The 288358-nt window shown below is 39.3% G+C and overlaps 1 protein-coding gene across 1 annotated transcript; it reads right to left on the bottom strand.

Annotated features, from left to right (window-relative positions):
* Positions 1-45033: 45033 nt before the first annotated feature.
* LOC119780114 (plexin-A1-like) lies at positions 45034-286096 on the bottom strand. Its single transcript, XM_038280016.1, has 32 exons — positions 285968-286096; positions 244970-246412; positions 227973-228155; positions 184837-184977; positions 167779-167879; positions 162952-163075; positions 161270-161423; positions 159680-159779; positions 151079-151193; positions 129352-129552; positions 113503-113599; positions 110762-110952; positions 102971-103122; positions 96151-96274; positions 95871-96007; positions 88859-89026; positions 84709-84802; positions 80680-80916; positions 78818-78961; positions 77400-77634; positions 72950-73092; positions 70183-70439; positions 64016-64082; positions 58240-58386; positions 57951-58110; positions 57579-57682; positions 56485-56581; positions 54865-55055; positions 50183-50352; positions 49857-50069; positions 49618-49768; positions 45034-48537 (listed from the first exon to the last, which is right to left on the bottom strand). The coding sequence occupies exons 2-32, from the start codon at positions 246149-246151 to the stop codon at positions 48442-48444; spliced, it is 5676 nt and encodes a 1891-aa protein (XP_038135944.1). The 5' UTR covers positions 246152-246412; positions 285968-286096; the 3' UTR covers positions 45034-48441.
* Between the last annotated feature and the right edge of the window lie 2262 nt (positions 286097-288358).

Below are 288358 nucleotides of genomic sequence, written 5' to 3'. Positions count from 1 at the left end.
TTTATATTTTCGCTCATTTCTTTAAGGCATGTTACCAGGCAACCTTTTGGCTGGACTTCCAAGACAAAATGAACTATCAGGCACGGTCAAGTGGAAGTATCAGCGGGTTTATTCGGCTTCATAGCATCACACCTCTCAAACACACAATCTCTACCTTAAATAGGCACAGCTGATTGACCAAACAATTTACATTAAATTGACAAATCCCTCACTTCCATTTTGAATGAAATATATACACACATTTACATTTTACTTTTTTAATGAACTTTTTTTTCTTTTAAACTTACATCCAAACACAAAATAATTGCTTCAAACTATGTGCACAGAGCCCCCCATATTTTCCATAGTCTCCCCAAGAACCTGCAAATGGTGTCTAGACCCACAGAGAAGCATTTGTCCAAAAACCCTGGAGAAAACACAGAAAAGACAGGTAAGTCACTTTCTTAGCACCACAACACTTCTCCTGCATTCACTTTAAACAGATTTTACGCCAAGATTTGCAAATATTTCCGAACAGTAAACCTTGCTTGCTCTAAATAACAACTTTAACAGTAATATCAATGTCATCACTATTTTTTCAAAGGTTTTTTTTTTTATTTTACAATTTTTTCCAGCAATGTCAGTGGAAGCAAGACTAAAATCTATCCTCACTGACATGTCTGCTCTGTTCCTTGTCCTTCCCAATGCTGTGGGTTTAGGGTTATAGAAACCCTAAATAGATGTGCACTCCACACTTATCTGTTGCTGAGAAACAAAAGTGAAAATCACCACACATATTTCCACCTAAATTTACCAACAGGCATATTACATTTGGTGCACACATTTAGAATATCGGTAGTCATGATCTTTTAGCTCATTATTGGTATTCAGGTATTCAAAGAAGGTTTGCATAAGGAGAAAATCAAGAGCAGGAAAGTAACACATCAGGCTGTCAAAGCAAATTCCAACGTAAAGCAGATAGACTTAGACTTTTTTTTATTTTTTATTTTTATTTGTCCCCAAGGGGAGATTCTTTTTCACATACACAGAGCTTGTTTACACAAAGACATATAAAAAAAAACATGATACACTCAATGGGGCCTGTGGTTTAAAAAGGTGATGGCTGAAGGGATCAGGCTCCTGCCAAAACGGGCCCTTCTACACCTGAGTGTCCTGTACCTCCGTCCAGAGGGGAGGGGTATGAGGTAGTGCTGTAGTGGGTGAGTGGGGTCCCGTTCTATGGAGAGGGAAAAACGTCCAATGGCCTGTTGGTTTGCGTCTGTGAGGTTGGGTGTGGGGAGTCCAATGATTTTAGAAGCTGTGTGTGTGACCTTTGTGAGTTTGGTTTTGTTTTTAACGGTGAGAAGATTAAAGAAACAAGTAGAGCAGTATAACAGGAAGGGCTGAAAAATTGATTTGTACAGAAGCAATAACAGATGTGGTGATACATAGAGTCCTTTGAGTTTCCGGATTATGGAAAGTTGTTGTTGGCTTCTTTTATGAATGTCTGTGATATGATGTTCAAAGAAAGGTGATAAGGAGCTCTTAAATCTTATCATTAGAGGAACATTACAGGAAAGTTATACATTTTTGTTTTGTTTGTTTCTTTTATACAACGGAGCAGTTTTCATGTATATTATTCCCTATGAAAAAAACATAGACCAGAAAATCCTTAGCCAAAACAAACAACAAACAAGACCAACATCTCTAGAATATTCAAACTTTAACAGATGAATCTTGGATGCCCATATAAGGGCAATGTTTGACTAAAACTTATCACAGCATCCAAGATAATAACTTCATTCCAACTGTAAAGCATGGAGGAGGGGGGTCTCATAGTTTAGGGCAGCTGTGTTGCACCAGGACCATGTAGCTCACAAACCTAGAATCCACCATGTTTATTCAAATCTCAAATTAGGTTTGAAGAAAATATGATAAGATATGTAAGATTGAGAATAAGATTTTTTTATTTATTTATGTTTACATTAATTTGAGCTGAAACTGAAACATTCTTTGTAAGATAAAAAAAGGAATGGCTGAGATTTAGGGACTGGTACTGCAGATGCTGGGAAGAGTCAAAGCCTAGATGTTGATCTTCATAAAATTGATGGGATGACCAGAATCAAGCTCTATATCTATAGAAATTACATAAACTTCCCTCAAACCGATAGGAGATTTTGGAAGCTGTTTCCAGAATAATCTTACTCAAGTTATTTCAACCAAAGGGGGTTTGTTAACTTAACACCCACTGCCTGATATCCACATGGTTTGACAACACATTTTTTTCCTCATCAAATATCATGGTCATATCAAAGTGAAATCCAGCATATTCTACTTCTTTAGAATCAGGGAATCCTAAGGAAAATGACCATCAACTCAAATGTAAAGCAACCATACACTACAAAAACAATAATAATAATAGACTTAGACTCAACTTGAATGAAAATTGTTGTACAACAACAACATATGTATTTTTTATGGTCAAAATAGTCCTAAAATTCAAATAATCCAGTCTGCAACATTTGGTCCAGATTTGGCACAACTGTGCCGAATGAACCCTTTACATGTAAAAATAGGGTTTCACAATGCTTAAGACTAAAGATCTGAAATTCTAGACAGTTGTTGTCCACAACATGAAGAGCAAGGGAAAGAAGTGGGAGGGGTCAACTATGAATTATAAAAAACATAATAAACATTGCATTTCTTTTTTATTTTAGGGGAAAAAAGGTGTTTTTTGGACATGTTTGTAGTCACACTGCTTTGGCTGTCTGTACACATATCTCCAGAAACTAGAAGGTCCTAGTGTTCAAATGTGATATATCACAACTATGTAGGATTTATATTATTCTACAGGCCAATGGCATACTGTATCTGGTATACAACACGTTTGTGCACAAGCTATGAAAAGGTGGGTGTCCCAGCTTTTTCCCTCAGAATAAACACATTATTTCTATATTTTATCAAATGATAAAAAAAAGATGTCATCTCTTGTGTAACTGTAAAAAATTCAGTTTATTTACCTAAGATTTAAAAAAGATTATACTATTAAAAGTGGTATATCTAATTTTGAGGTCATATCAGTTGTCTAATTGAAAATAATGTTGTATAATGCCAAACATGTTAATCTTCTAGAGGAGAAGGTTGCTATACAATATTAGCAAACCTTTGGAATTTGTGAAACTCTTGCCAGAATAGTGAAAAACTGCATTTATTTCTTTTGAGATGTTGGCTTGCTTGTAAGTGTTGATTTTAAATCCCCGTCTCAAACTGTGGGGCTGGCCAGCAGGACAGCCAAATTCTCCCATCCTGGTGCCAGCTGTACGGGATTACACACAGTCTGTCCTTCTGACAGTCATCCTCAGTACAGGCCTCTAATGTAAGTGTCGATGCGCTGTGAAATACTATGTGCTGTCATAAAATACTATGAAAAGCTGGTTTTGGTTTGCTTAGTTCTGTGCTCCTCCAGTGTGTGCACACATATTAAACAATTGCTGGTGCTGAATTGAGCCCAATAACCAAAAAAAAAAAAAGATCATTCCCCAATCGAGCTAATCTTCTGAACTGTTATACAACACACCTACAGCTCTTAGTGAGACTGGTACCAGTATCTCCCGTTCTGATTACACTGTCATAAAATTGACCAACGGTAACATTACTTTTTTTGTTCGCTTTAAGAACTGAATCCGTATTTTCAAATGAATGCCTCTATTTCTACTACGTAAGTCTAATCCAAAGGTTATTTGAAATTTTTAGGACACCTCTTTAATGAAAGCAAATTTAACATGTTGATAGCTTTTAAACAGCTGTGTATAATTATAAAGTTTACGGAAAAGCATATATTGCTTATGTCGATTTTATTCATATAAATCCGAAAGTTTTTGTTTCATATTTTCCTCCCGTCTAGTCAGATACCCTCACCTTTCAGCAGAGCAATGAGCTACAACATAACTGTTACAAATACAGATTTATTCTATTAAATCAACAACATATCCAAATATGCTTCTGCTTTTAGAGTGTTGAGCTGCTTGTGAGTTGTAATCAAGCATCTATTGTTTCAATGAAATCACAGGTGAAGCTGAATATTTTGTGTTTACATAGAAATTAATATGGAATTTAGATTTTTGAAGCAAAATCATCGGGAATTATCGGGCAATACAAGATGGTGAACTAAATACTTTGTTATACATACCAAATTTTAAAAAAGAAGGGTGTACATTTTCCTTTTTTCAGCAAAATTGCAATACTTTTTAGATTTCTTCTTCCATACTAACCAGGGTTCAGTTTCAGCAGTATTTGCATTCACAATATTTTTGATGATGTATATAATATTTCACGATAAAAATGCCTCCCCTGATGGCTGTAACATGTCTATTGGTGTGCATAAAGAATTAGCATTGTTATGTAGATATTGACATCACATAAAAACAATCAATCAAGCTTTTTCTGCCATCTTTTCTGGGTCAGTGCTGTTTATACCTGCTATAAATCCAACCAGAGACCTGCTGTGAGTTTCTTTTTAACCCGTTTCAGCACAACTTCTTCAAACTCACAGCAAGTAGTTTATAATTGAAAGAAAAATGTTGGTGGAAATATTCAAAAGACATTTCCAGTAGCTTTGCTCAGATTCTGACACGGAGCAGCAATGTTTCTGATAAGAAGTTTTATTCATAGCTTGTGTTTTGATTCCATATCCAGCCTCATCACAGAAAGAAACCACCTTGCACAGAAAACAGCAGAGCTCCCCTCAGGTAATGTAGAGTGAAAACATAATTTACAGTTAGCTTATCAGGGAGCACATTTAACAACACTTTTGAAGCAGTCAACACAAAGCACTGTGTTATATCTTACTACGCTGTTTGAGCCTTTGATATGAAAAATATTATACAGTATAAGGGAAAAAAATGAGTCAAAGACAATGAGAAAAAAAAACAGGGAGGTGGAGATTAGGACAAAACTGAATAGCTTTGTGCAAAAAAAAAACCACAATCACGAAAAAAAAAAAAGAAGGATAGAATGATGCAACAAGAACAAATGTATGAAGCTGTGTTTTTTTTGACTGCTATCTTAGATTTAGTCTTAGTTTTCGTCTTCACAATGAAAACTACTATTAGTTTTAGTCACACTTTAGTCAATACTATGTCTGATAGTTTTAGTTAGTTTTAGTCGACTAAAACTTAGAAAGGTTTTAGTCTATTTTTAGTCCGTTTTATGCTTATTTACATTTACAATTTAGAATAAAAACCAGAATCTTTACCAGACTGACAGCTCTTGCTAAAGCAGATACTACAATACAGTTCATCTGTTGGGAAGAAAAATGATTTCTAGAATTAAAATAAATGAATGAATGCTCTATTTTATAAAAAAGTTTCTCACAAAATTGAAAATAGATCTAGCTCAACACTTCATATTTGTTAATATAGCAGACAGTATAGCTGACAAAATTTACAATAAAGGAATGGTTTCCATCCAAAACCAAAAACTTCCTGATCTATTATGAATTATGCATAACACACAGATCAATAAAGTCTTCATTACTCCAAAAAGGCAAAGAACAAAAAATTCTTCTTTCTACTTTAGCAATTTTGGCTTTATTTCTAAGAATTTGCCCCTTGGTTACCACTGTTCAGGGGTGAAAGTAGATTTCAATTATTAGGGGTCTGATATACAAAAATACACAGAGTACCTACACATTGGTTCATAATGCCATGGAAATCTGGAACTAAATTTCAAGAATATGTGAACTAAAATGTTGAAATATTCAAATAGATAGAAGCAATAAATATGAGAGAAACTTTCAAAGATCTATGTACCTTTTCATCAGGGTCTTTATCCAAAAATAAACAGCATGCAATTAAATATTTGCTTTGGATATATTTTAGGGATTCCTTTTGGTAGAAATTAAAGAAGGTTTAGCATCATCTCTTGTGAGCTGGAAGAAATAAAATCTTGATAGTTATACAACATGATTTTTCACGTTTGGTAGAGGATGATCAGCCACATATAGTTTATTAAGAAAAGAGGGCAGGAAGAGCCATACTGCTGAGAACGAACCATCAGTGTGGAGAGTAAAGCGCACACTGATGAATCAAGTTGAGCACCGAGTACCAGGCCATTCCAGCCCACTTTTACACCTGCTGCTGCTGCCATGGTCCAGCTGAGGTCATGCAGAATATGCACCCGCTGCATGCCAGATGGTGGGCGTGGCCAAACAGGATTCAGCAGGATGGCTGATACTGCTTAGTAGATTACAGCCCAATGATGCAGTTTAAATATCTGACAGAGCAGCTGTTTTTTTTTTTCTCGTCCTGTCAACTAGAACCCATACCCATGAGTCATCATGTTTTCATCACGAAAGATTCATGTTTAGCTCGTCAGTTCATGTTATTGTCATTGAAAAAGGAGCATCAACAAAATTACTTTGTCATCTTCATCATTGATGAAAACAACAATGGTATGAAGCTTGAAATAAAATTGTGCTTTTGAAATAAATTCCAAACATCATTAAAATATTTGATTTTAGTAATGATTTAATTCAACATAGCCTATGTAACATGGAGATTATTGGTGCACAGAATGTAATCAAAATGTGTAAGACATGTTTATTTCTATGAAACCCGTCCCTTATGTTGGACACTTTCCCCCAGGCCTTAAAAACAACAATTATCAAACTACTACTGAAAAAGAGAAGCACGGGCAAATTAATCTGCAGAACTACATGCCCATCTCAAAAAATTTCCTACATGAGATTTTTTTGAAAAAGTTGTGTTTTAATATTTAAATGCCTTCTTAACGATGACCAGCTGCTTTGACAGTTTCTAATTAGGTTTCAACCACAGTACAGAGACTGTTCTGATTACGGTGTTCAATGACATACGTTGAAATTCACACTGTGGAAGAACCACTCTGCTGCCATTATTGGACCTCAGTGATTGACAGTGTTAGTCATATTATTTGAACAGAGTCTAAAAAATGGGTCAGCCTTTCTGGTACGGCCCTTGACTGGTTTAAATCCTACTAGAGGAACAGGGATTTCTATGTCTCCATAGGGAATTTTAAATCAGAGATCAGAAAAATCACATGTGGGGTTCCTCACAGCTCCATTCTGGGGCCCTTCCTATTCAATATCTTAATGCTCTCCTTAGCTCAAATTATAGCAAACAACAAGATCAGTTACCCTAACTATGCAGACAACACACAGCTTTGCATGTCAATTCAGAAGCATGACTATGATTCCATCCGAGCGTCGGCCGACTGCTTAGAACAGATCAATATGTGGATTAATCATAATTTTTTCTATTGAATAAAAACAAAGCTGAGGTAATAATTTTCAGACCAAAGGGGGAGTGATCCAGAGAGACCTACAAAATAAGCTACTACAGCTAGAAACCACATGTTTTTATTTTTACCTTCATATTCCTTCTATCTTATTGTTTTAAATATTGAAAAACACTCTGAATTGTCTCTGTACTGAATTGTGCTGTGCAATAGACTTGCCTTGCCTTACCTTGAATGTATGCAATTAAAGTTTACAGCTAATTAAAACCCATGATTCCGTCTCTTAGAAAATGCAAGTATTACATAAGACCATCCATCCATTTTCTGTCACGCTTTATCCCTGCTGCGATTGCAAGGGGTGCTGGTGCTGATCTCCAGCTGTCTATGAGCGAGAGGCGGGGTACACCCTGGACAGGTCGCCAGTCTATCTATACAACAAAAGCTATATAAGAAAAGTAAAAATAAAATATGGGAATGCTAAGATGAGACCTAAATGATCATTTGGGTTCCAATACTTTTATTGTTGCTAGTACAGCCACCAACACTCTGCACAAGAAAGTTTAGCCACTAAAGGTCATTGCCGAAGAAGCTGCCTGTTTGTGCTTATTAATGGAAGGGTGAGCAAAAGGAAAAATTATTCAAGGAAAAACAGATTGCAGCCAACAGGGATAACCAAGACCTGGAGATTGTGATGAAAAACCCATTTAAGAGTTTGGGCAAGATTTCCAATGAGTGGAAGTGCTGAACTTAGTTCTTTACACATATTAATGTATCCTCGTAGCTGTCCACACAGCTAAAGATATATCCATTTTAATGACAATAGCATCAATTTGCAAGCAAAGCAAGCAAACCTCTCACAAACTTCTGATGTCTCATATTTGTTTTGACAATGTCAGATTAATCAAATCAGACTTAACAATTATATGAAGTAGTCATTCATGCATAAGCCTCAATCAAGTATTAAGAGATACAGTATGCTACTTGGAGAGAGTTCACTTTAGGCCTATATTTTTGTATTAAATACATTTTATTTTATTACTAAAAAATAATTTTTCAAAGTCATAGCTAAGCTGGTGTAAGACTCAGTCATTAAAAACAAACAGAAATCAACTTTTGAAATATGTCACTCTGCATGATATGAATAACAACAAGTGTCTATACAACATTCTGAATTTACATGCTGAGATAAATCATATTTTAATGATTGTCTGATTTTTTTAAATGCTGCTTTATGCCGATAATCTAAGCTCAAACATTTCTATGACTAACGAATGCTGCTAAATTAGACGCAGGCTCTGAAAGATGTATTTTTTCTGAGATTTGGTTTTGAGAGAAAACAAAATTAAAACACACATAAAAGTGTTAAATCATCAAATAATCCAAGATTAAACTAATGCCAGCCTGGAAAGAAAATGTAAGACATTCTATTTTCAGAATACTCTGATGAATTTAACATTCAATTTAGCAAAAGTCTTCAAAGTGAGACAAAAGATCAGTAAAATGACAAGATTTCCCCAATTAAAAAAAACTCTCTCAACATGCAGGACAAGCATTGCACCCCTCCTAAAGACCCTCAAACCCCAGTGGAAGCACCCCAAGATCAGCATCACGACCTCAGGGTGGCATGTGGCCCGAGCCGGTGTGACGACCCCGCTCTGACAGAGTGTCAATACAAAGCAATTTACAAGCGCATGAAAAATCGACCCTCGATAACAGGCAATTTCTCTGCTTCACTGCCTCAAGAGAGGCATGACCCGCCTTGCAAAAAAAAAAGGAAGACATAGAGGAGGAAGAAGAGGTAGAGGAGGAGGGGGGTGATCATGGTTCGCTGGGTGTGATTACAGGCCACTGTGCTCTAAAGCAGGAAAGGAGGGAGGAAAAGTTGGCCTGTAATGGGGTAGGAAGCTGTAATAGCAATAAGGGGTGCAAATAAATCACTGTTTGGAGTTGAGAGACAAAGATGACTCAGGAAGGGGGAAGTTTTGAGAAATCCTCATAGAAGCAGTCAGAAAATGAGGAAGAGTTCAGCCAGAGCAGACTTTGACAAAGAAAAGTGGTTTGTGGAGAAGAAGCAGGGAGGGGCAGAGCTACTGCTGTTGTTGATGAAAAGGGGATTGTGATTGCCTTTGTGTGTGTGGACTTGAGGCCACAGGTGAGGACAGAGATAATGACCTCATTCCTCTTCTCTTTTGCCACGACACTTTTCTCAGTGCCCTTCTATTCATCAAACCCCATATCCATCCCTCCGTTCGTTCTTCCTTCTGATTCTCCATGCTTTCTGCTGAAGAGCCAGAGGTCACAGCTACTCCCAGACCGACAGGAACATATAGAGAGAAACAATTCAAGGCACTTGTATGAGAGAAGTGCCTCATCACATCAAGAATTTTCATTTTTAGTCAAACGTGAACTTATCTAAAGTTATGTAAAATCAAAATATACACTCTACCCTTGCAAAATGTCACACTAATAAAGAAAACAACTGATAGACAAGAACAGAAAACAATCACCTGGAACTAGTGAACATTATGGCACACCCACTAATTGTCATCTCTTTTTATGTTCTGAAGAATTCAACGTACAAACAGTTAATGTGCCTTAACTGTCTGAGGCACATTTGATCTCAAATAGCCTCTAATGCAGATTATGTTGATGAAAGATGATCTAGAACAAAGGTGTCCAAGTCCAATCCGGAGGAGATGCCATCTTGCGACTTTTAGATGGTACTTCTTCTTGTTCTTCTGCTTCAAGTTTTATGGCAGTTGGCTACCAACTTAATGGGGCATTACTGCTACCAGATGGTTCTCTTCTCCACCTCACCTGAATATTACAGCTGAATTCCCTGAGCATTTCATTCAGCTCAGCAGAGGCCTCCTAACGGCCCACTCATTTGATTCAGGTGTAGTGGTTGAGGGATCCATCAGAAATATGCCAGATAGTAACTCTCAAAAATTGAACCTGGGCACTACTGACTTAAAACTTTTAACTATATAAATATGCTATTATTATATGTACATATACACTATATTGCCAAAAGTATTTGCTCACCCATCCAAATTATTGGAATCAGGTGTTCCAATCACTTCCATGGCCACAGGTGTATAACTTCAAGCACCTAGGCATGCAGACTGTTTTTACAAACATTTGTGAAAGAATGGGTCGCTCTCAGGAGCTCAGTGAATTCCAGCGTGGAACTGTGATAGGATGCCACCTGTGCAACAAATCCAGTCGTGAAATTTCCTCGCTCCTAAATATTCCACAGTCAACTGTCAGCTGTATTATAAGAAAATGGAAGTGTTTGGGAACGACAGCAACTCAGCCACGAAGTGGTAGGCCACGTAAACTGACGGAGCGGGGTCAGCGGATGCTGAAGCGCATAGTGCGAAGAGGTCGCCAACTTTCTGCAGAGTCAATCACTACAGACCTCCAAACTTCATGTGGCCTTCAGATTAGCTCAAGAACAGTGCGCAGAGAGCTTCATGGAATGGGTTTCCATGGTCGAGCAGCTGCATCCAAGCCATACATCACCAAGTGCAATGCAAAGCGTCGGATGCGGTGGTGTAAAGCACGCCGCCACTGGACTCTAGAGCAGTGGAGACGCGTTCTCTGGAGTGACGAATCGCGCTTCTCCATCTGGCAATCTGATGGACGGGTCTGGGTTTGGCGGTTGCCAGGAGAACGGTACTTGTCTGACTGCATTGTGCCAAGTGTAAAGTTTGGTGGAGGGGGGATTATGGTGTGGGGTTGTTTTTCAGGAGCTGGGCTTGGCCCCTTAGTTCCAGTGAAAGGAACTCTGAATGCTTCAGCATACCAAGACATTTTGGACAATTCCATGCTCCCAACTTTGTGGGAACAGTTTGGAGCTGGCCCCTTCCTCTTCCAACATGACTGTGCACCAGTGCACAAAGCAAGGTCCATAAAGACATGGATGACAGAGTCTGGTGTGGATGAACTTGACTGGCCTGCACAGAGTCCTGACCTCAACCCGATAGAACACCTTTGGGATGAATTAGAGCGGAGACTGAGAGCCAGGCCTTCTCGTCCAACATCAGTGTGCGACCTCACAAATGCGCTTCTGGAAGAATGGTCAAAAATTCCCATAAACACACTCCTAAACCTTGTGGACAGCCTTCCCAGAAGAGTTGAAGCTGTTCTAGCTGCAAAGGGTGGACCGACGTCATATTGAACCCTATGGATTAGGAACGGGATGTCACTTAAGCTCATATGTGAGTCAAGGCAGGTGAGCAAATACTTTTGGCAATATAGTGTATATAGCCTACATACATGTATATACATATTTATCACTCAAAAAATGTATAACTGGCATATTTTGTTAGTATAATCTTAAAGATTCCTTTCACTTTGACAATATCACCTATAACGTAAGCAGAATAGACCAATATATGTGTATTTAAAGCTGGTGTCTCACAGAAAATTGTCATTATCGTGACATAATGACAATATAAACTCTTGATTCAGCTATGGGAGCATAAGGATCAGATTAGGTTGTTAACCTTCTGCCTAATTAACTAACCATAGATTTCTTTCATAAACTAACCATAGGTTTGTGCCCTAAAACGGGACAGATGGACCCAGAATTCAGGCGAGTCAGACAGTGGGAAGTTTTCAAACATTTAATGACAAAATAATAAGACAAAAGAGAAACTGAATGCAGAGATGTGGATCTGTGGACATGCAGCAGATGCCAGGGGGCCGGGGCACAACCCATTAATGGCACCCTCGTTCAACAGTTCAGTCCGTCCTCTCGGGAGAGACAGGATCAGCAGATGCAATGCCAACGAGATGCGGCGCTGAGCCTTCCAGAGCATCCCCAATGCAGCAACCCCAGTGAGCAGGCAGGAGACCGATCCAGGTCAGGGAAACAGTTAAGAACAGGACCATTCTGAGATCAAGGAGTACGTAGCCCGACCAGCGGTTCCAATCGAAACAGAAACAGACAGATCCAGGGTTCCAGGAATCCACAGGGCGCTCAGGCAGGTTCAGAGTTCTAACAGTCCAGCAGCAAGATCAGACAGACACACGGATGGAGACAGGCGGGCTCAGTGGTACTGTAGAGAGGAACAGAGACAAGACATGGTACCAGGATAACTGCAGAACTATAAAATGTACTCCTCCTAAGAGCCAGGATTACTGGAATTAAAAATGGCCTCCCTAGCACTCCGAGTCAAAACCCTGAGGGCTCCACAGAGAAGGACTAGAACCTGAGCTCCCCCAGCACTCTGAGCCAAAATCCTGAGGGCTCAGAGGAGAAGAGCCAGGACATGATCAGGAGACAAACACCAAACCCTCTAAATCCAATGGCCTCCAGGGACGGAAACGTGAACCAAGGACTAAACAAAATTTGAACGACACGAAAAACTGTATAATCTAATTATAACTCCCTAACTGCAGGACAAGCATTGACCTCCTAAAGACCCTAAACCCGTGTGATACACCCAAGATCATAGCATCACGACCTACGGTGGCATTGCCGAGTTCGGTTACGACCGCTCTGACAGATGCTTAATAATATCAGCAATTTTACAAGGCGCATGAAAAATCGTACCCTCGATAACAGCAATTTCTCTGCTTTCACTGCCTCAAGAGAGATGACCCGCTGCAAAAAAAGATCAATGAGGAGGAAGAGAGGTAGAGGAGAGGGGGGTGATCATGGTTCACTGGGTGTGATTACGGCCACTGTGCCCTAAATGCAGATAAGGGCACAATTGGCCTGTAATGGGTTAGGAAGTGTAATAGCATAAGGGTGCAAATAAATCACTGTTTGGAGTTGAGCGACAAAGATTGACTCAGGAAGGGAAGTTTGAGATTCCTATAGGTAAGATCAGAAAATTGAGGAAGAGTGTCACTAGCAATTTGACAAAGTAAATGTGTTCCTGTGGAGAGTTATGAAGGAGGGCCAGAGCTATGCTGTTGTTGATGAAAAGGGTATTGTGATCGCCTTTGTATGTGTGGACTTGAGGCCACAGTGAGTGACAGAGATATGACCATTCCTTCTCTTTTGCAGAATTTTTCAGGCCCTTCTATTCATCAACCCATAATCATCCTCGTTCGTTATTTTTGATTCTCCATGCTTTTTGCTGAAGAGCCAGAGGTCACAGTATTTCTCAGAATTGAAACAGGAAAAGTATAGAAGAAAATTCAGGACATTGTATGAGAGAGTGCATCAATACATCAAGATTTCATTTTTAGTCTAGTGAACTATCTAAAGTTATGTAATAAAATATCACTGCCAACTGCAAATGTCACATAATAACATAACATACGTAGACAAGACAGTAAAACAATCACCGGAACTAGTGAAATTTGAGTACACCATATTGTCATCTGCTTTTTAATGTTTCTTCCAAAATTCAAACGTACTGAACGTTGCGCCTTACTGTGTGAGGCAATTTGATCCTCTAATAGCTTATTCAGTTATGTTGATTGAAAGTGTCTAACATAGGTGTCCATCCAATCGTAGAGATGCCATCTTGCGACATTAGTGTATTCACTATCTCTTTTCTTTTTCCTAACTCCTGATCAAGTTTATGGCAGTTGGCATACCAACTTAAAAAAAGGGGCATTACGCTACCAGATGGTTCTCTTCTCCACCTCACCTGAATATAACAGCTGAATTCCCTGAGCATTTCATTCAGCTCAGCAGAGGCCTCCTAACGACCCACTCATTTGATTCAGGTGTAGTGGTTGAGGGATCCATCAGAAATATGCCAGATAGTAATTCTCAAAATTTGAACCTGGGCACTACTGACTTAAAACTATATAAATATGCTATTATTATATGTACATATATCTAGCCTACATACATATATATACATATTTATCACTCAAAAAATTTATAACTGGCATATTTTGTTAGTATAATCTTAAAGATTCCTTTCACTTTGACAATATCACCTATAACGTAAGCAGAATAGACCAGTTATATGTGTATTTAAAGCTGGTGTCTCACAGAAAATTGTCATTATGGTGACATAATGACAATATAAACTCTTGATTCAGCTATGGGAGCATAAGGATCAGATGAGGTTGTTAACCTTCTGCCTAATTAACTAACAGAGGCTGATATACAAAATAAATATTTATGCATTAATCCACACAATAAATTAAGTAAGTTGACAGGGTAGAGCTGTTACAGGGTGAAAAGGTCTACAGTAGGTGCTATGTTTAAGGGAAGTCTTGAGACAGGAATGCAGAGAGGACTTGAGTGCAAACTGTGGGACATCAAGCAAATTATGGTTGTCCAGTAGCTCCTTAAGCTGGACATACACTGTATGATTTTTTGTCCTTTTTTGGACGATTCTCCAGTCATGCGAGAATTTTTTCGATAGGGCAGAGTTTTAGCCTCATTGTGCATAGTGCGTTGTGTAGTATACATTGGGTAACGAGGGGCGATAAGCCCCTCACAACCACCTCCCAATTAGAAATCGTAAGGTTGGGAGAAAATCAAACATGTTTGAAATTTAGGCGGACGCAGTAAGATTGCATCAGAGTGTTGGGGCCGCACAGTGTGAGAACATACATCTTTAGCTGTGAACTTTTTAAACCTGTGGTTTCGTCGTACATTTTGAGCTGTAGCTGTGTGCAATTATTGAAAATATTGCACATTGTATGCCCGGCTTTACATAGCAGAGATAGGATGAAGGAATTGCATTCAGGTGCTTTATCAGCGCTGCAGAAACTCCAGAACAGCACCTCCATATAGCACTTCCAGAAGGAGGAAAAACCACACAAAAACATCCAGCCGCACACATCTGGATCTTAACAGATACTGTATATTCCAGCAAGATTCCATTTAAAGCTGCATTCTTGGCATGCTGATAATCATACTATGACAGAGCACAACATCAGACTCACAGACAACACCTCCATTAAATTGGCTTCCAGAAAGGAACTTAAGGGAGCTACAGCCAAATAAGAAGCACTGATAGCCTTATCATACCAAGACCTGCTACCTTATCATTCAAGTTTCAATTACTCACACTTAGCTTAGTCACACAAATGAGTGCATATGAGAAAAGGTGGAACCTGCGTTATTGGTTTTCGAAGGTGTTCCTTAACTGCAGAAGGAAGAGACTCTAATACAAAGAGACAGATTCAGGTCATTCACTCACTGTTGGGTTGAATTTAAAAAGAGAAGAAGAAATGCACATGTGGAACTGAAAGAGGAGAGTATGCAATGGGTGGAAGATGACAAAAAGAGCAAAATACCAAGAAAGAAGGAATGTGGCAAGTGCAACTGGAAGATAAAATGGCTCAAAACAAGGAAGCCGTGCATGCAGAATAAAAAGAAAAATACAAAGCAATTGAGAAAGGATGGTAGGATACAAATGAGAAGGTGCAGGAGAGGGCCAGTGGTGGCAGGGGAAGAGAGTAGAAAGTGCAGGGAAACAGTAATTGACATAAAAGGAAAGTGACAAGCGAAAAGATGAGTACATAGGGAGGGGAAGAGTCAGAGAGAAAAGGAGAATTACTATTGAATGAGGAATGTGAGGGAATAAAAAAGCTTTGGAAGGCCATGCAGAAGGGAGGGGATAGAACATGCTGTCATACAGCGCCATACTTGATATACAGGACTTGTAAGCATCTTAAATCATTGAACAAAATAGCCTTGTGTAATGACAAGAGATTGTACTCTGCTGGCACATAATTCATGAAGCAGTGATCACACCCATTTCTGAAGTCAGGATAAATGGTGGCTTCAAATCTCTTCTGCAAGAGGCATAGCGTGTACTTTACTCTTATCAGCTAAAACATTAAAACCAGGGAGAGATCAAATCTTGTTACAATAATGCGTACTGCTGGGAAACATTCAGATTTCCTTTTGATAAATAAACCACTCAACCGTTGTTGTGGATCAGGCATTCCAAGAGCACACCCAAAGAGGCAACCTCTCCTTAAAACTCCAGACCCTAGTCTCATCTGATTCATGCATGCTGTCAACTTTAGCTCTTGAAGCCCAACGGAAGTTTAACTATTCAGCTCCATCTGGTTGCAATGCACATTCCACAGGACCAGATCCCAACAGGACCAGAATTAGTTTTGGCTACCATGCAGATTTCTTCTGATTTTGCCTTTTGTCAAACTTAAATGTGTGAGATTTCTTTAAAACAAATTTGATATCAGGTATACCCTCATAAATGTAAATGAGCATTATTCATTTTTATGGATCAAATCTGGCCCACTTTGTTACAGATTTAATTCAGACAAACTGGAAGATCTTAGAGTGTGAATGTTCCATGTGTTGTCAAAGGCACGTTGTCGCAAATGACATTTGTTCTGATCTTAGACAATGCCACTAAAGAAATTTCTCTTTATTTAGAGCAAGGTAGCCTTGGAACAATCCTTTAGAGATTCTATCTTTCACCTTATAAACGCATACCTTCCTGAAAACACGTGAGTCAAATGATTGACTTTTAAAAGGTCTCTGCAGAATTGTAAGACAGAATGCTAATGAGGGATTATAACCATTTGTTTCATGGTTCTTGGAAAGGGATAAATCTAAAAGATTCATTAGAGTAACTCTCAAGGACCGGACCCCGTTTTAAATAAAAGGAAGGTTATGCTCTGGTCAGATAGCCCAGTTGTGTTAAGGTCAGGTATTGATGGCCACAGTTTCCTTGTACTGTTATTTGTTTTTATCAGATGTAATGGTATACATGTGGTAAAAAATTATTCAATTTTGTGTCAGTCGGCAAAATGATTTTTTAAAAGTCTTAGTGGAGAGTCATTAGAATGTTATGATCTTTGGAGTTGATTGTTTCAGCTTTAGTTTAGCTCCCTTGTTCCCTGTGTTTTCATTTGTCTAATTTCCCACTTACACCTCAGTTTCTTGCCTTCCCTCGCAGCAGCATTCTGTTTCTAACGAACCACCTGGTCCTTGTTCAGTTATCAGCTATCCCGTTTAAATATGTCATAGTTGAGCGGCACTCAAATAGAAAAGACCACTTTACTATTTCCATCAATGTCCTTGCGTTCCTCTGTGATGTATTTCTTTCCTCTTTAAAACAACTATTTTGAATGTTCATATTCCTCATTTTTAGTCTTGCTCTTTACCGTTCTTTAAAAAATGGTGGTTTTAAAAAATATGATGACTTGTGAACTATTTGGTTTGAACTCTGCCAAGCAGACATTATACTTTTTTTAGTTTTTAATGCCTTTAAAAATATACAATATAAAGTATTGAGTTAAATACTCAATATTTTACATTGAGTATTTGAAGGTATAGTGGGGGGTTTTCTTTTTCTGGGTGGATCATCAAAATAAGTGGTCCTCCTAATTGTCTATCATTCTGGTGATATGTTTATGTAAGGCGTGCTCGGCCCCATTTCCACTTACCGGTGGTGAGTCTGACATAGTGGAAAAATTTTAAGTCTTCTTTTGGAAAGTAAGTTTGTATAAGCGATGCAAACAGCCACTTTTAAACAACGTGCACGAGGAGAAATGGGCTACTGCATGCTCTCGCAGGTGTTTAATATTGCCTCTCAGGAGGTACAGGGCTGTGCATTTGCATCATAGTCTTTTACCAAAATCTAATCAAATGTATACTAAGTTATCACACAGTATAAGCATACTTATATGAATGACAAAAACAAAACACATTAAAAAAAACACTTTATACAAACAAACCATAATTTCATGTACTGGTTTACTTTTTCTACATACATTTTGCCCTTCTTAGGCTTTGTGAAGGTAAATCTGTGTTTTGCAGGGTCCAATATTGTTTCACAAATCTAAAAAAAAAATACCTGTGTAATAATGGAGAAGCTATCAATCAGCTTTGTACTTTTTTAATATGTGAAAACTTCTTATTTTCTGAAAATGTGTTTATGTAAGAGTTCATTTTTGGTTGCAAATTAACAAAAATCTAGAAAAAGTACACTACATTATAGTACTTTCCAAGTGAATCCCAGATTGTTCATTCTTCTTTTGCCTTTTCTAAAAAGTGCTTTAAATCAGTCCTACCTGTGGGAGAGGTGTTTTAAGTCTAAGTGTTTTAAGTCCAGACTGTGTTCACGTCAAATCACTCCAGTCACTTTTGAAAAGAATGCAGGGAAAACAAAAGACAGCATTAGCTGTCCCACAGGCTGTCAGCCACGACTTACACTGGAACCAACTCCTGCTAAAAGTCTGGTTGTAGGATTTAGCTTTAGCTTCAGTTCGTTTCGGGCTTGTCAGGTCCCAGCGCCTTTACATGGATTTTTTCCACCATTGTCCTTCTTGTAAAAGGGTAACTCAGTAAGATCTCACTGAAATGTGTGAAAGCTGCTCTCCTAGTTCAATTGTTGTCGTCGCCATAATCTCTACCTCACTGCCTGACTGACTACTAGCTACATCACCTATATCATTGAAACTTCCTATCCACAGGAGCAGCAGAAGCATCAGACGTACCTGTACACACGTTACTGTACGTGCTTCAGGACTGTCAAAGATGCACTTGAGGCGCGTTTGACCTTAATATGTACAAGCATCAAAAATTAAGCTGTAGGCGCTTTTTTGCTGTTTTCATCATTTGCGGTCTGAATGTACCATAAGACTTATATGTTGGTGTAGCTGGCTTGAGCAGTTGCAATACTGTAGTGGCATGAAGAGCTGGAGATGTCACTTTTGCACGATTTTCTTTTTTTTCACTTGACTGTAATTTGGTGATTAAATGAAAACAAGCTCAGTGATGGGATAATATCCACATTTATGCAGCCCTTTTCCCCCCAAACAATGTCTGCTTTTTTCGGTTTATGTGATAATAAAAGGGGGTAAAAATTAAAATGAATAATCTCTGTTGTATTTTATCCACAAAAATATGACAAAAATATTGACTTTTTATAAAAAGCAGGTGTGAGAGATCCAATGAGCATAATGTATGGTATCTTATGTTTAATTGCGTCTACGATACCATTCATTACATTTCTTTGGTTGAAACCTAGACCATGTCCTTTGCTGAAAGCAAAATAAACTTTTTTTTTTTTAAATTGAGTCTAGCAAAATTCTTTTTGTTTTGTTTTTTCCTCATTGAATGAAAACATATATAACAAACTTTGTTGAAGAAGATTGTGAAGGGGGCTCAATGGGGAGGAAAAAACATCATATCTGCCAAGCACCAAAACAATAAAGGCAGACAGCACTGAGTTGTCAATGAGTGTGACACCACCAGGTCCCACCCTGGGAAAATAAAAGAACATCACTAGGACACAAAGCAAAGACTTCTCTATAAACAGAGTTTTTCACCTTTCTTCTTACACACTGATTCTGCTTTCATTTTTGCAGCTTACATAAACTTTCTCCAGAATTTTCTTGCCATATGGTGGGTCATGATAGATGCAGGGATTTACTTTGCATCAGTGCAACTTCCAGTGTTTTATCAGCTTTAGAGGGTTCAAGACTCCTTCAGCAGAAAGCAAAGGCAATAATTTAAAACCAAATCATCAAGTGTTGGATAAATAAAATATTGATACACCCTGGATGACTATTAATCAATTGATTTAGGAATCAATTTATTATTCAATAAGATATATGACTTGAAAAAGCTACTTTTTCAACTCTGTTGCCTTTCTCACCTTATTTATCTCTGTGTGAGTCAGAGTCTGCCCCTTATTAAGTCCCTTAGCTGTCATACGTACATTATTGTCTAACTTCTTACTGGAAATAATAGGTTGGGTCATTGCTAAGCAGGGAGTTACCCACAAACCAGATGTTGGGTGTTTGCTACAAAATACCATCATGATAAAGTTAACAAAATCCCAGCCTATCTACATGGATAAAATAGATAATCTTTTTCAAAAAGTCATAGGTTTGGGGTAAAATTATCATTTTACTCCGTGCATCTGTTGATCATGGCCAACCAATGATGAATGTTGCATTTAAACTCTTTGTGGTTACCATGTTTTCCACCAGCTCAGAAATTTAAATTTGAACTTAAAATCTTTAAATAGAAGTCTCTGTGATGTTGCTCCAGTGGCTGCAAGTTGCTTTTATCTTCTGCATGTGATCTGCACCCAAATACAAGTGCTCTAGTATTGTATAAGGCCTCAAGAAAAACTTTCAACCAAAAGCTAACCTGATTGTTGATAAGGAAGATTTTTTTCACAAAGATTGTTGTGGTAGCCTGTATAGGGTTGTAATGAGAACCTGTCATGATCTGGCCCGTTTGCTCTCCCCTAATTAGTGATTCCCCTCACCTGCCCTCTTCCTTCCCAGCCTTAATTATTATTTATTCCCCTCACCTGGATCCTCTGGTTTATATTGAGTTCAGCCTGAGCATTCAGGGCCAGATCATTGCTTGTCCTTTTGTTAGTCTGTCTGTTAATTTTGCTTGGATGGTTCATGTCCTGGATCCTAGCTGCCAGTGGAAAGAGGGTTTTAGTGTTTGTCTCGTCTCCTGATCGTCCACTGTTCCTCCCCTGCGGAGTCCTCTGGGTTTTTGGCTCATTATGGGGGGAGGTTCAGTTTTTATCTAAGTAAGCCTGGCTCCTGGGTGGAGACCAGTTTAAAGTCTGCTTCAAGTTCCGGTTCCACGTCCTGTCTCGGCTACCCTCTTCCACTGAGCTTGCCTGTCTGCACCTGATCCTGTCTGCTCCTGTGCGTGACCAACTGGTCATGCTTCTGGTCCCAGTAAGACTCTGAACCCTCCTGGAAACCTGTGGATGCATGGAAGTCTGGATCATGCCACCTGTCTCTGTTCCTGTCTGATCTGGATCCCGCCTGTTCCTGTCTGTTCTTGATCCCTCACCAGGATCAGCTTCCACCATCACCTCTGGGACTGCAGCTCTGGGGACACTCATGGTCTGGACTGTTAAACCAGGTAAGTGACCAACTCAGTTAATCTTCTGTCAGATGATCGTGGTCACTTACCTGTGTTTCTCCCCCAGAGTGTCTGAGATTGGGCGGTGCCCCGCCCCCCTGCCTGCAGTGTCCGCGAGCCACAGCTCCGCTTCAGTTTTTGTTTTATTTAATAAATATTTGAACTTTCCTACTGACTGTCTCTCCTGAATACTGGGTCCATCTGTCCTCGTTTCATGACAGAATGATCTGGCCCCAACAGGACCCATCGGGGGACAGTCAGTAGGATAAGGTTGGTTTTTCTTTTTGGATTAGTTTTTCGTCCCGGTTCTGACATGCGGGAGCTTCTGTTTCTAGTCTGCGTTTTGGGTCTGTGTCTCCCGATGTCAGAAGCCTGCGTTTTTCTTTTTTTGATCTGTGTCCGGTCTTGACCCCCCCCCACCCACCCTGCTTGGTTTACTTTTTTCATGTTGTTTTGGTTCTGGTTTGGGCGTCTGGAATCCGCCCTTGGGGGGGGGGCTCTGTCATGATCTGGCCCGTTTGCTCTCCCCTAATTAGTGATTCCCCTCACCTGCCCTCTTCCTTCCCAGCCTTAATTATTATTTATTCCCCTCACCTGGATCCTCTGGTTTATATTGAGTTCAGCCTGAGCATTCAGGGCCAGATCATTGCTTGTCCTTTTGTTAGTCTGTCTGTTAATTTTGCTTGGATGGTTCATGTCCTGGATCCTAGCTGCCAGTGGAAAGAGGGTTTTAGTGTTTGTCTCGTCTCCTGATCGTCCACTGTTCCTCCCCTGCGGAGTCCTCTGGGTTTTTGGCTCATTATGGGGGGAGGTTCAGTTTTTATCTAAGTAAGCCTGGCTCCTGGGTGGAGACCAGTTTAAAGTCTGCTTCAAGTTCCGGTTCCACGTCCTGTCTCGGCTACCCTCTTCCACTGAGCTTGCCTGTCTGCACCTGATCCTGTCTGCTCCTGTGCGTGACCAACTGGTCATGCTTCTGGTCCCAGTAAGACTCTGAACCCTCCTGGAAACCTGTGGATGCATGGAAGTCTGGATCATGCCACCTGTCTCTGTTCCTGTCTGATCTGGATCCCGCCTGTTCCTGTCTGTTCTTGATCCCTCACCAGGATCAGCTTCCACCATCACCTCTGGGACTGCAGCTCTGGGGACACTCATGGTCTGGACTGTTAAACCAGGTAAGTGACCAACTCAGTTAATCTTCTGTCAGATGATCGTGGTCACTTACCTGTGTTTCTCCCCCAGAGTGTCTGAGATTGGGCGGTGCCCCGCCCCCCTGCCTGCAGTGTCCGCGAGCCACAGCTCCGCTTCAGTTTTTGTTTTATTTAATAAATATTTGAACTTTCCTACTGACTGTCTCTCCTGAATACTGGGTCCATCTGTCCTCGTTTCATGACAGACAGTCAGTAGGAAAGTTCAAATATTTATTAAATAAAACAAAAACTGAAGCGGAGCTGTGGCTCGCGGACACTGCAGGCAGGGGGGCGGGGCACCGCCCAATCTCAGACACTCTGGGGGAGAAACACAGGTAAGTGACCACGATCATCTGACAGAAGATTAACTGAGTTGGTCACTTACCTGGTTTAACAGTCCAGACCATGAGTGTCCCCAGAGCTGCAGTCCCAGAGGTGATGGTGGAAGCTGATCCTGGTGAGGGATCAAGAACAGACAGGAACAGGCGGGATCCAGATCAGACAGGAACAGAGACAGGTGGCATGATCCAGACTTCCATGCATCCACAGGTTTCCAGGAGGGTTCAGAGTCTTACTGGGACCAGAAGCATGACCAGTTGGTCACGCACAGGAGCAGACAGGATCAGGTGCAGACAGGCAAGCTCAGTGGAAGAGGGTAGCCGAGACAGGACGTGGAACCGGAACTTGAAGCAGACTTTAAACTGGTCTCCACCCAGGAGCCAGGCTTACTTAGATAAAAACTGAACCTCCCCCCATAATGAGCCAAAAACCCAGAGGACTCCGCAGGGGAGGAACAGTGGACGATCAGGAGACGAGACAAACACTAAAACCCTCTTTCCACTGGCAGCTAGGATCCAGGACATGAACCATCCAAGCAAAATTAACAGACAGACTAACAAAAGGACAAGCAATGATCTGGCCCTGAATGCTCAGGCTGAACTCAATATAAACCAGAGGATCCAGGTGAGGGGAATAAATAATAATTAAGGCTGGGAAGGAAGAGGGCAGGTGAGGGGAATAACTAATTAGGGGAGAGCAAACGGGCCAGATCATGACAGAACCCATAGCTTCATTTCTATTTTGTACACGTGGCTTTTTAACTGGCAATAATGATTCTTTACTTCTTTAACCCTTTGATGCCTTTTTTATTACACAAACAGCCAGATAGTGTGTGCAATACCACCTATTGCACATTCAGTTTGACCTAAAGGAACCTTTGGCAAGCACTTGTCTTTGGTTACATTAGCCTGACAGTGTGTTTTATTATTGACCGGTATAACTGAATTGTAGTTTCAGTTTGCAGCACGGCTAAATTTCAATACACATTAGGACTTCTTTAAGACAAAAACGTTTGTCTTTTTTCCATAAACATTTATATAAATTCAGGTGTCATAGAGTTGAAGAAAAATAAAAATATAAATTGTTTAATATAATAAAAGGAATAAGTTGAAAGGGAGCATTTAAGACCATTTGGTTGCAATGTACTTAATGCAATGCATTAAAGATGTATCTCTGTATGTAGCCTCATTTGTTGGCTATAAACCAGGAGAAACACTGTATGTCTTCATACGAGTTCATCAAATGGAAGCTGCTAACTCCTGTTCCTAGTAACGATTCCATCGCCTTTCATGGGGTAAAAGCACATCAGAGGTTAGGGGAGGAATTCTGGACAGCCTGCAGCCTTATGGAAGCCACTACATCATCAAATCAGTACTACAGCCTTCCAAAAAGAACAACAACAAAAAAGTTACACAAACTTTATACATTCTACATATGTATGCATGATAAATTGGTGATGCAGTCCAGTATATATTCAGGCTGAACTCTTGCTAACCTTTCCAGATCTTCCCTGCTGTTCCTTCAGCTCCATAGATGCACCCTTGTACTCAAACTAAGTATTTTTTATTTATATGTTTTTTGTTTATTATCACACAAAGTTCATGACTCCAACAAGGTAAGTCAGAGTTATCCTGGCTTTTCTCTACTGACTAAAATCTGTCATATTTCATAAGGGTCAACTCGCCCATGCAAATAACAGAATCACATTCAATGGAAACATAGAAAAAAAATTAAAAAAATGTATTCATAGGAAGATACAATCACATAACTGATGAACAATGGTTAAAAAAGTGTATAAAGTGGTTTATTTATGGGTACCGGTACATGAAAGGAGAAGAAGGAGATAAAATGTTAATTGGAAACAGAATTGGCAAATAGGCCAAATTCAATTCCTTCAAGTTTTTTTCAAAAACTTTCATTAGAGTCTTTATAACCATTAATTCTTTTAGAGCAAACATAAATGAAATAATATTGCCTCTTTAGTCAATTAAAACAGCAAGAAACTTTGCAGTTTTTTATATCACTTGAATATGCAACTCAATCATATTTAGGAAACATCAGTATGCAGATAAAGTGAGGAGGAGCCTCACAGGTGTGTCTGACAGAAGGGACGACTGTGGCTCCTTCTGTAGAGAGAAATAAAAAACACACTTGAATAATGACAATTTCACGTAAATATAAAAGAGATAAGCCGGTTTCATATGATTTACAAAATTCAAGCCCCAATGCTTCCCATAATCTTGACGTTAAGGTGCATTACATTAATTATTCAAAAAATATGGAACATAAATAGTTAACGGTTTAGAGGCCAGATTGGATTTAAACATCAAGTCTTTCACATAAACTACTATCACAGATATAATGCTAAATATAAACACTTATTTCTTTTTTTTTCTTTTAATGAAGTGATTAAAAGAATGTCACTGTTTCAGACTGCACTTTTTAAAAAAGGTATAAAAAGATATAAGAAAATCTTATAGTAACAGCTAGACTTCCGAGCCTGCAGTCCATCTTTCTGGGTGTATAGGTGTCTCAACTGTATTTTTGGTTTCCTACACTGCACTTTTATTGACCAGCAAATTGTGCAAATTGTAATCAAGAAATTAATTTCCTAAATAGAAACACAGCAATTTTGAAAAAAAAAACAAAACAAAACTCATGTCTTTCCATGAGAAGTTTTTACACTTTGATAGGGTGTTGGTTGTTTCGAAATTCTTATATTTTACAAAACTGCAGTGCTAACACTTTTTTCACATCACGCAAGTCACATGAACCTAACCTTACTTATATGGTAAAGACGATTAGTAAGTAATTGGGAGGATGACGGGGCAGCATGTTTAGGTGTCAAAGTGAGGTGGAGGTTTGACAGAAGGACAATGATGTTACTTGAATATTTATTATCCATAAAAGTAAAAACAAACAAAAGCAAAAAAAAAAAAAAAAAAAAAAAATAAATCCATAAAATAAATAAACATAAATAGGAATTAAACCAATATAACTAGAAAAACAAAGAAAAACATGGATCAAAGTGAAACTGAAAACTCAAAATGCCGTTCTACTGCAGGATATATCGGCATTGTAACAACAGTGTTTTAGATTGATTAGTTATCATACTTTACTAAAGGTGAAAACTACATAAAAACTGGTTCTGCCCAGATGATGTTTATAAGAATAAGCTGAAAGACCTCTTCAAACTGGGTGAGCAAATTATTTCCTGTTCTTGCACAGAACACAAAGACCTGAAAAAGTGACACTCTTTATTAATAATATGACGAAATAAACCTAACTGGAATTAATGTTAAGTCTCTAAATTATTTGTGTTCACAGTCTCTAAGCAGCTTCCTCTTTTGTCTAAAAATTATAATATCCTAACTAATAACTAACTGACAGAGTAAGCTTCAGCAGACAATGTCCTCAGCAATTCAGGTTCCAGTATATGGCTGGTGTGTCAGAAAATTGCACCTGCCAATAATGCCTTAGTGAGACTGAACATGGCAGCAGGTCATTTTTAGAGCATTTCTTTAAACGATTCTTTCTTTAGAAATCATAAACTTACTTTGATAGAAGTAAAGGAGGATTTAATATTTAATTCAAACTTGTTTTGAGGTAAGAAACATAAAATAATAGGTAAATGAAAAATGGTGGTTAGTGAATCGGTTAGATTTTTCTTTTGACTGATTATTCTGCAGTAATTTTCCAACAACCTCATACATTACTGCATGTGTTTACTATGACTGAATGAACAATGGAGCCAATAGAGGCTGTTCTTGCAGAGCACCAACCTCTGAGTCTCACCACAAAATGCAACAGTTAGAGCATAACTGGTGCAGCCAATCTAAGGTGCAGCTAATCTAAGTAAAAATTGAAGTATCTAAATAGCATTGAATTAAGTGATCAGTGTCAATATGCATCTCTGCAGAACGTCTTCCGATATTAGAAAGCTTTCCTCCATTTACTGTTTGCAATATGAAAACAGAACAGTGTTAAATTGATGTTGAAGACACACACAGATCCACTAAGAACTAATTTCACATTTCGACGCACATCAGAACAGACATCATCATTAGCAGGATTTCACAAACTGAAACCACATGTTATCCATGATAGCCAAGCCTAGCTTTTAAAGTCTTCCATCATCACATCAGCTCCTACAAACACGGCGTTTAGATGTAATGAACATGTGATTTTGAGTTGATGAAGCCCTAAATAAAGTCTAATTTTAAAAGATCTAATATGCTGTTTAACAGTGTATTTTGAACATAGTTCTTTAAATAGAGAAATAATGTTTCAAGGCATGTCATTGTGTCTTTGCTAAGATTTGATATAAATCCTTGTCTTTAGAAAACCACATACGTACAGAACTTTATAGAAACTTGATGGTTTGTGTAACAGAAAATGCTAACGTTGACCTAGAATAAGCAGAGAGAAGCCATTTTTATCTAACAGGTTGAGAGACATTAGTTACTTTTACATTCTCAAAATGTCCCCTAAACCTTGTTGGTCGGAAATTAAAAATCTATGTCTACATGGACTCCAAATAAAAGAATCTAATTATGACATGTGTATACATTTACCAAGCATTTAATGAAATCAAATAATTTATGCATGTGCAGAACAGTGTAATTTTGCTGAAAAATTTCAAGCTGACATTGCACACATGCACAGTGGAGATTATCTATGCAAAAGATCCGAATGGGTGGATACATGGACGCCATTTGGAATGGAGATTGTAATTGTCGGACTGAATCTGATTAGAACCATCATTCTGACATCTTTATGATTATTTGTGTCCATGTAAACCTAGCTACCGGGACTTGAATGTAGTAAGGTTGTGCCTCTGGATTGTAATGATACTCTTGCAGTCTTTGGGAAATACTTTCTTACCCATTGAACTTGAATTTTTCTGAGTTATTCTGTGAAAGACTATCTGTTAGGAGTATATAGCAAGGAGGGACTTTTTTTTCTTTTCTTCGGGTTCATTGTTGTGTTCTCTAGGCTCCCCCGTCCTCATGCTTTCTTTCAGGTATAATAGGTATTCAGCATAATCCACCTTCCCATTAACATGTTTTAACATATAGGCCCACAGCATAATGCTGCCATCTTTCGTGGTGGGGATAGAATGTACAGGTTTGTGCTTTGCATGTACACTAGAATGTCTCACCTGACTCAACCTACTCCTTCCACATATTTGTTGCGGTGAACTTTATTAGAGAATGTTTTGTCTTGATCAATTCTCTGCTTAATATTCATGTTTCCCAGCTTGTATAGGTAGACACTGTTAACAGAGCTTCGTAAGATTTTTTTTTTAATCCAACCCATTTTGTTCTCCAAAAACTTCTTCCTTATTTCTCTGCTGTTAATTGGTCTTATTGATTCTGTTTGTTGGTGCCCTCTAAAAGGTTCTGGGCAAAAGTACCTGCTTTTATTTAGCCGAATGCCTCTGAGCTCATTGGAAGCTGCTTCACAATGCATATGGACTCTGACCTAAAGCATACTGTGCAAAACACCAAATAGCTTTTTTATTGTAAAGAAGTGGAATGTTATTGAATTGCCAAATAAATCACCTGACCTGAATGTTACTGAACATGCATTACACAAGCTGAAGACTAAACTGAAAGGTAAATGCCCCAAGTATAAACACGTTTGCAGTAGACTTGGAAGAGTATCACCAACCTAGTATCGGATGATGTCTTTGCCTTTTAGACTCCAGAATTTGCTGTGTAAAGGGAAAGATTGATTTATATTTCTTACTTTGTCAAAATTACATTTGTTCCCTTGAAAAGTGTGAGGCACATATTTAAATGGTGGTAATTCCTACACTGTTCACATGACTTTAGTGCAAACACCTTCAAATTGAAGATAAAGGCCTGAATATTACACGACATTTGGATTGTTTCATTTCAAATCTATTGTGGTGATATATGTCCAAAAGAAAGGTGGAGGAAAAGTTGGAAGAAGTAGAAGAGACAGACATTGTGTGCCATCTCAGTAACACTTTCCTGACTCTTGGATCCTCTCATCTTCCTTCTTTCTTTCTTGTACTATTGCCTTTCTCACCCTCGAGGACTCACTAGAGTGATTGAAGGAAACAGAGCCCTATCCACCTGGTCATTATCAGACACACACCTGCTGCAGTTTCAAAGAACCCAGAGTCATTTTCTCCTGTCTCTCACCTGGATAAGCATATTTCCCTCCAATAGGAAGGATATCTCATTTTTTTACATGTTAAACCACTTTTTGGGGTTTGAAAAGTTCCATGTATATTTAACCATCAGGTAAAATCTAGAGTACAACTGGTTAATGCCAGTGGGTTTTGTTGCTGAGAACTCTCCCGTAACAGTGACGACGATTGTCTAATAGGTTACCATGACTACCTGACACCGAACGGACCTCTTCATCCGTCTGTGCAGCAGCAATTGCTTCCACCATGCCAAGCACTAACCTTGCCTACCTACCTTCCATCATTTTTTTCCCCCCTGCAATACAAGTGCCATTAATTCAGAGAGGGGGAGATAAGGTCGAGGCTGCTGGCTTTTTGAAAGCTCTGCCACCAGAAAAACTGGAATCGGTCCACAAAGGCAGGAAGAGAGGCAGCAACAAGCAACTGGGCCTATAAATTATTTATAGTCAGTACAAACTCCCTGTGAAGCTTCAACACGTGAACTGTGCACTGAAAACTTTATGTCAGGCCCATTTTCATTTCTTAGAATTTTACTGGATATGATACGACTGGAAGTAACATGCAGTTTGTCTGTCTCTCACTAGTTTCTGAAGTGTCGTCATGCCAACAAAACTGCTTTTAGCTGCTAAGCTGACATGCTCAGTCCCTATTACTAATTGCAAAGAAGAAAAATGGCCCCGAAAGGTGTCTTTCATTGGTGGTCATTTTTATGTGTTCTCTCTCTCTGCACTCCACAGAATTTGATCTATGCACTGTAATATCCTTGGTACAGCACATAAAAGCATGTCTGACCGTTTGGCAGCTGGATCGGTTGGTAGAAGAGCAGAAGCAGCAGAATTTTCCTATCATGCAGTAACTCAAGCAGTGGTTTGCAGCATGAAGTTAGTAGCGGCAAGAGTAAAGGCAGAGGTGCAAGAGTGTCTATTTATTTTATTAAGGTTTTTGTGTGCACAAGTTTAAATATAGACACAGGTAATGTAAATGTTAACTGATCTCCATAAATATATATATGTATGCGGGACATATGCACATTATAAAGTAGGCCTGTTGCAGTAGAGCTTGATGGAGATAGAAAAATTCAAATCACCTAATAGTTTTTATGGTCACTTGAGGTTTTTTTTTTAGTTTATTTAATGGACATATGCATAAGAGGAGATCAAAACCCATTTTGTAGCGAATATTTGGCTCACATGACTGATCAGATGTTACCACTGTCAACGCCGCATTAGAAATTAATTTCCCCCTTGATGACTCAGGATGGGATGTAACATCACTAATACTAGTTGACATGATAAAGTCAGAACAACTTTCCTGGTTGCAACACATTCATTAGAGCCATAGTCTATTACTGATCTGAGGTCCTTGCTTACTTAGGTACTATTTACCTCACATTTACTATTTTCTTTTCTATTTTATTTTTAAGGCTTGTTCAAAATTGGCATGAAAACATAGCTTCAATCTGCTCTTTCTGAGTTGTTTTCAACCATTTTGGTAGAGTTGTGTTTACATTAGAATTGAGTCCTTCCTTTCCACTGTCACCACATGCTCTCTCAGGAGAAGAGATTCCCCGTAGGAACAGATCCAATGCAATCAGCTAAGCACCTTCAATAGGCAACCTTGGACCAACTGGCATAATATACAGAATTTTATAATAACTCTAGTTCACTTTGGATTTAACAAAATAAACAAAATTAGGATTAAAAACATTGTCGCCTATAGAATAAAAAGCTAAATAAAGATATGACAAACAATATTACTGACTTTGGTAAATGTAATGAAAGGTGCAGAAATCCAGGGCCCAAAGGGCCAGCTCTCTGTAACTTAGATGTATTTCTGCTTCACAATAATAGAATAATAAAAATAATAACAACTAATAATTATAACTGCAAATAAATCAAAAGAGAGCTATCTTTCCTGTTTTGGACTCCATCTTAGACTAAGCTAACTGTCTCTATGACTGTCATGACTGCCCTTTCTGGCTCTGTGTAAGTTTTCTTTAGTTGTCTTTTAGTTTTTCTATTTTTGGTTGTATTTTAATTCTCAGGTATTGTTTGCCCTCTGCTGCCCTATTACTGTATATCAGTCTCTTTTTCCCTAGCTCCCTTCTAGACTCCTTTGTCCACACTTGCTCCCAATCTGCTTATTAGCCTGGTCTTTATTCAGTCTCCCATTTGTACACCTCATGTTCAGTCACTGTTTGCTGGTTCCTTGTCGTTATTGCTTTGTTGCTCCATCATCTCCTTGCTCCCCATTTGTGTTCACACTGATGTTACTGAATTAGTTTGGTTCTCAGTATTTTGGATTTTTGCCTATGTTGCCTTGGACGTAGCTAAATCTACAAAACTCACCTCTGCATTTGGGTCCTCAGAATCTTATACAGGCAATCAGCATAAGTAAGTAAATTCAATTTATAATAAATAAAAATGTGGTCCACCTTTGTAAATATTTAAACATTGCCTTGGAAAATTACAGTGTTTTTCTCACATTTTGTTGGCCCCATAACGCATTTCATTTGGACTTATTGTGATAAACCGGCAATAAAAAAAATGTTTAACCTTATTTTTACAAATTAAAACTAAAAAGTATAGCATTCATGTTTATTCAGTTCACAGTCATGAATTCATAAAATTTATTTTTGCTTTATTTTCAGCTGCAGTTTTTCAGTGATGCAGCTTTGAGGCTTTTGTCACCTGTTAATCCTTTAAGTCAAAGAGCATCTATGAAAACATTGTTCAAGCTTTAATTAGGTGTAGGCAAATCTATCTATCTATCTATCTATCTATCTATCTATCTATCTATCTATCTATCTATCTATCTATCTATCTATCTATCTATCTATCTATCTATCTATCTATCTATCTATCTATCTATCTATCTATCTATCTATCTATCTATCTATCTATCTATCTATCTATCATCTATCATCATAGAGACACACAGAGACATGCAGCCTTGCACACACAAACTCAAGTCACACAGATGCACAGTTTAGGGATGCCAATTTACCAAACAGTCAAGTCTTTGGACTGTGAGGGAAAACCAGAGTACCTGGAGAGAACCCACGGGAAAACATGCAGCAAGACTACAGGACAGGAATTAAATCCAGGACCTTCTTTCTGCAAGGTAACAGTGCTACAAACTGTGCATCTGTCAAATTCAAACACATTAATTGACTTTGATCCAAACAATTTTTTGCAACTCTGCTTTTATTTTAAGGTGCTTGTGCTTTTGCAGGGTAAACCCCTTCTTCAGACTTTTATGTTTGTTTTGTTTCCTGAACAGCTCAACAATTTTATCATTAATCTGGCCTCAATCAAACCTTGTAGAGAACTTGACTAAAAGTCATCAACAGATTCACCCAACAGAGCTGTGAGTCTCTGTGGCTGCTCCTGTCTTATTATAGTCCTCTTCGCCCATTGGCCAATAAATGCAAACCGTACCCAGCTACTTAAATTAATGTGAACAGAAAGATCCAAGTTCACAGTTTTGTTACACATTTTGAAATAATCTATTGAACATTGGACAGCTATACTCTCTTAAACTAACTCTGCAGTCTTTGTGCCCTGCCTTCCACGTTCCTTTTCCTTCATGGTCCATTTGATCCATTTATGTTCTCCTACAATCCTCTGTGATATTTACAGAGCAGCTGTAATTATACTGAGATTAAATCAACACAACTAATTAACAATTAAAGAGACAGATGCCAGATACAGTTATTACAACTAGAATTCAATATAGTTTAGTGATGCTTCTGAAATACTGGTCTTCAGGTAGAAGCATGAAAACATAGGACTGTGTGTAAATGAAGTCCTTGACTCCATTTACACACAGTCCTTGGCACTTAGTCCTTGGCAAATATTGCTTTGGATTTTGTGATTTTAAATTCTCCTCAACAATCTTCAGCATGGTATGCATGAAAGGGCCCTGACACTTTGACACTAAAATGGCCCATATTGCTTCTGCTGGCTGTCTCATCTCCTCTGATACTTCACATCACCTGTGGTATCATCTTGGTATCATCTTTTAATTCAGGTTTATTTGGAAGCTAATATGGTCATTTGTAAGCTAAGGTTGGAAGATTGGACTGGAGACATGTTCTTGTCAGGTGTCTGAGGGTGTAACAAAATTGGTGATCAAACTTTGTAATACCAGATCAAAATCTGGTATTACAAATTAAAGGTACACTTTGAAAACATCACATCTCAATAGGGGGGAAAAAATCATGCTGTTTATTTATATATTGATATGGATTGGGTAATCTGTTAGGAACAAAAGGATGCCACATCATTTGATGGATATGAAAATGATCAACCTACAGAAGGCTGACTTCAAAGGCACCCCAAAAATTACAGTGAAAAAATGATGCGGCAGGCTAGTCCATTTTGCTGAAATTTAATTGCAGTGACTAAAAATGGTGTTAAGAAATTTGTATGGCCCCCACGTGCATGTATACATGCCTGACAATGTTGGGGCATGCTCTTAATGAGACGACGGATGGCGTCCTGGGGTATCTCCTCCCAGATCTGGACCAGGGCATCACTGAGCTCCTGGACAGTGTGAGGTGCAACCTGGTAGCGTAGGATGGATAGAAACATAGTGTCCCAGAGGTGTTCTATTGGATTTAGGTCAGGCAAGCGTGGGGGCCAATCAATGGTATCAATTCCTTCATCCTCCAGGAACTGCCTGCATACTTCGCCACATGAGGCCGGGCATTGGCGTGCACCAGGAGGAACCCAGAACCCACTGCACCAGCATAGGGTCTGACAAAGGGTGCGAGGATTTCATCCTGATACCTAATTGCAGTGAGGGTGCTGTTGTCTAGCCTGCATAGGTCTGTGTGTCTCTTCATGGACATGTCTACTGTACCCAGACCATCACTGACCCACCACCAAACCAGTCACGCTGAACGATGTTACAGGCAGCATAACGTTCTCCACTGATTCTCCAGACCCTTTCACACCTGTCACATGTGCTCAGGGTGAACCTGCTCTCATCTCTGAAAAGCACAGGGCACCACCGGCGGACTTGCCAATTCTGGTGTTCTGTGGAAATGCCAATCGAGCTCCACGGTGCCGGGCCATGAGCACAGGGCCCACTAGAGGACGTCGGGCCTTCAGGCCACCCTCGTGAAGTCTGTTTCTGATTTTTTGGTCAGAGATATTCACACCAGTGGCCTGCTGGAGGTCATTTTGAAGGGCTCTGGCAGTGCTTCTTCTGCTCCTCCTTGCACAAAGGAGCAGATACCGGTCCTGCTGATGGGTTGTAGACCTTCTAAGGCCCTGTCCAGCTCTCCTGGAGTAACTGCCTATCTCCTAGAATCTTCTTCTCTTGAGATTGTGCTGGGAGACACAGCAAACCTTGTGATTTCTGGGCACTTATTACGAGGTATGTTATTGGGTTTTTTTTTTCTTTTTCTAATCCTGACTAAGATAATTCACTTTGTAAAGTCGAATTTTTTTAAAAGACCTGCCCTCTCCGTTTTATAGTGAACTCAGTTAACTTACCATTCGGAGGGATGATCATTAGCATCAAGACAATTATTCTTACTGCCACATTGCCACACAGAAAGAAAGAAGGCTTTTTTGCTAAATTAAACCAGGTGAAAAGGAAAGTTTTCCACTTGAGGAGTTCTGGATGGAGCATATTCGCAGATGAAAATAATTTATATCTTAAATACAAAATGGTTATTATTATTTTTTTTTTACAATTTTGGTATAATCGCTCCTCAAATCAGATTTCTCTGACAGCTGAATGTGTGTTTTAGAGTCTTTAAAACCTCAGTTAACATTCAATTGATTCAATTGATTATTAAATAATTTTGACTATTTCAATTATCGATTAAGCAGATTAATTGTTTCAGCCCTAACACACACACACACACACACACATACACTCACCGGCCACTTTATTAGGTACCCCATGCTAGTAACGGGTTGGACCCCCTTTTGCCTTCAGAACTGCCTCAATTCTTCGTGGCATAGATTCAACAAGTTGCTGGAAGCATTCCTCAGGGAGTTTGGTCCATATTGACATGATGGCATCACACAGTTGCAGCAGATTTTTCGACTGCATATCCGTGATGCGAACCTCCCGTTCCACCACATCCCAAAGATGCTCTATTGGATTGAGATCTGGTGACTGTGGAGGCCATTTGAGTACAGTGAACTCATTGTCATGTTCAAGAAACCAGTCTGAGATGATTCCATCTTTATGACATGGCGCATTATCCTGCTGAAAGTAGCCATCAGAAGTTGGGTACATTGTGGTCATAAAGGGATGGACATGGTCAGCAACAATACTCAGGTAGGCTGTGGCGTTGCAACGATGCTCAATTGGTACCAAGGGGCCCAAAGAGTGCCAAGAAAATATTCCCCACACCATGACACCACCACCACCAGCCTGAACCGTTGATACAAGGCAGGATGGATCCATGCTTTCATGTTGTAGACGCCAAATTCTGACCCTACCATCCGAATGTCGCAGCAGAAATCGAGACTCATCAGACCAGGCAAAGTTTTTCCAATCTTCTATTGTCCAATTTCGATGAGCTTGTGCAAATTGTAGCCTCAGTTTCCTGTTCTTAGCCGAAAGGAGTGGCACCTGGTGGGGGCCTCTGCTGCTGTAGCCCATCTGCCTCAAAGTTGGACGTACTGTGCGTTCAGAGATGCTCTTCTGCCCACCTTGGTTGTAACTGGTGGTTATTTGAATCACTGTTGCCCCTCTATCAGCTCGAACCAGTCTGGCCATTCTCCTCTGACATCTGGCATCAACAAGGCATTTCCGCCCACAGAACTGCCGCTCAGTGGAGTTTTTTCTTTTTCGGACTATTCTCTGTAAACCCTAGAGATTGTTGTGCGTGAAAATCCCAGTAGATCAGCAGTTTCTGAAATACTCAGACCAGCCCTTCTGGCACCAACAATCATGCCACGTTCAAAGTCACTCAAATCACCTTTCTTCCCCATACTGATGCTCGGTTTGAACTGCAGGAGATTGTCTTGACCATGTCTACATGCCTAAATGCACTGAGTTGCCGCCATGTGATTGGCTGCTTAGAAATTAAGTGTTAACGAGCAGTTGGACAGGTGTACCTAATAATGAGGCCGGTGAGTGTATATATATATATATATATATATATATATATATATATATATATATATATATATATATATATATATATATATATATATATATATATATATATATATTTGTTTTTTTTTAAAAAAAACAAAAAAAGCCATTCATTTTCTTTTTTCTATTTTTTTTTCTTTATCTTAAAAACCAAATTATATCCATATATGTTATGTTTTTCTTTTTGCAGCTGTAAATGAGTTTTATTACGTAGCTGAACTGGAGTCAAAAATGGCTCTTTAGGTTGTAAAGGATGCATACCCCTGCTTCAGTGCAGCACATTGTTGCTAATTACTAAGGAAAGCAAGATATTATTGCTTTAAGGAATTGCTATTTAAAGAAATATTCAAACATACAACTGAAAAAATTTACACATACCCATTAAAAATGTATACATAACCATTTGGCCATTGTTGTGCCCACTTAAAGCTTCATGCCAAAATGCAAAGAAAGAAAACCACTAAAAGAGAATCTCTCTTTGGTAAAACAATGCCTTTCAAGTTTCTGTGATGTTGCAGGAGCCAGAAGGTAGGTAAAAAAAAGGAAAACCTGCAGCCAGAGACACACACATTTGAAGATCAACCGTTTGGCTGCATTGTTTGTATATTTGCATGTGAGCACATTTGAGTGAGAGAGACAATGCAGCCAGTATGGACTGCAGCCATTAAAAACCATTTTTATCAATTTCCTGCACACGCTCAGCTTGTTGAGTCGTGATTGAGTTGACTGATGGCATCCTGTGTGGGATGTGTGCAGTTGACCTCACCCATCCCTTGATTGCACGCGAGCCATTCACTTAGGCAGAAAAATAAAACATGTGCATGTAAAGGCATTTTGGGAACATGCAAGCAGCCTCGGCTCTGAGTGGGGGCATAAGGCTTGGTTGCGCTAATCAGACATACTTCTCTGAATCCCTGAGGTGCATGACCTAAACCCAGTGGGGTAGAAAAATCAGTCAGACCTCTTACTATTCACAGCAGGGTTTGTGGGGGTTTCTCTGGAGTATTTCTGAGTGAGTGCACATCTAGAAAAAGGAAAAGGGCTCAATGAAAAGAGAAGAAGTTGAGAGTTAAAAGTTTTAAAGAAAATTGAGCAAATAGAAGTTCAAACAATTTAAGAAAACCATTCAATTATAAAGCGCTGTCAATACAGAGCCTCTGTTCAGGAGATTAGGACTAGAGGACAGTATAGATGTGGTCTTTAAGAGGTGTGGAATGCTTTATATAGATTGTTATCCCATGTGTGTTAATCGGACATCAGGACGCTTTAGGTCAGTGGAGCAGGGAATGGATTTTCACTGGCTCTGACAGAGAGCTGCAGAGCATAATGGTTTCTACCTGTGGAGAAATTAACAAGCCAGTCAGAGCAGAGAAACATCCAATCTGAAATAGTGAAGCAAACGATGCCTGATTCCCTAAGAAACTGATAAGAATTGAAAGCAATCACTGAAATTATTACTACAGAGTTTATATTATAAGTGTGAGCAGTGAGTAGAGCGTTGGCTTCTCACAGCAAAGCTCTGTCAAATATTGCCATATGTTAGAAGAAAAAATAACTCACTTTCTTTTGATTCCAAGCCTTACATTGCTCAACTTGATAACAAAGAACCTGTTTTTTTTTATTTTTATTTTTTTTTATCATGCTCTGAAATTAAAACAAATACTTATATGAAGAGTAAGAGAAGCAGTCAGGAGCTGCATCTGTTTAACTGATCATTAACATGTGTGCTCACCTATATAAAAACAAAAGTTTGTTGCTCTGTAAAACACAAAACCAACATGGAAAGGCTTCAGCAATAATCTCAGAGAACCCATTGTTGCTGTGCATCAATCTAATAAGTCATGCAGCCATTTCCACTGGTCTGCAGTGAGATGATTATTTACGCATGAGGAACATGCAAGGCAGCTGTCGATCTTTCCAGGCATCCCAGCAAATATACCCCAAGGTCAAACTGTGCAGAAGAGCATTCCCTAACAGCTCCATCTCAGATACTATAGCCTCCCTGAGGCCTAAATCAGGACCTGAATTTACCATACATTTTCTCTTTAGATAGATAAAGCTAAAGAAGAAACTTCTAGACAAAAAAAAGACACCAGCATTAATGATGAGAAGCAGAGCTTGTCAGCACAGACACCTTGTCCCACTTGTCTTGTGTGGTGAGAAAGGTATTTTATGTGAGGTTGTTATGCAGCTGCAGAAGAGGTAAACACTGCTGGATTCTCAGCTTTGCAATAGATGGAATTATACATTGGCGCGAGTAATTATTAATAGCCCACTAAAACTTGAGATGTCGGTATTCTGCATACATGCTACTTCGAGAAGGATAAAACAGACAAATAACAGCTTTATCATATTCTTCATTCAATGTACTTAATGCTATCGTTGCTTCCATGGTGGGCTGAGGGTTGGCAACACCTGTATTTAACACCCACTCTTCGTTTTTCAAACAGCCTTTGCTCAACAGTTGAAGAGGTGACAGTAATCCAACTTGTAGCTTCTCTCAACGAGTCACGCCTGTCACCTTTTCCTTGCCAGGAGCAACTGAACCACTCACTGCATTTAGTGGACGTACAGATACTGTTGCCAATCATGGTGTCCTGGTTTACCCACGCATTTGATGAGGAAGACTGTGTCAAACTCTAGAAACACTAAAAAATATTTTCTATTTCACTGCATAAGATAAAACAGTGAACAATCAGCTTGTGACTGAATGAGATATAAATTAGGGAGAGAAAAGGAGGCCAATATAGATTACAGCTTCCTTAAGTACAATAACAGAATTTGATATGTAAGGAAAAAATAGAAGGTAGGAGAGCAGAGGAACAAGAATCATGCACTTTGCAAGAATTCATCATAATGTTTGAGCCGTGACATCATTTGCCTCCTGACAGGATCATTACGAGAATCAGCGCTCCCACAGCCATTACGCAATTTCAGCGTTCTTCCTTGGATGGAATTTTAATTGAATTAGCCTGGGTGGTTGCACATGGTGTGAACGATAACGTTTTCTGTCTATCTGGCTGCATTGAATCCATTGGGATGAGAGGATAGTGCTGACGTTTTAATGCAGAATATGGTGGGGGACAAGGTAGTGTACTCAAGTCATTTCTCTTTGGTCTCTTTCTTCCCTTCTTCTTGTTCAGCAACAATAGGAGCTATTAAAATCAGCAGCCAAACTCATCTGAGTCAACTGACAGTCTGCTGTGTTCCACACACAGAGCTGCTCTTCCATGCAAGTGCTCATGTAAGCTGAGGGTAGTGTGAGCATGATGTATGGCTACAAGCTAAATGTGTTAGTATTACCTCTACTGGAGAACAAACCCCCAGCAGCCAGCTGAGTACATTTCTGTAGAAATGATTAATGATCTTGTATTACCAGACTATGAGAATGCTGCCTGACAAGAGGGTTCCTTTTGATTGAATATTTTAAGCATTAAACAGATGAAAGAGAATGACACAGTCCATTAAGAGGCTAGATATTGAGCATACAACAGCATACAAGATAAGAAGAAATTTCTATAAAGTAGAGCTAAACACTATCAGTTATGGTATCTACCTGAACAGTTGCTTAACTATTGCTAGAGTAATCCCGCTACTAGCACTAAGATTTCGAATAACCAGACATCTTCACCAATGGACCTGTAGACAATACATCAATGAACCTTAAAAACCAGAAGATGGGAGACGTTTACACAATGATCAACTAAGCCAGACTGCAAAAAGTTGCTAAAAATGCAGGAAGTTATAACATTTGTAACAGAAACAAGAGCTTTCCAAAGGTTCCTAGGTTCAGACTGGGTGTGTTTGATTTCAAAGGTTGAATCTTCCAAAATGTGAAAATAAGAAGGCCGGAAGTGTTTTGGCTATGGAACGTTCAGCCTTCCCCGGATTTCATCTCCTCTTGCCTAGCAACCATGACTGTTGACAGAAAGAGCAGGGAAAGAATGAATGCCAAACTTCTCACTACTATTCTGGGTGCTAATAACATTTTCAAGGAGCTTGAGCAGCAGTCATGAATATCCTATTTACAGTCCACATTGCAGAGATATTAGTTTCTGTGCTTAAACCATAACATCTTTTAATAAACCAAACATTACCCGCTACATATCTGACTGAAGAACTATTTAAAACAACTATTTTCATTCATTTCAGACGGAACTATTCACATACTTGTAATATATTAAACTGCACTTCCAATATTCACCACTGTTCAGCGCCATTTATCTTTTTCCTCTGAACACGGAGCAGCCGGTTTGCTTCGACACGCAACGAATCACGGGAAACCCAAGGATAAGAAGGATACACCGGACCCGTCCTTAAAAATTCAGTCGTTGGCCGCATAACAAGGAGTCTTCCAATCAAGACAGGCCTCGGAGCGGCACTATGACGTAATCGTCTGATTAATCTAGTCTTCGGAGGACGCAGCCACTGAATTCGAATTCAGCAACTAAATGTGAAGTACAGGGGTTGGCAATTCAAGTTCCTCAGGGCCGGTTTCCTGCCACTTTTATATGTGCCTTTGGTTCAACACACATGAAACAAATAATTAGATGACTGAGAGGACTGGATGAACTGACTGCATACTGAGGAGGTAACTAACCTCCCAGGAACTGGAAGTGGCACTGGGGGAATGCACATGGGCTCTCAGCTGTGTTCTTCACACAAAGAGTTTGCTGCGTATTTGCAACAATAGGCATGCAGGGTTTGAATTTGGTTTAATGTTCTTTCATTTGAAAAGCAAATACCAATACTGTCCCAGTTGTACTTGAAGCAATGAGGCCTTTAAACCCGGTAGAGCTAAAGGTCTGTGAAAAAGTTGTGAAAAGGACCTTTAATCATTTTTGATGATTTGAAACAAAAAAATTACATGATGGCCATGCATATTTAAAATATCAAAAACAAAAGCTTTTAAAACATATTCCACCACCCTCACCTCATTGGAGAAAAGCAGCATATCCTGCATTTTCAGAAATATTAGAGAACAAAAGAGTTGCTTGGCTTTCAAGGGGACAATGGCTACTTTTCTTATGGGAATGATCAGAAATCCAGAGTAGTTGAAAGGAAATGTATTAAAGGTATCAAACTGAATTAATGTCCTCAGTTACAGGATGCAGCTTAGAAATCTTACCCATTGAAAGTCATTTAGAAAAGGTAGGTCTGTGTTTTCAAATGCCTTACCTCTACAGAGACTCACCTCTCGGAGTAAATACCCCAGCCTTCAAAAAAGATATGTGGAGGAGATGAGTGTTGATGAACAAAAAAGGACTTCACACATTTTATTTATTTAATCCGCTACATATTATGCTGTCTTTTGTCAAATCAAAACAGCTCCAGTTACATAATCTTTGTGTCTTATGTTTCTGAGTATTTTGTTTAAAAAATGCACAGTACCTAAATACCCAGAAAAAAAATACCAAAAAACTCCAGATATTAAGGAATATTAATCCTAAATAAATTTTGTGGCAAGACATGAGGATGTAATTTAACAGACTCTTTATTATCCAGCCTGATTGAGAATGAACTGCTCATAGAAAAATGGGCAGAGAGTTTAAGGTCTAGATGTGCCAAAGTAAAGACATGTTTCAGAAGACAAGGCAATATTGGATGAAGATAACTGGAGTTAATGCAAAAGTAGTTTCAAGATAATAAATAAATGAGGGAGAAAAAAGAGCTGATAACATCATTACAGAGGATTGTGTGTATTTAAATTTGAAATCCCATATTAAATTTGGATTGATTACAATCAGACATTGTATAGATATTTAAAAAACATTTGAGAATAGAAACAGAGAAAAAGACCAACTAACTAGTGCAGTTTAGAAGTACTTTTATAACTTATAACTAACTAACTAACTAACTATATATATATATATATATATATATATATATATATATATATATATATATATATATATATATATATATACTACTGAATTGTATTTTTTGTACTTTTTTTTATTTTTACTTAAGTAAAAACCTGACTTACTTATGAAAACTCAATAAAGAACAACCTTTCTTTAAACAAAAACACTCCAAAGGGTTTTAGTGAGACTTTTTTTTTGTTCCCAGGCTTCACTGGTTCAATCTTATTTTCTAGCTGCAGATCCTGCTGTGTCATTTGGAGGTCAAGTGAAAATACAGCAGAAAGTTCACTGTAGCTGGTTATTGGAAGTAAACTACTCTATTCTAACCTATTTACACTACATACAACATTTATTTTATAAATTATACTTAAAAAGTAAAAAATAGATGTTGAAAGGGTTTCTTGTATCTCAGTTGGTCATTTTGTAATTTACTGTGTTTTTTTCCATTCATTGAAACACTAGAACTGGTGTTAATATGTTTTCTAACCTTACATCATCTTGAAATATTAAATCAGATGCTATGATGTGTAGCACATAGATCAGTTAATCCATACTTGAGTTTTTTTTTTTAGCAATTACAATAAAGTAGTGCTGCTCCTACATGAGTTTAATTTTTGGTTGCTCCATGCACATCTGCTTGCAGACGAGAAACTCTTTTTAACACCATTCTTCTGCCTCACATGATGGAATAGTTTCCACATAATCATATTTATCATTAAAACCTGGTAGCTTCATCCGACCAAAGCAAAAGGTCCCGGTAAAAAAGACCAACTAGAATTGAACAAACTCCAGCAGATGCGTATTATTGTGCTGAAAAGATAAGTAAAGGAGATCCTATCAAATCAATTCAATGACATTTTCAATCAGTAACATTCATCATCTAGTCTTACAAAAGGAAAGTAAAACAATTGTGCAGTTTTTTTCACGTTAAAACCAGCATGTGGTTATACTTCTTGGCTCCTACTGCAACAGCAATGTGCAAAAGTAGCGTGTAATGTGAGAAAAAAAAAAAAAAAAATTTTTTTTTTATTCAATTCAAAATACTTTATTAATCCCAAAGGGAAATGTTGCAATAACTCATAAATCTTTTTTTTTGACAGGTGTTGATAGCTGTAGGCAGGAAGGATCTTCTGTAGCAGCCCATCTACAGGCAACACAGTAAAAAAATAGGTATTAAAGATTCAGAGTAAACCTATTTAACTCTAAATGGAGCATTTAAAACTATACTAAGTGTAAAGCTGCTCAAGTATTGGAGATAATAATCAAAATTTACAGCCAGGAAGAGTAACCTTTACTGTATATGGTGTCAATTACCCGCCAGTCTTCTTGATTTTGACACTTATATTAGTAAAATTAAATCTGAGACCAGCTATAGAATACATTTTACACTAATTTGTAGTGGGACCAAATGGTATCTGAAACAGAGTTATATTAACCTCTGTAGTTGTTAAAGTAACACTTTTTTTTTACTGTGTACTTTTCTTTCATTGCCCAAGACAATGAAATTAATTGTGCAAAAAACACAAAATAGATTAAATAACCTATAGAATAATAAGAACCAGGTAGTAGATTAATCAACTCTTAAAAATATGTCAAAGTAACTGCAATAGGTGTATTTGAAAAAAAAACTTTAACCACATATTTAACTTTTTTTCTGTGACACTGTCAATCCGCTTCCTCCTTAAACTGGACTGGTAGCTTTTTTTGATTAGTAATGTCGATTCTGATGACAGAAATGAAAAACATATGATTAAATAAAACAATACTGTGCTTTAGGATGATTAAAAGGATTTCAACATCTGAAGCCAGTTCACTTTCATAACCACAGTTCCCCAAAGAGAAGTTTGTCCTGAAGAAATGGTCCTTCCACATCTAGGTGTCAATCCGGATGTGTTTTTTATTCATGTTTTCATAGCACTATACACGACTTAAGACATACTGATGTTAAAAATAGCACAATTATATATTTTAGTTGTGTGTTTTGTAACTATACATTTATATATCAATAACACTATATATGCAAAAAATAAAAGAGTTGTTCTTGGGAGCCCCGTTAGCCCACTAGTTGCCATCGGGCCCTGAGCAGCGGCTCAGTATGCTCACGCCTTCCATTGGCTCTGACTCTGCAGACGAATATTTCAGTGTTATAGTTATGAAGTATGATTGCGTATGTGTGTCTCAAAATAAAGACTCCAAGTCACAACTTATATAGCAAAAAATGTTTAATCTCTCCTTGATGCGTGTTTATTTACAAGTAGTAAATCTGCAAAATAGGAAATAACATAATATTTACACAATGAGTGTTAACCTGCAAACTCTCGACAGTAGCTTTAAGTCTGAAACTCTAAAAAAGTATCAGTATTTGAAGTATTAAAAGTCTCTTGCCAATATCTGAAATTCATTTGATTTGTGTCTTCAAGAAATAATCACTCTGGGAAAAAAAAAAAAAAAGTATTCAGACTGAGGAAAGTGGGAAAACAAACTGGAAACCAGGCCTGACTGTAATTTAAATCAGCAATGATTCAAAAAGGCTGAAAACAGCCAAAAAGTGAGGAATTAAACATCCCTGTGTGCAGAGTAAATAGACTTGAAGACAGTTGATGTTTTTGAAGTGTGACTGAAAACAGCATCGAATCCAGCAACAAAGAAAAGCAGGGAACTTTGCTCCTGATGGTAGCTCCTTCATAGAACCATACAAAACACTCGAGCTGCGGAGTTGTAGTTACTGCTTATCAGCGGCCACTTTGAGCAATAAAAGACGAGAAATGAAGAAGGAAGTGCAGGAAGAATGTTTTAAACTTGCAAAGCAGGTCAATTTAAGAAAAGCAAGTGACCATGAAAGTGATAAATGAATCCGACCTCTGCAATCAGCCAGGATGACACAGACTGAATCAAAAAGAGAGAAACAGCTGGCAAGGTTGAACTTTTTTCAAAGTGACTCAAATATTACTGGCTGGATCCTAAGCAGCATGCTCCAGTAGCTTATTCTGTCCTGTGCTTAGACAGTCATACGACCCTAAACGGCACCACTCAGCTTCAACAATATTAGATCTTTATACCATGTGATTTATACAGGAGTACAAAAAAGTAAGAAATAATCACCCCCTCCATGTGATTTTAGGTTTTGGGCCAGATTACGATCTAATGCACTTCAGAATCCGTAAAAGACTAGAAATGTATTATAGAAATCTGTTAATCAGATATACAATTTAGTCCTGTTTGACGACCACGCTTTGCCATATCTTCATACTGTGCTTACACGGGGGGGGGGCGCACTAACATTTTTGACTGCCTTGGATAGCCTCTGCTGCCCTCTAAGAGAACCACGTCCTGGGCAGAGAGCCATGTCCTTATCCAAAACGCCCGCTGCCGACGCCGCAAAGGAACGCATATTGCACAAACCAGATTCCTTTAAATGTTTTTCATTCTTTACATATTCCATTTAACAGGAAATCTTAAGAGCCAATATTTAAATCAAAAAGAGGTGATTTTTTTACTATTGCATGGAAAGGCCTGCTTGTTTTCAGTCAACAGGGTAAACAATCAAGTTCAAACAAGTTTCCAGTTAAGAAAATAAAAAATAAACAAAGGTTGATATGCATGTCGATTCACAGACATTTTGGGGTTGAACAGTGACAGCATTTATGATGAAAGCCCTGAAGTTGGGTAGAAAAAAAAAAAAAAAAAAAGGAACAAGAGTTAAAGCAGCAACTCACATTTCCATCATGACGACACCGAGGTTCATCTGACCCGATGAACCGTTTCAATCCGATCCTTCAGATCAGGAAAAACAAAACCCGAGAGTTCGGTCAAGTACTTCAACTTCCTGCAAGCTGAAGGAAGTTTTTCTCTTCCATGTACCGTAAAAATATACAATTTACATGATTGAAACAAAAAAACAAAAGGGGATATGAATGGAGAAGCACATTTGTTCATTATGAAAAAAGTATACAATTTACAAATTAAACATTAACAAAAACATTTTACAGACCACAGTTTGGTTTATCGGCGAGCAAGAAAAAAAATTCTTAGCACAAAGTCAAAAACTAACGCCAAGACTTAAAAAAAAAAAAAAAATCTTCTTAAGGAGGAAAAGAAATATAAAAAAGCTTAAGCCACATGTGGCAACAGACTAGTTTTAAAACAAGAGCTGCAGGCTGAGAGGAGGATTACTCCGTCTGATGTGGCTAATCAACAGAGCTGCTTCCACCATCTCAGCATGGAGGCAAAACTGAAACCCATCTTTTAAATGTAGAAGTTGGAGGTGAGCAGAATGCTCCCTATATATGTATTTCTCGTGCCTTCTTTATGTGGATATTAACACTGAGGAATGCTGGAGAATATTAGCTGGAGGCTAAAAACAGCTTTTTTGACTTCGTTTTGCTTCTAAGGGGCTCAGCTAAATGCTACCTGAACTCCTAACAGTAGTCTGCAAACAGAGAGAGTTTGGCTGTGCTCATTAGTTGGACAAATCTTTAAGAACTTTGCAAAAATAAACTGATGACTTGTGGAATCATGATTGTTGCATCACAGTAAATCAGACCACCAAGAAAAAAAAAAGATTACAAAAGATTCCCTGTATGCAGAGTGATAGATTTCAATAGTTTATTCCTGTGCATTTTGACCATAAGGATTAATGCAAATAAAACATGTCGCTTCTCACAGAAAAATAATACTAATAACCAAATAAATTTTTTTTTTTTAATACAGAATGATATCATATGGGCTTCTGGGTCATAAGGGAGACTGACAGCATTATTCCACCCCTCGAAAAAAAAAAAAAAGCAAGTTTGTTGCAGAAATTAGGTAATTGATAAGAGCTGTCTACAAGGATGCTGGGGGGAAACTGAGTGGAAAGGAGAAAAAAAAACAGTCTGGTAGGAAAAGGTGGACACGCAACAAAAGAAACCTTGATGATAAGGGAAGGTGCATTTTAGGGTTTGGACAGCGACTAGAGTCGGTGCTTCAGACAGATGTTTTCAGGACACCTGAGTCATATGACTCATCGACATTAGAGGCATCTAAAGAAAAAAGGAAGCCCCTTGTCTTCTCAAAGGAAAGAAAATCTTTTATTTTATTTAGAAATCAAGGTCCAGGAGTTTTGAGATGGAGGGGAGAGTAAGAGACCTCCCCAGGTCAAAGGTCAGCGCAGAATCTACGGGGAATTGCCGAGACAAAGATGTCAGACTCCAGCGCTACCAATCTAGAATAACTTAAATCGCCTTTAAAGCAAGCTAATAACGCAACAGAAATATTGGGACCGACAGCCCCTGTGTCACATTGAAAAAGAAGCCGCAAGTGTTTTTCCTGTAACCATTTTGTTTTCATAAGCAGGGATAAACATATTTAACAGAAATAAATACTTGAAAACTATTACTCTGATGAATCCTAATTATGTATACACTTTTTTTTTTTCTCCCATTACTGAAAACAGTTAACCACTTACTCATTAGTGACCAGTTCAACCACATGGTGGAAACATTGGGGAAACTACAGCTAAATGTTTTAGGTAGTGCAATGTTGCTACTTCATTGTTGAGTCGCTAAAAGAAAAAGATCAGGTATCTTTTCTCGATCCTGGAGGAGCAGCTGAGGAGCTAGAAGCTAACAGCAAAGTAACAATGGCCTCATATTTGGCTTTATAAAACCGTCTGAATCAAAACAGCATTTTAATGAAGTTTTTGTCCGCCGCTATATTTACTTCCACGTTCAACAATGATCCCAATCAGCTCTTTTCAGTCACTAAGCAATGTTCATATAAAAAGAAAAACAGACTGTATCACATTCCATCTAACAAAATGTCTTTGCACTTAACAACATTCAAAGAAAACATGGCACAGTACAATTTTTTTATTTAGATTTTCATTCATTTTCTGCCTACTTGGAGTCATTTCTTTTGTACTTGAAATATCAAATCATGTCTCACTGTTTTGTTTTTAAATTGTACCGGATTCAACAAAAAAAAAGAAACAACAAAAATGTTTTCCTCTCTAATCTTTCTTTAAAAACTGTATCTATATATAATATCTATATAGTCTTGCTTTGTAACGTTTCTGTAAATTGTGCAAATTCAGCAGTAATACAAGTGGCGAGAGATCAGAGAGTGGGCAGTTGATTACATTTATACAAAAAAGAAAAGAAAAAGAAAAGCGTGACGAATCACATGACCTTCAGAGCCGGTCTCCATTGGCTCTAACAGATTGGTCCACTCTGTTGGTGACGCCATGTTTGGAGTGTCTGAGCTTTTTCCTGATCATCATCAGTGTCATAAGGACATCTTCTTCTAAAATACCCCCAGAAAAAGAAAAACAAAACTCAGGCAAATCACAAACACCAACATCCACGATAATCACACGCTATCGGGGGACTTGTTCTCCATTTGACGCAGGTGTGAAAAATGTCCGGAGTCCGAGTCTCTCACACAGACAAAAGCCCAGATGCTGCGCCGGGGCTGCAGACGAACACAAACATACACATGTAAGCGTACACAGGCCCGCCCATCTCCGCCGAACCCCACCCCAAGTCTGGAGTATACTGCCGCGGTACTTTAGCAGTCCGTGTTTCTGGGGGTTGGACCTTTTTCTGTCTGTTTGTTTGTTTGTTGTCTGAGAGGAGCGAGGGAGACAGAGCAACAGATGGAGGAGAGCAGTGAGGAGAGGGAGCAGGTGGATTGTCCTCAGCTGGCCAGGGCCATTGTGTCGATGACCTGCTCCAGCTTGCTCCTCAGTCTCTGTCTCCTCGCCTGCTCGTCCCGCTCCAAAGCTGACAAGATCTGAAAATAGAAAGGGGAGAAGTCAGCTCATGTTACACAGCATGTGCACATTCTTTCAAAGGATGAATCTGAATTAGATTCTTTAAAGCTAGAGGAAGGAGGAGGAAAACAGCTCATCACCAATCCTTTCCCTATTTAATGATGAGCCATATGTTAAAGAAGGCCTTTAAAACACTAATCTACGCTGTTAAAAACACAAAAGATACAACATTAACTTTCACGGTACAGACAAGATTTGTAGAGGATTACAACCAGGTTACACAAGGATCTGTCACTGGTGATCTCTACTCTACTCCTTTCTACTATGACGCTAAAAATATAACGGTGGCACCTAAAAGCACCAACATACCAAATTAATGCATGATTCGCTAATATTTATAACATCAAGTAGGTTGGAGACTCATTAACTTGTTTTTATTCCACAGTGAACAGTTCAGGTCAACATAAACAGCAGCACAGGAGAGGATCAGTCAAGTATGGCAAGCCAATTAGACATATAATAGCCATTAATGGGAGATTATCATTCAGTCTAGATTTATAAAAAACTATTAAACAAAACAAAAACAAAAACTAAGGTAATCTAATCATTCCCCCCACGTTTGGCATCATGCATACCACTTCTGTATACTAAATAGAAACTTGCACATAGATTTTGTGATGCCTGATATAATCTGATGTTTAAATTAAAAATCAGGCAGTAGTATGCGCTACAGGTTTTCAGCCAGTATTCAAACCGTGCTGAAAGGTGAGATAGTGTTTAACATTTGGGATTTATCCATTTACTGATAGCATTTATTTACAACAATACTATTATTTAATATGCAAATTCTTGGTATATGTAGGATATGCAGCAATGAATCACTTTAGCTGCATTAAGAACCAAGGTGGGTTCAGATACCATTTTTTGCAATAATTAACATGGGATTGATGCAATTTGTATTTCTGTATGTTTTATTAATGAGATCAAATTATGTATTTTACTATAAAGAGAGATGTGATGTTAAAAGAGGAAAAAGAAATGTGATTGCAACCAATGTCATCATCTTAGAAAAGGTTTCTAGAGAAACCATGAGCTCTGACCTCATCTTTGTACTTGACTATATAGGAGTAGATCTCGTGTAGAGCTGACATGCTGTTAAACTGGTTGGCATGCAGCCGGGACTGCTCCGCCAGGTAGGCACTCATGTCCTGGTCACTGATGGCAGGCATCCTGGAGATGTCCGAATAGTACCTGAGCAAACAGTGGCAAGAGTTTACATTCAGAGACGCTGGATATAATCATCAGACGTAGAACCATGAATTCCTACTAACTGACCCACCTTTCAACCCAGTTCTTATAGTTGGGGATGTCTTTAGCGTACAGCAGCTTGTTAGAAGGAGAATCCTTTCCCAGTTTGTGCTCCGATGTTGAACACGAGTCCATGAAAGTCTGAGCCACCACAGACAGGCAGGCATCTGTGATGCTGTTCTTGTGGATGTCAAAGACAAACTGTGGGTTCTTTATTACATTCACCCAGAACCTCAGCGGAAGGCTACAAGGATGGAGAGAAAGAAACAGGATGTAGAGCAAAAAGAAATGAGGCGTTAGAGCTGCATGACGGAGAGGAAGTTAAAGTCACGTCAACATTGTAGCGTTTTGCCTCACCAGTTGCTCTTCCAGGTGTGCCGTACGTCAGGGTCTGTTATTGAGTGTTTGTCCGCCTGCTCATCCAGGAAGTCAAACATGTATTTAATGGCGAGGGGCAAGGCGCTGCCGCGGTGAGCTGTGCTGAAGATGGTTTCAAACAAATCATCCACAAACTTCTGGAGGGTACCCTGAAACCAGAGAACCGACAGCAGGTTACAACATAGTGTATTTGGATAAGTTTGGAATTTAAAACATTTAAAATTCTTGCTAAACACTGGATGGCTGATTGGTACAACTTTTAACAATGCAAACGGGAATAAAGAGTAAAAATATATTTTTCCATGATCTACTTTTTTTCCTAACTTCCTCTTAACATTGAAAACCCTTATTTAAATGTGCACACAATACAGCAAATTTTTATATAAAATCCCCAGACGGGAGAGTTCGTCTAAGTGGGTCTATGTGGTTATATTTAATTAAATGACTTAAAGAATTAATAAGTCATTATATTCCAAAACAAGCATCCCAGTTTAACCAGTTGTGTTGCAGCTAGATGTGCTTGCACCATCTAGCTGCAGGCGAAACCCGTCAGCAGAAGGGTTTTCAGAATGACAGTGCTTTGCTTTCAGTGCTCCAGTTTCCTGGGAGTTAGTGATGATGCAGAGTGCTCAGTAGTCTTTACTGTATCTAGGAAGAGGCTCAATGGGAGTTCAGCCTAAGGCTCCTCTACCATGTTTTTTTTCTAACCTCATAACATAACCTCAGGAGGGTTAAGAATCCTTACAAAGTTCTCTGAAGTTAAAATGATTTTAGATTTCCCATAAGCCCTCCCTTCAAGCAGCCAGACCACCTTCTGCAAAACTTTATTTAAACCAGCCGAAAAATTCAAGTTGCAGTTTTGTCCTCTCTAACATGAACAAATCTGCTTCCTAAACACACAATGCTGTAGGGGATGCAATGTGTAGAGGCTCACTGCAGCGCTGTATGTTCCTTTCCTATTGTCTTCCTCTGGCCTGCATGTTAATCTTTTCCTCATTGAGGGTTTATTGCTGCAGCTAACCATGCAGTTTTTACCTGGAGCTGAAACAAGGGATATCTGAGGCTAATGAGCAGATCTTGTCACTGCTTTCATTGCTTGAATTCTGTTTGTGCATTTTATATTTTTATGCAGTTTTTTTATCATCTGTTAAAGAAGCAGAGACCAACAGAAATCTGTCAGGATTTGGGAAAAATGATCGTACAAGACCTGAACATTGGAGTTATTTTATTTTTACTTCTCTCACGGCTCCAAGAGTTAAGTTTAAGCAGAATTTTATTTAAGTACAAAAGCTAATTGGGTTTTCCTGAATTAGAAAAAAAAACAAAGAATGATGTTATTTCTCTTTAAGCATAACTAAATGGGTTAGTTAAGAGTAATCAGTATCTTACTCAAAGCAGACAGCATTCACTTATCTTTATTAGACAATCAGAAACAAATCCTTAGAGTTGAGTTTAGATCAACCTGATTGGAGAACAAGTTTGTTCAATCTTAAACTGCTCAAGCAAGAAAAGTTCTTCCTACTTTAAATTAATTTATCAATGCCAGTTTTCTATTTACTGTGACTAATATTTGTGATGCTATATGAATATTTAGGAAGTCGTTAAACGATTCTGCCACTAAGAATAATTTTTCACACCCACATGTTGGACTAAAGGTACCCAAAAAAAAAAAAGTTCCAACGAATTTGTTGGCTCAGATTTTTAGATTTTTCTAAAATCTTAAACAATCTAAGCTCAAATCACTGAGCAGGGAGATACGGTTTGTCCCAATAGCTGTTGTTTTGTTTATAAAAAGTACAATAAAACTGTACTTTTTATGTTTTGTCTAGCATCTGATTTCCATATAAATTAAAGCCGTAATCTCTAAGGGACAACAGAACACAAAAAGCAGCAAAATGATTATTATTTTATTATTTTAATAGTCTGCACTTATCTGTGGTTTCTGTCCGAAGCTCAAACTCCTTACTCAATAGCTTTGCTTTTGCCAGACTGTATCTACTGTAGGAAACAACTTCTTTGATCACATCAATTTGTTTTTCAAAACACTAATTCCTTTAGAGCAGGGGTCTTCAACGTTTTCAGGGCCAAGGACCCCCAAACTTATGGCGAGATGGAGCGGGGACCCCCTAATTATATATATTGTATGAAATTGAGTTACATCCTACCCTACAGTCACTCTATTACAGATAGAGTAATGTAACGAAAGTCATTTCTTCTTGGGATTATTAAAGTATTTCTGATTCTGGTTCCTTGTTGATGGGACAGGTGTTGTGAATGAAACAGTGCCCAGCTTTAAAGAGCTCCTGTGTGTCATTGAATGTGTGCATTGATGACTGAAAGACATCTCCTGCCTCCATTTATCTGTTTACTAAAGTGTGTTGAATTCATGTTAATGTGGATTTAAAGACATTTCAATTAGTGAAAAAAATTGCAGGGGGAATATTAAAAAAAGTCTAATCAACCAAAACTTTCACAACCCCCATGCAGTACCTCTGTGGACACCCTGTTGAAGACTCTGCTGTAGAGAGTGAGAATTGTAATAAAGTCTGAAAAGGAAAAGATTTGTTCCTTTTTCCATTTCATTATTTCCACATAAACTCACTTCCGCAGTTCTCAGATGGCATAGAAGCTCTGATCAAGAATTGTCACTTTTAAGCAGGTTTATTTGTTTCAGCGAAGACATTCAGAGTTGATAACGCACTTCAGAGGTCGTGTCACATGCAGTCAGTGGAGCAGGAAGGCTGTTATTCAGTTCAGAGTACAGCAGAGAATAAAATACGTTCTCCAACTCCTACAACAGCTCTGCTCTCGGGAGCTGAAACTTAAAAAGGGAGTTCATGCTTACTGCTATCTGCTGCAGGTAAGATACTGTTTGTTCATACATTTTTCATGTTGGCGTATTCCCCACATTCCTAAGCGTGGCTTCAAGAATGCAGCTCTAGTGTAAAAACCTTTTGAGTGGAAAGAAAAAGGCAGGATAAGCCAATTTCCACAAAAAATAGATTTAATTATTCTGTTATAGCCCTAATAGAGAAATCAGGAAGAGATAAATATTTGTAGCAAGTTTTAAGAGCTTGATTAAATACATGCTGCATTCCATTTGTTCTTAGAGGTTGGAATTTATGAACTCAAGAGGAACATTTCAACTGACTAGAAAGTGAGCATTACGAGACGGAGCGATTCATTTAATCAACAGTAGAAAAACTTCTCACTTTGTGTTTAGCAGTTCATGATGATTCAGTCTGTCTTACACAAACTTCTCTTCAGGGTTTAGGGTGTATTCACACCAGAAAAGCGCTCTAGTCTGCTTGTTTGGTCCGTAAAAGAAGCAGACCTTATTCGTTTTATTTTGTCAGATTTGTTTTTCAAATTTTTACTTTTTCCAAGTGAACCTTAACTCACAGTAAAGCTGCAATTGATCAGAAATGACCAGGCTAGAGCGCTGACCAGGAAATGGTGGGAAACTACATGAGTCCTGCATGCAGCGTCTCTGGTTTGCATATTCAAGCTATTATTTTAGCTACAGAATCATTGAGCTCCTCTAAAGTTGCAGATTGTGTAACTTTTTTATTTTTTCAATTGTCGGAGAATGTTCCTACAAACAAAGGAAGTAAGCTAAGTAACAGAACGAGTATGATTAAGATACTACGGTGGCTTGCTAAGTCCAAAAACCCATACCCTTTTTTGCATTTGGGTTGGAATGAGGTTGGTGTGTATTCAAACCTGAAGCCAGAGTCCATTTGCAGTGAACTAAGACCTCCTCAAAGAGCGGTTCTTGGTCCGAACCAAGCAAGGAAACAAACTGGTTTGTCCAAAGTAAGCCAAATGTGGCAGGTATAAATAAATACACCCTAGGTTTGGGTTTTAATGTCGTTTATATGCATAGATTACCAAATAGAAATTTTTTTTGTGATGGTCATGATTGTAACAGCAGCAAAATACAAAATAACTGAGAATGTAAGCAACCATAAGATGGAAACTGGAAAGCTATCGCCTCCGAGATCATGTTAGTCTGATTTTTTGTAATGGAACGCAGACTCAGTCGTAAAATTATGGCGTGTCTCTCTACCTCAGCCTTCCCCTTAATGCAAAGTTTTGCTTTTTGTTGTTTTTCCACAACTGTTTAATTTGTTGCCTATAAACCCAGTTGGAAAGCAGATCCTCAGGTTTTCTTTAAGAACCGCTGCTCATTAAACACCGTTGATAAAAGTCTGTACTCATTAATCTATCTGATCTTGTGATTATGATGTTTTTACAGCTAACAGCTGTCAAATATCCTAGAATATAAAACAGATCCTGGGATTCGTCTTTTACAAATAAGGTCACACTAAACCAGAGAATCACAGGCAGAGTAAAAACTAAAGGTTCTCATTCTGTGTGGGTGTGTATGTGGTGCGGTGTGGCGAAAAGTGATGGTGCAGACCTGAATCTAAAAGCCCAGGGGCCGCCAACAGAGGGCCCAGAACAGCAAAGCTAACAACTCAATAGTCAAAGGTCAACCTCCTAATTAAGACCGTACATATGTGTCTTTGTGGAAAAGGTTATGAAAAATGTTAATGAGCTTTGAGACCACTGGCAAACAAAGGTCAACAGAGACTGCAGGTTTTAAGCGGACTACATGACATGGTTCGTGTTGAAGGGGGGGATGTGTTTCTTGTTACCTTAGTGGCGAGCAGTCTGGTCAGGTAGATCTCTGAGACCATCTTGCTCCCCCGGTCCCCCTCCCTTTGGTCTGAGTGGTCGTGGTTCTTTACTAGATGCCACAGCTTGGTGCCGCTCTCCAGATCAGGGGTGATCATGGGTGTTCGGGAGCGCAAGCTGTCTGGGCTGCTGGCTGTCCTCAGCATGCTCTCTGGAGACGGTTGATAAAGGCCGGGTTAAGGCGCAGCAAGATACAGGAGGGAAGAGGAGAGAAAGGATTTGTTAAGAATTAAACTCATAAAGGAAAGCTTGTGTATCTCATAAGATAATGTGTAGAAAACAGCGCCCTCTGCAGGAGAGGGTAAGAATCCTAATTACTGACCTAAATGACCTTTTTCACATGTTGTCACTTTACAATAAACTGCAATGCAATACATTGGGATCACACGTTACCATCCAACACAAATATGTGCATAATTAAGAAGTGGATTAAAATGTTCGCTTTTGGTGTTAATTTATATTCAGCCCCCCCTCTGCCTATGCTTTGACGAGCTGCCTTTCCCTGACAATGACAGCTTCAAGTGTTTGGGGAAATGGCTCCATCAGCTTTGCACACATAGCAGCTAAACTTAGCAAAACAGCTCAAGTTTATTCAGTTTTCAAGTCTTGTAAGTTTTGTATTAAGGGCACAAAACTCCATTTTCATCTCATAAGATGATATATTATCTAATTGATTTGTTTTCTACATGGCGTCGTCCTGTCAAACTTTGCATACTGTTTTTATGGAGTGCACAAATAATCTTTTTATCCTTCTCCTTCCATGTCAAAAACACTACTTAATATCACTGCAGAAAAGCTACAACTGTGGCTGTAAAGTGACATTATGTGAAGGTACATGACCTTATATTGTTTAATTCTATGAGCGTACACGTCTCTGCTTTGTAATCAGGTACGGTCCTGATTTAAGCACAGATTTCAACAGGAGGAGAATAAAATAAATAAAAGGCCTGAGGAAGCTGCAAACAGAAACCCTTCCTGGGAAGTTAAAAGCTTTTTGAAAGGTGACAGCTGTGTCACTCTTTCAGTCCTGAATAAAAATGTCTGTCATTCTCCACCCCTCTTCTATTTATGGCACAGAGATCCCATATTTGTGACAGAGCATTATGCCTTCACTTTGAATGCCTGTCACTTGTGTGACAAAGCAGGAAAGGATTGAGAGGTTGGAAATGTCAGCATGTGGACCGTGGATGTGCAGAGGAAAGGTGACGGGGTTTGTGTGAGTAGATATTTACAGCAACCTTTCAGAAAGGTTATATTAGAACAAACTAGTTAAACAGGTGAAATAAAATGCACTTCTGCAAAATCGTGAAAAAAGCTTCTTCTATTTGCACAATTTCATCTAAAACAATATATGCAAAACATTTTCTGTTGAGTTTTTTGTGACAACCAATATTTGTCTAGAAGGCTCCACCAAAGGAAACAAACATCATCTCGTAAGTAGAGGTGCGGTTTAAACGTACAACACAGTTTACACAAACGACAGTGACAAGTTGACAATGTTGACAAGTTGCCCCGCCCATCCCCTATACACACACACACACACATACACACAGAACACACACACACACCTTCTCTCGTACCATATCTGCTGAGGGACTTGGTGAACGTGGAGGAGTTGGAGATGTTGTAGGCCGAGTTCTGTTTGGGCACCAGGGCGATCACTGAGCCATCCGTCACCTGCAACAGGATTTCTAAGATTAGTTTTACAGCAGAAAGTCCACCAATCATTTCACCACGCTGCTTTTAGCCACCCAAAATGTTTGCTGGTATTTGTTTTGCCAGATTTAAGGGACTTTAATCGATCACCATCCTGACCTGATTTTGGTTCTGCTACTTTTTCCTGATTTTTCTCTCATTTTTTTGGCCATAATAGAAAACTGAACAAACGGAGGAAATAAAAATAAGCAACTAGTAAATATTTGGTGTTCACTTTGACTACGAAAGATAAGACCTAATGAGAAACCAGACAAAAAGTAAACAGCAGCACTGTCCATTTTCCACATTTTGTCCTGCACTGCCGGTCAGCTGATTGAACAAAGGTGAATACTATACTTCTTCCTCTCTGGTGGAAAACAAACTAACAGGAAGAAGTTATTAATTAAACATGCATATACAGAATCCCAGTACAGTGTCCCGTTTTAGAAAAGGGTCACATTTTACACAACTAAATGTAAGCTATCAGTAAACTTATTAGTTCCTATTCTGTTTTTTTCTATCTGAAGTTTGTCTAAACAGTCCAAAGATAAATTATTGTTGCAGGAGGTCTGTTCTAAATGAAATAATTTTGATCATAATACTGATTTATCATTAAACCCTTCTGTAAATGATAAAACTAGTATTTAAGCTTAAATAAATATGTCCAAATATGTTTTTGTCGCTGTTTATTTGCAAACTTAAAACATTTTTTTTCTTTAGGTTCAAAGGAAAATGCAATTAAAAAGACCATAAATAAAGTGTGATTTAGGGTAGAAATCTATAAATAAATTAGGAATGTTCCAAGTCTTTTGAACTCTACTGCGTCTGAAATACACTAATTATTTCTTTTAGATTAAACACATCATTCAGTTATTAGTTATTAGTTACTTTGACTATGAAAGGTAAGACCTAATGAGAAACCAGACAATATATATAGAGGAAGCAGCTCTAACTGTGGTGAATATATCCAGCTGGGTACCTGGTAGTGAGCTAGAGTGTTGAGTCTCTTCCAGTCGTTATCGATCTTTGTGGTGACGTCCTCGTCCTGAAGGATGATCCGTGCCATCCTGCCCTGCCGCCACTCTGTCAGACACCAGAAAATGCATCCAAGGAATCAAACACATGGGCGAGGCCATGTTTGCAACAAGTTACCACTAACAAAAAGCAGCAACCCTGCACAGGATGGTTAATAAATATCCTTTCAGATGAATTCTCCTTTTCTAAAGGGAACCCTCTGGCTTCAGAGAGCCCTTCAAATAATGATTCCCTCTCTACCCCCCCTGCTGCACATCTTTGTCAAGCGTGTTAACTTGAAGTGTTTTGCCACATTTTACTCCACCGAAGTCCTCACCAAGATCCATATCTGAGGCTTTTGGTCTCTGGGAGTAGGGGGTCCCCTTGTACACAGCGTCCAGCAGTTTTTCCTTCACCTGAGTCACTGTGTCACAGTTAAGGGTCTTAACTGTCACTTCGGGGGCATTTTCGTTCTCTGGATTCACACAGTGCAGCGTCTAAAAGGAAAAAGAGAGGAGGGATTATATGTAAACCAGGAAGTGAAAACAGCAGGAATGGATTCAAAAAACAGTTGTTAAGACTAGTGCAAATGTATCTGCATCAGGCTAAAAAGTGCATCCACTGACCAAAGTTTTGTAGTCAATTTGTTGTCTGATGAGTTTATCCTCGCTGAGAGAATAGCGGGCTTCTCCTGTGATTGCATCTATGGGACCTTTTTCCATTTGCTGCTTCATGGCGCAGTACAGCATGAAGAGAGGCTCACCAGCACATTCCTGAGGAAAGGAAACAAAGAACCAAATGTAACCTCTACATGATTGGGGCCTATCGCAATGATTAAACTTCAAAAAACTATTATCAGTGTCAACATTTTCTAAAAGTGCAGAATTTATTCTTGTTGTAAGCAAAAAAAATCATGATTATGACAATACTTTAATTTGCACAATCAGGGGAAAACCTAAATATGGAAAATTCAGCCCTTATTTTAGTAACATATCTGATTTTAATAGCATAAATGATTACCTCCCTGTTCATTAATGCAAAACCACACTTAGTATAAATATATGTTAAACCTTGTTAAAGTATAAACCTTTGATTTACTTGCACAATCATTTAGTTCTACTTGTATTATTGAAATAGAAAGAAAAACCTGACATGCAATTTCAGCTACTCTAATGAAAACAAATCAAACCAGTAATTACAGGGATTAAAAAACGACAACAACACACAACTAACATATAAACAGCCCAATTCAGCCTTGTCAGGGAGTGTTGGTTTGGTTTGGATGTTTTTTGGTGATTGTATTCCTCAACTTGCAGACAACATTTAAGTGAAAATCTAAGTTTCTCAGCTGAGGGTTATAAAGACGTTTCTTTACGCGTTTCAATCCAAGTTTCCAATATAAGTAAAAGTCAACAGCGATATGACTTTTTTTGTATTTAATTTGAGCTGCTTGTCTTTAGTGTCCTGTATGCTTCCATTTGGCTGCCAAACTACTGTTTACCCAATTAATTGTGTGTATTGAGGGCAGAGATGGGAAGTAACGAATTACAAATACTTCATTACTGTACTCAAGTAGATTTTTCTGATATTTTTACTTTACTTTACTACTTATTTTTATGGCGACTTTTTACTTCTACTCCTTACATTTTTACACAAATATCTGTACTTTCTACTCCTTACATTTTAAAAAATTGGCTCGTTACTTTAGTTTTGAATCATTTCAATGGAGTTACCGTTATTATTTTTTACGTCATCAATACCAAATTCAATCTAATTGGATGGGAATCTACGTTGCATTTGACGCACCACTACAAGATGAATCGACAGATTCGGAGGTATTCATATGCGGCAAATCATTGCAGCTTGGTGGCGGTGGCGTTAGCATAGTAGCATGGACGACGAGATGATTGAAAATGAAAACAACAGAGATCTAGTCCTATTGGCAGACATCCATTTAAAATGTAGGCAACGGCATGAAAAAAGTGGTTTCTACTTTTACTTTTATACTTTAAGTACATTTACAACCCTGTACTTTGTTACTTTTACTTGAGTAAAGAAGTTAATCAGTACTTCCACTTTTACCAGAGTATTTTTTAACACAAGTATCTGTACTTTTACTCAAGTACGGAAAGTGAGTACTTTTGCCATCTCTGATTGAGGGACAGAAATAAATCAGCCTTTTAAACAAACATGGATCTGCATAGATATATTCCATGCAGATTTAACCTATTTAGCAACAGCCTTGTCAAATGTCTGTATTTCTATTAATATTCCATGATATTCTAGTTGGCAATCAACAACACCACCAGGTTGCTGCAGGTTCCTAACCTTTTTTCTGCTGTAGTTTAGAACTCTGTTCTGCTCAAACATTTTTTATTTTTAGCACTGTTGTTAGCCACATTAGCCTCTGATGTTTTTAGATATAAATTCAATGTTATTGATCTCACATTAGGGAAATTCACCTCTGCATTTAACCCATCCCCTTGGGGAGCAGTGGGCTGCCATTGTGCGGTGCCCGGGAAGCAATCGGGAGTTAAGGGTCTTTGCTCAGGAACCCAGAGTTCAAGCTGTGGGGGTCGAACTGGGTTTTTGCAACCTTCTCAGAGCACAAGCGCACTGCTCTAACCAATAGGCCAACAGTCCCCCATACAGGAGCACATCTACACCATGAACATTAACTAAAACTGCTGTGTTTACTTCCTACAATTTTTAGCAGGCGACTGACCCTAATTGATGACTTACTGCGTTAATTGTTCTTACTAGAGTCAAATAAGACAGAAGTGGCTGCATCACTCAGTAAAGCTATATTTAAAAAGTTAATATTATCTCATGTCACTGATTTATAACTCCACCTTTGTAGATACAAGAGCTTTTTAAGTTGGTCTCAAATATCAGTGTTGTAGCGTCAACCTGCAGCATTAACGCAACTAGCATGTGGCATGGTTTGTCATTAAATTCCTTTTCTAATTTTGCCTTTTAAGGAATGTACCTTCTAACAATGTTATACTATTTGCCTGATCGCCTAAAGAGGGTCTCAAAATATTATATATGTATATATATTAAATTTTTTGGTTGTACTCTACATGATAGCAGAGTTTAAACCAACAGCTGCTTATTGTTTTGGTCTGATGAGCGGCTGTAGTGAGAGGAGGGGCTTAAGTTGCAGAGCCACTGCAGCTGAAGGAAGTGCAACATTTTGCATAGTCTGAGTAGATTAGTGTGCAACAATATATTATGCAATGAATAGTACTCCTACAGCATCCTATTGATATAAAAATGATGAATGCCACTTTTTAAAAACCTGGCAGAAACACTGACAAATCATTTTGCTGAGTGATCAACTAATTATATTTTTAATCTTCTCTGAGTGACGCTGAGGCAGTGAGGAGAGGACAAGGCCATGGCCTGTGTTGGCAAAGTGCACAGAACAGACAGAACAACTCTCCCCCGAGTCTCCTCTCTCAGGGAAAAAAACATGCAGTGAAAATCTCTATTTGTGTGTGAGGGAGGGAATGAATGAGTAGGGAGGAGGAAAAGAATCAAAGAAAGTGCGAGTGAGACTGAGTGGCAATTGATGGAGGAGTTAATAGAAGGTTAATGACTGAGGGCTGGAAAGCGCTTGGAGAAGCACTTTGCTGTGTGAGACGTGTCAGCCAGGCAACAAGCGCTGGGATGTTGGGGACCCCTGTCTGTCTCTCCTTCTCCCTCTGCTCAGTTTCCCTCCTTTTCATCCAGCTGTTTAGCTGACCCTGCCGGGTAAGAACTGCCTGCTACACAACTTCTTAAAGTCAGTAACTATTTCTTGCAACGTTAGCTATCTTTATATCATATATAATAATAGTACACAGTGAGTGAGGCAGGATTATAACCACTTCAGGCATCCATTTTAATCTAACATACAGCTTCATTTAAAATCTACAGACACCCTGAAAAAAAACCCCACACCAATCAGTTCAGCTTCTTTCGTCTAAAATAACAGACATTGGGATGTTTAGAGGTTAGATCATATTAAACACATCATTTTTGGCAGAAATGATCACTAAAATCAATTAAAGTCAAATGAAGCTACCTACATAGAGACATATTAACCTATTTACAGATCTTCTTTGTATGATTATCAGTCGAAATCAATTTTCAAACCAGAAGTCATTACAACAAATGGAGTTATATGCCTCGAGGCAATTGTCCCTAGAGAGCCTTTGCAAAGGCAGTCATTTTCATAAATGTCAGTCTGTCATGCTACAACTATAAACCCCAAAGTATTTTATTGGTCTTTTGTGAAAAATCAACAAAGGAAAAGAGAATTATTGTGAAGAGGTTTCAGAAATGTTTAACATGCATATGATCTTCAGTGTGGAGTGTTATGTAGGAGTTCTCTCCAGGTACTCAGGCTTCCCTCCACTATTAGATTAGTTGGCCAATTGTATATTGAGGTTCTTTGTGTGTTTATGTGATAGAGAACAAACCATCTTTGCCTTAGTGGATCGGAGAGATACGCATAAGTGTTTGAGTTATCAGTTACCTCTGCTAGTTGGGAAACAAATGAAGCTGCTACTGCTGCCGTGATTGGCTAACAACTCGACATGGGAGGCAGGTACCTAATCAGCTCGAAGAAATTTACTAAATGTCCTTCCCTTTTGCGAATAGGTGCAGTTCAATTTGAATTCTACACAGTATCAATCCTGTTATGTCAGGTTAAAATGAATCACCTAAAATAGCAAAACAGCAAATAAGTAATGCACAGAATGTTGAAGGGACTGGTATGACAAACATGTACGAAATATCATTATACACAATAATACTGCAGATTCTATTGTAGTAATTGGCTTATTAGATAAAAGCCATACATTGAGATGCTTTATGCCAGTAATATCTTTGGTGATATTTAATGTGGCAGATAATTTGAGAAGTCTATTAATATGTCAATGTAGAGACATCAAGTAAAACAATCCAAAAAACAAATCTGCAGAAAAGACGATTGAAAACGACTGCAGGCCCAGTTTCTCCATTCTATGCTCTGCATTGTCCAACTAGGCAGGCTCCTCCATTAACAGGAGTCGGCCATGTTGGCGAGCTGGAAGCTGAACTCTGTGGGATCATCCAGCTCTGCTTGCCTCCTACGGTGGAAACACAGCACACCGGCAGACGTCCTCTCTTCCTAACAGCAAACAAATCTCAGCCCTTCTGTCTCCTTCAAATGGTGCCAGAGAACATGGACAGCTCTGACTCTGCTCTGGCTTTACCGCTTCCTCTGCATTGTTGGGATGTTTTCTCTTTATAAGAAAACAAAACCAATTTTATGCAATCATCTGTTATTTTACCAAAAGCAACAAGCAGAAATATCAGGTTGAGAAATAGAGGAAGGACATGAGGTTGCCGACCCTCCCATACAGGCCAGGGAAAAGAGGATAGGTGAACTTTAAGAACCGGGTAATGGAAGGAAGATTTCTTTTTTTCTTCTTCTCCAGCTTCCCTTTTGTAGATAAAAGCTCCATCTCGTCTGCCCCTCTGAAACACTACTTGACCTTTACCCATCTCTGTTCACACCTGACTGAATCTTGAAATTGTTCTGGGCCTTTCTCTTCTTTGACCCTTGAAAACTCAGGAGAAAGCCAAGTTGCAAAGGTTGGATAAAAGCTGTCGTGTTTTCTCCATTCCAATTTCCGTCCTCCACCTCCCGTGTGTTTCTATTATTTCTTAACAGCTTCTAAAACCTTTCCCCAATAATTTCCAGCCTTCCTTTACTTTCTCAAAACAATTTTCCCACCTTTTTTCTCTCCGTCATTTTGGGACGGTCTAAAGTTCATAAACACAGCTGTTGAATAAATCCCGAACAGCTTCTCTCATAACCCACTCTCCTTCCACTGAACTCCGCTCCGGCTGTCCATTCTCGCATTTGAAGCCAAATCACACACGCATGCACGCGAGATCCAAAGCTGACACACTCTCATACACAGATGCTAACTGGGACCCCCTCGGGGCCTGGCCGGCTTGCTGTCCAGCAGGCTGGCTGTCCTGACAGGGTGTTTAAGCCCCACTGCTAACTGATTAGCTCCAGAAGCAGCTGAATGGAGGCAGTGCATGAAAAGCGACATGAATTTAGCAGAATTAAGTGACTCCATCTCAAAAGAAATCAGATTTACAGAAAAGACAAAAAAATAGATGATTTTAAGTCCTGAGAGAGAACATAGTTACAGTGATCCCATCATCACAGCCTGTATCTGAATAAGGGCTTCAGTACCTGCTGATTCCATGAGTAAAGAGACAAGCTTTTCAATAAAAACGGCAAAGCTGTATTTTTGCTGTCTTATTCAGTACTGCACTGTGCATGTGTGTTAGTGCGTACAGGAGCTGCTACTGCTCCACCAGCTCTGAGTGTGTGCATCCTCATGATAGTTTTACCTTGAGGAACTTGTACAGCAGGAAGGTGAACCAGTTGGTGAGCATCTTCTCAGCTACAGACTCCGTCCTGGAAGAGAAGGAAACAAGGTTATGATCGGTCGGAGTGCGAGCAGAATAATGCAAAGGAAATAAGACAAACAACACTTTTAGACTTTTGCACACGTCTTCAGCTCATACTGGTGGTTTTCAGTAAATTAGAAAGTCTTTCAGGAGGTGATATTTTACAATTCATTTCAAAAGGTAAAACATTCATCATAGACCTGTTATGCATAAAATGATGTGTTTGTAGCGTTTATTTCTGTTATCCCCGTAGCTTACAGCTGGTTAAAGCCCAAACTTCTATTTTCCTAGAAACTAAAGAACAATAAATGCAGAAATTTTAGGCCATTGTAAAACAAATCCATACACTGAAAATACCCGTTCAGGCCTCCTTTTGCATGAGTTACTTCAATGCAGAGCTGCACAGAGGGGTCAGCATGCAGCTCTGCTGAGGTGTTCAGGCAGCTCTGGTTGCTCTAACAGTGACCTTCTGCTCATCATCGTGGCTCTGGAGCCTCAGCCTCTTAATAAGGCGTCATAGATTCTGCATTCATTTCAAATCCAGACAGTTTTTTTTAGCCAATCAAGACAATAAAACCATGATGATTATAGCAGACAATGGAGTGTTAAATAAAGGCAAAATACCTTTCATTTTGTGCCAGGTTAGAAACTGATTTCACACAAGGATTGTAGGAGTGGCAGCTTTTCAATCCTCTTAAAACTGCAGCTATCCCTACTGTTGCTCCACCTTTTCCTCCAGTTCTTCCATTCAGTTTTCCAATAATAGGCCTAAATCAGCAGACTTCTTTAGCACAGATCTTCTGTGGTTCACCATTATTGTGGAGGGTATCAGTAAATGTCAGGACAGAGGTTTCCCCTACGGCTGTACAGGCTAAAAGATGCTCATAACCCAACAGTCCTGAACCACATGGTTCTATTTCTCTTAAATAGTGTCTTAATTCTTACAGTAAGCCAATGAAAAAACAACTTGCATGTTTTTTAACATGTGCATGTAGCCCAAATCTGTTACTGCAGAATAACACTTTGATCCGATAAAACAGGACATCATCAGTCCTATTGCTGTTAACCTCTGTTCTCCTTTAAAACCCAGACCGCATTGTTAAACAAATTCCAGCACTTGATTCATTGTTTAAGATCCATCTTGCTTTTCTTTAGCTTCAAGCAAACCCACTTATAAAAACAACAATTAGTATAATTCAATCAGCTCTGTTGTTAATGGTGAATTTGCAACACTATGAGGGGAACATCTGCTGGTTTCCTTCTAAACAGAAGCCTCCGCTAAAGGAAAAAAGCAATTAAAGGGATTGTATTTAGCGACTCTGTTGTTTTTAAGTTTGTAAGCACGAAATCCGCTTAAACATATCCAGGTTTTCTTCTTTTAGAAAATAGGGTAAACAACCCTCTGATGTAGGTCAGCGAGTCAACCCAGGGTTACCGACTCAGGACTTGTAAAGTCCTGAGTCATGTAAAGCGAGCAGAGTTGACCAATTTCAAAGACGGTTCAAAAAGGAGATGCAAAAGACGTAAAACTACGGGTTATTATTAATCTAGAAGTCATAATATTAACGCATGTAAATGTTAGTGTATTTAATACAGTGCATGACAAAATGTTACCTCTTCTCACATTTATTAATTAGGCAGTTCTTCAAAACTCAGAAAACCTTAAAGCATTGCATTTAGAAACAGGTTTTACATTTGAAACAAAAAATGTGTATACTGTTGATTTGATGGAAAAGCATCAATTAATGTCCAGATTATTTGGCAGTTTGGAAGATGATCAGCGAAGATACACTTTAGGATCAGGATTTTTGTCAGAGATCAGAGATTATGAACTTTCATTTCTGACAGGAACAGACTTGCGGGTAATTAGACTATTTATTGGATATACAAATTATCAATTCTGCTAAGATCTCAGGTTAAAAAAAGTTGAATCCAGATGGAGAGCAGAAAGACCTGTTTATACACTAATCTTTAAGGCCAATGATTGGTTGAGAAGTGCTGCTTTCTGCATCAGAATGACACTAATGCTTCTTCGAAGAACAGAAATAGTACAAATTTATAAACGTAAATCCTAAAGGAGAGCTTTTTTTATAAAGTACCTTCTTTGTCTCTTAGCAGTTTGGATGTGGATGAAATGATGGAGAGTTGTCCAACCTGTCAATCAATTTAGTGGTGACTGACAGGTTCCACTGCTATGTTTTAACACATTTCTATCCTTTTTTTCATTATATTTTTATCCAATATCTAATCATCCCACCAGAGATGGGGGCTCTGGAGTCGACAAGTCATCTCTATGTCATGTATTTGTTCTGGCCAGCGCTGAACCAGGTGAGTCCAATCATGTTTAACCTGTGCAGATTAGGCCCACCTGGTTCATTGGCTGGGCAGAGCAAATCCATGACATAGACGTTAAAGGAAAGCTCTGTGTTTACACATTGAAGCTTTCTCTCTCTGGTTTGTTTTCCTCAAAAGATATCACTCGGGACAAACTCTTTAAATAATACTTCATAACGTATATGTATTAAATAACCAGGAGACATGACAACAGATTTTGATAGAAATTATAATCTTACTCAGATCAGAGAAGTTGCTTAGGGTTACAAGGGTTACCAACCGGCTCACTTCTCAGGAAGTGGCTTTGACCAACAAGTAGAGAAGCATTTTATACTTCAGTCTGCCACATCATCGCATCATTACATCATAAACGTTTGCAGATGAGGGGACATCCATGGCTCCAGCCTTATCAAAATATTACACTTTGTTATTAGATCAAAGACACTGCTTTCATTCCCAATCTTTGCCACGTACAGAATGAAGATTTTAACCGTATATACTGAGGAACTGCGCTAATTAGATAAACTTAGGGGGAAAACATCAGTTCTTACACGCAACAGGCAGGTAATATTAGGGTGTAATGAACTCACACATCAATGATAATTATCCTAACATGGGGGTGACTTGTTGACTCCAGATCTCCCATCTCTGCATCCAACAATTGTACATTTAATCCTTGATAATATTTAGCCTTAAAAAAGATTACATTTCCTGGCCAAGCTTCCACTAAAATTCAAAGAATTTCATGATAACTGGACACGAAAATAAAAAGAAAAAAAACACAGTGGTGAAAAGTAGGCCAGTATTGGAGGGAAAACAGTGTAAGCCTATTGTGAAAGCAGGAGATGAACTTCTGCACTTTTGTAAGCCTCCTGCTTGGACTGCTAAGTGTTGTTTGATGTATATCATTCCTTTTTTTTTTCTCTATCAAAAACGCTCTGAGAGAAAGTAGGTGCAACAGGAAATAAAGAACTTGGCATGAAAGGACAGTGAACAGAGAAACTTTGCTACTATACTTTCATAATAGGAAGCTCGTTCATTAAAAAATTTGGTTGATGGATTTTAAAGAAGGAAGTGGGTGATGCTCTCCTGGTTATAAGCATGGAGGTCTAAACTTTGATGACATCAAATTAAATGTATCGAAAGCAAACACATTATTTCATAAAACCTGCATGTATATAAATTAAAACTTGCATATCTGATGTAAGATGTAAAGATCTAAACAGGCTTAATGAGCCCTGTTGCTAATGCCTCCTTGGTTAGCAGAGACGGCGTGTTGTGACTATACTCCCCGGGAGCAGCCCGGAAAAAGGCTTCATACAGACTCAGTGTCATTTCTTAATCAGATGTTTAATTAAATATCTTCCGAGGAGTGAATTAAGTGAGGAGAAAAGTAGCTTTCTATCATGAAATGTGTAATTTCAATTTATTTGGGGACAGACCATCTCTTTAATTGTGTCTTTCCTTAAGTATGTGCATCTTTTTAATGACTGATCTGTTGCAGCTTCCCTTTTCTTCCCCACTTTTCTCGCCACCCTCCCCATATTAGACGGCTCCTCTGTGCAGCTTCTTCCCCATCTCACCCTATATGTTTCTCCCCCATCAATTTCCCTCAAGCTTCAACCTCCCTGTAGACACTTTTCCTTCTGCTTCTGTCAATCACCACCTCCATGCATCCCTGGAGCTGCATCCACCTTTCTACCTCTTTCACCCTCTTCTCTCAGTTCTTCACACCTGCTCCGTTCCTCATACTTCCTTCCCTTGCTATGTGTCTCACTGTGAGTGCAAGAGAGGGGATACGGCGTTGCGTCTTGCCGCAGCTCCGGTGGGAGTGCATGTCTGTTCGGGGGTGTAATCCTCTCTGACAGGGACAGGTCCGACGGATAGAGACAAGGGTTAGTCACAAACGCCTCAGAAGCCACAGCCACTGTCCCTTGCATTCACCTCTTTTAGCACAGGCCACCAGGACTGGGAGAGGACTGGTTTGACAGTCTCACTGCCAACTATCATCTATTTCTGACAGAAATCATCTGATTTTATCCACCTAAAAATGCTCTAACATTGTACTCAATATGTTTATGGTTATTTTGCGGAAGTAAATCACCAATCAATATTTCAATGAAGAAAGACAAACCATCCTTTATACTCTACAATGGTGTGGTGTGTCTTTCTATTTAACCACCAGTTGCAGGTCTTTGTATAGGTGAGGTGTATCTCTACCCTCTTTGCATATCAAGACTAGCATTTCTTTGCAAAACAACAAGGGTGCACTGATGAATCTGCCTTCCAACAATACTTAAGATTCGAAACGGTTCTTTTCTCCCGATGTTATCTGTCTTTGCAAAGGACGAAAAATCATCCACCATCAAAGATCTACACCTTGATTTATATTTGAGAGCAGTTATTTCAGAGGTTTCTATTGTTTCATTGGTACTGATTAATGTCTTTCTGTAGGATAAGATTGAAATATATCTTATGACTACAGACAGCATCAGTTAAAAAAAATATATATAAAGATTTGGTGATCAGCTAGAAATCTGCAATCACTGCACTCCTAGCAATAATGCACTAAATTGGATGGAAAGACTCTGTTAAAGAGCAATTAATGAGTCTTGCCACAGATTCTCAGAAGCATTTGGGTCTAAATCTAGATGTTGACTGTTTTTGTTTTTTTTTTCTTTTTTCTGGCTTTTCTATTGTCCTTACACTGTCACAAGTACAGAGCAACGAAATTAACTCTCTTCATTTAACCCATCTCCTTAGGGAGCAGTTGGCTGCCATTGTGCGGCGTACTAGGAGCAGTGTGGGGTTAAGGGTTAAGGAGTGGGCCTCCCACATATTGGGCTTCCCACAATGCCCTAACCACTAGGCCATAAATACTTCATTACTGTACTTAAGATCTTTGAATATTGAGTTTCTTTTTCTGACAAAAACACACAAAAAAGTCCTTTCTGGCTTCTTTTTTTCTCAAAGATGACAAAGTTTTCCATGCCTATTATTGATGGCATGATAAAACAGAACAGAGAAAAACCCAGAGTGGACACAATCTGTCCAGTTGGAGCAAAGTTTGTTTACAGAAAAATACTAATCGAGATTTCAGATCCATTCCCCCTTTATTAGACCTTAAGTGTACATGTTGATTGTGTTCTATTTTAATTTTTATGCTATTTGCAGCTTTAATGCTGTGAATACCAGAGCTCTAAAATGATTCAGCTGCTTATGCAGGACTTCAGTTAAGTTCAATCTATATCATTTTAATTAGAAAAAAACTAGATCAAATCATTATTTTCTCTCCATTAACAGCAACAGAGGAAAATAAACATATGTTTTGGGTCAAACGTTCTTTTTACATTTACTGAAGTAAAGGAGTTAAATCAATTATTTTACCAGCATCTTTTTTATACAGGTATTTGTACTTTAACTTGAGAAAACAATGTAAGTTGTTTTGACATCTCTGCTTACATATCCTTCTGCCTCACCTTCAAATCATGCAACAGTTCGAGGGCTATGAAAACGATGGCAGGGTTTAACAGACTAAGTAAAGTAAATTTGGAAGTCAGAAAATGTTTTATATTTGGTCAATCAGGGCAAACTCACACTAAAAATCCCTTCCCCAAAGACTCTAAAAGTGCAAAGAGTTTGGTAAACAAAGGCTTCGACCCCCAGGCACACTCCACAGGGCAAAAAACTTAAAGCTCCCCTAGAAGAACCAGTGGTGCATTTGACATGTTTTTGTGAAGCTTTAGCCGCTCTCCCAAACTGCTTTCGCTTACCGCCTGAGAAGCAGCTTGGGGTGGTTCTTGCTCTCCAGGTTTTTGTCGATAAGGTCAGACAGGAGCTGTTTGAGGACACCCGTGGCGTACTCCATCTCCCCCTGCAGGGCTGTCATGATGAGAGAAGCAACGTTGCCTCTATCTCGCATGGAGAAGGACCTCTGAGCTTCCAGCGTGCGGATGAATGTCAGCAAGAAGTGCTTTTTGGTCAGTAGCTGGCCGAACAACGTCAGGGCCTTCTCCACATTGGCTTGGACCTGATAAACAGAGTAGACAGAAAGATGGAAAAAATAAGAGTGAGGAGAATAAGGGACAAAAAAGGTACTGATAGAGGAAAAAGATGAAGGTGGTGTAAATGAAGCAGATTTTTGGTGAGAAGAAAAAGAGGAGGTGGTAGGTTTGATGTGGAAATACAAAGAGAGGCAGTGAAAGGTGTGAAGTAAACTGAAAATGATGGAAAACGAATGATGAGAACAGAACCGATAGTGAAGCATAATAGTGAATGAGGTAATGTGTGTGAATATCAAGGTAGCCTCTCCTGAATCAACCTACAATTTGTTCCTTAACACGCATTTATGGAAATGTATCTCCAAGACAAAGCGCAGAATTTGTCACAAATTTTCACCCCTGTGCACTTTTTCTATACTTTCACATCCCTGCCTCCCTTTACCCCTTTCCTCCTAATATCTAGAAACTGACTCCCCATGTGAGAGACACAAACACAGGTCTGAAGACAGAATGTGAGCTTCGTGCTGTAATAAGAAATTGATCTGCCTGCTAGCGCACCACTGTGGCCTGTAATTGCCTAGGCCATACAAATGAAAATCCAATGCTGTGTTACACTATCGCTTCAGTATACAGTTGATAGCAAGAAGAGATAAAGGTCTCAAAGGCCTGTTCCTGAAGCGGCAACCCTACAGCTGAAACAGACGGGCACAACTTTGGAGTTTTATTGCGGCTTCACTGTGGTGCATTTATCAGCACTAGTGCCTTGCAGCGAGATGGGGTGCACACATGGGATTCTCTGGTTACTCCGGCTTCCTTCCTTTGCCTGAACTTTAGGCTAAAGGCTCTGCTATCCAGCATTTAATGTGAGAAACTAGCAGCTTTGCAGAGCTCATCACAAACCTTACAGCAGACTGTGAGTTATTCTAATACATAAAGAGCTCAATAATAGAGTAACAGGCCCACAAGATATTAAATATGTTTCCTGTCAGCGAAGTATCTAGTTGCTACCAGAATCTAATCAAGAAATAAGTCATTATTAGGAGAAACTCCTATTTTGCAGGCAAAAAAGGAAGCAGCTTCTAGTCTGTTGCATTTTGAGTATTACATAGATATTCCTAAGAGTCTGACTCTAAATGATATCTAATTTAGCTCATCAATGACAATAGGGAAGATTTTCTTTGGTTTTTGACATTAAGACGACCTTTGACTACAGCTGAATGGTTTTGCCAAAAATGATAATTGCCATTATTCTAAACCAATATTATGATTTTATTTCAATGTTCCTTTGCACAAACAATAATCAGGTAAATGTTTTTAATAAAAAGGGATTAGGATTTTTCACGCCCTTAAAAGCTTTGCTTGTTCAGAGTCCCTTTGTTGCTAGACTTAACTGAAATATTTGTGTGTAAAAAACGCTAACTTTTACCTGAAGGCATAAAGCTGCAAGCTAGCTTCATCTCTCTTGTCCTATCAGTAAAGCTGCCAACCAGCTACTTATTCTAATAAAATGCAAATAGGCCCCAAAAAATAGTTCCTCTGCTATTTGAAAATTGCATTTTGTTAAACTGGATTATACTGCAAATACCGTTAATAAAATTACCCAGACCTAATCTTGACTGATACAAATGAAAAAGCAGCAATATTTGGACTAGTCCAATAAAAAACAAACAAAAAAAAACAACACAGAAAAACAGAAATGATCAGAATATTTCTCCCACATCTTGTTTTTTTCTACTAGTCTTTTTTGGCATTTATTAATTTCATGTTTTGTTTTTTTTTTTGGCATTTTTTTCTGTAGAAGCGGTACATTTGGAAAAGTAGCTGTTTTGAAGTATTATGTTCAATGAAAGTTCCATAAAATTACCAAGAAATTTCAAAATGATGTACAGTTAGATAACCTAAAAACTCCGCTGTAGTGAAGTTTTGAGTTTATTCACTCTGAAGCTTTGACTCTTGGCAGCTTACAATGAGAAAAGCAACATATGATCATACGTTTATAATTGTCAGGTCAATTTTTGCAGAGGACTCAAACAAATTGTTAAAGTTTTATGTTTATATCATGAATCAATAATATTTCTAATAGTAAGAAAGTGTAGGGTATTTGATCACTGTATGTGTGAACGCTATTGTGTATGTAGGATTTATTGCCAAAAAGGTATAGCTTGGTGTTTTGAACTACAAAAGCCTGTCAATCATTTATTTATTGTAAATAATATATATTTAAATTGAACTGAAATCCCTGCTCTAGTGGTTTCCACGTGAGTCATATTAGAGAAAAGAGTCTATCCTGCAGAGTTGAAGTAAATTAAAAACCTTTTATGGTTCAACATCTATTTAAAATCAAAACAACTATGTCTATTTTGCTTTATGTTATTAAAAGCTTTAGCTGCAGCAATGCTAAAAATCCATCTCTAATCTAATCTAAAGCTCTCTAATCATGTACAGGTGTGGGCTGCTGTATAAACTTTCATTGATTTATTCTGTGCTTGTTGTGTATGTTGGTGTGCATGAGTGCAGAGCGCTCGTTACTGACCCGTACCTCCATCTCCTTGAGTACAGGATGGTCCTCAATCCCAGGAAAGAGGACCCTCATGGCGTATGTGCGGTAGTCCAGGAAGGGGATTCCTGCTCCGTCCAGCTCCTGCGTCAGTTCATGGATGTCTGTCTGCAACTCTGCAAAGGCTGGAAAAAAAACGGCAAGGGACGTTGATTAAAAAATAAAAGCAGTTTGAAAACCTTACATCGGGAGGGAAGTCATTCAAATTTGATAAATTTATGTTTTTCTAAGAAGTTACATAAATGATTCTTATAGAAAAAGAGAAGCTACATAGGAAAGGTGGCAGGAAGAGGCGGGACAGAGGAAAGTGGTCTGGACCTAGAAGCTGGAGGGGAGCAGGGACATCAGAGTGTTAGAACACACACATTACAGCCTGCCACCTCCCATCATGTTATACACACACACTGGTTCTGTTTTGCCCCACAGCTAAACACACACCCTCGTGCCTGGATGATTTATGTGAAACCGTGTCAATGTTTGTACACATTTTCAGCTCCCGGACAGCGTCTCTTTTGACCTCATTCACTTGAACCTAACTCTCTTTAATAGAAAACAAAAAAATCACTCAAACAGATTCCACTAAAACTACATAAAAAGGGAAACTTTTTAAGTGGTCTCAAGTGCATTATTGCTATAGGAAACTCTTTAAGGAGTAAATACACAACTTTGGCATAAAGACAACCGTTTGCTCTGTAGCCTTATTTAAAACACAGCGCACACCAAGATATGTGATCCAAACAAATAAAGCAAAGCCAGACTAACAGATGGCTCGTGTCACCCTGTCTTCAGTTTCCATCTCTCTTTCTCCCTCCCTCTTATCAAGATGACATCACCTTTCTACCTCTTATATCTCTTCATCTCTCTTTCATTTGTCCCTTTAGATTCCTAATGCCCTCTATTTTCCCAGCTGCTTCCCACCTATCACACCTTGCAGCAAACATGCATGGTCTTCCATGAATGCCTCATGAATTTCTTCACATTTTGTTCCTTTCCTGACATATCTAATATGGATTTTGTGTAATATAGAAGATAATGAAAGAGAAGAATGAAGGGTTAAATGGATGAAATCCTTTTCAGGCATAGCTTTGCATTTTTGTTCCCTTTCTGAAAAGTAACCATAACGTCCAGCATAAGAAAACTATTAGTTGTGCACATAATAAATCTGGCCTCTATGAAGAAGTGAAAAGAGAACCCTGTTTAGAGTTTGAAAAAAATCACAAGGGTCACAGCAAAGGTATGCTAAATAGAGGGCAGTAAGGTTAGCTGAACACGTTTACTCGTCAAAAAGACCCAAAACATAAATACTCTCCATCTGATCAGAATCAACAACTTAATCCTAAAGGTTGACCTGTTAGAGGATGAAAAATACCTGAGAATGGAGTAGATCTGTATGCAATAGCTTATAAAAATATTCACATATTCAAATGGTCTAGTCAAAGTTCAAACACCATCTATAGAAACATTTGCACATCACTTTTCCCACATGGTGCACTGCATCCAATCTAAATACATCTGACTAATCCACTTATAAGATAAAAAAAAATGATTTTAAAACCATTTTTCTTACATTTTCGGACATATTTAGAAAAGCTCTATAAAAGAACAATAGATTTGTAGTAGTAGTTGAAAACCTATATATCACTGTCTATGCCTTTCCTCATAATTCTGTTTCTAATTTAACCTTTTTTCTTTATGAACCACCTTTTTTATAAGCTCCACTCTAATTATTTCACACATCCTTCTTTCATTTGTAATTGATTATTTTGTTTCAGACTATATAAATATATATATTGCAGGTAGTTTTTAAAGGGCATGGAATGAATTGAAGTCAGGGGGAGAGCTGTGAAGGGCCCACAAAAAGAAAACTGTTGATATCCTTATCTGAGGCTCTCTGCCTTTAACGGCATTGAAAATCTACCAGTATGAAACCCTAAAGCATCATAACTTCAAATGACAATTTCAATACGGCATCCTAGATTTATCCTGATGTAATCATGATATGTGGAAATCAGTCTGGTTGATTAAAGTCAAAAAACCAAACACAATCTGCCATTTTAATCCCACAGAGGCCGCCTGTCTTAAGGCATTTTTTAGGGGTTTAGGTGTGTTACGCATCAGCTCATGTAGCCTCAGGCTTCCTCAGTCCAAGCAGATACTTTTAATGCAGTTTGAGAATCTCAATCTGATGTTTCAACTTCCTCCAGGCAGATTTTCTAAATATGTAGCAGTACTTTCATGGGCCTATAAATAGATTTTGTGGTCATATCATGGCTGTGCCTGCCTCGGTTATCACAGTTTCTCTTCAGTTGCATCAGATGCATGCAGGGGAATATTTGATGTCTGTGATTCCATCGAAGCTTCTATCTGGAGTCTTCAGTGAAATAATGTGTTGATTTCTGCTGCTAAGGTCGCTTTCAGATCTGATATCAGGATTAAGTTGCTGATCGATACAGACCCGAACATTTGATACCGGTAGTTTTATTTGACCGATTGCATGGAAGTAAGAATTCCTCTTTTTAATAGTGACATTTATTCTCAATTCCAGTGTTTGGATCATCAAGAGAAAAACATTTAGCTGAAAAAATTTATTATTTTATCAGAACTGCTGGTAAAATTAATGCTACCACCTTTTAAATTGACTGTAACTAAAGTTTAGTCAAAGTAAATACTTTATAACGATTTGTTTTCCAGGGATATATATCTGACAAACACTTCTTTTCAGTATTTTTAATGAACAAAATGAATGACAGTGAAACAAAATCTTTTTAGACCTCTATGTTGAAGAACTTTAGCAAAAATTTGAATATTGTGGTCTGCAAACTGCAGCTCCGGACCTGCATGTGGCTCTTTAAACCCTCTACAGTGGCTCTTAATAATGACTAAAAATGATATAAAGAACTACCTAATATAATACAGTAAGAAAAATAACAGTCTAAGAAGCCTTAGGGGGTTTTATAAAGAATGTTTGAAGTGAACTTTCACAACAGGATGACATTACATTATTCTTTTTGTTACCTTGGAAATTATTTGTTTAAATATAATTTTTCTACATCAAACAATATAAAATAGAAGAATCTGCGCTACATCATTATGAACCCTTTGATGATTTTCCTTAGTTTAAAAGCTAAAAATACAAATACATTTATTTTTAAGATGGCCACAGATTTCCTATGGCAAATATTTACCCAAAAATAATAGGCTGTGTTTTATTAGACAGTCATTCAATATTTTGCGCTTCTAAATGACTTAATAAGCCAGACTCAGGGCAAAATGGCTGTTATGAAGGTTTGTAGACTCCTACATTAGACTGGACACACATCATACTATCACAAACAACCGAAAAATACAACAGAAGTTAAATCTTAGAGGCTCTATCAGTAAACTTAAAGTATGTCATAAAAAGATATTTTAATAAGGACAATGATCCAAAACATGACCATATAGGGTCATCTCAACTCCCCTGAGCTAAGGCTGCTTTTACTTCAAATAATTGCTTCTTCCCCGTTTTTTACCACATTTTTAATTTGAAGATGAAAAGAGAAGAAATAAAAGACTTTTTTAGGCCTTTTCAGACATCTTTAACAGGGGATGATGACATCCCTTTACCTGACCATGACGCTCCCGGACTTATGATAAAAAGATGATTCTACTGAAACAGAAATCTAGAAGAGAGTGATAAAATAAATCTGCTTGATTTAAATCTGATGAAAAACTGTTTGCACATCAGGACTGGAATACTTGGATGGCTAGCCGCTACCAGAAGAGCACAAACTGTGTCCGTATGATTGGAGCCTCTCTAAATCGATGCAACAAATGAAGTGATCTCTGTGTTAGAGATATATGAATACATGGGGATGATCATGTTATCAGTATTCTCCTTCTCCTTCACCCCATCTGTTTGTCTCACTGCTCTGCCAGCATCAGCAGCCTCTCCCTGGATCCACGCTGCCTCCTGCCAAATGAAAATATGCTAATGCACTGGTGTGTAACTTTCACTCGATCCCTCCCTGAGCTTCAGCTGTTGCCAAACCACTCCTTCCCTACAATCCCTTACTTTCCCACCTCCGTGCCCTTTCTTCCTCTGCCCCAGCCCCCCCTCCACCTCCAACGCTTCTCTGTGTAGACCATGGTGTGGCCAGCCAGGCTGCGCTCTCATGGGGTGGAGAGCCAACATCTGGTGGCTGGCTCAGATCAAAGTGCCCCTCTGGAAACGCACCAATACCCACGCAAACATGCACACACACAACTGCTGCAACCCAACAACAGGGGAGCGCCGACTAGAAGAGCCAAAATAAGAGAGGAAAGCAGGAGAGAAACACTTTGGTCGAAATGTTTTCATATATGCTGTGAGGGACGAAATATGTCAGAGGAACAGCCGCATCATGAGTGTGGAGGTGTTGGCTGAACAAAGTGCCTCTTACTGTCCACTCACCTTCTTTGCACTCCAGGGCCACCCTCGACTCCAGATTGTCCATCTGCATCTGCAAACGCTTCAGGGTGCGGTCGGCGTCCCTCGACTTCCTCTTGTACGCGATCAGAACCGCAATGATGACCAGCAGAAGCAGGCTGCCGCCTAGTGTAATGCCGATGATGGCAGGCGTGCTGAGAAGAGTGTCGGAGTAGATCTGCAGAGTCCCAAGTGAATGCTCAAAGCCACCGACACGGACCTGGCAAAGAAATGAAGGCAGGAAGTGATTTCTCTAGCAAGTTTATGGAAGACCAAAATAAATCAATAAATAAAAAGGAGGCACATAGAAATAAATCCAACATGAAAATTGGAATTAAACAGATAATAATACTGCAAAATATTAATTATTTAGCCCATTTGTAAAGTAGAAACACTTTAGACAAATGATTCCGATGCAGAGATGTCTGTCAAGGTCAGACTTTAATTAGAAACCCTGCAAAAGCCACAGGGAGAAAGGAAAGAGGGAAGGAAATATGGAAATGAGGAATCAAGAAAAGAAGGAAGTAAAAGTAGGAAGGGAAAACCAGAGGAAGAATGGACATGTCTCTTCCAACCCTGGATAAAAATCTCAGTAATATATCACTGCTTATGTTTTATTATATTTTAGGCAGGAAAACCTTTAAGTTAAAAAAAAAAAAAAAAGGTCTACTTGCTTAACCTAAAAACAGATGGAAATCGTTTTCAGTCTTTATCTGAGCTGGAGAAGGAAAGTACCTGCACCCTGATTGTCTTAGACCACATCAAAAAGGTTGAACACATCAAAATGAAAAAAATTAAATAATGAGAAACGATCAGTCCCAAAGCATCGTTTCCCACCCCCACATCCAAACCCCCTTGAACAGGCTCACATCTTTAAAATAAGAAAAGAAGGAGGCTAAAAATAGAAAAAGACCTCTCATGCCTGCTAGCCATTTTTTGGTTTCCACTGAACACCAACACTGTTCAAATGCCAGAGAGGATGCCAGCCAAAGCAGACTGATCAAAAGCCTCTAAGACACAAATACAGTGGCAGGCGCTGCCAGCGGTACGGGGAGAAGGGATGTGCGCTCACAGCTTCCAGAATACGGTAAAATGTGGAGTAATTGGAGGTATTTAGGTCAGAAGGATAGATGGATGAATGAGAAGGAAGGGGATTGATGTATGGGGGGGGTGGTACAAACAGCACACTGAGCTGAGGATGCTGAATAAATGTGACAAAGAAATGTGATTGCATCATCAGATACTGACAATATGAACCATTAGCTGCATAATGGGAGGAAAATATTACTCAGGATGAGTTGAAGCTCGTTTCCAGATTTAAAAAAGAAATCCTAAAGATCTGCTACTCTAGGCTTCACTCAGATCAGGTGAAAACATCACAAGAAGTCAAATAGTTTCCTTACTGTGACTTTGTGCTCCCCAGTTAATGTAGGCAATTCACACAGCAGCTGGCTCTCAGACAGGGTGAGGGCGCAGGGCGTGTCTCCGATCAGCACCGTGTAGTTCAGCTTAGTGTTTCCTGGGGCTGCAGGAATTAGGTTACGACCCTGGAAACAGACACAAATGTAGCTCATGAGCTAAGATAGTTGAGGGCAGCACCATTCATACATAGCATTTCTCTGCACTAAAATTAACACCTTATGAAGGAAACATCTACTTTAGACAGCTTGACTTAGGTACGGACCACTCCCCAAACTCTTCGATTGACTTTGCTTTACAATCTTCCCACCACTGTGGTTAACCTTCTAATTGTGTACCTCTAACTCATCTAATTTAAAATTCATAAATGCTTTAAATAGATCACTATGTATTAATGTCCATGAGTTTAAAATGTATTGAATTTTTAAAATGTATCAAGTTCTTATTGATGTTCAAAGCGCAAAACTGAATCATAATCTGCATTTTTATAACAGGTCATTTTCACACCCATCTTTAATAACCCTCCATGTAATAATGTACCTATAATAAACATATTCATCCCTTTAGTTATGTTTTTCTGCTGGGGTACATGTGTGTGAAATGTTTATTTTTTTATTTACATTATCAACTAAAAACTGTATAAATCAGTTTTATTGCATTTCTATTGTTTCATTCTATTTATTCTGTGTGTTGAGGTGAAGCAGAAAAACGTAAGAAAGATATATTAGTGATAGACAAAACAATTCACAATAAGTTCAATCTACTATTTCCAACTCATAGTTAAGCAGAGTGGGAGATAATTCATAAATATTAAAATTGCAGAAAATTCTTTGTGTTTTTTGTGCAGTTCTAAAGGTCTTTACCCCAAACACAGCAGGGCATATACAAATAGTCATTATTATATTTATAGATAGTGAGGAAATATCTGCTATTCTTCTTAAAGTCCAACTCTTATTTGCTATGAAAAAGAGGCTTTGGTTTTCCATGAAATTGCATAATAATTCCCCCCGTCGCTCCTGAAAGGCTTTGAAGTTCAAAGGGTGAGGAGGGGGATGTCATTAGACGGGGTGGGTGGGGGCAAATGCTTATCCTATACAAACCTGCGCTGCCTCTGTTGTTCATAGTAAACAGGTCTGTGAAGCCGTTTTAAGATTCAAATCTGAGCAGGTTCCTTAGCAACACATGGACCCACTTTAAAAACACGACTTGCTTTGGAGCTGATTTAAAAGGGACGGTAAAAACATTTTTTTTTTTCCATTAAAGGTCTTCGACACCCACTGAAGAAAAGCAGGTGGAGGAAAAGAAAAACATTTCTTAATATCAAACCACAAGGAAAAGAAGAATGCAGGAAAAGCAGATGAATTGTTAGCAACTCATCAACTAAATTAAGGAGCTTTCTGCTACATCTAACAAAGAAAAAAAAAAAATACTATAAGCAAGATTAAAAGTTAAAAGCTGTTGACAGTCATCCACCTAAGAGGGATCCTGCTATCTGCTAACGCTGTTCTTCCTGTGAGGCGGTTAACCTTCCTCTGTCCTGAATTCCTGGTGTTTGCAGACATTTCTGCCTCAGCTTCAGAGTGTAACCTTCACTGTAAAACAGCTTTCAAGTTAAAGCACAATAAACTCAACCCAAACATTCATATTCCTCTCACACATGCCAGGTAAACGGAGAGAAAGCAGAAAGGAAACAGGAAAGGTGAGGCATAAGGGGATGAAGGAGGGACAGATACACGGACATGTTAACTAGGGAGGAGAAATGAGGGGGAGGATTAAGGAGCATTTAGCAGGAGGATGAAAAGAGAAGGCCAGAAAAGATAAGTACCATAAGTGGAGAAAAACGTACCTTGAGTATGAGTGGCGAGCTGGGCTTCAGCTCCAATATGCCGCTGAGACTCAGAGACTCAAAGACCGGATCTGGGTGGTAGCTGAAGGTCTCGTTGATCACCAGTACGGAGCGCACGCCGTCCATGACGAACCCGATCTCGTCAGGACTGGTTCCCATCTCAGAGAAGCCTCGGTCCGATTTGGCCACAGAGGGCGCCAGGCAAATCATGACGGTGTTGTTGAGAACCGTGCAGTTCTAACGAAACAATAAACAAAAGTGTATATTAAACATCCGCTGATCGTTTTGCTCCATCTTTTCATTCCTTTGGAGTTTTTACTGTTACCAGAAATTAATCCTTTCACAATGCAACCTTTCTCACTTATCTTAATCACAAATTAAAGTTATTTATTATGCCTGACTCATATTTTATAGTTAAGATAATCACTTAAGTTAATAATAAGTAAAGCATTGACTCCGTTGTCTTAATCCATCAGTTTAATGTAGAAATATAACTTCAGAAATGATAGAACTATGAATTTAAATTCCCTCTTGTGATGGAATTAAAGGGGATAAATGGAATTACAGCTAAATTTTAAGTTATAAGTAAGCCGAAAAAAAAAAAATAATAATAATAATAATGTTAAAGGAGTGAATGTAATACCAACTATCTTCACAATCAATGAAAATTGAAAGCCTTGGCTTATCATTGCAGTGGTGTAAGACAGATATAAGGAAGGAAATGGAGATATATGCTTATTTTTTTGCTAAATGGTAAACTGATCTGTGTCACATAAGCAGGTCACGTCTTTACGCCCACCATAAATGCGTTTCAAGATATCGAACATTTCCATCTGGAAGGAAGAGATTTAGAACCGTTCCAATCATTTTGGACGTTCTTCAGGTTGGCTTTATGAACTGCAGTCCAGGAGCATGCTGGTTAAAGCCTTAGCCTAAGAGGGTCTAGATGCTAAAAAGGCTGAGAAATGCCCCTTTTATATTTTTCAATTGTTGTGAATTAATTTGCAGTTTTTGTCAGAAACATTTAAACCAAAATAAGTAGATTTAGCTTAGACTAGAGTTGAAATGTTGCAAGTCCAGACACAGCATCCTCTACATATAAATACATATTAACACGCTTTTTCTGATCTTAAACTTTTCTCTAAATATGACCCTCTTTTTTTTCCTATCTAGACTTTACATATTTTGTTTCTTTATTTTATACACTAGGAACCATGCCCTTTGAATCTATTAGAGCTTCACAGTAGGAGGAAATAAAAGGTTAGCTCAACAATGAGCTCTGCTATAGGGGCTAAAACAGGGTTATGTGATGCGACTGATTAAATGTGTCTGTAACGACATAATGAGGAAAAGGCGGCCTAATAACATCAGTGCTGTAATCAGTGTTGATATCATCTGGAAATACCCAGAGGGTTTAAACACTTAGAACAAATTAGCCCATAATAACAGAGAGGAACTGAAGTGGTCAGCTTGTAGCTCCTAATGACAACACGGGATGGCAGAAGTGACCTTTGGACAGTTCCATGTCTGGATTTATAAAGCTCCTTGAAAAGTATTCAAACACCTTTGACAGCTCAGCTTAGAGTAAGAGAAACAGCTATTTGCTATTTGGGAATTTCTATAGACAGACTGGTTTTATTCAGGGGTATCAGGCTAAAAGAGGTCAAAAAATGTTAATGTATGTCCCACTTTTCAGTTTTAAACCCGTTGAAGTTGGTCATTTAAAGCTTGAGGGGTGTAAATACTTAAACTAAAGATTGTATTACATCTGTCACAAACTGAAACATCATCTGTTTGTGTACAAACACAAAAGATTGAACGGTGTTTATAGGTCAATAAATACACCTCTCTGCAGTTATGTATGGGAACAAAGGGAGAATGTGGGATATTTTTTTTTTCTACTTTTGGCTCAGAGTGGGAAATGGAAAAAGGTTAGCTGAGCCCCGTGGTGAAGGGTGAGGAGAGGGGGGATTTGCAGGAGCAGCTTTATTGCTAGTTGACATTTCAAAGGTTAAACTGCTAAAAGGAAATTCAACATCAAAAACAAACAGAAAATGGTCCCTCGGTAGCTTGGCCGACAGGTCGGGACTACAAGTACGCATGTGGATAGTGAGTGAGTTTAATCTAGCAGATTTGATGAAGAAGGAATCACGTTTCTAGGGATGCATGTAAATAATCCTCCTCTAGGTGGCGCCTGATCAGGTAGTTGGTAAAATATTCCTCTTTGGTATGGGATGCACCTTACTGTACCTGATACAACAAACCAAACCAAATATAACAGTTTGTGTTACATAATGGAAAATACCTCAGCGGGTGGGAAATGTAATATTAATGAAGGATAAAATAAACTTAAATGCTCAACTGTAATATGTAGCTCTTAGAATTTGACTCCTGTCACAATACATTATAAACAGGAACATGCTGCCATCTTATTTTTTTGTTTAGTCTCAATCAAATGGCAGCAAATCAATGGATTTAAGCAAGTAGACATGGAGAAGATGTGTTTTTGGAGTTTGGACAGAACAAAGAAAGGCTGTTTAAGCAGGGGCGGAGCTACATGAGGGGCCAGAGGTGGACAAGACCAATAATTGGCCACCCCTACCATTGTTTCCCTCTAATACAGATGGTGGCAGCAGTAATAATCTCAAGTGAAACCTTCTAACTTATTTAACATTTAAATTTTTCAAATGTTAACAGTCACTTCACAACAAAAACCTTGTGGTTAATTTTTCTCATCAATTAATGATGATAAATATCCTGTATTTATCATTATCATTATATTCATGCTCTTTTCAGAACTAGGTTTTGTCTTGTAGGGTAAAGAGAAAATTATTTCTCTGCAAGTAATATACAAGTCCTCAGAGATAACCACTTTAATAATAAGTAATCAGTTTAGTGTAGATATTAGTACATGTAAATATAAATTTTATGCAGAACGATTATTGATAAAAGTAGGTACGTAATGACAATGAATAAAATGTTCGCCCCAGAACTCAAACCTGAAAGAATTTTGTCCACAACACCTTTAATTTAGACAGCATGAATGTTTAAATATGTGTCCATATGTTAGCAAAGGCTGTAGAAAAGTATCTTTAGTCTTTATTTAGAAAATATGGATGTTGCGGTTCTTCATTTTTCTTTTCGAACAGTGTAGATTGACCCTGAGGTTCTAGCTGCTTTTGGCCACCCCTAAGTTTACATTGGTTATTGCCTGGCCAGCCTTAACATTTTCTGGCTACACCTTTGGGTTTAAGTGACTTTGAATGGCTGTAGCAGTAGCTTGGAAGAAAATGTTTAGTTACTAGGATGCGAGAACATGGGGCATCCAGGTTCAAGATGGAAGAAGTGAAACTCGTTTTTTTTTAAAGGCTTGTGTCGACTCACGTCAGAAACTTAGCTTCACCAAAATTGGCAGATAAAAGAGTAGAAAGTATATGTCTGCTCTAAGGAGACCTAATTTCAGCAGCCATGTTCAAACCGTCAGAATTTGGCTCAGATGATATAAAAGCATGACACCATCATTTCTTGGAGGTTATTTTTTGGGAGGGGACACTCTTAAACATTGCATAATCATGAAAGAACAAGTCGTTTTTCCATGTCCACCCATTATAACCAGTTTTCAGCAGGATAATGCACCATGTCACAAAGCTCAAACCGCCTCTGTAGATCCCAGTGGCTTCTATTGGGCAGATCTCAAATCAGTGAAGCAGCTTTGTGAGACTGACATCAACCATGTGCAGCAACTTTTATCTTAGTATGAAAGCTTGTTGAATCTTCATCAAGAAATGGATAAGCAGGTAAAAGAAGAACCAGTTTGGCTAAAATAAGATTAACCTTGAGAATGAGCATCACATCAAACCAAACTGTTTATTAAAACATATTGAACAGTTCAGACTAAATATCTCAGCTGTTATTGTGCCATTAGAAATGTCTGCTGTGGGAAATATTTACATATTCCTCTCATTAATCACAGTAATCGATGGCTTTTCCTTGGTGAATAAAAACAGGTGCAGCAGTTTTCAAACTTACATTTTGTGACTGTGCCGCTCCGTATTTGGCTCTCATTTTGGGCTCTTTGATGGTGGCCAGATTGGTTCCAGTTATGGTCAGCAACAGGCCTCCGCTAAAAAGAAAGACAAAAAACCCCCACTTATTAGAAAAACAACAAATATGCAATACCAAAAGAAAAGCAAGATTTTTCGAGGCTCTCTTGCTTCCTACAGTGTTTTCCTGCTGCTTTTATGCAGAGATAAATGCGACTAAATCTGTTCTCTGTGGGATTCAGCAGGACCCTTCAGATGGCGATTCACCATTAATGTGTAGCCTTTCACCTGCTTATTCATGGAAACCCTTTTTCCTGTAATGAGCGTGATGCTACAACCGTCATCTGAATGTTAAAAGCTTGTTTAAACCCAAATGTAGGCAGGGGTGAAGAAGATGATTATGTAGTTATTTCAGACTGCAGAAGCCTTTGGCCTCCACTCGCTGCATTGTAGCAGGAAGAAGACATACAAGAGGTGTAATAAAGCTGCATTTTTGCCTTTTTTTAATAGGAAATGCATATAGCAGAGGAGTTAAGTAACACAATTTTGACCTTTACAGGAAGATGTGATGTCAACCAGCAGGGACATGGATAATGTGGGCGAGGAGCCCGTATCACCACACGGCCTCGGTGACAGCCTCCATCGGCCTGTGAGGCTGAACTTTATCTGATTTGAGGCTTTCTGACAGATTCTGTTTAAGTTAGTTCACAACTTATCTAAACCCAGAGCTAATGTTGGTCACCGCTGGCAAAAGAAATGATACTCTGGCTGAAAATGCTTTGGCTCAAACTGTTTTGCAACAGGGCAGAGAAAATCTCTATCCAGGCTTACCTAGTATGATAGAAAGATTTGGACCATTTTAGTGTTTTAGTGTCGCTTTTTCCACAGCAGCTAAACATAAACCGTTAAACCAAAGAGCTTAGCATAAAAGACTGTCTCTGGGGTTGATTTTAGTTGAACTTTAGGTACAATTGGCCCTAAAATGGAATGAGACAACACCCAAGCTAAGAAAACGCAGAGGGGCTGAGAGAGAACGCTTTGCATGGTGTTATAAGTTTACTGGTAAAAAAAAACTGAAATCATAGATGTACAAAAAAAATAAAAAAACAAAACAAACTTCAATATATTTTTTAGGCCTGAAATTTCCAGATTCCTCTGCCGTTTTTTTTTGTTTACATTTAAAGGTTTCCTCAGAATCAACTGAAGTTTATTCTTCTTTTTCTCAGGTGTAAAATGTGCAACACAGAAAAAAGAAGGATCTGGAAAAAGCAGCTTGATCATATCCAGACTGTCACGGATCCCTGTAGGAACTACTTTAAACATACAACTCTCAGTGAATGTTGTGATAATGTGTAAGGACTACTGAGCCTGTATTCCTCCTTCAGCGTAAAGCCAGCAGTCTCTGAAAGCTCCAGAAACCCTGCAGCCAAAGCAGAATCTGAATATAACAACATACTAAAGAAAAAAAAAGGCCTGACTGGTCAATAGAACAATGCTGCTCCTCTCCTGGGTACATCTAAAAAAAAAAAAAACTCAAAGAGCTGATCTCATTTCCATCAAAGTTGGAACCTTGTTTTATTCATCCTTCTTACTCTCAACCCTCAATTTCCTCCTTATACGATTCTTTGTCCTTTCACACCCGTTTCTCTGCATGTGAGAGTTGGTTCCCTCTGTGACGACGAGGAGGAGGATGACTGTTATATCCTTAACACAACATTTGAAGGAAAAACAAGGCTTGCAACCAGAGTCAGAGTTAAACTAAATTATAATACCTTGAAAATGTTTTAAACTCATTGGGTGACCATAGCACAGAATAATATTCTTGTAATCTGAAGTTGCGTGTTCAATTGCGGGTTGGTTCTGTCACATGTTGATGTGTCCTTGAGTAAGTTGTCTACTGATCTGCATATGTTTATATTTATTTATGTTTATGAATGTGAGCACATTAGTGAGTGTGACCCGAATGTGGCTCTGGTGCTTTTGATATGAATAGAAAACTGCTGCATAGATTCAGCTTTTTACTTTTTATTGAATTTAGTAAAATCTCAAAAGTGTGGCAGGTTAGTGAACGAATGTAAAAAAAAAAAATAAAAAAACAGCATCATGGAGATAAAGGAGCGCAACAGACAGATAAGCTGTAGAACTGCTAACCTACTAATAAAAGGAAGAATCAGAGAATAAACCAAAAGCTTTTAGTAACTGGTTAGATTTTTACAAACTACCAGCTGCTATCTAATCTCTAAAATCCATTTAAAAGAAAATAAATAAATAAAAGCAAATACATGAAATTAGATGCTATGGAACAAAATTTTTTGTTTTGTTATCCTATGTGCATTTTTTTTAAAGTTACTGTAAAGTGCTAATGAACATCACAATAACACAGCATCTTGTGTTACTATCTAACATGGTGGTGGCAGCATCATGCTGTGGGGATGCTTTTCTTCAGCACAGATAGTAAAGCTAGGCAGATCTGATGGGAAGATTATTTTAGACCTTTATGTTGCGTTTGTATTTAACATAAAATCCTAAGGAGAAAATAAATTGAGATGTTTTTGGATCTATCTTAATAAAATGGGCAAAATTCTAGATTAAGAGATTTTTCAAGGCAACATACCTCTGCTTTATAAACGGTAGATCAAAAAGCTTTACTTAACATATTTAAACTGATTTGATTTCCAGAGATTCTTTGGATCCCAGAGTCCTATTTGTTCACCTTTTCTGCATATTTGGCCAAGTGCTTCCAAATACATAGTTTTGCAGATTAATCCTGTGCTCGCTATTTGCGTTTAGGAAGTAATACCAGAAAATGTTAACTATTTGGAGGTGCTATAGTAACCTTGCGTTGCAAGCAGGATTGTCACGAAATGTGAGTTTTTAGTTTCACGACAAATCCATCTTGAAAGAATCCCACTAATGCGTCCGTCTCGTAACAACCAGCGAGTCGGACCAATGACATGTCAGCCGTGTTTTTTGGGGCGGGACATGCAGGAATGACGACAGTAAGAAGTCTTGCGAGGGCATTACAAACATGGCTGTGCTGGAGGCCCTGTTGATACTGCAATTGACTCGGTTTTAGCTAAAATTGCGACAAAATCTCGTTTATAAAAGGCGCAAAGAGAAGAACTTTGTGCATTTGTAAATGGGGAATGTCTTGATTCGATGCTGTGATTGGCTGAAAGCTTATAATGGAAGACGGGTACCAGCTGGCAAGTCACCTAATCAGCTTGAAGTATTGTCCTAAATGTCCCAAAACGTCCCTTTTCACGGACAGACTGAACGGCAGCTATCCCAGATTGATAACATAGAACTTAACACCGTTCTACACTGATTAATCTGGCTACTGCCAGGTTAGGCTCATACTATCTTCAAAGTAAATAGGAAGTTGAATGTGTGTTTATGTTGGTGCACAAGAGCTGGTGTCCCTTAAGAGCCAAACAGCACAACAGTTTCTAAGTCGTGCTCCAAAGCCCATTGGCACACAGACTCTATGGCAGCTGGTGTTCGCAGAGGACACCTTCCTCTGGCTACATAAACTCATTTCAATAAGTCAAGTAATATTTACAGACACACATCTGCTGCTGCTCATCAGTCAGCAGTGCACTGCTTTTAGGAGCCTCTTTTACTGCTGCTCTGATGTCAAAGGTCAACTTTTGAAACATAAATAGACGAAATATCAAGCTTTAAGAAAGCAAAATGAGGGAGTCAGGGAGGGAAACATTGTTTTCTTTGAGAGCCAGACAGGGAGTAAAGGCTAAATAAAACATTTATGGCTCTGCAAAGAGAGTTTGTGTTTGAGTTATGATGGCTATCCTCTTTTTCAAAAAGGGTCTGAGCAGAAGGTCTAACCACCTCAAAGGATTAATAATGTATGGATGCCTTTGTGTGCGTGCGTTCTGCAAATCTACAGCACATCAAGCCGAATTGAAGATCAAACACTGTAGAGATGTAAATTATAGATAATGAAATCTCAGATACTAATATATTCACCAGCAGGGAAAGACTGAGCCACATAGAAAATATTTATACTGGCACATTTAAGATGGGAGTTTTAGAAAATGACAATCAAACCCTAATTGTCTGTTCGGTTCAACGTCACAAGAAGACGACCTGCAGAAAGGCTGCGATAGCTGGCATACCTGGCGATACTCCAGTCGGGTTCGATCTTGAGAATGGTGGGATCGTCCGTGTAGTTGAACTTGACCTCAGGGTTTCTCAGCTCTGCAGCGTTGATGTCAACCATAACTGGAGTGGGGCCTGTTGCCTGTCCAGCCGGTGTTACACACACAATCTCCTTGCTGGTCCGCCTGCACAAGAAGAAAGAGAACAATGTAGAGATATGAACATCTGACTTAATGTTATTTAAAGGACTCAAAATGTAAAGGAAAACTTCATATTTTGCATTCTACTTGTATATTAATAATAACACATGGTAAAAAGAAGCAGATTGGTACAGAAAAAATAAAACGTTGACCATGAACAAGACAAATATTTTTCATTGAATCTATTGTTTCATCAGCTAAAACACCAACACAGCAAAGTTCAAAGTTATCTCCCTTCCTCTCCCTCCCCTCCCGTTGTTTCTCTGGCTAACAGATCAGAAGCAGCTGATCTGACTGGTCGTCCACTGGAGTGATGCAACTGCCTCACTGACACAAAGTCAGCTACAACCAGCGGGGGAACTTCATGCACCATATATTCAGCATCTGGTTTGGCCATCATTAGGTAAAGTTCTGACTGAGGTATTTGAAGTGTGAAATGCATGAAATTCTGCAAATCTAAAAGCATACTGATAAAGCAATCTAGGCATCCTTTTCACATTTTAGCACATGAGCACAAATAAGAAATTAGATCAGAATAATGACAATGAAGCAAAAATGATGCATGTTTTTAAAGGCCATAAAAACAACCCCTGAAAACTAGTACAAACCGGTTTACAGCTCAGTGGAAAAACCTGAAAGTTGCTCATCATGGCACTCGCCATCTGATCTGAATGCACTTTATCTGTGTTCTAAGGAAGAAAAAGCAACATTTTTCAGTCTGTAGTTATGCAAAGATTATAGAGTAAGAGTCTGAAACGTGCTGATGAGACTGCAGGGAAATGTAGTCCTAATATGTGTTGAATCAGGAGGCTAAATACAAATGCATGCCAAACTATTGAGATTTTAAGAAAAACCTTGTGATCCGCTATTAAATTCTATTTCATTACCTCAAAAGCCGTATGAATATTTGTGTTTGGATTAACAAGGAGTATGAATACTGTCTGGAGTCTGGAGCAATGCTTACACCTGAGCATGAAAAGAGCAAGAGCATAAGTACGCAACTCTTCCTTCAACGTCTGCTGTGAGAGGAAGAAGGAGATGGGAAAGGAAGGAGAAAAACGATGAAACTAATTCCTGGAGCCTGTTCTTGGCACCTTGCAGTTTTTCCTGGGCGGGTTTGGGCAACTGACCAAAAACTGGGTTATCGGGCGCCTTTGATGAACGTGCTGCTGCTGCATCCTAGAGGGGGGCAGCTTCAACAACGACAACGTTCTCAGACTGAGAAGAGGCAGAGGAAAGGATGAGGAAAATAAAGAAACGTAGAAGATTTTCCACATTCCTCCGGTTCTGTGTTTCCATGGCAACCGGTTTCACAACGCTGTCGAAGTCGAGGGCGCCTGTGGTGCCGCGGACGTATTTTTTGACAAGGTTGCTGCCACACAAAAGAAGCCAGGAGAGGATATGGAAAGAAAAAAAAAAGGGAGGAGGAAAGAAAAATGAAAAAAAAAAGAGGGTTGTGCAGGGAGATAAGAGGATGAGTGACTCGGAGTAAATAGGCTTTGATTAAAGCAAAGGCCCAGCTGAATACAAAGACGCATTAAAAAAGATAGACTCAACCAGTTCATTACTTTGGCCGTAAAGGTTATTGCTGCTCCGTGAATGAAAGGCCAAGACTATTATATTCACCTTTCTGGTGATGTGCTACAGAGCCTCAAATTGGCCTCCACCTTTTTTCTTTTGATGTGATTAAAAAAAGAAAATCTTGAAAGGGCCAAGCTCATTAATATAACCTGCCACTTGTTGCATCAGAGACAGCAGCAACTTTGACAAAAATGCTTACAATAGAAGAAGTCAGTTCTAAAAACACACAGTTGGATTTGGAGACATTTTTTCAGATGCTGATAATTCCTATGCATCCGTGTAACTGGATCTCCTTGTCTTGCAGTCATGGCCCATCGCAACAGAACACAAAAAGAAAAATATCAACCTGATTGTCGACTGCCAACTTAAAAATCAATCATAACAACTATTTCTATAAAATGTCTGACTGGGGATCCAAACAAGACATATTTGTTACTGCAATCATTCCCAACCACATTACTCTTAAAATTATAGTGATATTTCTGCCAAAATGAGGGCTTTGCACTTACGCCTTTCACAACATCACTGAACAATAATATCAGTTTCCCCTGGGAAAAAAAAAAACTACACTGTCATTCTCAAAATTGCTATGAATTACAGTCCTGCAGGTCATCCACTTAGGCGCTGCATTCCTCAGACCAGCAGCAAATAAGGGACCACCACTGGGGCCTGCTAATAAACAATCATTACAGAACTACAGATGAAGGAGGGGAATGAAAGTTTGATGAAACATAAAAGAGATGCATCAACCTGAAATCTGTGGCTACATTTTAATAGCTGTTTTTTTACATGCCGGTATCAACTGTAGCTGATTCCGTTTTGAACATGAAGGCTTTATATTAGCAGTAGAGGCAACATCAGAATACGTATTAAAGAGGACGTTACATGAGTGTATTTACCAGTTACTGAACCTCGAACAGCAGTCTGTCTGTGAACTTAGAGAATCCAAGTCTTTTCATTCAGATTTACAGAAAAACTGCAAACAATTCAAAATCCATCAAATTTGGTGACAGACGATAGAAAACACCAAGGGATAAAAAATAGCGTCCTTACTGATCATTATTTCTGTAGAGTACTGAAGGTTTTCTAGCTACTGAACAGAGATGGGAAGTAACAAAGTTCAAATACTTCGTTACTGTACTCAAGTAGATTTTTCTGATATTTTTACTTTACTTTACTACTTATTTTTATGGCGACTTTTTACTTCTACTCCTTACATTTTTACTAGTGCTGTCAATCGCTTAAATTTTTTAATCGCGATTAATCGCATCAATGCCTGAGTTAACTCGCGATTAATCGCATTTTAATCGCACATTTTTTTCCTGATTGAAAATAATTTAAATACTCTCGATGACATACAAAAAAATACATACAGGCTAGGTTTGTGCCAATGCTCTTTTTTTTAAATGAAAACAGGTCACAGACACTGATTTATGCCATAGAAACATATGGCAAGAAGATGGGGAGGCATGTAGCAAAAAATAACAAATATGTAGCCAAAAAAAAGGCCCTGAAAACAGGCTGATGTAAAAGACAGTCTTTACAGTTAATAGTCTTTTGAACAAAGACAAGCATTTTACCCTACTGCTATAAAATTTAGTAGAGTTAACATTAGATGTTAATTAATCAAGATAATAATGAACAATTTTCAATCAATACATCAAAATCAATAGACCGACATCACTAGATGGAGGTAGTCTATGAAAGTTACTTTTCAGACTCTTAACAAAAATGAGAACACACACACACCCACCCACACACACACACGCGATACCGAGCTGTGGCGTACACATGCGGCAAGAATGCCGTAGCAGATTCCATTTCACCTCAGTAATCTGTTTTCTCAGCGTATTTCAGGTTGCTACTAGTTACCAGACACTCAACTTGTTTGTTGGTGGTGGGGCTTAAAGAAAAGGCACTAGCGTCACCCAGTGTATGAGCGTCTTTTTTCCTTGAGGAGCTCCGCTCTCGAAGCCTATGAGAAATGCATAGACTGGGGGAAAATAGCCCCGCCTTCCCGCAGGCTGCAGCGGGATGTACTTGGAAAATTGTACCATAAAACCACATAGCGTTAATCTCACGTTAAAAAAATTATCGCCGTTAAAATGGCCTCGCGTTAACGCGTTAATAACGCGATAATTTTGACAGCACTAATTTTTACACAAATATCTATACTTTCTACTCCTTACATTTTAAAAAATTGGCTCGTTACTTTAGTTTTGAATCATTTCAATGGAGTTACCGTTATTATTTTTCACGTCATCAATACCAAATTCAATCTAATTGGATGGGAATCTACGTTGCATTTGACGCACCACTACAAGATGAATCGACAGATTCGGCGGTATTCATTCGCTGCAAATCATTGCAGCTTGGTGGCGGTGGCGTTAGCATAGTAGTATGGACGACGAGATGATTGAAAATGAACACAATGGAGATCTAGTCCTATTGGCAGACATCCATTTAAAATGTAGGCAACGGCATGGAAAAAGTGGTTTCTACTTTTACTTTTATACTTTAAGTAAATTTACAAGCCTGTACTTTGTTACTTTTACTTGAGTAAAGAAGTTTAAACAGTACTTCCACTTTTACCAGAGTATTTTTCAACACAAGTATCTGTACTTTTACTCAAGTACGTAAAGTGGGTACTTTTGCCATCTCTGCTACTGAAGGAGTATTTTGGTAGACAGAAGAGAAAAATTGTTTTTTATTAGAATTTTGTAAGGTTTTTTTTTATTTTTATTTTTTAGAATTTTACCTTGGCAAGAAAAATCTTATTGCCAAAGCACCTTAAAGGAGCTCCTAAAGTAGCCTGACGTAGTCCGACTCAATCCTAGTCAGAATATGAGTCTGATACTGCTCCATAGAGCTGTGATTATGGGGCGTGTTTCGAACGAACCAGGAAAAAAAATGCCTCTGCACTCAATTGGATAGACCTACAACCAATAAGAGCAACGGAGTGCGTGACGTATGTTAAGCGACGCATAGTTGTTGTCCACAAAAATCAAAGCGTGCAGTTGCACGCCTATAATAAGAAGATGAGACTTGATCGCGTTTCTCTGTTCCTCTTTTAAAATTAATTTGCTGTCGATATCTTCTAGAACAGACCTAATAGCAGAATCTACTCACCCAAACTCTCCAGCGGCAGCCATTATTGTTGTCACCCAAGCGCGCATTGGTCACGTGGTTGATTACGTTACTGTTTGTCATCTGTCCATCATCGTATAAAGCCCGCCCTGACAATTTGATTGGATCGCCTGACAGTGGGCGATAATACTCGCGCTACTATGGAGCAGAGCCAGACCGAACCTCCCCGACCTCAAACTTTGTGGGCGGGACTAAGTTCGGAATGGCACCCAGGCTACTCCTAAAGTAAGCAAACATTAGAAATAGTGATGAGGACTTTAAGCGAACCTAAGAGTGTCTGAGGCAAAAAAGATGCTGGAAAAAAATTATTTTAAAGTAAAATAAATTGGAAAAACTTATTTAATAATTAAATAATTATTAATTACTTAACTTTATCATCTTCATTGGGCAGGATTCATTTTACTGGCCGGATGAGTTAAAGCTAACGCTCAGAGTTGCTTTTCAGGGATTATTGAAAAAAAATTGTCAACTAATGTGGTAATCACATCACATCAATACCTAAAGTGATGGGTCAAACTCTAAAACATGTCATTTGCTTAAAGATTACATTGCTTAGCAGTAATTAAGACAAAACTTTATAATATAAAATATAAACATACATATGTATATGTTTATTATTTGGACATGTTTTCATGTGCAGTTCTTTTACAATGCTCAATTCAATTGTCTAAATGTTTGTTTATTTAGAAATGTTAATTAAATAAAAGAATCTTTTGAGATTAGCCTAAAGAATTATTAATAGGTTAATCACTTACTAAAGTAATAGATAGCTGCAGCCCTAGTCTCAGCAGATGTCTGAATCCCTCCTTGGCTAATAATGCTTGGCATGAACCTAGATATGATCTCTGATTGTCTGTGTGAATGCACACTCAGACGTTCAACATTTTCTTTCATTTCACAGTAAAAAGGACTTCATTAAGTGACTTTTGCTCACTAAATCAAGGAGAACCTTTTTGAATATGGCCCAGATGTTTGAGATTCCAACAGGTCACCAGTCATGGCAAGCCAAACTGTAAAATGGGTTAAAACTTCTGTGAGCAGAAACCTTGGTTACTTTTATTTCAATGTCTTGAAACAGGATAAGTGTGCACTGTCCTCTGATGAAAAACAGCTTTAATTAGTACAGCTCTTGGATCGCATAACAGCAAAACATCCACTTTTAAAATAGGTGATAAAGGATCACTTTCCCTTCAGTAGAGTGATGACATTGCATCATCTTGAAATAAACCTATCTGAACGTTTGCTTTTATAAAAAAATAATAATTCTGGAATTAAACTGGAAAGCGTTTAAGACTAAGGCTCTAGATCCGTCAACATATAGAGCAGGGACTTTATACTGAACTCAGTTAACAGAGTTCCCATTGATCACGAGACTCCACCTCCCCACACGGCGGCTACGCCCTGTTTGCTATTTGTCACCACCGTTGGGTAGCGACAGCGGGCTGTTTCAACAAATCCCAGAATGCTTTGCAAGGAAAGCTCTCCTTGCAACGCATTTTGGGACATATCTGCTCGTCTAGTGACCATGGATGATCACTACTTTTCAAGCGGCATTCTGGGAAATTTCCGAGTCCACTAGACATTTAGACACTCATCTACAATGGTGTAATCACTATATATAGTGCACTATATATTGCACTATATATAGTGATTAGGGCGGATATTCGGTCACATACTAAATATAAGCAAGTAGGAGTTGAAAAGTTTACACACCCTTAAGTCTACACACCTTTAAAGACAGAATAAAATCAGCTGGTAAAATATGAAAAAAAAAAAAAAGAATATATATATATATATATATATATATATATATATAATTCAATTCAGTTTATTTATATAGCCCCAAATTCACAACACATGTCATCTCAAGGCACTTTACAGTTCAACCAGATCTCATATATATATATATATATATATATATATATATATTTATTCCAAATCAATATTTTTTTTTTTTACTTAAATATCATTCATTAAATTTTATTTATCATCACTTTTTCTTTTTTGTGTTTTTTGAATGCTTAGTGTGGGTTTATAATTTTCTGTAACATATTTTTTGTAAACTTTAAAGCACATCTGTATGTTTAGCAGATTTTCTCACCTTTCAAAGGTACAATTGTGAAGGCCGATCTTCACAGCTACGGCACTGCCTGCATTAAGATGACTGCCTTCAATGGTGATCCTTGTTCCTCCAGACAGAGGGCCGGCGGATGGGTGAACGCGGTTAAAATATGGAGACTAATGAAAGAGACAGAGGGTAAAGCAGGTCAGGAAGAACTCAGTGCTTTTAACACGGCTGTCACACACAATTATAAGATTGTCCCAAGTTAAAAAAAGAAAACCCTTTTGCCAGAGCAGTATTTTAAATCAGAAACACTTGCCACAAAGGTGAAGGCTTTAGGTGAAACAGCTTTGTAGTCAGGGTGGATGCAGTCCCTTACGCAGACCTCCACCTGGGCATCCTGCACTCTGTAACCCGTGGCATCATTCAGTCGGCACACGATCCTGAGGAGAGGGAAGAACACAGATGGAGAGACGAGTTAAACTGGTTGCTTAAAGATAACAGTTTAGTTTGGGCTAAGGTCATCTAGAAGCAACAGCTCCATGTCTATTTGTTTTGAAGTGTGTTAAGTTGGATAGAAGGCTTTACCTAAACAAACACGGAAACAAGGAAAACTAGAACTGGTTTTAAAAACAACAGAACCAAAACATTTATACTACTAATATACACTCAGTGTTGAGATCAAAGCTTTTGAAATGTGACCAGATAAGGATTGAACCCCAGGAATGAAATAGTTTGGAAACCGGCAGGTTTAAATGACTTCCAGCCTTCTGATGGGGTAAGACGACTAACCAACGAAAATATTCAAGGTTTTGGTCGAAGTGAAACCGGCTAAGAAACCTTAAAGATAATAAAAGCTGGTAATAAACAAACATTTCACCGTATATGAATAGAACAAAAGTCTTAAATCAACTGTCTGTTGTAACACAACTTTACAGACCATTTAAATCTTCAACACAAATTCTAAAAGGAGTTTCAGTAACAGAATAGGTTCCTTTTACAGATTTATCACGATTTTTCTTAACCCACTTTTAGATACATATTTGCTTTGAGGTACAAAGAATACTGTTGGTTCTCAGAAAAACTTAAACTAAATTTTTAAAAGGGATTATTGGAGGCCATGCATAAAAACAAAAATGTATCTCTAATGTAACCCCAAGAACACATTGATAATACAACTTACAACAAAAAAAGGAGGAAGACAAAGTAGGAGATGTTCGTAAAACTTTTTTAAATGTCTGTCTAGAAGGGAATATTTGGTAATCTGAACATGCACGTCTAAAACCTGCCTCTCCTGTATTTGCAGTGAGTCCATCATAAAAACAACAGAACAAATGTTCAGAGCAAATCTCATCTGAAATAGAAGAGTCTCTCTGCTCCTGTGTACACTAAGCCTGCATTAACTCATACTGTAGAAGCGTAAGCAGAGCACATGGCCTTGGGCGCTGGCCGGCCAAATGAAAATCCACTGGAGAAATTATCGAGCGACGAGAAGAGTGGTGGTGCAGCCTGCAGGGAGGAGACACACACACAAACTCACATACGCACAAACTTCATATTTCAGCCACTGGAGACACAGTTGACTGTTAATTAGCCAGAGCGAACGAATGAGACAGAGAGAAAGGGCGAGAGTGCAGAACAGAGAGAGAGAGAGCGCGCTTAGGAAAGGAGAGAGAACATTACAGTGAGCGAGGCTGATTAATTGAACGTGCTCATATCTTACACATCTCCTCAGCTTCCTCACCCTGGGATAAGTTGTTAACTCTGCTGCTTCCTTCCTCCCTGCAGGTGGCCATGGTAACCGTGGCACAACGGCGACAATGAATTTCACATTCCGATGCCGTGCGCATCAATTGTTTTTTACTTTGCCTTTCATTTATTCCCAGGTCTCCTGCTATGACAGGGGGCCGCCATTAAAATGCTGGGCAGTCCTCGGCTAGAAACGCGGCTTGGGCTGCGACAGGGCTGCAAAGATGACGGGTGGCTGCACCGAGCTAGTACTGATTCACCGCTTCAAACGTTACCTCGTTTAGATTAGTGCGTAAAATTATGAAATAGAAAAGGAAAGATGTTACATCCACAGATCACTAGTAATAAAACAATATTTTTTCCCCTTCCTAAAGGTTTCTTCAAGGTGAAGTCATATCCAGTTCGTTAATATTTAATGATTGAGATGAATGACAAAAAGTTCTACTTCCTTCAACTGGATCAAAGAAACAGAGACTGACTGAAGGCTGGATTAAGTACAAGTGTTGGTAGCACAAAAAAAGATGGGGAGTAATGGTGAGAACAACGTGTTCAAATTTTTCCAAGATGTAAAATGACCCCCACCTCTCTTTTTCTACCACCTGACCTTTGACCTGTGCTGTCAGTCCTAAAGACTCCTCTCTAGATCTGATAGGGTTACAGGGACATCAAGTGAAACCAGGCCACTAATGGCTCCGTATGGCAAACATCACTTATAATTAGGATGGCAGCCTAACTGCCTACCACACCCTCCTCCTCTTCCCCCCACCCTCTTCTCCTCTTCCTGCGCTGCTACTATAACAGATTTGCAGCACCACAGAGCTGAAATTATAATAGAAATAGATGCATTAAAAAAATTCTAATCACATTTTTCTTTTGGACAAAAATTACAAATGCAAACATTTTAATTTTCTGCTGCACCATCCACAAGCCTGACCTCCCTTCTTCTCTCATCAAGAGTCCATTGTAGCACGGATATATTGTTACTATAGCGTACCTTCTTCTGCCTGTCACTACCCGATCCGTACCAGGAACGCAATCCGTACCATCAGCTCATTTGCGCAGGTGCAACAAGATATTCATCCAGGTCGCCATATAAAATGTAATCAAGGGACTAAAATTACTTATTTTTATCCTTAAATCATCAAATAATGCAAATTTCCATTGTTTAAAATGATAATTTTTTCTGGGATTTGGATGAGTTTTACATTTGGTTATATTGCATGTCTGACGTCATCATCAGACGCGCTCAGAGCAGTCCAGCAAAATATCGTTACGTTATGTGTCTTTATTTAGATGATGCACAATTTACTATAAAAGTACTACAAAATGCAAACATAAAACCCCATATTACTGCAATTATCTACAAATTGCAGGCAGAAAAAATAAGCCGCAAGGAGTAGGGTTGGACCCCACTTCTGGGACAGATCGGAGCTGCAGACGAGGGATGAACAGAAAGGATGTACCGTAAGCACATTTATTCGCTCAGAAAAGACGTTAACATTTAACAAATTACAGTTAAGTACACTTTTTATAATTCAGGAGAGGAAAAAAGTAGTTTCTACTTTTTTTTTCAGATAGCGAGGTGACCTATACTGTATATATCCTAGCTGTGAATGCACAAGCGACCTAACAGTACGGATTGGGTCATGACTGTGCAGACAGACTGTCTTTATTATTACCACCACCTCACGGACTGGAGTGAGAAATCTACCATCTTATTCTCCACAAATCTAAAAAGACCAAAGATCAAGTCCCTCTGCCAACTACATTTTCTTTAATTGCAATTATATTGTAAATGTAATTAATTATACAGCCTTACTAGATATGAAGCAAGAAATCAGCAGAATCCAAGTTGATTTAATGCTTGACCCACATTTTCATCTTAAAATCGGAACAGTTAACTCTCCCAGCTATTCTGACCACACTCTTCAGTGCAGATGCTGTTACTGGGGGAAGAATTCCACGTTAGCGTTATTAGTAAAAGTGAGGCGTTTAAGTTGTATAAATAAGAAAGATTAGCCATAAAGTCTGTAAATCAGTTTTATTCTACAAAGGAAAGCTGCCACCTCCAGCCCCTTTAAAGGGGAACCTGCCATCGTAAATTTTATCCTTTTAAAAAGTGTACCGGTAGGTCTAATATCATGTTTGACTAACTAATGTTGGAAATTGTTTGGAAGTCTCACAGCTGAGGGACCACAGAGAGAGGAGGCTATGGGCAGCTCTTTCAGCTGCATCCTCATGCTAGAAGGGTGTTTCTAGGTTCATCTTTTACTCCACCTAATTGTTTCACTCTGTAGTTTGGGTCTATTCTGTTTTCGTCCTTCTGTAAGAAGGATCTTCTCAATTATTCACATATATTACCATCACATCCAGTATTTAAATTCAACAATGTATTTAGTCTATTGTTGTATTTGTTGATTAAAATTTCATTATTTTACTGATTTTATTTGCAATTTTACAACTGATTGTCCTCTGAGATCAACAGTTTTGTCACGTAGGATGGAGCATAGAGCAGAAAATTACTGCACACCTTAGAACAGAACAGGCTGCAAGTTAAAAACCAGCCACTAATCACTATTACTACTAATACAAGGCAAAGACAGTGATTTTTCTCTTCCTCTTATATCGACATATAAAAGCAGAGTTAATTACAGCACTACTGTATGTGGGACATTAGTTTATATAGATGCAAAATGAATTGATTTATATCAGCCGCTGAGACGTTCTTCTCCTTCTGTTGCTGAGGGTTGGTCTGAAAGCTACAAGTTGGAACTTTTTAATCAGAAAAAAAGGCTAAAATAAAGCTGATTCTTACCCGATAGCTAAAGACAGTTATGTAATTTTTTTGTTTGTTTTAGAAAATGTTGATAATCTGAAAACTGGAGAGCTGGGAGACATTTTTCCTCTGGCGCCTAAACAAAAAACTAATAATCAACCACGGCAAAGACCTTAAAGTCTTATTTATATTTTGAAATATTACATATGTATATATAATAATCTGTGTTTTCTATGGTTTTATTTCTACAGAAGCCTTCACCATGCAGAAAGAGGCAGGTCTGTATCTCAGTCTGGGCTGTTTTTCTGGAAATCAACATAAAGTATAGAGAAAGCAGGTACTCTTTATATTGTTTTATTTTAAAGGTCATGAAAATTGGGAATAACATTTGAATCTACAGGTCAGATCTTTCTGTATATCTGTTATCAGTCACCAAATTCCACATCATTGACTCCATTTGTAAAATGCAGCTCTACTTAGGTTTCACTATCTGGGAGAAAAAGTCAACCTGTTTCCTCTAGAATCAAGAAAAAAATGAAATCAGAGCTTGTAAATTATAGATCACAACTGACATGCCACTACCCATTCTGGCGACACCTGTCACCAGCAGAGAGAGCAGCAAAGCGTTCTGTTGTTTTTACTGTCAAAGTATCAAAGTCACGTCTCTTGCCTTTCCTTCCTATTGAGGAGGCAGACGAACAACCAAATCAGCCGGGGCTGTGCAGTAAAAATCAGCAAATGGCACATTAGTGTCTACTGAGAGCTACATGGTAAGGACCTGAACACTGGAGACGTCTCAAACTGTCACGAATGTCCCAAATTCTTTCCTAAATGAGCTCGTCTGCTTCAAGGAAAAGGAGATAGAGGCGTATTTCACTACAAACTGAAATGCCTTGGATTTCCAGGTGATGGACCAACACAGATAATAAAATGGACAAGGAAGAGAAAGGTTTTTAGAATGGATAACAAATGGACTATAATGGTAATCTTGCCCCACTCTAATGCCTATAAATTTACTCTAACACTACCTTCAGAAATAACTGAATTAGTAAACAGAACCTACCTGTGAGCAATTTGATAAAATGCTTGAAAAATAAAATAAAAAAGGTATATTTCTACAATGTAAAGATAACTCCAGTTTACAAAAGAATTTTTTAGATTCCATGAGAACAAAACTGAATATTCTGGCCAACCTGCAAAGTGGAAAAACACTTTATATAACACTGAAAACCAACAACGTCCTTACAGTAAGACAGGGAGGGGGCAGCATCATGCTGTGGGGATGCTTTTCATCAGTATGTAACAGGAATGTTGGTCAAAATTGATAATAAAGTGGATTGAGCTAAACTAAGGAACAATGGTAGCGGAAAGAAAACCTAAAGTGTACACACCCTCCATCTAATCCGACTCAGTTTCTTCTACTATTTAGTTCTCTTAAAGCTGGAAGACAAAGACAGGGAGAGGTGGTTCTAGAGAGCATATATTTACATGCTTAATTAATACCAATGATAGATTTTTAAGATTTTTATAATAAACAAAAATCTTGCATTAAATTTTATTGGCACAGATTCTCAGCCATTGGGTTGATGACAGATCTGCCCTTACATTGGAGCCAACCAGACTTCTAATTCTTGTTTGATCTCTCATTAAAAAGGCTTCTTCAGTTCTTAACATTGAAAGAATCAGACTAACATTCATAAGGCTGATCTAAAACCCTTTATGACTTCTATATTGAAGTATGGATCTCTATGGAAACAAAATGTAAAAGAATTCAGAGCCGTTATCAATCTGTCAAAGGAATGTTAAGTAGTTTGAGCGAAGCCTCGAATCTAAAGCACCACCAACAGGATAGTGTTTATATTTCCGATCATAACTGAAGGGTAATAAAAACTCACATGAAATCATTTATTTCTGGAATAATGCAAAATAAAAAACAATCTGCAGAGCTGAATTGACCCTCTTTGTCGTTAAAACAAAGAGCTCACTCATACTAGAACAGACTGTGCGTAAACATGAAGCGAGATCATCCAGACGGGACTTTCAGGCTGCTCCAAATAATCTGCTTCACATAAAGAACTGCTGCAGTTATTAAAAGAGAGTTAAATTAAATCCACAACACCCGCTGTGATTCAGAATTTCCCAGAAAGCAGTAAATATAACCTAATGAGAGGAGGCGTTCACATGACAACCTTTTAGCTATGAGCAACCTTATGGGATGGAAGCCACCCACTTCCAATAATAAAATGTTATTAATCTTGAACTTCTTAAAATCAGAATAGTTGGAGAAATACATTCGGTGTAGGAGGCTTCATGAGTCAGTTTATTTATTCTGATCATTTGTGGAATAAAAGGTTGCCGTCACATTTAGAAGGACCGCACGCCTGCAGCACAGCGGTAGCGTGCGCAGCTCTGGGCGCTTTGAAGGGAATTGGTTCTTTTGGAGAGGAGGAAACAGCTTTTAACCTTTACCGGTTTTATGAAACAGCGAGGGAGAGATTGCTGTGCTTAACGTCTAGTGTCACATCGATTTGGGACTAGAACAAGCGGGGAAGAGGAGAATTTCAGATGTAGTTATGTGAATGGACAGGGAGACGACTGAATGGTGTCAACGTACCGCTCAGGGCTGATGTATTTGTCCGGCTGAGGGTTGCATGCCACCTTCCCGATGCGCACTCCATTTTCGATGTCCTTAAACTGCAGACCCAGGTTTTCACCGGTGATAGTCAGCATAGTGCCTCCCTGTCTGGGCCCCGTTTCTGGAACAAGCTGGTGGAAAGACAAACAAATGTTGGGATTAAAAAGTAAGTTTGGCGAAATTAAACATGCAATGCATGTAATCTGTTGTTAAATACAGATAGATACAAAAATGCATTCAGTAATAAGTATTATCTTTTTTTTCCTCTATACTTTTGACATTTATTTTCACATGTTAAGTTAAATGGAAATAAGGGATTAACATTTTCTTCATTCTATTGCAAGTAAAAACACAGACTATATCACTTAAATATTCAAACCAACTGTCTATAGAACCCACAGACTTTGATAATAGAGTCCTGCTGTGTTAATCCTAAACACACCTCCTGTGCAGGGAATTAACGCTGCAAATCCCCCTAAAGACATCCTCCTCCCCATGAAACATGGTGGTGGCAGAATGATGCTACGGGGGACATGTTTCATAAACAATGACAAGTAAGCTGTTAGTAACACCTCGTACGAATAAGGGATGAGTGGCTGAACATAGGGGGTTAACTCAGGGTGTTAAATACTAACACTGTGATTTTTTTAACCCCGCCCCCTTTACAATTGCTATGTGACATAAAACACAAACAAATTGGATGTAAATAAGATTTGCAGAGTCTCAAAATGTTTAGGAGTTTGAGGTCTATTAACATGTTTTTTTTTCATATTGCTGTAATTTATCGCATGATGAAAGTTTCTATAGTGGTGGTATTTGAAAGGTGCTACGCTATCAGCCCCATTAGCTCCACCTGTTCTCACTTTGCAGCCCTCCCTCTCAGCCTCAGCCAATTACTCATTCAACCAATAAGGATTCATCTGCACATTCAACACTAACAAAGTCTTAATGTCAGATCTCCTCTCTTTCCCCTCAAGGTCTGCGAGAGGTGAGAAGAGGTGCTAATGGCTACCGAGTGCTGGCCTGGTTGCTAATCACTTCCTATTCATCCATTTCTACATGCAGACAATGGTAATCAGTCACTTCTAGCATAATTAGGCCTAAAGCTAATTGGATTAGAGCACAACCAGGCCGTGGGGGTCATTTGAAGCGACATAGAGAAGGGCGGGGTTTAGGCTCCCAGTTGGGTCTCAGGATGTGGGCAGAGTTAAATTTTATATTACTGCTGCTGTTATGTTTTTTTTTTTATGAATGCTTTACATGCTTTTATTCTTAAGAATTACCTTCCTTATTTAAATTGGATCTCTTTATGTATTTATTGGGTAACGACTAATTGCAGGGGGAGTGCGCTGAGTTCATGCCCCACTCCCACAGACTGCCACTATGGGTCCCTGAGCAAGAACCTTAACCCCACACTGCTCAAGAGGTGCCACACAATGGCAGCCCACTGCTCTCTAAGTTAAATGCAGAGAATTAATTCCGTTGCTTTTCTACTTGCGGCAGTTTAATGACAATAAAATAGAATTCTAAAAAAGGAAAAAAAAAATCTTCTATTCTAATTGATGATCAAACTTAGCATATTTCTGCTGACAGCAAAAGTTCCTTTATCATTAGTGTTTGAATCATGCTGGATGATAATGAGACTGGTCCTTTTAAGGCAACATGTTTCAGTGTTAAGTTACACAAAGAAAGAAACCACAGACAGTGGCTGGCTAGTTTCAGACAGAGGTGCTACAAACAGAAACACAGTGTCCTGGAGGCCAGAGCTGAAATGCCACAGTGATATAAATAGGCTGTTTTCCAGTCTGTCACCACCTAAGATGCCGCAGAGCATCTCTTCTTCCTCTTGAACTTTTTTAACTGCCTTCCAAACTCTTGCTTTGCTCTAAATGGGCCTATTTTAAAGCGCACAACGACCGAGTGACTAGCTCAGAGTGGTTCCCCAGCCAGAATCTTCAGATATGTTAATCAACTCCTCCTCCTTTCTCAATAAGTGGCAGTTTATCAAACACACATACACGCCAGTGGTTACATCAGCAGCTAAATACCACAAACAAAAAGGCCTTTTTGATAAAAGCCGCCAGCCTAAACACTCGCTCTATTCTCTGCCTGCCGTCACAACGCTTTACGCCCATTCTGTGGCTTTTTCTTTTTCCTTTGTAGCATCCTTGTCCTGTTGTGTTGAAGGCTTTGTGTCAGGCCCATTGTGTCTGCCTAAGCAGCAGAGCACAGATAGCATCTGCTCGTTATAGGAGGGGGAGGAGAACGGGGTGAGGAAAGCAGGGGGCATGGAGATGATACGCACGCTGCGTAAGGCCTCTGAAGTTTTCTACAATCTTGAGAAACTAAAGGTCACAGACGAAATGATGGTGGTACTGCCGAGCATTCTTTACTAGCTGACTAAGTGAATTATTAATAAGATAATCAATGGCGATGTGTGAAGAACATTCTGTGTCAGAAGTCAAAATCCATTCGGGGCCAATTATAACATTCTAGCTCAACTCTAAGGGGACAGAAGGAGTCATAAAGACGCAAACAGCTGACATCTTGCCATAATTGTTCCTTTATAGACGGGAACTGCAAGCATTTGCACTGCCACTGGTCCTTTTAATGTTGGCTTGTGCAGTAACAATGAGGCTCATTGTTCAGCACTAAAACTCGATCAGCAAATCAAAGTGGTTCGGTCGATAAAAGCCTCTAAAAGGGGCAGAATCTATCTCGGTGTCGACAGAGGTCGCTATAAAGATGGGGAAATGACCGAAGAGCAAGGGAGATAAAGGGGAATTGGATGGGGAGAAAAGGAAAAGTTGAACTGCTAAAGATCCCCGGGGAAATGAGCTGAACATGAGAAGGCTAATGTGGAAAATCTCAGAACTTAAAGGCACAAAGTAGAGAAACTACCAATGTTTCATGTGCACAAAGATGACATTTTACTTAAAAACAGTTGCTCATTCATGTCATCCACCTTCTTGTTTTCCAAATGCAAAAAACAACTCAGCAGCTCATAACTATGCCACAAGCTGAAGAGCTAAAAATGCACCATTACAGCCCTCACGCTGGCACGGCCGGCTCCGTTTTAATTGGTTTCTTAGGGCTCAGTGCGATGCTCTCTACGTCCCAAAAGAGCATGCGAGCAGGATATGATGGATGACGGTGGGCCAGGTAGCGTCCAGCACCAGTAAGGGGACATTTTTTCTATATATCAGGACACAGAAGCACAAGGTGTGTGTGTTTTAATCCGTGCAGCTTGAATGTCATCTTGAAGACACTATGAAGAAATCACTGAAAGATGAGATTATCTGGTTGTTTCAAATGTAGGAGACTTGTGAGTACCAAACAGGGTTTGATCAGTAATAGGCCTTGCATTATAATTCATACCACTATAAGCTATTATCTTAACATTCCTGGTATTTTATTAGGATTTTATGTGACACGTTATTTCCCTTACAAATAGAAACCTAAAAAGTTTGGTTGGTGTTTGTACTAAGCCTCTTTGAGTTAATACCTAGCATGTATTTTCAGCATCCTCTAGATGCTGAAATTCTTTTGTGGAATGTCAACACTGAAATATGAGTCTGTTATTCCTCCCTCAATAAAAGAAAAAAAAAACAGACTTTAAACTTGGACATAATTAAAAGCTTTTTTTCATTAGATTTTTAAGGTCTGGGCTTTAGCTATGTTATTCAATTTGACATAAACCATCCATTGTAGCTGTGTTTAGGGTTACCACTCTGCTGGAAGGTGAGCCATTCTTTTGCCCTATATTTAGCTCCATCCATCTTCCTCTTTAATTTGTACCAGCTTCCCAGTACCTGGTCAAAAAGAAGGTACCTCCACTATTGTTTGCACACAAAACCAATATTTTGAATTTGAGTTTTTAGATAATGGAGAGCACAATGCTTTGCAACAGCTACCAAGCCTGAAACATCACTTTAAACCCTAACCTTGGTTTAATTTCTCCACAGCCCTTAGGAGAACAGTATTCTATGATTTACCTTTAACTCTTCAGTATTATGTTATTCTTATTCGTTTTTCTGAGGTCCATTTTTTATATACCGTATTTTCATCTTTTGGCTGCTGTAAACACAAGAATTTCCCCATTGTTGTACAATAAAGGGATTTTCTATTCTATTCTCTTCTCTTCTATTCTTCAGACTAGCAGACTCTACCTACCAGCCAGAACAATTCTGATAGCATGTTAAGACTACTATTTTGGTCTTAACATGAAAATCTCCCTTTTCACATCTAGTTAATTTTGCACGATGTTTTTATATCTATTAATATAAACACACACATATATATATATATATATATATATATATATATATATATATATATATATATATATATATATAAATCATATACACTTTTTAATAAAACGTGTCTTACTGTGCTTTGTAATGCAAGATTAGGCACTGTAAAAAGTTGAAATCTGAAGCATTTTCTTCTTAAACTAAATGCATTGTCTTATTCAAGTGAATTTATCTAAAATAAAAAGTAAAGTAATACTCAATCCACTGGCCAATCATCTTATTTACCTACTCAAATTAAGGGTAAATAGACTAACTTAGGAAATGTCTACTTATTTCGACATCATTCTTGCAGTGTGTTAAAAATGTCCGTTATGGGAAAATCAGAATAGTTGTAATCTATAATTTGCTAGTTGATAGGTAGACAATGTTAGACCAAACAAAAACACTGTAGGCAGGACACAGCTTAAAGTCCAGATTTTTGCCATTTCTGACATTAAAATTTAACACCTAAAATTAGCTGCCATTCAAGAACAAGCACTGTTATGGAAACGGTGCAAATGGCCTGCTGTACAAACAGGTTGACCACATGCTGCTCAGCATCAACACTTATATTATGTTGTGGTGTTTCCTTTCTTGTTGAACACTTTCATCTCCGGTCCAAATGAAATTAGAGGCCATAGAGTAGCCTGCATGGTGCAAAAACAAGCAAAAGATGCTTCAAACAAATAAGGAGAACATTTAAAAAAGGGGAAAGCATACTTTGGACTGACAGAAAGCAGCAATATGTGTGGCTGATGTGATGCTCTTTGGGCAAAAGAATAAAAAGGCAAATGAAAAGAGAGAGATTGTCATCTGCCGATGTTCTTTTGGCATTAAATGTCAGACTATAAATGTCATAGGTGGAGAAAAGAGGTGAGGAGGGTGCGATAATGCCTCCTTTCAAACCCATGTCTCCCCCAGCTCCCCCTGAAAAAACCAGCAGTACCCTCTCCTGCTGATTCGGAAGCTCCTCTATGCCAGCATTTTGACTGCCACCAACATCTTGCCCAGAGGGTAGAATTTAGCCCTACATATGTGTGCATGAGCACACGCTCGCATGCAACCACCCCCTCACCTCTCTCCTACACACACAGCCCAATATCTGTGCATGCTTGTTTCTAAGAGATAACTGAAGCGAGCATGAAGGGAGAAGGAGCATTAGTTCAGGGACTTATCTATATGCCACTGCTCCAATTATCCAATATCTCCATTAAGGATTTAAAGCAACACAGTCTGTCGCACACAAAATGTACTAAGGAGTCTAGTAAAACAAGTCTGCATTGATGAAGAATGAGTATAAATTTATGTTTTCTCACTTATCTAAACTGTTAAAATTGCATTTTTTTCAGCTTAGGTGACTTCTTTTGCAGTTCTATTTATATGCTTCTATTTTCATAAAAAAAGATTAAGGAATAAAGAAAATGAAAAACTGTCTTTAGCTTAAGCTGATGAATGATGCATCTGTTTCACTTTGAGCTGTGTGTCTATACCAGGGGTGAGAACTGCAGGCTCAGTGACCCCAGTCACTGTGAGACGAGGACCACCACCATGGTTGCCGATGGCAACAGATGGCTATATTGTACTGTTAAGGTGCCTCAGCTCCTCCATCCAACTATGTGCACTAAAGTGCGACACACCTACACCACAGTGGGACACAATAAGCAGAACCCCACTTCTTATTCTTTCTTGTCGCCATGTTTTCCTCCTCAGCATCACTACTGTTCCTGCCTCTTCTCGTATCTTCATCTATAATCTGCTCTGTGTGCTCCGTCTTCGTGTGTCTCCTGCCTCCCCCTTGCTCGCCCATCTGTGCTGGCCTGCAGTCATAGTGCTGGCCTCTGAGTTGTCTGTCTTGTCTGCAGATTTGCCTCCTGTGATGTATGATGTTCCTTTCATGAGCCCAGGCCAATAATGACACAGCAGAGGGAGGGACATCGAATCTCTCTTCACTGGAATCGTAATAGTGAATTTTCGGACCCAAAAAAACTGCCAAACCCGGATTAATTACTGTTGTGACTGGATTAGTCCTTCAGAAAATAGTATTTTAGAGTCTGCATACTACAGTTATTTAGTTATTTACTTAATGATTATTCAAACAATTGATTAATAAAATTAATCCAAATAATCATTTTAGCCCAAATAAACATACAGTTGGGAAATACACTAAAAAGCGCTGTAAAATTGCGTTAGGTATTTCTTTTAAACAAAAAAGGGCTGAAAGGATTATATATTATTGTTTTGCCACATTTTGGGCAAAACGGGAAAAGCTTTTTCATCTAAAATCATTGATGGGTCAGCTTTATGAGATATACATAGATTGATATGTCCCATTTATCTCCAGAAACATGATTAAACTGAAAACTTGGCTTAAAGGGAAGCAACAAATCAGACCTGAGGGACCAATACCTACCATTAATGTCTCTATTAGGGTTAAAATGAGGCTGTAAGCATCAATCTTCTTAGATGAGGCAGTTTAAACTTTTTAGATAAAAAAACACAGACGGATAACAACAGATGTGTTCATAATCTTCACATATGATAATAGGCAAACTGTTTTGTGTTGTGAGCCAAACAAATTGTGTAAATCCTTCCACCTATCACAGGTAGAGGCAGCAGGAGCTTGAAGTGACTTTTTCTTAAAACCCAAATTATGAGAAACTCCAAATAGTTTGAACACGACAGAAAACCACCATCCATCCAATCTTCAAAACGAATTACATCGTTTTGAAGATTACAACATTTGCTGATGGCAGCTGTGATCGATTACAGGAACATTAGCCTTGCCAACAAGAGCCTTTATATCCCAGAGTATGGTACTGGTTGGATAAGTCTTTGCACAGCTACTCTGAGGCAATGCCTCTAACTCCTCCATCTCTTTTACTGTCCTTTCTGATCCTGGATGACCAGTGTGCTCTGCACTGATGAAGCAGTTGACCGCATTTTAATCACTTTCCAAAAACTTGGACTTACTTTGGACAAGTGAATCAATATGTCTACAGAGCGAATCCTGCAGCCATGGCAATGCAGGCAGCTGGGTTTGCTCAGACTGAAAACTTTTAACCAATTTCTCCAGAAGACCAGACTAAATTATCTCTGTAAAGTGTGTTGAGATGTGTTGTGAATTGGCGCCATATGAATAAACTGAAATTAATTTGAATATCATTAGTTATAATTCAAAATGCAGGTGAGAAGGACAAAGTATTGAACCATTTGAACATTTCCTTTAACTTGAAGTTCATAGAGCTGTTTATGAAAGAGCTTCATAACTGCTGCAATGTTATGGTTTCAAGGGACGGAAAGCAGGAAATGTGCAATGAAACTATCAAAATACGATTTCTTTTCAACATTTTTCAATCTTTTAATGTTTTATTTATCTGTGAGTGAAGCGTGTTCATGCTTCTGTGTGTCTGCACACACAATTTAATCATTAACATACATCTACAATGTCTTTTCATGAACTACTGAAATTAGGGCTCACCTTTGTGATCTTTGGGTGAGCACAGCGGGCGTTTCCAGTTGCAGCGTGCATCCAGACGCTCTCGGGGGTAGTGCACTCCTGTCTGAGGGAGCACTTCTTGTCTCCTACACACCAACCACACTCGAACCTGGCGTTTGCCTTCAGACACATCCCGCAGCTGTCTCTTAGCGCATAGCATTTATACAGGTGAGCTGCAAATGAGAAGAACAGAAGAAACTGTGAGATTTAGGTGTTAATTTAGAGCAAAATTATAAATTATGATAAGCGAAACCTGCAAACACTTTATTTTGAAAAGGCCTGATTTCCTCTTCAGTACTGCAACAGAAACAGATTTGCTAGGACAAAGTGAAGGCCCTCTCACTCAGGGACCACTTCTTCCTCTTTCCAATTTTAACTCCAAATCCCACTGGTCTTAGAGCAGCTTTATAAAACCTGTAGCAATTACTGGCTGCTAAACGATTTCCCTGTAATTACATTAACCTAACCGTATTTGTGACTGAGAAGCATTGCTAACACTCTACCAGATGTCAACCCTGATGGCAGGGGGACATCTTTGTCCTGTAGATGCCCGCTAGACGCACTCAGGAGATTCCTATGAGCGATAACAATGCAGAGCCACTGATTCCCAATGCTGATACTGTCTGAACGTGTTTCTGCAGACGTGCCGTATATGTTACAGACACACTGCTATGACATCAGACGCAGCAAACACATGAAACGTGAGACAACAACAGCTTGTTTGGTACATTTGGACATCAGGGACTGATCAATACCTGAAGTGACTTATATAACGGTCAAATGGTAGCAATCACCGCTTTACCAGCTTTAAAGACGAAACAGTTGGAGTACAAAGAATATGTCAGAGTGAAATCCCTCGGCTTCTCGCTGTGTCTGAAAGCACCGAAGAGCAACGAGGAAAAGCAGATGATGACACTCCCTCTGAGAGGGCGTACATCCACGGGCCATATCGAACATTGATGAGGTTATTTCAGCTCACAGCAGGGGGATAATGTTATAGTCCCCCTGCTGTGCTATGTAAGCCACAATAATTATAAAGACAACACTATACAGAGTGTTTTACCGGTAATTATATCCAACAGACGTGATCTCATTGTCTCGTCCCAAAGTGGCGCATAAGATGTATGATTTTAAAGACGGACCACAAGGCTTTTTATTTGTATGGAAACATAGGCAACAAGGTTGGGTTTTTATAAATAGACATTTCCATACGTTTTTCCCTCTTCACCATCAGTGAGGAAATCCTACGTGATAAATTCAAAAACAGTTTTGCTTTTGAGGAAGCAGCCATAACCCTGAAGGCAGCTTCAAAACAAAATCAAAATCTGGGACAAAGACCTTAAAATTGGAGACTCAGCCTTTGATCTGAGCTGAAACTGAATTTCTAGGCCGTGACAGCTATTGTTATATTTAGAGAAAAAGGTAAAAGCTTGCAAACTGAGAAGATCCCCCAGTTGTTAGGTAGGAAATTATAATTTCTCATAATAAATAAAATCACAACACAAAAAAACTTCACAAATATTTTTACAACATGGCTAAAAGACAGGTGACCATAAATACGTCTGAACGTCCGTCCTAACCCATAAATCTTTCAATTACTATATAGAGGACTTTATAGTGAACTAAGTTAACTGACCGTTTGGACAGACGATCACTACTTTTAGCTCCCCGTTGGTCACGTAACTTTGCATCCCCGCAGTTAGCGACCGCCGTAGGGGACAGCGGGCTGCTGTGACAGCAGATCCCGTAATGCTTTGCGAGGAAAGCTCTCCCAAAGTATTCTGGGATATATTGGCTTGGATGGGTGATCACTACTTTTGAGGGTGCATTGTAGGAGATTTCGACTCCACTACTTTTTCATCCACTAGACGTTAGGAAACTCATTTCAAATGACATAACCACTATTTAGGGCCCTATATATTGATTAGGACAGACATTCGGAAACAGCCTAAGAGGATATGTGGGCGGAGCTAAAGAGGTGGAATCAGCTGCCTACATCATACTATAATATTCTCCGTTGTGAGATCAATAAAGTTCAATTAAATATTATTATTATTATTTAGAGGAAAGAATGAGGGGTTATTAGAAAAATATCAACTAATGCAAAATAAAAAGATCTGGGTGTGAAAACTAAAGGAGAATCAAAAATCCCAGCCAACAGTATGTTAGTTAGACAGCTGACTGCAGGCTTATCTGGACCAGATTTTCCCCCTGAAAGAGTTTCTAGCCCATCATGAAGCTACAGAGAGGAGCTTGGGATAGAATAACATCAACATTCACACATAATGTTGATTTAGAAAAACAAATTAACCTAATGTGTGTTTTAAAGTTGTGGGAGGAAACTGGAGTACCTGGAGAGAACCCACACATGCATTGGTGTCTTTCTGATTAAAGCAAAAAGAAATCAAGCTGTGGGTTTTTAATTTAGGTTTTTGTGTAAATACTGACAAAAGGGGGATTTTCTTAATGCTGTCAGAATCTCATTCCAGCCTAAATCCTTATAGCTGACAGATCCTATCGCCTTTAAAGAAAAACTGTTAATTTAATTGAATTCTGCATAAATCTGCTAAGAATCGTAGATGCAACCTGCCCCCATGTATGACAGGCTTATAGGAAAAAATATTTAGCAGAAAAAAACATACCCTTTAAGCACAGCAGGATGTATAAATGATAAATGGATGTAAACAAAGCAGCCTTCAGTGATTGACGTCCAACTAACTCACCTTTAATGTTGTAGGGGTTGTCGATGACAAAGTTTCCATTCCAAACCACAGACAGATCTACGGGAAGGTCGCTGATATCACTGCCCTCATAATTATACTGAAAAAGAAACCAACATTAACGCAAAGATTAGTACAAAGTTGCTTATTTAAAACTTTCTTCTTGAGATAATCAACATCCTTGGTTCAATTAAGGAAGGAAAAGGTAAGAGAAAAACTGGAAAGAAGAAAGCGAGTTCAGCTATGGTGGTGATGCGATATGCTACGGCGCTCACAGTCAAAGAGCCATAAAAATGAAGTATGAGAGACAGGCTATATTGTGATTTTCACACATGGCACATCCACGGCTCCCTGGTAGAGCGCAGAGTTGATTAAGAAACTGGGATCCCCATCACTGCATGACTCATTCCATCCCAGTGATGAATGAAAAGCCTAATATATCTCCAACAATAATATTCTCATCTAATTTCATTTTTTGCATCCTGAACTAATAAGAGTTGAAACGTAATTGACTCCTCGACGGCATAATCAGTTTTATGGATTTGCTTTAAATGAGACAACAAGCCTCAGAAGCGGTAATCTGATGGCGGTGTATGTGAACCCAAGGGATGACATGGAAAAGAGCTCCTTTGAGACTCCTCCTAACAAATAAATACCGACGATTATCAGCACCAAATAAAACACAGCTGTAGAAGGGGCACCTCCACCCATGTGATAACCCACAGAGGGAAATCATTTTCACAAAAGCCATGCAGAACCAGTGTTGCAAGCAGACGCAGGTTTGTATCCAACTATCAACAGGCATCATTGGGTCATCAAGTGGCTATAAAAATCTACCATCTAACGTCCAACTGGTTGTTCAGTCATGTCTAAAGTCTTTTCTGCATTTTTAATCACAAACCTGGAGTAAGTTTGCCAATTCTACAGGTAGTTTAACTGGTACTGAGTGCTTTTGTCAGATGAGAAGAACAAAGAGCTGCTTGATGGGTTTGGGGTTAAACACATGATGAGTGAGCTAAATCACTTCAAGCCCATTCTTAAGGGCTGGTTATACTCACACAGCAGTGTGTTGCAGTGAGATTCACGTAGAAATTTTTGATCTGTGCCCACTTTTGAAGCGTGGTCTACGCTATGTTATATCCCAGAGAGGTACAATAATGAACTAGCTGTGGGTCTAAATAAAGCTGGTGGTGATGAAATGCGGGCAAGTTTGTGCGATCCAGGTGAAAAAAGGGTCCCAGCGTTCTCAAGCACCTCGCTCCTCTAGCTGGTTCAACTTTGCGCGTTGTTTTCCGCAATTGCGTTCATACAAACAAAACAAGCCGGCAAGCAGTTGTAGATTTGACCGATCAGAGGTGTCCTGTCTGCGGTCACCTACAATTTGGGAGATGTGCAGCAGAATGTCTGCAGAGGGGGCGGGGACGTCTTTGCGTTCACTGCGACACCTACGCAGACAACCTAGTTTCAAAGTATAAATCAGCCTTTAAGGAAATTGGGGAATCTGTCATGCTGTGGGCATTTTTTCCCCAAAAAGCCTCCTTTGAGGAGATGGTGTGGTTACGTTTTTGAAATGACAAGAGATTGCATTCATTAAATCAGGTAACAAAATTGAAATCATTCAGTAACCAGAGATAAAGAAGAAGAGATAAAGGGAAGACTGCTCTAGTATTATGAAATGTTATAACTGTAAGGCTCTCGTTTAGCAAGAAATGCCAACAAAAAGTAAAGAAAGAAGGAATTTGTTTAAAAAGGATATCTTCTTCCAGTTGGAACCTAAAAATTCAGGATAGTGCTACTATACAGAGACCAAAAAAAAAACTACAGAAATATTTATGCTTGATAAATATGGCAGCCAATGCACATAATAAAAACAGGCGACAGATCCCCGACGTAGGGACCATAGCCTGCAGGAGTTTAGATAGGACATAATACCGCCGTCACTCAGAAGGTGCCCAATAGCCTTCCCTCCTCTGCTATGGTCACCATCTTCAGTAGCTTCAGGGGGCAAAGATAGCAGCCCTCTTCTCTTGTGGTGAAGTGGTGATAAAATCGAATGTGAAAGCTCCTGTCCTAAAGCTACAGGGCCCTCACAGACTGAATCCAGCTACAACTTGTTCGCACTATGAGATATATATCCTACTTCATAGGGATACAGTGAGATTTATCCGAACATCTGTAATAATAGAGATTTTAAATGTGTTTTAGTGGAGGGGGGGGGTGGGGTGAAGAAATGTGCATAGACGAGATAAGAAAATGAAAGGACGCAGTAATGTAACAATTTGTGAATAGCTGATTAATTCTTTCTTTGCTTCTGTGATTGGATGATTTGCATTCAGTGTGCCCTGAAGGTGGGAAGGAATAAAGAATAACGTTGGTGTGTAGCTCAGATTAAAATTGTAGTTTTTAATTTTGAAGAGGAACTCCAGCCAAAATGGGATATCAACTTTAGCTCTGATTTATTCAGGTAGTGGTGGGCTATGACACTGGAATCCTAAATGAAAGATGTGGTCTATGTCAAAGTTTGTACTGTAAGTTTACAGATTATTTATGTATTCAGGCAAATAAAATGTTTGCTATCAAGCATATAAGAGAAGAGCGCAACAAAAGCCCGACATGCCGCAACTAACAATATATGTAGAGCATGTTTTATGTGTGATTGAAAGTCCAGGGGTGGGGTGAAATTTAAGACAAGCTGTTAAGAAGAAGTCTCATCCAGCAACAAGGAAGAAAGAGCAGAGAGCAGATTATTCAGCAGCAGGGGTGAAGGAGAAATATCGAGGCCAAGACGGATAGAGGGAGGTGATTGTGTGTTATTTCGTGGACACCATTCATTTACACACGGAATAAGAGGCCATGGCTGGGCTATAAGCGCCTGAACTGGTGGGGGCTAAAGTGAAATTGGCATTTTCAATTTGTTCTCTGACACGTCTGCCTTGGTCTATTCACACATTCCTTCTTCTCTCCCTATCCTCCTCCTGACTCCCGCCTCTTCCCTTCTTTTTCCTCTGCCTCTCATTATTCCTTCCCCGCAACTCTGCTCAATCCTCTCCTGCTATCAATCTCGACCCGACTTTCTCTCGTCTATCTCCATGCCCCCAAAACACCCACAGTCAAACGAGGAAATATGAAGCAGATTCCTTTATCGCATATACCAAACATCCCAGGCGCTGTGCTATAAATACATAACCAGCACATGGGGCAGTTTCCGGAGAAGTGTTGTTGGAAAATTCATCAAAGACTTGTTAAAAGCTCTGTACTGGAAACCTAAATGAAATAAGTTAACACATGCGAACACTTGAAGTTAGAACATGCACACAAACAGCACATTTTGGACATCAGCAATTGTTTTTCTCCAATTCAAACAAACGGATTCTTCAGTCTTTTCCGGCCTCCTCCCAATCCTCACCACACAGAGACCACCCAGGCTGCCTGAGAACAAGATGATGTTTTCTACAAGGGTTGAAGAGGGTGCACGAGTATGTCTGAGTGTGTGAGACTGTGCAGGACAATGGGATAGAGGACAATGCAGGGTAACAGTGATACTCAGGGACACATGTTTTGCACAGATGCAAAATTAAAATGCCTAACCTTTATTTGTTTTAAAAGTAAATAGAAATGTAGGTATTTTACAAATTTGTGACAACATTAATACTGGTTATGGACAACATACACAGTAAAGAACCATTTGTAATGGAAACGAGAGCTTGCCAAAGGTTCCTAGGTCCACACTATATATATAATAACAGGCATAATAAGCTAATAGATGGTGGATAAAGGTGGGCCACTAACCCACCACACATGCCTGAATCAAAGGCGTTGGCCGATGGCTCAGAACATCCTTGCTTAGCCTTTTACTCTCCTTTTCTAGTCAGCGATCAGCCTTTGTAAATCCATCAACAAAGAGGTGGGGGGGTCATGTGTTAGGTGGGGAGAAACCTGGGTTTCTGGAGTCATCATTTAAAAAACCATGAATAATTACTAAGGGAGAGGTGTGCATGGGCATGTATGTGCATTTAATGGGTAGCAGAGGCTAGGGCACGAACAGGGATTGTTAAGTTATGATTTAAAGCTCATCGTCCTTCACAGAACCAGAAGCTTGTTAAGCTTTCATAATAAATCTGCAGAGTGGCTGATACATATTTAGGTACAGCAAAAAAAGAAAGAAAAATGCAACATCCTGTTAGACTTCCCCATTTTTACTCTTCCATATGTTGTTGTTCATTTCTTATGCTACAACCTTTGGGCTGATATTAATTTGAAAAGTAAAAATATGGTTAAAAAAAAACGACATTAGAAAAAAAGTGACCAATTGGACAAAATATACAAACAGACTGCATTAAAAAAAAACAAAAACAAAAAAACACAGCATATAAAGACCACCTGGTAGAAGGGATAAATAGAAGAAGCATAAGAAACTAATAAAACCAGTAAAATTTAAGAGTCGCCAGCAGATAATTAGTCATTCATAAACTGGACACCTGAAAATATTAAACTTGCCCCGGGCAAGTCTATACCTATGACAAGACAGGTGTTTTTCCTTCAATCGGCAATCCTGAAAAGGTGATTAGAGGAAAGTCAGACTTGGCTGAACACATCCTTCAAACAGCTCAAATTTCCTTGCAGCTATAAGAAGGAAAGACAAGGAAACAGAGGATGCTGAATCAAAGCTAGTCCGTCTGAAGAAATGTTCTCCAATCTAGATAAGGTCGGGGACATAGTCCACATTTAAACAGCCTCATGCTCACTTAAACACACAAATACACACAGTCAACATCCAGTCAGATATGGCGTTCTAATCAAGGATCAAATGGTAATCCTTCCCACAGCTTAGAGAGTGTAGATGTGTGTACAGTATGTGTGAGGTCAGCCTTTCCCTGCTCATAATAGGAGACTGTTAGCCAGTGCTAATCGCTAATGCTAACAGGATTGGAGCATGGCCGGACCCAGTTAGTCAGCTTATCTCGCGCACAGAGACCTAAGCGCACACAAACACACAATCACAGGCCGGGACTAATACTTTCTACACTAATAGAAAGAAAAACGGAAAGAAGAGGAGAGGAGAAAAATGCTGGCCTCAGAGAAAAATAATGCTATTATAGTCAATGTTTCTTTTCTTTCAGCCAGCGCAAGTTAGTGTAAGCTCCCTTCTTACAGAAGGAAAAATAGTTGCAGAAATGTAAGTATTTTCAGAGTCATCCTTTGGTTTCCCTCTCATTTTAATGGCAATCATCAGGCATGCTTACAGTTATTCACTGAAGCAGCTTTTATAAATCTTGAGAAAGATACAGAGGTGAAGTTATTAACACCTTTGCCTTTTGTATCTCTGTTTCTGTCTCCTTGAACCCCAGTCGGCCTCGGCAGATGGTCACTCACACTGAGCCTGTTTCTGCTGGAGGTTTCTTCCTGTTAAAAGGGAGTTTTTCCTCTCCACTGTCGCTACATGCATAATTAGTGTGAGGGAATTCTTTGAGTCAATAAGTCGATGCAATCAGCTTGTTTTCCATATATAGAAAACTTTGAATGAATCTGGCTGTATGATCTGGTTGAAATGTTTCTCTAAAGTACCTTGAGATGACATGTGTTGTAAATTGGCGCTATATAACTAAATTGAATTGAATGCATATTATTTTATGTGCTTTTTAAATGAACATTTTGGATGGATGGATGGATGGATGGATGGATGGATGGATGGATGGATGGATGGATGGATGGATGGATGGATGGATGGATGGATGGATGGATTTACTAAACTTAGAATTTACTAAAAATTTCATAATAAAATAATAAAACACAAAGTATATGGTCTTTGCACCAGGTTTGGGAATAAAAATGGAGACCAGCACGTCAGCAGAAATGTCTCGTGCCAGTCGTTTCCCGGTGCAATACGAGTTACGATGGTTTATCACGGGACCTGGATTCCATGAAGTCCCCATGAACTCCTCTGGACACCAAACTATTCTACTGTCTAATGTGAGACCATCAGCCGAGGGTAGACTGAAACAGTCACATGAAACAAGATGGAGTAGTTTCTATTGACAGAGAGCACATGGAGGAAGAGAAACGGAGCGAAAAAGGACTGTGAGGGATCAAAATCAGTGGAAAATGAGCTCCCAGGGTAAATAAATATAAATGCAATAAATATAGATGTCCTGAATAAATTCTGACATATTACATTTTGGTCAAGTTTTAAGGAACATTTCTAAGGAAAAAACTTTAAAAATACTGCAGCTGAAATCAAAATCTGATTAGTGTCATCTGAGCAATCACATGGCGGTCTCTAATCTGCAGCAGCTCACAGTAAATTCCAGCCATTCCCTCCACATGTTGCACTCTAGCACACACACACACACACACACACACACACACACACACACACACACACACACACACACACACACACACACACACACACACACACACACACACACACACACACACACACACACACACACACACACACACACACACACACACACACACAGTCTGCAGGCCAATTAAAACAGAGTCAGTGTGTGGTACGGCTGAATGAGGTGGCAGGTCCACTATTTATATCTCATTAAGCTGTGCGAGACCATGCAAGGCCAGACTGTACCATGCCCCGCCGCACCCACCCCACACAGACCAACACCAAGGCCCTCATTAGCCTCCTTTCTGACACTTTTAGTAGCATGGATGTCTGAAAATATGTACAAGCTTTGATGCTTTTAAAATGAAAGCTTAACAGCTTTAAGTTATTGCAGCCGGTTGGTTATATTAACAAATCCCATAAAGTCAAAGGAGTGGAGCTTGCATCAGCACCCTGACTCATTTCTCTCTCACACACACACTCTGTCAGGATGTGTGACAGACTATTAGACAAGCATGGACTGTGTTAACCACTCTCCCTGCAGACATGCTCAGCCCCTTCTCCAAACTTCTGTTTGTGCTCTATATCCATTCATTTAGCTAATAATCCATCTTTCTTACTCTCTATTTTTCTTCTCATTTCCAATTTGAAGTAAGCGGGTTATTTGTTCCATCCTCTATAGCTGTGCTCATCTTCCCCCTCATCTCCTAATTTATTTTTCAGATCCTTTCTCCTCAAATTGCTGCATCAAAACTTCCTAGCCTTTTTGTATCTTTCTATTTTTTCCCCCATTCTTTCTTTCATTTTCTCCAAATCTGTTGCTTTTGTAGTAGGTTGTGTTGTTTCTGTGTGTGTGTGTGTGCACACCCAAAAACACACAATGGTGTTGATCTCCGCAGCCAGACTGCAATTCATCATCATTTTATCTGCCTTAATTGGATGCCATCAGGACCTCTGAAACGTCACATCTCTTCCTCAACAAACAGCTGCTCTGTAAGCACGCTGGGAAAATACACACAGGCAACACATCTTTTATCCAAACTAGATTTTCTCCTCCTGACCCCATGTCTGCTCTCTCCTCACTGGTGAAGGGTGGAGAGAAAAAAGGAGGGTGATGGAGTGGCCGACCGGTTTATCAGACGTTGAGGTAATGGTGTACGGCTCGAGCTGATATCATCTGTCCTCTCATTCCGGCCCTCAGGGGGAAAACAAGGAAAGAAGGTTAAGGAGGGAGGAAAATGGAAGGACAGTGGAGACGTACGACTTAACGAAAAGCTAACAACACGAAACCCATAAGAAATGAAGTGTATGAGCTGTGTGAGTCCTGTCTTACATCTTAGCCGTTTAATGATCTCCAACTGCTCTACCTTGGAATCTCTGACCCAATGTTTTCTTTAACATTGACATACTAAGGCAAATGTGTTAAACTGTCTCCATACATGTAACACAATAACAAACCAAGATGCCTAGCTGGAATTTTACTCATCAGAACACCACAAAGTAGTAGAGAATTATGAAAGAGGAAAAGGAAACTGAACAGTCTATAACTTTTTAATTTAAAACCTAAAAAGTGTAATGCGCATTTCAATAAAGCCCCTTTATTCTGATGTGCCTAAATAAAAGTAACCAAGAATTAAACAAGTTGGTGGCAGCATCATGCTGAGGGAAGGATTTTAGCACGGAGTTTAGAAAAGAAAGCTGATATGAGGAAGAAAAGACTGGGATGGAGCTTCACTTTCATCAGCACAACAAACCCAAACATAAATCCAGAAGAGTTAGTGATAAGTGTATATTTTAAAAATGGTCGGGCAAAAGAGAAGACGCTAAGAAAACCTTAAATATGATGTCTGTTGCTTTCCAATCAATCCATATGAACTTGAAATATTTTGAACCGACACTTCTTCATTCTCTAAACCTGTAAAGATGTTAAAGGTACACATCATAAGACTTGCAGTAGCAATAGCAGCTGAGGATGACTCCTTTAAGATGTTCACCTCGTTAAACCATCAATTCCCTGAGGTTCACAAGAGGAACTACACAGTCCAATTGTGCATCTAACAGGTGATGTCTAAAGAGTTTTGACTGCACAGAATTGTATTTGGTAATATCAGATTCAAGAGGACTGAATAGGAATGAATGCTACAGCCACACTAAAAATACTATTAAAACCATGTATTCTTTTTCTCCCCCCAAAAAACTGATGCACTACTTAGAATTGGTACATCTAAACAGAAAACAACAAAATACTCTCAAATTTAAAGAGTGAAAAAGTTGAGAAACTATAAAGACTTTTGAATGCAACCGTGTGAGAGAGAAATGATCATGCATGCATGTGTTCAAGTGCCTGTTTGCTTCTGTGACCCAGGCAGTGCCACCACAGCTTTCACAGTCTCCATCTCAGCATCCTATTGGCCCTTTCACCTGAACCACGGCCTGCGATTGGTCGACACACCGGGAAGCTGTCTTTTCTAGGTCAGAAAAGAGACCAGCTCTGATGCAGACACCAGCTTGTTGTTTTGGTGGCTGCTAACCAGAGTTTACTTCCACCATAAGGTCTGGCTGATGGTTTTGAATTTGTCACTATAAACGTGGGCTTTTTCTGGCAAAAAGAACGAATAAGGAGACAGCACATTTTTTCTCTTCACAAAAAGTGAGTGGTTCCCTGTTTTATTTGGTGATGGACATTGGATAGGGAGCCTTTGCATCAACTTTTACAGGCTGCAAATATGTTACTTTCTTTTAGCAAAATGCCCGACTTCAAAAGCCAGATATGCAAAGCCCTATGAATTACTTGTACAATACAGACCTTTTAAAAGCTCAACACAGCAAAATTTGGAGCTTTGAGCAGTTTTTATAATCCTCACCCTAAATGTAGGAATCTTCAAAGCCTTAATACCTTAAACATTGCAGACTTGTTTTATGTCTGCTTGCAAAAGCAAACCCTTTACAGTTCTCTCTCCTCCGGTCTATAATCCACTTGGTCTTACCCCGTTGGGATCAGCTGGTGTGTGCAGAAACTTAATACAAAAACACTGAATTCTCCCATGAGCACATATGGATAGCCAATACTCAACATAGGTAATATGGAGCTGGAGTTGCTGGATCATATATCCTGTGTACCATATAGACAGTGGGTTATTGACAGCCTCCACCCAGGGGAATACTGCATAAACGTATTAGGTTATCATGGTCACCGTAGAAACGGCAAAGAATGGGAAACTAGTGTTTAAACCTGATCTGAGTGTGGATGATCTGAATATCCTGTGGTGAAGTTGTCTACTCTTGGATTGGTGTGATATTGTATAAAAGAGAGGAGAAAGAGTTCTAGCCCCAGGAGAGACTTTGGAGAAGATTTTCTTCTCTCACATGCTCTCGTCTCGATCTCCCTCCATATGTTCTTTTCGACATCTCTTTCCCCCTTTCACTTTTTTCCATTCATGTAACCTGAAATTGTCTATTAAGCTCCAATTTCCCTAGTCCATCTAACACTCTCTCATCTTCATTTTTTGTAGTCTCTCTAAGGCATTACATTTTTTTGTTCTTGCTCACACTCTCTTTCCTCCACTTCTCTGCTTTTTTCCTTTACAATATTTCTCCTCCCCGTCTTCTTTTGTATACTCCTTATACCCACTTCTTTCAACATTTATCTCTCAACACTAGAGGTGTAAGGCAGTATATGATTGAAATAACATTTCTAGAATAAGCGAAGCCTGCTCTGCAAAGCAAAATTTAATCGTCACTATGTTATTTTGTCTGGTTAGGCAAGTCCCAGCTCGTATTTGATGTTTCATACTCTTATTTTGAAAAAAAGAAAGATGTAGTTTTTGTTGCTCTGAAAAATCAACTAAAGGGGTTTTAAAGGGTACAAAAGCAGAAGTTTTTCTGTGTGAAGAGAATAATTTAGCTTTTTTACCCAAAGTGGGAAAATTGTTAATAAAGCTGAAGTATTGCGCCTTTGCATATACATAATTCTTTAGTTTATTTATTTCAAAACCTTGTTGTTATTGTGTTTTTAAGCAAGAGATAAACAGAATACAACACTGTCTTAGTAGTTTTCAGTCTAGTCTCAAATGGTTCTGCTGACTCCTGGGGCGAGCTAGCTGCACAGTGCTTTGGACTGAAAGCCTTTGATCAAAGTCTTTAATCGATGGCTTTAAGTCTCTGTTGCAAAGGCATTAAAGAAGCCTCCATGATTTAAAGAATATTTATTTAGTAGAATTTTTGTACTTGGTGATAGGAAAAAGGAATGGTGACAAAATGACTGACAAGATACCAAGCAAAATGTTAACTGTTAGCCTCTATCAACGTCAGTGCTGTGTACTGTCTCTACAAGACAGTCAGAGTTTAGACATTGGAGCAGGGGTCTTCAACGTTTTCCAGGCCAAGGACCGCCAAACTGATGGTGAGATGGAGCTGGCACCCCCTAATTATATATATTGTATGAAATTGTGTTATATCAAACTGGTCCTATAGTCACTTTATTACAGATGGAGTAATGTAACGAAAGTAATTTCTCCTTGAGATTATTAAAGCATTTCTGATTCTGATTCCTCGTTGATGGGACAGGTGTTGTGAATAAAACGGTGCCCAGCTTGAAAGAGCTCCTGTCTGTTGCTGAATGTGTGCATTGATGATGAAAGACATCTTCTGCCTTCATTTATCTTTTTACTACAGTGTGTTGAATTCAAAAATCGCAGGGGGGATATAAAAAAATAAAAAATCAAAACTTTTGCGAGCCCCATGCAGTACCTTCGTGGACCCCCTAGGGGTTGCGGACCCCCTGTTGAAGACCTCCACATTAGAGACTCAAACAGAATTATATTTAGCATCAACTAGCCTACAGGAAAAATAGAACATGAAACCAAAGGATAGGATAAAATCCATGGAGGTAGATTTTTCCCAAATCCTAGGGTGTAAACCAGCAGCAGCCAGCTGTTGTTTAACATATCAGTCACTGGTTTGAACTTTGAAGATGGAAAAAGTTTGTTTAAAATAAAGCTGGTTTATTTACTTACTCCCTCATGATTCTGTTTAAAGCTTTTAAACATTGGTAAAAAAGAACATTTGAGTCATTCCAACTAAAAAAATAAATCACTGGTTTAGCACTCCAGCGTCTATCCTATTGATTAGCAGCCTACTATGAAGCAGTGTTGCTGCAATGGTCTGAGGGGCGTAAATTCAGAGATGCATACAGGGCTATCATGGGAGACACACAGTAAGACATGCTGAGGGATACACATGTCAACATGCCAATAGACAGTTCTTCACCCCTCTAGCTGTATGTGTGTCTATGTATTTACGAACAGATGCAGCAGTGTGTGTGCAGCATAGGAGATTAAGTCTATTTCCACCGCAGTCATGCATGATTCATGGAGTCAGCGCTGAACGCTGTCACAGCATGAACAAACAGAGAGGAGCCTGTGTGAAAACCTGAGATATGAAGGTCTATAAATGGATAAACTAATATTTAAGACCCTATTCTTGTGAAATACTGCTCCTGTTCTAAAATAAGACCCTCATCCTAATAATTCATGGCACATAATTAAACTCATAATCTCAAGTCTGCATGAATTATGCCCTAATGGCAAGTTCATGCAGCTGCCACCTTTTTCATCCCCTGAATCTAAATACGGATGCACGAAAACTCTGTGCATGTGCTACATCGATATCTGGCATGGCAGTCAAGTTGCCACTGCAAATTGCGAAGCGGGGTTTAAGCGATGACAGCCCCGGGCTAATTACTGCTAGCATGTCTGCATGCTGGACATCAAATAGAGACATTTAACTTTTGGCCAGAGCTGGACTTTGCTACTTATTAACATCGGCCTTGCAGCTACAATAAACAGTCAATAAACAAACATCTCTGTGGACAGACAACCCTGTAGCAGGATAATTATCCCTGCCTTCACTGTCAACTGTGAGAAGACCTGTAGGCTATGAGTCGATATGGACAGAATACTGTCACAGTGGCTACCCGTCAACATATACAGGTAGGAATGGACTGCTGATCAAGTATGTAAATTAAGAAACCTCAGATGATTATGACAAGGACAAAAGCTTCCATCTTTAAAAAAATGACATTTAAGTGTTTCTAATTTATCAGATATTCTATTCCCTGTTGCTGTGACACCTGCAGAGCCTGCATGGAAAAACAAATTAAAAGCACTTCGTATCATCTTTTTACTAAAAATAGATATGAAAGGCATGACGTGGAGATGAACCCAAGGAAGATTGAGCGCAGAAACCTGGGAGCAGCAGGAAGGCAGAGAGAAAAAGATGAACTCTAAGGCAGATGGAGGAAAAGGGAGAGAGAGAGGTATAGAGTGGAGGTGTAAACATGATCAATCCGCTCCAAACTAGGTTCAGAGAGAGACTTCCTCTCCACATTTTCAGCCTCAATGAAGCGCGACGCTAGCTACCTCTTATCTGTCATGCTAGTTTGAAGCCACACAGGCGCGTGCACCATCCGCCATGTTCTAACACCAAACAGGCATGGACTCACATGCACAAATACCTCTGCGTACCTGCAAATCCTCTGCACACATACAAGTGAAAAGGATTCTTACTAGACGGTATGCAGAAATAAAACCCTTATTTGGTAACACTATATCCAGTTAATACGCATTACTACCAGTTAAAGCCACGAGCATATTCCAGTACCTTACAATGGCGTTTAGACCCTGGGAAATTTGGGGACGTCAGCAAAACAAACATCAAGGTGGGTTTACTGGTAATTTGTGATTGACAAACATTAGTTGGAAAAATCTTTTTTAAAAAAATCTTAAAAAATCTGACAAATATAAGGTACATTTTTATTCAACATCCCCCACAAAACCCAAAACTGTCTGAATATGTAAATGTATGTAAACAAAAATAAAATTGAAATTTGTATTTGTTCCTCGCTTTCAATTCTTGCGTACACAAATGTGACATCAGATGTTTCATTTGTGAGAATAAAGGTTTCAAGTTAATAGTTTGCTATTAATACGAAATCACCACTTTACAAGCACTATTCTACAACCCCTGATGAGGTATAACACTCCTTACCAGCAGGAGGCGGCAATGTTAAGAAAAAGATTGTTCGACAACAGCCTTTAAAACGAGAAGAGGAAGAAAACCAAACCAAAACTACTTTTTCAACGCATGAAAATTTAACGTTTAGTTTTTGCCTTCTTTTTCTCGTTTAAAGAGGGTTAACGAACAACTTACAGCCGCACCTTCTCAGAAACAGTAGCGTAACATTACCGGGTTGTAGTTTCCTCCTCCCAATTTTTTAAATGATATCTGTAACTTTCAAACTTTCATTCATAAATTTAAATTTGTATCTTCATTGATTAAACATCTGAAGTTCCGTGTACGTATGAGGAAAAAAAATCTTAAACTTTATTAATGTTTATTGACTAACATTGACAAAATGACACCTACACATAAGTTTTTATTAATAGCTACTCCCCTCGTAAGCTGCATCCTTTCCCCCTCTTAAATTGTGAGGCTTTTTTCTGTTCCTGCTGAATAAACCTATCACACTACAACCATGGTTCACTACAGGGATGGACTGATCAGTGATTTGAAGAAATAAGCTTTCTGCAACAGTGTTTGCATGTCAGCTACGGAGGGGTATCAGATTCGCTACTTTTATTAGTCCAGATCGAATTACATCTGTACTGCCAAGTACCAATCCATGTAAAACCAAACTGCCATGTTTTGGTACCTAAACTCATCATTGTAACAGAGAGGGAGTGGAAAGTAGCCTGACGTAGTCCGACTCAATTCTAGTCAGAATATGAGTCTGATACTGCTCCATAGAGCTGTGATTATGGGGCATGTTTTGAACGAACCAGGAAAAAAAATGCCTCTGCACTCAATTGGATAGACCTACAACCAATAGGAGCAACGGAGTGCGTGACGTATCTTAAGCGAGGCATAGTTGTTGTCCACAAAAATCAAAGCGTGCAGTTTCACGCCTAGAATAAGAAGATGAGACTTGATCGCGTTTCTCTGTTCCTCTTTTAAAATTAATTTGCTGTCGATATCTTCTAGAACAGACCTAATAGCAGAATCTACTCACCCAAACTCTCCAGCGGCAGCCATTATTGTTGTCACCCAAGCGCGCTTTGGTCACGTGGTTGATAACGTTGCTCTTGATCATCTGTCCATCATCGTATAAAGCCCGCCCTGACAATTTGATTGGATCGCCTGACAGTGGGCTTTAATACTCGCGCTACTATGGAGCAGAGCCAGACCGAACTTCCCCGAACTCAAACCTTGTGGGCGGGACTAAGTTCGGACTGGCACCCAGGCTAAGTGGAAAGGTGATCTATTTACCATTGGTGTACATGAGGAAGCCAAGACTATATAAGGGTCTTGGTCTCTAAAGGTCTTGTCTCGATACTCCTTGGTCTCGGTTACTCTGGTCTTGACTACAACACAAGGCTTACTTTCCAAATATGAAGCAGATTACACTCGCTGCAATATTTTAGGAAAGTACAAGGCCAGCAATGGAAAGGTCTGGTTAAGTGCAAGACTTTTCACAAAGCTGAGGAGTTCACAATTTTCTACAACTTCGGATAATCTGGAGCTACCAACAATAGATGCAGCCGCACCATCATCTCTGTCTGCATCAGGTAAGTAAGCCAGGTTATAGGTAACTTTTACATGGTATTGAAAACGGGTATCGTCATGTACCAACACAGATTCCCAGATACTGTTCTTAAGTACTGTATCAGTTCAATTGTGAATTTGAGTTAGGTGGTTTGTAGGTTCAGAGTTCGGTTGAGGGTGATTACAAATGGATACAACACTTGGAATTTAAAAGCTGAAATTAAAGCTTTCCTTTTAATGAGCACACTAATGGTATATATAATTGTGATGTAACATTCGGCGAGAAAGTGCTTGGGGCTTGAACACTTCTGCAAGGCATTGAACATTTACTGTATGCCACTCGTGCTCAATCAAACCCAAAGCAATTGTGATTTAAACTAATAAAAAGAGTTTGTATCTTAATCCAAAGTTTAATAAATGCCAACAATATTTATTTGCCAACTATTAGTTCAATGCAACATCTAAGTGTTGAATCATTAATCTAGACTGTCACCAAGCCGGTATGCCATGAGTGCATAGTGATTCATCATGATGGGGAGAACATTTATGTCCAGAATGGTCATTAGCTGTAGGAAGCTATTATTTAACCTTGACCAAGTCAATGCCTTCACTGGGATCATGATTTAGTTACCCAGTTGTATTGATTTGAACCAAAGTAATGGAAATGCTTTCAATCTGCACCGAATACATAACATAATTTGTACTGCAATTCATTAAACCCTCCTGTTCTTTGTAAGATTTTGTTTTATGTATAAAAATGTGAACTGGTATATTTACATTTCACTTATTATTTCAAAGACTACTTAAAAAACAGACCATGTTCCTCTTTATAAACTAGCTAAAACAACATCCTTGAATGCACAGTGTTCACCCAGAATGCCTATCATCTTTCTGTTCTTACTGACCGCCATTTTCTGGCACTGGATGGAGGTGCTGTTGAAGCGCAGTGCAGCCACGTTGTAGGTCTGACCCTGAATGTCAAAGACGCACTCGTAGGGCTTCTGTCCGGACTGAGGTTGGGGAAGGTTCCTGGCTGCCAAGGTGATCGATTTGGTGACTCCGACCGGCATGTAAATCTGGGTTGATGGCAGAATCTGGGGACAATCCTGGAATGACAAAGAAAAAGTCGTGTGAGGTCTGATGTGAAAACAAGATTCAGGCAATATAAATGATTTGCAAGGAACTGTGGGCTGAGAGCACAACTCCCTCAGGCCTTTTGTACAAGATATATAGTTTTTTTTCACCAATTATATCTTTATTCCAGAGCTCTGGTCATGCAATACAGTCATGTGTCTGACTGAATAACAAGGTCTATGTTTGTAGCACATTTCTAGCGATTATGCGTGCAAGTTTGGGTCTCGGGACCAAGAGGCTTGTTTAGATCATCTGGAAACTGGCCTTCAACTGAGGGGCCAAACCCCTGCAGGGTGTGTTTGAGCATGGATCCTTGTTTAGATGTGTTAGAGACCAACAAAGAGAAATTGGATTAATTAAGCATGTTTGGGACAAACATATGACAAGGCAGAATGCTTGGAGCATACTGTTTCCGAGAACTGATTTTGTGCATGTGCTGGAAGAAATTAAGTCATTACAGTGTAATTTGGCAGCGGGATGCAAATCTCATCAACATGGAGCAGAATAAGGAGAAAAAAACTGCAAGGGTGTGAGTGACAATGCTAGTTTAAGATCCCAGCCTCTACCTGTTCATATATGTTGCACATTTCCCAAAATGGAGACGACTGACTCACAAAATAATATCCACAGACAGAGACTCCACACCCAGATGTTTGTGTATAAAGCAGTTTAAAAAAAGATCTTTGACCAGATCCTTGTTTGGTATTCACCGCAGACGCGTCACCTCAAGCCCTCTCCTTTCCCCTCTCTCCAGCTGTAGCTGCTGTACACTAGGAGCTAGAGTGTGTCCCCGGGGCCCCAAACACAATGCTGAAGTTTGTTCATTAGCTTACTTAGCCCTGGCTTTGTGTTTCAGATCACACACAAACACGCAACCTCCCCCCCGTCCCCAACACATAATGAGGGAGGGGAATACTACAGGAGGAGGATGCAGCAGAGTACAGAGGGCTAGACGTATAATCAACTAGGAGGGAGGCAGGGTGAGCAGAGGAAGGGAGCAGCAGGAAAATGGATGGTTAAGAAGCAAGGAGAGGGTGAGAAAATGAAGGGAAGGACGTCTGAGAAGGCAAACAAGGGTAGTTTAACTCAGAGGAGAAAAGAATGAAAGATCGAAATGCAAGAATGACAAAAGATAATTTGAACACTTTAAAACCAGATCATCATCAAATGTGATGTTGAGTAGAAAAATATTACTTGCAAGTACAATAAAACTATACTTCAAACTATAAGGGAAAAATGGGATGTCTGGGTCCCTCTGTATCTTTTCAATCCATTTATCCATCCATCCATCTCCAGCCACATCGTGTACCGACTCCGCGACAATGTCCTACTTAATTAACTGCCTGGAGTCTCAGACAGCTCTAGAAAATTGATGGAAGGGGCCAGGGATGGAGGGAGACTGCGACAGAAGAGGAAACAGAGATTGATTTGCACTTGTGGCTTTTGAAGTCGAGTCACAGAAAGGTACTGTAAGCTGCCGTCAAAACCTGCAGACTTGCATCACTCGGGGTGACACGAGCTGGAGGGGAAAAAGAAAAGGTTCCAACACCCTGCTGGTATGTCAGGAAAGCCTCTGAAATGCAAGCTAGCACAGCCTGTAGTATAAGCAGCTGGTAGCTGTTTTATTCATCCGTTTATCGACTTTTTGTCAGCTCCACCGTCTACTTGTCGTTTCTTGGCCAGTTATATTTCCTTATACCAGCCTTTCAATTGAATCCCCTCTCAACTATTAGTGCATGTACAGCTTCAAAATCTCAAATAAAAACGAGAATCAGGAAATTATTTCTATATAAAAACAGTAAAACTTGAGATACTTTATAAGCAAAGATATTTAAATCTACCTTATGATACCAAAATGTACTGAGACATGGATTCCCTATAAAAATGTGTTCTATCAGCTCTTATCTAAAGGTCTTTTTGTTGATATCTACTATCATGACATGCCTATAATTTCCCATTTTGTCAAAACCTTCTTCTGTTTCATAAAAAGAAACAATTTCAAACATTCATATCAAGGTGCACTACTTTTATTTAAGCATCTATAATTGAATTCCCTTTAGATTTTCATTGAATAAAATTTAAATAGTCACAAAACTGCTTAAATGTCAAACATAACTGAATAATGTCCTTTTCTTTTCAATCTTCTTTGAGCCCAGTGATATCAATAAATCTTAACCATAAGGGTAGCTGCTGAGAGGTTATCAGAGTCACATCTGCTTTGCTTTATAGTCGATTTGAAAGAAAAAGTCATATAAAGTGACCAGCACCTGTTCCAATAGCATTTAAGCATGCAGAATTCTGCAAACATGGTTTGTTCTCTAGAGATCAGGGAATACTAGTTTGGTAGCACCACAGAGCGCCATCTGTTTAGAGCGACACACCAGTGGCGATGGTTCTCTAGCTTCAAGGCTCGGCGTCCCTGAGAGCAACTGGCAGCACTGCACTGTCACAAAATTAAACCGTTTCCTCTGATGTTTGAACCAGCAGATTGACAAGTCATGGAGTTGCTTAAAACAGCAAGACCAAATCATCTCCCTTTAGATTAAATCTTACAACGGAACCAAAAATGTATTTGATCAGGTAAGCATCTTATCTGCTTTGTTGCCTAACAACTTTTAAGCAGAACTCAAACTCTGGGTGTCATGACTCATTCAGGGACAGATCAGACCCTCTCAGGCTACATAGATGATTTCTTAAGGAGAGCAGCATGCTGGGAGCATTTATATGACCCAACTGCTGAATACAAACCTAAAGATTATTTTTAATATATCTTTAATTAAGCTAATAGTTGGGTCAGAAGTTATCCAGTGTTGCTTTAACAAGTCAATTCATGCATTTTCTACACTACTTTTAGTGGTTAATAAAGCAGAAGCTTTTGAAAACAGCAGCAGCTCAGTCACAGAGAAGTTACAAACGTTTCAATGTCATGCAGCTTTCAGATTAGTTCAAGAACAATAGAGAGTTGCATTAAATGGGTTTTCTTAGCTGGGGAACTGAATCCAAGTCCAGCTGCAGGTGTAAAACACCTCAGTGATGGACTTCTAAAGAAGGAAGAGCTCCATTGCTTCTCCGTCTGACAATATGATGGATGATTCCAGCAGGTACATCACTGCAATGGGGGAAAAATAGCCTAGAAGGGGAAGATTTGTCAACTTTGTTCTCAGTCTCTTACTTCTAGAGTTAGGAACCCTGGCTGCTGTAGGAAAGTCATTTTAGGCAATTTATTGCTTCCCACTATGTGGGGACAGTTTGAGAAAGACAATTTAGTATTTTTAAACTTAAGGTCAATAAGAAAATGCAAGATGTGCAAAAACTTGACTCCTCTGTCGATCTACCGACCTCGATCATATGAAGGATTTTAGGATGTTTAATGGAGGCAGCAAGTCAGGCTTTTATTTTCCAACATCAGTGTCTGACCTCATAAATGCTATTCTAAAGACATAAACACGCCTCTAAAGCATGAACACAGCCTTCCCAAGACAGTGGAACGTACGGCTGTAAAAATTGGGCCAACTCAAAATTAAATATAACGTATCAGAAAACAGTGTTAATTAGGTGTATGTGTGGGTTAATGCGGGTTTCTAAATACTTCCAGCAATGTAGTACATCCCTTTAACATTCACCACTGCCCTCGTCTCTAATACCGCATCCGAAACTGAGAGGATTGGAATTTATAAGAAAGGAAAAAAGGGGGGGAACTGAGGGAGGGAGATGAACAGAACACCATTGTGCAGGGAGAAACAATTTCATCAGTCTTTGTGACAGGTGCCAAAACAGTTCAAAGCCTGCATTAGGGCTACACAGTACAGAATACACTGAAACAATATTTTACCGTGGGGAACACTTTGAAGCTGGAGGAGAGCTTTTCCTTTTTTTTTATTCTACTTCCTTCCTTTTCCGACTTCTCAGTTTATTTCATCTGTGAAGATGGATGATTTGGTTTTCTTTGCCAGATGTGACACAGCATCTGGCAGATTTAAGGCTGACCAACAGGCAGGAAGAGAAAGGGATGTGCATCCGTGCGTCGTTAAGACAACATGTATTTTTGTGAGTGTGTGAATCCAACTTATCGGCTTACTGCCAGACAGGGTGTGTATAATAAATGCCTCAGGAGCACTTAAAGGTATTATATCGAGTCAAATGTCTCACAAAAGATCAATAAAAGAGCAAATTGCAATTTAAGCTTTCCTTGACAAACCGATTCTCCAAAGCATGAACTGTTTACACAGACCAGCAGCTCGCTTCATAAGGGTCACTTCATCGTGCCGCATAGAAACAGGTAAGACCTGCTTTTAGTAAAGATGTGTGCATCGGTGGATCACAGGAGATGCGTGAAAGAAAGCATGACACAAATGGTTTTGTCTTCAAGAGAATGCAGCCCAAAAAACATCTGCTCAGCTTCAGGATTAGCGATTACTGGCTTTTCATTTGAACATCTTTATAAACTTTTTTTCTCTGTTGACACATGTAAAAGCTCAAACAGAAAACATGCATGTAGCGAAACCCAATATTAGCAGTAAAATGCATATTTCCACTGATCAAACAAACGCTAAACAGAACTGTTATGGATGCATGCAGAGGTGTGTGTTTGTGATGGCTGACCTCCAAGTAGCCAGTGGGGTCATTTTAGCTCGACATATTTGTTATACCTCTAGGGCTGCCTGAGGCCAGCTCTGCATTCCCAAATTCTAATGGCATGTATAAATATGTAGATTTTAAAGAGGAAATGCAAACATTTCCTCAGATGTTCCAATGTTATATTCTGAAAAAAAAAAAAAAAAAGTTTTTTGAATTAATTAACAGGTTAAATAACTAGCTGAATTATTTTATCAATGTACAAAAACAGAGATTATGCAGCTCAGCTTCTCTTGGCCTCAATGATTCCTCAATGTTTCCCCCATAGATAGTGAAAGGATTAAGAAGGATGTGGCACTAAAGATTGGTGCATCTGGTCTGTAAAAAAGTTGAACCAAAATGGCAAAAAAATCTTCTTCTTTTTTGTTAATCCTCGACAAGAGTTATGAGTATTACAAACAGAACAAGATCCCAAAAGCAATGACTGTAGGGGGAAGAGAGGCTGACATGTAACAACCAATGATAATGACCTGATAAACCTGAACCTGAGGGTTGTGATCATGACCCATACCTTTTCACACCTGAAAAATATTCAATGTAAAGACTTTTCAGGACCATAGATGATCCGTATGTGTTTAAACGCCCAGATACCAAATTAGATTAAATGCCAGAGTGAATCATCTAACAGGATATCAGCTGTCGCTTCAGATTAAGTTCGATTTCATGCGTTTCTCTTCCGTCAATCTCAATATGCTCCGATATGTACTACAGCACTTCCACTATTACACTTTCCAAATAAAGACAGACATTAATAAACCAGTGTTGTTGGTGGGAAGAAGTAATCTCTACATTGCAGGTGGTCCAAACACCTTTTAACATGCGCCAAGAGCGTATGATGAGGCAGTCAGCGGAAAGATGTGCCAGGGCGTGCGTCAGTGTGTGTGTTCATGCAGATATGTAAGAAGGTGAGAGATTAAAATCAAGACATCAGGCAGAGATGGGGTGGGGGGGGTAGGGGTGGATTGGGACACATGTAGGAGTAATGGGGGGGGGGGGGTCTAAAGGCAGAAAGCAAGAGTGGGATGCTATATAAATGAAATAAAAGAGCTAAAAGTGTTCTGAAGGTTCAGCTAAGCCTGACAAGATATAAATTAATAAAGCTCCAAAAACATTGCGCATTTGTAATGAGGCAGATGTCTGGTCGTTGCTTTTTCTTTTTCCTTTTTTAAAGAACCTCCCATCTCTCTGATTCACACACACACACACTTCCATCCATAATTAATTAGCCGCTTTCTGTGATGTGCAGACTATAGATCAGGGACGGAAAAAAAAAATAACACGCTAAATAATGAAGTAAAGCGATATGGGGAGCCTGGGGGGGAGAGATGAGATGGCAGCCATGGTCAAAGTAGAGCAAAGGGGACACAATGGTACAAAAAAGAGGAACACATGGTGTGTGTGTGTGTTGATATGTCACACTGAGCTGAAATGGGGAACAAAATATATGCCGAATTCCTCCCAGAGGCTGTAGTTGTTTACCCTTAAGTTTTCTGACAAATATTTTACACCAGTATCCTACCACCCATGCCATATATGGTAGCACAATATAGTCCACAGAGAGGACAAAGAGGAGCTCCTGTTACATAAATAATGCAGTATAATAAAACGAGCACATGCAGAATTGGAATTTCAAAACAGGTACTCAATGTTATTCATTTTTTATATAGTTTTCTATTTCTAAAGATTCAGCCTTACGTTAGTAGAACCAGTTCGTTTGAGATCAATCCCGGTCTGAAACCCAATTGTTTTCAGGTTGTAACGAAATTAAACCGATATGCTCCCTTTTTTTAAAGCAACTCCAAACAAGAAGAACTTGGTGACAGCATAATGCTGCCACCACTATACTTTACAGATATTGTTTTGGAATTTCAAAGCCCCACTTTGATGACTCCTAACACTTTTTTTCTCACCACTTCAGCAAAATTGCTCTTTGTCTTATTTGACCATAGAACCTTTCTGCAGATGGAGTTTAAAATGAGCATCCAAAGATTTTTTTTCTGTGTAATTTAAGACATTGCATTTAAAAAGAGTGATATAAAAGCAATAATACAGCCAAAATGAAACGTTCATGTATAGGAACTCCTATCTGAACCATAACATTGATTAAATAAATCAATGATTAAGGTAAGTAGCTTATATTCTCGTCTACAGTATGCTTGTCAACTATACGCCATGCAAACATCATTGATAGCTGTTTATAGATATATCAGAATAGCATTACAACAATACGGGATTCGTACAGAAGTCCTAAGTTGCAGATTTAACATAGCAGAGTAAAATAAAAATATAAAACATCTTGTGCACACTTAAAGTCTGTTCATTAGGAAGCAAAAGCCAGAAATATGTTCCGTGACCGAGACTTACTGCGGGGGATGGAAGGAGCGATAGAGTGTGAGGAACAGCTTAATAAGGCAGCAACATGTAAAACAGCACAGGAGCAAAGGATGCAGAGGAAGAAAGGGGACTTTGAACCTGAAAGGGACTGGGAGATTGTCTGCCCACGCCCTTCGTTCTGAGCAGAGCCCTGATGCAGGGAGAGAGGATGAGAGAGAAATGAGGTGAACACTGAGTGCAGATGAATAAAGGAATGCATGACTTGAATAAATGTAACTCAGTTTTGATTGTTTGGGTTATTAATGCCTCCTAGACCTGCAGCTTGCCCTGAAATCCAACATACAAGTCCTCTCGTTCCTCTATGTGCACACATACCGCCTGAAACCCTGGGCTTTGATACATCATCTATAAAAACATGCATTCCTGATTTCATCTCGTAATCCCTTATCTTTGATTTACAAGCAAGCTGCCAACATGCACAGTTTATCCCCTTGACACACGTGAAGCAGCGCGCCATAAGACAATAGAAAACAGGGACGTGCCATTTTTTGTTTTCTTTCTGACGAAGCTCCTCGTTTTTCCTCCGTGTCGATTTTCATAGAGTAGATGGGGGAAGGGTGCGGGTTACTGGCACCCCGTTATCATTCTAACCCAGATATGTCAGCAGCAATCAAACCCTGTGCTTTTCAGCTTTTCAAAGAGAAGCTTTGATATCAGAGGTAGATATGCTCTTCTATCTGCTGCCCATAGTTTGTCTCTGCAGATGGCACAATACTTCAGAAAGCCTGGATGAAACCACAATCTTACCAATAAGATAACTCACCTATAGGCACAGGTTAGCTAGATAGGGAAAAAGAACAACCGATTGTGACTGTTCACTATTAAACAAACTTGGATATAAAGGATTACTCGTGATTTTAAGATAAACACATTAATTTTTTCAAACCTATTCACACATCTGAATAAGTCCTTTAGATAGAAAAGGCTTCAAACTATTCAACCTTCACACTTTATTCTCCTTAAACAATCCCATCGCCAAAATGTTTATTTAATTCAGATCCTAACATTCTTTTTTTTCCCCCCACAAAATTGGTGCAAATGCAGGTTATTAAACTGCTGAATAAATCGTCTATGTTTTCTACAATAGAACCAACTCTGAGTCACTTCATTAGGTCACTGTTATTGTGTCAATGTTAATGTTTCAGTTTTAATTAATGAAAATAATAGAAATCACTTTAAAAGAGATACGGTTCAGGAGACGACCTACTTAATCTCTGTGTGGGTGATGTTAAAATAAACGGAGGAGGTTGAGAGACAGCAAAACCACGTTATTTCACTGCCAATCTGACTTTTTTTACTCTGTGCTTTTACTTTTTATTCACTATTCAGCGGGTCAACCCAAAAACGACCTCCAAAATTTCACATTTGGGAGTCTAAATATATTGTTTGTCTTAGGTGGCAGCGAAAACACAAGTACTAGTGGAAAAAAATCAGTAGAACATTTACTAATGTGCTACTGAATTTAACATTTCATATTTTTCACATTTTAACATTTACTAATGTTAAAATATGAAGAATTTTTTAACATTAGTAGTGTCAATACTCATAAATACTTTTAATACAACACTTTCAATACTTTGAGCCCTACATTTCTCACATCTTGCTCTAAATTTAACAGTAAACACAAACTACATGCATGATTAAATCAAATAAATATATTCTACCATCTTTTGTGTGATTGTGACCAACATTTACAGATGTTGTCCTCAGAGAACAGGCCAATAAGAAAAAGTCATGAAATGGAAAAGGTTAAGAATAGTAGATTATTACATTTTTACAATTTATTGTTCCAGCTGTATTAAATAAGCATCTAGCCATTTACATACTAATGCAGATATTTCTGCGTACAGTCCAAGTTTGGGCTTAGAGCCCAGAGGAAATTAATATTCCAACTCCAAACTCACACATAAGAGTCTAATTTTCAATAAATAAATAAAAATGAGTTTGTGAGGCCATATAAGCTCAGAGACTTTTCTGTGGTCGATTTCTGGCCATCTTGGATTTTCCTAGGGTGAAGAGAGGTGTTGGAAAATGGAGGCTAAGATAAGAATTGGTGAGGGCCACTTTCTGAAAACAGCATGGTGAAAATCCAAACATGACAGACTCGCTTAGCTGGTCTTGAGAGATTGGCCACTGGTTCTCTCTCCCAGCAGGCGGTTGACGTTTCTCAATCACAGCCTCTGCTTCTGTGATCTGCTTGCACTTTGGAGTTTGTTTTTCCTTCAGCCTATTCTGTTGAATTATTCTCTAACTACCCAGCTCTTTCTCTCAGTGACTTGGCAGTTATTTCTTCCTACCCCTGACACACAGGCGGGTTTGATGGCGAAAATGCAATATTCATCTGTGTTCACCATTAGGCGGGCTGGCTGCAAGGGCTGTGGAGATGGAAGATTTAAAAGCGGCCTGAATAATTAAACCACTGGGAACTGTGACAAACACAGATGCAAACCAGGACGCACACAAACACTAAGGTGTCGATGTGCAGAGCCTGCAGCTCTGGCCGGAGCGTCCATCAGCGACATCTTTGCTACAAAGTAGCTGTTCATTAAACCTTTGCTGAGGCTGGATTCAGTGCTGCAGACAGTTTATCCACTAGCCAGGTTTAGCTTATGTATGGGAAAGAGAATAGCCTAGCAGCAAAGCTACACACTACTCTGAAATATGGCCTTTTAAATCTTCATGAAGTCGATACATAATGGAAGCTGAGGTTTCTAAATCTCACTCTCTTCTATATGGATCAATCTGCTGTCCTCATCTACCAAGCAAAGTGTTTTTTTTCTGATACTTTGGACTATTTTTAGTGAAAAAAGTATGTTTATTATTCTTTCATACTCCGATGATCCAGTGGATAAACGCTTATCAGAGCCACTGCAATTGAATGTTTAGTGCTTTATTAAAGAATTCCTTGATTAAAGGAGAATTTTGTCCCCAACCTTCTCTTTCACACCAGCTTGTATGTTAATATCATGAGCTTAACCTCCTCATTCCTCAGTCAAAACCAAAACAGTCGACTTGGTCTTTGTTACATTTTCTCTAGAAATAAGTTATCAAGAAGTCTTAACCAGCAAATCATCATGATAAGCCTGTAGGAATGCTTCAGCAGTGTTATTCATTCGCATTTATGTAAAAAGAAAATAAAATTTTTGTGACCAAGTTTCTGCTAAATAATGCAAAATCATGAGTTTAAAGAAGGATTTAATGATTTAAGATTTTACTTTAAGGTACAGTGGAGGATTTTCTTTTTACAGGTGATTCATCAAAATAAGTGGTCCTCCTAATTGTCAATCTTATGATAATATGTTTACATAAGGCCGTTCTACACGCTTGATCCTATTTTCCCTTACTGGTGGTGAGTCTAACATAGTGGAAAAAATGCAAACCTTTATTTGAAAAGTAAGCTTGTATGAGTGATGCAAAAATCAACTTTTAAACAGAGCGTGCACGAGGAGAAATGGGCTCGTGCACGCTCTTGCACGCGTTTAATAGGTGTTCCCTCTCACAGCGGGTACAGGGTTTTTTTTTTTGGTGGAGTGGGCAGGTCTTTTCAAAAATTCGCGAAAATCCTCTACTACACTGTACCTTTTAGGATTTTTTCATAGTCAACATTTTGCAATTTATGTAAATCAAAAAATCATTTCCAGCTTTAATCTTTAAATCTGTATACTGGTTAAAGAACCTTTTAGCATCACTGGAAAACAAGGATCTCATATTGACTTTAGACAAACATAAGATTATCGGGTCAGCAAAGCTAAAGCACCTGATACAATCTTACACTGATTCGCCACAGGTGCAAATGTTATCAAAACTTCATATAAATGTCATAAAATCAGTGGGTTTTAGAGTGGAAATGGTACAAAGATTAAAAAAGCAGCATAAGCAAACTAACCTTAACTAAGAGTTAAATGTTAAGAGTCATAAATGAGATCTGTCAGGCAAAGAAGGCATGATGTAACTTCATCCTGTCGCCTCCACTTCCTCTTTATCTTCTCTGATTCTGTCCCTCGCTCCCTTTTATCCAACTTTAAAGCAAATGCATCCAACTGAATGTTAATCTGCAGCTCATAACGGCCTGACTTTAGTTATTTGCTTCCCTGTTGGCAGCTCCGTTAGTTTACCCTCTTCTTTCTCCTATTTATATTCCTATCTATTCCCAATTAACACTCTTTACGCCCATCTTTGTTTTGTCTCTGGTACAATATACACTTTACTGAAAGCAGTTTATTTTTAGGCACGCTGCATGTGGAAGAATTCATCCTACCTCCAGTGATTTTCTTATTTATTGGCAGCCTCTTTACGACACAGCTGCTTGTTTTGAGTATGGCACCGGCAAGTAATGATTGGAGACACACATGTGGGCTTGTTACGAGAAAAGAGGGGACATTTATAAGATGGAAATTTAATCGACTAATAAAAAATAAGGAAATTAGGATAAATGGTAAGTTGTGATGAAAGGTAGTCAACAATAAAAAGGGGACACATCAAGAATAAATCAAGTAACCTAAATAGACTTTTCAACTCTATCTGCAAAATAGGTTTGATTCGATGAACGCACAGATCTTAAGCGCCATCAGGTTTTAGTAACATAAGCACTGATCAATGTGGAAATTTTAAAAGAAGGCTTTAAACGCGTTATTTGCTGTTTTAGCAACACTTGAAAGACTATTTGATTGGGAAATGGGAAAGAATGTTTTTTTAATGACGTCTCTAAGGTTCATCTGGAGATAAAGACCTTAGGGGACAATAATAAAACTAAGAAGTGCAGGAAAATTGCTCTGTTTACATTTTTTTCAGCCTTTGTCCGACATCTCATCTTAAGATGCGTTTAGAGGATAAAGAGAAGCTGATGTTTACAGTTTCTAATGTGAATCACTCATTTAAAATACTAAAGATGATTTAAATTGTAAAATTACAGATGTTTCCATCAACCTTTTTCTGGCTAATTTTGAATTATTGCATTGTAAGAACTTAATGGAAACCACAAGAAAAGTTTTATGCCTGTCTGAGGGGTGTGACTATTTCGGAAATGCATAAATGCAATAAAGAGGAAATAGACATTTTTTGAATAAGTTTCAAAAATACCTTAGCTAAATGATCAGTCATTTCCAAAGCCACTAGAGTCCTGAATGCAGCATTAGAATCATATTTCTCTTTTGATGTCTTGATGTCTGAACCATCGCTAATACTAGCTGGCTTAAGAGCCACTAGGCGATTAAAACCTCGGTCCTTTACTGATCTGTTGTCTTCACTAACTTTCCAATTGCATGCTGTCTGCTAAAGCCAAGTGTAATGTTAATGTAAGATGATATTAAGCTTTGCATGACCTTTGTTAATTAGCTCCAATGGATGGAAACGTGTCTAATTCACTAACATTTTTTCAACTTTTTAAAAACAGGTTGCTAAAATGTCGCATCAAATTTGGATGGAAATAAAGCAATTCTATTCTGATAAGGTGGGAAAATGTTAGCAAAATGTCTCTGCAGCAATTATACTGTTCTGAAAGAGAAATCTGCATTAGCAGCTCAAAGTGTTATAAAAGTTTATTATCTGAAATCTGGGGTTCAGATCGGTATATCGGTAGATTTTGAAAAAAGTATGGTTTGCATGAAAACGACAATGAGCAAAGACAAAGATCAACAGATGGAAAGAGGAAAAATTTAATGGAGGAAGGAGAAAATGGGAAACGGTGGATTTAGTTCAAGCATCCGCCCACCCCCGCCTCCCCCTCACCCTTATGCCCCCTGCAGCCCTGCGCTGCTGGTTGTGCTTTGTCCTGATAAGAACCAGTGACAGTCGCACACAAACACACACTGAAGAAACACATACGTATATCTACCGCTCAGAGAAGGGCCCCTCAAGCAGGCTTGGCCTGCACTCTGTGAGACGTTCTTCCTCTACAAAGAATGTGTGTGTGTGTGTTTGTTCTGCTCAGTGTCTGAGTACCAGCCAGGGTAAACACAGTGTGCCAGAATGTCACGGTTCGGGGCCTTCACACCTCCGTCACAAATAACCCAGTCAGCCGTGGATTGTGTGCGTCTGTGTGCGAGTAAAAGGCAGCGAGAGATGGAAACATTGACCATGTGTTTCTGAACTGTTTGGAGAATGAGGAGGTAGGCTTTACTTTATGCGATAAGTGTAATCGCATGGTTAATAGTGTGTGTGAGAGGAAGGCAGCTCATGAGAAAATGAGCCAGAGCACTGCGACGCTTTGTTTAGGCTGCAGTCTATAAGGAGCCTCTCCTATAAATGTAGTGTCAGGGGACAGAGTGGAGACGAGTCTGTCGGAACAATGCTTCATATGCACCATTATCTGCTCTGACCACCTCCATTCAACAGGTACTTAAAACATGTACTTAATGAACAACATGATTCTGTCAGAACCAGTGAATCCTCACAGGGGAAAACATGTAACCCTAAAATTTTATAAACAGGCAAAAGGAGCCAACTGTTAAAACTTTGGTTCTCTGGTTGTTTGCCAAAACCCAAGCAGACACATAATAAATGATTTTTTACGAGTACATCCAGCTGACCCAGTTTGGGTGTTTATAATTCGATGGATCCAGGGGTCTGAGAAGGTCCTCTGTTTCCAGTAGTCTCTGCTCTGATCTGAACAGGAGTTTACACAGCAATGCCTGAGGTGTTTACTACCTCACTGATTTCTTCTCTTTTTTTTTTAAGACCTTTCAGAAATTCTGGAAGAATAAAAATGTTGATTTCATTTATTTAGGTCGAAGCTATTTATAGAAACCGGGAGTTGTGAGGAAAGGTATTTAAATGATTTCACTCTGTGGCACAACCTGTTGATTGGATATAAGCTATAGCTGGCTATGAGTCTATGTCATTTTGGCGGAAGTCTGGGTCGATCATTTTTGCAGGTTTTTTTCTGACCCTTTTAAAGTCATGCAAAACCGTTTAATGAGGTTAAAGTATGAACTTTGATTAGGCCACTCACAGAGTTTTATCTATTTAGATTTTTGCCATTGAAAGACACAACTGCCTGCTTTAGATCATCATCCTGGTGTATAGCCTAGCAGAGCTGGTGCTTTAGTTCAGAAACTATTGGCTGGACACGCTCCATTATTTTCTGCAAGACAGCAGAATTCATGGATCATCAACTACGGTCCTGAAGCAGCAAAACAGCCCCAAACCTTCACACTACTATCAATATGTTGTAAATATTTGGGATGTGTTAAAAAAACAAATCAATTTTCCAATTCTGAAATGATTATATTTATTCCTATAGATCAATACGCATAACAATCAATTAAAAAAAAAAGCATTTTCCACTGTCATTACAGCCAAAATCAAATATCATTACTTTAATTTACTGTTGAATGTTACGAAAATGTTTGCATAACAGTCGGTAACGGCTAAAATCTAGAAAAGCTCTCTGAGCGCAGAACTCCTCCAAGCAGAGAATTTTGTCCCATATTGTGACTGAGACCTAAACCTAAAACATGATATGGATCATCACCAAGATTTAATGTATTGTTCCTTAGACTGAGGTGCAACTTCACTGAAAATGTCATTAAAATCCATTCACAACTTTTCAAGTTATCCTGTAAAACTCGACTAAAAACAAAGTGCTAAATGGCAGCATTTCAATCTAAGTTCAGATAGAAAAGAATCGATTCTTAATCTTGAGAATCAAAATTGAATCGATTCTTGACATTTGAATCGAAACCCAATCCTAGCTCCTGAAATGCTTTGTCTGGTTTCGCAAAGTTAATCTCATCATTATATTCATTTTATTCAGGTAACTTATTAATTCTACATGTCAATGATTAGGCCTCCAATGCAAAAATTTATCCAAGTAAAACAATCCTAAAACTGTATTTAACATTTATTTTTGCCCTACAATAATTATATATATTGTTCCTAAAATAAGAGATAGAGGTGTTTTATTTTATTTTCAGTTTAATTTTGTTGGTGGATTATCTTAAGTTGATTAAATCATGTACAAAATCACTTATTTCAAGATGGATTTTATTTTTTAGTTTACTTTTTTCAGTGTAGGTGTCACCAGCAAAACTTAAGTACAATAATTCAGCTTATTACAAATTAATAGATAAGATGAGGTCAAATACTATCTCGAGTTAGGATTATTTTTTTTTTTTGCCTTGAAGTAAATCCATTAAAAATAGAATTTTGAAATAAATGCGGTTTACTTTTTGTTTGTTACTCAAGCCATTAAAATAAATAAATAAATAAATCACTGAACAGAATTGAAGTACCACACAGATTGCTATGATCATTGATACGTTTTTTTGTTTTGTTTTGGGGGGGGCATGTCCCCTGCACTTTTTCAAACATCCATTTTGGTCCACTGCACTTTCTACTTTCCAAAAACAATGTTACGCTACAGTACACAGACAGACATTCGTCGAGCACTAAGACCAAGCAGAAAACCACAGTTCAAAATGAAGGCTGCTTCCCTGACTTTAGACCGCCCTCAAATCCCTGATTGGCCCTCCGTCTTTTGTGTGATTGGCTGTCACCGCTGTCCCTCCTGAGAAACTCACTTTACAAACATCTGATGCTCCACTGAATCAGGTCTGTGATTGGATGGTCAAACACGCTTAAGTTAGTTATATTTAAAATACTTGCATCCCCCACACATCTAAAAATCTAAATTTGGTCCGTGGCCATGATACTAAAAATGATAGTGGCGGTTTAGTGGTTAGGGCATAGGGCTTTGAATCCTGAGGTTGTGAGTTTGATCTCCCACAGACTGTCACTCTGGGTCCCTGAACAAGACCCTTAACCCCAAACTGCTCCCCAGGCGCCGCACAACGGCAGCCCACTTCTCCCCAAGGGGATGGGTTGAATGCAGAGAAGCAATTTCCCTCTGGGATTATTAGAGTATATAATAAAAAAATAAAATAAACACTTTCACAGAACAGTAAAAACCTCCACAAAGCAAGCTCAGCCCCCATCCTAAATGAGCAGCCCATCTCCTGGACGTGAAATCATGAGGAGTCAGCTGATCTCTGTCATCAGATAGGCATCTAATGGGGCCTAATGGATTCCCAGGTGACAGCTGCTTTGTTATAGCCTTTACCAAACTGGGCAGACGGATCCAATTCCTTTTATTCCTATATTCCCATTTATTCTAACACCATAAAGTAAACATATTTTGAATTGTAAAGCTGAGAAACTTTCCAGTTTTTTTTTTTAAAGAGCTACCTTTTTGCTGTGTGTTGAGCTAAACTCTAATGATAACGCCGCAGAGGATAAAACAGAGTGACGATGGAGGTGAAGGAGAGGGAAAAAAAAAAAAGATGGCGCTGCCTTCGCTACAATTCTCAATCAAGTTATCCCGAGGCTTGATTGCTGGAGTGAGACTGAGCTTTGCTTCTCAGCAAAACAAACACGTAAGCATGTCTTAGGATAGCCAAGCCCAGCCAGGCTGAACTTTGCTTGGCACTCATCAAGGCCTCGACTCAGATAAAATTCTAGGGTCGGAGAGAGGAGGAAAAAGTTGAGCAAGAGATGGCAATCAAGGAACAATGAAAGACAGAAAGCAAAGCGAAGAAAAATAGGAGAAAAGAAAGAAATCAACAAGTGGAGTCCTTTATTCTCTTCCTTAATTCTCCCTTCAGCTTTTTTTTTTTTTTTTTTTTTTGTTTCTATGATAAAGTCACTTTAATTCCACTCTTGCAATTTTCCACCTCGTCGCTCGTTAATTCAAGAATTTGTTTGTTGTGCCATTTGGAGGCTTTGTTGATTCATGCATATTTGATTTAGAAATGTCACTCATACATATTTTCTCCCCGCTTACTCTATCAGTCCATGACTTTCCTACTGTTTCCGCCTGTCTTTTGACACGTTCTGTTCAGAAAAACATAAATAAACCTTTTTATCGTTATTACTGCGGGAATGCAAATGAAATAAGTAATTACCAATTTTGCAAAAGCATTCATGGGGGAATAAAAGGGTGAATTAAGGCTAAAAAAAAAAGCAACAACAAAAAGATTTTGGACATGCTACCTTTTGAATTTCTAATATTTACTACACTAAAATTCTGCATTACATTGAGCTGTAGATCTTGTAAAAAAAAAAAAAAAACAATACAAGCGCAGCAGAATAATAAAGGCTGGGTTGAAAAAAAAAGGGGAACATCCAACATTTATAATTCATTTGCTAGCTCCATCCTTTTATCTTAACAGTACTGTCTAGTCAGTCCAACACCAGTCAGAGTCATAGGGGAGGAGCATCCACCACTCAACCCCTCGGTGAACGCTCTATCAGGTCTTTGATCACCGTCTGACAATGAGCCCAATCTAATGCTCTCATCTACAGGTGAGGGCGGTAAAGGTCTGAGCGGAAATATGTGCCATCAGGAGAGCTGTTTGTATTCAGGATGAAGCTGGATAAAAGATCATCTAAAGTCATAATCAAATGTTCACATATACAAGGCCATCTCAGTAGTTCAATGGAAAAAAAAGGAAAAATTCATATCTTGCATGGAATAATTTCATACATACAAATATGTCGAGTTCTTTGGTGTTCATTTGATGATTATGGTTCATGTTAAGGCTGCGATACTGAATAAAAACAGTCTGCTCGATGTCATTGTCCGTCCTTAACAAAGTCACTTTGTTGTTTTATTTTTCCTTCTGAAGCCTTTCGGTTCTGTGTAGCAGTTTGAGGTGCTGAAAATGACTTTGGATTTGCTTTCACAGTTAGTTTCTTTAAACAAAAGAATATTAGGCAAAATAAAAATATATTTTTGATAAGAAAAAATGCCTGATAGTTTTTGAAAACCGTCCACTAGGTATGTATGCTAGTTCATTGCTAAAGAAGGTAGACAGCTTTATATGCAAGGATTGATGTAAAAGTAAAGTGGAGGGAAAACAATGTGCTAATAAAGGGCATTATATATATATATATATATATATATATATATATATATATATATATATATATATATATATATATATATATATATATATATATATATATATATTTCTTTTTTTTTTTACTGCAGCTAATCTTGCCAAAATACACATCCCACAGACATTTCTGGGGCTTCAAAATCCATAATCACTTGTACTAGGTTGCTTTTGAGCAAAAACAAATAATAATCTATAGATAAATAATCTAAACTAGCAGAAATGAGCAGCTGCTAAAAGTCCCCATTCCTTATGTAAAGACCACGGTATCTCAGAGCTTAACTGGCCACCAAACTGCTGCGATCCATCTATGGAGTCGAGTCAGGAAGAGAAACACCACGACACCTTATGCACAAGCGCTGAAGGCTGATATTGAACCGAAAAGGGCCTCAGCACAGCCACAGACCGAAAACCTTCATAGCATTGCATCTCTGACGCCATTATTCATTAGAAATAGCTCTAACAAAGTGAGACGGAACATGGACACACCTGTAGGCCCACATCCCATCATTATATAACATTTTTTTATGTCTCTTTTATTAGCTGTAAGCAATAATTATTAAATATTTACAGAACTACACTTGAAATATATTCCTTTGTGTGTAAAGAATCTATATAATCAGAGACTTTGACTTTAAACTGAACTTAAAGTAAATTAATGTTAGACTCACCTCTATCCGAGCATCAATATAAACTTCTGCTTTAACTCTAAGAGTTGCTAACAGGAGAGAAAAACGACGAAAACCGCTAAGAAGCAAACAGCACATTTCTGTTCTATTTATCGATACCTTCACAACACAAATAAAAAAAAAATAGAACAGAACAGTAGAGAGGAAGAAGAATGAGAAAAAGATGAGGTGACTGAGCATCAAAGTGGTGAAGGATGAGGTGGGGAGAGACGAGCGCTGCCCTGGAGAGGAGCAGCAGGAGAAAGAGGATAAGCCAAGCCTTCAGGAATAGCATTTCTCGTTGGGGCACTGAGGGCGCAACTAATGGATGTGGCAGCTAAGAGAAGGATGATAAATGACTGTGTGTGTGTATGTGTGTGGGTATATGCAGGTTACTGTACGATTGTTGACAATCTTGTGCATGAAAGGCACAGAGCATAGCAGATGTGTGATGCAGTCTCAGTGGGAGCATGTGGTCGCTGGTTTCTCAGGTAGACGAGATGTGGAAACGGGTCTCTGCCTCTAAATGCCATCATCAGCTGCTCAGTCCACTACTGCCGTCATCTTCCCCCCTAATAACTTCATCATCCTCTACTTTTATTAGTCTCATCTCAATTGACACAAAGACCTTTGTGTTTATTCTTTTGCCATTTGAAAAATGACTGCCATATACTGTGAGATTTGAATGAACAACCAAGATAATCTGTAATTTGTGTTGCGTGATTAACTAAAAAGGTATTTATTCTTGAAATGATGCAGTCAGATACTTTTAGGCATGCAGGATTTCAAGATTCAAGTTCTGAACTTAGCTTTCATTAAGAATATACATTTTCTTTTTTTATGCCTCCAGAAATATCATATATAGGTCACATTAACATCCTGCTGTATACAAGCTGTTAACGACTGAAGACAACATAATCTAGCTGTTTTAAGATATTAAAATAAGGTAGCAGAAAACAAAGATGTGTCCTTTAAGAGGCATGTGACCCACTGATGTCTCTGGGTTTTTTTCTTGGTAAGAAAGAGATTGAAGCTTTAGAGAATAACAGGAAGGCTAAAGCTCCAGATTATTCAGCCCTACCAGCTAGAAGGTTGATTATCATTTTCATATTTAGCAGGATTATAAACAAAAAGGTGTTTTTTGTTCATATTTAGCAGTGTGGGATTAAAGGGTCTTGCTCAGGGATCCAGAGTGGAGGCTGTGGGGATCAAACTCGGGTCTTACACCTTCTCAGAGCACAAGCGCACTGCTCTAACCCACTAGGCCAACACTCCCCCATAGATTAGAAACAACATCCTGGTTGATTCATTATATTTAAATAAAAAACCAAGACAAGAATAGACAGAGTGTGTCTTTTACAAAGAAGCTGAAAAGAAATAACAGCACATGTCTCTTATACATAAACCATGACCTTTCAGGTTTGTTTACATGTCTCAAATCATAAAAAAGAGAATTTAAAAAGACAGTGGTGCAAAAACTATTCTAAATGTCAGCAAGTCATTTCAGTAACCTCCAAGAGATAAACAGTAAAAGTGACATCATTCACAATCAATCCTGAAAACATGGAGCAGAATTTAAGATGTTAAGATAAAACACTTTTTACTTTAAGGGTATTACCAAAAATATTCCAATATGCTGTGTATTATTATTAAATGAACGTAAAATAAACCCCTAAAAGTAGCTCTAAATAGAGACCCGTATGTTGCCTTCCTCTAAGTCTGTTTTCTATCAGCAGCATTCCATGCTTTCTGCAGCTCTTAAAGACAGATGCTTAAAGACATAAAAAAAAATTGGATTAACTTCATAAAAAAATTGGATTAACACAAAAAGATGACTAATGGTGGAAGATCTCTAGCAACTAGATCTAAAACTAACTGAGATGCTCTAATGATCACACTTGTGAAGCTCTATTTATAACAAAGAAATTCCTAATTTCTCCCTTTCATCTCCTAATGGTGAAATGAAATCTTCCAGGCTATGCAGGAAGCCTGAGTTTATGCCAGTGCTTCTGCTCTGGCCTTAGCCGCTTCGCAACGCTCTAACCAGTGCACTCCTCTGGCCTTCCAAACGGGGGCCGGAATCCAACAGCTTCAACCCTATGAACCATGAAGTCTTGGCCGTGTCCCATTCGCACTGGGCACAGAGGCTGTGTTTTAGCATGCCTGTGTTTAGGATTCAGCAACAGCTTCAGTTGAGAGATGAGATAAAGAAGAAAGCAATAAGTTATAAGGCTGAGCAATTAATAAAGGCCAGTTATTGGGCCTGGCTTGACAAGTGATGGAGCTTTAATCTGCCGGTAGATAACAGAGAGCTGAACCAGAAGCAGAAAGAGTCAGGGATGAATAACGTTTTGTGTGTTTAAGGCCCAAGACTGATAAAGCTCAGGTGTGACCGTCAGACACTGGGGAGTTTAGAATTGAATGATGCTATAACACTGGTTGATGTTGGAAAACTTTGCACCCGTCTATGCAGGTTGGTGTCCAGCCCTGCATGTAATACAGCACTTTACAAATGCTTGCTATGCCTTACATGACGCCTGCAGTCGCTGCCACTTGGCACGATTAATATTAGCTTTTATGCTAATGCAGCATTTGGCTTTGTAAGAACAAGGCGGTATTTCCAACAGAAAGTCATTCATCCCAACCTGTTTACGGCCTTATGGGCCACGACAGAATTATTGCTGCACAGTACACAAGCTTTTGTCACTGTGCCAAAAGCCAATATTACACATACAGACAGCTGACACCCAGCAGGATGATGGGAGGAAACCCCGAGGCACACAGGATGAGGGAGACGTGTGCAGATGAACTATCCAAGCTCACGTTGCTATAACTGCAGTTATGTGCATTGATTGTGAACAGAATTTGGAATAAATGGCACTTTAGTCAAGTATTTTTAGGCTTCTTACCTCAGAATGGTTGACACGTCCTTCCTGGAAAGAGCAATCATAGGCATTCTGGGTGCACATGTGGCGGTACTTGCACCAATGGCATGGGAAGGAGCCATTCACACAGGATAGGCAGCTGTAACAAAGATTAAAGGAGATCATGGATGGATGCAGATAGCAAAGTGCGCTACTTTTTTTTGACAGCTCAAAACATACTGATAAATCTTCTCAAGGTGTTTTTGTATTTTTTTTTGTTCAAAGATAACTGTCCATCTTTAAAGAAATATGGCAGGTGGCAAAAATAAGGGATTATTAAGGTATTTTTCTCTGCTTTCGACCAACCCATGAAATGTTCTCTTTTCCCATCCATTTCTAAACCTTAAAACCTGCCTGAACTTCCCTCTCATCGCTTCCCTTCATCACTTCCAGCTTGCTTGATTTTCCCTTTGCCTTCACCACCCGACTCTGCATATTGTTGCTCTCCTGTTACAATTTCTATCCACTAAGCTGTGAACCTTCCCTTATCTTTCCCCATCTCCACTTCTCTATTTGCTCACATCCATTTGCTTTGTCCCCCTCGTTCTTTCTCTAAAGCTCCCTTTCATCCGTGGGGCTAAGAGCCCTCCACCGTTTTTAATTCCCCTACTTTGGCAGAGGCCAGGTGCTGATAGACTGACAGAAAGAGAAAGACGAAAGAAAGGGGAGAGGCGAAAAGAGAGGACATCAAAAAGCAGGTGGATTCCCCTTACAGGGGTGTATATGCCAGGTATCGTGAGAGAGAGGGGAGGGGGGACTTTCTCGTGGGAGAGAGATGAAACATAATCTAGGATATCAGACGATGATTATGGATCTATATGTGCTCTCTCATATCTAAAGAAAACTCGTACAATAGAGTCACAGAGGTTTATGTATGCAGTATATCAAATGAGCGGAGATATATTCTTAGTCTGCAGCTAATAAAATAATGACTTGTTAGCAAATAAAACTGCTTCATGTTAATGGAAAGCATACTAAAGGGCAAGGCTCTCTCTTCAATTTTACCATTTCATCTCTGTGCTTTATTTAGCAAGGGATTTGTGTCAGCACATGCTTTATTGGGCTAACAGTGAAATAGTGCATTTAATAAAGATAACATAGTAAGCAGGTTGCTTTCTATTCCACCATATCTGCCAAGTGTAAATTTGTGAGGATCTCTCTGGGTTGAAAAAAGCACACTCACCCTCCTGACAAGCTCTCCAGTGTGTTTTAACCCTGTGTAAAATGCCAGCTTTCCTTTTCCTTATCCGCATGAAAAATGAGGGCTTTAACTCTTGAGCTTTGAGATGGAACCCACGTATGAATCCATCAAACCCTGACGTGGATTCATTTGGATCAATTAGGGCCGCTCGTTTGTTAGGTGCACACTTTAAGTAATCATTTCCAGCCCAGAAACCCCCTCCTTTTGAACAAGATCAGAGGCTGGAGCTTAATTCAATCCCACTGCCGCTTTAATTGACCGATTTAGCATTGTGCTGACAGAAGCTGTCCATTTAGAATAAAAGATGTGCAGGTAAGGAAATAACAGGCCTCTTAATACCACACAAGAGCAAAGAGGAGATTTGTCAATGTTGCCAACAAATGGAGGGGAAGCGATTAGGCTACGCCGGGTTAGCATGCAGTGCTCAGATTTAGAGAGGAGAGCTGGGATTTTGGTCCAGTTGAGAAACGGTAGATGGCTGGTCAATACAGAAACAAATGGGAACATTAGCAGGGATGTTCCAACCAAAATCAAACACCACATTATTTTTCGACAATGGAAAATTTGCCCCAGGGCTTGTTATCCATTATTATACAGCTATTGGCTCTTCTTCCTAAAAAAAATAAAGTTAAATGACATGATCACGTAGCTGAGTGTCCATTTGGAGGTAACTATAATGGACAATACGAAAGATGGACAGTTTCACCATACAACAAACAAGATCAGTACCGATAGAAAGGCAGTACTACGTTTCACAGCGATGATGTAGCAAATCAGCTTAAACCACAACGAGCTCTGATTTGTTTAAATATGCCGTTTTGGTATCATTAGGGTTTTAGTTATTTAAGACGAATGCAGATTTACATTTACACTGCACAATGAACGCAGTTACTTTAAACCGTTCATTTGGATTCTGGATTAAAATGGCAAACCTCCTGGTCCTGCTGCAGCTGGGGAGACACGTGGACACTCCCTTCCAAGAGAGTCCAAGAGGTTTCATTAACAATAGAAAACATCTTGAAACTTGTCAATAGTCGTTTTTTTAAAGAAAGTATGAAAAGTCTGAAAATATAGTGATTACCACGGTAGCCAAGTTTATTTAGCTTAAGCACTTACCGCAATTTTCATTATAACACACTTGTTACACATTCTTTTTTTTAAATGATCCAAAAGTGAATTTTTTCTGCTTTCTTGCAATAAAAATGTGATGCAAATTTTGGGCAAACTCTTAAAAACTAAAAATAAAGAAAAACAAAAGAAAATGCGAATTTGACGCGTTTCATATCCATTGCAGCTCATTAACGAGGCCATGCAAAGCGTTATCTGTTCATACGTTGAAGTTGGCAACACTGCTTTTGAGCAGCATGCAGTGTTACACCTATAGATAATACTGGAGCAAAACTAATCAGCAAAACATCCAAGTTAGCTGGGCTCATTGTGATGCTTGTTAACACAAACAATCACAACTCTGAATGTAAAGGAGCCTGGCTCAGGGGGATCAGCGTTCATCAAAACACACTTCAACACCAACTTAACAGCAGGTGACTCAAATCAAACAGCGAACAATACAAAGTACAGTTAGCGGCCCACATCAGTCATCACATCTGCAGCATTAGCCTGATAACAACCATTTTCATCCGACTTACATCTTTTATTCATGTCAAATCAAGCTTGTTAGTGTAGCGGTGAGTTTAAAATAATGAGAAAAATACCAGCAGGTGACTGCCTGTGTTGCTTTTCACTTTTAGAAGAATGACTTCTGAAATAAAAGACCGTTCCATTAAGAGTCCAATCGGAAGCCCGGCGGCAGAAACCCCCCACAGCCCACTCTTCGATTGCGGGGCTCCTTGTCACGCATTGCCGTCGCATTTCAAAGTCTCTATTACAGCCATGGTGCAGCCCTCATCAGAGAAAAAAGCCCTCCCAGCTCCATTGGAGTGAATGCGACACCTTTTATCAAGGGCGGGTTCCATTTTTCAGACCCCCACAGCATAGCCTTATTGCCTCTTCATGTCCTTTCCCATTGCCTGCAGCCAGTCTGAGGCTTTGAGCAGCTGGAGACATGCTCCCTTTGTGCCCACGCTCATAATGTTAATTTAAGCTTTTCATATTCAGATGCTAATTGAGACATACTAGCATCGTTTCTTCAAGGCCAAACACAATAGACGGATTCTCTGCTAAGGTGTCTGCTTGGTCAGTTTGGAAGGCAAAATGCAAACTGTCCTTCCAGTCAGACACACTTGACTCTCCAGCATATGGCAAAATGACTTATTTATTGGATACTTTTCATTTCAAAGGCAAGGGGTTGAATTATTTAATTCTCCTAAGGAACTAGCTATCAATTGCATTATTTGACAAAGGTAAGAAAAAAAGGGACCCGATATTCCTGCACCAAATGGCATTATTGCATGTATGAGTTGAGCTTGGATGAAAATTAATAGTTCTCATAGCCTTTTCAGCTCATCTTTTCTAATACCTTTGTACCAAAGGGAGTTTGAGTCTAGGAGGACGCTAAATCACACAGAATGAGAAATGATCCGCTTCAAATCAAACTGACCACAGCATGAATAGGCACTCCATATGGCCTCATCCTTACACTTAAGTTTTAAACTATTTCCAGTATCTACGTCTTTATTAAACACAGAGATGTAGAGTTAGAAAAAAAAGAAAGCATATGGAAATATTTAATTAAGCAGTAATCATGGCCGTGGGTGATTTTCTGTTTCAATCTCAGCAACCCTTAAACTTACGCTCTTGGGATTCTAATTAGATTAATACAAGTATGCAAATTTATGGCTTTTTTTTTTTTCTGGCAACGGGGCCTAGATGTAATCTGTTGAGTAAATAAGGAGGAGGGGGATTGCGTATGAGGAAAAATGCACCGCAAAAAACAGGGACAATGGGCAGAGGATAACTTCTTTTCAGTGTCAAACTATGGCAAGCTGTTAACATATTTGAATCTGTTTATTTAAAGTCCTTTTATGTGATGCAAGAGCAAGTGCTCGAAAAGCTGTGCAACAACATCCATCCACTGAGATATCTAAAAAGATTGGTGGTTGGGATTTATTTATGGTTGAGAAACAAATCTAGTTCCACTACTTTCATCCTCCCATCTTTTCAGTGGCTGTAGTGAGCCTGCTTGTTGCTGCAGATCTTCTCAAACCTGGGTTGCAGTGTCACAACTGTCCATTATGCTCAGTCAAGCAAGCGCTGTTTTTTTTTTTTTTTTCTTCATTCATCCATACCGCTTCCCGCGCCCCCCCTGCAATGGCATTGCGCCCCCCCTAGGGGGCGCGCCCCACACTTTGGGAACCACTGATTTAGACTAACTTAATATTCTGTCAGGCCTCATTTTGGTCCAATTACTGCAACAATGCGCCATGGCATGGAGGCGATAAGCCAGTGGTTCTACAGAGGGAGGTGTAATGGAAGTTCAGGTTGATGTCATAGCTGCCTCCCTTTCATCTGCATTGTTAGGGCTGGTGTTTCTCTTATTCTTTTTGATTTCATAGATTCCGTATAGGCTACAGGTCGATAATGATAATGATTTGAAACAGCCCCCTGAACAACCAACTCCTTTATGGCTTAGCCGTGTTTATGGAGGATCTCAATGTTTTCTGGACTCCTATGTATTCAGCAGCCTTCCCTGTATCTCTGTAGCCTTCTAACTCACACCGAGACACAAGGCTCAGGAAACCTTGGCAGGGATTTCAACAAAATTAGCCGATTGGACTTCTGAAACACTTAAAGCTACAGTGTGTAACTTTTAGCGACATCTAGCGGTCAGACTGCAGACTGCAGCAACATGAACATCTCCCCCCCACCGCTTCTCCCCCCCCAACAGTACGGCGAGTGTTACGGGACAAAATGTCTTCCACGACGTCCGCATCACCTACCTTCTCAAGTGATGAGGTTTGTTTACATAGATAATTTTACAGATAGTATTTCATTAGTCTGTGTAGGGTATAGATTTCATGTAGACTTAAGATAATAAATATACCCGTTATTTTTTCTACATCGTTGTGACATTTTGGCGATCTCGCAATCGCTAGTTTGTTGCCTCTGCGCTGCCGTAGCGCAAAGATGTCTGCCTCCATGGCTGCGAGACCCGCTCCTATGTAATTATAAATAACGAATTCTAAGGCAACGCAAATATTAAGGTTAAGAGGCTGAGCTCATAGGTGATGATAAATAACATAGTTATGTATAATATATTACATTTCTGACTGTATATCCCAGTAATTATTACACACTGTAGCTTTAATTCAGGGTTTTAATTATGCACAACACATAATCATTAAATCACAATAAATACAAGCTTGAAGTAATTTAATATGCATCATGAATCTGTATATTCATGTTTTCCTTTCTGAAATAAGTGACCAACAAAAGAAAAACCTTTACTATAGAATCATCACAACAGCAGCAAACAGATTCATTATTTCCATATAATACAAATAAGCGCAACTGCAATGCCAAATAGTGACATTGTAGTGACATTCCCACTATTTTTGTAGCAGAAGGAATAACTTTTGCTTTTGTGGTTCAATAAAAGCAATTAGATGATGTTAAGCACTTATGGTTAACATTTCTGCATTATTAACCTCATATTATCCCTAAAGGCTGATAAATTATGAGCCTCTCCTATTGACTGATTACATTTTGACAATTTTTTCAGTTATAAAGACCATTTTAAATCCTTTCATGCAGAGTTTTCAGTATTTAATTATAATTAATTTAAGTGTAAGCCGAGCGCAGTTAGGAACAACATGTGGTTCTCAAAACAAGGTGGAGCATGTGGCTGAGCGGGCATTGCGTCAATGACTTTACCATTCTGATCTGATAGGAGTCCACACCTGGAAGGCCTCTGAATGTACGCAGGACAGACTATCAGCTCAAACTGGGATTCTTATCTCTACATCTCACTTCACCAGCAGAGTTATTGGAGAAGATGCGACGTGACCGATCAGTAACTTCATTAAATGCCTCCATTACATCACTAAGAGGTTGTATTAGATCAGTGCAGGGAGTGGATATTATCAGAGTTCATTGGGGGAATATCTTCTAATGGACAGCTCTCATTGCTGCATTTTTTTCCTTTATTTCTTTGTTGTTACAGAGAATTTAAGGCACGTCAGCAAAACATGCAGTGCAACTGGATTTCTTTATGTGCTTTTTATTTGAAACCGTTGAGCATAAACAAACATAGAGAGAGCTGCTCTAGATGGAGCAAACGGACTGAGGTCCTCATGGGAGATAATTTAACTATGATCCGACACCGTAAACCACCACACCCTTAACCAGCTGAGCTAATCATCTTTCTGAGGCAAAGGATTTGTCTGCAAGAGCAGGGAAGTGGGGCGAATGGGTTAAAGGTCACAATAACAGATTAGGTGTCTAAGACATCCAGCGTCGGTTAAGTGACACAGTGGGGAAAGGTGTGGCTGTGCATGCTTGTTTCTATGACGCTGTGTGTTTGTTGGCAATCCTCGAAGGAGGCTCATCCAGCTTCCAGGGGAAGCCAGAGCGGAGCCCTGCCTGCACCCGAGGGGCCTCTGAGCCATCTGCTGCCCCAAGGCTAATACCCCAGCAGACGTTTCTGCCTACCGAGGATGAGCCACAGATCGACGGGAGGGATGGTATCGTGTGGGGTGGGGTCGAAGAGCTAGAGGATTCGTTTACCACGGGGTGCATCATGGTCAACTAAGAGCTAAAGCAGGGGAGCAGCTGTATGGTAGATCTTCAATGAGGGGGTGTAAACAAGCAAAGGTTTATTTAAAAACAACGTTTTATTAACAAGTAATGAGCGTTGAAGCAATTACATTTGTAATGTAATTGCAAGCTTTAAAAAGCTAAATGCATTTTTCTAAGGTAAAAAATGAGATTAGATTGTGTTACAGGGAGGAATTACAATCGACCACAGTGTAATGAATAAATCATCAATGAATCATTGCAGTGCGGTGTGGCTTATGATAAAAAGCGTTTGGTTTCCATCTTGAAACCCAAATGTTTGTCATGTACGGCACATTTGATTTTTCACTTTGAATGTAACTCTAGCCTCTGGTGGAGGTTAAAAAGGTGGAATAGATTTATGTGAGTGTGTGTTTCTGTTTTGGCATCAGAGTGAGGACCATTTCTCCGATTTCACTATGGAACTGAGGACCACTGGACATTTTGCTGGTCCTAATATTCTTTTGTTACCAGTTAGGTTTTAGACGAAGGTCTTACTTGAGTTTAGGTTAACGATAGATAGTCACTAGTTATTGTTTGGTTTAAGTTAACTGTAAAGGTTAGGGCTTAGAAAGGGATACAAATGAATGGAAAATCAATGGAATGGTCCTCACTAGATGTACAAAAACAAAGAACGTTTTAGTGTGTGTGAATGTTCATGTATGTGTTTCATGAAGTGTGACATGAGAAAGCCCATAGGGAGACTGCAGAAAGAAACATCTCAGAAGAAGTAGGAGAAAAAACTAAATGCATCTATTTTTTCGTCTTACAGCCACTAACCTTAATAAGGACAGAAGGACAAACAAGGGTGACTGAAATGTTAGAAAACAAATACTGTCTTTCAAATGCTTCTAAATTCTTAAACTTTTGCTGACTTTACTTTATATTGCGCCCACATTAAAATAGGGAATACTTTAATTTATTACAAATGGATACAAAATAATTAGAGATGACCAAAGGAGGGAAAGAAAGAAAGGAAAAACTAGAGTGAGAGAGGGAGGTAGGAGATAAGGGAAAATGGATACAGTGAAAGAAGGGTTTAGGATACGAGGAAGGAAACGAGGATACAAGCAAGAAAGTAACAAATGACCAATAAAAAGGAATGACGAAAAGAGTGAAGACTGATAATATATACACGCTTTCACGTCTTATTTTCTCTTTTAACACTTTTTCAAACTACGAAGGAAACCTTCCAAGATGACCTGATTAGTAAATAAAATCCTGAATCCTGAATTATTCTGTCAGAGATTTGCCACAGGTCATGAGGGAACACACCCAGTATGTAAAAAGGAGTACCGTAATCTAGTAAATGGCTTATATGCTAAATGTCATGCATCTGGAAGCAAATAATGCACATCACTCCACCCCCATGGTGGTGGCAGCATCATGCCGTGGGTGAAGTTTTTCTTCAACAGGGACAGGGAAGATGATCAAAGTGAATGGGAGGAGGACAGATTATTTCCCTTCTGATCTATTTCATCTAAACTGACTGAACTTTAGCTTTTTTGTTTGTTTTTGCAATGAATTTTCTTTACATTTTTTATACATGAAACATCCTTCCACTTGAAAACTGAACTGAAGCAGTTACATTAAATCAAATGAAAGTGAGCATCATCTATGTTGTTTGTTAAAACTATTCCAACATTCTCACTTACGATTGGTGGACACTGCAGTTGTAGAAGACAAAGTCAACGCTGGCAAACTTTTTGCCCGTCTCCTTGGACTTAAGGTAGAGCTTCACCACCCGCTTGTCCCCTGCATGGCATTCAAAAGAGAATATATCAGAACTTGCTCACGATCTTTAATATGCCTTTCAAGTTCCAGTAAGTCTTAACTTTAACCACTAAAACAGTCACATAATTATGTGAGATTAAATGTAAAAATAATTTTTATACAATTTCAGAACTGATCCAGTACATCACTTTTACATTTCTGATGTTTGACCTTAAAGAATAATACACAGACACAGTAGCATAGCAACACACTTCCCATTTCTCCACAGTAGGGCGACTTTATAAATAGCACTCTCAATCAGCATTTGCATGCCAGCAATGAGGAGCAGCCATAATGGGACATAATGGGCTGAACATCTTCTGAGTTGTCTCTTTAAAGAGTCACCAAGCGCATTCTGACGGTACTTTAGTCCTTTGAATATGAATATGATGCAAGACTTCTATGGGTGTGACAAAATTGGACATGAAGCCAGTGAATAATTTCCTAACATATAGGATATTTCTAACTGTGATGGTAAACAACTCTACGGTTGGTGCTTTGAAAAGAAGTTACCAAGAAAATATGGCCATTTAGATACAAAGAAAGCCAAACTGAAACTGACATTAAGAATTCAAAGAAGCACTTCTATTTTCAGTACATGAACATGGGATGCATGTTCTGCTGGAGACAGGACAGCATGGTGGTAGTGAATAGATTTAAATAACATCAGCTGTGTTTGCTTTTCATGTCAATTCAAAGCGCCAAAGACCTTTAAAGGAAAATCTAAATAAAAACTGTGATTAGACGACGAGGCCTCGGTAGAGATGCTCTCAGATATGGTCTGATGACTGAAGCTGGACTTCACAGGTGATCAGCCAGTTAGAAATGGACTTGTCTGATCTTTGCATCAAAAGCATCCAACCAAAGCCCAACCACTACACTCTTTGGTGTAGAAGTTAGTAAAGTACTGATGGGAGGACACAAAGTTTGCCTCTTTCACTATTAACACCTTCAAAGTAAAGTTGGAGGAATCACAGCAATGAAAGAAGACATTCAGAATCAAGCTGTCTTTCTGACCTGAAGTGACATGAGTGGGATTTATTAACACAGAGAGAGAGCAATACTTTCAAAAGATAACAGAAAGGCTGATCTAAGCAAAACAAGCATTGCCTCGTTTTACCCTTTTGAACATGCTAGACATCGAAATGTTGCAGCCTTTGTGTAATCTTAGCATTAAGACAAGGATTACTACCGTTTTAGTAGCACTAGCCTTAGTGGCTAAAATTACATACACACGTGTGATGCTGTCTCTATTCCTGCTTTAATATTTTAGCTTACTAAATGGTTAAAAAATATTCTAAACCCAGTTGTGACTTTTTTTTTTTTTTTTTTATTCGGCATTACTAAAAACAATGACCCACAAATGAAAGCAGATATCCCGGACATTTCTACACGTCTATGACCACACGCTGGCTACTACGGTGACCTCACTACCCCATGACTTCACACTCATCGACGTTTCAAGTCCCGACCTTTGTTCCTGGTGATGGGGGCGATGTCCCTCGCAGAAGGAGACAAGCAATAGATGTGTCCACCCTGAATTCGTCCCTCTGTCTCCACGTAGTCCTCGAAGGAGCAGTTAACCCCCACTGACAGATCGGGCACATTACGAGCCTGGAGGACCAGCTATGGAGAGAGCACGAGACGATCAACGCAAGATCAATGGAAGGACATGGTGTAACATGGATTGTTATAAGATATGACATGGGGGGGTTAATGGGAGTTGTGGAGAAGGGGAGCAAGGCTTGGGTGTGGGTATGCATCATAGGAAAAAGGAATAAAGGAGGGAGAGCTTGGGTGAATGGGTGTGTGTGTGGAGGTTAATGCGTACGTGTTAATGGGCAGACTGAAAGCAATCACTCAAACCTACATGGTTACATTAAGGAGGCTTTGACAGAATGGGGGCTCTTCTATACAGACGGTCTCTGTAGTCTTTCATTTAATAAAGAAAGGGAAAAGTCAGCAACTTATCTAGCCTGCCATAAACTTGGTCCTTCTTAAATGTTTTAGAACAGGAATGGCAGGAATCATTTAGTTAATAAATACACTAGTAGCCAAAATATTTTGAAGCAGGCTTTTATTTTGAAAAACCGCCATTGCCTTTAAAATAACGTTCCATATTAATCTCCACTTTAAAGTTAGCTGTTATGTCCCTTTGGATCTGATTGGAAGCCTTTTCTTACTCAAAATCTTTTTCTAGTATTTAAAAAATACTAGAGAACCGACTAAATGGTTAAGGCTTAGCAGTAGGGATGTTCTGATGCAAGTTACTAATTCAGACTTAAATGAAACAGTTGAATTTCAAAATGAAAGCTGCAGAAAGTGCCTTTAATTTCTGACAGAAGGAGAATTCAGTAAAGTCATTCCTATTCGCTTCAGTCATTTAAGAAAAAATTCATTATGAGAGCGTGGATCAATAGGGAGCGATAGCTAACATAAACAGATTGTCATTGTCTAAATGGCCACCATCTATAAACCCTCTTGGCTAAATCAGCATAGCAATCAGATCAAAAACAAAATAAAATGCATCACACCTTTAAACATCATATTTGCACTACATGCCAAATTTTTCAAATCCCTTTAAATAAAACTCAACTCAAAGCTCTACTGCATTTGCACCATTTTCTTCTGATTAATGCTGCACTTTATAAATGGAAATGTTCATTTCACTGTTCTAAGCTGCTCATTCACTGTCAAAAAGCTGTATGCATTGAAATGTTGTTTTGTATACAACCTATGTATACAAAATGACAAAGTTTGTCTAAGCATGTCTAAGATTCCTTGTGAGACTATGGATGTGACTGATGTCTCAAGTCTTTAGAGCATGAATCCAAGTTGTGTTTTTAGCCTTTGTTTTTGTCACAAAGTTGAAATCAAGTCTAAATATGAAACCTGTGTTCTCATGTTTGGTTGCAGGCAACATTTTTCAACAAACCCAGCATCGAAACATCAGCAGGGTTGATTTAAACATCCAGCTTAAAAAAAGAAAAATAATACCTCATCTAAAAGAAAAATTAAACAATGAGAATCACCACCTTGTTCACTAACATGAACCTTTCATTAGAACAGAGTGCTGTTCTAAAATCCAAGGGAAACTCTTGATGGTTAAAACATAAACACAGCTGGGATACAGGCCAGGAGAATGCATACATACCTGAACTTCAGACATGGTGACAGATATATTTCTTGGCTGAACTGTAAGCTCCACGCACTCTCTCTGGTCAGATGCAAACCTCTGGGGCTCGGTTGCTCGTTCACAACGGTCCTTACGAGAACATCTGGGAAGCAGCACCAAGGTGAGGAAAGGAAGGTGAGAAGAGAGGAAGCAAAGGAAATGGAAGGTAATGAAGAGGAATGAGGGAGGATTGGGGAGGACAAAGAGGATTTTAATACTGTTAAATAAAAACGTTATTAATACAAACATGCAGCCAAAATATAATACAAAAAAACACAAACACCATAAGGCTTTTCACGATCATCCTATTTCCTGTATAAAAACTGCTAAGGTGCAAAAACCTCTTTTTACTTTTGAGGTCAATCTTAATCAAACTTCTCTGGAGACATACGGGCAATCTCCAACGTTACTATGGACCGATAAAAAGCAATTCCAGCAAGCCCCACATGAGCCGCGCTCCACCTTCGCCTGCCTTATTACAATCCAACTGATCGTGCTAAAAATCAGCATAGACCTCAGGTTTTTGTGGCAGCCTTGCTATTAGCTATTCATGATGCATTCACTTCACCTATGTGCTAACAACAACTGGTCCCAGCAGTAAGAAGAAAGTGCTGATGCGGCGCTCTGCAAGGCCTTAACAACATGACAGAGGCAGAAAAAAAATGCTAACTGCCTGCTCCTTACAGCAGCTCCCGACGTTCCCTCATTTAGTTAGCTTTCGCTCACGCTCAGAGGGGAAAACGCTGTCGCCAACCACTCCCCTGGGAATCCCTGACACACACACACACACATACATAGCAGAGCTCTGCTAAGTTATGGACAGGTTTTCTCATTATGAACCCCTTTTTCCTTTTACTGCTCCTGCGATGGTGGCCATGTAACATCTTAAAGGAAGTCTGCAGTATTGTCTGGAAACACCTGCATCTGTGAGGGAAACATCGTCAACACGGCAGCTCTTAACAAATAGCTGGAAGCACCAGACAGCTAAAACAAAACAATTTTACCCATTTATATTTTGTCAAAGTAAGAAGTTTGGACAAATTATGGAACATGAACAAGCTGACTTAGAGACACAAGGTTAACATGAGCCGAAAAGGAAGGTTGTAACTAGTTAAAGTCTGTGATGATGATGCTGTGTGCGCCTCCAGGAAAGAGAGGATGGGGATAAATGCTGTAAGTTTAATCATTAACACGAGACATGGTTTTAAGACAAGCGTTTGAGGCTACCCAAATAGTGTTTAACACTGTCAGAAAACAGTGAAACTGGTAATATACCTTAAGGAGTCCCGTGCACTTTTTGTCAATTCATTCTTTTTTCACATTTACACAGCAAATCATAAAAATGTATATGTTAGGTCAAAAAACAAACATGCATTGTTGAAGACTGTAAGGAAAAACATAAAACTAATGAAATTATTAAAACTTTGGCGAGCATTTGTTTTTATTCTCTTTTAATATGATTCCACTGATCATAATCTAGCGGTTCAATTAGTCTCATTCTTATTCCCCAGATTCCACATCATCCGTTCCGCTCCGCTCTGTCCCGCCCACGTACATCGAGCCTGTCAGGTCAAGATGCGTAATTGTAATCCCACCAAACAGTCAAAAGAACGTCGAGAAGATCCAGTTTGTCAAATTGAAACATGGTAACGACGGATCGGTAACTACAAATTAGAGCATAATTCTTATATATTCCCAAAAACTGAGACCGTTTGTTTAAATTATTGGATGCAAACTATTTTAATATACCAGGAAGGAGATTTCTCAACTCGATCAAAGTATTTATTTTATAGCATGAGGCCTAAAAGTTTAATCAAATCCAGTCGCAACAACTTCCAAGAACGCATCTCACAACTTCAAAACAAACAGAGGCCTGGATGAAGAGATGCTGAGTTTGGAAGTAGAGAACAAACCATTTTTGTATGATCCTAATTATCCCCAACACAAAGACCCACAACAAAAATTTAATGTTTGGATAAAAACATGCAGATTGATGCTGATGGTGGGTTTTAATTTTGTCATATTAAATTATACGATTATTACTGCAAGTTTTGCTCCTTTGAATATAATAATAATATTGTGCATGCTCTTTTTGAGCTCCAAGGAAGTTGGAGCAGATCAGGATGGGAGGAACCGCGGAGGCTGTCGTTGGAGGATGTGGAATTTCAGTGTAAGAAGTGTAAACTCTGGAGGAGCTGCAGAGATTCACAGCTTATTATCTGTTGAAAGCTCAATTATTAACCACACACGTCTCTACTCTGCCTTTTAAAAAGCAGCGGCAAGAGGAGGTGAATAACGACAGAAAGCTGTAAAAAGTCCCAATAAAATCAGCCATGGAGTAAGACAACCATTCTGCAGATAACCAGTAATGCAAGACCATGTTTACAAAAGCCCTGTCTAGGACTGCACCTGAAATCAATTCAGTCTTGAAGTTGGTCGTTCAGAGACTCTTTTCATCTACTCTCACTGATACTGAGTAACTCTTCAAGAAGGGCATTATAACAGGTTCAATGTAGATCACTTCCATTTTCCTCCCACTTACTGTTACAGTAGCAGACATTGAATATTTTGCTTTCATTGTGACAAACAATCTGTGCATCTAAATACTTTTGCAAAACCTCATCAGCGTTATTGCATGTGTCACGCTATATTTAGCAAACCTGCAGGAGCAGAAGTCCAATTAGTAAGTCCAATTTCCAGCCTTACAGTGAAATATTGAAGCAAAACAGGACGTAACAAATCCCAAAATAACACCTAAGGTGAAGCACTGCAGGTGTGCTAAACTGTGTTCACACCAGGAAAAATAAACCCAGCAAAGGAAAACAAAGGTGTCAGAGAGAAGGCCAAGCTGTGATTTTATTTCTGCGTCAACAACAGATTTACACAGCTGACAGATTTACGGGGTTTTATTCTCTTAGAGGAACATTTAAAAGGGCGTTAACAAAAAACTGTCAGTTTTGTTCAATTTAATAGGATTTTAGAAAAAAAAAAAAAATTATTAAATATCAATGACTAAAAACTGACAGTAATACTTTTTTTTTTAAACCTGACTCATTCAGGTAAACACCTCTTGGGATCTCCAGAGATCTGCCAAGTCTCCTCAGAGGTGCACACATCCACCCTTTTTTGAAGTCAGGGTAAAGTCTGCAAGTCGTTTATCATAGTGACGAGTCCCAGCATATGGATCCTGAACTCTAACGTTATTTATTTCACAGAAACAATGTGACAAGCAGCTGCAGACCACCTGTTGCAGACCTCCTGTGGGGTTTTGGGAGCGGGGGTCCGTACCGTTAACTAGCTATTGATAAAATCATGGGACTTCTGACATTTTTTTGTCACAAATGTTTGCTGCTGGTTAGAAAAGGTTGAGCTCAGCTTAAACTAAAGCATGTTATAGACATTCCCTTCAGCTAATGGTTTATGTTTGGGCTGCTTATAATGTTTTGCTTTTCAACCCTCCTGTCAATGCTTGTGTTGAAGCAAAAGTTGTTCATGTATGTTTATTGTAATCAGAACAAGTAACCCTTCAAAGAGCATTTAAATTAAAAGATCATAAAACAATAAGTGACGGTATCCGTCAGACAGACGAGGCTGTAATAGACTGGCTGTAGTAGTGAGCAGCTATTGAATGCAAGCTGATATCTGACAAGAGGCTAAATAAAGTGATTTTCAGTCCAATTAGATCTTATTTAAGTGGTTTATAAAAAGAGAACTAGTTACTTATTACTAACTATAGGATACATTTTTCCTCCGGGTTAGATTACATGACTTTCCTTTAAGGCTGGAACATCATTCCCCTCTAATCATTTCTGCCTGTGAAACTTCCAATAAATTAGGGGTGTAAGAAAAAAACAAAACAATCCTGTCAAATATTGCAATATTTTATTAGATGATTAGAAAATTATTTTAAATAACAACTAAATTGTTCTTATATGTAATAAATATTAATAGAAAAAGATTTATGTCATTGTCCTAACCCCTATGTCTGTCCAAACCCTAGATGGCAGCTCACCGCCCAAGAGCTTAATATTCCAGAGTTATATCATTGGAAAAAATTGCAAATCTTTGTTAATGTATCAGGTGGTCAATATCTGGATAAATCGTACCGTATCACCATTTTCTTGACAATTCACATCTCTCCAGGAATTGCATTTGAGTATTATAAAACTGGGGGGAAATGGCTAGAAATTGCCAAAACTAAATTTTCCGGGATTTCAGACACTGGCAGAACTTTTCCTTTCTAGGATATATTTCTGCAGAGATATTAAGAAAATGTCTTCAATTCAATTCAAGTTATTTCTATAGCGCAAATCCACAACACATGTCATCTTAAGGTACTTTAGAGAAACCAGATCATCCAGTCAAATTGATTCAAAGTTTTCTATCTAAGGAAAACCAGTTGATTGCATCAACTCATTGACTTGAAGGCAATCCCTCACACTAAGCATGCTTGTAGTGACAGTGGAGAGGAAAAACTCCCTTTTAACAGGAAGAAACCTCCAGCAGAACCTGTCTCCGTGTGAGCGGCCGACTGGGGTTCAGTTATGTTATGCTTCCTTTTAAGGGTGAAATGGTAAAACTAAATACTGATTACTAAATCCTAAAAATTGTTGTTAGTTTTAGTGACAAATAACTTTACTTAACGTTTATGCAAGAGAAAATGCCTTGTAGAGGATGTGTTGATTTCTCACATCTTCCACGAATTGGCAGTATCTTCTATATTTGAACATCTAAGTACGTTCCAACAGTTAATATAAAAGGTAGCAGGGTTGTGTGTCAGGGTGTTGATGTGTGTGAAGAACTTACATGTTGTGGAGAACACACCAGCCACAGTGAGGGTCTCTGGAGCCCAAACACTCCCCACAAGTGGTGTACTGCTCGCAGCTCTCTACTGGAACCCTCACCACCTGCATAGAAACGAAAAAAAATAATAATCAGGAACTAAGATTTTAAGGGAAAGGATCATTATCTCGATGTACAACAGGAAAAATCATACATTAAAGCAAACGGAAGTATGTATTCTTCTGAGAGTCGAGGTTTGTTTGTGAGTGCTTGTTATGTGCATGTCTGTGTTCTGGACAGCAACTCCAGGTTCAGCCGTGTGTGACAGCCTCCAGTCAAGCATGCACCGGCTGAAGACTTGCAAAGCATGCTGGGACTCCTGACAGGTGGCTGTGGCGACAGCGCCTGATTGACGGCTGACCTCGGAACAGCAACAGGAGGCAGAGGAGAAAGACGCTTATGAGAAAGGAGATCCTCTGGTCTGCAGAGCCTGTTGAGCAGGGCCTTGTTTCATCAATGTGACAGGAAGGTGTGTGTGTCAGCATGTGCGTATCACCCTGGATGCACCGAACTGATGATAGGCTACAGAAGTTACCTACGAAACAAGATCAAGTGTGCGAGTTTAGCCCCTCCACTTCAGTTAAAGCTGATGACAGATGGTTCACAACATTGCCCCACTGGGCCTTACAGTGTGCGGTTGTATTTCAAGATATTCGCAGGAGTGTGTTTCAAAGTGTGACGGACAGATTGCTGGCATATGTTCGCAGAGTTGCTCTGCAACAAAGTGGGCATGGGTGTTGGAACGCACATATGTGCTGCAAGTGTCAACGCTGCATTTAACTTTTCTTCACCGAAGAACCCAAATCTGAGAAGCCGCCTGATTCGCATCTCATCATGTCAAAGTGCACAGACTGTTGAAACCAGATATTTAAAGGCTCTTTTTCTTCCCTGTCTGAGTGCACCAAGGTTGAGATTGTAACCTGAAGGTCTAAGCAGCAGGGCTGTAGATTGGAACCAAACAAACAGGCTGATTACAGGTTAAATTAAAAGCAGACAGACCTTTTGGGGCCAGATGTGTGCCTGAGAACTTATTGGACCATTAAAAACACCATCATCACAACAAAAGGAACTTAATTTAAACAATGCACTACATTCCTCGTGTTTATAATGAGGTTTGTGGACAAAACTAACCCTGCTCCTGTATGATTTAGATATGTCTCTGTTCGGGGCGCCTTGATGCAATTTTTCCAATTCCGATACCATGCTGATATCACAGCTTTGATTATTGACTAATATTGATAATGATCTGATATCGATATCAGTGTGGATTTTTAGTAAGGTCTTAATCAAGTGTTTTACTTAAACAGAAAACAATAGTTAACCTCTAGGAGAATAACTGGCTCGTTCACATCTCAGATTTTAGATGCAGGCTGATATATTCCAATAATTGTTTTTCGGTTTATATATAACTGGGCTGAAACTAGTTAAATTTACTCAGTTACATTTACTTCAGTGACATTTTGAAAAAAATAAATACATTTTAGTAGTTTTGCAGCACTGTACTTTTTACTTTAAGTTAAAGTATGATAACATATCGCTGCTCTTACTTGAGTAAAATTTCTGGCTACTCCATACATTGTGAGTAATGTAATAAAAAAAAGTTTATTTATTATTGTATTGGTTACATGTTATTTTCCATTTCTTGAGTCTTGAGTCAGTAAAAATACAGTAAACAGTATACTATAATGAAACCTACATTAACAAACTGTTACTTTTGTCACTCAGAAAATGCATTTTGAAGTGTTCACCCCACCTAAAAATTTTATTGTGTAATTACCGGATCCTATATGTTTATTTTTTTATTTTAATCTTTGAACCACCAGAGTTTGTAAATCATTCAATATTTTGTTAAATTCTGCATCATTTTGTTAAACATTAAATCAGTTGTTATGATGGCGGTTAGTAAGTAGATCAGTTACTCAGTACTTGAGTAACCTTTCTACCAAAAACTTTTTAACTCTTGAGTCATTTCTTTAAAGGTCACTTTTTACTTTGACTTCAGTAAAAATATGATGAAGTAGTGCTACTCTTAATTAAAGGTATTTTGGAAGATTTTCGCAATTTTTTGTGAAGACCCGCCCTCTCCACTTTAAAAAAAAAAAGCACAACCCTGTACCCGCTCCCGAGAGGGAACGACTATTAAACGCATGTGAGAGCATGCACAAGCCCATTTGTCCTCGTGCACGCTCTGTTTAAAAGTTGCTCCTTGCATCGTTCATACAAGCTTACTTTCCAAAAGATTAGCAATTTTTCCGCTATATCAGGCTCACTACCTGTAAGTGAAAATGGGGATGAGGACGTAGGATGGCTTTATGTAAACATATCACCAGAATGATTGACAATTAGGAGGACCACTTATTAAGGTGATCCACCCAGAAAAAGAACATCCTCCACTATACCTTTAAACACGATTTTTGGGTACTCTAAACACCTTTGCTGATCAGACCATTCCTAGTCTGCTCCACTGCAGCTGTTAAAGTGAACACATTCCCTCCTAAACCTAAAATATTAAGGACCATGGTTGAGGATTCAATAAACTCCAGGCCAAAATGATGGAAAGAATTCTTTGTTTACATGTGTTCATTTAGCAGATAAAGCTTTTGTTTCTGCCTTTGCCTTTTAGATATTTGATCAGAGACCTTTGATTCAGACGGATAAATGAAAGGAGGATAAGAACTGACAAAGCGAGTGATCCGGCCTTCTTTAACAACAAAACATGTTTGATTTATTATTACATTTTCTACAGATCTTTCACAGAATGAATAACTATAAAAAATACTGATGTGCTGTACTGATTTTTGTGACCAAGTTTCTTAACCAAATAAAGGCTTGAAGAATATCTCTTCTAAGCACAGAGACAGAAAACAAGCCATCTTTTTCAGTCTTATTGGATCCAGCCCTTCTTTTCCCTCCATACTCTCTGATTTTCCACCATTATCATCCCTCTAGGAGCATCACATTTATTCATTATGTAGCAGAAACAAGCAGATACTCCCAGAGTTTCAAGTCAATATAGTAGCTACAGTAGCTTTGTGGCTGGCTTTGAGCCCAGAGAGAAAGATAGATGAAATGATGCAAATGAGCATCGAAGGAACCTGGAAGGGAAGAGAGAAGGAGGAGGTCATCTCCTGGAAGTGCAGTCGGGATGGATGAGTGGAGGAAAAGTGTAATTGAAGACACACACAGGGTGAATAGGCAAGGACATTTTACTGAGTAGATGGAATCCGGCGGCAGACGCTTGCTATGCATTACTGTCAAACTGAACCAGAGTGTGGATCTCATCTTAAAGGGGCGATAAAAGGAAGACAGAATTAAGTACATGGGTGTCTTTGATTACCCAGGGAGGATAGAGGTGGAAAAGAAGCGTGCACAGGCCAACAGATGATGGATATGAGGCTGAGAGCGAGATCCCATGCGATCCCTTTCATTAACTTTATGATTTCAAAAAATAGAAAAAACACAGAGACAGGGAAAGAACGTATGTTCCCAATATCACTGGGGTCCCATAGCATTCCTACTTCCCATTCCATAAATCATTCGGCCTGTTATTACAGACAATGGTTTGCATAAATCATGGCAATGTGATGGATCTTATCACTGCCCTGTGTTGTAATAGTGATGGTCTCTTTCCCAATTGTTCCTGAGCTCATAATGGCAAAGACTCGGTGCACTATTTAGTGGTGGTGCCACAAAGTTGTTAATGTGGCGGTCATTGTTGCTTTTCCCAGTGGGGATATAAAATACTGGGAGCTGGGGAATCACAAACTGCAAGAGGATACAAAGAAAAGTGTGCATGAGTGTTTGTGTGTGTGATGGAAGTGCTGCCTAACCGCAGACACACACAGATCCTCGCTCTTTCCCACTTCCTGTCGCTCTCGATGGCTCTTTTAATGAAAGCCAATTCCAGACAGTGCGCCACATTACTCCTTTAAATGACCTTATAAACCAAGCCCCTCTCCAGCAGTGGCTTTATTTACAACAGCAGCCGCTGCTGTAACTCTGCTTTCCTTCTTTGCCCCCCCCCCATTGTCGACCATCTCCTCAGAACCATATCACTGCGCCATGACATCTTTCTGTAATAAACTTTCCACCATTCTTCTCTGATATGTTTTTACTGAGCGCCACCTGCACTTAAAAATCCAGCTGAAAGACTTTGCAATGGTCCCCCCCACCACCACCACAAAACCCAGAGCAACTGTTAAGCTGTCAACGCAGCTTTTCATTGGTTGTAAAATCTAAAGACATAAGGATCGGCTATGTTGGTCTTTTCCTTTTGTTTTATTCAAACAATGTGGGAGTCTCCAGTACAGTAGATGAAGAAGAAGAGGAGGAGGCTGTCTGCGGATCTGCTCAGAAAGACCATCATAAACGATTCCTTTCATCTTTAAGCATAAACTGTTTCAATCTGTTTCCTAAAACTTAATCCTGTATATCTGTGATGCTGCTGTTACCTTTAGTGGAACCAAGATGAAAATGTCGAAAGAATTATTTTTCATTATCAAAAAAAAAAATAAAAGAAACAGTTGTCCAGTGGAGAAGGGTGAAGCAAAAAACAAAAAAAACTCTGGTGATAATCTCCATAGATTAAACACAATTAAATCTCCTAATTTATGCTGTTAGTATAAGTATTGGGAGAGTTAAATATGTTCTAAATGCTAACAAAGAAGAAAACAATGCATGAAAGAAGAAGAAAAATGTAAATAATATAGTACAACATTGAAAGTGAATAATTTAGAGTTGCATAGATTTCAGTTCACCTCCATCAACCTTCTCCATGTGATCCTTTCTGAGATTTACAGCAACAATCTTGGCAAACTGTTAAGATCCAATTTAGTTTAACAAGCAAAGTTTAGGGCATCTTTTCCTTCTACCAGCATGTTTCTTCTAACTGGAAATAACCGTTTTGTAGAAGTAAAGGAAGAATCGGGACTTAAATTTGACTGAGGATATGTGAAGGGAGCTGAAGATTAGGGTGATGGTAATGAGGTTTTTCAAACCCAAAGTCCAGAAACTCTTCAAAGAACGTGAATTATCAACATACCAGAGGTAAACTGCACAAAGATACGTTTTTCATCAATTACTGATAAGAGTACATACAAAAATATGATATATATTTAGAAAATATTCTCTTAAAGACTGTTTTGAAATCTGAATTGGCTAGGGGTGTGACTAACTTCGTACTTTTCTTTAAAAGTTTCCCATTTACAAAATAGCTGCCAAGTTTAACAGATTTCAAATATTCATGGAAAAACAAACAAACATGGTTTTCTTTTACATTTTAGAGGAACCAGCATTCATTCAGAAAACAGGAGGATTGCGCATCTCTCATCTAATAATCACAAACAGGCAAATGAAAATACAGGAGCTACCCAGACTGGGTTTGGTTCAGGTTTCTTAAAGGAAGGGTGGAGGGTAGAGTTCCAGTTTGGATAACTCCAATACTCTGCAGCTCCAAATCATCTCCCAAAATTAACTCCAGATCCTACAAAACCCTCTACGTCCCTTTGGAGGTTGTATAGCAATGTATAAATATACTTATGGGGATGGATTTACTGACTAGCAGCAGGTTCTGGGTAAATATGAGACTCATAACTAATCAAGCAGTGCCAACGGATCAGCACATTTGTTTCCCCAAACCTCTGCCTTTCTACCGTTTCAAACGTCTCTCAGTAAAGTGGTATTATGAAGAACCCTGTATTCACCCAGTCGCTGCTCGTTAGAAAAGGTCTAAAAATCACAGTTTTGAACCTGAAAGAGGGAAAGCATAACAACCATCATTACCGTCATCTATCCCCGCTCCTCAGAGGCCTCCGCTCTGTGACACAACATTAACCACACCTTTATTATTTCAATAACCATCAGTCAGTTTACACATTCCCCTGGATTGATTCAAGCAGATGGCAAACAGAAATCAATTTTCATCCTCTGAATTTCCCCAGGAGGAGAAAGGAGCTGAGATCACAACATAAACATGTACCGGGTTGCAGTAGCCGTGATGGTAGCTGTGGTCATCATTAATGCTGGTTTTCTTTACCTTCTGCTTTGGCATTAGTGCCTCATTAGAAAAGCCGAGGTGTGCTCCCCCAGCTACCCCTAAGGTACACAGTAAAAACACGCCAGCACACACACTATCCCTGTTATTCCTAACACACTTCAACCATCGCCGGACGACCTGCTGAGAGCGAGCGTGTCTGCCTGCATGTGTGTGTGTGTGTGAACGTCCACGTCCAAGCGGGGGGTCGTATCAAAGACCGGGTTAGCATGTGTGCATTGAGTGGATTGTAAGGGGCTTAGGAGATCAATGGTAGGCAAGGCTGGGTTTGATGTGTTGACTGATTTAAGATAAGCTGGAAGGCAAACAACTGGCAGAACTTAGCCCAGTCTAATACAGAGAGATGGCAAGCACAGCCGAAGTGAACCAGGGGGGACAAACATGAGAGAAACGAACATTTAATCATTGTTTTGTGGCACTGAAGATCATCTACTGTCATGCTGAACTTGCTGAAAGATTACTGCTGCAATCCAACTGTGGCACTGACAGTTATTTTCTGCACTGCCTGCTTGATTAAATTAGGCCTTTATGTCTCACAATGGAGAAAAAAAATAGTCTCCACAGTGATAGCTGTGATATCTGACAACTTCTTCCCTCCAGTATTTGCACCTAGCAGCCTTCCCCCTCTCGTTGCTATCTTTATGTGTCTCATATTCGAGTTTCAGCACAGTTCTCTCTTCTGTTTTTTTGTCCTTTATACAATTCATCTTTTTTATCATCTTGCTCAGTTTTTAAGAGCTCCTATTGTCTCGCTCATCTGAAATACTGCTTTGATTACAATTGCAACAAAAACAAGAGTCGGATCAAGCAGCCAAGTGCGCATGTTAAAGATACCTCAGATGCACAACATTTTATATGAAGATTGTATAAATGAGCACCTTGAGACCAACACAGAAGCTTCTACTCACTAAAAAAGTTTTAGAAAGGATTGCAAATATTGAGGCATAAAATGTCACCTTAGTAACAAAGAAAACAACGAAGAGAATGGTTGAAAGGACAGAGTAAAGGATGGTGGATACTCGTCCCTCTTTATCATCTTCTTCATGGTGCGGCCTTTTCTATTACCTTCTCCAAAATAAACTGATCCGCAGCTATAGGTCAATAAAGTATCAGCCTGCATGCAGCCACTGTTCATTACAATCTGTCTGAAGAAAAACGTAAAGAAAAAGAATGACACAGGTTTGGAGAGGCAACTGCAGAAAACAAAGAACTAGGAGGAAAAAAAGGAAGAAAAAGGTAACTGTGGTCGGCTGAGGTATGGAGGCCTAGGGGTCTTCTAATTAAGTGAGGATGCGAGTGGCCGTCTACTTGGTAAATGACTCTGTCACTTTAGTAAATGGACTTGGTGAGGAGTGAGGGGCCACATAGCTGGCATTTCCATTAGCACTACCAGGCGAGCCACCGCCAAACACATCGGCTAAAAGAAGCTGAAGAGAAGAAGAAACAACAGCCAAGAGTGGACAAATACTGCTTCTCCTGATTAACTCTCAGCTGCAGAAACCGCCTCATATGGATGAATATAGATGACCATGCTTTGAGGAGAGCTGGTAAAAGTTGAAGCTTTACGTATTTCTGCTCTAGGTTACAGTTGAGATTATCTACAGGTTAGTTATTCTAACTTAAGAAAAAAAAGTGCTGGTTTTATAGAATTTATCCAAACTTCTCAAAAAAACAACAATAATGACAAAAATACATGATCTAGTGCTTTAAAACATACAATAAATATTCCTACAATGCCAAACATCTTTAGTAAAAAATTATTCTTAATACTGAACTTTAGCAGTTAAACTTTTTCCATCTATAACAAACGGCTTTTCCTATCTGCTTGCTTCCTAACTGGATGTGACGGGTGGCAGTGTGCATACTTCCAAATTCAAAACCAGTTCCTGTGTCACCATGCATGACCGACTGTTCATTGTTCTAACCAGCAGTTAGGTTAAGGCACGAGCCTGGAAACTGCGTGCAATTTGGAGCAATTCCACAGGCCATGCCAGCTTTGATTGGCCTTGTTCCACCACCATCAGTCAGAGCCACATCCTTCCGCCCCAATCACCGTTGAGCAACAGGAGGAACGACTGTAGGGCTGCTTGATGGTGATTGAGAAGAAAAGCGAGTAGTGGGAAGAGAGAAACCATTAACCTCCCTATCCATCTCACCCCCTTGCCTAAGCATATCATTCTACTCTATCGCAGCGTCCTCTGGGAAAAGACGGCCGAGAGAAAACAGAAAGATGAGAGAAAGACAGAGCTATCTAGTGGCAGCTGGACTTCCATTAAGGACGATAGTATCAAGCACAAGACAAGTGTCTGAGCACGCTTCTCTGACGAGGTGCATAAAACACAGAGAATTTAAGGAAAATGTGAAAAATCACAGGAGACTGATACTTGAAAAGGGAGAGGATTGTGAGGGGAGAAGCAGGAAGCGTAATTAAGAGAATAAGAGGAAGGAAAATGTGAAACACTTTCCCTCAGGTAACAATAGAGGCTGTGAATCTCCCATCGTGGTTCTGAAGGAATTATTAGCACACTCAGTTTTTCTTCTAACAATAAATCCGAGACAAGATGGGGCTAGAAGCTACTGTTTGTCAATCAAGACACAAGTTTAAGATCAGATCATTTTCTCAGTTGCAGAAAGAGACCAGAGAGAAAATTATGCACACTTAAATAGGGAATTGTTTTTAAATCGTAGCGGGGAATTGTTTTCAAATGTTTTGTTCTTTGTTTTATCATCGTCAAATAAGAAACCTGGGCCGCCTAACTGATTCAATAAAAATCATCATTAGGGTGACATAATCAACATTTGATTCAGAGAGGAAAATATTCTGATCTGAACATTGGGGTCAAACTATATTCTAACAGCATTCCTAGCTTGGATATTATACCTAATCTTATATTTGAGCTACTTTATTCTCATAAACTGTCTTTAAGGGGGAACAGCGGCCTAGGGGAGTGGTTGCTTAGTGGTTAGGCCATTGCACCTGGAATACAGAGGTTTTGAGTTTAAGCCCAACTCCCACAGACTGCTACTCTGGGTCCCTGAGCAAGATCCTTAACCCCACACTGCTCCCTTGGCGCTGCACAATGGCAGCCCACTGCTCCCCAAGTGGATGGATTAAATGCACAGAGTTCATTCTGTGCGCTCTATACTTGTGACAGTGTAATGACAAAAAAAAAAAAAAAAAAAAAAGCTATAAACAGAGGCTTAATGAATATCTACCGTAATTAAATGCATTTGTTTCAAATGCAAAAATATTTTCAGAAGGTCTCCGTTTCTGGATACTCCAAAGGCTGCAGAGTGAAGACTTAACCTACCCAGCAGAATCTTTTATGAGATATCTTTAAAATGAGGAAGGAAATAACAAGAACTCTACCTATGATATGTTCTACAAAAACATTTGTAACATCTAAGTTTATATTATACTTTGCACTGTAGGAACAAAGGGGGTAGAGCTCTACATAAGAGGGATGATAAACTTCAAGAGACATCATGAAGTGTAGTATAGGGGATACATTCATTTTGTTATCATTCCAAGCTTTTAAGTCATTTGTGTTAGAAAAGTATGCAAACCATTAAAAAGAAACTCCTACAGTCAGCAGAATGGATTGTAGAGTTGATAACACCAATAGCAGCAGTGCTTCTGATCGCTAATAAAAGTAAAACAGTTTAGACATATGTTCTTGACCTTTTCCATTTTAATAGACGGCTCCTATTGTGCTGATTTGTGCATCTGATCCTTATTGTTCACTCATAAACATCACTACTGCTAAAATGTACATTCAAAGGCTCGAAAATGATTGGATTTTGCCACTGGTCGCAGTGGGTGGCAAAGCTGGCAGTAGCAGCTTGTTTTTAGTGCTAAATTTAAATCTTTTGATATTCTGGAGGTCAGTTTGAACAGCTTCCCTATTATAAATTTATATGTACATATTCGTACTAAGCAGAGAATATCAGTGTCACATGATAATTGAAATAATCTCTATCATGTTTAATTCCAGGTAGTAGAGATATTAAAGATCAAGTTCTCTCAAGCATTTCCTTCTAGGAATTTTATATTCCTTTAAAAGCAGCAGCATAGTAATATTTTAAATGCCTAGCTGCTGTACGTAAAGGTGTCCCCTTTCCGAGGTCGTCTTCTTGTCCAAACTTAGGTAAAAGTGCAGAGATAGTAATCGCAACTCTTGTTTAGTAAAAAGTAGTGGAGTGTGAATGAAGGCTCCTCACACGGCGTGCAGCAGTGCATGACCAGCCATACTGTTAATCATACACTGTGAGAGCTCATTCCTGTGCTGAGAAAAGGTGCTGTAATAGTTTGAACTCTTGTAATTGAGTGCCATATACCTACATGACTATAACCCCCCTACCATTCCACCCTGGACCCTCCCTCCCAGACGCTGTACTTCTGTGTCCGCCTCACTGCACCAGGTCTATTAACATTTCCATAACAATGACCATCTCCTTGGTTAAAGTCTGCTTGTCTGGGTGTGGACACATGAGCGCTCTCAGAGGCTTTGCAGCCCGTCAAGCAAGTAGATGTAAAAGCTAAGAATCTGAGTGCTCATTAATCTAAATGAAGAGGTGGGGTGCTTAAAGTGCTTGGTTAATTAAAATAAGCAAGAAACATAATATGTTTATATAGTTTCTCCTCCTTTATCTAACGGAGCTTCCAACAGTAGTCCATGCTTAAACACTACATTATTTGCTTGTTAACTTCAGGATTTTCTCACTCAGCCAGAGTTTGACAAATTATGGGAAATTTATCTTGAAGCCACTTAGAACTGACTGATTAGTTGCATCTAGCACAGTGAAATGGCAGTCTAGACTGATGCAACCAGCTGCTTATTATCTATGTTGATGTCACTCTGTGCTAATGTGTTTGCTAACGAGATTGGCAGCGAACCAGTAATATGTGAATGTAAACAGATCAACAGAGAAACGCACACAGAGGACTGGTGTCTGACGAAGCCCTTTGGGGTGAGATATTAGTTGATGAGGCCATGTTCAGAAACCCGCCGACACAAAGCGGACCATTGTTTGTGGCCGGAGTGACTCATACCAGCAGCTTGTAAATGGCAGCATAAGTGTGTGTGCAGTTAGAGGTTTAAGGGTTCAGTCTACTTTGAGAAAGGAAAATATTGCTGAAATATTATTTAGGTTTTTTTTTTATCCAGGAACAAGAAAGAGAAAATGATGTTGACTGCAACATAAACACAGAAAACTATTGTTAAATAATCTCAAAGTAAGTTCAGAGTTAAAAAGTATATCAAAGGAAATGTGGACGTCCAAGGACAGTTTTTTCTCCAGTGTTATGTTGCACTGAACTCCATTTAACCCTAAAGCCAGCTCTTAATAGTTTGAGAGTTCCTGCTGGAAAAAAAAGCATGACCCAAAGCATAATGCTGCCACTCTCCGTTTTGTTTGTTTAATTTTACATAAATAAAGGGCGTTCATGATGAGCTGGTTAAAAACTTGGTTAATGATGTGCATGCTTTACATACTTCCACATATTTGATGTGACATTTACTTGATCATAGCATCCATGTCCAAATCACACCCTTAGGAAAATTTCTAACCACGTTTCTACATAGAAAAACATGGCAGATGGCCAACAGCTCCTAGCAAGAGGTCGCAAAGATCTATTGACACGTTGGGATTTGTCCAATTAATATCACCACATTCAATAGATTATGAACAACTCTTATTCATAATCTATTGATTATTATCTACTGTGAATCTTGGCTTATATTGGAAACAACCGTTTCCTTCTTCTACATGTAGTGTAGTCTGTGCCCCACACACCCATCTAGAGTTTACCAGAACATTGGGTATAAATTATATCATTAAATACAGCTAATGTTGTGTTAGCAACATTAAGCACGTCTCATTTCCATGCAGAACAAAAATACACCAAGCTTTAAAACACCTTCATAAAGTTAGTGACAAACTGCACACAGCACTTCTTATGACGTGATTCATCATAAACACGAAGCCACAATTTGTAACTTCAGATTCTTAGATTTCCCACCAGAGCTATGAAACTCTGCAGCTCCTTTTGACTGCTTCTCTTAATAATCATGGTGGCCTGACAGTTCTACATTGAAAGACTAAATGGAATATTGTTCCTTAAAGGGGAACACTTTTTTTTTTTTTACATTGGCCCCTTGATTTTACATTATTACATCATGTTCTACTCATCCATACTGTATAAGTTTTGTGTCATTTGGAACTGTTCCGAAGTTTCCCAACAACTTTCTCCCTGACCAATTTGCCCTGTTCCTTGTTCTTTATCTACCAGTACAGAGATTAAATTAAACAAAAGTGGACTTTTACCAATTAGCCTGCTAGCAATTTGATGCAGTGGATTTTATTCAAATGAATTTTGATTAAGGAGGCTAGAATAAAAATCCAAGCCATTGTTTTTATATAATAATGTGGAACGTTAGAATAAACATATGTCCTTCCAAGATGCCCTCTCTTGCTCCAAATGCAAGTCGCCTTCCCACACCAAAGATGAATATTCATGCTTCCAGCAATTAGCCAGTGTTGCACACTATGTCGCCATCATATGCAATGGCTGTCTTGAAAGAAACAAAGATGTGTGCGCCAAAGCATGTTCAACTTTGAGGCGGGCAGAAAGATAGTGTGCAGCCCAGGCATAAAAAGCAGCCGCAGCTTCGTAACTTTGGCAATAAAACAGAAAGGGAGGAAACTTGATGATGAAAAGTCTCGACTGAACTGAGCGACCATTAGACGATTTCTTACAGGAAGTGTTTTGCTCCAGAGATGCTTCAAAAAGTTGGTATTGACTCAAAGGGAGGTGACATTGCTTTTAGCGCAGCTAAAATGACTCCAGCGAAGCAGAAGCACAACAACAACATCACTGCTAACCTGGAGGGGGAAAAAAATTGGAGGTTTTGGTGCATTTGGAGGTGACTGAATGGATCGGTGTCATCGTGTAGATTTCAAAATTGTCAGAGGAAGCAGAGTTTACCATTTGCTCTGACGCAAAGGGAAATCTGCCAGAGTGATAAAAATAAGCATTTCAGTGAAGGACACAAAGCCAACAGAGTGACTGGAGTCAAAAGTAAGCTGATCTAAATTTCCTGCAATAACACACCGTCTCATCAAACACACACAGAGCAAGCCGTCTGCTCCGGCTGTCATATCCTCCATTGATAATAACGACAGTGATGAATATAGCTGGGACCGAGCGAGTCATAAATCACAAGGCCTTTCCCCCCCTAACTCTGACTCACCACCTGCGCCTCCCATTTGTGTGTTTGTTCCTGGGTTTGTGTATGGGTGGGGGGACTGGAAAGCTACGCATCACTGGATATATCCACTGACACCTTAATGTGCTTGGCTTGTCTTAGGAACTCCCACAGGCAACAAGCTACACACGGATAAACTACAAGGGTAAAGACAGTGTGTGTCCATCTTTTTCAACTCCTCCATTCTTTCTCTACGAACCTATATTTCTCAAGGATCTCGCATGAATAGGGATACACCTGTTTTTTTAGGTTAATTTCAAATATATACCTGCCTGCTGATTTTGTAAGATTAAACTTGCCTTTTCTATACAGGCTATAACAGTTGGAATTAGGACCAGATGGGATCATACACCCAATCTAGAAAGCTGCTACTGTATTTTAAAGTAAGATGTGGATCCTTACCTCCCGTCTATTTTCATAAGACTACGAAACATTGCCAAATCCATCTCTAACTCCAACATGTTGCATGACATCCAGAGCATAAAGGATCCCACTGACACAACAAACTAGGCTTTCACCATTTCAGATTCAGAATCTGATGTATAGCTAAAGATTGTGAGCAAGGAAAGTGACTTTGGTTCCACCATTTCGTATACATTTTTTAAGTGGCCTTTGTGTTATCTGCTGAATTTGTTACTCTCTCTAACAGCCTGAATGAGCAGCCAGTAAAGCAAAGTTCTAACCAGTTGGAACCAATCATGATTGGAAATCATTCGAACCTTGCTAACAGCCAGTTTTGAGGCATCGGCTGTAACTTTAACTGTAACTGTAGCCGTTCCCCTTTTAAACATAAGAATCCATGTCTGTGTTAATGTGTGCATGTGAATGCAGCTGGGTGGGGACTGTAGGAGTATTGAGAAATCATTAAAAATCTGGGAATGGGATCAGTAGAAGGCATTTGAGAGGGGAGGGCTCAATTTGGGCTTAGACTGAAATATTTAATGTGTGTGTGTGGGTGTGTGTGTGTGGCAGCTGAAGAGAGGATTTAAAAAAGTAGGGATGGGGGGCACTGGCAGAATAAATGGAGGGCAGAGGATAAAGATGAGGGTAGGATGGAGGGTGAGGGAAGGGAATTGTCCCCTCGAGTCATTAGTGCTGTAGAGGGGTGGGGGGGGGATTTAGCTGGGAGGTGCGGCGATAGTAGAACCCCATTCTACTTAACCCAAGCCTGCCAACCATTAATGGGGATCAAACACAGCGAGATGAAGTGGTGGGTATGTATGTGATGGATTGAATGCATGTGTGCGTCTGAGTGTGGACCTCTGCAGAAAAGGGCATGTTGGGTGTACGGAGGCAGAATGTCCTTGTGAACGACTGTGTGGGGTTGAGCGTGTGTATATGAATAAACCATGTGAGCTTGGGCTTACATTCTCATTTTCTGCAGGGGTCTATAACTAAAATGATGTGTCCATGTGGCCCACAGGCTCTCAGCTGCCAAAATGTTTGTTTCACCCACCTGGTACATGTATTTTAATGCAATAACATCTAAATATGCATTAAGCTGCATAAAAAAAGCCTGTAGATTTATTGTTCATCTATTTAAAAAAGAAAACATTAATGGAGAAAATGGTCTGATGACTATATGAGCGAAGGGTAAGGTTTTTGGGTTGCTATGTAAGCCTGTGTTTTTTTTTCAATTAGCCATGTTGTTTTTTATATTTTTAACGGTTGGTTGAGTTAGACTGATGTCCAACCTAAAAAAAAAAAGCTAAAAGACACTTTTTATTCAAAGAAAACATGACTTATTCATGTCACACTGGTGTAAACTGTATGGATGAGATCTCTCACCATATAGCATCGGATTGTGTGATTATAGCCAGGTTTTTTTTTCCTGTAATAACCTATTGCATATTGCTGCAGACACCTTGCATCAGCAAAAGTGACTTTTACTGTTTTCTAAGGAGAGGTACTGGTACCAACGGTAGGTTTTTAAATATCAGCATACCCATGTAGCCTGTGGTACATTAACATTTTACAATATTATAGACTGTTAACATTTCATACCTTGCTGCAGACTTAATGAAGTGAAATGTTTGTAGAGGTCTCTACCAGTTTATGATTCTCATAATTGCTCCCCTTAATGCTGCCATCTAAGGGAGCCATGTGCTGGTTAATTTACAGTTATACACCTAATGGTGCATTCAGAGGCAGGTAAACACCTTTACAGAAGCCTGGATTTGGAGTCCATGTTCACTGTTGAACCACACTGAATGAAATCATTTTTTGATATATGTCTGAGTATGTTTCAAATGAAAAAAACAATTTAGTCTCAAAATATTAGCTACACTGCTTGCTCAAAAGCAAAAGAAAGATACGGTGCACTGAAGCATGAGAACCCACCCCTCTGAATAGATGCACCAATCTAATACATGGATCAGGTATCGGCTCTGATGATGACTGGATTGGATATAATAATAATGAACTTTATTTATCTCAAATTGGAGAAACTTACCTCTGCATTTAACCCATCCCCTTGGTTGGCAGTGGGCTGCCATTGTGCAGGGCCTCGGGAGCAATGTGGGGTTGAGGGTCTGACTCAGAAACCCAGAGTGCAGACTGTGAGGATCGAACCGGCAACCTTCTCAAAGCACAAGCACACTGCTCTAACCACTAGGCCAACACTCCCCCCAGTGATTTGATATCGGATATGTAAGACCCAATCAAGTACACTTTATATGGAACTGTTATTTCTTTATTTTCTAGCTTCTTATGTTGGAGGTCTGCTTTCTTTTGAAGGTATTATTGAGCACCTACGATTTAGTAGCCACGTTTTAACCTATTAAGGGTGGCACTAATGTGGTTTCAGGCCAAATATGGCCAAATTAAATACATTTAAATGAAAATATGCACATTAATATACAGTTGATTTGCAGTTTAATTCATCTAATAGCGGTTTGAGATGAAAGCAATTAGAACAATCCATCCACTCCTTTTTAAAGTCTTCATCTTTACCGCTAAACGATGCCATCTTTCACCACCCCAGCCCCGTGTCTATACATACAGCTTTTTGCTCTAACAACCAATTTTACTGTAGATCGTCAAGAAATATCTCCCCATTATGCTGAACCCCACTTTCTTTCCTTTCTCCTGCCTCCATCCCCGCATCCTTCACTCACGGCACTAATGAGACAGAAAAACGAGGGGAGCAGCTGCGCCTGGGGAGCGACAGAGATGCGACACGCTCTCCTCTTCTTCCTCACTCCCCTGCCTCTTCCTCCATCTAGCTCACCATTAAAAACAGAACAACCCTTACCAGAGGTGGGGGCTCCTAATGACCACTTGGACACACACACCACATGTGACCCGTAACACTCCCTATATGTATGTGTGTGAAATGTCTTGATTATAAGCAAACTGTCAGAGCGGTAATGTGTGGCTGGCTTGAATGCAAGCTGCCTTGCAATTAAATCCACAGGGGATGCAATGTGTAGCGATGGTACATTGGGGAGGAAGGTTAAGACAGACACAAATAATAGCTAATAGGGGTGAGATCTGCTCTGGACAGTTGGTAATAGGACTACTTTGGTTAGCTGATGTTTTCAGTCCAATTAAAGTGTGAGTGAATGTAAATCACCAGCAGCAGAAAGTTTAATGAACCACACTGTTGATCGTTACATACATGCGTTTGTGTTTCGCAACATTTATACGGCTGGAGAAGGATTGGATACAGCCTCTGCTGCGCTTTCTCAGGGATAAACTAACCTGTCTGTCAGTCAGAGTGTAGATGTGCTGCAGGTCAGGGCTGAACAGCAGGTCTCTGAGGAGAGGGCTCCCTCCTTCGCTGACGGTCACCTTCTCATACGGAACGGCCGGGCGGTTGGAGCTCACAGAGTTCACCAGGATCTAGGAGGAAATGCAACAGAAATCCTATTTAAATGTGCACAGAATATGACAAATACATAAAACAAAAGAAGACACTTTTTTGAGAAAAATTCTAATGCTCCTTTTCTTTAATCAAATGAAGTCTAAAGAAAAAATAAAACATTTATTTAGAACATCTGTGAGGACTGTTAAAGCATCTGATCATCCAAACAGTCCAGAACGAGATACAATCTCAGTCAAATCACACTTTTTGAGAAAACTACATCACAGGAGAGGGAAGAAGATCAGCACGGCCAAAGAGAAAACATGGCTGATCAGATCTTTACGATATTCTAAAAAAAAACGATGGTGAGAGTATGACTGTCCCATTAAAAACGTTTTTAATGGCCTCTATCAGAGTTCCTCACTATATTTTGCTCATATATCTGTTACTGCTGTAATATTTGTGGTTCAACGCCACAAACAGCAGCAATGTCCCCCATTGAGTCCTTTCCAGATAAATTTTTGGGTCCGCAGTTTGCAAAATATTTGTTATTCTAACAAATCCTGTATCCTCCTACAAACCAAAAAACCCGTTTCGCTAAACTGTTCAGTTGTCAATCTGTCATAAGTTACTGATCAACCAAAAAAAAAAAAGTCTGTCCAGTATAATAGAAGCAAAATAAGACATGAAATGAAGCTCTGTAGCATCAATAAAAAACATTAAAGATCATAGAAAGCTTTTTTTGTTTGTTTTATTGAGAATTAGAGCTGCTGGTGAAACTAAAATGGTTCAGGACAAGTGTGAGAGTACTAACTGATTTAGATGAAAACCTGCTTAGGTGGAAGCAGCATATTCAGCACGCTCACTAAACAGCCTATATGGAAACATTCCGAATTTATTTCTTTGCTTCCGCGAATAATTTGCCCAGATTTGGAGCGTAATGGCGCAGATACAAGATAGGAGATTGGCTGTGAGAGATGGCTGTGAGCCAAATCCATCTCAGCAGCAAATGAAAAGTGCAGAGCGACCAGGGGTGGGTGGGTGTGTGGGGGGTTGTCGGCGGGTTGGGGCAAGCATCGGCTCTCTATTACAGAGCTTTGTAGGTCGGTGTCGCTATCAGCCCACAGTGACAAGGGAAGGACAGCAGGCGATGACTCGCTGGAAAATGATCCTTAGCACACACACACACACACACACACACACACACACTGACAAATAAGTTCCCATACAGGTAGATGGGAAAAAAGGGGGTAAAGATGAAAGCAGACATACACAGACATAGATGGATCCGTACGGTAATGCTGTATGTACTTTGATGTATACGTGCATGCAGAGACTGAGGGAGAAACACATGGCTGGGTGCTGAAAACACACACTTTATAATGGAAGAATTTATTTACAATTTCACCAAAAGAAACCAGAGGCAACAATCCCATTATCTCCCTCTGCCTCTGTGTGAGCGCGCGTGTGTGTGTGCAACAGAAAGAGATAGAGTGAAAGAGCTCATAAGGCTGTGATAAAGCACTGGAGATGAGAGGAAATATGGATGTTATTATCTAGATAATGGGGCCGTAAACAAAGGATACATTTCATTCAGGGATGGCTCGTGAACGCACATCACTGCACAGTTTATACGTCTACACAAAGTGGTTGATATGCACAGGGAGAGGGAAAGAAATGCTTTTGTTCTCTGAGCTCCCTGCATCCTACAAATATGAGACATTTCCAGTTCACTGGCTAATGACCAGTCCAAGCCTAGACTGGTCCTGCAGACAGAGAGATGAGATAATATGAAGAATAAAAGGAGTGCTTTCTGTGGGCCTTCCTGTTTTCTGTTTGAGACCATCTGCTTGTCAGTCTGTGCTTTCTCTAGTTTGCAAAATCCCCGAATTACAAACTGATCTCGTCATCCCATCTTTGTTTTTGTCTTCACTTTTGTTGACGCGCCTCTGTAACCTAAGAGGGAGTTCATCCGCGACGCAGACGCTTCTTTAGAAATAATGATGGCAAGGAAGATGGGAACCTGTGAAAATATCGGTAATAAATTGTTTCTATCAATTTATGACCCGCCGGCGCAAAAACAGGTGGAAAACAAAAGAGTGAGGGATGTATTAAGTGGACAGATGGGTGGAGGAATGAAAAAGCTGGGTGAACCGGATACATAAAGAAGGTCTAATTAAATCAAACTGGGTGACGGCGACTTGGAAAACTGCGCTATCTGATAAGGTTAAAGAAAGCAAGCTTGGATGTGTCACGCACATTTTTGTGCTGCTTTTCATTCTCATCTGCCAACAGCGTTAATGTGCGGGAAGTTAGTTTGATTTACAAAAATTAAAAGTTGATTCTTTTTTCTGTGTCTATGCTCAGCTGTGTGAATACATATAAACCAGGCGGAGGAATCAAATCAACAGTCTGCAGCGACACTTTCATTGTTTTCTCTGTATTGCTCAGCTCTCCCCTAAGTGCTTGATGGATGGCTTCACAGAATGACGCTGTGCTTCTGCTTTCAAGACAATCTGCAATCCTACTCTCTTGTCAACATGTATAATGTAATGTTAAAAGACTTTAAACACATTAGAGGCTTGGCTATAAGGAAGGGCGTAGAAAAACAGGAAAGAGAGAGATTCAAGACAACACAGTGAGTTAACGTGCCGCCTTAAAACACTCCATTAAACAAATGAAAGAAAAACTATTTCAACCAGTGGAAGTTTTCTTCCTTCAAGTAACAAACACCCATGCAAATATATCCTGTGTTTTCAAAGGGTTTTACAAATAAGCATCTAAAATTCATATCCCTAGTTAACGTCCAATGAAGCCAAACGAAAACGGGAGCCAACGTATGTATAAAGTAAGGTATATAATCCAGCTGTTTGTTATCTAATCTCAGTGTAACCCAGCTGTTCTGTGATATCCTCAGGCATTTCTCAGTATCATTAGTGAATAAAGAGCATGACCAAAACCAAAAACACAGCAGACAGATTGTTTTAATGCATTCTATAATGAAAGAGTATGGTCCAACTGCGAACCAACGATGCAACAAGACATGGCTGCCTTTCTAAACCGGCTGGGCAAGGAAAGATCTGTAGCTTTGGTCGGAAAATCTGATAAAAACTTTGTTTTTAATGAGAAAAATGGTAGGGGAAAAAAATCTATGAAGCATGCGGTAGATACAGCAAACATCTGGAAGGAAGTCAAACACTTGACCTTTTGGCTAATTATGACTTTTTTGAAAGTTAGTTCATTTCTACTTCTAACTTATATTATTTGTTTACCTCATGGTTGCATGCTAGATAAGAAACTAAGCTAAAAATAAAAATAAATAATGAAGAAGTTTGAGCTATCTGCCCCTACAATGCAGAAAAAATTAAATCTACTTTTTTATAAGTTCAGCTGCAACCCCTCTTAGTGGATCGTTTCCAACTTTCCGCGAAATTAAGAAACCCTGCATAATCCCTGTGAGAGAGAGAACATATGTCTGCTAGTCAACAAACTACCAAACAATTACCACAATGTAACATTGCTGAATACCCGCCATAATCCTCCTGCTACAACACCTAACATTCATTTCTCATCTAAACTATTAACATTAACATCTCCTCCTGCCTGTCGATCCAGCAAAAAGCCCCCGGTGTTTGGTTTTATCTGCGCCAAGCAGGCCTGGTTAGCTCTGATAGAAATACTGGATAGCTCGCTGCTGATTGGGAGGGCTGGCAATATGAGGCTGAGAGAGGTAGGTGATAAGACAGTGGCACACCGATGAAAACACTGCCTGTCATGGCCGCAGGTTAAAAGGGATGGAGTGTGATTTCATTCAGATTTTATAACATGAATGGGATAAAAAGAGATGGAAGGAGAGGAGAAACTGCTGCTTTATGATGTCAACTGGAAAGAGAGGAGGAAAAGTGTAAAAGTAGGTAAAGAAAGGGATGGAGACGGATATAGGGATCTCTACTAGTATGGAGACAATCTGGAACACATGCCACAGAAAAGTGGGGGACTTGACAATAACTGTGTGCAATCAGGCATAACAGCAACAGGCCTCTACGTTCCTGCCTTTGATGTGACAGGAGGCCCCAGAGTCAATGTGCATGTGTTTATGAGGGCGCTGTAAAGTGGGGCGTTTAACCTGGAGCTCTGCAGAACAAAAGGGAATGAAAGAAACCAAACCGGGGTGATGACGACCAGGAAAGAAACGATGTCAACAGTGACTGACCTGAAAGACGGAGTCAGGAGGAAGTTGAAGGTGTGAAAACAGGAAATTAGTGGGAGATGTCTCAGACGTTGCATTCTGGCACAACACTTAAGCCCCACTGTTGGCTTTTAATTGAATACGATTCTAAGATGCAGGGGAAAAAAAGACGCTGACCTCTAAAGAGATATTTCATGAAAAAAGGTAAACATCTCCTGATTACACTGCTTTATTCTGAATGTCAGCGTTATCGCTAGAGCAAAGGGCGGTTCTGTATGAAAAGAAAGTATTATATTGCATTTAGAAGAAGGCTTGATGATGCTATCTTCTTGTGATTTTTTTTGATTGCATCCCTTTTGTCTCTCTTAGCAGTTTTCCATCTGCAGCACCGGTATTCAGATTGGAATCGATGTTCTTATCGCACAGTGAGCTTGGCAGGACTAAAGCTATGCAACATTAACAGAGCAATTGCCTGCTTTTAAACCGATGCTACAGAAAACACCAGTTTTTCTTGTTATTGACTGACTAGTTACACTGAAAAAAATAATGCAATCGCTTTTGGCATTTACCTTATCATATTAATTTCTCTTAAAACAATTGTTTTATGTTAGGATGTAAAACAGTCACGTTAAGGTAACTGAATATGATAAAGTAAATGCTAAGAGTGGTTGCATTATTTTTTCAGTTTAGGTGTGCCACAGTTTCTAAAAGAAATGCCTAATTTCTGTTCTGCATTGGATTGTTGAAAAATATTACAAGGTCCAGACATCTGCCAGGTAAACCCAAGTAGAAACTAAAGGATCGAAGAATTTGGGTTAATGAAAATTATGTGTCACTGGTTTCAGTTTAGATTTTCAAAAAGTTTCAGTTTCAAAACTACTAAAATGATCCGTCAAACTGTTCTCATGCAACTGAAGGAAATTAAGCATTTCCCACGTTTACAAGAAACCGCACATAATGCAGAGATGTGGAGGAACCTAAAGGAGCACATCAAGAATGAACGCTAACAGCAAGTTCAAAAAATGAATTTCTAATCTGGTTTAAATGGATTGATAAAGAAGGATGATGAGCTGTTAAAGCTGAAATCAGGTTGCAAGACTGTCTGTAGCCGAAATATTTGGACAAATATGTTGAGTAAGGCAAGAAATGATGGAACTTTCAAAATTCTATCTAGTTTTCATACGTCTAATATCATCCAAAAATGCTCTAGGTGACTTTACCATACTTGTAGTAGGCCTGATATAGAGTCAACTATATATTAATAAAATAACAAATATGTAAGTATACATGCAGTAATCAACATGTGACATTATTTGAAAGGAAAAAGGAACAGATCTTTCTTTTTTACTTTAAATAAAGTTTGTGCAATGCATATTTTCTCCTTAACCCAGTATCTGTAATCAGATTAATATGAAGCTCTTACTGTCCTGTATGTCAGATATCAAGCAACACAGATTTCTGAAAGACTAAAAAATTTAATCTTCTGTATTCCTTGTTTGGTGCATGAAAGAAACCAGGCGGAGGAACTCGTCTCGTCTAGATCACTATTAACACTGCAATATTAACTACTTAATGGCACACTTAACTACTAATTAAACGAAGAATTGCAACATTACACTTTTGACCCTGTAGAGAACAAAGAAGAAACCCATCAACCAGTAAAATGTCACCAAAAGAAGGCTTCTCCTTCACATGTTTGCATATATATGTTGATTTGATCCACGTCTGGGAGCAGATGGACCTTCACACATGAGTGATGACGCCATGGGACAAAATCCCCCCACACATTCCTCAATGTATGCGCGTGGCACCTAGATGAGTGCAGAGTAAACCTTAACCATATGTAGGTCAGACGCTTGGATAGCAGGCAGCCTTTGCCTCATTAGAACCATGACAGCCTAGAAGGCGGAGTGACATTGATGGAGGAGATGTGCCCTCTAACATATCTAAGCACAGAGAGGAATGTGAGCCAGTTGGCTATCACAACACTTCAAGGCCGGTTTGTTTAAAGTTATGAGAAGGGAGTAAAAATAACTCCATGGATGTTTCTCAATTTAATCATAGAGATGGCTTCAAATTTAATCAACCAATTACAATTATTAGTGGTCCTCTTTGAAGAGTTCAGAACTAACCAGCTCTACTCCTTTATATCAGGTTATTTGCAATGCCATTTCTTTGGTAATCATCCATATGTGAACCTGAGGCCTTTCACCAGGAGTTTACGCAACAGGTCGCAGTCTTCCACACTCAGACCCAGCTGCAGAAACATGCAACAGGCTGTGGAGGCTGGATAAAAAGAACAAAGGCCTCAGCTACATGTGGTATTAGTCTCCCGCCATGCATGCATTAAGTGCGCCGCTCAAAGTGAAACACGGCCAAAAACAAATGAAACTTATTCATCATTGTTAAGGGTTTTAATTCCCACGTGCCGATATTAAAAGACCTCGTCATTCCTCTCCAGTCTTCTTTCCGTCTGGATTCGTCTCCCTCTCTCACCTGTGCATTCCTGCCATCACTTTATTCCTGCGCCCTTCCCAAGAATTAAATGCCTTTAGCAAGCAGTCGTCTGATAAGTGCGTGTAGCGAGTTGCTAGACACGGCACAGCAGCAGCATTTCATCTTCCATCACTAAATCATGCTAACTCAATCATCAGCATGGAGCTACACACACACACGCACACATGCATCCGGCTGCAAGTGTGAGAAGCTCAGCATCTAGAGAGGTGCTTTACTATGACTGATTTTATCAGCTGTCTTGCAAACGGGGGAAGAAATTGCACCACAACATTATCATATACAATAAGATGAGGCTCAGAGATAGAGCTGTCCAATTGAACGCAGTTTTAGTGTCGCAATTCAAATGAGAAAAGACCCCCTCTTACACCGAGGTGCAACACAAATCCCTTATGGGATATCTCACCCGAAAACAATATTACACATTTACATCAAAGGCTGCTGAGAGGGTATTTGCGTTAAAGGAGTAACATGCATGCAGATTTAATACGTGTACGTGCACATGAGCGGAGCAACTTGTCACATTACTCCTACAGCGAGGCAGGCGTTTCTGGATGACTGCAGAGCGTCGGACCCGGTGAGGGGAAAAAGCTCTGCTAACAAGCTGCTCTCCGCCAGCCTTATCGCAGATGGGAAGGTGGAAAAACTAAACAAAGATTGGGGAGAGAGCTTAATGCAATGAGGGGGGACAGATGCGATCATACACAGAGCCTCTGCCATGGTGTGTGTCTGCAGCTTTGTGAAAGCAAAAAAAAAAAAAAGGGGAGTGGAGTGTTTGCATTGAGGGTGAGTAGGAGTAGAGGAGGCTGAAAGCTGAAGTGCGTGCGCTTGAGTTTTTATGCAAGCATTTGCACGGGAATCAAAGCGCTTGTGTGCAGGACGTACATTATGAGGTCCCTGATAAGAAGAGGAAACGAAGAACGTTAAAAACCTGCATGCAAGCACAAACACGCTTCTACTGCTGCCGTGAAACTACGACCCACCATTTATAGACTATATCAGCCATTCACTGGGATTACAGTGAGTGGGACCTCATCTTCAGCTGTAATTACTGAGGCAGGTGTGTGAGTGAGTGTCTTCCTATGGGAGAGCCAAAGTGATTACATGGCCACTGGTGCCTCTAATAACATCTTTTAGTGGGAGGGACAAGGAGAAAGGCTGGGTGGGGGTAAGATGAGTGGTTTCCAACAACCGGTAGTGTTTTAGGAGCTGTTTTGACTGAGCCGTCTGCTTTGTCAGTGTGTGTGTGTAATGTTTGCAATGGATGTAACATAAGATTCTAATGGGAACGAGGCGAAAAACCACATTTCAGAGTTACGTGTGCCAAGCCAGTCCTGGCTGCAAGATGCCAGCCGCATTCTCCCCCTCTGCTTGTTACACTTGAACCTCCTCCTGAACAGACTTCTGGGAAAGCTACTCCGGTCGCGCTAGTCTGCTCTCTTTCCTTTTATCCTTTTTTTTTTTATTTGTTTTGACACTTTGTTTCCTCTCTTAATCTGCCTCTTTTCTCTAAGTGCCATCTCTCAGCGGTATCTTCATCCTCTGTTTTTCCAATAACAAAGCCAAAAGGGATACGGTCTTAACAGCATAAAGTAAGTCAACAAAGTGAAAAACTCCACTGAGCAATGAGCGGAAGGAACAATTTAGGAGCTAAGTTAAGTAAAGTAAGCGTGGCGACTTAAATATAGATTTTAAACACAAAAGGCACATGGACCTACAAAGTTTGGCAGTTATAAAGCCTGTGGAATGCCGATGGTGTTTAAAATGAGCTTTTATAGTGTGGTTTAAAGTGATTTAGAGCTGACATTGTGCTTGTGTAAATGCTCCATCTGGAAGAGGCAGTAAACAAAGAAAGAATTTCTGTTTCTTCCTATATAAGAAGACTGGAACTATTAATCTGATCATAAACATTAGATACATAAAAAAAAAAAAAGTCATTTACAATAACAAGTCCAGAACTGTGTGTGTTAAAATGTTTTTTTTAATTCTGCACCAGCTTAATGACGGAAAGTTTTAATCTCTTGTGCGGAGATCTTTTTTTATTAAACTCCATCAAATTTACAAGAGCTGTCAAAAAATCTCAGCTGGAATTAGGTCTGAACTCTCCAAGTATTTCTAACACATGATGACACTCTGGTCTAAGGCTCCAGTGCAGATCTGACTTTAAAAAAGGTACTAAACTTTATTTTTGACCGGACTAGTTTTCTTCCAGGAATTTTTTGTATTTTAAACCAGTTCTAATCAGGTGATCATCTCTGCAGAAGAAAAGCAGCCCCCCAGCATTACACTGGCACTCATGTGCCGCAGAATAGGAATTGTTTGTGCAGAAAGATATTCAGTGTCAATATTCTACCACCAAAATAGCTTTGCATCTTGTCCAAATGCTGTCTATTTTGAGCTAATGGATCTATCGGACTAATCTAACCATTGTCTGGTGGCAACCTCTATAATGGACTTCTTATGACTTTGTTTTCTGCAACAAACCATAAAAATGACAGATTTGCAAAGAGCAAAAGTATTAAAACAGAATACCTCCCAGAGTTACCATGGGGCTATTTGGCTAATTTCTAAATATTGCATTTATTTGTGGCTCCATCAGTATTGTTAGTTTTGCAGTTTTAACAGACATGTTCCACTTTAAAATAATTGATTGGACAATACTCTGTTAGATATAGAAACTATGCTTAGAATTGTAGTTAATCAAGAAGATCAACTGTACATGATGTTTGCTGGCCTAAAACGAAAACTCTTTTTATCATTTTCTTTTTTTTATCCTACCTAATCGAGAGCATCAATGCTAATCAGAATATATAGAAAATTATGTACTGTGGATATTTTTTTAATATTTGGCAATAAGACTGTATTAATTATTGTAGCTGGTATAATAAATTAGCAGTTTTTCTTCTTCTTGTTTTACTTTTTTAATGAAAAGTACCAAACAAGTAATTGTGATTAATGTGGTCTGAATTTGAAAATATGGAGTTGCAGAGATACACCATCACCTTACAATAATGTGAGGAATTTTTAATCATCACTCATGGTTAAATTATTGCCCATTCCTTCCTGGGTTTCTTTTTTCTACATAAACCCTGCTTTAATTTTGAAGAAGATATGCATAAAACAAAATGGCAGCAGTCTTCTCAAAGTGTTAACTAGTGGAAATTATCGGTTCATGTTAAGACCATACAGGGTTATTCATGGAGATAAAAACTGAAAAAAATCCTTCCCCTTAGTGGGTAAAATATACAAAGGCTGGTAGTTTTGTATTGTACATGTTTTACAGGATTGGTCATGTTTTTTGTTATTTCCATGAAGGAAAAAAAATCATGTTTTGCCCTCCAATGTGATTGTCTACAGCTTCACTGGGTGTGATCATCTCTCTGTTGTCAGGGATGTTAAAAAAGGACCTTGAATGTGTTTGTAATTGTCCGTACTTCATAGGGAAGACATTGGCATAGCAACCTCAAAACAATCACAAAGTTACAGAAGAAGTGAAAGGAGGGAGCCTGGCTGTCTGTCGAACTCTTGAAGGAAAAACTCAAAAATGATGCATGTTGCTTTTGACATTTATTAGTGATGAGGTATGTGACCTGTGAGTCTGGAGGGGCTTCTGCTGTTAGTTTAACCCGGCTTCAGTGTATTTATGTTTGTTCTTGAGGAGGAACTCTGTTTTTCTTGCCATGAGTCTGAATTCACGGCTTTCTGCCAAGAGTCAAAGAAAGATGCCCTGATGGATCAGTAATAAGCCATGCAGGTTATGGTGGATAGAAAGTGTTTCATGTTAAAATACGGTCAGCCATCCACTTGTGTGTCTGTCATAAACAGCAGATGACAGAACTCAGTGGAGCATTTGTTTAATAGTCGGATAAATCTTTTTTTTTAATCATATTTGCTCATATATAATGTTGGAATTTAGCCCCTCTGTCTTATTTCCTTTTGGCTTATTCACCATCTCCACCCAAGCAAAGACAACATGAGCCTCTTTCTGAAGCCAAAAGCACATCTGACTAAGAAGCATGAGACAAAATCTAACAATTTTCCCTTAAACCTTAACGTACCTCTTCCATAGACAAGGCCACACACAGACGACCAAATCTTGTTTGAGCAGATTTTTTTTTTTTTTTTTTACTTCTGGGAACCCACCATTGCAACTAAAAAAAAGGTCAAGGCAAGGAGACTCAGGATAAACGTTAAAAGCAGGCTGGCTGTCGGGCCTCTTTGACGCTCTTATGGCATTTTTTTCAGCTTTTTTTAATCTCTTTGTTGTTCATTCTGCAATCATCTTCTCTTCATATGTTTATATCTCTCTCCATCTCCCCCCCCCCAGCTCATTTTGCTCTCACTGTGTGCTGTAATGTTCCACAGGGATAGTCTTGGCTGCTGCCCTCTAAATAAAAGAAGCACGACTGATTTAAGATCCAAAAGAGTTGACAAAGAGGGAAAAGGAAGATCCCTTTTTTATGTGTATAAGAAAGAAAAGTAAAGAAACTGGATGAGGACAAGTAAAATTATATTTAAGCTTAAATGAAAGGAGAAAATGTCAACAAGCACAATAAAAAGATAAAAAGGAGCAGAACAGCTGTATTGAAAAGAAACTATTACTTCTATTACTACTAAGACACATCATAGATGTAATGAGATCTAACCAGGTTTATCAAAAACATTGATACTACGAGTATTGATAATCAAATGCCTATATCCTCATGCAATAGTAATTTGGGATGGTATTAATTTTAAAGACTATTGTTTGCATATTTTTGCTATCGCTAGTTGTAGATGTCTGGATAATTAGCACATTAAAATAATAACAACACAAACAACTTTATATTATTTTTGAATTGCAAAACATCTGGGTTATTTATTTGGCATTTAGATGCACACTTATTGAACTAGCATCTGTGATTCTGTTGACTGAGCTGCAAAAGGTGAGTTTTTCATTTTAGTAAAATTATGGTCATGCCTTTAATTATGGGTTTGTTTCTGGTAGGTATTAATAATGGTATCCGGTATGTAATATTTCCCTTGGTACCCATACTAGATTTTAAATTTGGTATTGTAACAACAACAGATAAAACAACATTAAAAAATGCCTTAAAAGTGTATTTAAGTTGTCGGTTTGGGGAAAACATGTAAGTTATAAGAGCTCTGAATATATAAAAGCTGGTGCTCCATGTAAAGAATGGTGTTGCAGCCATCTTCAGTTTAATGAGCAATTGGAAAGTTATGCATTTTCATATACCGGTGGCGAGTCTGACATAGTGGAAAAATTGTAAATTTTGGTAAGTAAGCCTGTACGGGTGATGCAAACAGCAACGACAGTGGGGCGACAGTGGTGTCAGATGTAGGATGTAGGAGTTTGCCCTGAAATTGAAGGATTGACGGTTCATTCCCGGCTCCAATTTTCGGTGTCGTGTGTCCTTGGGCAAGACACTTCATCTGCATTGTCTACTGATGGTGGTCAGAGGGCCCGGTGGCACCAGTGTACGGCAGCCTCGCTTCTGTCAGTTAGCCCCAGGGCAGCTGTGGCTACAATGTAGTTTGCCACCACCAGTGTGTGAGTGTGTGCGTGAATGGGTGAATGAATGTAGTGTAAAGCGCTTTGGTCAAGTCTCCTGACTTGAAAAAACGCTGTATAAGTACAAGCCATTTACCATTAAACAGAGCGTGCACAAGAAGAAATGGGCTCCTGCGTGCCCTCGAACGCATTTTTTACAGGCGTCCACTCTTGGGAGCAGGTACAGGGTTGTGCATTTTAATTCTTTTTTTTTTTTAAGTGGAGAGGGCGGGTCTTACAGAAATTCACAAAAATCCTTCATTATACCTTGAAGTAGACAAAAATATAAAAATATTTAATTAATTTATTTATAAAGCTGTAACACCTTTTTAATAGGGGAGGGCTAAATTGTTTTTTTTTTGTTTTGTTTTTTTTAACATAAAACAAGTTTTCCAATTGAAAATGATTACCACTGAAAAAAACATTATTTTTTCAATCATAAACTCCGTACTATGTTGCTCTCGAGAAGTAAATGTATTGCTACAGCAGTAAAATACACTGAAACCAAATGGTGTTTTAATTACTTCCATTACTTATGACATAACTTCAGTGGAAACACAATAATCATGACACGTACTTGACATTTATTTCACTCCACCCTTCCTGGTGTTTTATTGCTCAATATCTGAACTTCGCAATTTTATTTATAGACTACAGCAAATTCAATAGAGTGGTTAAAACAGTCATCGACATTAGTTTGAAAGAAATTGGCAATAACTGGAGCTGTCTCTGTGATCAGGTAAAGGAAATAAAACTGAAAAATAAATACAGAGAGAGATGACGCATTCTTTAGAAACATTCAAATACAGGTGTGGTGCAGCGATTAAGAAAGAAGGCTGCCGTGTTCCCAGTTTATCTGACTCTCTTTTATTTCATCTTGGCCGTTAAGAACATGATGTTGATTTTTATCGCACTCCTCTTTTATGAATAGACACAACCACAGATTGGTGCAGTGAGTCAGTGCAGGTAATGATGAAGAACGTCAGGAATGTGGTTCACTCTGTTCACTCTTAACACCTGTAACGGTCAGCGCAGCAGCACCTTAACTGGTTTCTCCTCAGAACCTTTTCAGAGGATCCTAATCCTAATTTAAAATATGAAGATAATCATTTCTTTTATTGTTTTATTCAAGCAGTTATCAACAGAATTTATTGAAGCACACACTTTTGATGTAGGGGATCCATTTATGTTTGCCTAACTTCAATCAGAAACCAATAAACACAGTTTATGGTAGAATAGTGAATGTGCAAGGGAAGTGTGCAGCTGATAACAGTGCAAAGGTTTTCTTTTGCTTTGCAGAAAGCTAAATGTATCACAGAAAAGATTGTTGAGCTCCTGCCAATTAGAGAAGGCATAGGGTAATAAATTACTCAGCCAGCACATTCTTTCACATACAGTCATAACAAGTACACTGAACCAGGAAGTGGTTGAAACTTTACAGCCTGCAGCCTTTGCTCTGAAAACTCCTTGCATGTTTCTATGATAAATATGATTTGATAAGAAACAGACCTGATCTAAGTTAATCCAAATTAAAAAGGAGTGAAATGATCCTTTATCAGTTTGCTGAAGCCAAACTTCAACACATTTTGGTTCTCAAATGGTGAAACATATTTTTTGTATTAATAGGTCAAGAATTTTGTAAAAAAAAAAAAACTGCTTGAAAATGGCAAGTCTTTAGAAGTACAGGCATCTTAAATAACAGCATAAAACATTCAAATAGAAAAATCAAACAGAAAACAATTAAAAGATTAAATTAGATTAACAAATGTGCACAAATTAATTGCAGCAATGCAATGAAATACATAACAAAAGAAATGGTAAATAACTTTACAGAAAAGCCAAATATTAAATTACGCTATTTCTTAAAGCTACAGTGTGTAATAATTACAGGGATATACAGTCAGAAATGTAATATATTATAACTATGATGATAAATAACTATGTTATTTATAATCATCTACGAGCTCAGCCTCTTAACCTTAATATTTGCGTTGCCTTAGAATTCTTTATTTATAATTACATAGGAGCGGGTCTCGCAGCCATGGAGGCAGACATCTTTGCGCTACGGCAGCGCAGAGCCAACAAACTAGCGATTGCGAGATCGCCAAAATGTCACAACGATGTAGAAAAAATAACGGGTATATTTATTATCTTAAGTCTACATGAAATCTATACCCTACACAGGGGGGGTGGGGGGGGGGGGATGTTCATGTTGCTGCAGTCTGACCGCTAGATGTCGCTAAAAGTTACACACTGTAGCTTTAAGAAATGCGGTTGAATTATTTTTGCCACAAATCAAAATTTAATTTTTTCCTCCAATACAGCAACCTCGATTGTATTGGTATTTTTCCTTGCACTAAACTTTAAAGCTAGCCTGTCCGGAGTTTATTCTAGTAGGATTTAACTGTTACTGTTTTATGGAGAAAAGCTAATTTCTAGTCTCATGCATGGATCTGTGCTCTAGCTCTAAGTTTCTCTGTGGCGGCAAACCCATTTTAAGCACCTTACCGCCATCTAAAGGACTGGAGTGAGAAAGTCTAAGGCTTACTCCTTTGATTTGAAAATTGTGTTTTGAGAAATTGCAATTATATTGCAAATAAATTAACTGCCTTGACATAAAAACATTAGGTTACATTTTAACTTATAAACAACATAGCCCTCTAGTGCCTTCAGGTCCACAGGTGCAGGAGGAGAAGAATGGCTCTCTGTGGGGTTTTGTTCATAGGCACATACAAGTGTTCCCTATAATCTGTGTGTTCACACTCAAATTACGTCTATTAATACCTCATGCTGATCTGTATAGTTCACAGGGGGCATGGATCCTAACTAAATAGGTTTGGAGCATGGACGAAACACAAGTGACACCCCTCCTCTATCTACCCTGCCTCCATTGCAGAGGATCTGAAGACGGACGCAAGCAGGTGCAATGAATACACAGAGGGAAGCATAGACTCCAGGAATGCCACAGCAGCAGCGCTGGAGCAGCTGGTGTTACCAGGTGGAGGTTTGAAACCCCACCTCTGGTTTGGACCGTAGCCATGGTAACAAAACGGGGGCTGACCAATGGCTGCCGTGTCCCAGGGGGACAACTGGGGGTGAAGTCTGTGTTTGACATCCTATGCTGTCCAGATGATACAGCCCACCCACGTTCAACCACATTCCTGCCAAATGATGATAATGAGAAGCTGGGAGCGACTTATTGTAGGGTCCTATTGGCGCCTGATTTCAGTGCAACAATTAGCCGGAGCAAATTTGGCAACACTTGAGGACACTTAGGGGTATTACCAACCACAAAGTTGCCAGTCTTACAAAGTCCTTTGTTTTCAGCTGTTTGTTTCCCATAAGAACCAACCGTGTTTAAAGGACTTGGCTCAAAGACCACAAGTGAGATATTGTGCTGTAACATGCAAAAAGTTTAACCTCAGAGTCTCAGATTACAAACAAAAAGCAGAATGAAGGATAAAAGAAGCAACTTATGAGTGACAGACCACTGCGAAATTAGTGATGTAAGGATCAGCTGTGTTTGTGTGGTTGGTCTAAGTGGGAATGAAACAGAAAACATTCTCAATTGGTGGCTCAGCTCTTATTACTGCATGTCAGCAAGGAAGGCACACATAAAGGAAGGAAACTAGAAAAACAAAATGTCTCATATGCAAAAGTACAGAAAAAGAGGAACAAAAAGAAAACAAAAACAAAAAAATCGGAGTGCCTCACACAAAAATTCAACAAAAACAGAAGTAGGTGAAATATTTAACATCAAATTTCTGTGTTTTCACAATGCTTAAATCAAAGTCTAAACTAAAACAGGCTGAGGCAATAAAAACAATACAGGTTTGCATGTTTCTTTATATAAAATGCCGTCCATTTTCTTACAGCTTTGCTACATCAAAGTATACTGTGGTTTCGGATGTACTGAAACAGATCTATGATAGAAGAAACACTTGAGCTTACATGGCAGGAGATAGCAAAAGCATCGTTTGATCAAAGGTAATACCTCAAGTGGTTGTTTATGCTTCTCCCTGCTTCTATTATCATTGACCATGGACTCTAACCATGATCAGATTTATTCTAATCAAATCTCCTCTATAAGATACCATGGCTGGAGCCATCAAAGGTTTTAGGAATTAGGTGCCATAGATGTGACAGACTGGCGACCTGTCCAGGGTGTACCCTGCCTCCCACCCAGAGACTGCCGGAGATAGGGACCGGCCACTGCAACCCAGACAGAATAAGCAGAAGATGGATGAATAGAGGTGCCATAGAATACCCCCTTAAATAATTGAACAAATTTTATATGCATATAGGTTTTATGGATACAACATATTTTTTTTTTTTTTACAATATCAGAATTCTAGACGTTTCCGATAATTAAAACCTTAAAAAACCTCTAGATCCTTCTTTTCTTGAATGAATGAATCACTATAGTCTTAAATACCCTTTAACTATAGAAATATAAGTGAAATCCATCTTTACTAAAAAAATGCAAACATATAAAACCATAGAATTAAACCCTAAAAAATAATTAATTGAGGATAAAATTGTGTAAACCTTAATCAAAAAAGGGATTAGATGCTTGAAGTCGCACATCCTGGACCACAAGTCTGTTCCCTTTGTGGTGCTACAGACTTAGATCTGCCTCCTTTTATGAATTAAAGTTATTTTAACCGGTGATGATAAAAGAATGACAGAAACATTGCAGTGCTGCTGCTATCCAACTTCTTTCTGGACACTGCTGGTCAGCTGGCTGAAAAGAGTTGTGTACACGTCTCCCTAACCTCTTCAACAAGTCGTGGCAATATCACACATCATAACTCAATATTTTGTATTAATAAGAGCAGAAGTGAGGACTGTTTTCACATTTCACATGAACTAAAGTAGATTAAGTTAGCCAATCGTTAACGGTGGAGCTTATTTCACTTCATCTTGTTCACTTTTTCTCCTAGTTTGATAATTAGAGATGCTAAATCTGTTGTTGCTTTAATGGTAAATATAGCCAAAAGCTAATTTTGCTTTCAAGATAAGAAATGCATCCAAACACAATATTTAATTAGGTTGGTTTATGTTACTGTGTCGTGTGTTTGGTTTTCTTTGGTTTGATCTGCTCCCGAACTTTCTGCTGTTTCTCCTTGTTTTCTTCTGTCCTGCCTTCACACATCACAATAAATCCAGGCAGCAGCTGGTGCCACAAACCCAGTAGTCGGTAATGTAAATTAAATCAAAGAGAGCATTTTCTTTACCCCCTTATAAGACGCAAAGCTGAAACAGAGTGGAAGTCATGCAAAAAAGAAGCGATGGGAAAGTTTCTCTTCAACTAAAGTGGCAGAGCAGAAGAAAGCCATGCAAAGTTTGCAGACAGTCAGATGAGGGCACTGGACTGTCACAAGACTTCTTTTTATAGAAGTGCTTTTTATTGCGTCTCTTTCGGTCTCACACACTCTCTCTTTTAAACAAACATGCCTCCTTATCTTCGGCCTTCTTCCTCCTCCAACCTTTCCCCTTTGCGCCACACACAGAGACAGGAAATTTGTATGAGCTGAGGAAGCCGTCCATGTAGAAAACAGAGGAAATCCTTCGTGCTCGATTGCTTTATCTTACACACCTAAAGCCACAAGCGGGAACATAGAGGTACAAAACAAGACAATTACACAGACAATGAAGGAGATGAGGGCTGATTGGATGTGGTGTTAATTATGGCACAATGACAGTATCGATGAATCGGCTCCTGCTGTGCTGACTTGACAGGAAGCCAGAGGAGTTAAATGTTTGCTCCACATGTGGAAGCTGTACAATTTGCGGCATTTGTGATTAGATTAGATCAAAGTACAAGTAAATTACAATTTCCATACACTTTTGCAGATGCAATATGGCTGAAAAAATAAGAGGAAGCCATAGAGCTACCATGTGTTCCCCTTTAGTTAATTTTTCCCTACATCTAATTAATTAAAGTAATCCTGACTCAACTTTCTAGAGTTATAAGTGCTTTAGTTACTCAAGATGGCATTGAATCTATGGTCAGCACTGGGTAGTATTTATATATAAAGCTTGAGTGAAATAAAGAGAATGAAAAAAGGTAGAAGGGAGGAAGGACAAAAAGGAGAAATGAAAGGGTGATAGGTTTCTTTCAAGGTAGGAAAGATAGAACTAAGGAAAGAGAAAGGAGGTAGGAAGCAAGAAAGGGACACGGGAGGAAAGCCACTGGGGAAGAGGGGGATTAGAAAAGTTGGAAGGAATCAATAAGAGATTAAAGATAAGAGAAAGTTAAGGAAGTAAGAAAGCACACACAAAAAAAGGAAAGACTTTAGGCGAACCAAGAAGGAAAGGAATCGGAACCAGGCATAGGAGGAAGGACAAAAGAAGAGGAAGGAACGACACAAGGGAGGGATGAAGTCTGGGAATATAAATATTTTCCGTAATCGTAGCCTCTCCTGTACATATTCCTAGATATGAGAAATATTCACATCAATCATCCAAAGATTTCCAGACAGCGTAGGAATCATGTACTAAGCAACAAAATGACAACACACAGCAAAGATTTCCTCAAAGGGTAGCTGTGCATTACTATCAGCTCATTACACAACCAAGGAGCTTTTCTACTTGCTTACTCATGCTTTCCATTCACCTCCCTGCAGACCTGGACACAGATACACAAAAACACACGCATTCCACATTAAGCAGCAGCATGGGCACTCAGCAGGATTTAAAGGACTATTAAAAAGCTCAATTAGACTTATATTCTTATTTCTGCAAATGAGCATGTTACAGATGGTGTGGCATGCTCCTCGCATATAAAAACACACTCTGGTAGTTTCCCCTCGGGAGTGAACATGCAGGGAAATGTGGCGAGAGGAAGGGAGAGATGGATTCCATGTAAATATGTTTAATGGCACTGCCTTGAGAAAAGCAGCTGATGAAAATATGGCCCGCGTCCTTCGGATGTCATATCGCCAATACTAATGCGATGTTGCATGTGTTCAGAAGGCAATTCACTTGGAGGGCTTGAAATCCCTATAGTGAGGTTTGTTCACCCTGTGATTGCAGCTGTTGATAGATGCAGTTTGTGCCTTTCCACAAATACATTCATGTGTTTGTTTTATTTCCTTTCTCCATCATTTCCTCCCTATGCTCTAAAGCTACTTACATCTGTCATCCAAAGCCGACTGTTCTCTCGGATTTTCCTCTTAAAAACTCCCTGTCGCTGCCTTTCTATTCTATCGCATTTCTCAGAAAAGTATCACAATCCCACTGCACTTACTCAAATCCTTCAACAATGAAACTGTTGAATCAGTTACAGTCTGCAGTTCTTTGCCAGCCTTACATTACAACCACAAACAGTGCATTTTATTCAGATCTTATTTGTGGTAAACCAACACAAGGTGATAGTCAAGTTTGAGAATGTAGCTCCTAAACCATTTGGAAAGCATCAGAACAACCGCCTTAAGGAATCACTGTACTAGTGTAGAAGAAATCCTGCTGTTTAGGGATTGATTGCAGATTGGCCTACATGGTAACACATGATGCTAAAGAAAATCCTCCCCAGTCAAACACAGTGGTGGCAGCATCATGATGTGTGGAAGTTTCAGAACAAATGGTCAAAGCTGGGAAGGGGAATCGAGATCAACAGAAAATAATCCTCCAACGACAGTGAAATCAGCAGAACACTTGAGACCAAATTGTCTTTATTTAATGAGTTTAAAAAAAACAACCAACATGTTTGATTTTTCTTCCATCTCACAATTACTCTGCACTTTTTGCTGCTCTGTCATATAAACTCCCAAAAAAAAATCAGCATTAAAAATGTCAAAGTAGGCAAATATTAATATATTTCTAATCGTTTTCCAACTTAACGTATGAGACACAAAAACAGTAAAAGTCTCCAGATGGTCAGTCCTGCAGGTTCTACGGCCCATTAGTTGCCGGGCAATGCTTCACCAACTATTGGGGCTAGGTACATGTGCATAAACAAACTCCATCACACATGGACAGAGGGCAATAAATTCAAAGCAGCATAACACCGCCCACTTGAAAAACATAGCGGGAGCAGCAACTAATGCCAAAAAAACAGACCAAATCCCAGAGTTCATCCAGAGGTAAACTTGATTCATTATTGCACAAAGACACGTGGTGCAGATCAACAGTGAAGGAAGTTGGCGCCACATTAAAGATTTAATTTGGCTTTAATTAAAACTTTTTTAGAGTCTGATTGTAAATCGGAGAAAGAATCACCCAAAGTATAAATGTTTTCCTTTTTTGGCAATAATATAATATGCACCAGCTTATCTCCTGACATGGAGGGGGGAGAAAAAAGGGGGAAAAAAAAGATCACAGGCCAGTCTGTGGTTCAAAGCAGACTGAAAGAAATAGGGCTGAACTCAAACATCCATGCGCTCACTTTTTAATGCACACATGCTGAGAAAATTTGCATTCCCACACCCACAAAAGGAAAAAGAGGGGGGGGGGAAACTGTGACACACACCCACAAGCCAACACGCAGAGTGCTAACTCAGAGCTGGAGTTGAGAAGTCCCGGTGGGAAAATCCACTTTCCGGAACATTTTACCCAATTTGCATCGCTCCTGGCTCCTTCGCTCTCTCCGAGGAGAGGAGATGGAAAAGAAGAACAATTCAGTCTCAGCGAGCGTGTGTGTGTATTTATCTCCAATTGTGTCATGACTTAAAGGGCTGGAGGAAACCATGTAAATCAACGTGGACACAACTGCACCAATGCTTCCTGTTTAGTTTCTTTTTATTCCCCCTTTCCAGCCAACTGTGGAGAAACTCAGCTGGTCAGTGCCCTGTTATTCCGTGCTTCCAGGAAGCATGCAGCACAACTCTGGCTGCTAATGAAATTTTCAACTCATTGTGGAAACAGTTAAGCATACATAATTGCATTTCTGGTAAAAACTCCATATTTCACATCATCAAGATATGGTGCCCCTTTTACTCTCTTTGTAAAGACGACTTGAACCCAAAAACGCTCCTGATGTGGACAAACCTAACAGGTCGGGGGGATATGGGACCAATGCATTAGAGGAATGATGCAATGAGAAGATTCAGAGTCGCAAGCAATTGCTTTGATTAAGAGAGAGTGTGTGTACTCTGCTGTTGCAGCTCCCTGCTGTAATCCCTCATGTGCTGCTTGCTCTGAGGAATTAGGTTGTTTTTTTCTGAGCTTTGACATTATATCATCCTGTTAGGTGAACCTGATGGTGAGTGCGGGATAATAAATACAGCTTTGCTATATCACAGATGCTGTGAAATAAAAGAAGAAAAACAGCTCAAAATGGGAAAGGGGGTGCCCATACAATCAGTTGCATTTAATATACAAATATGGTTGATTGGCATAAAAATAAACAAGTTTAATTAAACTGGAGGCTTTTACATGTTGCTTGCAAACTTTCAGCACAGTTACCAAATCAATCCACATTACAGCAGACAGCAGTTTTCACCTGGTCTTTGCTTTTTGGTCTTTAAGGTCAATTACAAAACAAGCTCTTTATCAGAAGGACCAATCGAAAGCTAATTTAGCTTAAAGCATGTCTCTTTACTCCTATTACCCAGAGGGACGAACTAAAGGTGGGGGGTGTTTAGACCTCCCCACCCAGGAGTACCCTCCTCAATTACTCTAACTTTGCCTTTAAACCAACACTAAGTAACTTTTCAATCATCATAAAATATTTTTATAACTTTTGTGATTATACGTCAACATATATGTACAGGTGCTGGTCATAAAATTAGAATATCATGAAAAAGTAGATTGATTTCAGTAATTCCATTTAAAAAGTGAAACTTGTATATTATATTCATACATTACATACAAACTCATATATTTCAGATGTTTATTTTGTTTAATTTTGATGGTTACAAATGACAACAAATGAAAATCTCAAATTCATCATATCAGAAAATTAGAATATTGTGAAAAGGTTCAAAATTGATGGCCCCTGGTGCCACACTCTAATCAGCTAATTAACTCAAACCACCTGCAAAAGCCTTTAAATGGTCTTTCAGTCTAGTTCTATAGGCTACACAATCATGGGGAAGACTGCTGACTTGACAGTTGTCCAAAAGACGACCATCGACACCTTGCACAAGGAGGGCAAGACACAAAAGGTCATCGCTAAAGAGGCTGGCTGTTCACAGAGCTCAGTGTCCAAGCACATTAATAGAGAGGCGAAGGGAAGGAAAAGATGTGGTCGAAAAAAGTGTACAAGCAAGAGAGATAACCGCACCCTGGAGAGGATTGTGAAACAAAACCCATTCAAAAATGTGGGGGAGATTCACAAAGAGTGGACTGCAGCTGGAGTGAGTGCTTCAAGAACCACCACACACAGACGTATGAAAGACATGGGTTTCTGCTGTCGCATTCCTTGTGTCAAGCCACTCTTGAACCACAGACAGCGTCAGAAGCGTCTTGCCTGGGCTAAAGAGAAACAGGACTGGACTGCTGGTGAGTGGTCCAAAGTCATGTTCTCTGATGAAAGTAAATTTTGCATTTCCTTTGGAAATCAAGGTCCCAGAGTCTGGAGGGAAAGAAGAGAGGCACTTCATCCACGTTGCTTGAAGTCCAGTGTAAAGTTTCCACAGTCAGTGATGGTTTGGGGTGCCATGTCATCTGCTGGTGTTGGTCCATTGTGTTTTCTGAGGTCCAGGGTCAACGCAGCCACATACCAGGAAGTTTTAGAGCACTTCATGCTTCCTGCAGCTGACCAACTTTTTGGAGATGCAGATTTCATTTTCCAACAGGACTTGGCACCTGCACACAGTGCCAAAGCTACCAGTACCTGGTTGAAGGACCATGGTATCCCTGTTCTTAATTGGCCAGCAAACTCTCCTGACCTTAACCCCATAGAAAATCTATGGGGTATTGTGAAGAAGAAGATGCAATACACCAGACCCAACAATTCAGAAGAGCTAAAAGCCACTATTAGAGCAACCTGGGCTATCATAACACCTGAGCAGTGCCACAGACTGATCGACTCCATGCCACGCCGCATTGCTGCAGTAATACAGGCCAAAGGAGGCCCAACTAAATACTGAGTGCTGTACATGCTCATACTTTTCATGTTCATACTTTTCAGTTGGCCAACATTTCTATAAATCCTTTGTTTTTATTAGTCTTCAGTAATATTCTAATTTTCTGATATGATGAATTTGAGATTTTCATTTGTTGTCATTTGTAATCATCAAAATTAAACAAAATAAACATCTGAAATATATGAGTTTGTATGTAATGTATGAATATAATATACAAGTTTCACTTTTTAAATGGAATTACTGAAATCAATCTACTTTTTCATGATATTCTAATTTTATGACCAGCACCTGTAGTTCTGTCATGGCCCTGAGGAGTTCTGGATTACTTTCATTTGCACAAAGCAACTTTTAGAAGGGTGGCAGTAACCCTGCCACACAGAACAACTACAAATGTGCAGACTGCTTACACTGCTTACACCACTTCCCCCCTTTCGCCATTGGTTATAATGATTGAAGTCGATGCGCCCAAGTCTCCCTGAGACACTGTATATTCCTGCAAACTGTGCAGGGTTGATATTCAGGCTATGCAGCACTTTTCTCCTGGGATCTATACATGTGTTTGCTGGGAAATCATCAAACCTAACATTATATTTATCTGTTTCAAGGCACTAAAATCATGAGCTCATCAGCTGCTGACGAGGAGGGCTTTATTCGTCTTCCACACAGCCACTGGAAACAGAAATGTAGTTCAATCCAACAGCAGGCGACCAGCAGATCAGGATTTTACCACATTACGGTCTTTACCAGGCTGCTACTAAATGTGTTCTTCCATTTAGGCGAAACAATGCAGCTTGTGTCCACTGGGGGAGCCAAAATCGACCAAATCCAAATGTTCTTCAGAACTGCTTTAAGCACTTCCTCTTAGAATGGCCAATAGTTATAGATCTTGGTGCCTGGAAACGTAAGGATTTTTATTGGTAATGACACCAAGATCAATACTGTTAGCCACAAAGTTCCCTTGTAGTCTAAAGATAAACTACATAATGCAACATCAATGTGTGCAACAGTCATTGAAAGGATAGCAGGATATTATGCGTATATGAAAACAATGAATTTAGCTTTAGAAAGTCTAACCCTGCTGGCAGTTAGTACTGTGAAGAGGAACAGGAGCTTTTGTTATGCTTGGTGTTGATGGAGAATGCATTCTCTGCATCGATCACATTCATTTAATTGGGCAAGGCCAAAATAATGACCAAGATTAAAATATGATTGATTTTCCAACACCAAGGCCAAGAAGCTAATCCAAAGCAATGTGCTAAACATTAACACAGAGGCTCTTAAAAGCATAACTCAATTCAATTTGAAAGGCTGAGCATTCAATAGTAAATTAGTATTCTTCGTCTCAAATCTACCAGCCACTTTGTTGTTTATATAGCTGATCTCACGCACATAGAAAAGCTTTTCAGTCTGTGGTGAAATCTGTCAGTGGTGAGTATACAATAGCAGCTGTGCCAGTTCACACATGAACTTTATCTGCCTTCCTTTTTTTTCCCCCTTGTCTCTAAGCGTTTATTCCCAGCGGCAGCCTTGACCCTCTTGCCTCCACTTCACTCCACTGCATCACTAAATGCAGCCATTTTGGCTCCCGTAGGGCCCGTGATGGAGCTCCGGTCGCCTCCCGGCCACATTCATACCACCGGGCCAGTAATGAAACTATGGATTTTCCATCGCCGTGCTGACACTAACTGCCTGTTTGCCGTGCATCCAGTCTCCTCTGAGCTATTCTGTGTGGAGAGGAGCCATCCCCTAACAAGAGCATTTCTCTAACCTTTTCTACAATGGGCTTTCAGTTTAATAGCATGATCCACACGCTGACCTCTCATTTATATGTTTAGGAGTCAGTTTTAGTACAGTATTAAACTTCAGTGTGCATATTCAACAAACAGAAACTAGGAACCCCTGTGAACACGGACAGCTACAGAGACATGCCTCATCTGTAAAGTGCAACCATGAAACCACAGCAGATAGGAAGAGAGAGCACGTGAGAATGTGTGGCGTCTGCAGCTTCAACCCCAAACACGCACACACAGATGTGCACGGGGGTAAACATGACCTACAAGCCCACTTATTTTCAAAGCCCATTAGAGACTGCCTTTCCATCCCTGCGTCGCTCCTTCTGACGTTTTAACGTTTGGCAAGCAGCAACCCAGTTTCGGGGCTGCGACTGCGCCGTAAATCCCACGATGGTATATGGTTTGAAAAAATAAAAAATCAATGCTCTATGTGACTCCCCTCCTTTCCCTCTCATCATCCATACTCTTCCTCACCATCACCGGCAGTGGCTGCCCTGACTACTGTTGCTGTGGCAACCAAGGAGCAGGCCTGAGACGCAGAGGGGTTTGAAGACAAGTTAGAGTAGAGACCCCCATGTTACTGGAGACTGATTATGGTGCATCTGCCTGTTCAAGCCTAGGTTGTGTCTCTACGGTCTCACTTTAAAAATGTTTCATTTCCTGAGCAATCCCTCAACGGGGTTCTCACTGGAACATCGGAGCAGCCAAAAGCCAAACCATAAAAAGTATGCACTTAGCACAAAACATCCACATGTATTTTGAATTAAGAAAAACTAAGGGAGAAGAAAGAAATAAGTATATTGAGAATAATCCATGAGTACTAGTGTTTCTCCCTCACACCCTCTGAGCTGGTAGTATCCATTCCAAGGTTATCAGTAATCCAATAGGTTTCCCTGGAAGCAGGAGTGTTTCTGGAGACACAGCCGATACCCCGATAGGAGAAACATCCGGAAGGAATTTCTATCGGGTGACAAAGCATTCCACCTCTTCCGTTCTTCCTCTATGACAGGACGAAGTGTTTCAGGAACAAAATGTTTCCTGATGCAGACATGAAAGCAAATAGGTTCCCATACCTGCAGGCTAATCCTATTCAATTCAATTTAGTCTATTTATATAGCACCAGTTCACATATGTCATCTCAAGACACCTTACAGAGTCAATTCAATCAGATCATACAGAGAGATTTGTCTGAAGTTTCCTAAGGTAACCTAGCTGAGTGCATCAAGTCACTGACTTGCAAAGATTAACTCTTTTTGGAAGAGCATGTAGCAGAAGTAAACATTAGCTTGCATTGTTTCATTGACCCTAAAGCAGTCCTCATAACACTGAGCTTGTATGCAGAGACAAAGGAGAGGAAAAACTCCCTTATAGGGACCTTCAGCAGAACCAGGCTCAGTGTGAGCTGTCTTTAAATAAGACTGGGGGGTTCAATCATGTCCTAAAGCAGGGGTATTCAAAGTTTTCCAGGCCAAGGACCCTAAAAATGACAGCTAGATGGAGCTGGACCCCCTACTTATATATATAGTATGAAATTGCGTTATATCAAACTGGTCCTACAGTTACTCTATTACAGATGGAGTAATGTAATTAAAGTAATTTCGCCTTGGGATTATTAAAGCATTTCTTATTATGATTCCAGGTTGACGGGACAGGTTGTGAATGAAACGGTGCTCCTTTGAATTCATGTTAACATTTAAATTAATGGAAAAAATTGCAGGAGGGAATATAAAAAAAAAAAAGTCTAATCAATCAAAACTATTACGACCCCCATGCAGTACCTCCGTGGACCCCCTAGGAGTCGCAGACCCCCTGGTGAAGACCTCCGTCCTAAAGGCTATGCTACAAGACCTGTCAAACCTTTTACTAAAAACTATGCGAACACACTCATAAAGCATGGTTAAAGTATTAATTAAGATTTGAAACACTGCTAATTCATCGACAGGCTAATTGTTAGCTGCTAGCAAAGCAACAACTAGTACTTGTTTCTCGTGTGCCATACTAAAAGGCTATTTAACACCTTTTCAAACATTCTGTACAGAATGTCCTGATGTGTAATTCAGCACTAAAATATGTATCTCTGCTACAAATATTCTTTCAGCTAATAGGGTTTTTTTTTGTATTGTTTTTCTTTTTAATTTGGAAGTTATCTGAAAGTCATAAAGTGAAATGACTAGAAAATTTCCACTGGAATGTATATCAAGCACTTTAAACAGCAGAATAACTAAATACAGTCATAAACCAATAATGATAAAGACCTACTTATTTGTGGTGGCTCAAAGAAACTCAATCTATATTTAAAGCTCGGAGGGAATGATCCATTTCCCCTTTGACTTCTTGCTTTCTTTCCAATTGCATTCACTGGATGTACCTGCCCTCTTGCATTCATTAACGAATGCATGTGTTTAATAATGTGCATGGTGTGTTTGTCTGCAGTCTCTCCTCAGGGAACCTGTTTGTAGCACTTTAATTAGTTTAATCCAACAGTAACACATGGATGGAGGAGGAGAGGACTGTGTGGATGGCTGGAGTGTAAGAGGTGGCAGAAAGGGAGGAAGGCGGGAAGACAGAGGAGAATATTTCTGACTACCATTTGTTACCATCAACACCACACGCACACACACAAGTCTCCATGTTGGATCTTGGCAACGTCAGTAGCTGGCCAGGCTATTGTGAACCCCATAGAGGGAAGGAAACGGTCTAAAACATGGCCACATGGGCTGTTGATGGCCAACTAAGTCTTTTCCATAGAGACACAGAATCGAAACTGAGGCCAAACTAAATCACCAATTAAAAATAATAGAGAAGGCTTAATTGGTGTTAGCCAATTTAAAGTGACAGTGTGCAATTATTGTTTCAGACTAGATGTGGAGGAGACTGTTGGGAACTTCCATGTGTATGCCTGAGCTAATTTAGCTGCTCAAAGCAGTATTTAAGGGCCAGCAGCACATTTTTAGAGAATTTAAGGGGAGTAAGACAGACAGGGACACAGGTGTAAAAAGAGGTACATAAAGTGAGAGAAATTTGGAAAAACTAAAAGAAACAGAAGAGAAAGAAGATGGTATGAAGCCATCGGGGGGAGGGAACGACACAAGATGCATAAACAAATACTAGCCTTGGGAATAGATGCAATCAGCTCAGTCAGTCAGCTAATGACTAACTCCATGGAGGAAAGAGAGGAGCAGAAAGAGTACTGATGGTGTGAGTGAAATGAAGAGAAGAAACAGAGGAACTGAGTGAAACAGAGAAAGGAAGAGAGGGAGGAACAAGAGGCAACAGAGCAGAGGAGAGATGAATACATACATGACTAATTAATCAGTTTGAAACATTCCAACCAAAGAAAAGCATGGGTAAATATTTTACCAAGAGGAGACAATCAGCGATTAGTGAATGCAGATGGGGAGAAAAGAAAGGGCTGCAAGGACAAAGACAGGGAGTGAAAAGGATAAAACACTGCATGACAGGGAATAAAACTGGGTCCAGTGAGCCCCCTCTTAAATGCCCAATGCTTCATTTTTAAGGCCTTAGCAGATGGAAATTATACAGTGGCAGGGTCAGCTGTACAAACTGCTTTTGCTCCTTTTTCTGCAAGCTCTGCTGAACACCAAGCCTTATGTATAGCTACAACAACAGCCACACTCTTAACTGGTAAACAATATACATCCTCTAATTGGAGAGAACGCCTCATCCTGCACAGAAATAGAATTGATTGATCCAAATGAACCGAAATAGCCTCATAAGATGCAGCCTTCGAAGGGCCTCTTAAAAGTAGTCATACCTTTTTAATTCTATGTTATTTCAGATTAACTATACATGATTAACCAACAAAATGTGAAGTCCAGAACAACCATTTGTTTTCTGTGGTCACATAAATATTCAAAAAAGCAGACATGTGTGTAACCTAACCACAGTTAAATACTTTTGTTCTCTGAAAGCCGTGTAGCCACACATACGTAGGAAACAGCAAGAACATATAAAAACCTGCTCTGATCAGATAAAACCACAACTAAACCATATGGCCTACATGCAAAACCCTTTTGGGTGGGGGAAACTAACACCTAACATAAGAACTGTGATCATAAACATACAGCCAGAGCAATTATTAAATGGTTCAGATTAAGGCTTAATATGGTAGAATGACCTAGTCAAAGTCCATTAAAAAAGGCCCAGAAAATCTAATTGACATCTTCCAAAGCTATTGGGGAGTGGCGGCCTAGTGTTTAACGCATTGAGCTTGGAGTCCTAAGGTTCTGAGTTCTAGCCCCACTATCACAGACTGCCACTCTGGGTCTCTGAGAAAGACCCTTAACCTCACATTGCTCCCCAGGCGCCCCTAGATGGCAGCCCACTGCTACCCAGCGGGAATGGGTTAAATGCAGAGGTAAATTACTCCAATGTGAGATCAATAAAGTTCTTTATTATTATTATTATGTAGCAAAATCCATAAATGGAAAGTAAGGTGCTGTATATGAAAATGTATCCCAGTTGGTCAGTAGGCAGGATAAGACGACTTCATGATACATGCATGGAGTTTGTGTGATTGATTGAATCTTTCAAAGAAAGCACAGGTTGATGAGTCAGACGTAAACCCCCTAAAGTAAATCTTATTTCCCTAACACTAACCTCACTGTTCCCTAATCTACTTCACACACAGATCCAAAATTTTTAGTTTTTTGCTTTTTTTGCACTTCAGTACACACAAATGGAAAGCAGCTAGCATATCTAAAGCATAGGAACTAATCAAAACAATCTATTAAAAATCTATTAGGGCTGCAATGAGTAATCTGATAAGCCGCCTACAGCTGTTTCCCATAGGAGCGCGTGTCTGTTTGAACTGCAGGGCCGTCTACATTCTTCACAGTAGATTAGCTAATTTGATAGTAACTCAAATATTCACACTCATCATATGATGTAATGGAGCCGAAGAAACCATATTCCAGCTATTTTGCACAGATTGAAATGAAGCACCACAGTGCTTTGTCTTGCTGAAGTGTGCCTTTTACCTCTGCATGTTTTATTCCTTGGTGAAAAGCTGTATGGGTGAAGGGTTTATCTGCCGACACATTAGGTTTATAGTTAGTGGACGGTTAGAGGAGGGCTCTGGAGCAATCTGACAGCAATTCCCTCTTATTTAATTCATATAACTGAGAGTTTGAATAAGTGTGTTGGATATTATGTTAAACAGTGTCTGACTGTCTGCATGTTTAAAAAAAAAATAATAATTTAAGGCAAAGCTATGAATGCTCTGTCCCTTAAGATGACCAGCACTTGTTTTGCATCAGGATGTAATTCTTTGGTCTGCTTAAATGGTCCGGGCCAAATGTGGAATTTATTATCATATCATCTTTTTTTGTTTTTTTTGGTTTGGTCTGGTTTGTAATCAAATTGTACATTTTGCAACAGAGTTAAAATTCACAGCAAATCCACATGTGTGATAATTGTTGCTCTCATTGGTCATAAAAAGGCTATGGCAGGACAGAGCATAGAACTGGAGACTGAGAACCACTAATGTGGTTGCATATTTATGCTGTTATTTTTAGCAGCAAATCCCCGAGTGTGTCTGGAGCAGCTTGTTTAATGCAGATTTCAAGATTTTATTTTTATTTTTGTGACTGTGTCAGAGAATGTATCCTTCAAGCCAAGGAAGAGTCAACACTTTACTGGCAACGGCGTTGCTAAGCAACAAATAGGAGGAATGGGTATGATTTCAATACTATGCTTACTACTACGGTGGCTTGTTAAGTCCAAAGAGACATGCTTTCTCAATTTGGTTTGTTCTGCTCTCACCTTTGTATGATACGTAAAAGCGCACCACACAACAGTCCTTTAGATGTGGACTGAGACCATCCCAGAAACTCTCAATGGCACTGGTCCCTTAAAAATGGACCAATCTGGCAGGTGTGAATAACGAGTCTGTGTATAGAAGTCAGAGATTTAAAAACCAACAAAAAAAAATCTGTATACTGTTCCTATGGTTTTAAATATTTTGAATGAAATAATGAAAAATGCGTTGGAGCCGTCGGATGCTTTTTTCTACATCAAGAACGATGAAGAAAGAGCAAAGCACCTTTGTTTGGAAAGAATTGCAGGAATGCACACAAAGTCATTGTATGAACAAATGCATTCAAAGGGTGGAGTTGAGGCTACCAACCCCCTCAAGGGACATTAAAGAAAATAATTAATAAACTTTGTCATGTGCACCACATACCTTGAAGTGTACCTTGTGCCAAGTTTGGCCACATAACCTCATATTACATCTGGCAAGCAACGCAACAGTGCTACTGTGCATCAGCCTAAACCTCAAATGTAGACAATAACATGAGGTATTAGGATTTCAATAAAAGTAGTTGTCCAAAATCCACTAAGTTGAGAAAGTATCTGCAGTTCAAAAGAATGATTTTTACTATATTCTCCCTTCTTATACAGACCGCTAAAGGTGTGTGGGGGGGGGGTCTGTATAAGGCTGCTGAACCTTAACAGACATTTGATGACAATATTGCTAGAAAAAACATGTTGTTTCTTTTGAATGTGCTGGTGAAGATCAGTGGCACGGGAAGAGGGGTGCTGCGGGGGCTGCAGCCTCCCTCGTCATAGCATCAGCCCCCCATGGTGGGGGGCTGTGGAGTAACATAAAATTGTACTTAAAAACATGAAATTATTTATGTATTTATTTTTTAAAAGACTGTGTTTGATATGGGATTAAAATGATGGGCTGTGTATAAGATATAAACTAATGATTCATTATTTTAATATTTCATAAAAAACTAGGCTACTCCCCCGGAAGCTTCCGCCACCTCACATTCGTTTAGGCATGGCTAGCAATAGGCAGCAGAAACGTATTTCTGACTATTTCGAGGTAAGAAATGGTTTTAATTCCCCTATACTGCCGCATTTAGCGTTATTTATGTGCCTATTCATCTTAGTCCTGAGGCTGAAGAAGTCTACGCTAGAATAAGGCTGCAGATCACTAAATATTATCTCTGTATTAAGCTATTTAGTGATAAAATATGAAATTAGTTAAATTTTTTTTTGTGTGTGTTTTTTGTTTCAGATATGAAATCATTCCCCCATATCCATAGTCGAATGGACTTTCAATGCTCAGTTTAGGCGATATTTAGGCCATGTTTCATTCAAGTATTCCTGATCCTGTTGATTGGGAGCTGTTGTTTGTTTTAAATGATTAAAAGAGAAGAAATAAAGTTTAAAATGTTCATGCTTTGTTCTGATGCATTTTAAATGGCAGTTTTTGGCGACAAATGTAGGCCTACAATATTATGTTAAAAACATCAGCCACAGCCCTCAACATAATGACGTCATGTGTTTTCCAACCCAGCCATCAGCCCCCCTCGCTTGAAACAGCTTCCAGCGCCCCTGGTGAAGATTCTCAGTCATCCAGGTCATAGTCATTCCAAAAAACTTCAAAAAAAAACATCCACTGAACTTTGTTTCCAAGTTTGAAGACGTTTCACTTCCCATCCAGGAAACTTTTTCAATAAAAAAAAAAATCCTTTATTGTGTTTAATTCCCTCTATATGACTTTAAGCTCTTTGCTGAGTTGAAACTTCATATAACAAGCTGAATATCTTATTATGATGCAAAGGGTGGCAGAAAAAAACATTTACATTTCTATCCAAAAAAAGGTTATATTCCAAACCATCTTTTTCTATATTAATACTGCAGATATTAATTTAGCAGTAATTGTTATTTGCATGGTTGGCAAGCTACAGAAATAGCAACACCACCCTGACAGTTTGCCTCAAGTAAAATGATATAATTAAGAAAGTTTCTGCCAATCATGATAATTAAGCCAACAGATGTTCCACTTTTAGGTATTTTTGTAACAATTGCATGCAGTTAGCATTAAGTCAGGGTTACTATTGTTTCTGCCTTGTTAAATTGTTAGACTTGGCAGATGTACGTCCGGAGCGCTGGCATTCTTTAGTGCTTGTTGCAGTAACGCTGGGTACAAGCAGCTGACCGGACATTGAATTTCCTTTTCCATGCCTTTTCTAAAAAGGCTAAAAAAAAAAAAGTCACTGCTTTCCCAAACTAAAGCACGCAAAAATACATAAGCGAAGTTAAATTAAAGGTTTAAAGAAAGTTTTAAAGAATACAAGTATAGAGTTTCCATCCACAGATGCAGAATGGTGATGACCTACAATCAAGCAGGCCTCCCTCATTCAGATCATGCAGGCATCCCAGCTTTTATCCTGACTTCTCTAATCTTCCCTTAAAAAAAATGGATTCCAGCGTGATACATTTACTATTCATCTCCTCTGCTCTTTACCAACAGTCTTCCTGTCTCTAGGCTTTCCTTCCCACTCTGATCTGCTTCTCACTTTGGCTCATTAACCCCTGGTAGCGGTGAATGAGGGCGGGGAGCAGCGGAGACGTGAAGGAGTGCAGCCATACATTGTTGGACTGAGCTAAACTGCATTAGCACTGAGATTATCAAGGACTTAACTGTTATCTTCTGAAACATGAGGTGACATTGTGTCTTACTGTAAATGATCCTGCTTTTTAAAGGTGATTAGCCTCCAACATTTATTGCAGTAGCGGTTAAATTCCCTTTAATAATTGGCACTGGGATTACAACATATATGTGAAGATTAGCCAAAATGACTGCAAAGTCATATCTTTCTTTTTGTCACCTATGCTTGTTAGAGAGTCTGGAAGTATGGGTTATCACAAGAGATAAGACTTTGTAGGACAAAGGTGTTGAGATAGAGGTGGGAGCTTTAATGAGACTGTGTGGGTGGATCCATGCACATATGATGGCATGAGGGATTTTAAATAGGAGCCCTCATTAGTGTCTCCACTTCCAACTTAAATGCTATGAAAGCGTTAAGCTTGTGCAGATGCAGAAAAATGCCACATGTATATTTAGTTTTATTTAATGAGAGAACATAATGAGAGGAAAAATTATCCAAGTCCAGTCTTTGATTGACCAACTACAAAACCTTTATTTGTCATTTAGAGGTGATCTTGCTGATGCGCTTTAGATCACTGCACTGCAGCCAAAAAAAATAAAAAAAAATTATTTAAAGTGATTTCTTGTGATATCAGATCTCAGAATGTGGTTAATTAAATAGAAGTAAGCTTTCAGAAAAGTAACTAATAGCATAGGGTATCTGGCTGGGGTTAAAATCTCATCTGACCAAGAGAGTTTTACTTTCTCACAAAGTTGAAAAAATGCAATTCCCATTTAATCAGGTAATCTTTTTTTAATGTTTGCATTTTCGGATCATCGGATATATCAAACTAATTGCGAGGGACGAAATACTTTCAATATGCAGCAATCTAAAGCAGAGCCGGCGTCTCTGACACCCAGACTGGACATGTCCAGTCCTCCATTCACAGTGTGAAATTCTACAATACCAACCCAAAGGCTTGAGCGTGGCTCTGTGGATGAACGTCATTCACACCAATACTGTGTTCTTCTCTAGGTTGACTGAAGCCACATGTGAGGACATGCCAGCAGATGGAAGGAAAAACTCAGCCTGGCAATGATGAGATATAATTGATATCCACATGCTTCAGTGGGAAACACATATGCACACACATATGGAGGCAAGTTTAGTCTGGAGAAGGATGATATATCGGTTTATATTAACTCAATTTGTACTTGTGTGATTGCAAATTGTTAAAATGTCTAAATCATTAAAGTGGGGCATGACGACCCCTCCGCTCTTTAAGTGGAAACTTAGAGAGCTAGTTTAAGTTTGACACATTATTCCTCACATTATAGATTTGTATAGAATTGTTTTTTTTGCTCCCATAGTAATAGTTTAATCTAAGTCTGAAGAGGGTGAAGTCAAAATGATTCCCATTTTAAAAAGAAGATGGCCCTTATCTGCACCTATTTTCTGTTGTTCCTCTCTTCCTTTAATTTTGTTCAAATGGGCCAAAAACTGTTGCGTTGAATTGCGTTTCTGCCTCAATGATGCCATTTTTTCACTAATGTTTGCTAAACCTTATGGGGCCCTTTTAAAACAGCGGGATTTAAATTGACATTTAAAATTACTCATAAGTGGACTTCATTTCCAAATTCAGAACATTCTAGGGGAGCAAATGGTTTCAATATCTAAATTTATTCTTTGGGGAATCTATATAATTGCGTGATTTCGAGCATGATGTTAAATGTATCCTGTTTGTCTCTTTATTTTGTTTTCCTCCCCAGTTTTTCCCGTTATTTCATGCTTCTTTAGATTTTAAAAGATTATTGTGATGGGCTTCATGATTTATTTGTACTTTGTCAGTGAATAAAGATCTATCCTCAAGGACTGAAATGAGTTTCTAGAATGTGCACAAGAGAGAACACGAACCTTCATCCAAAACAAGTAGAGCCTGCAGTTTTCCCAGCAACTGCCGACTCCTGTACAGGAGTGATCTCCCATGAGGGGACACACAGTGTAGAGTCACAAACACTCTCACCATTCATTAGATTATCAGCTGCTATCAAATGTAAATATTTAAACACCCAACACAGATTTTTATCTCTGTTGTTTTTAGTTGTTTTTGCAGAGAAGTTTTTTTTCTGCATGCTGTTGAATTTAAAGGTATTGCGGAGGATCTTTGCAAATTTTAAAAAAGACCTGCCCTCTCCAATTAAAAAAAAAAAATGCACATGCACAACCCTGTATCCGCTCCCGAGAGGCAATGCTTGTTAAACGCTTGTGAAAGCGTGCACAAGCCCAAATGTCCTTGTGCACATTCTATTTAAAAGTTGCTGTTTGCATCGCTCATACAAGCTTACTTTCCAAACGAAGATCTGCAACTTTTCCACCATGTCAGACTGAAAATGGGGACGAGCACATAGGACGGCCTTACGTAAAGATATCTTCAACATTTTTGACAATTAGGAACACTACTTATTTTGATGATACATCCGGAAAAAATCCATCCATTATCTGACAAGCTTTATCTCAAGTGGGGTCGCGAGGGCTGCTGGTGCCTACTGTATCTCCAGCCGTCAACGGGCGAGAGGCGGGGTACACCCTGGACAGGTCACCAGTACATCACAGGAGAACACAGAGACAAACAGGACAAACAACCATTCACACACACAGACTCACATCTAAGGATACTTTAGAGAAGCCAATTAAACTAACAGTCATGTTTTTAGACTATACCTTAAAACTCCTGCAAATGGAACATCCCTGTTCTTCTACCAGAACATTCACTCAGGTTAAATTTCAAGCTATAAAAAGGCTTCTTATAGTGAGTAGGATACCCTACATGAGCTGGTTTGTAGGTTTCACAGTTCAGCTGTACACAATCAGGAAATACAGTGTGGAAAATCTTTTTTTTTGGTTCATTTATTTGGAAAATCCTGATAAGACTGGAGTCAGAAAGAAAAGCAAACCAGCAGAAAACCTCAATATTTAAACTAAAAGAATAAATAATGTGTTTTGCTCTTAACCTCTGCTGCTTCTACCATGTCTGTTCTCTTTCATCCTTCTCTAGCTCGTGCTGCGTTTGTGTGAGTGTGTGTGTGTTTGTTGGACCCTGTGTGAACTAATGACCGAGAGCTACCAAACGCCTGCACAAAGCCAGTCTCTGTGCTCGTGTCCGGGCCAAGCAACTCGTGGCTCGGGTGGCTGAGTTGAACGATGACACGAAACACATTCACACACTCAGAATAAGAAAAAAAAAAAAATCAAGCAATGCGCCATAAAACCAGATAATTATAAATTACATCAGAAATGATCCCGCACATGGAAACACATTCTTCTCAGCTATCATTTCTAAAAAAGAAATAACTGAAACTATGGAGCTCCCACAAAAAGCTTCTGTTCTCACTTGGGTGGAGAACACTTAGCAAAGGAGCGGTGGTAACACAGATTTAGATAGAAGTCATAAAAACATGTAACAGTGCGTAAACACACACATGCACGGGGGATTTAGAAGAGACAGCATTATGCACAAGAATCACCATCAACTGTCAATTAGGCCACGACACTTTCTCCTAATGGTGACATCAACCGTCTCAGAGGAAAACCGCGGTGACTTTACACAGACACACACACACAAACACATGTCATTAAGCTCAGAAATATTATGTAACCTCAAACCATCACTGCTGAACCCAACTCAATAAATTCTTAGAAAGACACGCATCATACCGGCTACATCATCACACTCTGACCATGCTCCAACGCTGCATCATATTAGCAAAGCATGCCAACATGCAAGTAACCCCTCCAAAAAATAATCCTAACCACCTGGCCAAGATTTGTGATCATTTTATGGCATTGGGACTTTCCAAAAGCACCAACAGGAAACTCAGCATTAATGCACGACCCTTGAAATGTAACAGTCTAACAAATATTAAGGCCAACCAGTAATTCAGAGTGCCTTATTGCCCCTTCAGTGATAAAAACATTGTGATTCAATAAATATTGCAGCTCTATCAAGTTCACATTACAGCAACACAAATAAACAAAAGCTGTTAAATTTGCATTTCTTCCCAATTGGTTTTAAAGTGAAATGTAGAAACGTTAAGAGTCTACCTCAAAACAGGCCAGAATTAAAAAAAAAAAACAACCTAACATAAAACAACAGCTACAGTCTGGCTTAAACTGAGATTCTTTGGGCTCACATCAAAAAAAGCATTTCCTCTTGGTCTGGAAAATAGGCTTAAAAATATCTGAACATGCAGAAGCCTTTTGATTGTTATTTACTGGAGTAGCAGTGTATCAGGGGTCTGGGGGGTTTCAGCATGACATTTGACATCAGCGTGGATTCAAGGAGTGACCGTTTTGGCCTTATGCCACTGTAAACTCACGCTCACACAGGACTGGCAGCACCCCGAGTGCTTCAATTGTTAATTTAATATCACTGCTCTTGGCTGTGCAAGGCTGGTTGACCAAAGGGAGATTTTTATTCAACAGTTTATACAATAAAACTGTATAAATGCATTTCGACCTCAGAGTTTGAGGAAGACTAAAAGGCTTGAACCAAACTGAACCAGTTTTTTTGTTCTCTGCCAGTAAAACTAGTCTTAGATGCTGACAGTGTGTGTAATTGGAGGCTGGAGTTTCTCCTCACTAATCTACTGTTGAATGGGCATCAGGCAGAATATTCGCTCCGCGCCACCTGAGCCTGGCACAGCCACAACAGACACCCTGTGGGCACATGGGGCCTCGACCACCTGGCACAAAGGCTGCACACATATAACAGATGGCTAACATTGCCCCCTGATGGAGCGCGCAGCTGAGGAATCCTAAGTCCTGTCTGTGTGCAAATGTGTGCACAGCATCCACAAAAAAAAAAAAAACACAATTAGGTATTGGATTATTGACTTGAAGGCTCTTTTTTTCCCTTTACCCCTCAGACCACCCATAGGGAGTCTGCATATGTGTGCAAGTGTGTCTCTGTCATGGTCAATGCCCTTTTATTACCATGCAGAAGCTACCATTTACACAGATTGTTTTAGTTTAAGAATGGTCAGACAGAGCAAACAACTGAATACTGAGCTCATAAACCAAAGAAAGATTGGAGAATGAGAGACAGGCACTAACCAATCAGAATCAAGAATTTCCACACTGTACAAACCATTGAAACTTCTTAAACATATCAAGATAAGTGGGGAAAAGAAGACTCAACTGTCTGATTGATGTCTGATATAAAATCCTAAAGTGTTTATCTATACCAAACTCTCCCTCATGCTAGTTGTGTCTCCAACACAACAAATGGCAAACTGCACATTGAACTACAGCAATTCATTTTCCCGTCAACAGAATTTCCCACATAAGCCGTGGATCTCTGCAGCAGCCAGTAGCCATTAGCATCATAACTTCTAGGATTCTATTGGCTAGTTCTGTGACTAATATCCTGCTTGGTACATATTTCTGTTAGGGTTTTAGTTTGGTAGTGCTGTAGCTGTGCTATCCTCTTTTGATCTAATAATGGTGGATAAACACCATAAACAGCTCTCTGTTAGATTCCTAAGCTCTGGATGCTGTTTTATCACCTAACCTATGTTTAAATGTCTTCACTACCTTCTGCCTGATCTGCCTGCTGTGTTCTTTAGTCTTTATATTACTGCTTGTTCCCTAATGATGTTCAGCTTCCTTTTAACAGCAGAGCTGTATTTATACCAAGGCTAAATTACACACAGTCGGACTCTATTTACTAAATTTGTCTGCTGCATTTAGTTCATCCCTAAGGCAATGGGAGCAGCAGGCTGCACCAGGGTAGCATCGCAGGGTTCTGAATTTTGACCCGGCGACACCTCCAGAATCCAGATGCCCTGCTGTGTGATGCAGCACATTGAGTTTTTTAGGTTATCGTGTTAAAAAACTCAGGAAATGTGAAAACCTTTTTACAAAGCATGATGTATCTGACTATAGCAGCGTTCAGATGACCTCTAGAAGTAGTGAACATCACATCTTTTCCTTATCACCTCCATCTTTTATCACCGTCTTCATCCATCTTACCGTTCTATCTTCCTTCCTGTTTCTACATCTCTTCTATCAAACTCTGAGTCATTAGTAGATGCTTCCCATGTGAACGTCCCTGAGAGCGAGCGTGTCAAGCAGAGCACAAAGGGACTTCATTAGTGCTCGCTTTAAACGTGTTGTTTATGCCACTGCTTTGTTGCTCTGGACAACCTTGAACATCATTGTTAATTAAAAATAGACTGAAAGGCGATGACACAAGTTATCAAAGCTCTCCAGTCCACCCAAATGACAAATCAGAAGATGCTTTGAAGGGAAAATGAAGGAGTGTACTTGAAGGGTTATTTAAAAAAAAAAAAAAAAAGAAAGAAAAGATGCTCTAGGATCCTTATAAGTAAGAATCCATTTTTCACACAAGGGTTGTTTTTACCTCGGCTCTTAAATTAATACTTCCATCTTTTTTTTTTTCCTCTCCAAATGTGCAACTAAAAACCCATTAATTCAGCCTTGCATTTTATGACTCCACGGCTAAGGAGAGTTGCATAGTGTGAGTATGTGTGTACTTAGGGTTTGGTATACTGGTCCTTTTTATGAATATTTTATCTAATTTATAATTTTTTTCGCTGTGCTTTAAGATGCAACTAACAGAACTGCAAGTCTTTATTGTTAATGCAGAAACACATGACAACCCACTTCCCAAGTGAGGTTCCCCACACAAATTTACCTGAACCAAAGCGCATAATGTTGCAGAGGGGAAGAAAAAAAAATGAACACGTGAGAACAGCTGAGAAAATAAAGCGTTTTTTGCCAAGCTAAGTGAATGGGCGTCACGCCGACAAATGCAAAGCACTGAATCTTAGTCAACTTGTAATGTTTGTCTTCTTCCTCATAAACATAAACACAGACATGCACATAAAACCCCACGCCATCACAGGGGAACGCCTTATCGCACAAACGGTGAGTGACAAACACACAAAATGCCCCATGCATACGCAAACAGGCATTAAAAGGCACACAAACACACGGCCTGATTATACATTCATAATTTTGAATGGATGACAGGTCTTGAGCAGCGAGGAGGGAAATGGGCTGAATTCCAATGAGCAGCCATTTACATGAGAGTCCTTTTCTTTATAAACTGAACACACAGAAAGTCTCAGACATTCAAATTATACAAAGGGAATAATAACCGTGTCAGAGTGCATGTCTATCTACCGTACAATCACAAAAACAAAACTTGCAGTTAATACGTACAGTTGTCATAATCATCCATTCACTACAAAGAAAAGGGGGGCAAAGTTGTTTCACAGCTGGAAGAAATTTGTGTCTGTTGTTGGTATAATAAACCCTTGAAAGACAACTGGTGCAAAGATGCTTTATGCATTTATGTGAGCTCTTAGCATCTAAGCAGAGAACACACACAATAACTGACACTGCAGTACTTTTATATATTGGAATAATATAGCAAAAGCCTTAATGTAAAATCTTTACAACCCCTCGCCTTAAATGCCCAGATAAAAACGACTGTATCCAAGTTCAAAGCAAATGATGACAGTATGATGACTATATATGAGCCTAGAAATAAGGGGTATATAGTAACATACAAAAAAAACACAATTTTTCATGATGAACTTACTGCTTTTCAACTAACTTTTAAATGTAGTCACTATTAAAACATGTGCAATTTAATATTTACTCCTATTCATTTTGCACATGATAATACAACAAAATCATTATTATTTGTGTATTATCATGTATTTCCATCACAAAAACCTTTTGGTAACTACGGAAGAGGATTAGGGCCACTGAAAAAAAAAAGTTAACTGATTTTTAAAAATAAATTTCAGTTTAGTATGGGAAAAACGTCAGAATTCTGACTTTAATCTCAGAATTCTGACTTTTTTCTCAGAATTCTGACTTTAATCTCAGAATTCTGACTTTAATCTTAGAATTCTGACTTTAATCTCAGAATTCTGACTTTTTTTATTGTCAGAATTCAGTCAGAATTCTGAGAAAAAAGTCAGAATTCTGAGAATAAAGTCAGAATTCTGAGAAAAAAGTCAGAATTCTGAGAATAAAGTCAGAATTCTGAGATTAAAGTCAGAATTCTGACTTTTTTCCCATACTATACTGAAATAAAATAAAAAAAAATCAGTTAACTTTTTTTTTTTTTCCAGTGGCCCTAATCCTCTTCCGTAGGTAACACAAGAGGTTGTGATGTAAAAGAAGAAAAATGAGGACAAGCATAGTTTTTAATCACGACTGATACCATGAAGTTTACTTGACACATGTTTTTGTTTTCTAAAAAGGCGCAGAACTAAATTTTATGTTTTTTGTTCTGATTCACATGAATGGATCCTCTATGAACAGAAATGGAGGAAGCTGGTGGGCTGAACAGTGGAGCCAAAGCTCAACACCGAGACTAAAAGGTTTTATATTATGCTTCTTTAAGCCTTTCAAGGTCACCTGTTGGCACATATGTGCTTAAATAATGCCTTTAGAACTATGTGGGTATTGATTTGTTGGAAATACATTTTTCTTTTAAGCCCAAATAAAAATTGCTTGCCTTTAAAGCAAACCCGCCTCTCCTGTCTGGGTGCTGTAGAACCCCACAAAGTCTGAGACCAGAGGCCAAAAAAATGTATTTTTACAACTTGGAAATGAGCTTCTGTCCTAAGTTTAGGACATTAAATGAGCATTTTTTGCAGATTAGCTGCTAAAAGGTCTCAAATTTGAACCGAAACATCAAACTCTGCCTTAGATAAGCCTTCCCTGATGGGAGAAAGAATACAGTACAGGACAGCGCTGCTATGGTAGGCGCTTCCTGAGAGGCGCAGTGTTTTCACGTCGATACTTTCCAAACAATTCTTTTTAAACTTTTACAAAATACCAAATTTTGATGAAGGAAAAGCATTTTGACCCTTTAAAATCTGTGGGATTGAACCTTTAAACGGTTTTGAAATATATATATATATATATTTTTGTCATTTTTCCAATGATATTGTATTAAGCTGAAACCTGATAGCCTACTGATGTCTGGGCAATTAGAATTAGGTGGGCTGAGTTAGATATCCATGTTGGGATATCTACAAGGAAACCAAAGTCTTTGTAGATGCTTATAAACATTAGAATTTATAATTCCAACTGGCCATTACTCTACAGTATGTCCACTGTATTTTATTCCACTGTTTTTACTTTTATGTTAAATAATCCAGCTATAGAAGGGCTGACATATCCAGGACTATAGCTGATATTTGTCTAAACAGTTGACAAATTTGTCATCAGTTACTTTTTTGTTGACGTCAAACCAAGACATAAGTAACTAAATACTACTAAACAGACTCTGATTTAAATGATTTAATAGAAACCGTACCCTCTCATGATTTAGATTAGCAAATAGCTGCTTGATTTATAAAGTACCTTCACTGTTTACTGTCATAACTGCTGAGATAAAAGATAAAGATCAAAATAAATTACAAGAACAAAGCCAAATATCTTTTATTTTGTAGAAATCGGAGCACTAAAATAAGAATCTACGTAATCAGTCCTACCTTCTTTAGTTTTCCATTGCGGGTACCAACAAACGCCACTGTGTTGCCATGGTAGTCATAGGCAGCCACAGAAGTCATGCCGTCATCCTTGTCTATGAAGAGAGGGGTGCCCTCGATGGTGCTGATTCCTCCAAGAGGTTGGTTGAAGTCCTGACCACAGAAGTTATCGTCTATCTGTAGAGGCTGCAGGGTGAAGAGAAAACAGCAACAATAAGGCAAAAGGTTTTTTTTTAGATAGCCGCAAAATGTTATGAAAAAAAAAGATTTCCAGGAAAAGGACAGAAAATTACACAATAAAGCACAAAAAAAAAATCACTAGAACATGTTGAAACGTATCTGTGGTTGATTCAGGCACCAAGAAAGTGAGAGAGAGCAAGATTTTCAGTGGACAACAGTAAGGCTAAGATGTAGGTTTCTATTGGAGCATCCCACTCATTTGTCGTGCTGGATTTCAAGATACTGAATATGTGGAATACATGAACAAAAACTGTTTTTGTAGGAACAACATCCATGCTAGCTGCACTTACAATGCCAATTGCTGAATTGGGTTGCTAATCACAATCTATACAAACAAACTGACTATACTATACATCATACTGTGGAGTGACTTCATCTAAGTTCAGGATAATTAGAAGAAAACATTTCTGATGTCGTTCTTATATATTTCTATGTTTCGAACAGAGAAACTGGCAGTGACGGATTAAAACCTTATCCAAAACTAATTAAAAACATTTCTGGGATGCTCTGATACAGTCCATTATTTTTCTAGTGCAAATTTAATGTGAAAGAACAACATTTGCTGACGATGAAGCTTTGAGTTGTTAAATGAAGGGAATGCGCTCTACTTGTTACCCCTCACTGAGCACCGATTACTGTTCCTTTTTTCTCATGTCAAGTCTTTTCTCTGCTTCCTTGAACTTAAAGCATGCTGACTGATCGCTTCTGCAGGTAAAATACCTATATCTCCTCAGTACTTCAAAAACAAAAAACACACTTCAAAACAAACTAAATCTATTTAATATTTTGAATCTCTACTGAGAACAAGGATAAGACACCATAAAAAGACCCCTCAGACCCCCAGGACATAGAGCACTTCATCATAAGCACCCCTGGATTCCCTCTCAAAACAGTCCACATGGAGCTCATTTCCATCACCCAGTGGGGATTTCACTGAAACCCATCGCTCTCTTATCTAACGTTAATGCCTTTGATTCCTTTGCCAAACACAGTAAATAGGTTATTCAAATAAAGAGCCATTCATACAGACATTGCATTCTCACCAGCTCCATCCCACCATGCAAAACCTTTTTTCCTCTGCAGTGTTCAGTCATGGTGGTGACACCGTGACCATGTGACAATATCGGGAGCATTCCAAAATCACGAGGGGCACATCACCCAAGGCAGTTCATTGACCCATATGATCCCTTAACCAGTCACCACACACTCTCACTCAGCCCCCATAATGCATTAAAAGGGTTCAAGTACCAAAAAGAATCAATTCTTTTGTTTGATGATAAATGACTTGTTAAAAAAACACATTTTGAACTTTTGTAATTTTTTTTTTTTCTGGAATGAGGTTATTATTAGAACGCTTAGCATTTAAGTTGGGATTTAATCCAACTAACAACAGCAATATTGAGTTTCTTATTGTGGAGGAAATCTTCACTCGTAGATTTACTATATGTTCTGCAAATTATTATTGATAACAGAATAACAAGGTGCATCTCAACAAGTCTAATACAAATGATCCTGAATATTCATTTCATACGCTGCTTTATAGATATACTCCTACCGACTGGAAGCATATCGAGCAGAAAGAAGACCAGCACTGAAACCAAATGGCCGTCAGTGAGTTATTCAGAGCCAGTACACACATACACTTACACTTGGGGAGTGTGTAAATAGCAGTGTAATCCACAGACTTATCACTACATCATCTGATTGATCCACACAGGAGAAAAGATAACACCTCCCTCCTCCGCACACTCTCTCCCGAATGATCTACCTAAATTGCCCGCAGCTCAGCACACGTCAATAAAGCTTTCTTCTGCGTTTTCCCGACATTCTCACTCTCTTTTAAGCCTGCTTCAGGCTTCAGTAGGAACATAGGGGCTCTCGCTTAGCAATGTTGCCATTTGTAGCTGTGAACCTTTTCCCTTTTGTCATGTTCAAACCACAAATGTCACAGCATGTCACCGAGATTTCATATGTTAGAGCAATAAAGTATTGTTTAGTTGGGAATTGGAGGGAAATTGCAACATGGTTGTTAACATTCGATACAACAAAAATCCAAAGTGTGATGAGCGTTTGTGTGCAGCCCCCTTTACTCACACAAAATAAGATCCACTCTTTCAAATAAAAAACTCTTGCACTGTTTCCATCAAACTTCTCTAGGTCACCTTTCACCTGCAATACCTACTTTATGTTCCCCAAGAAATATCAAGGCCTTTTCCTGTCTTACCTCCTCCTACACAATTATATCCCATCAGAGGATGACCAACAACACCCACTACAACTCTGACGTGGTCTGAAGATCCTACCATGTATAAACCAAGACAAACATTCAATACAAAAAATAAATGATAGTCATATGAGCTACGAATAGAGGCAGCAATTCTAAAATTGTGAAAGAAATGCGTCAACTGAAGGCAAACACACATGTGACATCAGAGCCTGAGGGAAACTAGTTAAAATCCATCATTGTAGCTCCTAAAACCACTGTGAATAGATTCTACCAGCTCTTCAAAAGAGTCAAAACTCCCAACATCAATACTTGACAACCTAATATCTGTACAACGCTTTATAAAGGTCCCTATGGTTCACATAAAAGGTAAAAGTTATCTGCAATTTTAAATAGCCAAGATCTGCAAGGAGTAAAAGATGATTCCCTTGAGGGTGGTCTTTTAGCCTTTTACAGGGGGGACTTTTATGCAATTTAACTCAACAGCATATTCCCGGGAGATTTAGGGCCAATAGCTGTGGTGGAAGGAGAATTTCCCACTTTAGATTCTTCATGTTATTGGCTGGAGACTATTTAAAGTTCAGATAGCCAATGAGGGAAGACTTCCAAGTCTACAACCTTCATCTGACTTTGGCTGCTGAGAGGGAAAAAAAAAAAGAGTACCGGTAGTAAGCAAATGAAAAAAAAAAGCAAACAAAAAAAAAACTTTTTATCCAACTGGATTCTCATAAAGTTCTATGACTCTTTTTGTACTGAAAAAAAACTTTCACTTTAAGAATCTATTATTTTCAAGCCTCAATTTAATAGATTTTCGTTCAGGTTTTATGACATTTTAATTCTGATCAGATGTTCATTTATCTGTGTAGCTTGTGATGTTAAGAGAACATGCACTATGCAATAATATTGATGAATATTGGGATTGGGCAAATAAGTTTCACAGTAACTTCACCACCTTACCACAATTTCTTTTTTTTTATTTAAAAACATGCAGACAGCCTAAAGGTGTGGTAGCCAAATAACCTAAAATGTACCACAGTCCAGGCAGCTCTTTGCAATGTGCCCACTGTTTATAGCATTATTGTGTTAATTAGTTTGCAGAACAAGTGCTAGAATGTTTAAGGTCTGTTATTGGTGAAGCAGAAACTACAGCACATGTTAGTCTGACAGTAGCTACGTTTCCATCAACCATCAAACTGCACAAACTGTGATTAAGAAAAGAAATTTCCTACATGTAAATTTTTTTTCCAACTGAACTTTGTTTATAAAAAGTTTTTAAGCGCCAAGCGGGTGATTTTTAACCTTAAAATGTGTGCAATGCTTGTTTAAGCATCAGGACAGCAAAACCATTATTTTATTGTTATTATGAAATTATTTCAAAATAAAACAGCTGTATTTGGAGTGCATTCTACATTGCCCAGTTTTGCTTATGTATCAAATAATGTATATTAAAAATGGATGTAAAATATACTTTGGCCCCAATATTAAGGGCAGAAAACAGCCTTTAAAGCATCAATGGGACCCTTTTGCTGAGACAGAGTGAAATATGTGACCCAAACACAGCTAATAAAATATATGGAGAGCAGCATGCACAAAGCTCATCCTTTAAAAAAAACAAGTCATGTGTTAGTGGACAGTGGGGTGTTTGTTTCCTCATGAGTGCAGCTGCTTCACTTACTTTTTTTAATTAAAATATAAAAGTTAGCACACATTTCCTTAGAGGGTAACAAAGGATAATTGCAGTTGTGAGGTGGATGAAGGGAATAAATGGAAATTTTTGCATGGGCAGATATAACCCTTAATCATAAGACACCTCATGTTAGTTTAACATAAGGAAGTTGCAGAATACAACACAGGCTAATATACAGGATGCTGGTCGGACACACCGCTGGGGATTACAGTTAATAAGGTAGGGGGAAAACATACAAAAAACAAAATACTCATTCAACATCATGCAAATAAATTGGAGTGCCTGTTGCATTTAACCAGTGCTGTGTCCCTTTAAATAACAGCGACTAAATGCTTATATGAAGAGCTGCCTGATGAGCAGAGCAGTGGACAGGAGAGGAATGCAAATGGCATAACTATTCATCGGTGTACGCCTTAATCAATGTGCTTTTTTATGATCAGCTCTTCCTTCATCTAGGCTTCTGACCAACATTTATAAACACGAACCAAAGTGCCTGCTTTTCTCTGTACATGCAAATGCCCTTCTTCTATGAGCGTTACCATAAGAGTGTATGTATGAGTGGGAGGGATCAGGAAGTGAGAGTCATAAAGTGCTGGACAGTAAAAAAGAAAAGGAACGCATCTGCAGGAGATGTTCCTCTGCAGGCTTGTTTTCAAACCAGATGATAAAGATTTTCGCTGCACACACCTCCACAGAGGCACCAAGAACATGCAGGTCGATGGAAGGTGCATAAAGAGAGTGTGTGTGTATGGGAACGTTACTTTGCAATCTGGCTATATTTTTGCATTCCTAAATTGAAGTTAAAGCAATAAATGTCTGACAATTCGGGCCTTAATTAGCTAAATATGTCATTTAAGGGTCACTTCCCTTTTTGGAAAAGCAGTAGACCAGAGGATACTTAGTATACATCTGTGTTACTGGCTAAGAGCAGAGCTTATAAATAAGCCAGGAGCCTCCGTGGGGGTTTTGAACTTGCAGAGGCATTGCAGGAGTTTCTCCGGGTCCTATAAACACAAGGAGCTCTGCTGAGTTTAAGTGCATTTGCCTGCAAACATATCTGGAATGGATTTAGAAGCTAAAGGGCAAAATTAACAATACCGTATTTATCTGAAGGTAATATGCAATACTTGAGCATAACTATTTTACTTTTAAATTAATATCTAAGGGAGTGGTGATCTAGTGTTAGAAGCAGGATATTTGCTAACCTCAAACCTGTTAAAAATTTTGACTGTCAATTTGGGTCCCTGAGCCAGACCCTTGGCCCCTGACTAGTTCTTGGCTGCTGCAAGAGTGCTTAGAGCAAAACTTTAAGGTTTCAAGAAAATAATCACGGATAAAACAATAATTCCTGGAAAAATAATTCCGGTTCTAGATTTAAAATGTATAAGAAAAAGAAGAAACAGTAAATGTTGAATGCATAAAACTAGTTTCTAGAGGATGTAATGCGATCCTAACCTATCAATAATTTACAAAACGAGATTATTGCACCCATTTCATATTCATGGGGTGCAGTGGGGTAATGTCAGTGTTGAGTGCGCTCCAAGCAGACCCTGGAAACCTTCAGGAGTTGGCTCGTCATCCGAGCGGTGCTTCCCAGAGCTGTCACCACATGTTTAGGCCACGACAGATGGAGAGCTATAGAAATAATGCAGTGGATTCATACCCCTTGAACTTTACAAAGTTTTCTCCTGTTGCAGACAAAACATCCAGTGTATTTTATGTGATGGGAGCAGAAATGTCTGGAACTAAAAAAAAATCATTTATTATAAAAACCTAGAACATTCCTAAATGAGTTGCAAAATGTCTGACATCGGGTTATGCTAAATAGATTTACCTCCGGAAAGAAGTACCAATTTAGATACATCTGTTTTATGGCATAAAGCAGAGCTTAGTAATAACCAGGAGCTCCTGGAGCGTGTTGCAGGCATTGCTACGGAGTATCCGCGGGTCATACCAAGAGCCGATGAAAGTGGCATTGCTCTGCAAAAATCTGGAATGCATTTAGAAGCTGAAGTCGCTCAACATTAATTTTTCTGAATGGTTTTATTGCACAGAAAACTGAGCAAATTTTTCTTTACAACTATATTAATGGGCAGGCGAGACTGTGAATAGCGACTTTCAACCCTGGATGGTCTGCGGCTTCCCGTTAAGCTCAATTGGGACCCGACAGTCTTGCTGCGCATTAGGTAACCTAAAACTTATGGTTTATGATCATCCGTAAAAACAATTCTAAAATGAATTCCGTTCGTTTTCGATGTAAATTATGTGATGCTAACACTAGTTGCGTATTGCATTTACCCCCTTAATACTTTTTTAGAATCCTCTTTGGTTACAGATAAAGCTGAACTTCTTTGAGCTCAGTCTCTAAAGCTTTGCACATCTAGAGATGATTTTTGAATCCTTTCTTTAACGCTTAAAAACTTTAGATCAGTAAGATTAAGGAGAGTTCATTGGAACGTGAATGATCTAATCTAACCCCAGTTTATCATTTTGGTTTGAGTGTAAACCTAAACTAGGCCAGTCTAACAGGATGATGCTGTTTATTAACATTTTAAAGTATTTCCCTACTAAGAGCTTGAACTTTGACCTTTCTTCCATCTATCTTACTGTCAGTTCAGTGTTGCTTTCCTACTATGATGCTGCCATCACCATGTTTCTCTAAAGAAAGATCATAAACTATGAGGATCCAGTGCCACACACAGCAACTACAGTTATATATATATACACAGTAATATGCTGCTCTGCTTTGATCTTCATAAAAGAGTAAATCTGTAGAGATTTATGGCTCTAATGGCTCAAATTGTGGAAAGGGGCGTGGATATGTACCAACTGCACGGACAATATCCAAAACACAGAAATAATCCCTTCCCAATGAATACAAATTATTTGGAAAATGAACATTTGCAACAGCTCAGTGAAAATTAGACACCAGAGGAGGAATAAATGGTGCCTTCGAGCAAAGTAGTTAACCTCTAACAGAGAAGCTTAGTTACCAGCACAGTTAAATTCAAGTCCGAGCAGCAACAGAGATTTTAACAAGATAAAATTACAAAAAAGGTTTAAGATTATACCGAAGGAAATGAAAGTAGAACATGAGAAAAAACAACATCTGAAACCAGATCAAAACAGCTAAAAGGGAAATTAGAAGATGAGCGATACGACTACATCACTTCCCGATTACATCTGATAATGATGCACGCAACATACCACCCACACACAGCACCGATCAATACATAATTACACTGACAATTAGCATCATTAGAGAGGTGCTACAGCTGCTAATCTGTAAAGCTAAACACTCTTCAGAGAGGGAGAGAGGTTAAGATAATATAAGCAGCTACCTACAGTCTGCATGGGATCTTCTCCAAAGGCCTTTTATTGTTCTGTAATAATGAGAAGGATACTCAAGTGTGAGAAGAACAGCCAGAAAGAAAACCCGATTTTTTTCTCAAGCATTTTTTGCTTTTACTTTTAAATGCTATTGCTTCGGCAGATATCAAATGATCCAAACTCATTAGATTGAAATAACTTTTAAAGGACGGCGCTCGACTGACGTCTCGCTGCTGAACTCATTTAGTCTGTCAATTATCTCTTCATCAACTCTGGCTCAATTAATCTGGTTTAATTACTTAAACACATTTGCTGCCATATCCTTTTAGATGAGGTCCAGAGAAATAAGATGGTGTCTTACAAAAGACTACGAGAGCGTTACACTCATTACATGATATCCTTAATGATGGATTTAATCAGGTTAGAGGATGGTCTCACAGCCAATTCCAGGTTGCCTTGGCTGTGGAATGGTAATCATCATCTCCTTGGGTGACTGAATGAGGACTCATGGTGTTCCCGTCTTTTATAATGTTATTTGGTGAAAGAAAAAGAAAAACACTTTTACTCCTTAGTGCTTTAAAAAGAACACCTAAAAAGCTTAAAAGTTTAACTATAGGATATCTTCCAGAAGGTTTGTGAAAGCTGCACTTTAAAATATATCTTTCCACAAATGTCTATAATGATGTATTCGAGGCAGGAGTCTGTAATGTTATGAAATACACTCCTCTGAAGGTGCACTAACTGTTCTTTGGTATCAGGAGGAGTAAGAAAAGTGAGATATCCATTAGTTCAATTTACTTTCTCTCAAAGGTCTTCAGACTGGGTGGGAAAATGTCACGCAGCTTCAACGGATTGTTTCAGGGGCAGTATTGCAGTCAAAGACGTAGAAAAGGCAAGAGGGAAAAACTCGGTGTCATTGGGATTAGTCTAGTGCACCAGCGTAGTTGTGCACCTCGTCCACAAAGCCCCATGAAACATTTTTAAACTATCCCTTGTATGGATTCAAGCTGTTTTAGGTACACTGCAACAGAAATGCATTAAGACAGCAAATTAACCGCTCTAAGGTCTGGATAAACTAAAGCAGATTAGCTTCAGAGCCAATTAATCAACCTAGGGTAGTCAACTGTCATTTTACACAGTTTAAACCATGTTTTAGTATTGTGCGACTCTTGCATCTTGTTTTTACTAAAACATCACCAGGTTGACAAGTTATTTTTTCTTTGTATGAAAATATAAAGGACCACTCTTTACACTTTATATAAATGACTACTAACATGGTTAAATACCTAAAACATGCAAATGTATGCAGATGCTGCTGTTATTAATTTACATTCTGCCATTTAGGAACATGTAACAGGAGTCAAACAGTGTATCATGATCACAGACAAAAAAGGCTTTTCATCTTAAATGCACGTTTTTAATATTTATTTTTAACAATGTTTATATAATTACTGCACTAAGTGGGTTGCTTTTTTATCAAATGGCATGTGTTAGAGTATGTAGACTCTAGCTAACGGCTAATTGGTTACTAAATTAGTTGAATATTTCAATAATCAATTTATCACAATTAATGCAATGAATTCTTTCAGCCCTTATTTATACTGGCATTCAATAATGCTCTTACTAAAACAATGGTGAGCAAACTACAAAGTAACTCTCACCACAATACTTTTTGTTTTGCAGCTTGCCTGTATAACCGATTGAATCTTATCATGGTTAATTCTCTTGATGACATATGGTTAAAAAAAATTATGCAAGCGAATTAAAAAAGTTCAGAAAATTCAGATGGTCCTGTTAGAAAATTCATGTGCCTTTCTGTTATAGTCTCAATTACAACTGTAAAGCCAATCAAAGGACTTTTGTATTAATGCATGCTGTGTTTTTGCATGGCAAAATGTTTGCGCGTTTAAAACACATCTGCATATATTTTAGATGCTAAAGTAAATTTAAAGAAACAAAACCTGTTAAGAGTAAAAAACAAGTATGTAAATGTTTGTGATACATGTAACCATGTTACCCACATGGCATCAGTACCTTCTGCCCATCAAACAAGATCAGTTCATGTTTTTTGGATCAAGGTTGGATATAGGTTGCATCACCCAAATCTGATTTAATTGAATTTAAGGAAATATTCTAAACGTGATGGGTATAACTCAGCATTTTTCATTTAAGTAGTTTATTCTGAACTGAACTGCTTGTACCCTAACAAGCCATGTCACATAATCATTGTAGAATTAGGACAAACAGGAGGCAATTTTAAACAAGAAAATCTAATCTTAAAAAGAAAGAGACAACCTAACTATTGATTTTAGATTTAGTTACAAGTCTCACCTTTGACACTGCTGGCCAGACAACAGCTGGTCCATGCGGCCCAAAAACATGTTGGCTTGAGAGCGACTGGTTCTCTAGGATTGATTCTCTGATTGATGCCCTGACTTGTGCCAAAGTTCAAAACTCTCCCATCCGTCTTGCAATCAAGAGAAAACACTTTGACAGTTGAGTAATCCTTTGGAACAAGAAGAAAAAATGGCGGGGAGTTGCACTTCCCATCAGAACAGGGAATATATTAACTGAAATGGGAGGGAGGGACCAGCTAAACAATGCCTTACTGTCAAGATGATGTTAGAACAAATTACAATAAGGGTCTGAAACTGATTGATAGCTCTGGATTCTGACTTCTTTTGTCATTCAGATGAAAAATGTAAATTCAGACAATGAAAAACCCAAGAAAGATCCATCTGGAAAGAAACTTTTCTTTAACTTTTCCTACTAAATACCAATATTCAAAAAGTTATATTAGCTCGTTTTACATTTGATTACTGGACTGAAAAAATATTTGAGAAAGAAAAGTGTTTTTTTTCCCTACAGAGTGACCCCAGAACAAAAGAGTTCTATGGGTGTCTGAATCTCGAACATTTCATAGGAACACAAAGATGAGCTTCTCATTAGTATGGCACCTACACTGGAAGCACACACACCCGTCAGAGGAGCTTTGACACACGTTCTAAGCTTTGACATGATGGAGAGACTTATGGCTGAAGAGGACAGAGCACTGGCCAGGTGAGAGACACCGATATTATTCGTTCACAAGTCGGTGTTCAATCACGCTTTCCTCTTCTTTCCCTCTTTCTGTCATCCACCCTTTTCTCAAGCTGTTCTTGGCGGCGGCGGTGAAATAAGTTCTGAGGCCATCACTCTTCCTCTGGCCCTGCTCTCCTCTCAGCCGCTGAATCATTGCCTCTCTCCTTCCTGAGCACACCGACTGTAAAAGGCCTGCTGCTCCCTCCGTGGCCGTTTGCCGCTTCCTCTTTTCCTCCCTTGCAAAGCTTTTTTCCTCTCAGTCCTTTTCTTCATTTCCCCATTCTCATATCAATCTTCGTTATTTCCCTGATTTCTTCCTCCTCCAGATAAGTCTAGAGAGGATTACTCTTTCATACGACTCCCAAACTCATTAAGGTCCAAACTAGGGCTGAAACAATGAATCGGATTAATTGTGACTAATCGATTATTGAAATAATCGTCAACTAATTCAGTAATCCATTAATCATTCACTGGAGTACAGAGACTGTAAAATGAGCCTTTAGTTTACAGAGCAACCCACCTTGAACAGCAATTATACTAAAAGTGTAAAAACAAAAGTAAATATTTTGCATTTAACATCAAAAAACTTTTTCAGTTAATTTGCTCTATGCAGAACACCTCAAGTGGAAAAGTTGGAGTTTCACCTGGTTTCATCTTATAAAAAGTCTTCTTTAAGCAATCTTTGGCTATTCCATTTTTAATCGAAACAATAATCGACAGATGAATCAATTTGAAAAATAATCCTTAGCTCAAGCCGTAGTCCAAACAAAAATCAGAGATCACATCTGATGCTAATCAGCTTTGAGGGAAGCAAACCACAACTAAGAGTAAACTACTCATTATTCATTTGGCCTATGAGTTTCCACAAGCATACATTCACCATCAATTACTTGTTTTGTTTCAACAGAGTCTGTGACTCAGCTGAGCTTTAACAGTGAACAGTTTTAGGTGTCTGGCAATAAAAACAGAGCGACAGGATCCAGTGGGCCAACGCTGTGTGTGATTCTCCAATAATAAAGTCATTGATAATTCCTAATTTTAAACTAAAGCATTGTTTTGAATGCTATGCACAGTCTCTCTGTGTAATAATGCATGCGGCATTCATTGTTTCAAAACATGGTTGATCAGTCTGAGTGTTGATGTGGCTAAGCTCCGTTTAACACCATGTTAACATTTTTAGACTTTTATATATTTGATAGGATATGAAACTATACAGCTGGTGACCAAAATCAGTCCAGCAGGGAAATGTGAACTTTCTAATCGCTTTTATTATTTTTGCTAGAGAAACTCTGTAACTATAGCCACTAGGGGCACTAAACCTGCTTTTTGCAGGTCTAGTGCCCCTGAATGCCACTGGCAGCATTTCACTGTTGCTAACTTCAACTTTCTTCCTCTGTGTTTTGGTATCTGATAGCAAACCACTTTGGATGAGCAGACTGAGAAGTTATAAAGTCATTTATAAAACAAGTCCACATTCAGCCCTATAGATTAAATCCTACATCAGAGAAACAAAAATATGTCTGATCCGGTAATCTGCTTTGTTGCTGTACCATAACTTTTAGCTTATTTACCTCTGGTTTTAAAGAGAGATTACTGCCTTTAAGTGGCGCTCTGGGTCACATGACCCATTCAGTGACAGACCCAGTTTTTGGAAAGAGCAGCCCCCCTTCAAGCATTAATGCACACATGTGCTAAATATTAACCTAAAGAATGATCTAATATAACCTCAAATGAGGTCTGTGTTAGATAGACTGCTCTAAAAAACACGGTAACATCATTTCTGATCATGACTGTTTGCCAACCGCACCTTAAATGTCCCTACAGTAAGAACAAAAATGATTTGTCTAAATGGTAAATGGCCTGTACTTATATAGTGCTTTTTCAAGTCAGTCTTGCCCAAGACACAACGACACTAAAAGCTTTATAAAGCTTTAGAATATGTTTATTGTTGGCTAGATATTTCTTACTTTGCACAATATATTTTTGAAAAATTAAACTTATTTTAAAATACATGCATGTCGTTTTTAACACTTCAATTAAAATCGATTGAAATCATAATCGTCCAAGATTAAAATTTTTAGCCCCATCGCCCTGCCCTACCAGGAGGGTTTTATTGTTTACATACAATTTCCAGTGCACGAAAAAAACCTTAACTTTATGCTGTTTATTTCTTGTTATTCCTTAGACATCTGAACAAGTAAGAGCTTTAAAATGATGTCAACATGAAATAAACCAGATATGGTGAAATAAAACTGAGTGTCGATGAGGGCCAATGATGCATTAACATAACTTTGACAGAAACTCAATTTTCCATCAAGTTCAAACCTTATAATCGGCTTATTGCCATCCAGTATCAACACAACTAAGTCAGCTAGTTCTTACAGGACTGATTTGGATTTTTTTTTTCACACAGCTTTCCCACATGTATTCCCACTCATATCCTGATAGCTATCCTTCAAATTCCTGTACTCTCTTATGCGGGCTTCTCTGGCATCCAACTCTCTGGTTCATACATTTTTATCTCCACCCACATCTCACACCTTTCTCTCCTTTCCAGTTCTGGCAGCCTCACTTGTTTAGTTTCTGCAAAATTCTGGTTCATCCTTTCATGCTTTCACCTCTATTCAGTCCCTCTTCTGCTTCCCTTCCCATTGCACTCCCTCCTATGTTTTCCGTCATGTCTCTCCTTCTCTCACTCCTAACTTAGCGACTCTCCTCCACCCTCTCATTCTCCTTTTGTGGAAATGGTTTGTATTGATCTACTCTCAAACGGGGGAGAAGGTCAGGGGTCCACTAATAAAGCTCAGGGACAAAATAAGACACACACAATATCACACACCAGCAGGAGACAAATATAGCCTGGTAGCAGAGCTAAGGTGCTAAATGTTCGACATGAGTGTCGGTGATTTGTTGAGAAAGACATGTTTTATCAGCAACCAATCTAATGCGCCTGAAGATTTGTGTTTACTAAGAAAAGATGAGATGTCAGTAAACAAAACACCAGCTTGATGATGACCAGAGGCAAGAAATTATTTTCCAATGCAAATCTACACCTCACACAGGAGGCTGTCGGAGCTCCTGGTGATCAGTCATGGCTGAGCGGTAAACAGCTGTCCATGCCTGTCCAGCCCACCACCCACTAACCAGCCCTGCCCTAACCTCTCCTCTGCAGCATGGTAAGGTCAACCATATGTGGAACAGCCCTCCAAATTCCTCTGGTTGCTCAGCAGGGAACTCTGCTTCATGCCATGCAGGCCACTTTAGTTGTTTTAATTTCAGAGTCCAAAGGTACACCACGACAACCTGCTCCAACATCAGCTCTGAAGTAAAGATTCACATTACATGTTGGTTTCCAAATAAGTGCTCCAGCTGGTTCTTTCAAATTGGTACTTTCACAGTTCACATAGACAGTTTGGTATTTTTTTTGTTAAATTTAGCAGTTTCATCCTAGAGAAGGATTTAGAAATGTTACCATTCTTTTCTGAGAGTTAAGGTAATGGTGTAACTGATGTTTACAGTTACAGATGTTACCTGTGCTAAAATATTATTAAAAGGTACTAAAAGCCACCTGAAATGTGCCACTGTAAAAGAAAAAAAATGCTTTCATGGTACAGTTTTTCTGACACTCTGGGGTCACCTTTGCTCCTAATAACTAAAGAAAAACATTTAAACAATAAAATATTTTTTTTCCAGCAGAAATTTGGTTATGTCCAAGCTTTAAAAACCAATGTTGTTGGTCATACCAACAACATAACATTGCTACACAGCAGGAATGGCTCCATAAAGTGTATAGAAAGTCACCAGCACTGCGCCCTTGACACTATTTAATGTGTGTTTTCCATCTGTCCCTTTAATACATTTTGGGATAAGCTGAGCTTAGTGCATGCAGCATTTCAGTGTATTACTACCAAGGTTATAAAAATTAATTAAATCCATGGAGAAAACTCACATCTGAAAGAAATTATTAAAACCAACTTTTATGCCCTTTTAAACATCTAGAACTTTTGTGGAAGATGATTAAACTTTTATTAATATATGTTTATATTGAACCTTGATTTAAATTTTAAAACAAAAAACTAAGGCAGAAAGAAAATTGGACAAATTAGGAATGCTGCAACACTGCTGCATTTTGGTTACACTCATAAGCATTTTGATGCATTTATGAACTAATGTACCCACTATCTTTGGCTGTTTGTTTCATTCTGTTTTTGTTTTGAGTCCTTGTTTAGTTGTTTTGCACAGTCCCTGTTCCCACACTAAACATGATCTCGGACTGGAGCTCCTTTGGGGCTGAGGTTTAGGTCAGCATTGGGCCGCTGACTTCAGGTCAGTTTTAAGGGACACTGGAACAGACATCATTAACCTGATGCTGACCTCTTAGGTCCTGCTGCTGTCTTGGGGTCAGCCAGTCAGCTCTTTTGTGAAGCCTTTATATCGTCATTGATGACAGTTTTGAAGGAACAGCAGGTTTTAAGAGGATGTCCGAGTGATAAATTGTTGGTGGCTGTAATCCTTAACGAAGGCACAGAAACCATGGTAACAAGCCATGGAGAAAGGGATAAGAGAATAAAGGAAGAGACAGACATATGCATTTAATGAATGTATTTGTAAATGGTTCAATAACTTAGTGGCACAGAACGAGTGAACAAAATCTAATAAAAATAAACATTTCTTTTTTTAAGCAGTTTTACATACAAAATGCCTTAATCCTTAAACCTGTAAAACAGATTAAAGAGGTTGGAGATATCTATACATGTCATGAGAGTGATTGAGAACTAATTTGGAATACTAAGAGTTTTGGAAGGTTGACTTTCTGAGAGCTCACTTACTGGCTGCTCATTTAGTCACAAGACCCAAACAAAGACATAATCATCATTATTGGAAACACCTGAGGTTGTACTATTGCTTTGCCACAACACTGTTGGGTGCAGTAAAATTAAAACAAATGGCAATAGACTCTTGGAATCCCTTATTTACCTATCAAGGCAGTATTCAATAAATCAGCAGACTCATTGCCTGCCTTTACAGGTAATACTAACTGCCATTATCACAAATATAAATACAAAATATAGCCTAAATTATTATTTTTGTTCCTTTTTTTATTTTATAGTTTGTTTATAATAAAAGTATATTGAAGTATTTGCTTAAAGAATTAGTGAAAATTAGTACTCAGAAGAAAAGCTTTAGGGGAAAAAAAGCTTAGCCACTAAATTCTTATCCTTGTGTCTCTGAGTTATCCATTAGTTGCATCATACCACAAAGAAGGAGGCTTATAGCCAATATGCTATAAGCATATTGGCTATAAGCAGCAACAGCTCTGCTTCATCAAATAAAAATGAAGGAGATCCTCTGTTTTATAGCCTTTAACATAGATACAATGGAAACTATACAATCAAAGCAACAAAGAGAGAAGAAAAACATGAACATAAAAAGGCAAGAAGAAAGCAGTTGAAGCTTAAAAAGAAGCATCTATGCCCCCACGTGGCTCTATGCTAATCTAGACAAACAAATAACTTCTTTCAAATATTCTACTCCAGAAGATGCTGAAAGCTTTGTGTGCATTTGTGTTAAGATGTCTGTAATTAGAAATCTGTTGACTGACAGGAAGATGCCTGAGCAAATTCTTAGTCACCCAGGTCATGGCAACTAAAAAACAGACTTTAATCAGAAGAAACCAAACCTTTGCTCAGCTCACACAAGAGATGAGTGTTTTCCAAGACTAACTAATTAAAAGTCTTGTTGAGTTGCGATTTACGCCTGTATTGTAACTGACAGGGAATGCTTTAACTGGTTCTGGTTCTTCAAGAGAATGCATAAACTGTTTTCAAACTACACACCTGGAAATGTCACTAGACAGTAGGACTTAATGCTTATATATGTTGAGGCTGTTTTCTGTATTACTAGGCAAGGCCATGCTTTCTGGATCAGTTAATAAAAAAACAACAACAAAAAAAACAGGCCAACTTGCACTACCTCTAAGGATCTTAGACTGCAGTGCACTGAATCATGCTGTTTGGATGAGTGTGGATGTGCCTGGGCGCTTCTACTGAATGACATTTTACAAATCCAGGGGACTGGGCTAATGACGTCCCCTGTCTGACTGAATCAACGCTCTAAGAGTTTATTGGGGGAAAGAGGAAGAAGGAAAGGAAAAACAGAAAAAAAGGGAGACAGCAGGAGATTGGCAGCAACGGCTTTGTGGGCTTAATACTATAAATTCCTGCATGGTTGGTCTATATCAACAAGATTAGCAAGAGACTGTTGGTTTTTAACAACTGCAAATCAGATTTAGCATCAGGAATCACATTTTTTCCCCTCACTGTTTCAATTACTACATCTGTGTTATCAATGCTAATAGTTTTATTTGCATTGTCAGAACAGAATTCCTGTCCTAATCTAGTCAACAAAAAAAAACTGTAGGCAAAAATGTGAGCTTACCGAGTTGATGCACTCGAGCTCCTTATTAAGCAGCCAGGGTAAAGAGAGCTTCCCTTCTCCTCTGTAGCAGGACTGAATACGTTCTTTGATCTTCTCCTTTATCTTCCTCAGGGTAAACAGGCACATTGCAGATTCTTTGGGTGGCTTTTCCCGATTTTTCTGACCCTGAGAGAAAACCGTAAAGAGAATGTCTTCATTCTCAGAAATCCCCAAAGAATTTGCAAGCTGCCGGCCTGGTCGAGCCAGGAAAGCGTCCTGCAGCAGGCGGTACTCTATCCCGTCTTTGGTGCATCCGATGGGGAACTCAACATAAGAGTAAAACTTGGGGTCGTCCATGCAAAGGCGGACAATTTTGGAGGTGAAGAACTGCTCCCCACTGCCGTCGGTTGAGGTCAGTTTGGTGTCTAGCTGCATTGTTAGATAGTAGACGAACTGTTCACTACTGAAGCTGTACACATAATAGATGTCAAAAGCAGGAAACTTGGATAGAGTGTCCGAGGGGATTTTTAGCTGAGAGGAGACAAACTCATCCTGATACACAAAGCTGAACATGTCTGCGTCTTCTTCATTCTTCATCAGTTTGCGACTGGACAGTGTTGGGAAGTACTCCGATTTTCCATCAATGGGGGTTCCAATAAACAGCTTGCTAGTAGGGTTTTGGGGAGAGCTTATGATGACTCCCGACATGGTCCCCGACTCTGCCACACTGGAAAGGTAGTGTTCCTTACGGTGGTGAGGCTCACCGAGCTTAAAGAGATCATCTAGACGTAAAAACTGACAGATGCCCTGTGAGGTGCTGCCGCAGGCAATGAGGCGGTTTTGGGCATAGTCTATAAGAAGCAGCTTGTTCACGTTGGGGGTTTGGGCAAGGTCATAAGGACAAGACTGGACACTGGGTGGAGGGTAGCATTTTTCATTGTCCAACACTGGCCCGGTCATGTGGCTGCGCAGTTTAGTCAGGTTGCTGGACAGCTTAAAAATCCAGTTGAAGGCTCCCACATAGACCTCTCCAGTTTTGTTGTGGATTGCCAGATGTGTAAGAAAACTGTCAGGGGGAGCAAAGCGTTTGAAGGTTGGGGGTTGACCTCCAGCGAGTGACGGGACCATGAGGAGTATAACCCCCAACAGGAGGAGCAAGTTCCCCTGGCCAGGGAAGGCTAAAGTCCGAGAGAGAGGACACATTTCTGAAGTGCCCAGAGGCAAGGCCTTGGGGGGTGGGGGAGGAGAAAGGAAGAAGGAGAAGGAGAACAATCTCTGCTACCTAGATCCAAGTCAGGATTTAGGTCTTTGCCTCCTCCACTATTAAAGAATAAGAAAGGAGAGCTTAAGGGAGGGAGAAGGAGCAGGGAAGGGGAATCAAAACTCCTATTGGTCCACTGTCCGGTTTTCAGAGTTGTGAGCAGTCATCGGGAACATCATCCAAAGAGGCACAAGGTAGGAGCCCTGAAAGGCAAAAAAGAAAAAATATGTTAGAGTCTGAAATATTTGTTATTGATTAAGCATCAAGGAAGAAGAGAGGCCAAAACAATCCTTATGATTGCACAGTCTAAATGAGTTAATGCACCAAATTGACATTTGCCTTGGTAAAATATATATAAATCAAGTCTGGAAGGCAAATGCGTTAGCAATGAAAGAATGTGGGGGAGCCAGGAGTCATTATTTAAAGCTCTATACACACTATTTTAGTATAGCCATGAGATATGGACTCACAACATTAAAACTACTAATATTTCTTAACTTTCAGTGTTATATTGCTGCGTTTGGAAATTTGTTCTAGGAATAAACGCTACTGGGAACTGTAGTAGCACTGACAGCGAGCAATTTATCCTTGGTCTGCCTAAAGCGTTTCCTGTCATGGTTTGTACTGTAACACAATCATGCCATTAACACGTTTTTTCCATATTGAAATTACACATGTAGCTCTGGCGGGCTTGTACAATGCACCACAGGTGCATGGATGCCAAAAATGTGTTGTGATGTATGATAATCTGTTGCATTGGCTGTGTGAATCCAGGAAAATGCATTAAGTACATCAAATAAAAAAAGAACAAAATAATTTCATCACTTATTTCAGCCATGAATGTTTTACTTAAGCTTTTTAGTGTCTTACACTTACGGTATTGATCTACTCCTAAACATGGCGCTAATATATACGTCTTATCTTAAGTGCTTATAATAACCCTGCAAATGGTCTTGTTTTTTCTTTCAAACACTTATTGTCAGTCTGAAAACTGCCCATGTTGTAATGCGTCTGGCTCCGTTCCCTTCCCCGCTATAGTCCCAGTCTGCTCTACAAAGCTAACATGGAAAACTGAAGAGCAGAGGTTTGGCAAACATTTATTTCACTTAATAGTTTACTCAGCGCACACTAAACCATATTGTCAGAGCTCTGTGCAGAAATAAAATGTACCGTTTTAAAGGGAAACGGGGAGCATTTCTTCTTGGTATGGGAATGTTATAGAGAAAGTACAGAGAGGACTGACGGATGTTAATACTCTAAATCTCCATTTATCCATTGTCTAAACCCATTTGTTTATAGTTGGGCCTGTACACACCCTGAACAGGTTGTGAGTCCATCAGAGGGCAATGCAGAAATACACAGATCAAGAACAACATTGCACGCACAAGCCTATACAGTAGGAGACTTTTTTGAATGGTTATTTTACCTTACAGTGATGGTTTTGGAGCTATGGGAGAAAGCAAGAGAACCCTCAGAGAACTATTACAACTATAGGAAGAACACGCAAAAGCATGAAAAACACAAAAGGTTAGAATCTTGGTTAGAATGTCCGAGTTCTAAACAAGGACCTTCTTGCACCAAGGAAGTCTTTTTCTGTACAGTCAGAGGTAACTGGCAATAATAACAAAATGCCATTCATCTTTGTACCTTATGCTTTTATTTCATCTAAATGAAGTCTTCCTGGACGGAGTTTTCAAAAGCAAGTTGTAAAAGGTGAATCCAGCTAGTCATGCAGCCTGACATGAGCTCATTCAGAACTAAGCATTGAAAACTCCCACTGGCCACAAAACCTTTTCTAACTTGCAAAAAAAGCAGGTTAGTGACATAGGTTAAAATGGTTTGGCTCCGATCGGCATACAGTGGGAGCGCCAGACCTGGGTTGACCTGTTATTTACACGATTCCATTGAACGTAATGTACGTACGCCGACACACCTCGCCAGCCGTGTCTGATATGGCAGTCAAAAATAACTCTGTTTGCATTCGACAAACATGGTTTACCACAGGTCAGAAAGATTCGGAGGGACAAAAGAGCCTAAACTTAAAGCACACTTACTACGCCATGTCTTCCTTCTATTTTGGTACATTGTTTACTTTCCTGATTTCTGTCGCACTGATGACATCAACTCTAACCCGGAGTGATGGTGCCACAGGACAAACAGTAGTGAGGGGGACAGAGGCCATGCAGCTTGCTAGCAGGGATTAGACCCAGCTTTTTAGCCAGTGAGAAAGAAGCCAAATGCCGATTCTTAGAGGAAACTGTGTTTCACGCATTAACCCCCTAATTTCAGTGGGTAGGCAGCTATACAAATACTAATATTTCTAACTACTAGCTGATAACAGTTTTAGCCTAATGTTAACAGTGCAAATCTGGACATTAAACTAAATAATTCCAGTTTAAAACTTGTAAACTCAATTTACACCAACAACTCTCCCTAACAGAATCCACCGTTTGGGATCTCAGCACCAAATATAGATCATTAAGGATCACAGCACAGCAAAAGTTCAAGGAAAGACAGCCGATAACTCACTTTCCACTTCCTGTGTGTCTGATGAGTCACATATGGAGCAAAGCAAGCAGTTTATACGTAATCAGCTGCACAGATCTGCCACTATGTGACTCTTAAGTCCAGCAAGTTCTGAAATTTAGATCAGTAGTTTTCCTTTCGATGAAAACAAATTAGGAAAACTCTGTGTCAACTTTGAAAAGAAAGCAGAGTGGAAATAACAGTAGCAATAAAACATTTCTGTAAGAGTAATCTTTGCAGTGCTCATTATCATTAGTCACTCTGCTGGAGACTGTAAATAACAGGCCAGAGTGGAAGAGAGCAGACAAAGCAGCAGGGTTGGTCCAGGCAGTATCAAACCATAGCTCAGCTGGCACAAAGATAAAAGCTTCAGGAAGAGCCTTCTACATCTTAGTCCCCATTTGGAAACAAACAAACAAACGTACAAAAAAAAATGAACAGAAAGGTAGAAGAGTGCTCCATATAGGTGTCCAAAGTTGACTTCAGCAGTATTTTAATCAACTCTACCATTGCTTGAAGCAAACATCAGGGGAGCTCTGCAGAATGAGGCACTTCAGCAAAAAACAAAAAAACTGCAGACAGAAGGGCCTTAGCTGCAATTATCAGATATACCGTACCCCTACTCTCCACTCTGTGAGATTAAAACAACTTGACGCAGATCGTGGCCTCTTTGGCACAAGCAGATGCAATAAAGTGACGAGCCGCTCTATAAAAAAACTAATTTCTCGCTCAACAGTACAGTCGAGCTGCGCCATGAGAGCAGATGTCAATTTAAAGTGTGGCAGCGCGTGAGGAGGCCGGCTGCCTCATTTTTCCTTTGTCATTTCCAAGATAGGCAAAGACACAATGAGGCAAAGAAAGTATGCCAGCTATGGCTTGATAAAAAAAATGTACATGTCCCCCCTATAATTTTTCTTCAGGTAGACGAGGCATAGCTTGATGTAAGCACGTGTGAATCTAATGACAATTGGATCTAGTGTGTGACTTCTTTTATCTATTGTGCAGTAATGCATTATTAAACACCTTGAAAAGGTTTGAGGGGGTGATAGAAATGGACAAAGCTGATAATATCCTTATTAATGCACCCTGGTGCCAATTTAGCCTCAAACTACTTGTTTACACACTTTACTCAAAATTCCAGACTTTCCATTCTAGAATTCTAGGTCGTTTTGTTTTTTTCATGTAGATTTGGACGGACAGATGTAGACTTTCGTTAGCATGACAGAATAGAAATAAATTACTACTTTGATCCAGATCTGTAAAATCAATTTCACTCTAAATGGGTATTTTGACTTCACTTCTTGAACGCGTTTCTCTAGCTCAAAATTCACCCGTTTTCTCACTCCGCCCTTATCCCTGAAAACCCTCTTCAATTTCACTTCCCTCCAGAGCTTAAAGCAAAATGCTGGGAAGAGCGCTGGAGGAAGGCTGCGAATCATATTTGGCTCCATCAGTGGAAAACATGTCAATCATTTGGGCATGAGCCTGTCTCCTGCCTCAGGAATGAGGAATCAACGAATTGGGAAAGCCACAGCCGTTATCAATTAAGGAGAAAGCTTTAGAGACAGTAGGCTGTAAAAAAAAAAAAAAAAAAAAAAGAGGCCAGATGATTGGATTTTATATCGGCACATCCCATCAACTGACAGGACTGGAAACCATTCCAGTAGGAATTGGAAACTGTAAAATAAATTGAGAGTCATTTTTTAAGACAGGTGAGGTGGTTGCATGTAGTTAAGAATCCAGAGGCTGAGGAAGAGGTAAGCCATTAGTGGAGCTGAGCTGGCTAACTTGCACTCTCAGCCTCCTCTCCAAAGAGGCTGAACCTGTCTGTTCAGATAACGTTCCCACCGTAAAGCCGGGCTGATTTATTGCCGTTGGCATATCAATTACAGCCCTCAACACTGGAGGAAAAGAAGCAGGAGGAGGAGAAGAAATTGAGATGGAGAGAGGTGACGAGGAGGAAGAGGAGCAGCAAATGGACAAATTCTCCATCCTTTTATTTCACCACCTGAGTCACATCTATAAAACATCACTAAGTAAAGAAAATAACTCACAGAAGCGGCGCACATTTCCATTACTGTACAAAATTAAATAAGAAATGACCTGTCTGATAATCTGCCCTCTACCTCCTTATTCAACAGCTAAAAACACTCCAGAGATTGGATACTTGCCCGGGGGAGGAAAGGGAGACGGAAGAAGGGTGGGAGAGGAGCTGAACAGCACGAGGAGACGGCAAGAAGCAGGTGGAGGGGGTGGGATGGTTAGAGAGCAGGCCAGATAGAAGGGGACCCAAACCCTGAAGCCTTAATCCTCTTGCAGGGTCCGCCTAATCCCGCCGTCACTATCTAACATATGGGAAGAATGGATTACCATCCCCCGCATGCAACACAACGAGGAGTAGATAGGGCAGCGATAACTGGATATCAGTTAACTTCAAACAGTCAAGCATCTAGCCAAGATGGTGGAAGTGATCACTTGAGGGCTTTGAAAAAAAAACATTTGCATAAAACAGAGCTTTGAATAACACAGATGTGCTCTTATTCTGACATTCTGCAGGCAGGTAAGGCTTTGGTTTGGATCCACCGGCACCCGTCTGGCAGAGGTCCCAGTCAGAGGAGGTCACAGCAGCTGGGACGAGAAGGGGGAGGGAGCACCAACCACCTAAAACCACTCTGGTTTACAAAGTGCCCGTGCCGCACCACAAACTCAAATCTCACTGCAACCAACTAATCACCCCCTCCTGGAGATTACTGGAACGCTCTCAGAAAATATCCAAACCCATCTGTCGCCATACATGGACCTTTTTTTTCCTCCCCAACTGGTTGGCAGGAAAATTTAAACATTTGAATCCAAGGGTTTCCTCGGGTCAATACAGCCATGTAGAGTAATACCAGCGATTATTTTTCAATTACATCTAAATCAGCAAAAAGCCTATAAGGCGAACAATGAAAAATAAAATAGCAGGCACTCTTTAGGAGCCAAAAACAAACGGCAATATGTGTTGCGTTTGAGTCGTCCAATAGAAAACAAAGGGCATTGAAGCAGAACCACAGTATGTGGTACCTTATATTGTTTCCTTCCTGTATTGGCTTAAGGATCAAATGTAAGAGGAACTAGAAGCCCCACGACTTCTGTTCCATCCCAAGCATCAGTCAGTTTCAGTATGAACCTTTCTGCTGTTCTCTAGAGAGGTGGTTTAGTAAAACTAATGCATGGTTTTAGAAGTAGTAAAAATGTTTTATACTTTGTCTTAGTGCTGGCAAAATATGTTAGGTGTATGAAGCTGTCGGCACACTACCTTAATGAATCCTGCCTTCCTAATAATGGCCTAATGTTTATTTTTACCTACTTTGACTTAAAGACATGAAGCTAAATGTAGCAGATTTTAATAGCATGTTTTCTGTTATGCTTTTATCAAGGAGTGTAAAGGAGACTAATGACAGAAACTACCAAACTACCTTCTAACATGTTGAGGGCTTAGAAGCACTAATCACAAGGACAACTGCTACCCTGAAAACCAGAGTGCAGTGTCACTAACAGATGTGGGACAGCTGCCATTCGGAGAACTGAGACAGACTGTGGGCACAACATCACACCATTTATTCCTCTCCTCATTCCCTGCAACCAGATAGTCACTCGCACGTGTATTTCCATAGGAAATGTGGTGATCCTCCAACATATTCAGACAGACGGCGTTACACAAATACATGGCTGCACGTGTGACGCACCTGTTCTTGGAGGCTGATTTGACCACAGCTAATGGCATGTCTTGGGTATTCACAGCATTCTTCTCTTTATTCAGGTAAAATCAATGATCATGTCTGAAAACTTTTGTCCTAAATTTATATTCAATCCCCTCTAATATCTATCCTGAAATACAATCTGAACCAAAAGCTTGCTTAAGAGTTTTTTTGGAGAACATTGATGAACAAGCGGGATAGGACCATAAATCACCATTGATCAATGCAGAGTTGTGTTGTTAAACCATAACTCATGCTTTAAACATCACAAAAAGATACAAAACAGTAGCCTGGCCAGCCAGACTGGCTATATTTAGTCCAATCTAATTTAGATGAAACCATATTTAATACACCACCCAGTCTGGGCAAGCCTTGAACTTTCCAGACCAATCACAGTACAGGAGGCGGGAGTTCAGTATAGGTCACTAATTGGTCCAGAATTATCGATAATGCTCATGTCTGTAATCATAACTGTTAAGATTGTGGCCACAGTGGAGCAATGTGAAGTGGCTCTCTAAAGACTTAAAAAATGTTGCTTCATTTCTCCTGGTTCTAGCCCGTTTCAACTGACCATGTTTGACCTGCGCTGGTACCACCTTTGAAATTGGGCCCTACCTGTTGCTTTTTGGACAGATACGTCGTGTTTACAGCTTGAGTGAGCCTGGTCTACCAGTCTAGTAGAAGAGTGCAACAACCGTATGAAACATGGCCACCCACCTGACTTCCATTAATAAAAGAAGCAGACAAGAAAGAGTTCAATCCAAGAAGACTTTTTTTTTAAAGGTATGAATTTCATAAAAGAAAAATAACACACTCAAATATAAAAAATAGGGATGCACGATATTGGGATTTTGGCCGATGTAGCCGATAACCGATATCGATACCGATGTTAAAGCTGGAGAAAAATAAGTAGTCATTGAAAATAGCAGTTTTGTTATCCATTTCTGACACTTTGAAAAATAACATACTCAAATATATTTTCATATGCTGATATCAAATTGATTTTTAAAAACGCGGTATCGATCTATTTTACTTTCAAAATCTCGTGAAATTTCATCGTTCTGTTACAAACTCTTGTGATATTTTGCAAATTCTTGTGAGATTTTGTTAGTAAAATAGATCGATACCGCGTCAATATATCAACATATAAAAATATGGCAAAATTTTGTGAATTTTCGGGGGATTTCGTAGCATAACGATGACATATAGCAATATTTCATTAGTAAAAGAGATTGATATGGTGTTTTTAAATGGCAATATATCAGCGTATGAAGATATTGTGATATTTTAATGTATCAATATTTTTTCCCTCGTCGTTAGAAGTTTTTAAGTCTGTAAAAAAGAAGTTTTAGAGGAAGAAGAAGAAGTAGTATTTTATTTTATTTTTTTAGACTTTAGAAACTCAGAAGCTGATCAAATATCGGGTTAAATATCGGTGTGGTGGCCAATGTCCGATATTCAGTTTTAAGGCCGATATAGGCTGAAACCGATAGGGGGCCGATTATATTGTGCATCCCTAATAAAAAACATTAAATAGAGAAAAAAAAAAACTTTTGAGTAACTAGTCTTTTGACACAAACCATTCCTGCATTTTTATCTCGTACTCCGATTCAAGAAAATTTAGTTTGAGTTTTCATCCATGCTGCTGACCTCACAGAATATTTTATTACTGCCACTTTATCAGTAAAGCATTGTATGACTATATAAGAGCTATAACCCTGCAAAAGGCTGACAGAAAGGAATGCAGGATTGCGAAGGTGAAGAAAATGTAAAGTTTTCCAAAATTTTCTATGATCAAAGGTGGTAGATAAATGGTTGAACCAAGTGTTCCCTTCTTGTGCAAAAACCTTTCCGTTAAGTATGTTTTTCTATGTTTTATCTTTAGAAAAACTAAACTTCTTCATCCCCTGCACTGGGATGAAGAAGGAATATTAATGTAGAATTCAACATCTTATCAAATACACACAAACATGCATATTCTACATCCTAAGGTTATCTGTCATGCCTACACACTCAGCCCTATTGAATCTTCTCAGAGCAGTTTGCGCTGCATGGTGAACGCCACCATCCTTGTGCTCTGAATGGTTTCTGAGCATTGAGTCTAATTTGGCTGCTGAACACTGAGTTGAGCGCCCCAGGCTGTCTCCAAGGCATGCAGCCCTCGTCATTAAAATAACACACGAAGAGCAGACAGACTGTATTTGTCTCCTGCTTTACATCTATCCCAATAATCCCTGCACAATCACCTTCTTATTTCTATTTTTTTTTTTTTTCTGTTTTGCTGAAAAGCTGAAATCTCAGCGTATTTTGTTTCCAGTTCTGCTCTTGGTCTTTTTAAGTCTAATGCAAAGCTGACGGCCAACTAAAATACTAGATCTCCCAAACCAGATTTAAGGCCTAAACAGAGAGGCCGATTTCCTCTGCTCCAGATTTTTTTCGGTCGGGGCTGAGATACCACACGAAACAAAACACCATGATTCCCGTTGCATTGACAGACGGAAGCACTGATGAACCAGGAACCAGCTTAAACCAACCCACATTTTAAATAGGAAGCACACAGACGCACAAACACACTGAGATTAGTGGTTTACTCTTAATCTCTGGACTGCGTTAGGAGACTGCTGCTGTCTTTCTATGACAAATCCTGTGTCTCCCTGTGTCTGTGGGAGAGCATGTGTGAGGGGTGGGCTGTGTGTATATAGACTGAGGTGGGGAAAGGTAGGCAATATGTAGGTCAAGGCCAAAGGGTGCCTCATAAAAAAAAAACAAAAAAACATTTCACATCCAACACAGGAAAGGAAACCTGACCAAACAGAATCAGATGATATGATTCCAACCATCTTAGTTATGGTGAATGTCTGATTTAAAAAGAATCCACCAATAAATGTTTAACCATGTATCCTAACTGAGTGGGCAGATAACAGACATGAGGGTCATAGTCCCCCTAAATGAGCTGCAGTTACCCATCGCTCAGGTGCAAGACAACTGGTCAGGTCCCTCACAAATCTTGCCTTTATGCCTGAGTGGAAATAATCAAGAAATTAATTGCTATGGGAACCCTAGGAAATGAAACAAACAATACAACAAAAATGTAGAGAACACTGGTTCTGAAAGTCCCGCTCAGGCTTTAAATCTGAAGGAAAAAGTCTGTTATGACCTTTAAAATATATGCAAAGCTACAAAGAACTAGTTTAGAACACCTTAAACAGCCTCTTAGTTATTCCTGGAGTGTTGGTGAGGCAATGCATCTTAAAAGTGCACAACAGCAGCTCTAAAAGACTGGATCTGGGCACCACTGAAAAACTTTATCACTCTGAACTGAGTTTTATTTGGCAGAACCAGAGTGAAATGTGCTGGATGCAGACAGAGGTTTAATTTTGTGTTAAATGTTAAATAATAACAATTTTCTTTCAACTTTCAGTACGCTATCCTTCCATGTGTAATCCCAATAAAACACAGCAGTGTTTATATTTCCAAAGTGACAAGATGTCAGCGTTAGCCATTGACCCAAATCACTTTAATACTTTTTATCTCAATAAATCACAGATATAAAGTGTCTTTAGTTAGAGGTACCAAGTCCTATGATACTGTCTATAAAATCCAACGGCCTATGATGACTTACAGCCAGATTGGGTAGTTTAATTCATTATAACCAACAAAAAAGTGAAATATTAATCACTGAAATTTGCTTTAGGACCGATTTTGATACAGCCTCAACCAGAGCAGCTACAGAGCAAGGCAAGAGGGCAACGATATCATGAAACCGCAGCTGAGGAGAGGTTCAGTCAGCAGACAGACTGAAGTGGGACACAGCTGTGATAAAACCAGGACATACATGATGAATGTGAAACGACAGAACTCCATGGACGCATGCTAACGAAACATAACCCAGGCTGAGCTCCACTGTATAATGCATGAACAAAGACAAAGTTGTGTTAACACTAAGCATGTGAAATTCCTCCATAGCCCTGCTTATGTTGGTCCTCTGAGCTCACTGTAGAAGAATGCAGCCCGCTCAGCCTGAAACAGCTTATTACCAAACACTGCGGTCCCGGATTCACAGTCCCTGCCTCAATGTTCATCTAGGAGCTCGTTTGACCCCTAACACTTTGGGAGCTGCTTTGGAAAAACTTGCCAGCATGCGTTGATTGCTGTAAAAATACACATGCCACTGCAAATCGACTCCCGAATGATCTGAGGATTGTTCTGGTGGGAGTAATGAGAAGGAGAGAGTAGTGCCTACCCATAAAAGAAAAAAAAATGTTCCTCTATCGGCACAAAGAAGTAATTCAGTAATATCACTTATGTCAAGTTTTCCTACCATCTGAAACCTTCCTGGTCATGGAAGCTTTCCAGGGGAAGAACAGGTTTACTTTAGAAAACAAGGAATTAAGAAAGATAGAGAGGTTTAAAAACCATTAAGTGGAAGAATCTAAAAGAAATTTCCTAGTAGAGGTAGATCGATATATTTGCAGGCCGATATTTTCAGCTAAACTTGCATTAGGTCCTTTTTTTCTTTTTTCTTTTTTTATAAATGTATTTAAATTTAGACTTTTTTATCATTGTGTCATTATATTATGTAAATGGAAAAAGAAAAAACTAATTTGGTTCCAAAATCTGGCCTCCAAAAAAAATAAAAAATAAGGAAGCACAAATTAGCATAATATTAATTAATGGTATCTGTCTTAGAAAAACTATATAGTTTGTCTCCATTTTCTAGGGTCCTAGATGAGATGAAATAAGTTCCCATATTTTGCCTTCTTGTATAAAACAGTAGGAGCTGCTCAAGAAAAAACACCACATCAGGAAAAGCAGCAGCGGAAGAACAACTGTACAGATGTAACATTTCTTCTCTAAACAGCGTTTTGATTGTATCCTCTCATGCAACTGGATCCACAAGCCAAGTCTTGCAACATCGCTGTTACCAATGTGCTGCCAAATGACAGAAGAGATGTAACAGGTGATGAATCTTAGCTCCTACATGATAAAAGAAACTGACGCATATCATTAAAGCAAACTAGTCAGGTGCGGACTTCTGTCTGGTCCATCTAAACTGCAACAGACAAGCTGGGAATGCCATCTACCCTTTAGCTCAATCTTTACATCATCCAGAGCATTTTTATACAAAACAGGATTTCCTGCTTTGTACTAATAGCAGCACTTGCATCAAAAAATCTCATCACATCCAGACACAGAGTGCGGCAGGACTGGCTCACAAGGGACTTAGACAGCAGCCTTATCCATCTCTGTTCATTAGAGGCCATACAGTTTCCGGATATATGCGGCTGAGTATTATCAGTAACCAAATCATTGGTTATGACGGCATGGGACCTCACCCCGCTATAAATGCTTTAAGACGGGCGTGTGGCTTGTGTCACATGGCATTTATCCGATTTATGTCCCCTGAATGGGTCAAAAGACAGCTGGGTAAAATGCACACATCTGAAGCTGCAGTCTCACAATTCCTCAACAGCAAAGCAAAGCTGAACAGAACAAGAAAACACAGTAAAAAGCTAATTATGTTTGCCAAAACTATCTCCAGACAGGTGACTGACTAAAACCCCAACCCAACCACTAAGTCATTACATTAAACAGGAAAATCCACGACAGCATCAACACTACACAAAAGCGGCTTCAGGTCCAGGAACTCTGTTTAGCATGGCTACATTGAGTCATACGAGGCCAGCTCCAATTATCTCCTGACGATGGTTGGGAACCTGAAACAAAGGATCCCGTCTGCTTTTAAATCAGTAGTCCCCTTTCATTCCAGGCAGCAGGCTGTGCCGGTTGGAATAAAAGCCTGTGAGTCGTGGAGATTACCTGTCTTGTCCCCCTTTGCAGTCAGCGCATGATAATACAGCTTTGCATGCATCACTGCTTCCCATACATGTATAAAACAGGAGGAGACAAAAGTGTGCAAGTGGTGTCTAAACTAAATTCTTTAAAGAAAAAAAAAAAACACAACGAAAGAGAGAGAGTAAGCTCTGAACAAATCAATCATACATCCATCTGTTTAAATAGTACTATTTATACACAAGGGCCTTACAGTCTTTTACAATGGATAAAAATAAAAGGCACAAAATAGCTACATAACAACAAATAGGCTAAACAAGGTGAACATGGACAATAATTGAAAAAGATATCTGAACTACTAAATAAGAAGAAATATACTTAAATTAAATCCATTATTATAAGGAAAACAACCATAAACATACAGTCAGAGCTGTAGATAAAAGCATATTCATGAATTAGAATGGCCTAGTCAAAGTCCTGACCTAAATCAAATTGACCTCTGGCACTACATAAAAACTGCTAGAAAACCCAAGAAAAACTTGAACAAACATGACGGGAAGCCTCTGTGAAGCCCTATTCTCACTAGTGCAGATCAAATGTGTAAAGTGTGGTGCAGAAAAATGTGAGCAGAAATGGTTTATGTCAAACCAGATCTCTTAATAATGGGAGCAAAAAGGAGAAAAACACTAAAGTTTAAAGAAAGGTTGTGATGAAACCAGAAGAAAACCTACAGAGTGAGGAGCAAGATGACAGAAGATGGTGATACCTTTGCAGAGAGTAAGGGAGAGGAATGGGGAGAGATAAGAAGAGACCAATCCGTCTATGCATGTTTAGCCGAAAGGGATTCCTTTTTAGTAAGTGGCCAACCAAATGTCTGACACACAACAGCAAACTCCACTTCAAATCCAAAAAAAGCACTTCAAAACAAGCAACTTTCACGCAGATCATATTTTTAAGAGTTTAATCAAGTTCTTTAAATTGTTCCTTATGGGCTTACGGGCATTATATCTGCTTCTACTCCAGAATAAGGCCTTATTCTGAACGCTTCAAAGAAAAACATTGTTTGAAATTAATCTTTTCTGATCGTCATTTGCATTTCTAAGTAAATTAAAGTAAGCCAGCCAGGCACCAAGAATAATTTAATCTTATCAGTGAAGCTGAGGTGTACATTTTCACAAAGCCTTTTCTCTTTAATGGTTTTTGTAGAGCGGTAATCATCTTAAGATCTCCTTAAAGAACAGAGCTCAAGGCTAAGATGTTCGGCGCTGCAGTCCAAGTGAAATTCCAATCCTCCCTCCGACATGATCAGAACAGCATGTGAGGAGCCTCGCTGTTCTTGGAGCCATCCCAATAGGAAGGGCCGGGCCTTTTGGTCGGGCCAGAAGGACAAGTAACATCTGTGAGTGAGTCATGAGGCCGAACACACTCAACCATGTTTTGATTGAATCAACTTAAATGGATTGTCTTTAGACTTGGCAGAGAGCACAGTTAATAACGCTGCAGCTAACCTAAACTAGGACTGTGGCCACATTGTAGGGGTCATCGAGTGCTCTCTGTGTCCCTCAGAGTCAGCTTTAGTTATCTCCATGTCTAAATGTGGCAATACACACTAAGGTGGCAGTGAGACAAAGAGACAAAACTGTGTCTAAAGAGCTTGTCAGTATCGTCGCAGTAGCGGTGCCCGGGACGAGGTAGAGCTCTGGGGGAGAGAGGAGCGTGGAGGAGGATAAGAACAGACATGGAGCGAAAGAAAAACACAGTGGGTGATGTGCTGGAAAGAAATGTGAGCGCAGAGGAAAGGAGATAAGCAGAGACTGGTGTGAGCGGGGGAAGATGAGAGGAAGAGTGATGAGTGAGGGGAATGCCAGAGACAAAGAGGGAAGAAGACAGGGGAGAACTAAATATATCAGTGCCTTGCTCAACACGACACTGAGCTTGATACCAAGATGCTGGAAAGACAGAGGCCGTAGCTGAGAAAGTGCACTTTGTCTTATAGGTTGGGCTGTTTGGCAAGTGAATTCACAAAGACAGCAGACTTTCTTCAAAAGAAGTTGTAGGAACCTGACAGAGGTGCACCATGAGTTATTGGTGGCCAGAAACTCAAAGATCTGTCTTTTATCGCTTATGCCAGCTTCATAAGCACTATAGCATAATTTTCAATAAGGAAGTGACTGCTTTACAAAGCCAGACTTAAGCAGATGTTGTCTGTTAACTTCTTTGCCATGTATTTTTGTGGTTAGATTGGGTTGTTTAAGGTCCAGTGGCAATCTGCCATAAAACCGAGATTGATTCTGCTGCAAGGAAAAGGTAGATATCAGCATCCCTCATATCAGGAAGGGTGAATATATCACAGCATGAACCCTGGTTCTACTAAACATTTGACCTTTATATTTTATCTCTAAATACGTTGGGAATCAGATTACACCAAAGATCAGCCTTCTTTGCCAAATGAGCATTCATTTCTATATCTGGTTCTTAACACAAGGATCATGCTAATTTAAGCCATAAGGTTATAACTGCAGCTTATAATCATATTAGTTAAGTTATAAACTAAATCTAAATCCTGTTTTAAGGCTCTGTTTACATTCCCAGAGTGAAAAGCTGCCTCTGCCTTTAATATAGACTCAGCACAGAAAAGAAAAATCAAAAAAGAAAATGTATGTTTCTTTGATTAGATCGTGGTTACAACAATGCTTCTTGGCAAAGATTCGTACAGCATTGGAAAGCCTATTTATTTCCCTTTAAATACGACTTTATCTGTGAGGAAAATCAATTTGTGGGTTGAGCAGAAGAGTTGATTATGTGGGTTGAGCCCATAAAAAAGCACCAATGCTGCCCATGCCAAACAGCTTATTATATTACAGCCTTTTATTTCCAATTTCGCATCAGGAACTCACCAATTGATTAGATGAATTGAAGTTGAACGAAACCAGACTTTATGGCGATATAACAGTATGTTAACATCTCTGGCCACAAATCTCTAACCAAAGCACTTTATATTCACTGGAAGACGATATTCTGCGTCCAGAGCCTTTAAAAGTGCTTAAATGTTGATCCTTCTCCATTCCAATCACCCCTTCAGTCCATCTTTGACATCTTCCACTAGACATCATACGCTGTAATACTACATTGTTCACACAACTACCCCTCCATTTTACATGAGCCGCCAAGGGACCGACTGCCATTCATAACTTCCAAATCCTTTGCTCATTTCTGCCACAGGTCGCCACTTTTGCTGCTGATTGAAAATACGTCAGGGCTGTCACTTGATCACCATCAACGACATTGCCTGGGTATTTAGGTTTGGCTTTTATCTCAGCTTTAAAGCTAGGTGGATGCCATTGGTAATGATGCAGGGAATGCTGGTATGAATGTTTGTCATGGTGGGTGCAATAAAAGACAGAGCACAGACATAGGGGCCTCAAAGGTTCATGGGAACAATGGCATTAAGCTATAATCATGACAGCCATGTTAAAAGTGCCTTCCAGGGCTGGAGGCTAACTCAGCATTTCACATCCCCCCCCCAGAAGTCCAGACATGATCAATACTAATAAAAGTTGAGGTCCCAGTGTTAAGCTATATTTGTCAAGGCTTTTCAGATATATTAGGGTTATAACAAGGTTATTCAGCAAAGCAAATAAGATCAAAATTTGCTATAAATCAATACCTGGACAGATTTCAAGCAATCTTTATTTGGGCAAATTAATCTCAAACAGCTCAGCAATTAACCCATCGCCTAATGGTTTGAGCAGGTCTTGAACCTTGGTTTAACAAATGCAGTTTCATAATGAGATTCAGAAATAGCCGGTAATCATCCACTTTCCTCTCTGGGTAATACCCTCATTCCCTTGGTGAGGTCATCAATGGTCTGTATGATGCGTTTTATCTTGTTAAAACTCATGTGATTTCAAAGGGGGAAAGGTTAACATTCAATCCACGACACGAAACTTGCCACAAGGGTGATGCCTACGACCTCTACCTTCCAAAACCGAGCAGCCAGAGACATCCGTAGAAGGTCCCAGTCTCTCTTTTCAGGAGTAGTTCACATCTGTGCCTACATGCCTCATTTGAATTTTTAACATGGCCTTAAAGTCTCACAGACACACACACCCTTAGAGAGCAGATTTACAGTTCAATTGCCTGAAAGAAAACGGAGAAAGTTCTCTGAGGTGACAAATAAACTGTGAATATGTTTGTTGAAGATGCGTCTCACAATACGTATTGACCTTTCCACAAAGGACGAAGTGAATCCATTCCTCTTGGCCGTGTTTGTATGAAAGAAACGCGAGGCAGTAATTACTGAAGCCTAATGAGTAATCGGGACCCAACAAAGCACTGGCATACTCATGCCATTTCTGCTCACCTAAAAGGCTACATTAGCATGTAAAATGCTCATTTAAATTGTACTCACAATCCAGACAACAGGCTCGTTAGGGCAAAATAACAGCAAAACAAATTCTTCCCTCATCATATAACCCAGTTCCTTTATAGATTCATGCAGGATTTAAGTAAAAGCTAAAAACTAAAACTTAAAGATAGAAAGAATAATCACTATTTCCACCATCAAACTATTTCCCCGATAAAACCATCTTAAAAATGTGATCTGAAAATAAGACAGTTCCTGGAAAGCCTCAACCGTGGCATCAAGCTGTAAGCATTTCCTTAACAAGATCCCAGCAGAGCACACAACCAAATCTCTAACTTCACCACGCATTTGTAAGTCATCCATCAACGTACGGAGTGCAGTGGTCGCGTGTCAATGGGTGGCAACGGCAGACGATGCTTGAGGTGCTCCTCTCAGCAAGCGCAATGACTGAGAGGCCCGGATCCCGCCTGAGAGGGATATGGGCTAATTTAAACCTAATGTGGGTCACTGTGTGGCTGGCCGAGGCCTGCAATTCTTTAGGCATGAATAAATATACAGAGTTTACAAAAGCACTCATGCATCTCGATAGTTTTTCAGATTTGTCATGTTACATCTACAAATATTGTAGTGTGTGTCGGCTTTTATGTGGCAGACCAAGTTTTCTCAGACTTATTTTATGTTTTTTTCTTTTCAGTATAACACTATTGAGCTCCATCCATCTTCCTATCAACAAACATCAGCTCCAAAGTCCCAACAGAAAAAAGCAAATATACAAAATATTGCCATCACTACATGTTTTGCTCTTGGCATGTGCATTTATATTAGGACTGGAACATTTATTGTATGTGTAAAGCCCCTATCTCACCATGACGATTTAGACCAGCGAATACCTGACGTACAAAAAATGAGGCAAAAACGCTGGCATACGTTGGATAACTTATGGGTACGTTTTGTTTAAGGCAGGAACACAGTGAAGCACGCTGAAACACGCTGGCACATGTTGACCTACGACAAGTAGGTCAAGAAATTTTGAGCAAGCTCGAAATCTCCAGACGTATGCCGGCGTATGTGGGCCACATACTTGGGCCATAAGTCACAGGTAAGTTATCTGATCGTTGACATACGTTAAGTGTAAGACACTCATAAGTCAAGATGTCTAGCTTATCCAAAACCCATGAGTAACTTCTCCTCCAGACTGCATCGCCTTCATAAGGTGAGCGTGAAGGTCAGTGTGATGGATCCTCCCTGCGTTCACTCCAACGACCAATGAACTTCCTAGCAGACATGACGCCGAAACTGCTGATACTGCAAACCTTCTTTTTCTTTTTAGTTATTATTTTATTGGGACGGGCGGTAAACAGCAGCTAGGTTAATAGCACTATCAAAGACATCTTTTTATGCAGACCGAGATCCTCCGGTTGCATCACTGCTCCCCTCATGAACAGCGATTCACCTGAGGAGGGGAGCAGCTTTAGCTGATGCTTCAGCTTCAGCTTGTGCATTATTTCATGGGCATTACGCTGCCTTACGTTATGCGTAAATTATCGTAAGTTATGCATTAGGCTGTCGTTAGAGATACGTTTTTTAACTCGTTATGATTACGCTGTATATGATGTAAACGCCCACACTTGAAAAAATACGTAGAAAGTTCAGCGTATACTAATGTCTTAGGAGATTCTGGGATGTCGGGCAAGGTGTGACAGGGCCCTAACATAATAAAAGTTAAAAAAATATATATATATATATTATTTTCAAACTCCAGAAGCACTACATTTTTGGTGTTATTGCATATAAGGAGAGTAAGATACCAACTTTCTCAATCCAGCCCTTTAGGTGGCGGCAATACACAGAGTTATCCACGGTGAAAGAAAAAGATTTGCAGCTACAGCGCTGATCCATGCATGCAAGCTGAACTGTTGACAAGAGACCCATGAAGACCATTAAAATGGTGACACCCTTAAAACGTGTATGTTTGAAGCGGGCACAGAAACGAAAATCTCAATATTGGTGAGTTTTGATTTTTGGTAAAAATCACACACCTTTACTTTTCAAATGAAGGCAATGTTTTCAAATTTATTTACTAAATTAAAAAAAGACAAGTTTTAGTTTTCCACTTTATATCATACATTCTTTCTTTAGATACAGCATATATAATATCCCAATAAAAACTATTTAATGCTGCCTATTGTTCCAGTGCGGAATATCCATGAAAATGACACATGTGGGGCTGGTTAAACTTTATCCATTGTCTGCTTGTCAGCTGTGTGCATTTCCTGTGCTGGGCTGAGCTAGTGCTCTCCCTCCGTTTCTTCACAATATGGTCCTGATTAACAGGCCAGTGGCGGTGGTGTCTGGCTGGCCAAGTTATTTCAGTTATGTGTTTGTACTGGGGTGGGTCCTCGGGGAAACATGTGTCAGCCTGATCTGCAGCATAGAGAGGACCTTCACTGCCACTTCTCCCACAGGACAGTGACACAGAATGAAGAGCAGAGGCACTGGGGATGTATGGGGCTCTAACATGGACATGACATAACAGAACCATCTAATTTTCTTTGTTATTTGCTTGAACCACAACACAGAAATTAAATGGCACTTACACATTTATTTACCCATTGGTGAACAACTGGGTACATTTGCCACTGCATCAAGAATAAATGATCAATATATGATACTTTAAGCTCAGAAATCAAGATTAACACTACTGCTTCTCCTCGTTTTCCAAAAAAAGTTATTTAGGTTCTTCACCTGCTTTAATACAGAAACTCTCTCAAGCACCCACCTAAGATAGACGGGGAGTATAAAAAGATTTAGAAGGCAACCTCTGTGGTGCAAGTATCTGATGCACACAACCACAGAGTCTGCTGAGCAAACAACAATCTGCAATGTACACCTCGCTTTTCCTGTTCCACCTGTAATATTGCAGAGGCACACACACACAGACACACTGCCACATGGAGACGAGGCCGCAGCTGAAGCTCGGAGTAAACACGTCCTGAAACCCACCGCACACATGCAGACATGGGGCTGGGGCTTCACCACGGTGGCGCCGGGGCAGGGCATGCAGCAGCAGCAGCAGCTACTAATTAAGAGTGGCTGGCTGAACAGCTATAGTTAGGGCTGAGGGGAACAGAGCGACAGGTTTAACACTGCGCCTGTGTGAGACTTTGTGGGTGTGTGAATATAGCAGCGTTTGTGTGCTGCTTACTACCGGCCCCGAGGCTTTGGGGTAAAGCCCCAGTTCAACTCTTGCTGACTCAGATTTAACAGTGCCTGTCTGGCTGCAGTCCTACCAGCACAGCCGGAAGGGGTGGAAGAAGAACAGTTTGCTCGTTCATTGTCTCTGTGACAAAGTTTTGTCAGCATCTTTAGGGTTTGCTTCCATGTTTAGTCCAGCTCTCTTCACTCTTCACTTCCCTGAAATTTCCCATCCCAGTTCAACCATTCAGATTGAAGTGACAGTATTTACAGTCATGTTCTTGCAGAGAAGAAATATCCCAACAGGGACTGAAGCAGGAAATAACAGTAACTTAAAATACTAATTGCTTGTGCACTTGTCTTCCAATTTTGGTTCCCACATGCTGAAACTGGATATTCCAGCCCTGCTCCTCAGCTTTTTTCCAAGAAATAAACTTGATGAACAGGTTGGCGATTATCAGCTCTTCTGGCTTAGGTCATATTTAAGTGCCAAGTAAACAACAGCCGGAAGGAAGAGACTTAGTGCATCCTACTATGATTCAGATTTAGAAAATGTAAGTCATACATTTTTATTTGCAATAATACTAATAACACTGTATGTATTTTTCTGTTTAAAGGGGATAAATAACGCTAAAAGGCACAGCACTGAGAAATGTCAGAGCTTTAACAATCAGATCAGTTAGTCTAAGAAGTCGTAGTTTGGCTCCCAGAATAAATCTGTTCCCACCAATTTCTTTGGATCCAATCTAAAAAGTGCAAAGAAATAGTGAAAACAAACAACTTTCAGTGTTCATATGCATAGCAGCATTGCTGCCTGAGGCCAGCTATCTGACACATTCCTTAGTCCAACTAGAACATGTTCATGTCAGGCATAACATCATTCCCAAAGTGGTACTCTGATTTCCAAGGTGCCCTGAATGCATCATAAACTTGCCAGACGTGTGGTTTCTCAAACTGTGAAACGTGTACCACTTGTTTAGCTTGTGTTGCCTTTGGATGTTGATTTTATTTATAAGTAAACCACAGAATCACAGTCTACATTGTAATTTCACAGGATAGATATAGATTTGGTCAAATATCATATTTCACGTGTCAAGCATTCACTATGTATGCTAAGAAGAACTGTAGCAACTCGGATGCTCTTCTTCAGACCTTGATGCATTCAGTATCCATGTTTTTCAGGTATTTTGCAGCACTAGTCACATGGTAAATGCCAGCAAGTTGACTGTGATAAGGAGCTAATAGTATTAATAATGCTAACTGGTGCAGGGGTTTAAAAACTTTTAACTTCAGGGTTAAAACAATTGATGAAAATAAACTACAGCCTCAACTAAGCATGACAGGAAATCCCTTCCCCGGTTCATTTTATGGTGATGGCAGTAAGTAAAGTTTGCTGTATAGTTGTAAAACAAAAATATTCATTTATACTTTGAAGCAAATGGAATTTGTGCTGTTGTTGGGAAAAAAAACAGTACCAGGCAAACCTAGGGATTGGGGCTTAGGGGTGAGATTCATTCTTTTAAGTCTTAATCTCACTAAAAGCCTTAACAGTGGGCAAGCCTTAAATAATATTTTAGATCTAGGTGTAGGCTAACCCTAGAGGTTGAGAACAAATAGTGGATTGCACATGATAAATTCAACGTCATACACAATAAACACACAGATTTGACCACAGTGCAAAACCTGATCTAAAAGTAGGTAAACATTTTGACTAAACTCAGCCTATTTGCCCTTAATTTGTGAAGCTAAATAAGTAGTGTTGCGCCAATGCCATTTTTTTGGCCCTGATACCGATACCTGGTTGTGCATTATTGGCCAATACCGATATGAAATTGATGTGTGTGTTTATATGAAGAACTTCATACTACTTGGATGTAAAATAATTGCCATCATGGCTTTCTGAAGCTGCTGCCTACCTTTGTGAAGCAGGAAAAAGACTAATACAAAGTGAATCCAGTAGAACTTTTTATTGCCTACCTGGAATGGGTGACAATGGTTGAATAAACTTTTGGCTCTCAAAATGGTATCGGTGCCCTATTTGTTGGTACTCGCCGATACTGCTACCGCCATTTTAGTGCTGGATCGGGGCCCCGCCCGATACTGGTATTGTCACAAAACTATAAATAAGATGATCTGCCAGCTAAATAAGTATTTTAGCCATTAAAATAAGGTAGATATCATGCACTTGAAATGTGATAGTAGTTGTTTTTATATCTTTTTTTCCCTATTTAAATGTAAATCATCTTAATCCATTGGCAAGTTATCTCAACTGCTTAAATTAAGAAAAATAAAACTATTTCAAATGAAAAAATAACTTCAATTTCAGTTTTTGCAATAATTAAACATTTTCTTGAGGTATCCAACCTAAGAATTAACTAACATTTGGATGCTTTCTAACAATGATGATGTGAGCGACCTATAATCTGCCTTCTTTTCTAACTCCCAAAACGGCAGTTTACTGACCTGTACACAGACGTGTACTCGTACACACAAACACTTTTACTCCTGTGTGTTTACAGTCTAAACAGAGTACAACGGGAGAGGAGGTCTGTTTATTGTTTGTCTGTTTCCATCTCTCCCAGTGTTCCTGGATGTTTACTTCTGCAGAACAATGGACTAGGCTGGGAAAAACCTGAGCACGGAAAGTCGTAGCTGGGAGCCCTATGCGTGTTCTTGCATCTATTGTATTTATGATTGTATTTTTATGCCCTCTAAATAACCATCTGTGTGGTCTATAAAATACAACCAGCCGCAGGCTCGGATGAAGTACAACTTATGAATAGTGTAATTAAACTGTCATTTCCTACAAAAACAGAACATGGGAAAACAGCCCAAAAAGATCTAAACCTTAAAGACTTAAACATATTTTATGAAGCAGATACAGCAAGTGGAAAACATATACATGATGGAATAAATCCGTACAGCAGCAGAAGTGTTTGGTTGAGGCACTGTGGCTATACCATGTAGGTACCTATAGCTTCTGAAAAGATGAGTCTTCCAGCTGAGCAGCATGTGTCAGTCTCTGTGTGTGTGTGGGTGCAAGATCTGGGCCTCTCGCCAACCAACAGTTGGGCTACATGTCTCATGCGGGCTTAGCAACTGAGCCTAACACTGATATGGTCCATCACTGAGCCACAAGTACTGCTCTAGCTCCGAAAGGAAGCAGCCATGCTTGGATTTATATTTAAACACTTGAGGAATCTTTGATATCTGTGTGACATCATTTCTGCTTGTAGGAAAAATGTATTTAATCGAATTATTAAATCTATCCTGGAATTATTGCCCGTTTTCAGACGGTTTTTCTGTAGAGTCGATTATGAGGGAGCGACGGATGCAGTAGATGCAATGTCTTGGCCGCTGATCACAGTTGGTGAGGTTTATTCTTAAAATAACAGGTTTCAGTTTACTAAAATTCTATTTAATAATCAAAACCGTAGCTTTACAGAGCCGTGTCAAAGGACAACTACTTGGATTCACTGCTGCACATTTATTCACACTAAGCTTCACACGTGTCTCCAGTCGGTGGATGTCACGGAAACCCTCAGAGCCAATGAGGGTTTACCTTCAATCGTTTAACAGAGATGGAAACGACAAATGTAGCATCTAGATTGGAACCAGCCACTTAAACCCATTTTCATGCTCCTTTCTCTTCATTAGATAAAGGCCCAAAGCATGATGGGATAGCAGAGGCCTCAGCCTTCTGCCCTGATTGAATGCTAAGAAGTCAGACACTTAATGTAGGTACCTGATTTGGTAAACGCTTCAATCAGCCTCTATTTGATATACCTCAGCATCTTGTTCAATATTATGTTATTTGTGGCTTTGAACTGATCTTATTTCTACACAAAAACCAAAGAGATCATCAAACAAAAGGGTATTTTTTTCACAAGGGTTAAAACAAGTTGTAGTGACAGATCCATGTGAAAGGAGGGAAATCTTGAGATGATGCTTGTGTTTTCTAGTGATAATAACTACAACTTTTGTAATGCTCTGGGAGTATGTGTAGCATTATGAAACCTCATCACAGGAAGAGAACAGAGCAGCCCTCTGCACCGTGCCCGTCCTCACACTGGCCCCATGCCAGGCTCGCTCCAGCAGAGGAAGCAAAACACAGAGAGGGAGGCATGGTGGTGTTTGTGTGTGTATGAATGGGGGGGGGGGGCAAACATTCCCCTGGCAGGATCCCCGGGACCTGGCGGAGGGCAGGGTTCAGCCGCTGAAGGAGAGGCTGCGTGCCCGGCAGTCAATTAGCGGCTCACATTTACACAACAAATGGAGCTCCCACGGTTTCTCCAGGCCCTCACACACATGCATGCACACACACCACTCATGAGTGTATCCACTCAGCACTCATCAGCACACGCCGACACAAGGTCATGGAGAATAGGAGGGAGCGTGAGCGCGAGAGAGAGAGGAAGAGGCCGGCTATCTGCTGGAGAGGCACTCCAAAACTACTAACTCTTTGGCTGTATCAGAAACACACGCAGAGATGCTGGGAGATGGGGAAAAACATCTGATGTCTGGAGTTGCGACGTAAATAGAGATACTTTTAAAGAGGAGCGTTTTTGAACGTCGCTCGACCTATTCTGGTGCAATTAAACATGTTATTCAAGAGACAGCTGAGGGCCAGCTATGATTGGCCAGCTGAGAAGAAAACATACCAACAGTTGAAATTATTAATCGCATGCAAGCTGCTTTTTTGAAAGAGGTAGTGATTTCGACGTTTTTAAATCTGATAACCATAGAAAACGACTCCTTTGTGCAAGTATAGCTAGATATATATGGTAGCGGTGGAATGTTCTAGTTTTGCTCTTTGTCACGTTACAACTGCAAGCTTGACTGCAAAATTTCAACACATAAAAATCTGAAATGTTGGCTCACTTTTGCAGCAGTTCTAGTTAGTAGTGAGTTAGCGAGCCCCTCCCTCCTCTAAAACACTGCAGCCCGTTTCTGCAGTCAGAAAGCAGAGAGACTCTCCTCCATTGAACCTGGGGAATACATGTGCAAAGCTTCCACTGATCCCTCCTCACTTAAAAAGTGGAATCTAAATACAATATACTGTCTTTATTTTTCATTTAACCTGTTGCAGCCAAATAGATCCTCCCAGCATTTAATTCATACCTAACTTCATCCACTCTGTTAACTGCCTTTAAGTTAAATTGGATAACATTTATTTAGTTTAATTTCAGATTAAAATAAAACTGGAAGATGTTTTATATAGTAGCTTAAGCTTTAACTGTATTTTGAGTATTTTTAAATCACATTCTGTCTTGCTAATGTTGATGTATCTATAATATGAAAATTACGATCGCAGCGTCAATAGCTCCATTACACTCATCAAAAATCCTGCTGAGAACCCTGCCATGTAGGCCAGCTCCTTCCAACACATTAAAAACAATTAAACCGGGAAGAGATCCTTCAACAGTCCTGCCCTCTCACCTTAGCTCATCTGCTTTACCCTGACAGCATGACGCATGGACCTATGAAGTCTAAATGTTATTTATTCTGATATGCATATTATTTATCAGAGGAAAACTGAAATCTTAGAAAATCCAATTTAATATGGCATCATTGTTATAACTTGTTTTAGAGAAAAATAACGCCACACAACATTGGTTAATGTAAAACGTGCACGAAAGATGAAACATTTCCCAAGTTAATTTAAATGCAAAATCTGTGCAAATTTCATAGTGCTCCTAAATTTTATCTGGTTCCTAAATTGGTAAAAAACAAAAAACAAAAAAAAAAAGCTAATCATATAACCCTGCAACTGTTGTGTAAAACTTCAGAGCATTTCTTAGCGGGGCACTTAAAAAATGCCATATTAGAGAGATTTGAGCAACTGTACATTATTAAAACAACAAAATGCAACTTCCCCCCCCTCTCGCCAATTATTTGTCAGTCTTCCTTGTCACACTCAGGGTGAGACACTTGACCTCAGATACCATATCCAGGTACCTTTCGGGGATAGAGAGGTTAGAGTCAGAACTGCAAAGACGAAGGGAAAATCTAAGTTTTGGTTCACATCATTTAGAAGGTCAGCTTACAAAAAACAATTCTCTTCCCAACACCCTCTGCATGCATTCCACACATTTCCCTGGCTGTGCATCAACCTATCAGGGACCATTATGGGCGAAAACAGAGCAGAGGTTTGCTGCGAGAGGTGACCTGTCCCACAGAACAATCAACACCAACACATCTCTCCCTCTCTTCTTCCAAATCACTCTCCCCTTTCTCTCCCCCCTCCAGCTGTGCTCGGAACAGGCCTTTAAATCACCCAGACAGTGCCCTTTGATTGGTTGACCTCTCTGCATGATTAAACAGCCATTTCCATCAGGGCCTCCGTGGGAGAGCGCGATGAAGAGCGAGTCGCACAGATAACGGATGTGATCGAACCCAACAGAACAGGATTCCCTAATGCTGATGATGACAGACTTCTGGCTCAAAAAGGTGCAGGAGATTGAATCTTGATAAGAAAAGCCAGGTGTATATGGCAACTAAACTTAGAGAAAAATAAGAGCACACTAAGCAAGATCAGCAAACAGAAAAATCTTGCTCTTAAAAGCTATATAAAACAATCTTTTTATCAGAGCATTTTATTTCAATTGTATGTCATAGATCGAGATTTCAAAACAGTTACTAATATTATCATGTTTCTGATACTCAAATTAAGCTATTTTTGCCTTGGCTCTTTGCGGAGCACTTATCAACCCATTGTATCATGTGAGACTCGGCCTACCAAGAGATAGCTGCCCCCCCGACCCCCCACCCCCACCCCAAACTGACAGGTCTGACCAGACGAGCATCAATCAGAGAAGCAGCCCATGGAGAAAAGGTAATGTTGGATGAGATCTGCATTTCAGGTGAGATAATCTGTTTAAATTAGAATTAGTAAGTAAAGTAAATCAATAAAAAACAAAAAAAACAAACATTGTTGGAGGAAAACGAATTTGCTGAAAACACCAGTAGAAGTGTGTGTGTGGGGGGGTTAATTTCCTCCTCTTCCCCGAAACCAAACCTCCTGTCGGATCAAGTCGCCAACCCCTTATAACATCTGTTTGGCTTCAAAATAAACAGGGAAAAGCTGTAAATCTGGTTGGGCAGGGTGGTGCAAGCAGCTGTTCCAATGCTGCGTTCAGACCTAAATTAAACTTAGGAACAGCTTCACTGATTGTTCCCCTCATCCTTCTTCCACCTCTTTCCTCTACCTCACCGTGTCTTGCATACAAGAGCTTTTCAGTGGAACAACATTTATTATTCTTTGCTGTGAGCTGCCTCGTTGCTGTTGTGAGTTAGCGAGCGCCGCCAAGTCCCCTCCCTTGTTTCTTGGCGGTTTTATTCCTTCTCCTCAGCCGTTTCTGGCAACGTTTTGTTCTGATTTCTTCTTTTCCCGCCCTTTACTGATTCTCAGCACTAAGGGCTTTTATATTGATGTAGCTACAAGCAGACAGGGATGTGGGCTATGTTTGGAAGAGCTTGTGTGGTGTCCAAGTCTGAATGACGAGGTGTGGCTTTGAGAGTCCCGTGTTTTATGAACTGCACAGAAATGCACCGCACCAGGAAGTTCTAACATAGCTAAAACTAGTTACATGGAAATGGAAATGACAAACGTTAGACATCCAATGAGACATTTCTAATTTCTTTCATTCAGAAGTTTCATATTTGATTAAATTACCTTTTACAACTTTAAAGTTTTAAGAGACCTAAGTCTCCATATTCAAGTCTCTCGGCATAGTTTGGTGTAATTTTGGCCCATTTCTTCATACAAACTGGTTTATCTGGGTCTGACTTTTTAACTTACACATGGAAATATAATAATTATGGCTGGACAATGTTAGTTTATTCAGACTACATGACACGTCACTAAGCGCATCAGACCACAGCATGTTTCCCTTTCTGCAGGTGTTGAGGTAGACTTCTAGGATGAAACTCATATTCTCTTCTAATTTATCTCCTTTTCTTCCATTTAACTTTTTCCGAATGCCCCTTTCCCTTTTTTAGATTTTTTCTTTTTGTTTCCACTTGTAAAAGTAAAACTGTTGGACCTCTTCTTTGTATAGAGAAAACTATTCTGAGTTCACCCACTGTCTCACAGGACACTTTGAAACAAATTTTAAAATAAAAGTGGTGCAAAGATCGATCAATTTGCTAAGTTTTGAATGATCTGACGCTAAACTGAAAGTCTATCTTATACACCAAGCTTATCTACCTCCATAAAGGTCTCAAAATTAGCCCCCATCAATACACTAAACTTTTCATTTATTTTGAAAACATGTTTATAAGGTTTCATAGCTCAATGTTTCTCACTAAAACAACAAAACAACTTAAACTGCTGGTAATAAAAAAAAAAAGAAATGAAAGAATAACAAACTGTGTCACACAAATTCAAATCTTTGTAGAGGTTAGAATAGGCCAGAAAATAGTGATTAGTGCACTACTAACTGATATGCATGACATGGCTCTACCGCAGAAGCTCACAAAACCTGACATCTTTCCCATAGCTTTTACATTTGTTTCAAGGTGAATCATATTTAGGGATGCACGATATTGGGATTTTGGCCGATATCCGATATGCCGATATTTTAAAACTCATGTAGCCGATAACCAATAACGATACCGATGTTAAAGCTGGACAAAAATAAGTAGTCATTGAAAATAGCAGTTTTGTTATCCATTTCTGACACTTTGAAAAATAATGTACTCAAATATATCAGCATATTTCATATGCTGATATCAAATTGATTTTTTAAAACGCGGTATCGATCTATTTTACTTTCAAAATCTCGTGAAATTTCATCGTTCTGTTACAAACTCTTGGGAAATTTTGCAAATTCTTGTGAGATTTTGTTAGTAAAATAGATCGATACCTTGTCAATATATCAACATATAAAAATATGGCAAAATTTTGTGAATTTTCAGGGGATTTCGTAGCATAACGATGACATATAGCAATATTTCATTAGTAAAAGAGATTGATATGGTGTTTTTAAATGGCAATATATCAGCATATGAAGATATTGTGATATTTTAATGTATCAATATTTTTTCCCTCGTCTTTAGAAGTTTTTAAGTCTGTAAAAAAGAAGTTTTTGAGTAGTAGTATTTTTTTTTTTTTTTTAGACTTTAGAAACTCAGAAGCTGATCAAATATCGGGTTAAATATCGGTGGGGTGGCCGATGTCCGATATTCAGTTTTAAGGCTGATACCGATAGGGGGCCGATTATATCGAGCATTCCTAATTATATTGGTTCTAAACTTTTTAATAAGAAGAAACTAAGAAGATGTTTTTTTTCTAGATTATACACTAACTGCAAAGTAACGGTTCTTTAAATCTCTTTAGGCTAAATTCATTTTATAATGTCAGTGTTATCCATCAGGTTTCCGAGGTGCAGTAGGAGTGAATCTGATGGAGCAGCAGGTGTCACGCAGATCTATTAAAGGAAATAAGATCCGTATCTGTAACGGTGAAGAACAGAACTGATCATCCTGAACAGCCGCATTCCTTCACATGCAAAGGAAACCAAGGGAATAGTGGATCTCAGCAAGGAATGAAGGGCAACCCTGAGAGAAAAAGGCTTGCATAATAAAGGATACTCCTCCCTGCTCGCACGCATCAGCACACCAGTCACAAGGTACACACCCCGCTTCATTCGAAATGCAGAATGGTATCGCGGACACATTCCTTCATGTTTGTTGGATGCTTCGTCACATGCTCCGTCTCTTTATGTTCTCTCTGAAAAACTGGCTGGAGCAGAGATACCCTTCAGTAACCCAGTGTTTCTTCACGTGGGAGCTGGCATGCTGCTGACCTCTGTGACAGCTCCTGGTACGGAGAGTAGAGGCCAGGGCCAGAGGTCAGCGAGCACAACTGCAGTCATCATGGGACAGCAATGTGCAGCTCGCACCCACGCCCACCTACGCCCCTCCCCCCACCATGCAGTAGCAGAGCGCTACCCCAGGCTGGGTAAGAAGCAACAAGAGAGCCCTGGCAATAAGACCTCTGCTGCCCCACTACACCTTTAAAGTAGGGATCAATCTAACCCCTGACCTTCCTGATCCCATACCTCCTCCTTCTAGTTTTGGGGCCTCCTCCTCCTCCTCCTTTCTCATACTCTTCTTCTATTCTGCCCCCACCATTGTCTGACTCCTTCTCCGAGACGACCCGCTCTGCTTGCCTTTTCTCTGCAGGGGGCCGAGGAGGGCGAGGCGACTTAAAAGCACCCCCAGGAGATGTTCCGTTTCTGAGTGGAGGTAGCCCAGGTCTGCTAAAAGAATTACCCTGGGCAGAAGCTAATGCGCTGCACAACATGCTGTCGAGTGGTTTTGTCCTTAACAAGCTATGCAAGGGAGGAGACTGAGGAAAACTGGGTTTTATGGCCCACGAGCACATGTTTCCACTGAGGCAGGGGAAGAAAACCAGAATCTTTCTGGGGAATTGCTGAACGTGTTTCAAAAGTTATGGATTGTTACAAAACCACAAGGAGGGTGCAAAAATGCTAAATGCAAAAATTTAATTCTTGAAATCAATTTGAATGACAGCCATTTGCATTCAGATTTCTAGTGAAAGTCTCAGTATTAGCAGCATTTGCATTGCTTGGTGGCAGCTGATACTAGCGGGTAACTGTAGCACATGAAATAAAGAAAAGTCCCTTGTACATATGTCTGTGGTCGACATGCTATGCAGTGGCACAATGCCAACACACAATGAAAGCCAGAGTCGGTGAGCCACTCATCACTTCTCCCTCTTTAACCCTTTGAGAGGAGCACAAAGGAGAGCTGACACAGTGGCTGTGGAAAGAGAACGGGCCGGGAGAGGGAGGAGGTGCTGCAGATTTCATGCTGCTTCAGAACCAATTTCAAAGTTTCAGACAAGATTTTAATTTGCCTTCCTTCAGCAGAAGCCCGGAGATGCAGCAAATCAGAAGATGATACTTTGAATTTTAAGCCAGTGTACTTTGAAGTTTACCCACAATATTCTTCTTTTAATGTATTTTAACTTAACATGGATGGATGGATGGATGGATGGATGGATGGATGGATGGATGGATGGATGGATGGATGGATGGATGGATGGATGGATGGATGGATGGATGGATGGATGGATGGATGGACAACACAAACATTTGGACATAAATGAGAGGCTTAACCACCCTTCTAGGGACAAACATGGCTTTTCTCAGAACAAATGAATTAAAATCTCATCTCTTCCTTACAGATTTGCAAGCAAATACTTCAAGCCACATCAGATTGCTCTGACTTGGATACAAAAGTCATTTCTTGCTAGTAGTGTGGTCAGAACTAAGAACTGTCAAACACTCTGCTATGTTTTATGGTTTAACCAAAGAAAACAGATGACTGGAAATCACTCCGAGTGACTGACAGAAAAAGCAAAGCTTTCTTAATCTAAAAACAATACTACAAATTGAATTTTCTTCTTAAATAATCTCAAAATATAAAGCAAAAACCACTGACAATCAGCTAGAAGGAGCAGCTAAATTCCAACCCTTGTAGAGCATTAATACACATTTATCTCCATCTGCTAAACACATGTCTTTAGTTCATGGTATATGTATCCATGTGTAACACGGATGCATCTCAAAATCCAATTAAAGAAAAAGGCTTCCTGTATGGATCTGCACACCCTATACCCATGACTGCCTGAGGGCCAACGCCATCCTGCTGCTGACCTCTCTGCATTAAGTCACCCTTCCTTCCGCTAACATGGAGGTTCCTGCTTTGTAGTCCGCAGCGTAGCCACAGTAAAGGGGCCAGACAGGCAGCCAGCTGATTTATAGGCTAGCCCACAGCACTGCTTTCCCTGGGCAAGTGGTTCTCTTCAGAAACCTGCCTTCTATTAGTCTTATTTACAGGGCTGGGGAGTACGGACGGCCTGAATTATTAAAGATCCCCGTTGGTAAACACAACAGGAACCCAGAGAGTGAGTATAGTATAGGGAGGAGCAGGATGAAAGAAGAGTCAAAATGGGAGGTAGAGAGATAGAGAAGAATAAAAGGAGAGAGGAGCAATTAGGAGGTGCAGCACCATAAACATTTATCGCAACTATAAATGCTTCTATGCCAGATTTGTTTGATCCTCCACAGTAGAGAGCACTGCCTCACACACTTCCATAAGGAGTCACCGCACTGCCACAAACCCACTGATATAACAGCCCATATACGACCGTGCACATGGAGGGGAAGTGCACGGACGATGCTGAGGCTTATCGCCATGCAAATACATGCAAAGGCACACACCCACAGCACACTGCCTCATCTCTCACACAGTGGTTCTCATTAACAAGCCAAACATGCCTGAAGACGCCGACAGACTCTAGTGAGCACGGTAAACAACCACCGGGCTTCCTCGTCTTAACGTAGACTATCTCTGCGACAAAGACTGACAGATAATCTATGAAAAGGGACTAAAAATATTGCACAGTGACATCGATGTTTTCAGGAGGTCCGAGGAATTGCAGAAATTCCCTGTAACTCACTTTACCTATTGACCTGTGACACAGCTGATCTGCTTTTACTAGAGACACCAATCCAACATAATCAGATTCAGGTTCTAAGTCTATTCCACTTTTTTATGACAAAACTTCAATAAGTAGAACAATTTCTTTAAATTATTTGACTGAGGAAGATGTATTAAAAGAAGCAGGAAAAAAGGAAATGAAAGAGTATTTCTATTCATGCATCACTGCAAATGTTTCCGTAAAAAACTCTAATCTGAATTTCATTAAACTAAAAATAAATGCCATTTGCACATGCATAGACCAAAGAATGGTGGACGCATAAATCAAGAGATTGTATGTCCATTTTCTCACAGTGAAGAAGTCTGTTTGGGAGACACCAGCTCAAAATGCAACTATAACACATACATAAGTGAAGGGCGAGGAGCCAACATCATTAAAGGCGATTTAAAAATGTAAAATGAATTTTTACATATGAATTTTTATTCACCTTAAGTTCAACTTGTGCTAAAAACAGCAGAAAACTAAGCTGGAGGTTTTCTTTCATTCTCAGCAGGGATGTTTAGTGTCTGCCTGCAGGGGGCGATTGCCTAGACAGCCTTGGGAAAGATGTTGTTCTTGAATCCAAATGTTTTTGATGCAATGTTCCTGAATCATTCTGCTGATGAAAGTGGAGCAAGCTGCACATAGCTCTGAACCAATTTAAGCTTTAATCAATGAAAAAGGAAGGAGAAAAATGCTGTATTGCTGCATTTAAGAACATTTTTTGATGGACATATCAAGTGCAGGATCTCCTTATTTTCTCCTACCTTCTCTTTCTCACCATCACTCTGACCTCTAGCATTTTGGGTGATGTCATTGGCGTCCATTGTGAGCAACACTATCTTAGTCAGACTATCTGATCAACCCTGTTAACATAATTGTTAGAGATATCATTAACGTAATGCAATTAGTTTTTTAAGGTAGTTAAGTCTCCTTAAATGTTTTGTTTTTAGTTGTTTTTTAATTAAAAACACATTTAAAAACTTTTTTTTGGTCAGTGTTATGATCCCATGATAAAATGTAGAGGGCTGGACAGTACACGGGATATAATTAGAACGGTTCATACGTCTATCTCATTTCCCACCTCAGGAAAAAAATTAAGACCAGAATAAAATGCGCTGTATAGGCGTCATCTAACGTTACAGGAAGGAACCGCAGCTTCCCGATCGATAGCAGATCCAGACTCTTCTTCAAAAGAGGAAACACAACAAGAGGGCTTTTTTTTTTACGTCCACGTGAATCAGAAGCTGGCCGCCTGTCTGACTCTGTGTCTGAAGGGAGATGGATGGAATGCTGACAAGAGTATTAGCATGCCGAGGAGGAAACCTCGATGCTGAGGCTGTGCCTGCAAGCTGCAGTGGCTGTGGGGTTTCCACACAAGGCCAGTGGGTCAGGAGAGGAACCGGATCTTATGAGTGCAACTCTGGCCCAACCCGAGCTGTGAGGAAATGATGCTTAGATACAAAGAAACCAAATGTTTCTTTGGTTTGCATCAGAGCCCATTCTATGAACCAAATACAGTTCAATCTCAGTCAAGAAACCAATCAACAACACTTAAGAAAAAAAAAGCTGATTTCAGTTCAGTTCTGCAGAAGACAAATGGAGACTATGGTAAAAACTTATTTGATAATGTCAAATTTTCACTCCAGAGTGGCCTTTTTAGTGCCTGCTTCAAAAAGCGTCTCCGATACCCGAGCAGCTGTCACTTTCAGCAGGCACCAAGGAGGACGGAAGCGGGGGAGGGGTCCTTTGAAGAAACTGTTAAAAGTGGGCGATAAAAATAAACCGGGAGAGAGGAGAAAATTAATTATACATAACAGACAGTTCACTTGGATGAGCACATACAGAGGCAGCAGAGAAGAAACGAAGGCTGCCTTCCTCAGAGATGGAAAGAGGTGAGGAAGCTCTGCTGAGCCAGAGCTCTGGTTAAATTAGCTTGGCTACAACCGGAGGGAGGGACAGATGCAACCAGGAGGTCAAGCAATCAAACGATGTTTGCTGAGATTTTGTTTTTTAAATTCTGCCCTCTTGTATTCACATCTAGTGTCCGTTTAATTCAGCGTTCAGGGACCAAAATAAAGCAGGCGGCCGCTCCAATATAACCACTCTACTTTAAATTCCACTCTGATTGGTGCTGATGAGGGTCTGTGCTGCCACCTCACCGACAAATTCACCTCTCAATATCATCGGTAATGCACTGGCACTTTGTGGTTCAACACCACCTACCGGCGCTCAATCCCAGCTTCTTATGTGGGCCAAATGGAGGTCATTCCAATTTGAGCAGTCAGTCAAGACAGCCCCGCCAGGTATTGGTGATAGAGCTTATTTGATATTAGCGCTCAGAGCCTGGGTAGGCGTTGATACCACACGAGGTGTGTGTAGAACGGGGTTTTCAGACAGAGCCCTAACCGCTGCTCCATCCTTAGAGCTTTTAATATTCCTTCTGTTCTGCCGCTCCTCGCCTCGGGGAGAAAAACCCAAGAGGAGCGGTTAGGCAGAAAAGAGGCGTCAGTAGGAAGATGGAGAAGCGACACGATGGAGAAACAGGAGAGGGCGGGTCAGAAGCACAAGATTCTTGCTTATGTATACCGGTACGTTCTCTGACTCAATCTTCAAGAGCCCCTAAAACCAATTTCAATGTTTTATATAAGGACCAATGAAGATATCTATCAATTTATTGCAGATTTATCATCAGAGGTCAAATTTTAAATAATAAAGATGGTTCATTTAGCAGGGTAAACAGATTATCCATCTATATTCTACACTTTTCAATATTTTCTTAGATATCTTAACAGGTCTTGAAGAGATAATAGAAAAATAAATGCATACAGATGAAAAGAGGAGAAGTAGCAACATGCCACTCTAGCTCTAACCTCTTCAGGATGACTGACACAAATGAAAACTTATGTAATAAAAACAAGCCATCCTCACTGGCTATTATATGAAAACCGATATTACATTACAGCAACAGCAAGCCAAGAAAGTGCTCGCTCATGGCGGAGAGACTAAGGAATAGAGCATACCAAGCCGTCTGTGACACAACCACTATGTCTGTTAGAGAGGAGATCCTCTTTCAGAGTGATAAATGCTTCCACAATGAGTACCGATCTGCAAAGCGGGGACGGGACAGGCGCTGGCAAATGATGAAGACCAATTATCCCGGCAGGAACATCCTGGAGAACCGGTCGTACACAGAAAGAAACAGAACATAAAAAGGAGGAACCTCAAGCTGCCAAGGAGAGCAAATGAAAGGCAGGAAGGTATAACCCTGGCATGTGCAGGGATTCATCCTTGGAAGGAGGATGAGAAGAACCATGATGCATTTCGAGAGACAGACTGGAAAAATTAAATATGAAAGCTGGAGGAGAGTAAACTGAAAGAGAGAGAGGTAGACCAAACTGACAGCAGCAGAGGGTGAGGGAGGCAAAATAATATAGGCAGGAAGCTGAAGCAGAGGAGCAGAGAGGGAAGGCGAGAAAAGGAAATGCCTAAAGATGAGGGCTGTTCAAAATGTCAGACAGTAAGGAAACTGGAAAATGAGCTGGATTTCAAAGACTGGGAACAAACACAAACAGACTGCAAAGAGTCCACAAAGTGGATGCAATGAGGAGAAAATCTGCTTTCTGTCTCAAGAAATTTCTATTTAAACTCTCATGCTCCAAAATCCCTTATCAATAAATACACAAGCAGCAGTGCTACAAAAAATAAATGACCAGTTTGAGTGTGTGCCGTGTGTAATTCAGTTTTCACCCCAACAAAACCCTCGGTGCTCTTGTCATCGGCGGACAATCTAATCAGACCTGCCGACTGAGCGGTTCATAGGAATGCCACGCAGGGAGAAGCCACACAAAGGCAGGGCCAGAGGGGTGCAAAGCACACGTCAGCTCGAATTCCAAAGTTTGGACATCACCGGAGCACTCTTCACAGCACTGCAGCCAGGCAGACCGGATAGCGCAGCCTCTGAAGAAACTCCTGACAGCAACGGCCCTTTGTGGGGCCGATCTGTATCATAATTAAGGATGATTGAAGCAAATTGCTTGTAATTTTCTGGCTGGGTTGACAGCTTTTTCGGGGGGAAAATGCCAAACAAAGGTGACACTTCATTAAAAACAAAAGAATTTCTCAAAGAAAATGTTCACTTTACACTGGAAGAATTTTTCTAAATCCTCCTGTCCAATCTTTGAGCGATCGACACTGTAACCTCCAAGAGTGTTTGGGAGAGCGTGTGATTGTTGGATCCTGTGGACAAGCCTGAACATGTTCACATATTATCTTATTACCACCTGACAATTACTCTAACATTCTTTACCCAGAATAGAATAGAACCAAGTAATAGAACAACAGGTTACTGCTTATAGCCTACTTCGTTTCATGCTAGTAAACTAAAAGGATGTTCTTCCATTTATCAAATGAGTGACCCAGGTGTATGGTTTATTGTTGAAGAAGACTCAAAGTTGGCTTATTTCAGGAGCAATAAGTGTTTACCATAAGACAAAGGAAGCAAAATGAAGAAATTTCTGCAATCTATTGAGACAATGAGAGAGAGTCGCATTTTTAGCAGCTAACAGGAAGGCTGAACAGATTACTGCAAATATGGTATTTTTAACTATTTGAATTACAAAACTCAAACTATGAAGCATGTTGGCTTTGGAAAGGCTATGGCAACCTTATGGATACTAGGGCTGCAATGAATGATAATTTTTCCTAATCGGATAATCTGTCATTTGATGTCAAAATGTTCTATTTAGAAGATTTTTGACATAATTTTAACCGGATGGCACTTACTACGGCACCTCAGGAGTTCTGGATAGAACAAATTTAAGTTTTTTTCTTCTTGAATGCAAAAGGTTTACATAGTTCTAACAATTTTACCATAAATACAGCTCTAAGTGGGTTGCTCTTCAGCTAATGGCATGTGTTAGAGTATTTCAACTCGAGCTAATAATGAATAATTTACTAAAATAAGTTGGAAATTATTACTATAATTTACAATTCACAAATAATCCACTTAATTGGAATACTGCTGATCAATACCTCACAGGTAATGTATCAAGAATCTAGACTCTGTCTGAGCTAAATCTAGCAGCACTGATCACATACATCAGGCGCTACAGACAGTTTAGAATATCAACTCCAAATAACTCTTATTTAAACAGCAAACATCTGTTTTAAAGTGACGTTTAATAGAAAACATGGTGACATCATGTCCTCATAACCTGTAACAGTAGTTCAAAGCTTTAAAATAAATACTAAGGGCTGCTACTCGACTAGGGCTGAAATATTTAATTCCTGAAATAAATAAATAAATTAAAAAACTGGAGTATACAGACTCTAAAACATGTCAATAGTTAAAAGACCATCCCACTCAGAGCAGGAATTATACCAAAGTTGTATTCAGGATTAAAAAAGGACAATATTTTCTATTAATGACTCCTAATGTGGTGTAGTTTTTCCTTCACTTTGTTTAATTTTATATAATATCTTAGGAAAACCTTTAGAAAACCTTTTAATGTCCGCTTACTAGTAAAAACAAATTTTTAAATAATCCACAGATTTATCAATTAGCAAAATAATAATAAGTTGCAGCCCTAAACCCAACTTTACAAAACCTCCCTCTCTTAGCCAGCGGTCCAACATTCATATGAAAAGCTGCTGTTTTAGGCAAAACAAGCTCAGCACACCCCTCTTGTGAGGACGATGATATCCAAACATTACTTCAAGTTGGAAGCGACATCTTAAATACTTGCTCCCCAATTCAAATCCCAAAACATTCATACCTAAAAAGCACGTCCTTTTTCTCTGAGCTGTCAGCAAGACCTGATGCTGCTCATCTAAACTAATGTCTGCGATTGTAATGTTTCTTCTGACTAGGCTGATAAATTTAAGAGATACTTAAAAAACATAATAAAACATTAAAGCAGATTTCTGCTTTTGTTTTTGGTTTTAGCATAAAATAGGCAACAATTCAATTCAGTTTATTTACATAGCACCAATTCACAACACGTCATCTCAAAGCACTTTACAGTTCACCAGATCATGCAGTCAAATTGATTCAAAGCAACAGGAAAATTAAGGGAATGACATCTACATTTACGACTTTTTTCGTTGTAAAGGATGACCAGAAACAAGTGGAGGGGGGTCATATAACTCAAACACTCATTGCAGTGGAATACATCTACGGTAATCAGAAATATTCCCGTATCCAGGTAAGACAGGAAACTGCTGTGTTTAATAAAAACAACTAATAGGTAATGCAGCAACAAGTGGGGGAGGGGTAGCGTTTCCCCTCCATGTTCTAGGCAGTGTTATGAAAAAGAAAAACTGGTTATTTCAGCGCTTCCTTTAGCTTTATCTTATAACAATATATTGGTGGAAAATCAGTGTACAAGCAATTAATACTTTAATTGCTTGTACCAATAATGACCTATGGACCTGTGCTGAAAGGAAACAAACTGGGGCCACAGAGGAAGAAAACCATCCTCCTGTTCTGACCTAATTTACTGTAGGACGTCAGCATTCATTTTTAAGGACAGCTGCAGGTAAGCTCCAGACCTCCTCCCATCTTCCATAAAATAAAAACTCCATTTGTAGTGAAGCATTTCCTAATCTAATTCAATCCATGGATCCAAATGAATTCACAGCATGCAGATGGGGGGGTCGGGGTGGGACGACTAATTTGGTTAACAAGGATTTGATTATAAAACACGCGCGCGCACACCCGTAGAAATAAATGAGGAGAATCCAATAGAGCAATGAGAGCATTTTCACTAGCTGACAAGCAATGCGCACTCAAACACACCCACAGAAAGCCATCGCCTCCTCTCCATCCCTGCTCCGCTCTCAAACGGAGGGGATTAAATTGCTGTCGAATAACAAAGCCCGCAAATTGCCTCCCATTCGTTAGCAGATTAACGCTCTTTTCACTGCGCACCAACACAATTTCTAATTATTTCAAAGCTAATAAGAGGGATCGATTTTTTCCCCTTGAGAAATCCATCACAACTCCCCCCCTAAGGTCCTTTTAAGAAATAAATAAGTGCTTAGGATGCATAAAATAAATAGTAAAGGAGAAGAATAACCAGAGGAAATTGTGCGTCAGGGTGTGAATACCTGTAATTATGGATGATAGTGGTGGCATTCCTCCTCCTTCCTCTGAGGGAAAGGAAAGACGCACCTAAAAACCTCGATCCTTAAGGTGCATTTCTTTTCTAACAGGTTAAAATAATTTAAAAAATCTCATAGGAACCAAAGCCAGCCATAAACTTAGCCTCCACTGCGCCAAAGAGAGGCTGCAAAGGAGGGAAAAAACACACCAGCAGAGAGTAGTTTCAGCGCCAGGTGTTTAACCCGAGGTCATTGAAAACGTTCAGATAAACTAAGACGCCTAAACAACTAGTTTCCAGTGTGGATCCAACCCCAAACGCTGCGCGCAAAGCTCCAACAGAACAAACACGCGTCCAACTCCTTCAACCAGCAAACCCCCCCTCCTCAAGATAAAACACGGCGACCAAACGGAGCTCCAGCAAACTGTAAAAGCAAAAATAAAAGCTAAACATTTCAGCCTAAAAGCCGAGCTTGTTCCATTCCTTCCACCTCCCCAAAAACCTCTCTCGCCGGTACTTACGCGTCTAAGTGATCCTGAGGGTTGATATCCCCGCCATGGTTTTAAATTCCACAACTTGGGCACATTTCCACGCTGGTCACACGGAGTGGCGGCGGTGCTCTCTGTCCGACTGCTCCCCTGCGTGTGAATGGAGCGGAGAGGAGTGGAATGCAGCTCCTGCTTTAGGAGGAGGAGGAGGAGGCGCACTGCTGCTGCAATACCCTACGCAACCGATAGAGGGCTTCACAGCACAACTTGTAAACACTGAGTGCCCTGATGCTGCAAACACAAACTCCAATGTTTTTAATTGGTTATGATGTGATAGACCAATGTATTGTAGCCAATAAAGACAGAGGAAGGTTAGACACATTGTTTTTACCTTTTTTTTCTACTTTTAAAAGAAAGCATAACAGGGATGGGATGGAGTCCCATACATGCAAAGTTCCAAGTATCAGCACTCAAGTCTCAGTCATCTGGGAGGAGGATCAAACAGGTCAAGCCCGGAAATAGGTCAAACAAGTCATTTTCCCCCCCTAATGTCTGTTTTCAGTCAATATTTTTTGTTAATTCAAGCTGAAAAGGCAGTGAATTAGATCAACATGAATGAAGTTTAAAACCAAACAGCTTTTTGTTTGTAAAAATAGATTTAACAATCACATTAATGTATGCAATGGCTTAACTATCGGTAAGCAGAGACTGCATTTGCTTAGGGGCCCCGTCACTGACACCTGATTGGCCCACTACGCAATTGTGGACTAGGACGTCTCTTTGCAGATGTAATGGTGTGGAAAAATTACTCTTGAACCCACCTGAACTACAGTGGTACTTTTAATTACTATGTTAATAACTGTGTATAGTTCATTCAACAGTTGGTCAAAAATACACTTATATAAAATGTTTCAAACCGCAATAAAGATCTGAAAAGAATGGTGTATTTAAGTATTTTATTTTTTACAATAAAACTTGGAATTATGGATAATCCAGAGCGTAGATTAAAACCATAACCGTTAGGTACAATGTGTTAGCGACAATGGATACCAAAAAGAGGTATTTAAGTGGATTCCAGAAAAGAAAAACAAAAGAAGAGCTGCTCGAAGAACGGAAAAACTGTAGAACTAAGACTCATTTTACACTAGAATATACGAAAGTATATCCATGTCTAGTGAAGGTGAAGAAGGATGAAATGATGAAGTGTGTATGTATGGGGCGCACATTTCGGATCTACTGCAGCGGCTGCGCCGTGGGGATGGGGTGTTGTACTTCATATGGGGCCCACCCAGATAATGTTGCTTACGGCTCTATTGTTGTGTCGTTATGCCATTGACTGTATGTTGAAAAGTAACACAGTATAAGTTAGAATGTGCTCAACAAGGGAGTGAGGCACTAGATCTGAATGTCCATACAAATTGAAATACAAAATTTCTCATTTTATGGTCAGGTATCAGTGGCAACAATCACATAGTGTATATGAAAAAAAACAACATATGAACAGTTGGAAAGCACTTAATTCAATAAGAGTGAGTTGGAAAGAAAAGAGAGAGGGGAGAGAGAACAATATGTGCCCAAGAGCGCATCAGAATATCTTTTTGGGAGCCATTTACAAATTGTCGTTACACTTGCAAAAATCTAATTGGTTAAAACCTTTGCACTGAGTTGTGAAGGATGGGGTCTCATGGTGATACCGTCATGGCTAAACACACACTCACTGAATTCCTCATCCACCCGCATCCACCACTCTATGAGTTACGCTCAGCTTGGACTTCATTTTGCTCTTCTTATACTTGTATATTTAAAATATCTCACGACTGTCAACATTTGATAGGTTCTCATCAGCACAGGCAGCTGTGCTAATCTTTTTTAAACCTAAAAAATACTGCGTATTGATGTTTATATTAATTTTTTTTATTTTGTTGACAGTTTCTATTTGGATAATGCATATTAGACCCTAAAAACACACACACAGACACACACTCACAAAATTCATGTTATGTGTAGATTCTTACTTTCCTGATTCTGATTACTCATTGCATGCATATTCAGGAGGCACGTTAATTAGTTCAGGTATTTAAGCTCATGGATGCAAAATAATTGTTTGGTTTAAAAAAAAAATCTAATTGAGAGGCTGATGCAGGTAATTCTCTCTGTACTTTGCATGAAAGATAGGTTGACAGGTTTGCTGATATCCTCCAGGTCAGGAGCACTCATGCAAAGTGAAGCAATGATTATCTAATAACTTATTTTCTAATAATGATAATAGAATGAACGCGATTGCAGTGAATTGGCAAGTTAGATGAGTCAGGTCAAGTCAATTCACAGGTCAGGAAGGGTTAGTTAAAGTCAAGTCAAGACTTGTAAATTTTAATCAAGCAAGTCATAAGTCCCAAATGTGACGTCTTGAGTCAGACTCATTGA

This window comes from Cyprinodon tularosa, unplaced genomic scaffold (genome assembly GCF_016077235.1).
Source record: "Cyprinodon tularosa strain WSP-4 unplaced genomic scaffold, ASM1607723v1 ctg155, whole genome shotgun sequence".
NCBI classification, from domain to species: Eukaryota; Metazoa; Chordata; class Actinopteri; order Cyprinodontiformes; family Cyprinodontidae; genus Cyprinodon; species Cyprinodon tularosa.
Note: the sequence above shows the minus strand (reverse complement) of the source record. Positions and strands in the feature narration are given on the sequence as shown.

Bases quoted from the DNA above. Each gene is read 5' to 3' on its own strand.
- LOC119780114 (XM_038280016.1), bottom strand. From the start codon at position 246,151: ATGTGTCCTCTCTCTCGGACTTTAGCCTTCCCTGGCCAGGGGAACTTG. The intron at 96,275-102,970 runs GTACGTTGACAC...CCCTCTCCTCAG, and splicing joins AAATACATCAGCCCTGAGCG to GATCGTGTGCCGACTGAATG. The intron at 73,093-77,399 runs GTGAGTGGACAG...TTTTTTTTCCAG, and splicing joins GGCCCTGGAGTGCAAAGAAG to CCTTTGCAGAGTTGCAGACA.